Genomic DNA, 238,300 nt, shown 5'->3' on the forward strand with positions numbered 1-238,300 from the left:
TCTGGCTCTACATGCTGTTTTTCCCACTAAGAAGACAGACGAAACAAAATGATCAGATCACACTAAAAAAGTAGCTGATGTATTGGTCCAATCGACCAACCTAATATGCAACACAGTACTGTGATAATTACACTAAGTGAATATTTTCCAGTAAGCATTGCAAACTGTAGAACCGTGTCAGTGCCGGCAGTAGACATAGCAGTGCATCTACTGATAGTGGGAGTCAATTAAATCCACATTAACATAGGAAGCCACATTCACACACATCCGAATATCTGCTGCTGTGTTCCCATGGTTAATTTCACATTCATGAATGGCAATCACTTGAGCATTTTAACAAGGAAAGCATGTAAACACTGCTTTCAAGACGAAGCAAAGGACTCCCATCAATCTATTCTTCTGATGTGACGACACAAGCACAACACAGAATTGCCGACCACTCCAGCGCTGTGCAGTGAAGTGTGTGTGTGTCTGTGTGGAAAATGCTTTTAAAAAGGGTTACTGTTAGGCTTTTATTTTCTGAACATCTGTTTTTTAAGATCTTTAGTTTACATTAGCTTTAAAAATCTGTATCCGAGAGTAGAGGTGCTGCCGTTCTGTACGGAAGTTTCAGCGGTGAAGTGATGAAATTGTGAGCACAAATAATCACCGTGCTGATGAAAACAAGGAAAATAAGACCCAGATGAAGATAATTATCCTCTCAGAGTGCACTCAACTGCACCCAAATTTAGAGCTTCTGTGGGTTCTTGTTTGTCAAAGCCTGAAGTGATTTTGGTTGATTGTTTTTTCTTCTTTTTCTCTCCTTCTCCCAAGGGACTGATTAAAACTACTAAATTTGGACTTATTTAAGACAGGGGATGGCAGGTGCCACTTTTTGCTGCACCGTTCCAGAAAAATCTGTATCAATTACTAAACATAGATCCCATACTATTCGTGACCTTCTCCTCTATCCCATTCATCAACGCAAGATCCCATCGTGACTGGCACATCATTTGAAATTAAATTCAGATTATTAAATAAATAGGATGGCAGTGAATCATTTGCTCAGCGCGTGACTCAGTGACCAGCCAGCAGAACCAATAGGGAAATCAATACAGCAATTCATCTAAAATTAGCAATCATGAATACTAATGAAAAAGCGCACCATTATGGATCTTTGAGGCCTTCAGATCCTGGATTTAATTGTGGTGGATGACAATGAAGTGGGAACTTAGTGTTCATAACACAGGACATGAGATGTTACAGGCTGGGAGATTGATTTGATTAGAGAGAAAACGATGGAGTCTGTCTGAGAGTAAACTGGTTCATGTGTTCCTTCAAGCTCGGGGCTCAAATGTGTCTTTTTTTTTTTTTCTTGATGGCATCATCAGATTGACTGTTATTTACTGCACTTCATCTGAATAGCATCGACAGCGATGGGACTCAATCACTGGAAACGTGTAAATGCATCGCACTGTTCTTTAACCCTCTTCACCCTTCTTTATTCTCTTTTTGTTTGGGTGAGAGACCCTCAGCCTTTGACATGATTGCAATCAAACAGAGTACAAAGGCAACAACAGGCTCTCAGTATGTTTAGAACTATAGCCAGTGGCCCTCTATTTACTGTTCATCAAGGGTCATACCACACTCTTATTATAATTCTATTTCTTAAGTTGCCAAAAAATTTCTCAAGCAGATTAACCATAATGTTATGAAAGGCAGATGTGGAGCTGTAGTGTGTGTGTGTGTGTGTGTGTGTGTGTGTGTGTGTGTGTGTGTGTGTGTGTGTGTGTGTGTGTGTGGGGTGAATGTAAGATAGTGTGCCCATGTTGACGGAACATGTTGGGCTCATTGAGAAATATAGAATACGACCGATCCTTTACAAAAACAATGTGGATCATGAGACAATATTCTCCCCTCAGATGTCCTCATTGTCAAACAGTGTTGCAGGCAGGCTAGATAAACTAGGTTTACTCTGATTGTGGCTTATTGCACTTCTCTATTCACTTTTTTCTCAGGAAGCGACCTGCCCGTACTCTCCCTGCTCTTATTGCCTTCTTGCGGCTATTTCTTTTTTCTTTTCTTTTTTTTAAATTTGAAGGTTATAGAAGTTCATAATACATGTTCTTATAAAATGTCTGTGCAAGGCCTCGCTGCAGCCAGTTCCACTGCAGCCATGGAATTGCATTGATGTTTTGCATTCAGTCCTTGTCTATACAGACTGCAAAAGCTGATTTATAACAAGATTTAAGATTTGAATGAGAAAGGACTCCAATACCTTTACCATAAAAGTGTTCGACATTGAAATATCAAAGTGCATTATTTATTCATTTTTCCATTTCCTTTTGGTTTGGAAAGCTTTGATTTCCTACTGGTGTCAGCTATAACATGTGAGTCTAGACTCTGACATGAACAAATACACGGTAAAAATAGCACTCCGTATCTTAATGCAGTAGAAATACAATGTTTCTTTCTCAATATATCCAGACAGATTCATGAACAATGGCTCATCCAGGCATTCAGTAAAGAACATAAAGAACTCTCCATCTCCCCGTTTCTCTTTTGTCTCCCATTGTCATCTGTTCCTTGTACTTTATTCTCCATAACACATCTATCAGCTCTTTGTTATCACGTCTGTAAAAGGAGCTCTTTTAACCCGATATTGAGTGAGTAATACATTTTGAAAGTCAAAGAGTATTCCACATACAGCACCCTTTTCTTCGTAGTTCACTCTCCACCAGTTTCCACGTGGAGATGGAAAAAATAAACTGCCTCTTTGATGGTAAAGGAAAGATATACATGAAATCCAAACCTGCCCCAAATGTGCTGCATTGTCCTCCTGTCACCGGCCTTCACATGCATTTCCTTTGCTCCATGATGGAGCCAATAACAGCTCGGTCTTGAGTGTTAACTGGAAACCAAAAGGTGAGAAAAATAAATTGTGAAATACATATCAGTATAGAATGTGAAATGTGTATATATATAGACATTGTCAAGCAATGTTGAATTGAGTTATTTCATTGCAACGATTTTGCTTTCCCAGCATGAAAGAACGCCATGTTCCCGTGTCAACGCTGTGTGAAACTTGCCTCGTCTACCTCTTTGTCAGTTGTCAGTGATTTCATACTTTACCCAGGAGGACATTTGCCTCTTCACCAAAAAGATTTCTCCCTTGGGACTGTGAAATCAAGACAACTTGCGCCAAAAACAAATAATGTAGACCAAAGCGAAAACATGCAAATGAGCATCGTTGTCAGTGGACTCTTTGTGCGAGACGGCTCAAAGAAATAGCAGACTGTACCTATACTCACCCTGGACCACACGCATGGAGATACGACTCTGCTGCATTGATGCAGTTTGCTTCGACATTTGGCGTCAAATCGCACATTCGGCGTTTTCAGCAATTCTCTGAAGAGGCTGATTGAGACCATTGAGATCACCCCACAGTAGGGAAGGTATTGACATCAGTCCATCAAAGTGTATTCACCTGCTTCATTAGACAGGGTCATGTCAAAACAAGCTTTGATATCTCACTCTATTGGAACAGGCATGACAGCTTTTGTTCAGTTAAATCCAGCGATGATATGAAAAACGTACCTTGCGTGTGCTTTTGGTTGCACGCTTTAATCGTATTATAAGCAAGTTAACATGTATCCAGGCATCCATGTTTCCGCATGCGCACATACGCATTTTTATGTCTGTATCTGTGAGTGTTTCCAGAGCGGAGCTGAGGTGAGCAACAGCTTGCTGCAGTGCTGTCACCCCGCCAGCATTAGTGTGCATTATTTATCTGCCTGCAGACTGATTCAGAGAAAGGCATAACCATAGCAACCAGAGCCATGCACACACACAGAGACACACACGCTGTGAGGAGAAACATCGGTTATAGTGGCATGGCGGTGGTTGGCATTGACCTAATCTCAGAATTCATATGTTCCCGTATTTTGGTTCTGAAAAAGGGAGAAATAAAGAGCTTTTTGAAGCCCCGCAAGAGCTGGGTTTTCTCATTCAGAGGGCATCCTGGCCGCCCCCCCCCGCCCCCCCCCATTCGATCCAAACAAACAGCACAGACAGAATTTCTTTGTCAAAGGTTTGTGGTGTCACAAACATCAATGTTTGCCAGCAGATCCACAAACACAAGGTTGCCACTGCATTCCACAACCCAGAACCCTTTTTTTTTTTGGTATCGATTATAGGTTCTGACACTCGACTGTGTTTTCACTCAGCTCTCGGCTCATAATAGCGCTGGGCTACAAAAGTGTATGGCATCGGCAAGTGCTATAGTAAAGAGGCGATCCCTAGGAACAACCAAGATAGCCACATGTGCTGCTGGGGATTGGGGAGGACAACAGTAATGGCGTCGGTGTTTTGATTTGAGTCCAGGTGACGGCTTTCTCTGGTAAAGGAGCAGTGATGTTTACAAAGAGCAAGGCAGTTTTTGAGGATAAAGTACCCCCCCCCCCCCCCCTTTCAGCTGTGTGCTTTTATCCACACATGTGAGTTTACCTCTCTGCTTCCCAGTAAATCTCTGTAAACTGGAAGAGTCCAGCTGGTGTGCTGTGAACACACCTTGTAAGGCCTGCATGAACACCGACACCGGAACTTGCCAGTTCCCACTGTGGAATGCCATAAGGCTGTTTGCCGGACTCATCGAGCATACTTTGGGGGAAATTGCAAGGTTTGTGCCAGGATTCTCAGTGAAGAGTGAAGTGACTTCCTGGAAGACATGGAAGCAAGCCTGGTCTGGCACCAATCTAGGAGTCCCTTTCCTCCATGGTCAGCACCCCGACCAAGATACAGTTAAATCTCTGCAGTCTCTGTCCGTCAGTCCATCTTATAGTGCTCTATACACACATAGTGTTTGGCATTCTGTAGGATCTGGCAGTAATGAAAAGCGAGACACAAGGACTTTCTGTCCCATTGTCGGGCCTGCTGGTCATACCGGATTGTCTGTGTTTGCTTTGCACAGGCTCACATCTGCTCCCAGTCCAACGCATGAGTTAAGCTTCATCTATTGCAACCACAATGGACGGCAAGTGTCCGCAACGGCCAACGAGACATCAGACCGTCAAACGCGGCCCTTAGGTTTTCGCCTGTCTGTGCACATCCAACGTTTTCTAGCTATGCAGACGTAGATGGCCAAAGAAAAAATTGAGATCTTAATGCGTTGCGTGAATATATGTTTGCAATCTACTGAAATGTGCGCAGTAGGGCAGTGGTGGTGCGGGGATTAATTCTGGAGATTACCATATGGGGCCGTAGGCGGTCGCCTAGAGTGCAACCAACAGCAGCAGTTGAGGATGAGTACATTTTGTGTAATTGATGTAAGCCATGTAGTCTACTTTCTAATATCACTGTTAAACAAGCCCACTGCTCAATCTGCCTGCAGAACACGTCTCAGGATCAGGTGTTTAGTGCGGACATATGGGGACAATCTGATAAGGAATCTTGTGGATACCACTTATTCTTTGGCCCATGCAGTTTATTTGGTCACACTGCTGCCTACGAGTCATATGTACAGGGACATGAACAAGCAAGCAGATGGTCACTAATGTCCCAGAACGACTCACAAGACTCACAACTGCTATACTGAGTCACGCGCTAGCAGCTGGACACCTTACTGTTATAATAGTCATGGCGACGGGTCAGATAGTATCGATATTTCTTCTATTATGTGATTATAATATGTCAGAAAAGTTGTCTGTCTTCCATATCATATCTGAAATATGATTATTCCCAGGATAAGACTTGAAACTGAGAGACATGACACGGACCAGACGTTGAGTGACGATGAAGCGTGTGCCTCTACCTGCACCTGGTGACAGAGTTCCATGTCACCAGTGTATTGTTCAAAAAAATAAAGCATATTCATTCTACTAGAGTGCTCTGCTCTGAATTATTAGCTGTCTGTATCATAATGGCCTTTTTTGTCAGAGTAAGCTACAAAAATTGAAGTGTCACTTTCTGGAGCAGCTGTGCTAACATTTGCAAGAAGAGCTGTCAGAGTCTGTTAATCGGAACTACAACGTGAATATTATTCTTGTGCATTTTTAAAGGCGGTGGACCAAAGTTCAGATGGACAAGACAACTCCTCAGACACCTTGTGTCTGACTTCAGCCAAACTGCACAGACACAAAACAGTGAGAGCACCTCGGTGGTAGCCCCCATACAAACAGAGCCGCTTCCCACCAGGGACAAAGTCTTTACAGAGTCCTTGCCTCACACTGCTTTCACAATATGTATCTATATATCCTGTGGACCCATACAGGTACATTGTTAGTACATGTGGACAATGTAACGACAGGCCATGACTCAACACTTTAGTCAAGGTCAACGCTTTAGTCAAGATTTCTTGATAACATTGTCAGCAATCTGTGTGTTAAAATAGTTTAAAATGAGCACGAGTAGAAGCAGCAGATATGAAATGAATTAAATAAGAGTGAAGTAAACAAACAGTGCGCTGACAGCCACAGAGATCAGAGCTGCAGAAACATTCAGAATGAAAGACAGTGAGTGTCCTACATTGGCAGTGTGAAGTCTTTGTACTTTGGCTGGGAAAACATCTCTTTACTGTGAGCAGTGTAACATGTGAAAGCTTTCATTTTTGTTGTATAATGTGGATGGAAATTGAAGAGTGGATCTTTAAGTTGACCTGATAAGTAATTTTTCTTTCCCCTGCGTTAAGAGAGTCGGTCAAATTGAATTCTGAACGAGACAATCTGAGGCGTTCGGGGCATCTCTATTCTCACCGAGCTCTTATTCTGATTGGTGGTGGCTTGAACGGCTCTGTGGAAATGCGGCTGGAGTTCCAAACACTGCACTCTCCCGAATGCCCTCCATTCAAGAGGTGGGGGAAGGGATAAAGACGCTGGAGCTCCTGGCTCCCGCCTCTATCCTCTGCGCCTCCGTCGATAGCTAGTGGTTTTCGCTCTCCACTCATGACAAGGGCGGCGAGATCACTGTGATTTAGCCTTGGCAGAAGACAGAGACAGCATAACAAGGATGTGTGCAAACAGACGCATGCGGGCCCTCAAAACCCACTTGCCAAAGTCATACTTCACCCCTAGTATTGGCATAAATCTGTATTTGTACCACGCCGCCATCCAGATGCACACTGCTCAACCTTGCACTAACAGTGGAGGTGGGCAAATGCGTCGGAAACTTTAAGCTTTTTTTTTTTTTTATAGTAAGCTTCGAAATAATTCTCTCAACTCTTCTAAATATTCGATGCACTTTTTGCAGAGAACCACAGATATTTTGTTCCACAAAACTCCTCTTGTTTGGAGAAAAGTCTTTAATGGTTAACAGAGGACACTATTGTTAAATGTTTCCCTGATCCATTTGAAATGCTCTTTAAATGGATCTTACAAAGAGAATAGTCCACCAGAGGCAGTTTAGTGCTGTTGAACAATTCTAATGAAATCAAGCTCCCTGTTTTGCCTAAGCATTGGTCCATGCCAAATATTATTGCTTCATTCATCATGCTGCACCTTTTCCAGAGTACATTTCCTCAAAGGGTTTTCTCTCTGATGTCTCATTCAGATGGAGAAAATGACCAGCTGGGTTACTGCCAGTTTAATGTTGCACGAATTCAGTAATGGACGCTTGACTGAAATGGTCCTGGACTGAAAAACCCATTGTGACAAACGGACCCTTTCCAGTCCTCCGCTGGGACACAGAGGTCCGCTCTCTGCGGTGACTTTGTGGCCGGTCGCTGCCGTTTCCTAAAGTTCCATCTCCTTTCGGGCAATGGTGTCACCATCTCTGGGGCACGCACTTCATAAAAACCTGAAGCCAAGCAAGGCAACGTTCATCTACCTCCGACAAGTCCCATTGTTTCACTTCGACAGGTCTACTGGTCTCTTTCTGTTTCTGTCACATGTTGTTTACCCCCCCCCCCTTCCTTCTATCCCAGTGTCATCGTGAAATGACTCAGCCACTCGGAGGACACATCCATTTTCATTGTTTGCGAGTGTGGCATTTTACTGTAGTTGTCTGCTCTAAATAAGCACTGGCGGTGTCAGTAAAAGCTGACAAACATTCAGCGGTAGCGATGCAGCGTCTGGGACACAACTGTCTGCCGCACAGAATGTATGTCTGCAGATTATTTGCACGTAAAGTCACCGGTAGACACTGTTACATAATATCCTCGGCGGCCTTCGGAGGCAAAGGCCCGACTCCGTCACCTTAACTCCGTGGGACAGCGAGGAATGTTGAAAGGCGCGTTGCATTTTCCCTCAGATGTATTTTCATCTAGCATCATCATCAGGTCAAAATTCAAATCAGCCCAATACTGAATAAAGAAGACAAAACTATTAGATAGTTATATAATTGAATATTACAGAGTCACAGAGGGTTCTTCCCCTTGCTTTTTTACTTCCAGTATTCTTCAACCTAAAATGCTTTTTCCAAGCATTAGTAAGTGTTTGTAAAGGCTTCAAAATGATCAAAATCGACTTGTCTGTAAGTATCCAACGTGGCTCCAACATTTTAATCAGTCCATGTAGTTCCCAGACAATTAAACCTGCCCATGTAATTGTCTTTATAGCCTTTTCCCTGAATGTGAGAAAATGTCCCCTCCAGAGCTTGTAAGACTTCTATTAAATTAAACTAAACAATGTCCTGGAAATGAATCAATCTGCATATATGAATCGTTACTGTGTCATCGTCGACTCTTGACTATTGATCTCACCGTAATTGCATTCCCCTCCAACTCCCCTCAGGAGCGAAGATGCGCAATTAGAGAGGACAGGTGACAGTGTGAAGCCGTGTAGCTCAATAAAAGACTCCTTCCATTGGGTAATTAAAAATCATCACATGTCCTAAATGAGCAAAATCAAGGTCTTTTCTTCTCTTTTCACTTCTTTATCCATAGACTCTGGAGGAAGCGGAGAAATGGTTGACTTTATTTGGAGCTAATTGACCAATTTCAGTCAGATAAAAGTGTTGTTTTCCCACCAGCTGTGAGATTGGAGTTGTCCTCCCAAGTATTTTCCTCTGGGTGGGACATTAGCGACCATTTTTCCAATAGTGCTACAGAGGACTATGGGAGTCTGAGACAAAAGGGCCGGGGAACTAAGACAATTTTGCCGGTAGCACAGTTGCATTTCGGTTGGACACAAATCCGCAAACATCTGCTCAAAAATGTCCAAACTTATTTACACGGTCATGAACATTATATGACCAACCTGACCGCTACATGCCACTGCAAATGGAAAGTCTACTGCACTGCCTGTGGCATGTATGATTGCTAAATGGTCTGGCATTAGATTGATTGGTAATGCCAATAAAGGTTGAACAAATGACAGTTTGGCCGCTGTCTAAACTGTCATGACCACCACATTTTTTTTTATTTTTTTAAATTATGTTCATTGGATTTGCACACACCAATTTGTATGATGATGTTTTCAATATTGACTTTTGATAATTACTGTGTTACACCCGCGGCTGTGATTGCGGGAAAATTTTTTCGCCGCAATCACGGTAAACAGAGCAGAGCTTTTTGAATTAATGCAACGAGGAGCGGGATGCAGAAATCCATATCCATAGAGGTCCAAATCTCCACACTTTTATATAATCACTGCATAGAGTGCATCTTCTGCTCACCGTCGGGCCTGTATATCTCCCGCTCTCGCTCTCTTCTGTCTTCTCCGTCTCTGACAATGGAAGTGAAATAAATAAACCCCCCCTCTGATATCATGAAAGCAGGATCGGCAATTTGTGAGAAAAAGCATCTCTTTCTCTTGCCCCCTTTCTTTCTCTTCATTGTTATTCCATAATGACACCAATGACAGTGTGATAAGCTGTGTAGCAGCAGCAGCAGCAGCAGCAGCAGCAGCATGCCTTCTTACGGAGTAACTACCCTAAAAAAAGCAAGTTAAAGTGCACGTTTGCTCTGTTTTCTTATCAATTATAGCAATTTTTGTTGTGTGTCATGTTTGTTCAAGCCAGTAAATGAAAGATTTGACCTATGCTGTTCTGGGAATTTACCTTGCAAACAGAAGAATATAAAGAGGAACAGCTCGCGTTAGCTACAGCGAGGTGAAACCAAGAGAAGAGAACATGCAGAATGTCCAGAAAATCCCCCAAGAAACACACCGATGGTCCCGTAATTTCTCAGAGGGCCGGTGTAGATACAAGACAGGAAACATGAAGAAAAAGTCAGAGAAACGAGGATCCTGCACGCTGACGCATAATTGTGCAGTTAAAGTGCCCCGTTTAGAGTGTTAAGCTTTAGTTTGCATGCTGGGTGCAGCTTTGATGTTTGGTACAACCTGTGCCGGCACTGCGCAGGCTGTCTGTAGAACCTTCTTTGTGTGACCGGCTGAATGCAGTGGAAGGACATCACTTCTCTCAGATGTGCTCTAGTTGGAGGTCTGTGAAGCTATTGCCAGGAAATAAAGTGTGTGTGTGTGTGTGTGTGTGTGTGTGTGTGTGTGTGTGTGTGTGTGTGTGTGTGTGTGTGTGTGTGTGTGTGTGTGTGAGCGTCAGTGCTGAGGACCAGAAGGTTTGCCCTGCTTGCCTTTACTACTGCCTCCCTTTTCTGAATTACAACTTATGTATTTGATTTCAGTACAGTTTAAATGATCATATTGAATTATTGCCTAGCCCTGAAAAAAGCAAGAAATGCATGAACTTAGAAATGCTAAATTAATTCCATAAATAAACATAAAGTTAAAAAAAAAATACAGGTACAAATCCAGGGATAAATATAGTAGCTTGACTGTAACAGCAGCTGACAACCTAATGGCTCCAGAGATGTTACACTGCGGATGACCTCTGATGTGTGATGGCAGTCCTGTATGTATATATATGTGACTAAGAGAGACACACAGATATGACAGAAGATGATTAAACTGAAGAAATACGTCACTTCGGTCAGTAAAGATGCATTTCTGTGGTATTCAAGTGAAAATAGAAAGACTCTGGTGGGCAGACTGTGTCCTGTTCTTGAGATTAGCCTGTCAAAACACACATCCAATTAAGGGATTCAGAGGGCCTGTGCCCCGGGACTTCTGGCATCTCTCCAGTGTGTGTGTGTGTGTGTGTGTGTGTGTGTGTGTGTGTTCATGGAAAAGAGAGAGAGAGAGAGAGAGCAAATGTTTTATCTCTATTACCGCACATGTGGTTCTGTCCATGGATCTGAATCACTGTAAATGATAGCACTACCAACCGTGTAATTTCGTTCTCCCGTTCTGTGTCTCTCGAAACATGTTTGCATCTACATGTTTGCATCTACACGCCTGTATCTGTCTGCAGATGTGTAGAAACACACACACACACACACACACACACACACACACACACACACACGTGTACTTGTGTGTTTAAAATGCATAAATAGGGCATTTTGCCAACGGTGCACCACAGTGGAAGTGGCCATGGCTGTAGCTCCCTCCCTGTCGCTAGTAATTAGGCTGATGGTTTGCGTGTGTGTGTGTGTGTGTGTGTGTGTGTGTGTGTGTGTGTGTGTGTGTGTGTGTGTGTGTGTGTGTGTGTGTGTGCGCGCACACGCAAGGATGCGCCCATATCATGCGCTTCTCTTTTTCCTCCAAGTCTCCTTCACCCTCCCTATGTATCTTTTCTTTTTTTCAATCATGATGAAGCAAAAAAAAAAAAAGGCCAAAGTAAATAAACAAACAAACAATAGCTCTGGGAGCGTTTCGTGCCTCTTGAAGCAGACAGAGGAAATCGATGATGTGACATCACACCAGGGCCTGGAATTAAAACTCTCAAAACTAAATATAGATTTGGCTCATTCGTGACTCAAGGCATTTGGAAGAGATTAGCTTTGGTGTTTCCTTCACAGTCTGACTTTTCAAATTACAAGTTTGCCAGCCTTCGGATGATATTTTCCAGATCTCTAGTAGCTGTTTGTTATTGTTGCAGACAATCTGTCTGCACGAAATGCGATGATATTGTACAGTATGTTTCTGGTGTTGGGTACGAGGCTTGGATGTTTGAGGAGGTGCGAGTGGACTGGGATTGGGAATTGGACAAACACCATTGCTGATGTCTCTTTGTTTTGGGCCGGCAGCATCGCATTTCCAGAGGGCTCTAAAGTAATTTCTGGCCATTGTTAGTCAGAAAGTGTTAGGGTAGAGCAATATTTGGGTTTTGTTTTTGGCTCAACTCCAGTCTGGATGAAACTGACTACAAGGTTAAAGTTCTGATCCTGAAAGGACTAGGCTGGCCATGTTCTTTATTTGTCTTATTGTCAACAAATCCCATGCAAAGAGCAACACCAACACTGTACTGATCCTCCTAAGTGTTGTGTGTGAAGCCTGATGAACCTCTTCCTTTATCATGTTAAACACTGTCACCAAATGTGTATTAATCTCAACTATGTCCTTTTTTGAGTGGATGTGTTTTTTGAGGGTTGTGGGGAGGGTGGGGGTGTGAATTTGAGGTAGTGTTGAGTAGGTGAAAACTACAGTACCCAGCTCTTTTAGCCAATGATTTTATTGTTATCAAACGTTATATAAGTGACCCATTTTTAAAGATTTTCATCTTCAGTATGAACCAATGGGCTCGGGGCTGAGGTCCAGTATTGGCTAACATTTCAAGTTTCAATTCTACATATTATTATTACAATTCAGATGCAGTAAAACAGTTATTTCGAGGGTCTTTGCAGCCATGTTGGATGAACAGAAAAGGACTCGTAGCCTTAGTTACATGGTCGCCTTAGTTTTAGGACAATGAAGCAGAAGGCTGACTCAAGACAACATTGCAACCAGCTTGAATGTTCTCACCTGATCTCAGTCCAACAGCTTTACTGAGTTGTGTTGCTGAAGACCATACTGAGTGGGGGGAAATGCTTGCAAAACCTGCAGGAAGTAAAGATGGCTGCAGTGCAGAGCTGGCAGAGCCTCACCAGAGATGATACTAAGTGTGTGCCGATTCAAGGCTCGCTCGCTGACTGACTGTACGGACTGTGGCCTACCAGGTGGTTTGGTTTCACCGTGAACACATACTGTTCCTGTGAACCGTCCCAATGACTAGATCCTTCAGCTAATGTTGGTGTGAACGCCCTCAACTGGACTTTAACCTCAAAAACGTTAACCTCCATTTTGAAGCTAATGTGGCGGAGTACAGGGCTAACGCATATCTCACCAAATTGCAGCCTCACCCCTCAATGTGCTTAATGGCGCCATTGTAACTGACAAACCCTTCTTTTGTTTGACATTGTGACATCTTCAATACACCTTCTGCTCCCCAATCAAGATGCATTGAGCGTCTCTGAATCACCTCGTTTTATCTGGCAATGCTAATTGACGCGCGGCCTTCTCCTTCGCTAACGGGAGCTGATTTTGACATTTTGGATGGTAGATCGTCTGTCATCTGTGTTCAGCAGGTAGTCGCTCGGGAACAGACGGATCTTCGGTGCTTGAACTGTCAATCAGGTGCTTTTATTTTGTGGAGCTTTTACGACAGTTTTCTCTGCATTGTCACGAGTTTATAAGAAAGACAAACACTGTTGTTGGTTTTTTTTGGTACCTTTTGTGTTATAAAGCTGTAACAAACAGAACTGTTGTATTACCTACTACTGAATCTCCACTTGAGGTGGTTTACTTGTTATTACAAGTTACCATCGTTTCCTTCCTAAGATCACACTACCGCACTGTGGATGAGCAGGGATTTATTCTTTCAAGGTTGTTATTTTAAAGCCTTGAATGTCTCTTGAATGTTGGGAGCCTAACACTGTGTGCATGGCTGCCACACAGATGTTTTTTAGTGTCAGTGCCAGTGTTGCAAAAGAAATGAGCTGCACGCAAATGTGACAGTACCCTGCTGTGTTGTATAATACGCCCAGAGAATTTGAATCTTTTTTTTTTTTTTTTTTTCAACAATTTCTGCTGTGTTAGGGCCTCAGACCTTTTCATTTGGCAATTATTCCACTGCACAGTACACTAATAAAGAGCGCTCACAGCTTGTTTACATTGTTTTGAATTGAAAGAACAAGCAGTTTTTGTGGAAGGGATCCTGGGATGAGCTCGGAGTCCTAACGCGTCATTATAAATGAGGTCCCTTGCCAGGGTGCATGCATGAGGTTCTTTGGTGGGTCAGCGAAGCGCTCACAGGGAGAGGGGGATTTGCAAACACTCTTTAAAAACTCCAATAGGTTTCGAGGCCACATTGTTAAATCTATCTTGTGTGTCTGTGTCTCGCCCTTGAACCACTTGAACTGTCCAGTCGGCCCGAGTGTGTGGTGCTGCAAAAGACGTCAGGCTGGAGAAGTTAATTGGTCCGTAGAGAGAATGGAGGGAGGAAGAGGGACAGAGAGTGCATCTGACACATCGAAAGAAAGGCAGAGAAACAGACGAAATGTGCCAATAAAAGAGGAAAAAGTCTGGGAAGGGAGCAGTCGGAGTGAAAATAAAGAACGGGATGTTGAAAGAAAAGTGGAGAAAGCTGACAGACAGGTGGAGGAAGTGAGAAGAGAGCTTGTCAGAGAGCTGGTGAAAAGACGGAGACGAGGTGTAGAATTGGGCTTGTGGAAGATTGAGAGATGGGGTTGAAATGAAAGCGGCTGTAAAGGGAACTGAGGGGGAAATGAAAATGGATTGAATGGGGACACGGGGGGAGAAACAAAAGAGAAAAGATGAACGATGGTAATCGAGAGGATGCGTGCGAAGCTTCGACTGATGAGAACAGAGAAGAGGGAAGGAAAAGGCTTTCATGTCTCTTTTCGTGCCGCGATTGGAGAATGAATTATAGTTGCGGCAGAGAGCAGGAGAATATTAACCTGACACTCATCCTGAATTCAGATTTCGCTCCTCGCCATCATTCAGTCTCAAACTGCCATCCTCGCGCTGGCTTTCAAACAAACCCGAGCAGAGGGCATTGTTGAAACCCCCGTCTTGTCTAGTTCATCTTAATCTTTAAGTACGGGGCTTTTCAGTAACGTGTGGGTTTTTCAAAACGAGGCAGCTAAAAGGCCACCGTGGAAAATATCTCTCCAGCATTTCCTCGAATGGGGAGAGGTTTGTTGCTTTGAATCAAACATAAATCAAATGGTTAGAAAAAGAGAGATACCAGGCTGAAATTGGCTGAATGATTAAAAAAAAAAGAAGCACATTTTACAGTGAATTATCCATCAAGTAAGCTGCTAACCTCCCAACAGCTGTAATCAACACATACTCCTGTTTGTATTTTCACCACGGTTCTGTTCTGTCACATGTTATTTCTGTTGACCTCCTCTCACAGTGTTTGACAGATCACTCCATTTCTCTCAGGTCATGCATAATAAGTGCTCATTCATGAATGAGGCTCATATGGTTTACATAATACATCTGTCAGTGGGACGTGGGACTGACTGCATGAAATCATGACGGTTTGAGCAAACGTAGGCGGGAGTCCCCTTGATCAGTCCAGGCCCTGGGCTCGAGGCTTTGCTGAGACCTGCACTAGCTCCAATTCATTTTCATCAGGGTGTCCTTGCCCGTGTTGTTTTCATCAAGCGAGAGACAAAGAGAAGAAGGACACACCCACCCGTGGCTTCCGTCACTTGGCAGCTCCACTTTCACATGAGACTCCAGGGCTGGGTAGTTCAGCCAAGAAAAACCTCAAGATTATGAGCCATTATTGAACTTTGCGCTTAACAATGCGATTAATCGCGAAGCATACAGTGTATATGGTTTTGTAAAGGGGACTAATCCAGTAGCTTGACAATCAAGACTTAATTCACTTTGAGCTTCACCTGTTAGGTCACCAAACAGACATAGATCTAAGAAAGGCAGTAATTAGGTATAATCACATGGTGGGCATTAGATTACAGATGTGCTGCACCAGACCTTCAGATTCAAGTCAAGGTTAGGTTTCTCGCTCCAGATACACATCAGCTAAAGCCGTCCCATTGTTATTTCACCGTTTCTCATGCTACAATGTCCGTCGGTTGTCCTCTCCACATGCTCAGTGTTGGAGTATGAGTCTCTTTCCTACATCTTAGAATCAACTGGGCAGAGGTTATTTTTAAGCCAATCGGTAATACTCTAAATGCAAATGTGGGCGGTTCACATCCTAACCATTCACCCGGATAGCTGTTCCAGAACATTTCTCCACAAGGGAGCGACCATGGGTCACTGTGTGCATGTATGTACCATGTTCTGTTTTACATCTTTACATTACATTACAGTCATTTAGCAGACGCTTTTATCCAAAGCGACTTACAATAAGTGCATTCAACGTAGGTATTCAAGAGAACTACTCATCATCTCCAACATGAACTGCCTTTACTCTAATTAGACCCATGTTGTCGAGTACATTTTTCCGCTGGCTTCTCTGATATATACCCATACACCATATGGATGCGTATTTTGGATTATTACTTTTTTATCCACTTCCTGCCTATCTTTGCTCTGTCTATCTTTCGAATAACTACACGCCTTGAAGCATTATTTAAAGTGCTACCTTTCAGAATTCCCGCCTCAACCACTCCAGGAAATAAACAGCTTTGAGTACAGGTCTTAAATCTCAAACGCACAGTGTTCAATTTGCTAAAGTTATTATGGACATCTATTCTCCAGAGCACAAATATACCACAATGAGCACTATCTATCTTTGAAAGCATCTGTATGGACAGTATTAAGCAGCCAAACATAAAATGGGCCCACATTTAATACGGCCATAATAAGAGGCAGACAAACACCTGTACATGTCTGAAAGGGAAACATACAGAGGCTGGGAAAAGGGAGGGAAGAAAACCATTTTTGTTTAGAGCCAGAGCCACTCTGCACACCCAGCCAGTCAGTGAGCCAGCCAGCAAGCTATCAAGCTAACAAGCTAACAAAGCAGAGGAGAGCGTGGGTTGTCATCCCTATGCTTTTGTAGCTCCACAACCATAAATTAAACCCCTGGGAGAGGCCAAGAACTGGATAGGGGAGGCATAAAGAGTGGGTGAGAGAGGAAGAGAGAAAAGGTTGAGAGAGGAAAAGCAACAGAGCGAGTAAGAGAGTCACACATGAATACAGGAAGGGAAGGAGAAAAAGGCGAAGGCTAGAGACCCAGCGGAGGCCCCACAGACTGAACAAGAGAAGGAGTGGGAGGCAGCAGCCCCCCCCTCTCCTCCATCCTCCCTGCCAACTGTGCAGCGCTGAAGGCTTTCATCATCTCTGATTTTTGTGGGGTGATTTTCTGATTTGAAATGCATCACATCAGCGAGTGTGGATATAGTGGAGATCAGACAGACTGAGACGGATCATTTGTAAGGCTTGTGAGTTCCGCAGTAGTTTTGGGGTGTATAGAGCGGCTACAACACTCTGGGTGAAACGAGGGAAAACTGTCGAGAGAAAAAAGAACACAGTTCCTTTGGATTTCTGATGCATTTTTAAATAGAAGGGGCCGCATCATACATGTAAGGGCACAATGTCAGCTGTCAGTTAAAGTGTTATAGATTGAGACGGCTATTGCTCACACGGACACACACAGAGTTCTTACCTTGCCCCCGTGCAAAAGGCCTCCCACACAGGGAGTGTTTTTAGTATTGTTAGAGAAGATGCAGTCATCCATCATCCAGCCATCAAGGGAGAGACAGGGACAGGTTATAGATTGTGTCTCTCTCTCTCTCTCTCTCTCTCTCTCTCTCTCTCTCTCTCTCTCTCTCTCTCTCTCTCTCTCTCTCTCTCTCTCTCTCTCTCTCTCTCTCGCTCGCGCTCTTTTTTATTTTCTTTCTCTGGGGAGAGGACATGGAGCAGAAGATATGCTCCACGGTAATCAGCACCCAACCTGCTCTCCATCTCGGGGAATATTGTGGCGAGCGTCCTCAGTGAGTCAGCCCTGAAGTGCTGCCCCTCACTGATTTTTTTTTTTCTTTTTTTTTTTTCTCCATTTTCAAGACTTCTCTCCAAGGTTGTAGCATTTGCGACTTTAAAAACAATTGGCTTTTCCTATACTGTATGCTCCAATCACCAGATGTGTCCTTTTTGTTGTCTAAATTAATTCATTTTAGAGTTTAGAGTCTCAACAAGTGTTATTTATCTTAACTAAATTAAGTTGGCGATGGACATATATTGAGAAATGGTAATGCTTTCCTTGATTGATCCTGTTTCCCTGTTAGCTTCTCTATTTCACTTTGGTGTTCTGCCACTGCAAATCAATAGCTGTCACAATTTAAATAAAACAAGAACTCACTGTGATGACGACCACAAGATGCAGTTAAAAGCTTTTCAATGTGTATTAACCTGAGTTTCAAACTATGGAGATAACACACCCAGGTACAGTTCACGTTTTAATGTAAATGGGGTTGAAAGGTTTGGGAGCCAGAAACAAATACACTTTCTTTAGGCTATCGAATGTGCTTTGATTCTATACGTTTAGATGCACTTAATTCAGTCTTAGATGAATTCCGACTCCCGGAGCCTAGCAGACGCTCCCTCTGCCTCCTATATGATATTGCTTCCCACTTCCCGACACTGCAGTGTTGGAATAAAAATATAGGGGCAACGCCGGAATGATATACAGTACGAGTGCTTTGAAAATCACTTGTAGATTGGTTTGTTTTAACCTTGCTCTCTCTCTCTCGATCATTCTCCCCATTCCCCTGCCTCCATCAATGAATGCAATCAACTCACCGCCGCCACCCCTCCAGGCCTTCCTGTGCCTCACTCAGAGCTGGAGACAGCCATTCCCACAGGCCTTCTCCTATTGCGCTCGTGTTTGTTAAACACAATCACTGGCTGGCTCAGCTCGGCAGACCGCTAACCACAGCTCCTGTCAGACATGACAGAACTTTATCAACAGTGTAAATGGGGACCAGACTAACGTGGGCGTACGATACCGCAGTTTGTTTTCAGAATCATGATATTAAAGGGAAAATATAGTCTTTAAGAGTAATAAGCCGATCATTTTTTTTATAGGAGAAGAATCTTTTTTTAAAGTTGCTGTGTCTGATTTCTTCTCCATACCTTGCCCTTTTTAATTAATGCAGGTTCATTGAAAATATAGCCATGCCCTACATCAAAAGAGCCTCCCACTCTCCCTCCAAACGGAGCTTTTTCAGCACCACATTTGGCGCACCGCTACCCATGCCACCTTGCAAACACCTAAAAAAAAGAAGAAGAAGAAGCTGACCAGAGGGTGGGAAGCAACATCAAACATTAAAAATTGGCTCTCTCATAGTCACCAGCCTTTATATGCGGTTTCCTTCCCACTGCTGGCTTCTGATGATATGAGTCAGAAGTGGCGTCTCATCCCATAGTAGAGTTGTTTTACCACTTCTGCCTTGTAGCTATCTTTTTGGAGAGCTTCCAAAACTAAGAATGACTCAAAACAAGGGAGAGGTTGAGAGGGAGAACAGGGACAAAGTGTTTTTGTCTGATCGTCATACAGATGGAGAAACCAATCTCCATCCACAACAACAAATACAGAAAAAAAAATGTAAAGATAATGTTTTGATGTTTCAATTTTATAGTTTCACAAATCGTGCTAAAAATGGGTTATTATAATCTCTGATTCTGTTAAGTGTACCTTTTGATAGCTTAGTGACTTTTGCCTGTAAACAGTAATATCCCTCCACTGTTCCCATGTTAGATTTTGCAATTACAGCATTGGTTTCATATTCCTTTTTTTTTTTTTTTTTTGCTCCCTTTTAAATCAGGAGCTTTATCCACAGCAGAGCCACATTCCAAAATCCACTAATTTTGACCTGCCACCTCTTCGCTTGTTGCACGAAACACAAAGCAAGATTAAAAAAAACCAACAACCTCATAATCTGCTTGTAGCCTGCTGCACTATAGTGCTCACCAACGTGCCGGCATGTGGTCTCACGTGTGCTCGTGTGCATGTTTGTTGTGCTCGTAGATGAGGCGGCAGCTCCAGTGTTCTTTGTGCAAGAGCGGGCTGGAATGCCAAGGGCATCTGTTGACCCAGCTGGCATTTGCTGAGCGGTTGTAGTACGCCAGGTTATTAAGGACAACATTTATCCAGCATGCATTTGTATTTGGGTATTTGTGTGTGTGTGTGTGTGTGTGTGTGTGTGTGTGTGTGTGTGTGTGTGTGTGTGTGTGTGTGTGTGTGTGTGTGTGTGTGTGAGAGAGTGAGAGTGAGAGAGATGTTTTATACGTTTGTCTTTTATGTGTGGGTTTGTGCACCAGGGGGTTTGATGTCGAGAGTAACATTTGTACCATGACTATTAATTCTGGTGAGGAACATTTAAAAAAGTAAAAAGAAATCTGTTAAATGTTATTCAACAGCCAAAAGGGTCGAAAAAGCAGCTGGCAGCCAGAAATAGCCATGAAATAAACTCCACCGCACCAAACAATAGATTAACATTCTCTGAAAACTCTTGCTCAGTTTCTCGTCACATGGTGGGCTGCAACAAAGCTTTATTCCCTTATCTCCCATACATGAGCACAATACCGGCGCTTCATAGCCTGAGGTGCCAAGCAACAACTCAACAGTCTCTCTAAAACTAAATATAAAAAAGACGAGAGAGAAAGAGAAAGAAGATGCTCTTGTTTAAAAAAAGAAAAAGAAAAGTCCTTCAGGCAATAAGATGGGAATGCAGAACTTTTCTTGGAGAGCAGTGGCAGCAACCAGAGGAAGCAAAGTCTTGTCACACATTTTTGTCACAAACGCACGCAGAGAAACCAACAAATAGCTACCTGTAACAAAGAGGAAAGCTTTGCAATGTCAGTGGTTGTTTTTTTTCCCCTCTCTCTCTCTCTTTTCGTGGACTTTTGTCGTTGAAGGTGATGATGGGGCTGATGATATGTTTGTTGCGGGGCTGCCACAAACTGTCAGGCTAAATAGAGTAGGTGTGAAGGAAGTCCATCCCGTCTTCAAGAGCCTATCGATTTGTCGCCAAAGAGTGAAAAATCAAAACATACCCGTCTAAATGGCCCGCTGTGATTGTGAGGGAGGGCAAACAATGTAGTAAGAAGAAAAAAATAAATACAAGAAGGATGACTTCTTTTTCCATAGCAACTTTGCACATTCAGCTTTTCATGCAGAAAAAGTCCTGTTTATGTTCACTGAGCATAAACATGTACATGTAGCCGTCATGTCGTGGCTGAAAATGATTTGCGATGAATATCTAATTGAATCACCTGTTCGGTCGCACAGTTGGACTTGGGGGGGGGGGGGGAGCTCTGTGGAGCCACAGTCCTCTGTCCCGCCCACTTTTTAGCGGTCCAAATCAAATGCGAAGAATTTGATAAAAGTCCCTCTTGTAACTGTACACCGCTCAAATATTCCCGTTTCACTGGGGAATGCGTCACGGTACACAAGCTAAAGACGCTCACTTCTGTTTCACTGGGACTTTAACAACTTGTGTGTGAGGGTCTCCTGTAGACCAGGCATTAAGCCCATGATGCTGTGCACATATGGACACCAGTCAACATATGTCACACAGTGCTGACACTTAGCATAAACATATCAAAGCCTGCTCAACGCTTGTGAAGCTCTCCCGGCTCAGCATGTGGCGACGCAAATGTGCTTCTTATTTCATCTTTTCGCTCCGCTTCGGGTTGATATTTCTTTAAAGTGGAGTTCAAAGCTCCAAGGAGCTGAAGCCACCGAGCATGCAAATCTGAAGGAAAGGAAAAGTGAAGTGTGTGGTATCTTGTTGTCTGGTAAGATTAATCAGGCTCACTGTAATTACCATGTCTGAAAGGTTATTCCAAGGCACTTCATTATGCTCCTTTTGGAAAACAAATGACTCATTGAAACAAAGGCAAAGCAGTGTCCTTGAAATGACACTGCTTTGGTACCAAAGGATCCGCCATGTCTGTCAAGTGGAATTGCGCTACTTTGCAATTCATGACACTTTGAATTAGCTCTGACAGGAAACGGTTATGTGCACACGCCCATTGCAAAGAATGAGACTCATCCCTCCAATGAAACTGACCACATTGTTTTTGTATAAAATATGACAACGTTGCTCTGTAAATAAGGAAAAGCTGAGAAAACTCCAAATTCCCAGGCAACAAAACCTAAATAATATTGAATTTTTTTGGGGGGGGGGTTTATCTCTAGAACCTTAATGCATTGCATCCAGGGATGGCTTTGCCATGATCTAAATCAGCAGGTTGTGTGCACTAGGTTTTCTGTCAACATGTGTTCTCATGTGAGGATTAGAAGAGCAGCAAGCCAGACAGAACTTCCTTGAGTGTCTCGGTTACTAGAGTTTGCGTATCCCGCGACTTAGAAATGACGTCCAAGAGAAACGAGTGTCTGGAGGAAGCATCAGTGCTCAAGCTCTCCAATCCACAAATTGACAGTTAAGAGCATCATTGTATACCATCAAGCACCTTAATGACACTTATCCTTCACGAAGAGAGCCCTGGATGTAGAAATGTACTAATGTATAAAGAGCAGCTAGTTACGTGTCTGGAGGTCCTCTTACTGAGTGCCCCTTGGCCCAGTTACAAGCTGTTCTCAAAGCAGCCAGGTTTCCTTGGTTTCAGTATTGGTGTCAAGCTGTAGAGTATGTGCGCGACCATTCATCCACCCACTTATACGCGCAGTGTGTCGCTTATTAAAGTTCAGAGTCCGTTAGATAGTCCGGTGCAGCTTTCTTCACAAATCTCCACATCCTCACTTTATGACCCCAAACAAACTCCATTTGGTATCGCGGCGGCTGTAGCTCTCCTTTGAGCAGGTGTAATCAGATCAAGTGGAGCCACATAAAGCCCGAAATGCCAGTGAGGGATGGGGAACCCGCGTGGCCGCTAAATGAAATCAATGAGGTAATCGATAAGTGGGGGCTGGGAGAAGAGGATTACCGAGACCTGCAGGAAACGCTCGGTAGGCCATTCACTCATCTTGATTAAAGGCCTCGCTTGGTGCTTTGACGTGGGCCAGGGGGCTGTGGGTTGACACCCGATCCAGGTCAATTTTGAGTTGAGATCCTTTTAATTACTCTGGATGATTGCTCTGTAGTCTGTCTGGCAGACATGGGAATATGAGTAAGGTATGACATATTTGAACTCCTTGTGTTTTGATTGACTTACCTGCCAGCGTTTTAACTCCTAGAGCTGCTTCAAAAGTACGCTACTTTGACTCGACTTATTTCATGGATTGCGTCTTTGTTGCAAGCCAGGCTGTGCTCTAAACCTCCATCCTACTCCAGCCTTTGTTTAGTTGTCATGAAGCCAAATATACCATGATAAGACAGATTGGCCACTCTCAGTATGACTTACAGTGATTGTATTGAAAAGGCACAACAGGAAAAACTCCAACCAGCACAAACACATTCTGAACCCTTAAAGATTTCCCTTTGTGGATGTAATTACACTGCAGGCGTGTTTTAAGATATGCATATTAAAAGGTAGCCTCATGATTACAAGCTAATGCCTGCTGTGTTTCCTGTCATGTAAAACACTCCAGCGCATTCAAGCTTCTACCAAACTCAGTCAGTGGCGCTGATTCCAAGTCTTAAAGCATTAAAGAACGGAGGGTATTCCATACAGTAAGAACATAACATAACGGTTAAGAACATAACCACTTATAAAACCCAACCACTGAGACGTGTAGGCCAAGTGCTTTGCATAGGATGGGCTAATAATAACATCTAGGAGAAACACCAAGAGATCCTTGGAGATGGGGCCTGATAATCACTACTACACACACCCTTGGGGTAGAACCAGCTGCAAGGGTTGCAGTGGCTGTAGAGTTTGCAAGTGCAGGACTACTGGCAACTCTTCAGTGCAACACATGGGACTTTCATCAAAGCTAACATCAAAGGCTAATGCCCATGCTGAAAAGCTTTTAGGGATTTTTACAAAACCTAAACATGAGCAGACACTGAATCTGACCCGAGGGAGTCCGATAAAAGCTAGCCACTGACGCTTTAGCGCTAATTAAAGGGAAAGGCTGGTGTTTCGGATTGATTTTCCCATCACCATGCACCATCCATTTGAAGCTCTTAACTGTACTGAGTCTGTGGCATCAAAGGCAAGATATGAACACGCTGAATGACAGATTGTGTCATTTGCAATGTTATTTGTTTCCGATGCTAGCTCAACGTAGGATATTGGGGCCCAACCTTGCTCCTATAAAAGTGCGTTCCCATATGGCTAATTTTCCCTCTAAATTACATTCAGAGGGAAAAGTGTTTTCTCCCAGACTATGGTCGCTGTTTTAAACGGTTTGAAACGCACGGTCAACATTGTGAAGTGTAACAAAATGAAACAAAAACACTAATGATTGCAAAACTGAAACAAAACAAAAAAAAAGAATGTAGATGTGCCTGAGGTAGCACAACAACAAGACATAAGGTTAGTAGTGGGTGTTCGAGTTGTAATGGTAATCCCAACTGATGACTAACAAACCAGCCACAGCTTTTTGTTTTTGCAGAGAGGTAACCCTGAAGCAAGATAAGAACAAATACAGAACACCAACTATTTCCCAAACCCTCTGGATTAAACCAAAGCAGGAGCATCGAGACTTACTCCGAAGCTGAGTGTACGACGTGTGCAGATGATGTTATCCCTGCTGGAAGTGTTGCATCAACTGCCAGCTCCTCTGGGGCACTATCGCACAAACTACGGCAGGCCTGCTGGGCCACAGCAGTGTTGGAATGCTGTGTGCCCAGCGTGCAAAAGAGGCTACTCCTCTCCGCTGTGATTCCAACAGCTATTATCCGTCGCATTAATGAATGGGTCCTACTGTTAGACACAGAGTCACGCGGAACTACAGCACAGGAGCGCCTGACAGAAACCCATCTCTAATGGATTCTAACAGGAAATGTAATGCTTTGAAGATCTATTATCTGATATAATGGAAAGTTACCACTCTGCTGCACAACTTATGGCATTTGTTGTTTTTTCCATTAAATGTAAACAGCAGTAGTATTAAACCCAGAGCAGTGTGACAATGCATTAATGTTCTGCTCATTCAAATATTAACAAAGATGTTTACCTTTTTATAAACTGGTTGGAATTATTGTGAAATATTTTGGATCCTCAGACGCCCGCCATCTTGGATTTGGGGTTTACATCCCCCAAAAAGGAAATAATAAATCCACATTCATGTTGTAGTGTCGGGCCTTTTATGAAGCCAGCACTTCAGTCTAAATGTGTTGTTTTCTCTCCAGGGTCCCAAAAAAACTATCATCCAAGAATCCCGGTAGACAAGTCTACAAATAATAGGATATGAAGATGTGATGATGAAATACAATGTCAAAAAGAAACGCCGCTATAGCGCACAGTAACGAGAGAACATAAATGTGACCTTATTTTGAAATGTTTTCCACATTAAAAGAAAGACATATGGCAGTGTGCTTGAACTAATTATATGAACAGATGATAAATCAACCTTGTCACATGTCTCATTACGCCAACTCAGTCAAATCCAATGAAAATTTCTAAAGGCAAACATTGTTGTTTTACTCAACCTCAACCACACTTTATTTAACAAAATAGAAGCAGGTCAAATATTGCAAAGCATATAAATGTAACTTTGAAACACAGCGTTTGAAAATTATGACAAATCATCAGTGGGCTGTGGCACAGTAATACACCACAAAAGAGACACATAGTTTACCCCAAACCCCCGCCACCGCCACCACCACCCGTTGTGATTGGACAGGGAAGCAGGGGATCAGGGAGTTGAGGGGGGAAGCAAGGTGACTGGACCCAAATGCAGGGAGGCGATGATGATGATGATGATGATTTTTCTGCTGAGATGTTAGTCCCCAAAGTCAAGCTGCGCATGGTTACATGGTGGTAATGGGAAGAGGGGAGGGTGACAGCGGGGGGGGGGGGTTAAGGGCACATACACATACATGCAAATTGTCACGCAATTGCTCTCGCTCTCTCTTTTCATTTGTCCTCACACAAACACACACGTGCGGGGCAGGCAGACAAAGAAAGCAGGGGAAGTGATTCAGCACCATGGACAGCGCGAGTCTGTATACTGCAGGCCTACTAGCTGGGGGAGGAGAGGGGGAGGGTCAGGGGGAGTTAGGGGGTGTAAGCCCATCTCACATCAACTCTGTACACTCTCATCATGGTCATGGCATTTTAGGATTGTTGCCAAATTCTGCTGAAATCTTGTCTAAATTAGGCATCTTAGAGAAAATCAATTGGCAAAGTCAAAAGATGTCGCCAGCACTGGAATAGTACATTATAATTACAAATAAATGAGAGGAAAAAAAATGTGCACATTCCTTGCATCTGTTAGAAACTGCAGAGAAGTTAAAGAATTGAGAATTTGTTGAATATTGGAGCCCCAATGGTTTAATTAGTTTTAGTTTTTTGTTGTTGTTCTCTTCCAAATCCACGCTCAGTTTAAGCAGTATAGGCTAAGCAGCAGACCTGACAGCTGAGCTCTGCAAAACAGGTATTCAGTCATGGCATTGTTTTCATGAGCCCACAAAGACCATGCGACCCCGGAGAACACTATCTCAAGTTCAAAATGCTGAATTGAAAAAGGCATCTTACATTATTAAATTCCTTCTGTGTGTGTGTGTGTGTGTGTGTGTGTGTGTGTGTGTGTGTGTGTGTGTGTGTGTGTGTGTGTGTGTGTGCCTTTTTTCTTTCTTTTTCTGAATCCCCTCAGTGAAGAAGACCCCCCTCCTGTGTCTCTATGGACCGGGCCTCTGCTGAGTTCTCTTCATAGCATGACCCCAGTTTGTTAGAAAGCAAGGACCCCCGTCCCTGTCCCCGTCCCCGTCCCCCGTCCCCGTCCCAAAACAGCCAGTTTCAAGCACATGTTGTAGTAAATACAGTGAGTTTCAGTTCTCTTATTTGGACAAGATTAGATGGCTTTACAAAAGCTCACAATAGGATGAAGGTGAATCATAGCCGTAAGCTTCTCATGTGGAGGAATACTTCTTTTTCTGACATTAAAAAAAGCATTCTATTCTATATCAGTCTACCTGCGCTGTTTACATAGATCGAATTATACCTACATAGCTCAATTGAAAACACTTCTTTGCTCAGTTGTTGAAAAAATATGATGGTAGAAACCCCCCATTTAAATGACTGTTGTTGTTGTTGTTTTTTTTGTCTTCCTCTCACCCAAAGCAGGCTATATTCATTGACACACAAAACCACAGAACTGTTATTTTAGCTACATTAACTCTGCAGCATAAGCATCTGAGTGACGTTAATTGGTCATGCTCATCTGCATGTCTGAATATCTGAAAGTCAACAATTGGCACACCATAAAATAACACAGTTTACATTCATAAAGGAGATGATGACTGCGCAGACATGGATTTAATCTGCACCATCTAGTACGGTATAAATAACCCCAATATTTATCGACAATCAAATGATAACAAACAGAAAATAACATGCACTGACAGCTTCACTTCCATCACTCCTTTACGATAGTCATCATTATCCCTTATTGATTTTTTTTTTCTTCTTCTCTTTTCTCCAAACAAGTTTAAAACAACAAATACAAATCCTAACTGCAGGTTCACAAAAAATAGAGAAATGGCACTTTGTAATAGTCATATATAATTCTTAATATCTATATATTGTCGTCATATTGATATAACATGAAAGGGTCGAGTTTGCTTCTTTGTTGGTTATGGTGGTTATGGTTCCTCGCCGTCGTGTGTGTTGAAACCATGCGAAATATCATCATGCAGATTATGATACATCGGTCCGAGTATTTACATTTACATTCATGCGTTCGTGCACCATTCCCTGGGTCCTCGGTCTCTCTACCTCTCTTTCTTTCTCTCTCTCTCACACACACACACACACACTCACACGCACACGCCCTCTCCCTCGCTCCTTTTTTCTCCCTCTTTTTTGTCTCATACAGATCCGTAGTCCGATTGCGGCAAATAGCAGAACTGGGAGGGAGGGGTTTTAAGCCAGGGGGGCTTGGCATATACATATATTACAGAGTGGGGCCTGTGCAGCAGCAGACTGACTTACTTGGTTCAACTGGAGAAAACAAGACATAAACAAGTCTGTGTTCGCCTCTGACGGACAGAAGCGGTTTGATTTCTGGCCGTTTCAGTCACTTATGTGCGTCAGTCTGTCTGTGTGACTGTTTGTAATCCAGTCTGGTGCGGGCTTATTGTACTAGACCACAGGCCGAGTCCCATTACGCGTCGTTTGTTGTGGAGAGGTGCGTGCTGCAGTCGAAGCCCCGGTGCGCGCCCCCGTCTGCGTGATAAGGCCCGCTGTGCCAATAAGACGAGTCGCACACTGTCTGTAAGGAATTGATCTCCGAGGCGGACGAGTTCCCCTCCCTCCGCTTTGATCGCTTTCGATTCCGCAAGATAAACACAAGCATCCCCACGACGGTGAACGCGGACGTGACGAACACCAGCAGCAACCCGGGGACGAGCACTGAAATGGAGACCCTGTTCGGCTCCAAGTAAGAGTTCGAGCGCGTCCCCGAGTCCAGGGTGAAAGTGCTGTTTTTGGCCAGCGGGGTGGGCGATACTTTGTCGTAGAGTTTGGGGCACATGAGGTCGTTCCGGACGTTGCGGAAATCTCGCTTCCAAAACTCTTCGGGCGACTCGCACTTGAGATCGCTCACGATCACATCGGCCCCGAGCTTCTCCGTCCACTGCTTGAAGGGCACGATGTTGCACGAGCAATCCCACGGGTTCCCGTGCAAATCGATCTGTATGATTGAACTGAGCTGGTCTAACACTCCAACCACGGGGAGGTAGGGGAAATAATTATTATGCAGACTAATTTTGGATAGAGAAATCCCAAGGAAAGCATCCACGGGTAAAGATTTCAGCAAGTTGTTGTTGAGGAACAGAACCCTCAGGTTCGGCATGGGGCTGAATGCACCCGCCACTATCAGCTGGATGTCGTTGTATTCCAAACTGAGGTATTCCAGATTCACAAGGCCCACAAACATCTCTGCAACCAGCGTATCCAGATAGTTCTTATCCATATACAGCCACCTCAGCTCGCTCTGGTTTTGGAAAGTGCTGTTGTCAATCATCTTGATGTTGTTCCCGCCCAGATCCAGCAGGTTGAGGCTGGAGTAGCCGAGCAGCTGGTTCTTCTTCACTGCGTGTATGTTGTTATCTCTCATGTTCAATTCGTGCGCGGCCAAGGGTTTCGGTTTGAGGTTGGATAAGCTCTCGATCTTTTTGCCCTCGCAGTTGACCCCCAGCCCCTGTCTAGAGCCGACCAGCTTGCAGTTGCACGGCTGGGGGCACGTCACGTTGTGCAGCTGCTCTCTGTCCCCGTTCATACCGGTCAGCACCGGAGTGGGCCTGGTCTTCAGCTGCCAGTTCTCACGAGACTTGGAGCGGCTCTTGGGTCCGTGGCCGCCAGGCGTTGGGGGCCCGCTGGTGTCTCTGCTGGGCTTGTAAGGCGTGGGACGCGGGTCACGGGCCGCGGTCTCGGAGGCCTCCTCCTGGGTGGGAGGGGCGACCAGGCTGGTGTCCACGCCGCCGCTCTGTGAAGGACACATATCCGCCTCCGACGTCTCGTTCAAGTCGCTCCCTTGCAGCCTGGTGGGAGCCTCGCATATCACCCTCCCAATGAGCGCGTTATGCGGTATGTTCTCCAGCCATTCCTTCAGAGAAACCAGGTCGCAGTTACAGTCCCACGGGTTGTCCTCCAGCAAAACCTCCGCAATGCCCGGTATTTGTTCAAGGATCCCCTCATAAGGCAACGTTTTGATTCGGTTCCCCCGCAGGTCGAGATGCGTAATGGGCACATGTTGAAACACGTTTATATGTAGCGCACTGATGAGGTTGTCGTTAAGTATTAACACTTCAAGTTTATTCAAGTCCCTGAAAACGGCGGGGTCAATATCCCTCAATAGATTAAAATCAGCTTGGAGATATTCCAAGTCGTCTAACCCCAGAAATGTACTCTTCCTGAACGATCGTATCTTATTGTTATTGATGTGCAGCCTCTTCACCAGCTGCAGTCCCAGGAAGGCGCCGGGGACAATGTCGTGCAAGCCATTGTTTTCCAAATGCAGGCTCACGGCATTGTAAAAGTTGGCGAACTCGTTGGGGAATAGCCTGGAGAGAGAATTCCCGTGCAGCAGCAAGTGATAGAACTGCGAGCTCGGGCCAGTCAAATGCTGCAGAGTGGTGAAGCTCCTTTTTTCGCAGTCTATGTGCAGATCTCCCTCTACATCGTTGCACGAGCATATCTTCTCCTTACAAACGTCCCTTGTAACATTTCCACTAGCAACACAAAGAGCCGCATTCAGCAGAACAATCCAAAGCAGCATTTTTCAACGTGGACAATTCATTCCCGGTTCCAAGACATACGAGCTGCGAAATTCAGTCTACATCAATAAGAAGAAAGGAAAAAAATGGGGGAGATATAGACATTTAGGGGGGAGATAAGGCGGTCTTTTATAACGGATCCATGCTGCGTCTAACCTGCACTTGTCTCCAGACTTCCAGTTTGAAAATGACCACATCAACGTCTCTTTCACATCGACTGAATCCTCGGAGCCTCCGCGTGTTTATGATGAAAATCAAAAACGGCGAGCGACAGTAGAGTCCAGCACATCTTTTTTTTTTTTTTTTTTTTTTTTTTTTTTTTTTGTTGTTGCAGGTTTCAGTTCGTTTTAAGACTGACCTTGGCTGGAAAAAGATGAATAAATCCGTGCCTTTTCCTCCTCCGGTCGTGCTGCGTGTTGCGGCGTCGGGAGCTGTTCCCTTTCCCGTGGTGCTGAATTCACACCCTGCGCTGGAGCTGTAGAGGCGATCCCACCGCTGCAAAACACCCGCATCCCCCCTCACATCCTTCGGCGTCTTGCCTCGCTCGTTTCTCTCCCCCCCTCCTCTCTTTTTTTTTGTGGCGATCTGGGAATCACAAAAGAAGGAACGCGGAGACAGTGTTCATCCTAGTGCGGTGCTCTAAGAATAATCTGACACCCTCTACTGAGCTGTAATGGCACAAATCCGTCGACTGACTGAGGGAATGCTGAGAAGAGAGAGCAGCAAAAAAAAAAAAAAAAAATCAATCCGCATATAGGGGCGAGAATTTTCGGTTTGTTTGTTTGAATCACACTTTATAGCTTTCGATGTGTCGTTTATTTCCCTTCCAGAGGCGCAATAAGATTTCTCAGTCAACGAACCAGACTGCTACTGTGAAATCGTGTTTTTACTCTTAAAGCTCGCTGCTCCATAGTGAAAGTGTCCAAGTCGGCATCGTCGCAAACACTGGTGAGAATTCTCATTAGGGTCGTGATATCTCAGTTTAGTGCCTTGAATCTCTCTCTCTCTCTCTCTCTCTCTCTCTCTCTCTCTCTCTCTCCCCCCCTGTTCTTAAAAGATAAACGGCATTACTTTAGCGGATCCCCCTCCATATGTGAGCTTCCACTGTTCCAGACCCGACTTTCGCCCCTTGCTTCCCGAACACTGTTGAATGCGGTAAAAACAATAATCCTGCTACAGGCATGCCTCACTCCAGCAACAAAAAACAGTTGACTATACAACAAACGATGCGTCAGTGTGGCACCCTATATGCGCATGTGTGCGTGACGTTTTTTTTTTTTTTTTTTGCCAATATAAAGTCCTTTGCAAAAATAGATCTACAACTGCAAGAAAACAATTACAAGGGAAGTGATTTGAACACAATCTCATCTCCTATTGATTTATATTATACTATTGTTTAAGACTATTACAACAGCTGAAGCATAGGAGAGTTGAGGTAGTTATGCCCTCCTCCTCCTCCTCCTCCTCCTCCTCCTCCTCCTCCTGCAGTGCTCAGTTGGAATCAAGAGCGGGGCAGAAAATTGGATGCTAAGTTAAATATGCTCTCTCTCTGACATCGTTTTTTTTTTTGTTTTGTTTTTTGCAGAAAGGAAACGACACACAAGTGCAATAAGAGACCAATCTAGGGCAGTCATGAGATTTCAGCACAGCATCAGCGGTGCTTGCAATAAGCAAAACATCATTAGGACCACCTACATATGGCTGTAAAGCATTCCCATTATGGTCCACTGACTGGTTATGATTTCTCCCTGTCCGCCTGTCCACCTGTCCGTCTGTCCGTCTGCTTGTCTGCTGTTTTTGCTGTTGGCTACCTGTTGGCTCGTCTGTCTCGCTTGTCTGTACACTTTTTTTTTTACCTCTTTGTCTTTTTTTTTTTGAACCTGCATCTGTCTTTTTTGTCACATCACGTTGTCTATATATGGAGGAGTGTCATTCCATAGTGGTAAACTGGACATGTACATGGTCCCCATGTGACGTATCATACCGACTAACGGACACAAGAACAATACGTGGCCGAATGTAACAAAGTGCTTTTCCCCAGGCGCTGTACTGAGGTACAGTTTTGAGCTACGTATGCTTTGCTTGCGCATTTATATTTCATGCTGCTTTTGAAATATTGTGGAGTAGTAGTTCAGAGGGACATGTTGTACTTTTTACTGCACTTTATTTATTTTGCAGCTTAGTTAACTCTCAGATTCAGATTATTAATACACAATATAATCAACACAATCTGACCTAGAATTAAAATGCCCAGCAGTATATAAAATGATAAATAATAATAATTCATTATGTAAAATCAAAATTAGCTCCACTTTCACCAGCTGCAAAATCAAAGTGATGCTTACACATTAACGCATAAATAATTATTATCCAGTTATATAATATATTATTCTGCAATGGCTATTCTGAGTAATTGTACTGTTGTGTGTTTATATTGGGGTCTTTATGTTTTGTGCTGTTTTCTATGCAATTTATCGTTGACTTCATAAACAAGGATACACTTAAATTACCATAAAACAATTTCGACTTGAGTCTTAGATGATCCCAGCCATGATCCGTTCTGAGTTGCACACAAAGAGAAATATATCAGAATTTATTGGCCAAGAATGCTTGTGTGTGTATATAAGGAATGTCTCTCGATGTACTCACACAGAAATAGAAATAGCCAGGGACAAGGACAGCTAAGCTGAGCAAACAAAGGTATAATATAGATGGAACTATAGTCGGAAGAAAGTATAAGTTTCGGCTGTATTGATTTCCCTCTCTCTTTATTTGAACCGTCCATCGTGAATCTGGCGGTTTTAAAGGAGTGTAATGAACGCTAAATCAGTGGGAAACAATTGTAACGCATTTATTTTCTATTATGAGGGACGTCATTGTTGTAGAAGCTGTTTGTGGCCAAGACGTTAAACAATTACTTACAGCAAATGTGTGCAGGCAATGAACTCCAGGTAAGAAGAAAATGTGTATGTGTGTGTGTGTGTGTGTGTGTGTGTGTGTGTGTGTGTGTGTGTGTGTGAAAGCTATGGTTAAACGGTTCAGATTTGAGGTGTGCATTTAATGCTGTTCTTCTCTTCTTTCCAACATGCTGTTGGTGTCCTGATGGTTCTGTCCATCGCCGGGCTCAATAAGATTACTCTGATATTGTTATTGACAGGCGAGACTGGCTGCTGTGCTCCGTCTTTGAGATAACGATACAGCCTCGTGGAATGCAACAATTCAGATAGTTTAATACTGATTGCTTTTCGAACGCTTCTTGTTATTGTTTGCGTGGTGCAGACGCCACAGAGGCAAACCAACACTAGAGCCAATCAATGGCATCCAATCAGACGGCGATGTCGTGCTGCAAGATTACTTGTAATATCCCACTCCGATCTGGCGGATATTTGCAAACAACCATCACTGGCAATCACCATTTCCATGTGGCACCAAGTGACATGTTTGTCACATTTCTATGTCACGTTTGAGGACACTTTGCATACCTATTTAATCCATCACTGAGTGAGACGTATTCAAAGAATCCTGGGATTTATCAGGCTAAGCCAACGTGTTTTTGTTTAGTTTTTTGTCTGAAAATCTGCTCGACCTTCCCTCGGGTCTGTATGTATTTAAAGGCTTATTTTCCTTCTTTCTCAAAATGATTAAGACGTTCACTGAGCACATGACCTGGCTTTGCAACCAGGATAGAAACAACAAACCTTGCTGCTAAATCCAAACCTCTCCATTGAGCCGATTCCCAGCACATCGTCTCATCAAACAGCAAATAAGCTATTTTTTTTCTCCCCTTGGCATCTGCACTCCCCACTGAGGTTTTTATTGTTTTATTTTTTTGGAGTGGTGGAGAGCAAAACACATGCCACATCAGCTCCAGATGTGCATGCTCATTTTTTTTTTGAGAGAGAAGCGCTCTCTCCCAGGGCTTCAAAGGCAGGAGGTTTTGAGAGACTGAAATACTCTCCGGGTAATTACAGAAAGGTCAGGAGCAATCTGAAGCTTGTTTTCACATCAGCATGTTCGGCTCAGTGTGCGCGGACAGCATTCAAAACAAGGCATTGGCTGTTTGTGGCGATTCATGCATTGGGAGCAAATCATGTTTGTATCAGCAAGTAGATTAGGTGAACTGGAAGAGGGCAGGGTTATTCCAAAAATGTCCAGTGTTATCTGACATCCTGACAAACTTTTTTTAATTTGTAGATTCTGTTCATAGAGGAACAGGGTCCCAAATCACCATCGAAGCCAGCTGAGAATCGGGATCAATGATTAAAAGATAAGCTGTGATTTAAAATCACCGATGAGAGAGGTTGTTTTTCTGTGAGGCTTCATAAAAACCAAACCTTATTTCTAAAGACCTACACTCAAATGACCCTCTTTGTTGAATCCCTTTATCACCTTTTTGTTTTAATTATGCAGCGAAGGCCTTGCAGATGTGTCATGTGCAGAAAAAGATGGGTCAAGTGGAGACTGGAAGTCAATACGGCTATTGGCAGAGGCAGCAGCACCGGTCCCGATGTATCGACCCGGCGATGCTGTATGGGGAATCAGCAGAATGTGTGACTTTAAATCTATACGCATCCATCCGCAAACTCAATCCCCCCCCCCCCACCCTCCTCCCCGTCTTTACCGTCAACAAAACTCACAGCTGACCCGCTGAAAGCCAGCTGAGAATCCGGTGAAGCAGGGCTGAGAGACACAGACTTGTAAGTTGTGGTCTGAATCAGCGACGGAAAGCAGACCTTTATTTTCACTAAAAAAAAAAGAGTTGTTCTCACAACATACTAGTGTTAGTCGCTCGGGTTAAAGGAGAACAATTTAATTATAGATTTGAAACACTACAGCGATGCCTCGTGACATGTATCGCTGCTGTGTGCTAGAGACGGAAAGTGCTTCAAAAAGCAATTTAAAATGTTTTTTTTTCTTGCAGAAATATAGGACTTAATAATGCTTTTTTTTACTTTGTCTATTGGGATTTTTAACAAGTACTACAATGCTGTATATACAGTGACATATTAAATAGTGAGAATTAAGAAAATATTAAAAATAAAAAGCACATCCTCCAAAAAAGTAAATAAAACATGTTAGGCTATGCAATATGAAGAAGGAAATGTGCGGGGCAGAGCGAGCTGTGTTAAACGAGCATGGCTAATTCTGACTTCTTCCCTTTTAACGGATCAGCAGGCAATTGGATTTTTTTCTTTAATATGGTTAAGGAAAGGATTCCACACTTTATCTTAATAATGCATTTTTGTACGTTTTCTTTTTTACTTTGCAAGCTAAGACGGAAGACGATTTAACAGTTGAAGACGTATGCATCAATCAGCCAATATGCACTCTGAGCACCTAATCCTGACTTTGAAATACACTTGTACAGATGTGGGGTTTAGGGACTGGAAGGCTGCTGGCATTACAAAAGTTCATGATGCGTTCAAATCTTTTCAGTAATTACAGGAAGAGTTTTATACTCCTCACACGCTCCTTTATCACTGCCTAATATATCAGGACTCATTTGAACTCAAATCTGCAATATACAAGTGGCAGGAAGTTGAATATTGTTGCTAATCTTATTATGGAAGCAGCTTAATAAGAAAGGGATCACCTGCATATACGACCGATTGCTTATGAGTGACATATCGCTCGGGGCTGGGATTATGGTGTTCACTCAGACGACCAGACTTGATGTAAAGTTTGGTGTGTTATGCATTAATATCAATATTTCCTCATGGGAGATTATCCAATGTATCGCAAGCAACCGTAGATGAGTTTGTCGTCCCTCAGCATGTGTTGTGGTTGGACGAAAGTATGGGCATAAAAATATACTTTTCTTTGAGAGACTTTTTGCATGCACATCTTCTGTTCAAGGAATGTCAAGTATTCCAATAGGAGATATGTAAAATGCTTTGGTATGTACATCATGTCTTCATTAAAGCTCACATGGCTTGAGACCTTAATTGCATGTCGTTAATGAGATCCCCTCCAACATCTATCAGCTGTGGCCCTAAAGTCAAATCTGAGCTGTTAGAAGAACTTCTTCTCCCCTCGCTCACAGCTTGGGAGAGGCGACCTGTGTGACCCCTGACGAGATCCTGTCCAACATCCTATTTGTTTTCCTTCTGAGGGGTCGGATCGGCCTGACAGCCTCCGTGTCAGAGTCGGGTGTCCTCCGAAGAAATGCGTATGACATAAATGTCTAACTTTTGATGTATGAATTATGAAAGCATCAGCTCGGGGGGGGGGGGGGGGGGGCTTGTAGCACGACTGTATTTCTTTTCTTTTGAGAGTGATTGTTTGCAGATGTAGTTTAGAGGAATATATATGTCCTGTGACATTTCATGACAAATCTGTCCACACCATGCTTTTTCTTCCCTCAAAGATGAGAGCCCTTGTGTTGAGAGGGTTGGCAGATCTGTGCCCCTGGTTGGTGATCAGAGCTCTTCAATCAGGCTTTTGAGGCATAAATATACTTTGCTATACTCTCACAGTAGCTTTTTTCTTCTTTTTTTCCTGATGATGGCGATGTACAGTCGCATTCTTCCATATTTCACAGATGATTTTGATAGATGACGGTAGCTATCATTTTTCTGGCCACACTGGAAAGGAAGGATAATCCTGTCTTTGAAATTTGAGGTAGTGGTTTGTGGTTTTGTCGAGGTTTGGACTCTGGTAAGGGACGTTTCAAAGCTACAGTACTTTAAATTCACCTGCTTTATCAGCCTAAAGCTCTTTTTTTTTTTTTATCAAAATAATATGAAACTGTCAGGTATTGTATGTGCGCTGAATCACCCAAAGATTTTAAGAGGAATCAGGAAAAGTTTACTTCTAAGATAATAAAAAAGATTTATATCTTGATGGAAGAAGCCAACGTATAAATAAACCAAAGTTAAACTTTTAAATAGATGTCTAATGATATATAATGGCGATTATTTCTTCGTCCGCTCTCATGTATAACTATCAGCAATATATGCAGCAGGCCGAAGTGGATCTTTGGTGAATGAATATTTAATTAAACCTCTGTTTTCGTCAAACAACATCATCATTCTGCAAAATCAATAAGCTCTAAACAAGTCGCGTTGAACATAAATAGCAACTTGCAATAAAAGGCTCGAGTGCTGCTCGGGCCCCTGCACACGTCACCCAGGATTTTATTTCTTTTTTACGATATGTATAATACCAACCTATGTATGCACACGCTGTGGATCACCGGGACAGTTTAATGGTCTCTTCAGAACACGACGTTTCACGTGCAGCGACCCCTTCCTCCCGCTCTCGCGCTGGCGCTTATGTGACCAGTTTAGAGCCTAAAGCCTGTAATGGAGCGGCAATCATTGGGTCTGAGGAATGACAGCTACACATGTATCTGTCACAAGCAGTCTCACTTCTTGTTTTAGCTGCACGCCACTTTAGTGCAAGAGGGAGTTACTGCGGCACTGTTGCTGCGTTCCCAAGAGGAAATGATTTTTGGAAGATTGAATTGTTTCATCTTGTCACTATTCCATTAAGAGAAGATTAGACGACCTTTAAAAACGTTGTTTTTTTTTCCAGCAGATCTGTTTAGATGGAAGATTATCATACAAACACATAGCACATTTCTTTCATGTATGATATTCAAACGAGGACTGTGTGCTTTGTTCCTGCACACTGATTTGTATCTAATGTAACGTTTGATTTTTGCGCTGTGATGGCAAAAAGTACATTGCTGCAGCATGCAGGGATTTCCATTGTGACTTTTATATCCTGAACTACGCCACACATGAGACATTACTATACGTGGTGAATCTCAATCAGAGCTCACCGTGTTTACTTGGCCTCCAGGTATCTGACATCAAATGTTGAATCTCTTTAAGTTTTAACGATCTTGCGAAATGAGCTACTTTCCTCTGAAGGCGTTTCCTCTCGGTCATCTATTATGACAGGTTGGTTGTCCTCTGTTTGAATGCTTTCTGGGCTTATTTCCAAGGTTTTTAATCCTCATTTCATTGTGCACTCAGTCTACCAATACTAATGCAGGCATGCTGTGTTGTGGCCAGTCTTTCAGGTTTCATGTGAACTGTGTGGCACAGCTAGTTAGGCAGCTGAGGGGCTGTTCTATACACCTGCTATTTGATTTAAACTGTAGATTATTTATTTATCCGCTTACAATGTTAGAAAGCTCCAGAGCTAAATGTTCATGCTTGGCTGTTGTGTCTCGTATCATTTGATTCCGATTCAAATAGATTGATGTTTTACTGCCTTTATACGACTATTATGATTTTCATAGCTAGATGATTCTTTTTCTTCTCTTTATCGAAGCGGTGGCAGAGATGAGACAGAAGCACTCTGAGAAACAATGTTTTACTCTTGGTTAAATTTCACATGAATGAGCAATGAATGCAGTGGCGAATAATACATAAAAAAGAATGCCGGAATAGCATGCGTAAGAAAAGAAAAGATACAGATAACAAAGGGCTTCCACAGTGGGTTTCTCACAAAGAAAGTCAAAATGATCAAATAAAAAGAAACTACCAGCAAACTGAGGTTTCAAAAAGGGGAGGTCGATACAGCAGCAAATTACGCAATCTTAGAAACACAGGAGGAGAACTGCTGCGACAACCGAGTGAACAAAACAACCCCGAGAACAAAACATAGATTTCTTTCTTTAAAGAATGCCTGCATACGTCCGGTCTCCGTCACCGGTGGTACGCGCTTTGAGCAGTCGGCAACACCAAAACGTGTTCCGACATTCCGCGTAATCCTGTCCTTGGGAGGCTGCAGTCTCCTCGGTGATATAGATAATTAATGAATCAGGTTAAAGGGAAGCTATAAGGTAAGAGCGCAATATTGACATTCCAGACAGCACCTGTGGCGGCATCACAATAATTGGCAGAATAAATGAATATGTCTGAATAATCGAGTGGAAAGGTTATTCTCAAAATATACTCTGCCACATGCTGCGGAATACTAGATTACCGCCATACATACAGAGATACTGAATGCAACTCTGTGCTCCATAGTGATTGTAATTTGTAGTTGTGTGTTGTTGCGAGAATCAGAAAGACTGATAGCAGTGAGGACGTTCACATGGGATTTGATCCCTAGCCAGACAGGTTCAACTACTGAGACAAAACCTCCTTTGAATTATCGAAAGAATATAATTGAGAAATACCACTCTCTTTGTTGTTTCTACCCTCTATTTAAGCAGGCAAGTAAGACTAAAGCTAAGATTAAGAGAACTCTCTCATTAACGGCGATGCCTGGGGAGTCGCTGTAGTACTTCCTAATTGAGGCAGTCTTAAGAGTGGGGCAGAATATATTGAGTGGGGCCTGCTGGGGTTTGATTCCAGGCGAGCAAAGGCACATCGCTACAACATTCCAGTACAAGAGGATCCTGTACATGGTGCTAAAATCCTCTCCTGAAATGACAGCGCAGTCTGTAGAAATCCTTCACAAGTTTAACGATGTAAACATGCAATGCTTGCTGAGTCTAAAACAAGTTGACGCAGTCATGAATCCAAAGTGAGCTACAACAGTAAAGCAGTGGAAGTAAACATAGATTCCTTCTCTCGAGACCTTGTAGCACAATCTGGGATTTACAACTCATGGACGGTCTTCCGTCGTGTTGTGCATCCACTCGACCGGCCCTCCCCCAATGCTGTACATGGTCCCTCAGCTACAGATAGCAAAGCACGGCAGGAGAGCTCAGACACAGGCAGAAATCCAGACGATTATTGATTCATGAATTTATTACACGCCGCTGGTTGATATTGTAGTTCCCTTGCAAAAAGGGCAAAGCGGTCAGAGAATGAATCCTTAAATTCCTCTGTATTCCAATTCAGGTCACTTTGCCTCAGCACATTTAATCTTGGTTACAGTTGTCACAAGTCTGGCAGCATTTAATTACAACTACCCTCTGAATCCTCAGTGCCAGCTACTAAGCTTCAAACGACAGAACTCAAAGATTCACAGATAAAGTGGGTCTTAAAATCCCTTGGCCAAAAGCCACGGTGACCCTGGGATTTCAGTAATGGTAATTTCATTTAAAATCAGTGTCTAATTGAGGCATCTCTAGGCGGGTCTTCTTGCCTTACTTTATAGCCTCAGAGTGTCCCTGAGTGAGTGAATAATATAAGTTCATTAGTAAATCCTTTTGTTCCCTCTGAGTGATCCCCCGCCAAACCCGAAAGTTTGATATAGTGTAAAAAGCCCCAAAAATCTGATCTGAATCATCGTCTTCTTTTACTGCCGCAGAGTTCTTCATCTTCAACCACTTGGAGAAAATCTGAAACGCCTTAATACCCCACTGAACTTGTTTTTTTTTCAATAACTTTTCTTCATGTTCCTTATTATTTAAAGATGCTGAATTCTCTGTGGCGAAGGATTAGACATGCCTGCCTTGCACCATCCATGCAAATCCTAACAGGAGACCCTAGATCAGAGCGCAGGCAATACAAATAATTAATACCCGGGGGCATTGGAGGTCTGGTGCTGAAGGATTGCTGAAATAAAAAAAAAGTAAGAAAAGAGGATGAGGGCAAATGGAGAGAGGGGGAGGCAGACTAAAGCCGGGTTTGACACCTGTCAATGTATTGACTTTGTGTTTGATCATTGGTACAGGTGGGCTGTCAATCAGCGGGAAGCACAAGCCGACATTTTTAAAAGGTGATAAATAACGGCACACTTCACACGCTGCACTTGAATACCACGCCGGGACAATCCTCCTGTTTTTTGTTGTTGCTCTCGGCCTCTTTGTTGCCTCTTTCGCTCCGCCGTCTCCTCTGCTGTTGCGATTGCACAGCGTTGCCTTATGTTCGTTGTGGTGCGCGAGACAGTCGCACTGCAGGCGTCTTTGTTGGTGTGTCACCCTGCGATGACCTAATGTGGGCAGTGCAAGAGCGTCCCATCGCATCTATATAGTGCCGTCTGCAACTACAGAACTCTGCGCAGTGTCGCCGCTCTGATGTCACTTTAGGTGAACATCAGGAAGCGCTATTAAGTAGCATTCATCACACGCACGAACACTTTTACATCCATATTTGGCATGTTTGTAGATGCCCTTGTGTATTTTGACACACATTTCACCTTGAACAAATATTGCGCCTCCTGCTATTTGGACACTGCACTTGGTCATATTGCGATTTTTTTTTTTTGGGATAAAGTTTCAGTTTGCTTCAGCCGTAATGTTGCGTCATCCACAATTTGCTGAAACATCGTTCATTTGCACACGTAGATGCTCCACCCGTACTGCCGCGACCATACAAGATGGAATTACATTGTAACTTGTATTTAGAGACAAACAAACACACAACAGCGGACACCCAAACACATGTATTGAACATGTTAGCCAGTGCTCTGCAGTCATAGATCACTATACCACCCACTCGTCTGTCTTCACTGTCTCCCAATAAAGACCTGTAGACCGCCGAAGACATAAATCATCACAGCGGTCGGCGAAATGTCAACCGAAATGGCATTTCACCCTTGACCCCTTGTCGGTAGGCTGCACATACGGCCACCGGAATGAAGATGGATGGCGCACCTGGAATCAATGGTGTTGACGCTGTAATTGTCAGGTAGCAGCTAATTAATTTAAATGGAGAAAGACGCACCAAAGCAACAGTAGAAGCTGGTAACAGGAGTGCTTTTACTGTGGAATATTTTTTTTAAAAGTGTTATAATATTATGTATGCAAATGTGTCACCAAATGTATACGTTTGATAAGCACCCATGGAGCTATAATGTGTGATCACAGTTCAGATTCACAGAATCATGTTTCTAGAGAAAATTATTAAATAATTAGAGTGAATGTGAAACAGTGATTTTATAAGAAATCTTTAAATATAGATGATGTCGGAATTACAGAAAAAAAAAGAAGAAAAAAACTAGCATATATTGCAATAATTTGCCCATTTCACTCATGCTGTACAAATCTATAAAATGAAGTAATGACACTGGGGCTCAGTTGGAGTAATCCAATTACATTGATTCCAGTGCTCCATTCTTCTGTTAGCCGTTCAGTCCGACCGCGCTAATCAGTCATTTGTAAAAGATTTCATTTTGAAAAGTAAGCGCAGCGGACTTAAGCGTAATGGATGATGGATGGGGGAAGATCAATCGCGGCGCAGAGGAGCAGTGTGTGACGACAACATGAAGAGCTCGTAAACGGGCCTCTTTCATGGGGAGCCGTACGCCGCCCGAACGGTCCGAGCTCTGATGCTGGAACACGGCCAAGCGCCACATGCCATCGCGCACACAAACACACACACACACACACACACACACGGGTGTACGTTCATAATCGTGATTTATTCATGGACTTTTACAGTGGTAGAAATGCTCCATTTTCTAATACATCTATTATTTAAAGATAGGACCCTGTAGACATAGCTCAACAGATTGTGGTGTAAAAAATGAATGCAAAACCAAACTGGAAGCATATGACTGTGCGTGGGTCCCCGTGTGTGTGTGTGTGTGTGTGTGTGTGTGTGTGTGTGTGTGTGTGTGTCCTGCTTCCAGTTTCCTCTTTTCTGAAAGAGTGCTTGCAAACTTTGGGCTTTTTGGCTTCTCTATAATAGATGACAATCACAACAGTTGCCTCAAAACACACCTGCTCCTCTGAGATAGAGTTACTGTAGAGCTCCTCTAACGCTGAGCAAAATGTATTTCGGAAGAAACTTTGAAGCAGTACAATTTCTGTTTGCTTTGAGATCCTTTGGAGATTGGACACCCTATACAGATTGTAAATACAGGTTTGTACACATACCTAAATATATGAGGGTGGAGGGGGGGGGGGGGGGGGGGGGGGGGGGGGGGGTCTGTATCTCTGAAAGAGGTGAAGATGTGCCATGAAGAATTCCATTTTCATACTAGACATAGGGTGGGGGATATGGTCACATATCTTTGGCTGTGTGGAACATTTCCTCTTCTTCCTGCCGTTCTCGTTTCATTCTGAGCTGCACTCCTGCCTGTTGCCCGCTGGCAGCTTCTGTAAGAGGTAACGGCTCGAAAAATGAACTTGAAAATACAACAAAAATCAAATTGACACCAGGAACCTTGCACAAAGAGGCCGTCCTCACCTGTCCTCCCCGAAATAAGCTCAGTGTAGATGCATCCCAAAAAGCATTCTAGACGGTGCAAAATCCGATTGCTGAGACACATTTAAATGCGTACGTCTCCAAGACACACGCGTAATCTTTTTGTGTCTGTGGAAATAGTCCCTCACAGTGCGTTTCTATATACTTGTTCCGTCCATCCATCCGATCTCTTCCGCTTATCTGGGGTCGGGTCGCAGGGGCAGCAGGCTTAGAAAGGTACTCCAGACGTCCTTCTCCCCCACAAAGTTTTCCATCTCTTCTCAGGGGGACCCTGAGGCATTCCCAGGCCAGATGAGATATATAATCTATCCAGCTTGATCTGGGTCTGCCCCGGGGCGCCCAGGAGGCATCCTGATCAGAAGCCCGAACCTCCTCAGCTGGCCCCTTTCGACGCGAGGGAGCAGCGGCTGCACTCGGAGCTCCCTCTGGATGTCTGAGCTCCTCGCCCTATCTCTAAGGATGAGCCCAGCCACCCTGCGGAGGGAGCTCATTTCGGCCGCTTGTAGCCGCAATCTCATTCTCTCAGTCACTACCCAGAGAGACGTGAGGGTCGGAAAGGTGGACGCCTTTCGGCTCAGCTTCCTGAATGGAAACACAAGCACTTTTGAAAAAAAAAAAAAAAAAGTTTTTGCAAACCTGCCTGAGGTGGAAAAAGTGAAGCATTCATTTGATTCCTGATCAGTTGAGATGAAGAGGTCTTGCTGTTCATCTTAACTGTTATCAACCTGCTGAAATGCAGATGTAGACAGCTTATCCAATGAGATGGCATATCATAAAACTATCATATGGATCCTTTAAAGGTTGGGATTTAAAGGATTAGAGGATTTAGGATGTAAAGTATCTTTGATCTCCAGTGCCGTCTTAAATTCTGATCCTTTTCTCTTTGCAGTGGAAACTTCCCGACTGGGAACACAACTGACTCTTTTAATTTGGTCAAACAGGGTGAATCATAGCTGGGGTTACTTAAGATTTGAGCTGACTAGACAGGATTTATTTTTTGTCCCCAAAAAAATAAATCTATTCTTTTGCAGCTTTCAGTGTAATTGAAAATCTTTTTTAAAATTATTCCATCTTTTTTTTTTAGATTCCAGACTGTAGATTGTTCGCAAGTAGACGGAGCCAATTTCTGAATATAATAACCAGGGAGGATATTCAACCAGTATGTTCCGTGTCTCCTTCAAGGTCCGTAAGAAATGGCCTGTAGGAGATTCTTTGTTAGTGTGTGTGTGTGTGTGTGTGTGTGTGTGTGTGTGTGTGTGTGTGGGGGGGGGGGGGGGGGGGGGGGGGGGGGTTCACTCCAGTCCAGATCTGAAAGTGTGTCTCCGAGTTCTTTTTCTCTATCAGAGGTCTTCCAAGGAGCGGGTTGCCGAAGTAGGCACCTCATTAACCTTTGTGACACTCATTACAATGTGTGACTCCCCCGTGTCACCAGACAGAGAGGGGATTCCAGGGGAAGTCTCTTATACACACACACACATACACACACACACACACACACACACACACACACAGTTCTCTGTCTGCCTTCAATTGTCTGAGAGAGTTTGTCACGTCACTTCCATCGTGACCATGATGACGAGGGTTATCACACCGCTTCTTTCATCCCTTCCTGATCAAAAGATGTCTTTAATGCTGAAATCGCATCTCTACCGTCACAAGAATTCGTTTGCTTTCAGTCCACAAAGGTGGACTTGAAAGGGGACGGAGGCCCTCCTGTTTTCTGATTGTTGTGGACGGACTACGAGAATAAATATGATAAAGACAACATTTGTCTTTGCTCACAAACTAAACATGGCCTTTTCATCCAAGTGTAGCACTGCAACCAGGGCAGAGGCACGACGCTCCTTTTGTCCTTGGGTCCCCATAGGCAGAGTATTAAATCACCAAATAACTGAATAACAGATTGATGTCGGCTGTTCAAATAGCGCCGTCTTGTGAGTACACGCCTCGGCCTGTAAATCATCAGGGCACCTTGTAGCTCTGAAGAGAAGTTCATCGTTGGTGAAAAGGACGGCGGTAAACACTGTTTGTAAATCCTCACATAATCCCACGTTGTTTTTGGAAATTCTTGTAAACTAATTTGCGGGAAACGGACACGACACCGAGGCAATGAGGGCTGCACCACAGTCTTGTTAGAGATGTCAATCAAAATGGCCCTCGCTGAAGGTAGAATCATCAATATTTCACACTACATGCATGGGAAGACCGGAGACGGTAAATATTCAAGGCTCATTTATTCATACTTCATCAGCTCATATTTCTTGTTGATATATCTTCGCTGTTGTTTGTGTGTGTCATCTCTTCGGTGTGTCTGGTGGTGAGGCGGTGGAGCGGTGAGGAATAGACCTACATGTAATAGAAAAGTGGATTAGAGGAAATATTGAGGAATAATGGAATGGCTCCAAGCCAAACAGTCATATTATTCAAATGAAAATAGCAGGAGGCTACTTTAAAAAAAAATTGATAATAATCCCACATGTCGGGGCCTTAACAGTTGAACTCACATACAAAGATCTGTGCTGTCGTTCTGTGGAGGACAGTGAGATGCACGGAGAATGAGCAGGAACGGGTCGAAACCTCCAGCTTCACCCACTGCAGTGCCTGCAAACAATCCGAGCTCAAGCCGAGTTCAGGGAAGGGTGACGTGCTCGAGTGGGACGAGGCCGAGTAGAAGCCTTTCACACAGCGTTCATATGAGATGAGAAATAAAGGAGCTACAATAACATAACAAGGGCATCTGGTCTAAATGTCCGTAAACAAAGTCTGTCCTGCTTCAGAAATGTGTTATTCCACCGATAAAGTCCAGACTCTTACAAACGACAAGAGGTCTGTCTTTCTAAAGCTACAAGTACCTCTATAGCACCGCAGTAAGCACAAGTAAATATTTCTAAAGCACGTCTACCTTGAATCCTCTCCAGATCTGAACCGCGTTCATCCTTTTCGGTGTAAATGCACACCTGACGAGCCAGTGCATTTTCCTCCCCACTCATTTCCCTTTGAGGTGAACAGCCCTCTCATGCGTGCGCGCCATTCTTGCTATATCTTGAGAAAGCTTTCGTTTGAAGAGGCAGCGGCGCCTCCCTCGGAGAAGCAGCCCGCGAGTGAAGGGGGCTCTTACTTTGATAATTCACCACGAGCTGTTTGATCAAGCCACGGGGGCAAATACTCTGCAGCGGTGTCGACGTTAAGAGTGGCTTTTTCAAATCTCCACCAGTTCAAAAGGCAGTGTGGGAGGATTTTTAATCAGGGAACATGCACACAGGCCACATATTATTAACATAATGCATTACAAGTTGTAATTAAGCCTTAAAAAGCTATGAGAACCCTACGGGAACACTATCTTCCTTTTAATTCTTTTGAATATGATTTATAATGAATTTCCTTTTGGCTCTATGAAAAACAGTGATGTGTCATCAAACTGACATACCATCACATTACGAGGCCTTTCTATTTTATGAGTCTATGTCTAAGTGTGTGTGTGTGTGGGGGGGGGGGGGGTACAAGAAAGAAAGCTCTTGTTGGGTCAAAATGGGTTAATTTGTGGAGCACAGAAGTGCATCATCATGCAGAAGGTCACTACGTTGTTGCATTGGGGTGACGTCACAGGGGTTTCCAAAGGAAGCCGCTGAAGACGCGCAGCTACAGACGGAGAGGACATTTGATCTTGCCGTTGTCCCACAAAGTGCTGCAGGTCTCGAGCAATCATGATAACCGCATGTGAATCTGACCACACAAATGTACTGTATGGACGCGTGGGTGGACTTCTCACTGCATACACCCATGGCGTTTGCGCATATATATTTTGTGTGTGTGTGTGTGTGTGTGTGTGTGTGTGTGTGTGTGTGTGTGTGTTCAAGCTACTATATTTAGAGTGTTTGTTTTCGTTTGCCAGCATGTGCCAGAAGCTTTACAGGAGCATCGCGGCTGAAGCGTGCCTCGCTCTCTGCCTCGCTGGCCTCTCTGCTGACCACATGTGTGAACTCAAACACGCACAGAGAGAATTTCATCCGCCTCCGTTTCTCTTTTTTTCTCCCAATCACGCTCAGTTCTTCCCCTCTCGCCCTCTTCCCCCCTCCATGAACCGCAAACCCTTCACGTGTCTCGCTTCTTTCTCGCCATGCGGGCCTCCACGCGTCAAGCCCATGTGAGGCCAGCTCCAGTCGGGACTGCGGGACCGTGAGCCTCTCTTCCCATCGCATTTGTTCCATCACCTATCACGCCGGCGCCCCTGGCTCTACCCCGGCACCGGGGGCCACCTCACCTCACCTCAAACCAACCACTCCGCTGCTAGAGCCGCGCTACGCAGCACAGTGGCACAGTCCAACGCAGCTCGCTGCACTTCCATGCAATTTGCCCGTGTGGGTAGTTAAGTGTGCGGTGCATTATGCAATGCATTATCATATTGCTGTGCGAGGCAGTGTTTCAAGGAGGAGTGCGGTATCCTCCCTGCCTGCCCCTGCAGCATGGAATTGGTGTGTGCATTTGTTTGCGTCTGAGGTATAGGAAAGAAATGAGTGCCGCTGAAGCAAAAGTCAATAATCCACCCAAGGATTACCAAATCTCATAAACCATTTGAGTTTTCAGAGAGGTCTGTGGGGTATCGAGTTGTCCACCTCTCTGCAGCGCAGAGCACTTGTTTTCTCATTCAGCACATGAATGAGAAAACAAGTGCATTTATGTTTACCTTGTGTGCGCATGAAAGCACACGCGTGTGTGAGACAGAGATGCAGTGAGCTGTTGTTTTGTCTGACAGTGTTGTGTTCATTCTGCATGTCGCAGCCAGAGAACATAGATACATAATTAAAGATAATAGCGAACTTTCTCAACGGCTTGCGTTTATCTCGTCTCGCGGGAGAACCTGCGTAGGTCTTGGCGAGGTTGTCGTCTGTTTGCCGGGACTGGTTCCAAGCCGTATGTATGAGTCTCCAGCTGAGCGGGATAATTCTATGCTCCCTGTGAACTGGGCCCACACAGATCCGCCGTCATAATAACGCACAACTGAAGGATTTGAATTTTTTTTCATCCCCGTACATATGTGTGTCTGCCTGCCAGTGGAATCAGACCCCTCGCTTCACTACACAGGATGCAACCCATTGCGTGATGGATTCCCCCTCGCTGCGCTGATGGATGATGCATACTGCGTGGACAGCTCTCAAAGAGATAACTGTGAGGGAAGATAAAGGTAAAGTAGCGGTTAAATCTCACAACTCCTCAACACCACATGCATCCCTGCTGGCCCTCGCATCCAAACCAATCTTCCTTTATTCGTCTTTCATGTCCCCCTCGGCTTTCCCGTTACACTCAAGGAAACCACGCTCATCGAGAAGCAACCGGTGATAAAACCGTCCATCTCTGTGCATTATTAAAGTGTGCCGCGGTCTACTGTGCTGCTTTCAGCCGCTTTATTCGGGTGCTTGCACTGATTTTGGGTGTGCGGGTCAAAATCCAAAGTTGGATTGGATGATGGTCAATCATGCTGAATGCCGTGTTTAGCCTGTCTGGAGGGCGACAGAGGCAGAGCTGTTTTCGAGGGGGAGCCGGTTGATTCTGTTGCGACAGACAAGTTGATTTCTGAAACGTAGCAGCAGCCAGCTCAATCAGTAAACTGAAACACTGGCTGCCAGTGCACCCAATGGAACCACAACAAATCTTGTGTGGACTTTTCCATCACCCGTACACATTCGGGTTCAGCTGATGCGGGGTTTTGATGGAGGATATTGATATATTTAGACCGAAGATGCCGGTAGAAGCTATTCCATATCAGTAAATCTGAGGATTATTGCCAAAAAGGAACATTCCTGAATTCGATACAGAGGAAACGAATGGGAATCTACACACTGAAACAGAGCGGTTTTGCCAAATGTAGTAAATCTCAAAGCAGCAGAGGATGAGGCAGACCACTGTGAAATGTTTTACGTCTATGTTCTGCCGGAGCGCTACGTTTTTGCTGTACTTTCTTTCTCGTGTGAGATGTACAACACGATTTTTCATCATACTCAAGGACGCTTCACTTTGTTGATTAGCGGCCTGCTGAGCCTCCTTTTGTAGTCCACTTGTTTTGTTCCTATTAATACAACAATAACGACATGTATTCAGTATTTCCCCGGAGAGTCTATTCTTGGCAGAGTGAATGAGCCTTTTGAACATGATGTGACATCAGGACTCTCCACTCACCACAACAGCAGCTTTAAGGCAAGGTGACCAGCAATACCTATTCAATAATAAGTGGAAAGCTGGCCCACATTAGGCCTTCAAACATCTCCGAGCAAAATAAATATGGAAAATATGTTGCACTTTTAATCAATTGACAAATAATATGGACCCAATGAATAGGCAAAAGTAATCCTGTAATAATGCCGAATTGGATTTGTGTGCAGAGAACACGTAAGTGTAATTTTGGAGACTGGAAAGGGCAGATGAAGCTAACATCCTGCTCTTAAAGCTGCTTTAATCAATATTTTTGATATTCTCAATGGATCAGAGGACTATGTGTAATGTGAAAGGAGTCACATTTTTGCTGCATACTTTGCTACGACACCACCAAATGTCAATAGTTGCAATATTGTGAACTTGAGGGAAGAATGCGTATCACCTCAGAAACCAACCATGTCACAGTGAACCTGAAGCAGGATTACCATTTACTCGCTGTTCACCCCAAAGAAGATTTGAATGTGCCTCATCGCAAATAAGAGAAAAAGCAGAGCTGGGAGGCAGGTGGAAGCAGGTTTGCTGGTGAATGACGGGGAGCTGAGCCGAGTGTAATGGGTTGTACTTTCACACAACAAAATGTCACGGTCTATATCCAGCTCACCAAGGTTTTACCAGCTTGTACAATGGGCGAGCGGAAATAAAAAAGACGGAAAGATTCGTTCGCCTGCCTGCAGTTTTTCACACATGGTCGAGAATAGAACCTAATGAGCTGCCAGACCTTGAGTGGGCAGAGCGGTCTTACCTGCGGTGGTGACTGGCTTTCAGCTCAACCAGGAGGTTAGAAAGTGATCCACACGGTGCGGGTTTTTGGACTCACCTCGGCCACGACTCCATATTTTCAGACCCGGCGAGTTCAAAGTTGCAATGTTGTTTGGATGAAAGCAGGAAGAAATGAGAATGGCCGTTACCTGGAGGCGGTGTAAGACTACAGCAGAGCATTCTAGGGAGTTACTTTTCTTTAATCGAAATAAAGGAGAGTTTATCTAGGAGAATGTTCCATGCTGGTAAAATGAATGTACATAAAAACAAATATAAGCAGCAGCAAACTTATTGTGGCCAGAAGCATTTGTTGAATATTCTTTAGGTCAGTGATACAAAATAACCACGCAGTAGCATTGTATTCCACACAGATCATCTGCTCTTTTTCTTGCATTCCATGCTGCAATGTGTGGCGGCCTTTTTTTTTTTTTTTTTTTGGACTGTGATCCATGGACTCACATTTTTGAGCTGTGCCGCTGCCCACGGGAGCTCTATGCCAAAGCAGTGGGCCGATGACCGTTGTCTGGGCTCGCATCCAACAAGGCATCCCGGAGAAATAAGTAGTCTCTACGGCCACTGTGTTGGAGCGCAACGGACACAGCTACATTATTTTCCAGACATTCATTGGGAATGCAAATTTAATTTCCACTGATTTATTTTTTGTATCGAGACGGGAGTGAGTGATTTGATGAAGGCGAACACAAAACATAATATCCAATAAGGCCACTTCAAGCACTCCATTCGTAGTCCCCGCGAGAAATAAGGATGGTGAGATGGTTGGCACCCAGAAACATAACCAGCCTCTTTAAACTAGACCTGACCAGACTAAACTGATCAAATCAAGCACAGAACACAATTATGTGATTATGTGTAAAAGAACATTTCCAAAGGAAAACAAGCAAAGCAAGGAGACATTGTAGCTGTAGCTACAACTGCAGACACTAAGGTCTTGGCAAGGTTAAGTGGCATGATCTATATAACACAGGACTGTATGTGTATCCAAGCCAAGAATGAAAAGTATCCTCCCACCCATAACCCTGACCACAATATTTTCTTCTACGCCAACCCTTCAATGTCAAGCTACTGCTTGTTTGGGTTGTGTCTCCTTCACATAATCCTTTGGTGTCAGGGAAACATTTCCTCCCCGCTTTTTTTTTTGGAGCACATATTTGTATTTCAAGGCTTCCTTTTTTTAATGCTGTAAAACTTAAAGGGATGAGTTTGTTGTGTTTGAGTCTCTCTTTCTGCTTAAAATCAATCCGTGCACCTCCACAGCTGTAGTTGCTTTAGAAAGAAGAGTGGAAGTGGTTGAATAGGGCCTGTATTTGAGTTTGACAGCAATGGTGTTCTGAACCTTCTGACTTCCACAGCTGTAGTTAATGACTGCTATCAGGACGCTTGCATCAAAGAAACATAAACGGTGGTTTTGAAGCCGAATTTCCAAAAAGTCAAGGCATGTTTATTTGTACAGCACCTTTCATCAACAAGGCCATTCAACAAGGCCTTACCTAAATCATTAAAGAAAGACACAGCAGCATAACAACATATTCTAAAGAAGCAGATCCCCCAGAAGACATCTGCCTGCAGTGGAAAGAATCATTAAAGAAAATGGCAGCTCCACCTCCGCCTTCCTTATACACTCTATAGCTATGCTCATAAAGCTGAAGTTGGGAGACTCATTGAGAACTGCTGCAGTGCTATCTTGGTCCGTTTCAGTTAAACACATAAAGTCAAGATTGTGCCTGATAATTAAATCGTTAATTTGAATGATTTGCCTGCCGAAGACCTGCCGTTTCATAAAGCGGACTCAAAGCCAGCGGTGGAGTGGAGTAAATGAAACGTCACAGGTGGTAGTTGGCATGAGGGCTGGTTGAAACTCTCTCTGCTCTGATGCCCCTCATGTCTTAAACTCTCTTCAGACAGGAGCCGAGGTGGCTCTCCGTCAAGGTTTGCTGTCGTGGTTTGGATCCCTTCTGGATCTTGTCCTTGGCGGAGGGAGCAGATGGGTGATGCAGGAAGTAATGTTACTTACTTGTTCAAAAGAAGAGAGAAAGTTAACATTGTCAATGATTAACATTCTGTCGAATCTCGCTTTGGTCCCTTTGTGCACTGTGATATTTTTCCCAGTTGGGTGTTCAGCCAGAATATCGGGGTTTCTTTCTGTCATATCACGGAACGTATACTTAGTAAAGCAGTATTTTGGTTAAAGCTGCAGTTGGTAACTTTTAACTGACAGTAATGCGCGAGACAAATACTCTGTGAAAAACAAAAAAATCTGGTTCCTCTGCCTCCTTCACTGCTTCCGATGGAATTCCAATCAAACTGTCAAAAGACGCAAATATGAATCAAGATTCTGTTGCTGCATTCCCTATTTCTCGCCTCAAATGTTTTCAGAAACATATTTTAGAGGACTGTTAAGATGGAAAATGAGAATGTTTGTCACCTTGGCTACCGTGTTGAAAACAGTCGAGCCAAAACCAAGCACCGCCCCACCGGCCGGGGCGCAACTTCTCATTTCAGAGGGGAAACGGCGCTCTACTGTACAGTTTGATGGGAATTGCCCAGCAGTGATTAACACTGCGGAAGAGCGCTCCTCTGCTCTGATTGGTTGTTTTTCTCCGGGCGTTGAGGAATCTTGCAAATGTCATCAGTAGCACTAAAATGAGACAGATCATCACACACTGGCTGTCTCATGCACAGCTGTCAGGATGTAGTGACAGTTTGAGCAAATGTCACAAAAAAGTGTTTTTTTTTGGTATTTTTGTATAAAAGTTACAGCTTTAAATGCTTTTACATCCTTAACATCGAAACTGTCGCCCAATCAGAGTGTGAGGCTTAGTCGTCAGCTTTCCCCGCAGCCTTGTGCTTTCTGAATTACTTACCCTTGCTTCGTGAGGATGAGAGGATATCCAGGTCATCTGACGGAGACGGCGTCCTGCAGCAGACAGTAGCGTTGCAAATCTGTTTATCACTCGTCTTCCCATTTCCCAGGGAAATTGTTTATTCTTAGGCTTTGCACCGAGAGACTTCCAGACTACTTGCAGATTAATTGCCTGACAGGCGGCCCTCCAGGTTCTCAGTGGTCGCGTTGGTGCTTATTAGCCGCTTGTTAGCATCCTCTCGTTGTCCTTGGCAAAGCGGGTGTCACGTGTTGCAGCTAACTAGCATCAGCTACGTCCCCGGTGTCCGGTCACTGCGGTTCAGGCAGAAGGCTTGTGCTATTGGATGGCCACAGGCAGCGTAAAAAAGGAACACAATTCGTTATACAAATGGTTATAGCTACTGTGTCTTTCATAAATTAAAGTGCCAGTGATCTATAAGTATCCAGGAGCCGTTGTCGACAGTTCTTAGCACATTAAAAACCAGAATGTAAGCAGGCCAGAGAGCAAGCAGCGGAGCCTCTGCACTCGAACAAACCAGGACATTTGTTCATATTCTAATATTATAGGATTGAAAAAAGTAAAATCTTGAATTTAACCTTTAGCCATGCCCCCACACCGCTTGGGGGAACAACTTAGCGATTGAAACACAGCGCCAGACAGAATGAGTCACAGACTGTCAATTAGATAAATTGTCAAAGCATTTGCTCCGTGGGTTCCCCGTCCACACTTATTATCAAATCACCTCAGGTTGGCGTATAGTGTCAGTTTCCACACAAATCATCTTGGCAGAGCAGATAATTGAGATAACTAGGATTAGTATTCACGTTGCACTTTGCCACCCTGGTATACGACTAGCACATATCAACACCTACAGTATGTGGATAATCACTGACAGGCCCTTCATGGGAGATTCAGCGCACACTGGCACTTTTGACGCGCAGCTATCAGTCCATCTGTCTGTCCTCGTGCCCGTCTGGCTGTCGATCTAGTTACAAAACACAGCGGTGCTTAAAACTGTAGGGTCAACGGCATCCCGAGGAAGACAAGGACATAGATTATGACAGAGATTTGGCAACAGCTGCCCTCTTGGATTAGCAAAAATAGTGGGAGGGAAAAATAGATTCACGGGCCATTATCCAAAAAACACAAAGCTTTTTTTTTTTTTTTTTTCCTCCACGAAATGGATTCTTTTCACCTCCTTCTGGTTATTTTTAGCGTTTTTGAATCTGAGTCAGCAGCAACTTTCTCAAACAAAAACTCGCCCTGACTCTCTTGAACGCAGCCATCTATCAATAAGACGCTGATCTATTCAAATTAATGAATTCAATTTGGCAGGTGTTGCTTCTGTGGCAGGTGTTGAGGATAGATTGACCTGTAAATATTTAGTCTGTTGATGCTGTGCAGCGTCGTGTCACTCTTACAGCAGACACTCCTTCAGTATGCTGGTGACATACAGGCGATAGGATTACCTCTGGGTGGTCACGACACCTGAGCATCTCGACGATAGGCCTAGTATGCATTATCTGTTCAAAAATACTGCGTTACATATGAGCATGGATGGGTATGGAATGACAAAGACTGCATAAACATTTGCATCCAGACACGTATGTCCTTTGTGCATCATTGCCTTTAAAACCTGCTCTCTAAATCCATATTTTTCCTCCCTCTCTGCTGGGTAAAACCGCCAGCTCCGTCTCCTTTCTTTATTCGGCATCATATTAATTTCAGCAAGACCTGCAAATCCACTCTGCCATTGCATAATTCATGGAGCCCCTCTGACAAAATTCCCTTTCATGTGGGCAATGCGCCCTGAACGAAAATCCTTGGAAACCCGGATAAGCCCAAATGGCTTATACCTGATGGCGGCGCACAGCTGTGCTCAGGTAAACTGTCATTCTGTCTTTGCAAAATAAGGTCAGAAATGAAGTGTGCGCTATTTGATGTCATCGCCTACTAGAAAGCAGGCGACACTCAAAAAGGTTTTTGACAAAAAAAAAAAAAAGAGAAGGGATTGTTATCTGTTAAGGCCATCTGGCGAGGGAGTGCATGCACTCATGGAAGTTCTTTCAGGAACATCTTTTCTCTCAGGCTGTGTCCCTTCTGCACCTGTTTGGGATTAGAGACTTGTTGTTCCACCAAAGCTGCATAAGATACAGTACGTCTTTACACTCTTAATATGGCCACTTAAGTCTGTGGACCCCATGCAACTCTTGTGGTGAATTGTGTGACTAGAAAGCAGGTTGTTATTTGATGGATTGAATGGACTCCTGCCAAAGAAGTCATTAAACGTATCCGTTACCGCAGTATTATTATGATACTTAAAAGCTGGAAATAAAAGGGACTATTATTAAGATGAAGGCCAACTAATTCATTAGAATAAGCGCTGAAGCTACATTCATATTTTATATGAAATCGTTTTAACATTTCTATTACTATAAATGTGTTTTTAATCCAATCCAAGTTGCCTTATAAGCATGCAGCATACATCCACATCAGGGAGATCCCTAATTAGCAGCTGTGTCAGCCGCTACGAATCATCAGTCTGTTTTGTTCGGTACATATTGTGGTAGAATACAGATGTGCAGCGGTGTTTCCATTTAACCTCAACATGTCTCATGTTCTTCATTACGGATTTCAGAATTAACCTGCCGGCAACATGAGTACAGTGCCACCTGTTAGACAGTCTGGATCTTCTTAATTATAGCTGACTGGTGTCAAACCGCTCCCCGGTTTAAGCACAGAGAACGGCTCTGACAAACTCCAAAGATCTTTGTCGAACATCAATATAGAAGGCAAAGTTTTACCAGTCGCGAAAAAGTAAAAGTTTCACTATTTATAGTGGAAGGATCCTCCCTCAGTGAAGTGTGAGTTACAGTAGAATGGATTTATTCATAGTTAAGGGAAGGATTAAACCCGGGCTGCTGCCTGTGTCTGCTGTATGTACTGTATTACCAGGTGATGTCCTTCACAGTACAGTACATTCTTCAAGTAAACACATTTACATTTGCCTATTAACGTTGTGGTGTGGAGTAGCAGTGACAGCATGTTCATAAATGTTTACATTACGATTCGGCCACGACGTTAAATTAGCTTTATTAACACTCTTCCTGCGGCTCCAGAACTACATAGATAGAGTAGTGTGATGTGATGTGACAGCGCTATTGTTAATGTTTGGCTAGGTCTGGGTGCAAAAGACGATTTAGTGTGAGACAGCTCATGGTCATCGCTTTTAGTTGACAGCTCTGTGCAAACAAACTAATGAACCAGTGTTTCACTTCCAATAATTGAAATACTACATCTGCTTCAAGGCAATTTTATTATTTTGATCTTTTGTGTGTGTGTGTGTGTGTGTGTGTGTGTGTGTGTGTGTGTGTGTGTGCGTGTGTGTGTGCGTGTGTGTGTGTGTGTGTGTGTTTATATGGCTATTATGAGCACACAGATTTGACCAAACCGCTACCACCAACAGCTAAGTGTCTCATTAGCTGGAAATACCAGCAGTCAGCCCTTTACACACCCTCTGATCTGATGCCTGGGACAATTACATTCCTTCCTCTTTTGCGCTCTTGCTTTATGTCTCTCGCTCTTTACATCCAACTCCCCCAGCGTCAGCTATTTCAACTCCACCTCTGATTTGGGCCAAAATGATTCCTGCCAAATGGCCAATCCCAAAGTGCTGTCTGCTGGATTAATACCTGAGCCCGCTAATTTATAATTGCTCCATTGTGGTATTTTTATACTGAACGGATGCTGACAGGTCGGATCGGCGGCGGTGTGTCTATTCCTCTCTCAGTGTCTAAACACGATGCCCTTCGCTCCACACCCTCAGGTTTTCTTTTTCTGAGCTTTTCCCCGAAGAAACAATAAATAACCCGCTGTAGAGTCACAGACGTCTCTCAAATTCTAACATCTTCCAAGACAGAGATAAGAGAACTGAGGAGTTTGATCAGGCCCTCATTTTTCTCTCTGAGAAGTCAGGTCTAGCCACACGTCTTTGGTTTACTTATTTCTATAATAAGACTTGAGGGAGACGACTTTTTCTTTGAGAGGTGGTTAAATGAAATCTAATAAACCTGTTCAAGTCCCATCAGAATGCAGGGCATCTACAAAAGGCATTTATCTCATGGGGCAGGCACAGTCAAAGTTAAATTAGGGAATATGACATTTATTTGAAGAAGAAAACGGGAGGAATTTGCATTCTGCTTCATTGCCATTCCCGCCACTCTCACCAGTCTTAAGTGATTCAGTATTAATGAAAGGCATTTTAATGGATTTGGGATGAACCAATATGGCTTTTCTCCTATGAAAAGGAACATGACGAGCAGAATGGTGCTAAAGCCAAGACTCCTAACCTGTTAGTCTGGATTATGTATTCATGAGGTTAAAAAAAAGGCGATATTTTATTCATTTTATGTGGTGATTCCATTTTTAATTAATGTTGATGACTGACAAAGATAGGCAGATGGTGTTGTGAATTTCAATTTGCGAGGCCAATAAAAGTACTATGAGTATATAGTGTACTTAAGACTTTATGTCACTTACATATGGGCAAACCAAGTAGTTGTTGAACCCATCCGCCATGCAGTGTTTGTGTGGGTTAGTTGACGGCGCGGGGTGTTTATTTGCTTCAAAGACTTGCATGCACTCTACAGAGCTTTAGGTTGTTTATGCTCTGCAACTCAAAGACTGAGTAAATCTTACAGGAATGTTCCAGAGGACATAAAAATGGACAGTAAACACATCACAAGCGCTGCAGTTTACTCACCCACACATAGCAACATATGGACGTGACATATAGAGTGGTGTAATGTCAGCAAACAAAGAGGTCCTGGAACCCAGTTTTATCCTCAAAAACACTGTAGTCCATAAAAGTCCTTATTGGCTATATATAAAACTTCATACCACATTTATGACAGCTGTATCTTAAAGGAGGCCACTGCCATGTTGCCACCTGAGACTCAAAGCAGTGGCAATTATGCTCCAAAAAAAAAGCTTTCCCTGCTTATAAATTAAGGATGCAAACACAAAACACGGCCAGCTGGCTCAAAGTGATCATAGCACACTGGTCAACAAGACCTTGAGCAGCTGCCCTCTCCTCCTGCAGCCAACGCTGGGAGGAATCGGTGCCGAGTCAGCACAGCGAAGGGGAGGACGGACAGTAAGCGGGTCACATGTTGCAACGTCTCATGGTGTCAGGGCCTGTTGAGTGATGCTGGATGAGAAAAGATTGTTGAGTAAAAAATGCAATGCAGGGGCAGTCAGGAATTCAGAATAGGCAAGACAGAAACCGTTCTTCTAACAAGCTGTGAGAGCACTTGAGATTCATCAAGGATGACTCAAATTGCCATGAAGTCTTTCCTTTTTACTTCCTCCGCCCACACAAGCCACTTACGGGGGGAATTTAGGACCACACTGTGTGCAATTACACTTACCTCACTCGTCCATAACCTCAGATTTATAACAATATTTCTGACATTGGAGATGCCTATTTATTCAAGCATGCCTCTTTCAGACGTTTAATACACACCTTCATTTACTTTCTCCTTAGTTTTGAAAACTGAGAGCACACAAGTGAATAATATGCATCAGAGGTTTTCAAACGGGAAGTATTCGTAGTTCGTGCCGCTCACCATCACGTCTGTTGCAGCAGCAGCTGATCACGGTGGCGGTTAAGGTACTTTGAAACCCTTAACGCACAATTGCTGCATTTTGCGTCACAAGTCTCAGTCCCTCTTTGATTCATAACCCAGTCAAATCTGGAAATGATACACATATTTGCAGATTCAATGTGACTTACACAAATGGTGTACCTTCCAAACCGAGAGCCTGAAAATCATCATGTTTTTAAGTTTTCTTCAGTATCAGTCATCCAATTATAGTTGTTTGTACACGCATGGGTAACAGCTGATTTAGCATACTTTTAACGGTGCCAATTTGCCAGCATGTAAAATAATCATAGGCAAAAACAAAATAGGGCTTGTTGTATCGAAAATGTCTCGGGGGTGCCTGCAGTGTCAGACTTTGAAAAGCTCTGGCATTTGTAATCAATCAGACAAGACCCTGTTATGAATATTACATGACTTTTGAGTAATGAAGCCCTTTAAACTAAAGAAACGTATAAAACACATGTTTTCCTCCACCTCTTGTAAAGTGTGAAGTTGTGGACCCGACATGGAGATATACTGCGACTTAGCAGTGTCGTGGCACACACCTGCAGGGAGTAGCACTTGCTCTTTCTCTCACACCCGGACCTCATAAATACAACATTGCTGCCAGTGCAGAAAGCAGCTCCTTTTGTTCAAATTATAAAGAGACAAAGAGTGAAAAAAAACCTCCCACACACGACTCGATAAACAAAGCAAGAGGCTTGTGTGAGTAGTAGTATTCACTTTTGGTGTCCTTTTTATTTTGGTTTCCCTCAAAATGTGAGAAAGGAATATTTTTCGCTTTCATCTTTTATAATATCGACTTTATAAAAGCAAAGCAAAAGGCAGGTAGAATTAGACGTCGCATGCACCACACAGCTGTAAAACATAAAAGTTTGAGTCACCTCATTTCGCAATTAAGTCAACAAGTGGATCTGCTCGACGCACTATGTTGTGTTTTATCCTCCTGTTAGGATTAATGATTGCAGGCTCATGAAAATGTGCTTTCTTCTCCGATCTGAGAAGGTAGAGGAATGCAAAGTCTCAATCATCAACGCAGAAAAGGCTTCAAAAGAATATACTGTGTCCTTCACACTCTCAGAACAATGTGTAATGAATATTACGAAAACAAAAAGGACAACAGTGTTGTAGTTCAATCGGCAAAATTAATGATGAAGCCGTGAAGTTGTCGCCGACTTCAGTGCTGGGAAGCTTCAAGCATCCGTCACCTAACGGCATTAGATGGGGTAATGAATTGACGGCTACAAGACAAATGTGTATTGCACCCATTTTTCTCCACGGTTTTCTTATTTCAACAGACACAATTAGCAGAAACAAAATAAGCCTAAACTCAATAAGCTAAAGAAACGCCTGTTAGGTCTTATAGTCCATAGTTTGACCAATGTTAACCCCATATGCCCATACAAACACACCAGGATAGAAAAAACAAAAACACTACAACCGTAGGTGGATGCATATAACAGCATCAAGTAAACCTATGTATTACAAGACAAAGAACTTGTCCATCATAATGGCAGCCATTATTATTGTGGGCACAAAATCATAGGAAAACAAACGCCCCAGAGACCATGATTCACTGGTGACTTTTAGAGAAGAAAAAAAGCACTAAGTGAGAGAAAACAATAGAGGCACTTTTTTAAAGTGTGGCTTTTTCTATATTTCAGCTTCTTCTCACATATTTCTTTAACCAAGGCTGTTTTCAGACTGACATTAGCAGTGCAGAAAAAGAAAAAGAAAAAACCACCTCTTTATTTATTCCAATGAGACCACAATGTTAGACCTGCGCAGACAACACAATTTAATGTCATTTGACAGTGCACTGCCTTGGGCGATCACATTCACGCACGCATACAGTCCATACATTACTTCATGGGGACACTGAATTTATTCTGTTTACCTCACAATTGTTGATACGCATTATATAATTGTGTCTTTCTAGAGGTATAAGTTCCTGTTGCGTAGTATCGTGTGTTCTGGCTGCTGATTAGCCTTCAAACTCATAGATTTCTTACTCAAACTGGACCTTCCTGGATTGTATTTCATCACCTGTATTTTAAGCAACACACACACACACACACACACACCAGCTATGCTATTTTTAAACCAAACTCCCACTACCAGGTACCAGAGAGTATGGTGTGTTTCTTGCTGTAGATTCTATCATTCAGTCACTTCAGTTAACACAATAAAACAACTGGATGTAATGATCATGGTATTTGTTCTCTTGACAATGGCGGAAATTAGTTTTAACAAATTTGATTTTGGCAATATTATGCTTTTATTCCTCACAGTTCTGGCTGAGGGGAGTCTGATGAATATTAATCCAAGTGTGCGCACATTCAGATAATATTACAGGCCAACTGTCCTCCCTCATGTCGAAGTCTAACGGCTATTGACAGGAGCAGACCAGCTGAACTCTGGGGCCAGCCATCTGAATCACGCTGAGAAAGGTCAACGGTTTGATACATGAGCACCAATGGGAGGCTCTCAGCTGGAGCTGGAGAGCCTGGAGGTTTGGAGTGCAGGCTGCTGATGTGCACTTGAAGTGGAGAATTTAACCCGCGGGTGCCGTGCCAGAGTTGACCCTGCCCCTTAGACTTCCACGTGGACGTGAATATATTGAGTAGATTTACATTTCTGCATGCGAGTGTGAATTTTTTCTTTGCGATACCGTTGAATCCCCGGTAAAAAGGAACCCTCAGGAGATTGCTCGCGGTTCTTTTTGTTAAGCAAAGATTACCCTTTTCAGACCCCAACAGTCAATACAGCGTAGCACTGCGTGACCCACTGAATTCCCGCTGAATACAAATATGTACCATATGCGCCATAATCTAGGATGAGCTGTCTATTCAGACCATTACTGCATAATCCTTATTAGATAAATGGAATCTTTATTTAACCAGGACACGACTGGGAAAACATGAATTCACTGCGACAGCTTTGGCGTGCGGTTGCAGAGAGAAGGGAAGGACAAACACAGGCTCCCCTCTGGGAGCTGCCCAGTACAACCACAGCAGCCCCACTGGTGCAGCTCAGGGGTTGTGCATCGTTCTTAAGCAGTGCTTGTTTACTACTACCCCCCCCCCCCCCCCCCCCCCCCCCCCCCCCTCCCTATCTAACCATGATTCTCCCCACTGGTCTGAAGCAACTGCCCTCAGGATTGTGCAGTTATCAGCTGTACCTGGAAGGGACCTACTTAGTGATCTTTGTCCTGAAATGTGTGATGTAAAAAAATTGGATTAATTTGAAATCGGAGATAAAGAATTTCAATTTGTGCTGTGTTCCATCTTAATGTTCTCTTAACCAGTAACATATATACTGATATTTACAAATCAGAACAAATTTCACAAGGGTCAGCTTTCTACAATATAAAAACTATTAAAATACACCTTATATTTAGACAAAAATCACTCTCTTTATTATGGTTGCAAAAATCAAGGAGAGGCCTACAAATAGGCTTAGGGCTTAACGGGTTAAGCAGTGCTTGTTTACTACTACTCTCCCCCCCTATCTAACCATGATTCTCCCCACTGGTCTGAAGCAACTGCCCTCAGGATTGTGCAGTTATCAGCTGTACCTGGAAGGGACCTACTTAGTAATCTTTGTCCTGAAATGTGTGATGTAAAAATGTAGTTACTGCTTGAGGAAATAGAAATGAACCTGCAACTACAATCATACCGACACGCAGGTCACAAACTATATTTTTATTTATTATTTTTACATCTAAACGTTTCTCTAATACATGTGTCTAAATAAATAGGCGATGCTGTAATGTAATCCCTAGAAAGAGGCAGAGGAACCAGTTTTTTTGTCACAGGTTATCTATCTCATGCACTACTCCCAGGAAACAGTGAGGGTTTGAGGTAATAAGATGAAACGTGTGATATACCACTGTAGTTATTGCTTGCTAGGAAGGAAATGGAAATGAACCTGCAACTGCAATCACACAGACACAAAGATAAGGAGACATAATGTATGCATGCCTTCACACACACACACACACACACACACACACACACACACACACACACAGGTCTACACAACACAGGGCTGTTAAATGGGAGAAAAGCCCACGGGGAGCCTGTTGGAGCAAATTAGCTTTATATGTAAGTCTATCAGCACTCAACGCTAATATGCAGCAGTACAATTGGATCATTGGTGCAATTATCTGAGTGACTGTCAGCTGTGTTTTGTGTTCACAGTACTCCAAACTGTGAGGCTCTGCGTCTCAATTAGCGGACAAAACACGTGAGGCACCGCAACCGCCATCTGCATTCGTCGCGCAGCTTCCACTTGGGGAATATTACCTTCGTAATGAATTCCCACTTTACTTCCAGTGTCAAATATCCCTGTGAACAAAATATCTCCTTATAAGATGAGAGCGAAAGAAACCAATGATATTAGTTTTGAGGGATATTGGATAATGTAGCTCCTGGCTGACAATAATAACACATTCCCCCGTATTCCGGAGATATTGAAAAATGATTGTCAGTCCCAGAATTATTATAGTGCATAGCATTTTGGAAATAAGTTCCTACCTTTCTAGCTTCTTTTTCATGCTGGCAAAAATACAGTAAAACAAAAAGACAATGGCAAGAAACAAAAAATATTGTGTCATTTCGGGTATAATCGTCTCGCCGCATGTTTTGTCGCGTTCACCGTGAAGACGGATGAAGTGAAATTAATTAGTAATGGTTGCTCATTTGTGTTTGCTGTGTAATCCCCATTCAAGTCTTGGTTTCCATTGATGAGAAGGTCCTCACTGATCACTATCACAGCTTTTACTCTGAGGCTCGGATCTGCAGCCACCACTACCATTACCAACCTTTTTAATTGTCCACATATTCTTAGGCAGACTACTCATGGCAGTTTGAACTTCAATTCAGAATGGGTCAAAAGTGGGTCAAAATCTTTTTCTCAAATTTCTAAAATAAAAATAAAATGTGCCTCTTTATTTGTTGAGGCAAACGGCAACATCAGTGAGTCCTTCAATGAAAATCACAAAACTAAAAGTGTCATCTGCAAATCTCGGAATCTAAAAACGAGGCTGCAACAACCACACAGTTGAAGCAATGGCACTGAAAGACGCCACAAACGCAACATCGCCGAGATCACCAGAGTGTGGTCTGACTGCGGGAATGTTGTCCTCATGAAAGCTGCTGTCATGACTGAGAACGGGTAATGGCCTCTGCAGTGAACGAAGTGCACTGAAGCAAAACTTTGAGATGGAAAACATGTATTTATCCCCTGGATTTCTCCTTTTCTGTCTATTTTTGTTAATTTAAGAAGGCAGCTGTTGCCAAATCGCGCTGTATTTCAGGACACCCTCTGGATGTTGTTGACCCTACAGTTTTTAAGCACTGCTGTATTTTAATCCCCCCCCCTTTTTAATGCAGTCATTTTTAGTATGTATTACCCCAATATATATCCGTTTGTCCTACCACAACCTTCGATGTTTAACAAAAATATATTTCCCCCAATCGCTTGCTTTGCCTTATCTCACAGTGAAACCCTTTCCTTCTCATCCCGAGCTCAGTTGGATTTAATTCTCATCATCCATACAGGGACTGGTGTACATCAGAGAATCAAGGTGAATGCAATTAACTGTAATTAATTAGCTGGTAGGATAGAATAATCAACAGTAGTCTGGCTCCCGAGGATCAAATTGAAGGTCACTGCATCAAAAAATAGCCTCCCATCCACACATTACAAGTCCTCGGTTCAACTTTTACCTAACTTTAATGAAACAGTACTTCCTCCTGTTTCTCTCTGCGAGAGTAACAAACGCCACAATGATTCAAAAGTGTCCTTGATCCCAAGGTTCTTGTGTACAGCTCCTCTTCGTTTGCTCGCCTGCATTCACTCCCACGCCTCGTATCTTGACTCTCAAACCACCAACTGCCGTCAGGGGTTGCATTCGGTTCCACATTGTCCTCCTTTGAAGTCGTCCCTCCAGAGAGCCCCCTAGTGATAGAATTTGTTACGTTGAAGAATTGAGTCCTTCTGTTCCTCGGCGAGGGTTTCGCACTGAATGACCCTCACAAAAAAGGGGGAGGGCAACCTCTACTTAATCACAATAACAAATGCTTTACAGGCCGCTCTGTCTTTGACTGAAACCTGCTCACACTGTGGCGTTGTCAATGCAACTTCAGCTTCAGGTCTAAAGGTGCCCTGTGGAGCTACTCACCAAAACGGATTGTGTGTATCCTTGAGGCATAACAAACATGCTTTTTTTTTCCTTTCATAAATCATTTGCAATTTGCGCATTGTACTCGTTTGCGCTCATCTTCTTCATTGCCTCTGCCTCGTGTCCATTTTATCGAATTTATCTCCACGTTACCAGCGGCAACTGTCACTCAGTGGAATAACGTTAAAGCCCTGCAGGAATGTGTATCGGGGCGTCCGCATGCTCACAAACCCAATACAAACAAAGCTGGGGTCCACTTACAGAAACATTGCCCTTTAGCATAGCCGTCAAAAAACTCCACAGGTTAGCTTTACATCTAAATGTCATCTTACATTGGAAGACAGGTTTCCTGCACATCCTTGAATTGTTGAGTGCTCTTTATACTGGAAGCAAGCAATCTATGGCCTTATTTAAAAAAACGAAAAAGTCTTTTAGAGAGAAAACAAGCATTTTAAATGATCCCGCTATTAACCATGTGTGGGGCTCTGCATTGTTTATGTATTATTTCAGATTTAATGCTCATTTTCAGGTCATTTGATTAAACGCAGACTGATTCTGGAATATGCAGAAACCCAAGATGTCTTTGCAGGCGGCTAGCAGCTAACTGTGCTACTAGTGTAAACTGCAAAAGATGACTGATTTTCTCTGTCATTCTCAATTGAAGGGGGGAAAGAAACAACAGCCCTTCCTGTTTTGTGTCATGACTCAATCTCCACCTGCTCCACAAAGCAGCAGGTTTCTTGAAGAATAGTGTAGAGTTGAGGCTTTTAGAGACTCCTCTTGTCTTTGAAGATCTCATTTTGTCAATTTCATTGCTGCGGAAATTAATACAAAAATAGTTTCTCTGAAGAGTTATTAGATGCAACTCAAAACAACAGAATATTGGAAAACGCAAATGAAATTCAGAGTGTGAATTCTCTGTTGCATCATATCATTCTCTGGCTTTTGAAATTGTGTTAACATAACAACTCAGTCAAGAGAGAGGAGAAAGTAAGAGAGAGAAAGAGGAAGAGAAATGAAGAGAGTCACAGATAAAGTGGGAAAGGAAAAGAGATCCACAGAGAGTTCCACTCCGGGGACTGTTTGGAGTGTGAAGTAGCTCCAACTCTTTCAACACAAACCAACAGGAATCTGTGCCGCAAAAGCGATTCCATTTTAAAGCAAAGGGGAGATTCCTCCTCACCTTCCTGGTCTCACCCTCGTGAGCTCACGGTTCAAATGTTCTTTAAAAGCCCTTTTTAGAAGAAGGAGGAGAAGAAGAGTGATCTCTTGAAGCACCATTTAACTAGGACCATTTGATTGTAACAGTGTCTGAGCGGTGTCACAGGAGACTGCTCAGCCACTTTGGAACTTTTAAAACGACACACTGTACGCCATGTTGGTGTCTTTGCCAAGCTTCAATCTTTTAAATTGCCATGAAACGTGAACAGTTTAGACGGATAGCTTCTCTTTTTTTAAGACAAAACTTCCCTCCAAACAAATATAAGTTAGCTTCAACTGTGTTGTCGTCAAAACCAACTACAAACTAGTACATTTCAGCCCTTTACGCCAGAAATATCTCTGCAGGAATCCAAATACATTAGAAAACAGGACAGTGGCAGCGGACTATAAATAGAGCAGTATGGAGCTTTGTGTTACAGCGTCTTCCTTTGATTCAACACTAGCTGTGCTAGCCATTTGATGTGAGAAGAGACGCTGTCTGTATCCTCGCAAATTGGGACGCCTATATTCGCGGGGACGGATGTGTCGTGACGTCACCACGCCTCCGTTTGCTTTGATCGGGTTGAATTAGAAGTGTATTTGCCGTAGAATGTGTGTCTGTATGGATGGGCGTCAAAAGAGAATAAGTAATGTTTGATCCTCCTTTTAGTTGAGCAAAACAAACCTATTTTTAAGTTAAAATGGCTGTTTTTAAATTCTGTGAAGCGTTCAACCCACCAACGCCTCTACAGAGCTGCTCGGTGAGAAGTGGGCAGCGGTGGGCGGCTCCCAGGTGTCCCACAGCGTCATGCTGCACAAGTGAAGGCTGAGACAGAAGACGGTTTTATTGACACGACGCCACCGTAGCTCCTTTGGTCAGCGCGTTTGTCTCAACAGCAGATCTGTCGATTTGTTGACGTAGACAAATCCGTAGATTGTTCAGGCTTTCTTACATCTGGCCTTTATAATGGTCTTTGTCAGGTCTGGACGGTCACTATACTTTCACTTTCTTTCTTTCCCTTTGTTTCTGCTTTGATTCTGAAGTTAGCATGACTACAAGTAAGTCACTTTGCCCAAGGATTACCAATGTAAGCTGTCACGCTCGGCTGCACCGCAGATGTGCCTTTGCTTTGCTAAACCTTCTATAATTGCATTTTTTTATTTATGGAATTTCTGACTTTTGCTGAACAGTTAATGGATCATGGTTATAAGTCCGTGTGCGTCCTGTGTGTGTATGCATGCAGGTTTTTTTGTTCTCGAAACGCTCAATTGTGAGGCAGAATAATGAAAAGGTTGTGATTACAGAGAGAGGAAATGAGCCATGCCTTGCTTAAGTATGTTCTATATGCTTAGAATTGCTAAAAAATATATATCAAGTGTTATAGTACAAGATCAGCTTTCTTTTCGTCGCAGACCTGATTACTGAAGCAGAAAATTAGACCTAATGACTAAAATGCATTTGATTTCATAGCTCGTAAAAAGCACTCCACATAGTAAGCACAACTAGAGACCCTTCGCCATTTCCTTTTGCTTGCTAATATGTTGCAACATCCTCAACAGAACAGTGGAAAGGAATGGTTTGGCTGAGGTCGAAGACAAGAGCACTATATATGGATTTGAGGATAATTTGACTCTATGCAAGCGGCTCTGTGAGGTTGAACTTGGTGTGAGGTAAACATCAGAACGCTAACATGCTAACCATTTCAATGATGACATGCTGATATCAGACCAAAACAGCCCAGTACCAAGTAGTATCGAAACCTCTCACCTCAAACGAAACCTGCGTTTGAGCCCAGATCAAGAAGAAAATTACTATTTGTATTGTTTTGCTCGCAGCCAATTACTGCAAGAGTTCTTCGGTTTAATAAGGAGCAAAATGCGTAGGAATTGTCGCCCGGCATTATTGTCTGACGTTTACACCTACTTGATGAGTTCACCATGAAAGGAATTAAAAGTTTTCCAGGAAGTTAAAGGGACAATTACGGGGGCTAATGCAACTTTTATCCACTTTCAGCTGATTGTCCATACCTTAACGAGCCGCTATTATAAAGAACAGCTGTCCACAATACAACCTTACGCAAGCTAATTGCCCACTATCTGTTAGGCACAAAAGAACTGAACAACCAAAGCAATCTGCAATTGAGTTGTTTTGTCAGGAACTGGCGGCGGCTGAGATGTCTGAACATTGGAATACGTGGCCTCCAACAGTATACCCAATGTGTAAGTCCGCAATTATCTGATCTGATTATTAGCCTTAAAAGCTTCACAAGACAATACGGGAACATCGAGGTGCAATAGCTCCGACTTTGCTTGGGATTCTTGGGTCACAAATAGAAGCATATGCGCACTAACTATTAGTACCGTGCGCTTTCAAACACCACGCGTCCGTGCGCGTTCCGTGATGCGTACCGTATGTGCAGCCGCCACTGCAGCCTTTCAAAAGAGGACTCGACGGCACCAATGGAAACAGCAGTTTGTGCCACCGAGTCTCCCACTGTGGACGTCAGCGTGCCCTGCAGGTCAGCTTGATGAGCAAACGTCAGTGAGGTATTCGAGAGTGCACCGTGTCGCAGTCAGATATAATGAGCTACGCTGCCCGCAGAGCTTTGTCTCTCTCCGTCACGGCATGCGGATATATTGAGCATATTAATAAGTTCTACAGATAATGGACACATTCGGCATGTTAATAAGACGCTGATAGCATTTGTCTGTGGACTTAAGGAACTGGCGTCGCATAAACACGAGTTTGATTTTATCTAATAAACCAATGAGCTGATGGAACCAGCTTATAGGTCACTCTAACGAGTCATACACTGACGTTTAGTAGGCTGGAGCCTGCACCGTCTGCATCAAACATAAAATATATATGAAATGTAACGATAGCAGAAGTGAAACCATAACTAATGGATCATGTTCCAAGAGTGAGAAAACCTCTTTCAATCCCTTTGACATTTGTATTAATGTAAATAATTAAACATCCAGCCTTGAAACATAACGTACGCTCCATATGTCACAGCTGTTTGCTCAATACTTCTGTTGTTGGTGGCCTTTAACAAACACCGTTTCCCATTAGACGGTTACATGTCAAGGCTCAGCAGGAGAGGTGAGTCCATGTGCACGTCGTGAGAACTGAGAAGCTGGAGAAATGACTTGAGATGAGATGTTGGTGAATATTTAGTAGGATATGGATGAAACCAAGCATGCACTGCTGCACTGTGACATTTCTATGGGAGCTGTAGGTTTGTGCAATCTCACATTATTTTTGTCTTAGAATATGGAGAATAAACCTTAGTAATAAGCATTATTTTCTCATCCAGTACTTCTTTCATAGGCTTGAAAGATGAAGCAAATTAAACTTCGGCTCTCTATAACAGCAGCAATTTAGACTAAAAACAGGAGGGGGGGGGGGGGGGGGGGGGGATCAGATGTACCACTCATTGAGAAAAGAGTCTAAATTGCAGAAGTGACTGCTTTCCTTTTCTGTAGATGGAGCCCATCAGCATACAGTTACAACATGCTGCTGCTGTTTTCTACAGTAGAAGACTTAGACTCTATGGAATTGGCCATTCATTACTTGCAGTAGTGTCCCCGGGAGTGGTGCAAGAGAGGCGGACATGCACCCACCTGCTGCATACTGATGGAGCTCAAAGTGACGTTTCACTTTGGCGCGCGGTTATTCAGCAGGTGCATCGTGTTCTCAGCAGCTACAGTAACATGATCTAGTATTGGAATTCAATGTCACCACCCACGTTCATGATTATTTTGTTCTTGCTTGCTGCCAACACTGATAAGGAAAAGAAAAAAAAAGGGTATTATTTCCTTCTGAGGCTTTGCAGGTGGAATACAAAAGGACAGTAATGCCTAACCTCATCCCGGTTTACAGAGCCTGAAATTCAGCATTCCCCCTCTTTTTCTACCAGACTTAATATGTTTTTCTCATGTTTTTAATCATGTTAGGCTGGAATAATTCACACAGATCTTCCCTATTGGTAACTCACCAGCTAGTGTCATGCTCCACAGAGAGGGTTTTATATGTTCTCACTCGCATGTCGCCCTGACTTAAAGCCTTCCAGGGACTTCCATTTGCTTCAGCTAATGGCCTCAAAACGCCTCTGTTTCATCTGGGGTGACTAAGCTGGTCTGAACATGGCAGGTGAACATGGCTGCCTTCGTAATGGAGACCCATGCTGCTTGATATCATAGCTCATTCTCAGCCCACACAACATTTGTAGTCTTGATCTACAGTGACTCTCAAACTCTCCGCCTCCACTCTAAAAGTATGCTTTGCTTATTAACTCTTCAGTTGGATTATTCGACCTTCACTGTGTAGAGTGAGGTGTTTGATGCCAGCAGATTATTAATGTATAGATCTTCTTTTTATACCCATTAAGTGCCTCATCAAAGGAGGTTTTCAAAATAAAAGTTGGTCCACATTGGTCATTGTCCCTTCACGACATACGGATTTTAATGTACATTTCTCGCTCAATTAATGGGATGGAGCTTTTTTTTTAAGGGTCTCCTCCTCTCAGGGTTTTATAGGAAACCCTCTGGACACATAGTCAGCATTCAGAAATCAAATCCTCTTAAGTAACTGGCACCATTACAACAAACCTATAAAATATCCAGCCATGTAAGAGGGGGAGTTCTTCCTTTTATAAACAATATATTTTGTCTTGCTATTGTGTTACTACTTTGGCTAGTACAAAAAAAAGTGTGCTCCATTGCTAAAAAAAAGTTTGTGTCCTAAGTCACAATCAGTAGCCATGGCAGTGTTTAGGTAATGGTGGGAAGAGAGAGAGGTTTGGTTAGAGATAGGCGATGCTTTGTATGACCATACCAGCATTTCATCTGGAAAAAGTCACCTTGACATTTCTGGGACGGCACAAATTGAAACCCCAACGGTGCGCGGCCTCGCGCGAAGCAGAGGACGGGTTTCCGCGTCGCCGCAGCGATGCCGTGTGTTTATACAGAGACCCTCAGCCGGCTAAAGGTCATGCGTTTTTGAATCTACATTATCAAATGGATTTATGGGCTCGCCCGTAGTTATTCACAGCTCTTCACAGCTGCTGAACACACTGGTGTCTACTGACAAAAGCCTGTGCAAGTCAGTTATAGAGAAAGCACAACAAACACCTTCAATTTCTATTTATGCTTTTGGTTTGTTTGTTTTCTCTGCCACTATGACATCCACAGTATATTAACGCAGCACTATGTCTACGTCTTTTCTGACATCCTCCCAAGGAGCTGCGTATTGCGTTTGGCTTGCTGTGTTTGTACACTTATTGATATTCGTACAGTGCGTGTCGCGTTTTGAGGTTAAACGCAGCTTTGGCTTAATCTCGTTGAAGTGTCCTTTTGCCTGCGCTTAACCGAGCCGAAAAATTGTGTGGGAAGAACGGCGAGAACACGACTCGAACAACAGCGTGTAATTGTCATGATCCAGGCATCCATGTTTATTTACGCTTCTATTTGGTTGTGTTGGTTGCTCGCTGACACGGCAAACTCCGTCATAGCAACACCTGAGGCCTCATTAACAGAGGGATTTCAGTCCTCTGCTAGTTGTACATGTACGTGCCTCTTACATGGCAATGTGTGCTTTCAAAGAGAGGCTGTCTTCATTCATTATTCTTCATAGCACTTATTCAACACATTTATTTATATATTTATATGTCATGTAACAGCAAGCTGAGAGTAACATTTGTCACATATTATCCCATTTATGTCTGTAGACCGTAAACATGTTTTTAAAAGACATTTTAAATTCATATTTTCATGAACTTGCAATGGCAACAACTGTGGATAAAATTCCTATTTGCGCGTATAAAAAGGTGATTTTTTTTTTTTGTATCTGTCCTGCACATTTTGAGTCACCTCAAATAAAGTATTTTACACACTTGCCGTTTACTCCCCTAAAGGTTGGATAAGCAGGGTTTGTGCCCCACAAGGTCAGCGGTTGAAACCCCCTGAGCGGCTGTAAAAAAAAATCTGGGGAGAGAAAGTGAGCGAGCGAGTAATTCCCACCTCCCCAGTGGTCTCGCTAAGTGCTTTCTGTCAGGGCTTAAGCCTGAAATGTTTTGAGATTAGCCCCGAATAGCCTTTGATCAGGCAGTTTAAATAACTTTCACATAATTCTCACCATTTCACCTCTCGCTGTCCCTTCGTGAACGCTGCCTACAGAGGTTTACGCCGCACACAACTGCAGGCAGCAGCTCACACCAGAGACCCGGCTGCACAGGTGGGAGCTTTGCGATACGCTTCGAGTGCGTCGGAGAATATACCAGGGGTGATGCGTCGGTGTGTGTGCAGAAGGGCTTGGTCAGTTATCGTTTGCTGTGTCTGTGGGAAGGTGATCTATAGGATTTAAATTACACAGTGCAATGTCTGGGTAACAGGAAGCAAGACGAAGTCATCGTTCAGCCTGCAGTAACTTAGCACAAACATGGGAAACAAGTTATTAGAAGTAGATGTGTGTGTTTTATAACATGGATGAGCACATGTGGAGCTGCACTGGGGCCTTTGGCCTGATGGTTCTTTGATGCATGACTCAAGTCAGCTTGCCTAGCATATATTATTACACAGTTAGAGACAATATATTAGTATTTTGCTGTAATAGCCTAGAGAGTGCTGCAGGAATGAGTCCTAAAACCTGGAAATAAGTCAGTAATCTAACACTTTTGGTAAGGTTTTCCTCCGAGGTGAGTAGGGCCTGTAAAAAATATCTTACATGGTCCAGTTAATATGTATTCATATGGATTCATTAATTCACTCACGGGCATCCTCGGATATAACTTGAATCTGCGCATTAAGCACGTGTCAAGGCTGGGGGAAGTATAATTTCAGACTTGACATATCGATTCGTATCAGTTTCCGACATTTCCTGATTTAGTGCATGTCATTTCTGTCAGTGGAGGAGGAACGTCCATCAATATTTTGCGCGAGCATTTCTTCTTCTTTTTTTCCCACACAGGGCAGGACCAACATTATTCATCATGAAACATTCATATCTCATGCTCATTTTTTTCCCTAAAATTCATTACTGTGTAGAGTGCATTATACTTGTTCATGAGCTTCTTGACTTTTCATTTTGAATGAAAAAGCTTTGAGAGCGAATGTCATGTATAACTTGTGTTAACGGCTTGTAGCTCATGTAGGGGTGATGCCGTGCAATTAAAATGGTGTCGTGTTCTACATGTGTCATGGATACTGAGGCCTGACACTCCTTCCCAGCACTGGAAGGAAACTTCAAAGACAAGACAAATATTTTTTGGTTTATTTGGTTTTATTAAACCCACAGCTATTGTGACATCGCAGGCCTGCAGGCGTATCCGGTTTGTAACGAAGCCCGTCACTAAATTACGTAACATATCTTTGTTGTCGTCGTCGTCATCATGGCAGACCGCCGCTGCCCCAGAGAAAACTTAAAAACCTCTGAAATTTAATCAGACATATTCTGGGTTACAGCTCCACAAATAGAGCTCTCTTTTTTTTTTTTTTGCATAGACTGGAGGAGAGGGCTGTGGGCAAATTGCTTAGGTTAATGACTTTGTGAATTATTCATGTTCAGGTCTAAGCGAAGTGGGGGAATCTGAGTAATCTGGCCGACAGTGGTAGTCATGGTAAATGTGTTGCACTCGCAACAAAAAGATATCCGCCACCTGAAGTGGAACCGGGAACCCGTCTCCTTTCAACTCAACGTAATATTCCAGTTTTATTGTTTTACAACATTGATTCAAAGAGGATTTGATGTGGCTTTTCAAATATGTTTTCATAATGTAAGTACATATTTCTCTTTTCATTTTGAGACTCCTATAGCACCCTTGGTGCGGCATTATTGTACCCTGTCACTCATATGAAAACAGTTTAAAACAAAGTCCACTTTAACGTAATTGATAGTGTTGGATTACATCCAGTTTATAATCCATTCATAAGATGAAGATGAACTGGTACTTGAGCTCATCTGACAGGCCTGTCCGGGTACATGAGACGAAAAAGGTTGGGAGCCACTAGACTAGAGCCAGAGGAACATTGTTCCTCTGTGGTATTTATAGCTTCATCCAACCGAAGTGGCTTTTAATGTCTCATCTTCAGTGGAGTCCCTCTTTTAACGCCTGATTTGATGAGTCATCTAACTAAAAAGCAAGGAATCTCTGTCCATCTGTGCATGCGTCGCATCTCTTCGAGGACCAGTCATCCCATCTTCTTCACACTTGGCCGGTGTATTGCTGGAGACCCATGGGCGAAGTTGGTGCACGACACGTACGATATGAATAAAGAGTGAGTCGCCGGTTCCATTCCCGGGTGGCCCACTCTCCAACTATTTCTTGTCTCTCTCCACTACCACTATGAACAAAAAAAGGTATAAAATGCCCAAAACATAATCTTAAAGAAAGAAAAAAAAGTTTCAGTTAGTTCTAAGTTCTAGTTTTCGCACTCGTTGCATCACCTAGTGAATTTCTTTCCCTTTTTAACCTTCCACAGATCAAACATATACCCCCTTTTATTTATGGATTTACCTCAACAGGAGGCGTTTGCATCATTTTTGAGTGCACCCCCCTCCCTAAACCGACCAACCACCCACTCCACACACACACACACACACACACACACACACACACACACACACACACACACACACACACACACACACACACTTTATTATCCGCTCTGGCACAAATCACCTTTTCCGAAGAGATTGCCTCCTCCCTTGTGCGGTTTTAACTTCAATGGGGTTAGAAACACAATTACCTCATCTTCCCTTGATATATAATCTGTGACTGTAAAGAAAAATGAAGATGAGAGAGAGAGAGTGAGAGATGGTGGCAGCGATGGCGGAGGTGAAGGAGGGTAGCAGGCAGAAATGAGGGCAGGTGTAAGGGAGATAAGGAGCGTTAGCTGTGCTCATAAGATGATGATTCAGAAAAGGAACGGTGGGGAACAGAGTTCAAATGGGCCGGGCTTTCAAACAGCGCCTTAATCATTCCCACCATGTATAGCCTCTTATGGGTTGCCAAAACCTCTGTAGGAGGACAGGATGATTCCTGCATATGAAACTGGGGAATAGAGATCAGAATAGAGTTATATCACCGCAGGACGACGTCACGCACACACGGCTGTACAACGTGGGGACATTTAACTGCTGACACAAATGTCTCGTACAGCATCTGCATATGCAGTCTGAGCATATTGTCAATAAAATGATTTGACATTGAAGAAGCAAAGCCATGCCTGAATAAACCCACAATGTCAGCCACGAGGAAGAATTAATAAAAACCTGTCTAAAACCACCGAGGCTGTCCTCCCCAGGCTTTTATATTAAATTAGATGGCATTCAAAACAGCAGAGCTTTTAAAGCTTTAATTGCAGGAGATAACGCGATGAAAGGTTTGGCAAATATGTTAATATTCATTTAAAAAAAAGAAAAGAAACTTTAACAAGACCACACTGCATTCACTGTGACGGGTGACTCACGCCACCGATCGAGCCCGCCTACACTGAAGTGACAGGTATCCGGAATTGCATATTAAAGCCGGTTATTTAAATGTGTTGCATGTTCATTTTTACATCAGTGCATCGCTCCTATTACTGACTGCTTACCTGCAACTGAGTCATTCTTTTCCATTTGATACAGCGCTTCAGCTCACATTAGCTCACCTGTTTGAGTCCAATTTGGCTTCTCATCAAGGCTGTTACCAGCTGTCGCTCCTCTCCTTTCTCTAAATAGAAAAACAGTAGAACCGGGGATGGGGAGGGGATGAGTAGCAGCATTTGCAATAGTCTAATGTTTACGGGGAAAACTAAAAACAAATGACATTGCCGCACTCTAAACACGTTAGAGGAGGGGGGAGTTCTGCACTGACGTTAGAGCTAGTCTTCAGCCATGCTAGCAACTAGTGGGGGAAACAGTTGGTTAGTTAGCGGCGGACAGTCTGAAGTAAAGCTACTAACTATTGTTAAACATATTAATACCCCACATTAAAAGTCCTGCATTCAAATGTTATACTTTAGGATAAGAGTGAAAGAGAGGCACCAATGCATTTAAATATACTTAACGTGTGTTCGAGGTGGACCTTTTGATTTATTATCCTGGATTAAATGACGAATCATATTTTAACTGTTCATTTTTATATGTTTTGTGAGTAAAATCTGAATCTGCAATGTAACCAGTAACGTTTTTTTCTGTCAGGTTAATGAAAGTACTTTAATGTTTTCCTCTGAAGGAGAAGTACACACTAAGTAGTATGTCATGTATATGAAATACAGATTTTCAGGTAAAACCATAGACATTCATGAGAGAACATGTAACACTAACTGACATCTTGCTTCACTTTGTGAGGTGGCGCCCTCTGGCGTTTCGGGGAATATTGCGACGAACGGCGCGGTTCAGCTGAAAACGTCATGCCTCGTGCGTGCTCATAGCTCGCGCGCGCTCATAGCTCGCGCGCCACCTGTGGAGGACTGCGCCAGGTGTCTTGCGCGAGCGTAATCAGAGCTTCAGCCTAGTCTGGCATGTCGTTATTAGCGGGGAGGCCACGGAATGCCGTTCGTTTTGGCGGCTGGATGCCGGATACAGCTAGCTAACACCGGACAATGTCACAAACGAACTTTCCTTCACTTCCCTGGAGTCAACGAGCACCAGCAGGATAGCTAACAACGCCACCCTGCCTTCTGCTACTCATATTGTGTAAGTTTTTAATCATACTAACGTATAACACCACCGCCTGTGCTCCTTTGCTGGTTGAGTGGGTTGTGTTACCCGTTTATTGCGTAGTTAATAGCATTGCTATTAATATTACAACAAGTAATGCAACATTGTAGCAAAAGAATTCACGTTTTTACTCCAAGTGTAGAGTAAAAAAAGAGGCTTTATCAGCTCAATGCACTTTTCTGTTCAAGGTGGAGCTTCAAATTCTGATATAATGCTGGATAATGAATGATATTACCTCATGTTTAAATTATTATGTTATTATTGTATATTGGGAGAAATATCTGAATCTGCATTGTAACTGGTAACGTCTCTCTGTCAGGGAAATGTATTGGTGTCATATTTTTCTCTGAAGTAGAAGTACACAGGAAGTATGCGATTGAGGTGCATATTTGTGCTTTTGGGGGCCCTTTTGTACGTTATTTTGGGCTACAATGACTTATGAATAGTAATATAACTCAATCATTTTAAGAAATAGATAGCTCCAGGCAGTTGCCGACCTTGCCTCACATGTATTTTTTAAATGCATTGCTCATGTACCAGGTTTTCTCCTGCCCACCCTGAAATGTGTCCGGCAACTTTTAACATGGAGTGTGCTTTCTCTACAGCGACAAGTCAGGCATTTGAAGCATATGCTTTAGTTATTAATCAATCAGAACTCTACGCCTGTGTTCTTTTTGAGAAATGGTGTTTACAGAGACGAGAGTTGAAGAGAAAGAAAGCGATTTTAACAGTATCTCAGCCTGGAGTGTTGGAAAGTTGGAACCGATTCTGACCTGCAAGCTAAAAAAAAAAAAAAAAAAAAAGATGCCGAAAGTTAAGCGGTGAAAGAAGTCTCTGCTGCTGTTAAGCCTCTCTCGGCAGCATCTTCAATTCCCCTGAGCTGCAAAAACTTTGCTCCTCTGAGTTTTCTTTCCAGGTTATTTTCTGCCAAGAGACCTTCACCTACATGTGCAGAGAGGATTCCAGGCTTCACGGTGCACGTGCAAAACTTTATACATGTTCTGCTGGCGCTCCTGAATTCACATAACCTGAAGTATACGAGTTGCACTCGGCGCCTAAGGGCGTCACACTTGAAAACGACACCAATGTTTACATCTTAAAGAGCGCTAAGTGGCTTGAAAGCAACATATGGATTTTCTTTCCGGCCCTCACGTGTATGAGTTAGTTGAGTTGGCTGTGAGCATAATAAATGAGCAGCGGATGGGGATGCTGCAACCCGTGTCCCACTCGAGAACACGAGATCAAGGCTCGCTCAATTAGGAATCATTTTCCATGGAGCTTTATGTTAATCCGGTGCCATTGCTCCATTACAAGCTAGACTGCTGTACATATTTAATACATGTTCGTCTATAGCAGGGACGATCTTCAAAGCGACGTGTTGCAGTCTCCCTCTCCACTAACTTCTACCAGTGGGTCTTCTCAACACTATCGGAATGACTCACACAGCTGGAGGCTAAAAATAGCCCATAATTTTCCCTCCTTGGCTCACAATCTCTCCCTCTTATCTCCTCTTTACCCCCTCTCCTGTCTCTGTCTCTCTCTCTCCCCCTCTCTTCGTTTGTCTTTCGCTCGCTCTGCGTTTTCCACACAAATACCCCAAACTGGTGAATTAGAGTATGAATCATCAGTGTCCTCTGGAAATGGGGGGGAAAAACAAAACAAAAACACGGGGAGGAGACAAGAAAAAAGGAAAAAAAAAAATGATGTAGCACAGCTGTGATGTGATGAACTCGGAATATAGGTCAGAGCGAGATGATGCTATCAAAGCTTAAATCAGACAAAGGGAAATGATATGGCTTCGTTCCATGTTTACTGTCATGCAAACACTACCCTGTGCCATGATAAAATGCAGTGATTTCTACTCTCTATTTAAAAAAAAAAAAAGCTAAGTTCAGTTAATCCAAGTGAAAATTGTTTTGCAAAATTGCAATCCATACTGCAAAATCGCCTGTTTTCACTCAACCGCCCACGCTTTCCTCACTTTCACAGATTCTCACCTGGGAGCCGCAGAGAACAACCGCAGGCTTGTACCGACGGTCACTGAGCTGTTCCACCGGAGCCATTAGAGTGGTGAGTGCCCTATTCAAAAGCACCTCGACTGTGCTGCTGATGGAGGACAGACTGTTCCTTGCTTAAGACTTACTGTCAATACACCAGGCTGATATTAACCTTGTGGTAAGAATTATCAGGTATCGTCGCTGTGTGAAACTCATAGACTGTGAATCCGGCAATTATATTTTCTTATGGCGGTTTATTTTCACGTCCCCTGGGTTGGCGTGTGCGTGTGGAAGATGGCAGCGGAAAACCATGATGGGTTTAGGTGCCGGTTCGGCTCCAGAACAAATTAGACAAGGGGATAGGGGGTTATCATGAGAGGTCCAATGTATGATTATAGTCCATAATGTTCTCAGTTAACAGCAGCCCAACCAATTTAATTCATTTATGCTGCTGGTACTGATTTTGGAACTTTAGAGTCATTAAAATCAGATAGCAATATGTATATAGATGCATTTTAAAAGTACCAAGAAATAACATTTGTACATTTTGCCTTTACACACCGGGGGCGTGGCGGATATACAATACTAAAATACAAAATACTCATCTGTGAATATTACACATCTTGGGCTTTTATTCTGAAAGGTATGAGCGGGTCTGGTATGCTGAGCCTTTGTCAAGATTTTCAGGTTCTGTGTGAAGATATTCAGACAAAAACAAACGGTTGGAAAATATAACAAAAAGTATGCATTGTGTGAAGACTTTAACAGAACATCTGCAGAACTGGTCATTAGGTCATTTCAGCCAGCCAACTAAACTATAGTGATTAATATGTGACTGTAGAATATGTTTGTTTTCCTCAGAAATGTCCAGTTGTTACTCCATGTCCTTGTCGTCGCATAATCGCCCACTGTACCTGCTCAGCACTATACTGTACATGTTGTTCTGTACATGTTGTACCTGCAATGCCTGCTGCGTATTGCTCAGAGTCTGACCAGCAGTCCTCCTCCACTTTCTCGCCAGCAAACATTTCCTCCTGTCAACTCCTGGAGAGGAACATTTGTTCCTTAGTAAAACTAACAGCTCAGTCTTAATAGACTTTCATGCGTGTATCCAAGTACTCTGCATTCTCAAAAAGCACTGTCAAGTGTCGCTTGGCAAGAAACAGCGAGTGGGAATTTCATGCAGGGAACCTTGTTTACTTTAATGGGTTTGATACTAGTGGTGTTAATTCTGACAGCTATAGCTGCTAATAACGGGCACGTCTCCGTATGACTCCATGCTGGCACCTGCGCTGCTCGTGTGGTAACTTAGAAACTGCACCCTCATAGCAAACCCACCAGCTCTGCTGCGTAAAAGAACATGCCATCTGAGGCAGATTGTAGTCACCAGTCACGATTCAGCCAGCTTTCAGACGCTTTAATGACCAGATATAACATCTGACAGTCGTCGAGAATTCATAAAACCCTAGGTACAACTAGGTACAACTCTTGTTTTAACGTCTGGTTGTGACTCATGTTTCACAAAAAATGTGAGACGCTGTCTTCGGTCCTCTTCAATCCAGAAGTATTCCAGGGTACATTAAATGTTGCAATAACCACTAGAAACTGAGGCTAGGATCAATAGATAGTGTAATAAAGTGACAATACGTGCAATTTATTCACTCAAAGAAGATGTATTTAATTCTCTTTTTTGCATAAGGATTTAAATTATAGGAAATCCAGTAAATGAGGCAGATTCTGCATTGGATTCATTGATATTCAAACATATGCCAGGGTCAGTGCTGCGAAAAATAATTCTCAGAGCAGGAAGAAGTGTATTTTGGAGGACCTCGTCGAAAATGTAATTAACAATACAAGTGTCGGTAACTGAAAGCGAAGTGTGCTGGGGAAACCGAATAAGTGCGAAGACCAAAAATAACTGCTTCTTGGGACCAGAGAGAGTGAAGCATCCAGCGAAAAACACAATATGATACTAGTAGAGATCATAAACATCAGCCATGTAGTGACATAGTTTCCTTTGTATGACTCATCTCTCTTCTCCTGCAGTCTGTAACTTTCAGTACATCCTGATATCCTTTTTTTTCCCTTCAGCCCAACAGATTTCTTTTTTGGCGTCTCTCCTCAGGCCGAGTTGATTTGCTGCCATGTATAACATTTTGCTATCTACTTACTTACTACTTTTCGTCATCGCTGAATTTTCCTTTCTTTCCTGAGCTTGTTAATACCTCCACCCTTGAGAAATTTCGACCACGGTGTGCAATAGGCTCTCCTTCACTCCTAAAATACGATTAGTAGGCAGTCTCAGTCGCTGACTGCGTAATTACAGTAGCTGCTGCCTTAGTAAATCACACATTCATTTCACACAGATTGCAAGTGCACATTGCATGAAAGGCACTGTTAAATATCCGCTGCACCGTTCATGTATGAAGGCCTGGTCTTGAGTGACGTTATCATTACAGTTTTATGGTTATTTTTACAAGCGTGTGTGTTTGCCCACACTGGAAGGAAGCATTGGTGGTGATATATACAGATCCTGCGACTGCGAGGCTTCTTAGCTCACAATTGTTAACGGCGAGTATCCTGTGCATCATATTTACGAGCAAAAAGGTTGATGTAGTATTTGGCTGATGAGACCAATAAGTTTCTGCTTTGTTTATCGCTTTACGCTGCCTGGAAAGGGTGTCCTTCAAAGTAATAGACAGGAATAGGAGGGAGCGGAAGCGCTCGCTAACTAGCTCCCTTGTTGCTGCAACAGTTGGTGTAGCAATCAATAAAGCATGGACGGCTCTGCTCTGGGAGTTATCTGCAGTGCTGGAATGCATTTTTGACCAATCAGATAGCTTGGATGTCAGTACCTGTTGCGTAAATTATCGAAAGGCCCAGAGACGGCTGAGCGCAGCACCATATGCTAGATGGATGTGTGTGCTAGATATGCGAGGGAATTCTCACCGCCCGCACATCATATCTAAACCCCGACTACCTCGCAGGATGCGGCGTCTGTTCTTCGTCGAGGTACAGACTCTGAGCCTCTTTCCTATCCATTTTTGATAGCCGCTGTGCCTGTCAGTCATCTGATTTAGAGGGAACCCGTCACAGCCATGTTATCCCGTCCTGCAGACAGTTTGACTTGACAGACTCGCTCTGAAAGCCTGCGGGAGCAGCTCAGCTCACCGAAGCAGCGGAATCATCGGGGTATGTCGGGTAAAGACTACGAGAGTTACACCGTCTGATGGGTCTTGAGGGAAATTTCATCATATACACCCTTTTGTGAAATTAACTTGGGGCGTTAGCCACGTTAGCATGCCACGTACTCAGCGAGTTCTGGATAGATTGCTCAAAGTTCATGATCCAAAAGAGTTTGGAGATCCTCTGTCTTTACATCTCTCTGTTTTGGACCAATGAGAAGCAAACCAGACACTATATTTATTTTCCTTTTAATTTACCCACAATTCCATTCATATTTTAAACATCCAGCCGGTGGTCGTGTCCACTGACACTAAGGGCACATATTTCACAAAAGAGTGAATTCATGCTTTGGCAACATTTAAAGTACCAGCCAATAAGTTGTGCAACTGTCGCAGCGAGAGCATCTTTTCTGATTTTTAAATGTCACAGACGTGTATCAGTGTCTTATGGTTAAGAGACGCTTGTGAGAGGACGGGGGGAAACACACAGATGCATTCACATGCCAGACAGCATGAGAAGTACACTTAAAGTCTGTCTATCACCGCCCACCTACACATACACACAGTGTTGCTGCGTTACCATTTCTCATTCCCTTTATATCTCTCTGTTCTCTCTTTTCAGCTTCCAAGAGCAGGGTGCGGGGAGTCATTTGCTAATTGGTTTTGCAGAGGAAACGTATTCGCTCGCCTCTTTCTCCTCAATACCCTAGGGCTCTCTTCCTCTTAGATGATTCCCCTGTCTCTTGCTCCTGCCAACTCAGCCGAGCATTCACAGAGGCTTGTTATTCTCCTGCGCAGCGTAAATCTGCGGAGCTGCAGGGCCTTCAAAAACACTTCCCCCAGACCTGGAATCCATAAAGTGTTTAAAAGGACTCTGTTGCCTTACCCTTGTCGTACATAGAAAATAAATGATATGACTTTTACCAACTTTTGCCACTAAATGGCTCAATAAATAAATGTTAGGACAATCAAGTAGAAAAATTGGGGTGGAAAATCTCCACATCACAGAGATTTCTTGAGCTTCCCTACATGGGGAGGATTTCAAGTTTGCTTTTCTAATTAATTAGTGGCGGTCTATTAGAGGACTTGTAGCAGGTATGAACATCAGATCCAATGAATCAGCCCCAGCGAGAGCTAACAGTTTATATTTGTACTTTGATCCAGTTTTCAGCTTTTTCTAGAAGAAAAGTTCCATTCCTGCTAGGTACCTCTTGTGGTACTTTGTTCCCCCTCTCTGATATGATGCAGTGCCTTATATTATATATTTATCCAGTGTTTCCCCTACCATTGTATTAGGGGGGCGCCCCCCTTGAACGTCGAGTTAATTTAGTTTAATTTTGTTTTCTATATTGCCCCAGATCACAACAGAAGTCGTTTAAGGTTCCCTTTCCTATAGAACAGGTCTACACCTTGTTCTTTTATTAAACAAACTAAATAGTCTTACGTTATTTATCGTATTTACAGACGGCATGTCATTTCTGTCTCTACATGGTCGCGCGTTATCCTCCGCTCTCTGTACTGCGTTAAGCTGCGCTACACAAATAGCATCCTCTTCCTTAAGCTCTGACAGAATATCAAAAAAGAAATTCAGAAAATCACATCATATAAAAGTTTTTAATTGATTTGCATTTGATTGTGTGAAATGAGTAGTTGGTCCCCCTGGCAACTCCACCTTTCAGCTCCCTCCACAGATGTTCTCTGGGATTAAGGTCTGGAGTCTGGAGGCTTCTTTGTTAGTGGGCACTTACAAAAACAGCAAGGAGTCAAAAAATGATTTCCTTTACTGTATGTAACATCACTGCAAAGAATAGAGCACACGTCACTAAAAGCATTTGGAAGACACTTATAGAATAATAATATATTATTATAACGCAATCGTTTCTATAACTTTAACGACGGCCAGAGCTGCACCTCTCACCGGGAGGCTGCCTTTCAGAAACAGTTTACCATGAATGCCCAGAAACACTCTCAATACGTCCTGACTGTGCAAATTATCCAGCTGCAAATTACTGCTTACTGCTTTCTGCTTACTGATTACTCAGTCTATTGTCATACCTATAAGCACCTGAACCATTACCCTGTCGGGGGGGCATGCTCCCCCGGGAGAATTTTCCTTTAAATATGAGCTTTAAAATGTAGCATTCTGTTGAACTCTGAGAAGAAAATGAAGTGATACATGATTCACCTCATTCTACTTTGAGTTAAAAAAGAAAACCTGCAACCAGATCCGACGGTGTTGGTGTCTAACATATTGGCACATTCATAGTCTGCACATACGGTGCATGAAGGACAATGAATCCAAACTGGTGAATGCTGAAACTGTAGATACATTGGTTGAAGCCTCTCATCTCGGGATGCCACGTCTTAAGCTTCTTCTTCAAGAAACTTAACAGTGTACCATTTTCATGGCTTACACAACCTTTCAGTTTGACAGTGTTAGCATGCTGTGTGTACTGTGAAACATGTCTTGAGCCTCAGCAAGCTGTTCCCCCCTCTATGAAATGAAACAAACCACAGATGGGCACATCTGCTCAGGGGTATTTAGGAATTTGTTAAAAGCAAGTAAGAAAAATAGTGCAAACGTCCAAAAATCCATCCCTGGTTTGCATGAGAGGACCGAGATGCATTAGGATGAGAAAACTCCTGAACAATGATTGTTCTCTTTTCAGATACTCAATAGTCAACCCTCAAGCATTTCTTAGGGTCAGAACTTGTAAGTCTAGATACAGGCTCAGGGCCCAACAGTAAGCATTGCCCGGGGCAAGTAAAATGCCATGTCAGGCTAGTAAATTAGGCAACTCGGTTGCACTAACGAGAAAATGGCGGTCGGGTAAAGGCAAAGTTTATGAGCTGCAGCTAAAGCAAGCGTTTCAATTATTCTGGAAACAGTTTAGTCAGGTGACGTTAGATGATGCGGAGGAAACTTTACTTCACTTGAGTGCCTCAGCAAGAGCCAACAGTATCTCGCTCGCATGGGCGCTGTTATTATTTGAGAACTGCTATTAAACACAAACTGTATTGGGGAAAGTAAAAGTAGATTTCAGGCAATTAGATTTCTTGCCAACTTGCCCAACCTGGCATCCTGCGCCTCTCAGGTTTTAATGATTGTTGGTCAATTAGCGTATGACGAGTCATTTATTAAAATAATAAAAAAGTCAGTCAATTAATCATTTAGCTGATTATATCTTAATCTTGCCTCGGACAGTTTGTGATTTCGTTACACCAGAACGAAGACAAAATTAAAGATTGTGATGTTTCCATCTTTCTGTGGAGGAGCAATTACTTGCTATTTATAAGAATTAGCTCTCAAGTTTCCATTTCTCACTTCCTTTCAGCCAAGATGTGTCCATACCAGGTTTTATTTCAGTAAACACAGAGTTTCCATGGCAATGAGACACTCAAAACATGTTATTTTTTTCTAAGATAATTGTAGGGGGAGAAAAGTAAAGCTCTAAACCTACCAAAATGTTGTTGCTACCATCAGGAGACAAGAGCCGACACACTCACTGTCAACCTCTTGACAAGTTCACAGATAAACTCTCAAGTTTCACCCGTGTGGCTGCCACTGTCTCGTTGGTCCCTGGGTGACAGAGAAGAAGTTGTGTCCTCGGGGTTATGTGTGCATCTTAGAGCAGAGATGAAACTCCATAGGCAATGTTTTGTCTGCTGTCATGCTGAGCTTTATTTACACCCTAAGCTCCTTTGACTGTTGGGACTTTGCTGCTGTCTCACTACTCATCCCGTCTCTCATATATACTGAGCAAGTGGATTTCTGACTTTATTGTAGAAAAGAAAAAGTGGAGTCGCCCCATTTCTACTTTGTAGAATATACGCTGCATGAGCTGAGCATGTAATGTATTGTATGATGAACTGACTACAAAAGAGTAAAATGTTGATTACAAAACAACACTTTGGCATTAAGTTGATCCAGTAAAATAGAAACCAAGCCTAAAACACACCAGATGTATTGCTTATGAAACTATGTTAAAATAATACAAAGTTGAATGGCTACAAGAATAACTTACGAGCTGTTTGTTGCCTTTAGAAAAGTGCAATCATAGTGATTTTTAAGCTACAAAAATGTTGCAAATAACTTCCATGAACTGAAAACACTGAACTGTTCTACAATGAAAACACAGACAACTCCCAGAATGGACAATGTCTTGGTAGCGACCTGTCAATCACAAGGTAGCCCCGCCTGAAAGCTCACCCTTCCTTTATGGTCTATTTGACTCTAAATGGGACCATAGTTTACTAAAAGCACATCATGCTGTGTTAAATAAGACTTGAAACTAGAGATTGAGACCATACATGTGGTTTACAATGTTTACTGAGAATCTGAGGAGTCGCCCCCTGTTGGCTATTAGAAAGAATGCAGGTTTGAGGCACTTCATTGCATTGGTTTCACTTTCAGACCTGGAGGTTGCCGCCTGATTCCTGCCAACCCTTAGGGGTGCAGGGTAGAGGCTGGGGCGGAGTCACTTCACCCCATAGGTGAAGACCAGAAAGCATCCAAGTTGACTGTTCTGGCCATGAAACAATAACCCTCAATTCTCTTAGATATTAAACCCACGTTTGGCCTCTATGTAGCACCACTGCAGTTACCAATAGCAGCATCTTGAGAGGGATTTGGTTGATGTGTTTGATAGGTCATCAAGCTACTTTTGATTCCTTTCACACTTGCTAGAAGATATATATCCTCTTCAGATGTCCTAGCATCTCCTCGGCTAGTGACAGTTAGTTTTCTGTGTCCTGCTCAGGACATTCAGGGACCAAGAAATCCGGACATGGAGGGATCAGACTATGCTACATCAACAAACTCCCAGACTCCGATGGGATAAACGGACACTGATTTTGCCGTCATCCCCAGCTTGTAAACCCCTTGAAGCAGCCGGCACGATAAAGCTGAACGCCTCCGCAGCAACGCCGACAACGATCGAGAAGTCTGCTCACAGCGGCCGGGGAAGCTTCTCTCCTGCAGCTGAGATATTACCCCTGTCAGCTGTAGACAAGATCCCATTACCTTCCTCATCCGTCTCCTCATCCCCTTCTTCCCTCGTCTCAGGGAAGTGGGGGAGTGGAGATAGACGGAAACAGATGGTCCGGCCTCACCAGAGCTGTGGCCACTTCCCGGCTAGCTGTCCTCGAGGCGGACCCCACGCGGAGGGTCGGCGTGAGCAAAGCAATCCCAGCGTTGTTTACGCTGTGATCGCAAAGGACACGGGCCCCGGTGCGGATCTGTTGGTGGCAACGTGATTGTCTCCTTGTCCCACTCTGAAAAAAGCTGTTTGAGCTTGTTTTTAATATTTAATGGTCTTCCATGAATGTTGCGTAGCAGCTAGTCTCTGTGCACATTTATGTAAATGTAGTGTGTTAGAAGTTTAGGAAGTATCTGTGTAGTTGAGTTTAGTCTAGTCCTCACATTCTGACTGACTCATTGGAATGGATACATGTGAGTCATCTGCTCGCTACTTCTCTGCATCCGCACCCGAAGTTGGTAACACTTCATGCTAACAGCATCTAAAGATGCACACACCGTCTGTCGTGGTGATTTGTTCTGAAGGCGGAAATGATTGGCTGATCATACGAACACGACACGTTTACGCAAACTTAAATTGCTCTGCAGTCTGTCAATCAAGGAGTGCATGTAAACATCTTTGATTAGTTTCAGTTTTGTGCCACTTAAGAGACACCAGACAGGTGTCGTGTGTATATATACAGTGAAAGCAACGCGGCACGCTGCCGTGCTGACGATGGGAGCAGCTGTGCATATAATTCATTGCATTATCTCAGGATCAAGATTCAATTTTCTTGACATCTCAAGATAATGAATGATTTTTTCCCCTGAATGAGACTGCATGTATGTATAGAAAGTTTGAGGTAGAACTGACTCAGAAGTGGAGGTCATAATTGAGCTGGATGCATCTATAGTGTACCTAGAAATGATATCCAATCTAATATATATATATATATATATATATATATATATATATATATATAAGTTTGATTACATGACAAACATGGAAACCGTCTTATTTCAATTTAATATGTCTTCATATTTATCATTACTTCCGACTAAAATAGTGCCACAGAACACAGATTGAAAGAAGTACAATTTGTATATCGCTATGAATGTTAGCAGGCTAGGTGATATGATTGGTTAGAATTTGAGTTTGAAGGGTAAATACTGTATATAGCCTTGTTTAGATAACTTCCATTTAAAAGTGAAAACCTTAATCTGAATATAGGTGATGTGATTAAAGACCTTGGGTGTCAAATTCTATTTAACTATTACTATTTAACAAAATAATAAGTATTCTGCCAGATGATAATGTAGATTTTTTAGCATGACAGACAGCTAGACGGAGTATAGCTGTCTGTCATGACAGTTATTAGTACTGTGCTGACGGCCTTTCCTATTTATTTTGTGTTGTGAAATAACCACGGACACAGACAGACTCGGCTCAAGTGTTTTCCCCACACTCCCACTATTGCGCTTTAAATGATCCTGCCTGGCACATTGACTTACTCTCTGCTTTGCTTTTACTATTACTCGTATGAAGGTGAAGTGGTGCGACAGGAAATGTGTCTACAAGCTAAAGCTAGCTCTGCTGGTGCAGCTGGAGATTAGTTATACGAGGACTTTATCCGCTAGTATTCCTGTCATTTTGTTCAATTCTCTTGTGAATATCAGTGTGCGACTAGGGGAAAGAATAACTCGGTGTTACTGGGTTAGCACAGATTGATTTGAGTAACCCAAGCTGTCTCTCCCTCCTAATGCTTGTCCCCAGGATCCTACCAACTGCTGCCTGACTCATTATTTTATAAAGAGGACTGTGTTTTCGCCACACTTGCCGTCTCACTCTGTCTCTGCCACAAAGCAAGAAGAGAGCATTGCAGGCAGCGAGCCAAAGCCATTTTTCTTGGTGGATTAAATCAGAAGCTCCTTTTTAAAGTAACTAATGTAAAGATGCTGCATAGTTCTCATAAACAAAAAGGAAAGCTGGAAATAGTATGCCGTGTGTGTTTGCTTTAGGAATAACTTCCCACAACGTCATGATGGCTTCATTATGGACATTTTCAGTATTTAGAAATGAAGCAACTTGTTAGTTTCACTTGTCCCCTGCATTCTTAAAAATGAAATACCACACACCATAGCTAGCCCGGCTCAGGCTAGCTAACATGACAAGTCATAAAAACTTCTTTTCATGTTGACTCTGTCATTGTGGTTTCTGACCCCTGACCCCTTTCTTTCTCACTGATGACGCTGCTTGAAAAACCCATCTATAGCCATCCGAGTTGCCTCTTGTTTTTACATTCGGAGGCTTTCGTACGATTGCTACAAACCATGTAAAAGTAATCAAAAAGGATCCCTGAGCAATTGTTGTTGAAGTTCTGTCCAAAGCCGTAGTCATCAACCCAAGTGCTGGTTATCCTCAAAGTCCCCCAGTCCAGTTTTAACGGTTCAGGCGGGACCCCGATCAGACATCTAGTGGTGGAGAAGCCCCAGCTCTTAGGAAGAATAAATAAGGCTTCCACTGTGAAGCAGCACTAAGCAGCACGGAAATGAACATGTCAGAACTCTTGACCTCGGCTTGACTTCAAGCTGACCACAGTGACACTTTTTCTGCACATGTATGCACACACACGCCAAATCTGTCTGCACTATATGCACGCACAATGACACACACACACACACACACACACACACACACACACACACTCGCAGCCACTCTCTTCCAGCCAATTTAACTCGCACAAAGCTGAATTAACTAGTAATCCCCTGTTTTCTCCCTGGGGCTATCTTCACTTTACACTTGTCTCAGTGAATTATTGGAGGTGCTGCCTCCTCTTTCCATGCCTCCATTGATATTGGAGGCCGTGAAATAAATGTCGCACGTTCAACCGCTGCTGACACGTTTGTATTTGTGCCTTATTTGAAGCTTCAAAAGTGGTAAAGGGACTTCCTGCCTCGTCCAAAACTAAAATGATTTCATAACACTGTTAGGCGCAACATGTAAAGTATCCCCCAGACTGTCTTATAGACGGTTTCCAAGAAATTGCATGGCTAGGCAACAGCTCGGGTCCATATTTACTTCCTAACATTTACATCATAAACATACATATTACAAACATACAGTGTATATTTTCAACTATGGCAATAAACATAAGTGGGTATGCTTGAAGGTAAGCTTGAGGGGAATATGGGTAATTTCTGCTTGAAAATAGGTCCCCAAGTATTAATGCTCAATTAGAAGTAATTTCCCTGCATCCAGTGAAATACCCTGACAAACCACAGAGTAGGTTGTGCACAATAAACATAACAGCATGAATGTAGGACGGTTACTTTCAATTCAAGTGTCCATACCAGATGCAAGATCAAACGGGCTTATTATCGATCCCTTTGACGCTCTCAGACATGATGTCAAGTTTTCTTTCACTTCAATGACTCTCCAGTCAATCAGGGGAGTGGGAGCAGGAGCCGTGCCCGGAGGCAGCACTGCGTCCGTGCATCCAAACGGTTCAAAGGGAACAGGCTGAGGAGCTCTTACAGCCCTAATGCACATCTCATGTTGCCCGCTGTCCTGCAATTACACCTTGGCCTCCTCTTTCTAAAGCAATGTAAGCAATTTGTAGATTAAGTTGGAAATGAATGCAGCCATATACATCTGCTTTGCATGTAAAAGCCTTGTAATGCATTGTGCTTAGGTTTTTGTGCAGTGAGTATGCAGAATGATAACCTCCAGGGATCTCTGAGCTTTCAGGGCAGTGCTAATTTTCGCAGGGATGTTCATTTCAGTTTTGTCTGCTTGGCTATTTGCAGATTCATTAGGTTTTAGGTTGTGTTTTAGCTGTCTACATCTGTGGAAACTTTTCTTTCCATATCAGAGAGATCTGTCGTTGTGTTGAGTAAAACCTTCTGGTCTCTGTGTGCAGACAAACATTTACTTATGTTGCCTGAAAGGTACAGTGAATTATTCTGTCCATGACGATGTCTCCTTGGCCAAAATGTCGTCTAAAACTGCAAATGAACCAATTTTTATAATGTAAATATGAACGACAATTGTAATCTTCGGTTTCATACTTCCTACCATACCATAACAATAGCAATTCATATGATAAGAGTATTTTATGAAGTGTGAGAGGATCCCCGACATGAAAACAAGCCCTGCGCTATACCGCGATTGATCTAACGACATCAGACTGTTAACAGTTGTCCCCCTGTCTCTGCGGGGACGGACACGGCCGCAGTCCCGCCTTTTTGAAGACTGCTTGTAGAAACTAATTAGAGCGAACACAGATCTCATTCGCCGTGGCACGGGGTCGACCACTTTGCACGACTGATCGGATTTTCCGGCCTGTTGGAAGTTCTCGCCGCACACAGACGAATCTTGCTGCGCGCGGTTTGTTTTTCGGTTCGCGGCGTCAGTGCTGTCACATTAGGGCAAAACCTTTGGGGATTCAAACGGGAAACATTCCCTGAAACCACTTATTCTTTTGTTTGTGGAGCATTTGCACTCAAAGTTAAAATATTTTGACACGTACAAATAAATATAGATTCAAATCAGCAGCGGTAAAAGTGGCTTTTCATGTTCGCTCATTGCCTGTGAGCATGCTGGACACTACATGTTTTGTTCTTTCTCCGGCTGAGTTCAATGAAAAATATTCATGACTGCTGACAAGTCCCCGTGTGTGGGCTCTGCTTCTCACAGTTTTCACCATGGAAACCGCAGATGGTTAGAATTAGAATGACAATGGTTGATATTAAAAATCCAAGTGGTCCTTTTTGTTGTTGCAGTTAGAGAGGCATGACGGTGGCGCTTGCTCCTGCGGAAAACCCAAATGCACCATTTGACTCAGTGCCCTGCTTGTTTTTTTTTTGTGTTTTTTTTTGCTGTCCCTTGGTAGCAGTCCATTACTGCTTCAGGAGCAGCAGCAGCGGAGGCTGTTAACATTTCAAACAGTTCGTTTGTGATTAAAATGTCACCCGGTCAAACCTGGTTTGGAAAATCCAGCTGAGGGTTAGCAAAGGAGACAAACTGTGCTCTCGCTCTACGGTTACTGTCAAGGTCTGGCCAACAGTACAAGACTGTGGCAGTACTACGGGAGGTAGATTCAAGTCTGTCTAGTTGTAACACTCTCTTCCCACGCAACTGCTCCCACCAGGGTTTTTTTTTCTCTCACTCTACATTCTGGCGAACGCTACGAGAATCACGGACGTGTGTGATTCGGTTAGGGTCAGGCACAATCGAAGCTTTTTGTCTCCATTGAAAGTGTTCCTACAAAGGATGATTAGGGAGAGACGGACTCAATCACACATCATCATCATGCTGAAATAACTCGCCAACACTTCCACCGCCTCCAAATGACTGTCATTATCTAGTGTATGCAGGGTGTTAATAAAATTTGTATGTCTGAGGGAAGACCACACAAGCTTAGGGATCAACTAGTATTTTTTATAAAGGTTCTGTATGAGACTTATTATATAGCTATTATTATAGCAGAAAACACCTATTTGCTTTGCAAAGGTTGAGTGGAGTAAGTCTACCTGAGCAGAGGATGAAGTCACTCTCCCTCTGTGTGTGTTTTAATCAAGAGCTTCTCAGTGCTTTGTTGACATAGATGGGCAGGCTCACATGTTAGTGCATGTGAGCGTAACCCACTGGCTAGCTAATGGCCGCCGCTTTGCACTGCACTCATACGGCGTTTACAGCCAACGATGCGTCGGCGGCACTGCGGTCACTGTTATATGCGTTATATGAAGCCCACTCCTTTCCTTGGCAAGACCCGCCCTGCGTTGCTGGTTGAGGAAGAGGCGATTGGCTGAGGTTAGGCATAGACCTTGACTAGTTGGGGTCAGGATAGCCCATTGGTCAGGGCACAGGATGTGATCAGGTGACCTGTAAGCCTGCGAGCATGGACGCCTGGCCAATCCTAGCGCTTAAATGCTGCACAGGGCGCAATCTGTCACCATATGATACGCTTGAGTTCTTCTCCTTACTACGGTGACCGTGGAGAGCAGGGCGGTTCGATCCCCGGCTCTGGCTCCGCTAGTCTCATGTCAATGTGTCCTTGAGCAAGACACTTAACCCCAAAAAAGCTGTGCCTACGGTGTGTAGATAGATACTGAATTGTAAGTCGCTTTGGATGTAATGTGATGATAGCCTGTTATTAATTATTATTACATAGTTTGTGTTGGTCGAAGTGTGACTGTGTTGCCATAGCTATGAAATAATTCACTTTATGTAGCGCTGTAGTGGGAGAAAACATGAGCATGAAACTCAAGCTGTTCTTTACTTTTCAGAACCGGTTGGATCCGGATATTAACATTAAATGGAAATGTATTCATGTTTGAAAGCTGTTAACATCCTTTTATTTATTATATAAGAGGGTTTTTTTGTAGTCGTAGTGTCTCCTGTGGCTGTGAAGTGTTTCAGTGGTATGGCAGGTAAATGTGCAAAAGGGCACGCCTCACCGCTGAGCACCCACTTTAAAAGGATTTAAGCACCCGGTGCTATCTTGAAACCTCCTCAAGGTTGTGGCAGATACCCTGTCAGGGCCACATACTGGTTCTTTACACAACATGACCCACTGTGCTGCCTCTGCATAATACATCTCCTCGTTGACACCAAACGGGAGAGACACCATTGCTGCTTACGTCCTCTGACCGGAGACAGACAGGTCTTTGAAGCTCCGCTGCGTGTTAACTCCACAGAGTGTCGGGAGCATTGTGACCTGACGCTGCCTCTGGGAGAAAAAAAATAAAAAAAGTATAGGACTTTAAATGCACAGCAGCACTCGGAGGGCCAGACTGTTTGTCTGAAGATAAATTTGCGGCTGGGATGGCGGGAGAGGGGAAAAAAATGGTTTATCCCAAACACAGTGTTGTACGCTTTGACGGGTAAATAATGACGCTTTGTTATCCGGACGAGGCCAAAAAAAGGCTCCTGTTCTCTACCAATCTGACAATTTAGTGTCCTTGTCATGTAGCACAAAGAGTGTTACAAAATCAGGCCCGCTCTCATTTCCTCGGCTGCTGTCGCTGGGGAGCAAACAGCTGCATGCTAAAATGTGCTATGGTTTTGTCTAAAAGTCTAGTGCGTCAGACTGATTTGTCTAAAATACTATTGAAAGGTATAACAAGTGACGACTGAAGTATTTCATGGATTAGATTCATCATTCTCCAATCTGCCACTGACCGCTAAGTTAACTGCGTCTGTGGTCTCTGTCTCAGTGAAATGGTTGACCAAACTTGACGGCAATTATGTGCTCATTTGACAAAAAAAAAAAAGTTCAATCAAATGTGCTATTGATTCGAGGTTGGCTTTAAATTAAGAGCAAGACAACGTTTTCTTCCAGCGCTTCAAACTGCAATCAGGCCACTTTGTCAGTGCTCTTATAGACCGAAAAAGCAGCAATCAATGATGAAAATGTTATTTTTGTGTCTAGCAATCAAGGTTGAAATGCGAGAGAACATGTAATTAAACTGGAATTGAATCCTGTCTGATATTCGGCAATAAAAGCTCTCTCTAAATGACAGAACAAAAAGAAAAACAAGAGACCGCGTTGCACAAAACGTTGTCATCAAGGCCTCCATGTGTCTGCTCCCTTTGTGGCAGAGCAATACCATCGTCAACACAACAAAACGATGGCTGCAACTTAATCATTGACAGTTTCTATAAACGGATGCTCACAGAGGAGTGTGTCTTAAGGTGTATTTACAGTGTCAAGGAATGATTCAACTGCAGTGAATAGTTTGTTGGGGGATTTGATTTAGAGTGTTTTTTGTCAATCAAGGACAAAAATACGTATTTTATTTTGTCAATCAGTTTTGTTTGTTGTTGTTAATTAGTTTTGAGAACTTAATTCATAAAAAACATCTGACAGAACGTTTAATTGGCCAATACAGTGCGTTAAGTCAGGTTTTTGCTAGTGCGTTAGCTGTTAGCTCACAAGCTACAGCTGCCCACCAACTGGCCCCGCCAGAAGTCATCACCGGAAACCTCCACACTTTTCTATATCTTGATATTGCAAGTAAGTGTTGTTTGATGTGGTATAGTTGACTGGCAAATAAAGTTTGTATGCTCATTCAGCAGGACATCTTTTTTATTTGAACTGACTTTATTTAGGCAGTATCGTCTCTTGAGGATGAAACTCCTGAGAAAAAGAAAGCCCGTTAAATTGCCGTATGTCTCATTTTGAAGCAACATGTCCAGTTGCCTGTAATACACAGATAGGTCGGAACAGACTGTGGATGCTTTTCTCATTGGATGTGACTTCAAGTCAGGGTTTAGAGCGATAATAGACTTGATGCTCGCCTCGTGCCCTTCTCCACTGCCACAGCACAGTGGGAAACTCTCCTCCTGACTCGCCAGAACTTTAAATTCGACAAGTGAGAACAACGCTGCTAATTTGAACAGATTTCCTGTCCGCTGTGCTGGAACTGAGTGGTGCTTGGCATGTGTGCTTCAAATGCAGGGGATTCAATAGCAGTCAGGCAACAAAGCGAGTGGCCGACAGACCCACTATTAGCTTTTAGCACACACACACACACACACACACACACACACACACACACACACACACACACACACACACAGAAATCAATTACCTGCTGTTGCCTAAAACAAAGCTTGAGTAAGCAGAAGTGTAAAAATGTAAAGGTAATTAGCAAAAAGGCGTTAAGTCGATCTGGGACCTGGTGAGAGTGTTTGCGTGTGCATTGGTGCGTATTTGTGTGAGTACATTAGCTCTGTCAAACCGCAGCCAAGGGTGCCATTGTCTCTTACATTTGCTGCCCCCACCAAATGTTATTGCCTGCCCCCGGCATCTATAGGCTACAGCAGGATAACCAACAACGGAGCAGAAACTTTCTACCTACATCGTAAGGTTGTGGACACCTTAACGTCACACCCTCAGGGGCGGATTGCACAGGCTCGGCCGCTTCAGAAATGCTCGATCCTACGTGATAAATGCAAAATGGATGATGCACTCGCTCCTTCGCTCACTGTAGCCTACGTAAAACACACATACATGAAACTATCACGACGTGAGATATGAATCCTCCCTTCCCTCTCACTCCGCCCAGCAGCTAACTAGCCAGCTAGCCCCCAAATAATGAATAATATTGTTTTTGACTAGCCTTTGTCAACCTATTATGGCAAATTCTGTCTAGATTAGACTTGGAAGCAGTAAACCAGTTAATTCATGAAAGTTAAGCAAAGATTATGTGAGGAAATTAGAATTACATACCATAATATGTTGGATTTATAAAAGAGTTACAGTTGCTTGTTTGATTACGTCACATCACACTTTCTTTCATTTTAGGATTTTTTCCGTGTTCGTTGAAATATACATTATGTGGGTTGAGGGAAGAATTAGAGGAAGTCTGTGTAAGATGGAGATCTATCTATCTGAATCTCTATACTACAAATATTACTATATATATATATCCAGATATATCCATATATATATATATATATATATATATATATATATATATATATGCACCTTGTTGTCTGTTTGTCTACCAGTCTATCTCTCAGTCTCTTCCTCTCGCTCACAAAGCTCAAGGTGAGTTCAGCCCTTCACAGCCCAGTGGGCTGGTAACATTTCCTACCCATTAGGATGGCTGCTATGCACACACACACACACACACACACACACACACACACACACACACACACACACACACACACGCTCACAAAGGCACAGAAGAAAAGGGAAGGCGAGGCAACCGCCAGGCGAAATGCAGACAGGCCAGCCAAGGTTTTCCGGTACACGGGTCTCATCCCGCCACACGTCACCCTCAATTGTAGTTAAGGCCGCCGTGATCAGAGGCTCCCCGACACTCCTCTGTATCTTCGGCACCCGAAGGCGAAGGAGGGGTGGAAAGCAAGAGGTTGGGCGGAGGAGGAGAGGAGTGACGGAGGCGACAAGAAGGCAGCGTGTGAATTGGGAAGGAGGCGGGAAAGTGTGTGCGTGGTGCGTGTGGGGGCTGAGTTTAATATACGGAAGAAAGAGGGAAGGTGAAAAGAGTGGCGGAGGAGTGTGTGTGTGTGTGTGTGTGTGTGTGTGTGTGTGTGTGTGTGTGTGTGTGTGTGTGTGAGAGAGGGAGGAGGGGTGTGTTTGACAGAGCCGAGATATGTTGAAAGGAACATCAGCGCTGGTGCCCCATCCGCTGTTATTTCTGCTCCACTCTCCTGTCATTAGCCAGCATCACTGCTGCGGCAATTATCCTCGCTACGTGTGTGTGTGTGTGTGTGTGTGTGTGTGTGTGTGTGTGTGTGTGTGTGTGCGTGCGTGCGTGCGTGCGTGCGTGTGTGTGTGAGTAAATTAATTAAGAGTGAGAAAATGAGGGATGAAGAGAGGGGAAGAGTGATCATTCTCCTCATCAAGCACTGACAAAATACAGAACACACACAATCGCAGCCCCTCTGGAGCTGGTGTTTGTGTTCAATTCAATCAAGCTGCTAATTATTTGATGTGTCCGTTTACTGCATGTTTCCAAAAGTATGTAAGTATGTAAGTGTGTGTGTGCGTTCGCTACAGACCCGTTTAAGTAGCCTCCCTCAGTCCGCACTCATTCCTATTACTCTCTCTGCATGTTACTCCTGTCCTTTCCTCATTTTTTTTTTTCTTCTTCTCACACTCTGCGATAACAGTGTGTGTGTGTGTGTGTGTGTGTGTGTGTGTGTGTGTGTGTGTGTGTGTGTGTGTGTGTGTGTGTGTGTGTGTGTGTGTGTGTGTGTGTGTGTGTGTAGGTGATGCTAGACTAAGCCGAGCAGTTTTGTTGCCCCAGTGTGGCCCGGTGATTCACCTTTTCTCCTCCAGGTTTCCACCTGGTCACTGGAGCGATGCGCTGATATGACCTGACACCTGTCTGCTTGGATGGCCAGCATCAGGCCTCACACACACACACACACACACCTACACATGCATCCATGCATAAACATTCACGCTAGAGCCCTCATTTGCACACACACACATGAAGGTGCATTCATGCTCTTGCACACTCTTGGTAGATAAATATATACACATAAAGACATATGCATGCACACATATTCACAAAGGGATGACACACACACACACACACACACACACACACACACACACACACATTCCTTTGCTTCCATTCTCATGCATAAATCTCACAACACACAGTGCCTCGAAAGCTGACAAAACCCTCCTGTGTTCTGTAAAAGAGTCTCACCGTGATGTGTGTAAATGTGTCACAGTTTATCTAGTGCTCTTTTCATAAGGCAACAAGGCACAGGGATTCACAGCCAGCCAACTGCATTCACGCAACGCAGCTCTGTGCCTTAAAGACGTACGTGGATCGTGTTTATGTTGATGCATATCTGCAGAGGCAGAGTGAGGAGTCGTCTTGCTGGTTTTATTGGCTTCTAAATACTTTGGGGTTTTGATTCATAAATATTCAAAATGCCCAAGTTTTCATGAAAATATATTGCTACCGCCTCCTGCTATGAAATACACCGACAAGCAGGTGAATGTGTGATTCCATGATTTAAATTCAGCATTGTTGATGCTGTTGTTAATCAATGTCCAACGTGGTTATCATATCACTTTAGCCTGCTAGCATGCTAATATTTGCTAATTAGCATTATACACAAAGTACAGCTGAGGCTGATTGGCTGTCATTAGTTTTTGCATCTTTGGTCATAAACAAAAGTTAATAAAAAATGTAATATTTACCTAATGATGGTGCTAGATGAAAAGTCAACAGAAGGAGAAAAACAATGTGTCGTGTGGGGATCATAAATGTCTGTCCTAAATTTCACAGCAATCCATCCAATAAATGTTGATTAGCAAAGTCTGGTCCAAATGAGTGGGCGAACCAGACCCTCATTGCCATCCCTAGAGCCGTGCCACTAGCATGGCTCAAACAGAAATAATCATTAAAATGCCTCCTGCAACCTTATTAGCTTGTGCCTTTTGACTAAGAGGTAATACAGTGGGGAGAATGGGTAAGATGCAAGCATGTGAGCAATAAAAGCAAATGCAGCGTGCGTAACTGTACTCATCTTTTTTTATTTTTACGGCATTCTCCTCTCGAGCTGGCATTATCGTCATCACTGGGGACAATAGCAGCAACAATCACAAGCGTGAGAGGAGCCGTTGTTGTGGTACTTTAAATAGCACCGTCAAAAGGGAATCGGTTGGCATTAGACAATTCCGACATGTAGGCCAATGTCAATACGACTGTGTGTTCTCGGCTTTCATCATTTCCACCGTCTGTCAGATAAATTGCGGTATTTTTTTTAAAAAAAATTTAAAAAGCAGGCTGAAATGTAGAAAAAAACCCAACGTATTTTATAAAAAAGGGAGACAGAAATGATTTTGTGTGATCTCCCTCGCATCCACTGGCTGTCTGAAGTCATTCACAGAAGCGCCTCTTCAAAGCATGTGGGTGTATGGGAACGTATCGAATGCCAGGCTGCACTACGCATTTGAAAACTGCATTATTACAGCGCGCGCGTGTGTGTGTGTGTGTGTGTGTGTGTGTGTGTGTGTGTGTGTGTGTGTGTGTGTGTGAGAGAGAGACATACTGTCAACAATCCATATGTAAAATCTACATAATGTTGTGAACCACTCCATGACGGAGTTTAAGTAAATCATCAAGGATTCCAGTGAATTCATGATCTAACAAGTGAAAGAGTTACTGTTTACAGCACGTGCCGTTTCTTTGGCACAGCTGAGACGACATCCTTTTTGACGAATTCCTCTTGTCTTCTGTCTCGATCTGTAGGTGATGATTTAGTCTTTTACACTGTGATCTGTAGCTTGAGCTTCCGTCTTCATCTTTTTAACCTGTTTTCGCTGCTGAGTCAGTTTGACATCCTGCATTTATCCTTCAGATGCATTTTGTAGACCCTTCTGTCTGCTTCTCTCGTCTTTCCAAAATATATTTCTTCAGGCAGCGCAGTTAGTGGCCTCTATGGTAGCTCTGACAGCTTGACGGAGTAGCAGCGGGGGGCGGGGCTTAGCGAAGGGTCAAGTATTTGATTAGCATGAATCGTTGTGTAACGTTGGCACAGGTAGAGAAAAGTTCAGTTGTTTACTGTGTTCTGTATCAGTGGCCCCGTCTTTCCGCCTGTGTCCATCCTCCATGTATTAACATATTATTTCCTTTATTTGGGTTGGAGTTGAACAGTTTGTCTGCATCCATCCCCATGAAGTCTTCTCTCCTCTCACATTCCCTCAATTGCCACGTGACGACTCCAGCTTCATGAGTCAGAGATCTGGCAGTGGTTTCAGTGGTTTGTGTCATCCAATGTTGTAAAAACACTTGCTCATTTGTGGTCTGGACACTGGTTGCCTGCAGTTAGCCATTAGCAAAGCGGCCCTGGAAGGGTAAACAGCTCGCAAACCATCCTGCCACCAGCGCTGGTGACAATGAATTTGGGGAGGCAGCCCCAAAGACAAATTCTAGCGATAATGTGGTTAATGTGCAAAAACAACATGAGTCAACACAGGGCGGGATCCAGGCTATTGACTGAATAGCTCTTTTCTTCCTGAACTAGGTTTTTACCTTCCATTCTTGCTCTGCTTGCTTCAATATGCCCGGATTGCCACACCGGGGGCCAAAAAAAGTTACTCTTTATTTCACCAGCTCCTACGTATGTAACAACTGTAGATACTACTTTTAACAACATGGGCTCCATGGCAACAGTGTACTAATGATGCACTGTTGCTCCGTCCCCTGATTCACGTTGTTTGGGTTGTCACTGCAGGCTCCCTTTCAGCCTGAGGGAGTGTGAGGAATGATGAGGCACTCACCGGTCACTCAGGAAACACAATCACCGGGCTACAAAGTTTATATCTGGGTCTTTTTATTCACGAAAGAAGCTGTAACAATGCGCAGGGCACATGAGAAAGTATTGTGATTTCAACATGCGGCTGAGGAACACGAGTGTATTGAGGCCATCAAACGTTTTTCTGTCTGTGGAGGAAGAGGCCGCCTAATGACTGGAACCCCTCAGCTTTCATCCTGAAGACAGTCCAGCTCCCTCTCTGTGATAACAGGCCTTTAAGCCTCTCTCTGAGGCTGCGGCCACTCCGGTGTCAAGAGGTGGACCGGCCATCTGGATTTGCAGTTGACCTGTCCACACGGGCGAGTCCAGCAACATCCCCTCAAAACATCCCAAGGTGTTTGGAAGTGCTGATATAGTCTTGATAGGGGCCTCGATGCAGGTGTGTGTCAGCGAGGGGGGTCACAAGTTCTTCACATCTAATGAGTCCACCTTTCTACCCCCCCTGCCATCTTTACTTTGATTCATTCTAACTTCCGCGCTGAGCTGACAGCTACGGGCTGATTTTGGAGCGCTAACGGCGGATAAGTTGACCTAACGGAGGACCTAAAACATGGAGGACCTGCAGACCAGCAAAGGAAGAGTGAGATTGGAAAATGAATTGTCCCCCGTGGGCAAATGTCCCAAATGAATTTGTGTGCGTCGCACTGGAACTGACAGAGCAATGTACATGCTGCACGTCAACATGTAGCGCCAGAATGTTTTTACATTCTCTATTATCCTGCCTTCAGGTGTTGATGATATCCTGGAAACGTGAAACATTACAATAGCAAATCTAATCCAAATTGAATGATAACATCTTCTAATATATGCATATACCGTATCAATACGGGCACCATTTAAGGCAGTTTCCTGTAATTTCATAAGATGTGCATGCAATGCATATTTTATGAGCTCTACATTTTTATAAACATCCTTGTTTTGTATCTCCGCCTACAGTCATGAAGCCGTAAGATGATTAATATGTTAAATTCATAGATTATCTTTCTCATTAGCAATGAATAAAATTGTATTTTTTAGTAGTTAAAGGAAATCCCCATAGACGTCCATGTTATTTATATCTCTTCTACTCTATACAGTACAAACTCCTTTGATATTTCATAATGGTCATTGTAGTTAATTATGATAAAATGTAAGTTTATGAGCTGAGCTCTATAATGCATGTCTAGGGATGACCATTCACCTCATTGTATATATCAGCATTTAGAACTGCTTCATTGCCTCCATTACCCTCCATTAAATATGTCAATATTCTAATATGAAGTCCCACAAAAATAAATCAATGTGCACATTAATCGCACATGTTTTCTCCCAGAGATGCTTCTCTAGTTTGTAGCATCGACGCTTACCAACAACTGCCATTGTACCCAACTGGTGCCTGGCTGCCAGTCGCTGTTGACTGATCCCACTCATTAAGCATTTCTCTGGGACACGCAGCGATGGATTGCCGCGGCTGCTGCCAGGGCTGATCAGAGGCATGAAGGAGGAGGTCCGGGAATTTGAATGCCAACAGCCAACAATATTTTTTCTCTTATGTTCCAAATGGCTGAATAACATTCTCTCGCTTACATTCTCAACCTAACAGCAAATGTACCACCAACCTGTTTTGATTCTTTTGGCAGCTATTAAGAATATAAAAAGACAAATTATTTCATGGTCACTAGCTTCAGATTGAAATAGTTCTGCTTCTTTGAAAGCTAAAGTTAAACCAGTGGTTTTCACTGCCTCGTGTTAAACATGCACCAGCCCCGAGACCGCTATCAGGCGCTCATAATTGTTACATCCCCCAAATCCTAACCCGTCCGTCAATCGGTCGCTCTAACTCAATCCATCCCTGATAGCAATCTGACCCCAATCTGGTGCCAGATCTGCAGACGATTGCAGTTCCCCTTCTCCATTCCACTGGCCTCCGCGGTGCCAAGCGGGATCAATCAAGCCCCGCTGAGGCATTTGAGAGGAAGCGAAGTTGTGTTTGACCCTGTAGGTTTGCTGCCAGACGATGATAGTAAGCAGAGCGGACAGCTTCAGCCTGCCTCCACTCTCCAGAGGACCAACCTGGACTAGACCGGACAGCCAGAGGAATAGAGATGAGCAGTGGAATGACGACCGTATGCGAGTGTGTGCGTGTGTGTGTGTGTGTGTGTGTGTGTGTGTGTGCAGATATGTACATGAGTGCACTCTCAGGTGCGAGGATGAGCTTGTATTTGCATGTGTGCATTTGTTTTCTTGGGGAAGTGGCTGCTGTGTGTGAGTGGGGTGATGAACTTGAGTGATGCAGGGGAGGATGTGCCTCTGAGACATGGGGAGGGTGTAGTTGTGTGGCAGGTGGAGTGGTTGTAAATGTATTTTGAAGTCTTGCCACCATAGGTTACTGCCAGTGAAGTGATCGCGTATGAATTTAATATTCAACACTTCATATACCTCAGTTGTGTTTTGTGTTTGACAGCATCTCATGAGTGTGATTGATTCGCTCAATAAATAGATTTCACAGATTACAGGTTCTGCAGCCAGGCTCCACTTCTGTGATCGTCAGATTGCCATTACCTCTTTTGTTTACTTATTTCTTTCTCTTTTTTTTTTTTTTTTTTGGTATTTCAGGCAAATAGACTTATCTGTGGCCCAAAAGCTACCAAACAAACAAAGTCAATAACTGCAAACTTTTTTAAATGAAGTGTGCATGTGCTCTGCCCAAGGACCACATATCTGTCACAGGGCTCCTCCACATGTCTCCTGTCACAGCTACGATGAGGTCAAATGTATTTATTCCCAAAAATCAGTGAGGGAAAATACATAACCAATGTACCGTACTTGAGCGTAGATTTGTATTTCCATGTTTACAACTATTGTTACAATTTACTGGTTACTCTCAGATTAAGATTTTTACAAGTAACATAAACTTAGAAATTGTCTTGTCGAACATTAATTACTGTTTTCATTATTAACTAGAATGGGATTTGGGGAACACAGACCTCCGTCGAGGCCAAAACAAATGTAACGTTCTTCTGCACCCCTCTACCAAGTTTCAGGAAAGAATTTTTCAATAATCCTTTTGACAAACGAACCAAAACATCATCTCCTAGTTTATTACATTACTTTGTTAATCGTCCAATATTTCTCAAAGCAACAAAGATTAGAGAAACATGCAAATACATACATTATACATTTGTGCTGCAGATCTGCTTTTTCTTCTTCCATCTCCAATCAATACTCTCAGGTTTATCTTTTGAACTTTCAAAGCAGCTCCACCTGGTGCAGCGACATCAGCAAAGTACTACTTACACATTGTTGCATCAGTATTTACAATCTAATAATGTAATATATAGTAGTGTATTAGTCACAGGGGCCACATTTCTGCGAAAGAAGTGCTTTTACGTTCGATGCTGTCGGTACATTTCACTAATAATACCACTGCTGTACTTTAATTAACTTTATATATCCAGGCAAATCCCTCTCAATGCGACACCCCTGCATTAATAAATAAGCGTTTAACCAGTTTTTCCCTCCGTCTCGCTGGAGCGTTCCGTACATCTCCACACACATAATCAATATGCTTCTCTCTCACAGCGTAAGTGCAAATGACACAACATGCTGCCTCTTTTCTAATAGGCAAATAAACGACACCACACGGGCAGGTGGAGACTGCCATCCAGAACAAACAGAGCATTGATTTACAGTCATTGTTCCTGTACGCAGCCCCCGTCTGTGTGTGTGTGTGTGTGTGTGTGGGGGGGGGGGGGCAGAGTCTCCATGGGTTTACATTATTGAACAGCAGTAATTGGCAGTGGTATTGTGCAATTTGTCGCATTCATCTCCAGTGAGCTGCTCTTATAATCTCAGCAGTCACCGCTGTGATACAATCAGTGAGATATGGGTTAAATCTCACGCGCAGGTGACACAATATTGTGGCGGGATTGATGAAATGAATTAAGGAAGATATGGCTCGGTGTCAAGTCTGGTGTTTTTTGCACTCCAATCCCCGGTTCTTTTGATTCCTAAAATCAAAAGAAATGTCCCCTTCCTCTCAAACCAGCTGCACCAGGGGCCCCTATGTAGTGAACTTTAAAGGAGAGAGGCTGCCATCCAAAATGAGATACCGCCACTTTAAAAAAAAATACTGCCACCTACTCCTTACATAATGATCGCTGACATGAAAGCTGAGCTGGTTGTAGTGCCATTGACTGTTTTCTGTGTGTGTGTGTGTGTGAGTGAGAGAGCGGTTACAAGCTCTGACTGTGGCCAACATCACAGTGCAAATTAGCATTAATAACACAATTTGATTCCAAATAAAAGGAGCAAACAAATGCGTACATGTACACCTGGCTCCACAACATTCAGTCAACAGATGGGTGCACTGCAGGCCAGTTATGGGGAAGGGGAAAATGCTAATGAGCATTCAGTGTAGGGCACAATCACAGAAAAACAGGGGGAGTGGACTCGTATGTTTGGACAGAGTGCGGTCCAAGGTGACGGCGATGCCCAGAAGCGGGGCGGCAGCAAGCGAGACTCAGCAATGGTTGAGTCTGGCTCGTCGCGGCCAGCTGCTGGCTGAACCGCCGTCCTCCTCCGCCATCACCCAAACTCCTGGCTTACATGTGCTAGTGTTGAAAATGTCTACTCTGTAGCCTTTTTCCCTTTGAGGGCCACTTACACAACCAAATGCCATTACATGATCTTCATACCAGACTTGCAACCTGGTGATAATTTCCACGGCCAGTTTACTGCCACCCCTCTTCCAGCAAGGGTAAAGCTAGGACGCGGTGAACCGTACCGGGGGGGGGGGGGCAAAAAGGAGGGAGAAGTTGAGACCCGTGCAATTTCATGCAAATAAGGTAATACCAATTTGCAAAACGTCATTCCGCATTTAGAATTTGGGGGGGCGTAATGGTGAGGTCGCACTGTTCTGATCCAACAGAAGAGTGAAATAACATTTTGAATAGGCAGGACAGGAAGCAGAAGTATGAAGGCACACGTGTCCCTGAGAGCCAAAAGAGAAATATGCACTCAGCATGTCGGAAGAAAAATGGCCAACCAAATGGCATATTTAACAGCCTCCATTTGCTGTGACATTTTTTAGTCACAGTCTCTTTTCTTTTTTTCCTCAGCCCTCTCTTCCTCCCCGTGGTCACCTCTGTATTTGGAGCCCTTTTCTCTCTCGCGTTAATGGAATGGGATTGACGTCGAGGATACATATTTAGCTTCTCTAAAAGTGTTGTTTGTTTTGTTTTTTTTTGGGGGGGAGAGATATTATAATTAAAAAGCAGCACCTGAGAAACAAGTTAAAGCACAGCATTAACACAAATGAATGCACTTCTTAAGATTATACTGAACCGCTACTGCATGGTTGAGATTTTGATGATGATGATGATGATGATGATGATGATGTTGATGTTGATGTTGCATCTGCGGATATAGTGCAGAAATAACTCTGGTGATGATGATGTGCCATGTGGGGCCTCTTGCTATGCAGGAAATGTTGCTTGTACATTCAGGAGGGAGCAGTAAGTCATGACCTCCGATGATTTTTTTTTTTTTTGGGGGGGGGGGGGTGCTTATCAGCTCGCCGGTGCGGTTTCAGGTTGGACTGGCAGTGTTATGGCAGAGTGATAATGCTGCTGGATCAGAATCTCTCGCTCTGTTTGAGGATGCTGGTGCTCTCTGTGTTAATTAGGCCTCCCTCTGCTGCTCTCTCCCTCCCTCCCTCCCTCCCTCCCTCTCTCCCTCTCTCTGACAGCAGCATACAGCAGCTAGCTCTGTAAATCTGAAAACAACTCTGACTCCCCCTGCCATTCCCACACATCACTCTCTTCCTCGCTGTTTTCTTCTCTACAATAGGTCATGTTGCTTTATTACAGATACTCCCAAACCCAGGTGTTTTCTGAACCAATCATTAACCGATAACCGACAAGATCAGTGCCTTGGGTGCCGCGGTTGAAGTGCCTAACAAGCCGCCGAGCTGCAGCGATACCCGATGCATAAACTTGTTAAATGCCCATGCGCCCTCTCCCCTGTATCAGTTAGCTTGTGCCTGCCTGGCGAACTCTGTCAGCGTTTCCCGCCAAGCCCGGCGATGACAGTGAGTAGGAAGTTAGCAGTAGCGTTACAGCTGTGAACGTGGCAGTGCGGTGTGTGTGTGTGTGTGTGTGTGTGTGTGTGTGTGTGTGTGTATTTATCCTGACAGTAGTACATACAATTCTGCCTCCTCCATAGTTTCCATAGCTCTTTTATATTATGAAGCCATCCAGTCCTCGCTGCAGGCTGCTGACCATCTCTGTCTATTCCCATGCTCTCTCACACAGGCCAACTGTTATTGATAACTTGGGAGCACTTTCACCTTTTCTTTACATCTCCCCTCCTGATCGTGACTGAAGCCAGATTAAATTGAGGAGATCCATAAGAGATCATAGGTTTCACTTGGATTTACGCCTGTCAGTCTCTTTCACCCGGAGCGCAAAGGCTCCCTGAGAGGATTTAGCACCTTGCTTTTTCATTTGCTGCCTTCTTGGCTGCTTCTTACCTTGAAAAAGAGATAGTCTTCCCCGCCACAGGTTGAATAAGTGGCTAAACTGACTTCTAACTCTGTCACTTTCACACCCTTTCATTTTTCAGTCTATCGTTCTCTGCCCGCGCTTTCTCTCCGTCAGCAGAAAGTGATGCGGGTCTCAAATTGCAGAGCAATAACATTCTGAACAGCACTTTGGTCAGACAGATATTAGAAAATCAGGAGAGGAGGACCCTCCAAAGACCTTTAGCAGTGTAAAGAAAATGTACAGCACTCTTAAATACATAGTCACAGAGGCTCATACTCTACATGCACAGACTGCACATGTGCTCGTTAATGCGCATACAATAGAGACAAAACAAATTAGATGAATAAACGGATCAATATTAATAAAAATTCCGCTCTCTTTGCAAGTAGACCCCGCCAAGACCCCTGACCGGCTGCCTTTTGAATTATAGATGCATGAGTGACGCACGGATCACAGGAGATTGATGTCTGTCATGTCTGACACTAGGACATGATCCCACAGTTCCTCTCTGTGATTACTAAAAGTGCGGGTTCAACATACGGCACAGAGGAACGGATGCCGCCGACTACATGTACGCACGCGCTGAGGCGCCCACGCGTACTTGTGTCAACGGCAGGTCTCCGTGACTCCTTGAACCGCGCGAGGTAGTCACCGTTGTGGTGGAGAATAATGATTGACTGGATGGAGCCTGATCTGCGTCAGACAGAGTAGGAGACTCTGAACTGTGCTGCAGGCAATTACTTTGTTTTAGAGGGAAAGAAGGAGGGAGGGAGAGGATGGAGAGACGGGAGAAAGAGGGGGAGGGATTTGCCCGGTTTGGGGGGGGAGGAGGGCTGCTGTGAGTTCACAGTGACACCTGGTGGTAAACGTCAGAGCCAGAATCCTATTCACTAAAGGAAATAGAAGATTATGTTTTTATGGTTTCACTCCTGTCAGTCTCACTTACTGTACTCACTTGTTCCACATATTTTTCTGCATCCCAGTACTGGTTAATAGGGTTCAATAGTTGAAGTTAATACCCCACATGTTCTGCACATGTGTTTATGTCTGTACCCTTGAGGACTTTCCATTGATTATATTGATTTCTAGCCTCTAACCCCATAACCTCAAAGGTGCTGCGCGTGGCGTCTCTCGAGCACTCTCTCACTGTCAAATTAATTACATCCTACCAATTAACTTGTGAGGACTGTATACACTGCTATATGTGATAAAAGCAAAGGAAATGTTTCTTACAGGCTAATGAGTGCTTTGAAACCGTTTGTAGGAGAACGACCTTCTTCGTGTCATAAAGCTGTGGAGCAGAGATTCTGCTGGGTCAGTTCTGTTGGCTTACACACTGTGTGTCCTTGACTAGCTTTTTGACGTTAGCGACCGCTAACTCTAACTAAAAGACAGATGTGAAGAGAAATTGCTCTCACATGCTATTTTCAGCTATACCTCAAAGGGCAACTGTAACAAAAGAAAGGAAGTGAATTAAAGGCTGCTTCGTGATTGAAGGATGGTGCAATGTGTTGAAACGCTGTCACCTCACTATTGGCTCATATAGGTTATGTTTCATACTTCCCTTTGTTAAATTTGGTTTCTATGCTCTGATATAATTGCAAACTGCATTACTTACTTCATATTTGCCTTGGCTGGTGAAATGGAAGTGAAGGTTGGCTTTAGCTCCCAAACATTTGTTAAATAAATGATCCCTCCAGACCAGCAGACCATAAGACAGACGACAGCTTTAAGACTGTGAGGCAGAATACAAGATGGATCGTCTGCTGTGCATCAGTGATGCTGCCGTCTCCTTCTGTAGGTTCTATCTGTGCTGCTCTCAGACCTTAAACATATGTTTTCAATCTTTAATGAACTGCCTTAGAGTTGATGCAGACATGTAGCATATTTAAACCAAAGTCCTGCCCGATACGAGCGCAGGTTCGTGCTGCTGGCCGTCCTGCGGTTCCCCTGGAGGTGTCGGGGGTTCATGTTAAAGGAAACCCACACATAGGCTGTAAGAGAGGTGCATTACTCATTAACTTCCCCTGCCTGGATTTGCCCAAATAGTCCTCCTGAGGATTTAAAGTTACAGTCCACCACCCACAAACCTGCATCTCCAAGCTTGCACCTAAAATAATTCAGAAAAACAGACTCGCCTGATGCATGTTCTCAGACATTTACTAGGTTTAACGCCGGACACGCCACTTTCAAAACAAATATTCGCAGAATGCATTCAATTACTAAATCACCTTGGTCTGGTTGCCAAGCAACATTAGTGCAAGAACGGCTGCTTCCACTTTCTTTCAGCCTCTCTGGTGATTTGTCTTGTGTTGTTTATGTACATTAGTCTGAGAGAAAAGAACGGGGGGGGGATGAGAGAATGGATTTACAATGGGACCGGCACAATGGTAAAGACACAAACACAGATCTGCCGCAATGCATGCAGCCGCCCACGTAGAAGCACGCAAACACACTTTTTTCGATTTCCAATTTGTGTGTCGTTGTTGTTGTTGTTGTTGTTGTTGTTTTGCCGCTTCCTCTGCTTATTAATTACGTCCACGGTGTCTTTGGCTTCCCTGTCGAGCGCCCTGTGATGTTCTGCAGAATGTTCCTCATGAATATATTCTACATTGTCTCTCTTGCACACAGAATCTGTGACGGGAGTGTAACGCACAAGTAGTTTTATGGTGAATGTTTCCTACCTTTTTGATCTGTTGTCCAGCTGTGTGTGTGTGTGTGTGTGTGTGTGTGTGTGTGTGTGTGTGTGTGTGTGTGTGTGTGTGTGTGTGTGTGTGTGTGTGTGTGTGTGTGTGTGCAGGATAGCAGGTATTGCACATGAGGCTTCTGTAACGCATAGGCGGCTGGAGACAGGCACTCTCTGTCATCCTCAGCTTCATCCGTCACGGCAGGACAGCCGACAAACACGCGCGTACAGACGCCCGTCCAAAGGTTAACGAGCACACGCCGCTATGTGTGTTTTGCTCTAAGTGGCGCCGCGGTGTGATGTATGTGTCGCTCGCCGTGCCGGCCTCCATCACGTTTTCTTCTCGCTCGGTGTGGTAAACGAGTCAATCGCTGTTATCTGGGAGACATGGGAATTTGTCTTTCCTTTCAGATGTGGAATAACTTTATTCGCCAAGAAGGAAATAAATGGACCGGGGGTTTGTCTCGGGGACACTGATGCAGCAACATCTCGACAGATAAGATTACAGTGACAGTTTGTGTAGTTACACATGGTAGCTGTCCCAAACATGGTCATGAGACCACTTTTTTTTGACAGCTTGGAAGTGTTTTGTGTTTATTTAAACTCTGGGTTGTCTTGATCTCAGGTCCTTTTGGAACTTTTTCCTGTCTATCTTCAATTTCTAAGATTTGTAAGTATGCAATAGAACTCAAATATCTCTGTTACAGTGTGTCTTTGTTGAATGTGATGCCTTTTTTCTATACACACAGTATGTATGTCTTTAGGTGCTTTGAACCACATTTGACTCAAAAACAATTATTTAAATGTACGTTAAAGCTTAGCATTGTACTGTTTCAGGAGATTACTGGAAAAAAATACTAAACAATTAATTTCTAGTGATAGTTCTGTATGCACTGGGTATTCCACTACTGCGTACTTCTTCTAGGAAGTAGCCACAGCCTCGCACTCTCAGTGAGACACTGACTAAATTACTATTAAGGAATTGCTCAATGTTATGTAGTCACCTTCTTGGCGACCATTAGATGAAAAAGTTGGGTATCACTCATGTCTGTACGGCAAATATGAATATGCAGCGCGTTAGCTTAGGTCGGAAACGGGAGGAAACGGCTTGCCAATAGATTTAGTGTGTCAATAAGTGAGCTTTGTGCTAAGATAATCTAGCAATGTACGTAGTGTAGAATAAAAAGTGGAGGTTGTATCGTGGGCTCACCACTCCTTATTCAATTTCTTCTCATTGCTGAAATTTGTGCATGAAAAGAAAAATCTGTGCTGCATATACCAAAGGGCACGACACCCTTGAACTTCTGCGTCCCCTTTTGTCCTTGTCTGTAGAAAATGGTCGCCCACGAGGTCGGACACATTATACAGTACAAACCCCATTGACAGATGAACAGTTCCATTAGAAGAAGGTTATAGCCAAGCCCAAGATTCTCTAACAGCACAATTATTAGAGAGGGGAGCAAATGTCAAAGCCCTCATTAAGTCCCTTTGGTGCCAGTATGTCCAGTGAATAAATCCAAATGGCCTCCATTCTAAGTAGGAGGGCACTGATGTCATCCCCTCTATGGCAGCACTTAACCTATGCATTGCCATAAAATCAGCTTGAGGTCATCAAGCGTGAAGCGCATTTCCACAGACGAGGGAACTCGACAGTACATACAGGGGAAGAAAGCTGCGGTCGTGTGCCTTCCACCATTGATAAGTGAGCTCGGCAGTTTGCCTCCGACCTGAAGGAATTGTTTGAATATGTGGCTCGGAAAACAAACCAAGATAACCTAGCTTAAACTATCAGTGGTTGTGTTGCATTGTGGAAAAAGGATTTATGTATGCCGTCTGTGCAATGTCACTGTGTGTGTGTGTGTGTGTGTGTGTGTGTGTGTGTGTGTGTGTGTGTGTGTGTGCGCGCGTGTGCGTGTGCGTCCTCTACCGCCTACACAGAGGTGTTCTTAGGCCAGGTAGTGAACAAAAGGAACCTTTCCATGCGTGCTTGCAAAAAGTATAAGCTCAAAAATATACTACTGCTTTTTTTTTTTTCTTTTCACCAGCCTCTCACCAACAAAGATGACTGAACAGCTGAACTCTGCTCAGACCTTGATGCTGTTTTCCAAGCTGAATTTTGACAATGCCACCACTAAGTCCCTCTCTGCCTCGAACAGCTGGAACCCTTCCAGTTTAGTTTTGTAGGGGGGGGTATGTTTTGTTTCACACCAATGAGTTATGTATGAGGCATGTGGATTGAGATTTGAAATTCATGTTTTTTTTAACAGTGTTCCTCACACAATAGTGGCTCTTATTCTCTGTTCCTATGGTTTTTAGTGTTACATAACCTTCCATTTGGATTTGATGTTTGACACACATTTTGCCTGGATTTCTCTATCCTATCTAAAATTCACAGCTGACATTCAAAAATACCAAACTGTGATCCTGCCCCCATAAGATTAGCCGAATTCTTCAGTTTTTAATAACTGTTGGATGGTTTTTCAAGGAATTCTGTGCAGACATTCATTGTCCCCAGATGCTGAATCCTACTGACTTTGGTGATTCCCTGACTTGTCATCTGGCGCCACCATGAGTTTGACATTATCTGTATTTTAGTCAATGTGTCTCAGCATCTGTTGAATGGATTGCCAAGAAATATGGTACAGCCATTCATGGTACCCAGATGATGGCTCTTAAAGACTTTGGGGATCCCCTGACTTCTAATTGCGCACCACCAGCAGGCTAAAACTTGAACTGGCCCCGTGAAATATCTCTACATCTATAGCATGGATACAGAATTTTGTACGGAAAGTCGTGGTTCCCAGATGGTGAATCCTGCTGACTTTGGTGATGCCCCTCTGTCAACCCATGGGTTTGACATTTGTGGATTTGAATGAAATGTCTCGACGACTACTGGACGGACTGCAATGAATTTAGCTGCGGACTTTCATGTCTCCCACGGGGGGAATTGTAATTACCTTTAGCTTTAATCCAGCTCCATCAGGTTACAGCCTCAGCTGTACTCTGTTTTTAGTGCTAATTAGCAAATGTTAGCATGCCGACAAGATTACAAGGTTCGTATATTTGTCATTTTACAACACTGGAATGCACGATGAAATATAAGCGCCTTCGTGCTACACTCACATAGAACATATATACAAGTATTTAAATTAGATTAAGACACAATAAAATGTGCAGATGATGAATGTGAACATGGTTAACATTATATCGGTTCAACCTCAGAATTCATCACAACCTTAAACAACACGCAGCCCCCTGCATTGAATCCCCACTTAGTCTTGTTCCTGTGTCAAACACAACACAGCAGTCTCATCGTCATGAGGAAGATGAATCATCTTCATCTTTAACACAATAAAACCTGTTTAGCTATTATCCATAGATGCACACGTTGAAAACATCAAACAGGGGAGTCACTACGCAATGCCGTGCAATGTGCCTGAGCAAGACTTCAGTTTACAGAAGAAGACAGTTTTCCCACAATATCTTCATGTTTTCGTGGTTTCCCCAGACACCAGCAACAATACCACCCCCGCAGTGATGCGTCTGTCCTTACGTAACTTTCCCACGGGATGCGGTGGGTGACGCTTCCCGCTCGTCAGGTCCCGCCTCTGCCACGTCTCCCAGGAGCCGCCCGGTTAAGGCGGAGTGGAGGGAAGTCTAATATTAGTTTGAGTGCGACTTCTTCTCATGTCACTTCAAACTTGCAAAGAGCGGAATGAAATCCTGCTTCATCTCGACTCGTTGTTGCAAAAAGAAACGCACTCCGCCGGCAGGTTCTGATCTCGTGGACAGATTCTAGATCCTCAAAGGTTTGGAATTGCAGAGGCTAAAGTAAACCGCTTGGGAATATCTGCTTTTGCGAGGCGATCAATATAGGTAGGCCTTGCTTTTTCCAGACAGACAGTGGCCTCTAATTTCACTATGTTTTGCTTGGTGGATTAAATATTCTATTATAGAGGGTTTTTGTAAGCCATCCTGAGAGAGCTGCTCAAGGAGAAAGAGAGAGTATGAAGATAGCAAGGAAGCCAGAAGAAGGGAGGGTGAGAGGGGAGAGATGTTTCAAAAATTAATTCCTGGGGTTTATTCAACTCTTATCACTCCGTCCTATCTGGGCTTATACCTGGGCTTCAGAAAGAGAGTGAGTGAGGGGAGGCAGACAAAGGACGAGGATAAGGAGGGGATCAGATGGAGGTGAGGCGGGAGGGAGGGAGGGCAGCGGGCGGCTGAATTGGGGGAAGCTTATCGGCGTGACGCACACCTGGGCCGCCGTCCTCCACCGTCTCATGTTTTCGAGATGAAAGCGCTTATAGGCCGACGACCGTGCGGAGGTCAGCGGTCCGGTCTCGCACGTCCGTGGAATCATCCGAACCCACGCTCCTCAGGTTCACGAGCTGTTTTCTTCCTCTCGTATCCAGCCAAGCAGAAAATCAAATGCCTGTACAGCAGATGTTATAATTTCATCGCTGTCTGGTTTTGGTAATGAAGGAGCCCTAGTTTAAAGAAATCACACCACAAAAACACAACATTCAATTTCCGTCTCATTTAGTGGGCCGTGAAGTGATCTATGCCGAGTGTTTCACGTCGCAGATGTTGACAGTTACCTCTGTGGCTGTTTTTAGGACATGGAGGAGATGAAGTTTGACATATATTATTGCATGAACTGTTGACATGTGTAGACTCATTAATTAAAGTGAAGTGTTGTCACAAGTCGTGAAATATTTTCAGGATGGAAAAGAATGCCGGCTGTAAAGTACCGTAAAAATTGGCAGAATTTGAAAAGACGTGTAGAATATGTCTATTTGATTGATGATAACTTACCCCCTTGCTTATCTTCCAGCTGTTGCTTTACTCACCAAATCCCTCCGAAATCCATAGTTGCTCCAAATTTGCTCTATAAAATTAAAAAAAATTCCTTCCGACACATTATTTAGGGTGGTTTTAGGTGCAGGGTGTTCACAACGGTGAAATGTGGAGCGTTAACAGGCGCAGCATTGCATCTGAAGACTGAACACATGCTTCCCGTGCCCCCTGGCTCCTAGTAGTTACTGCAGCTTCCCACGATCAAAGACCACGATGTGGATGGGGGGATGGAGGGACTGGACAGATGGAGAGATGGAGAGATGGGCGTGAGCTTGAATTAAGAACACAATTAGAGCATTTCTTTTTTGGGTTGCTGGATGCATGAGGGAATATTTTTAGCTGCTACTGGAGCAGGAATATGAAGTGAAATGATTAATATTCATACCACTGCTCTGGCAAAGTATAGTCACTGCAGGGAGAGGGGGGAGGGGGGGGCTGCACATGTATAGATGTGCAGCTAAAAGGTGCTAGTCTTGCTAAAGGGTTTCATGACAGTGGCTAGATTTGTTGATAAATGGATAATCCTCAGTTGTATTTTGCGTTTTAAGGCAATTTAGCAAATGACAGCGTGCTAACACGCTAAACAAACATGGTAAACATACCTGCCTGTTAGCATTTAACTCAAAATGCTCAGGCAGCCTCACAGAGCTGCAAGCGTTGCCGATCCTGTCCCTGCTGTAATCGCGCAAAATATCCACGTCAGATCAGAAATAAAAGAGAGGATGTCTTTCAGCATAACAGCAAAATGTGCCTTATCACCACTGCACTGGAACCCCGGCGGGATGCTGGGCGACAGAGACGCATTGTGCGACCGCTCGTTTTCTGCAACATGAATAGAAACCGTCCCACATAGGAAGGGTTACGGAGGTGGGCTCTATTGTATCCTGCTAAGAGAGAAAGCGGCCGGTCTCAGTGGACGGGCTGCTGTTTGATTCCACCACACAACATCGACTTAGCAGATGGGACAATAGAAAAATAAAAGTGGCAAGAAAGCTTGTACGGTGGCAGCCAGAGACTTGCCCTTAAAAAAGCAATTATGGGAGTTTGATGTACCTTTGTGACTAATTTCTCCACCTATAGGCACTGAATGGGGTGGTGGGGGTGTCGGCAGAATTGTGCTGTTGTACAATGAGATGGAAAAAGAGAGAGAACTCATCGGGGACGAGGGGAGGAGCAACCAGGGGCCTGGACATACTGAGCATTAATATTTCATATCAGCCTCCATTTGTCTCCCTCATTTTCTCAAACGTAATAGACGTCAGGGACACGAGAGCCAGGCAGCAGACAGCGGAGGGTGGCGGCTGCACATCCACGTACGTCCATGGTGCACCATCATTTCTCCATTTAAGTGAAATAAGAAGTGAGGCTCTCTAATGGCCCCTCTTACCAAGCTGAACTATTGAAATTGCTATTCTGACTAACATGCATCTTATTTTCAAGGTTGTTCTCTATTCTATGGGGGGAGATGTTACCTCTGCACTCCCACAGGCACAGGTTATTAAGCAAGGCAGGAGCAGCAGCCTGTCGATAGCATCACTGAGACGCAATTTCTACAAGCTAATCTACTCCACATTATCACAGTGTGAGGTGAAGAGACAGTCAGCGATGGAAAGTGGTGTGGTTGTTATCATTTCAAAATGTGTTTTTAAAAGACTGATAATGGGAAACAAGTTGACCGGGGGACCTGAGTGCTGGTGAGTGGGAGCATTACGCATCGGTACAAAAGCATTTGGTATCTCAACCAGACCTGAATCCTATACTATACAGTCGCAAATCCAACCTACTTCCCAGAACTGTGCACTCATATTCGACCGAAAGCATCTGCTGGAAAGACAACTGTTAACAACAACAACTTAAGAGACCGTAATACGTCTGTATTTGTGTTCTTCCTCCAAGCGACTGAAAAAGACGAGTTACTTAAAACGAGTAACTTTTCGTAAACGGCGTCTACTGTGCATAGAACAGAACATTTTCTAAATGCTAAACTACTGCATTTAGCTACAGTGCTAAGCTATTAGAAGTAAACCAATTCTGTAATGTCAGTTATGCCGCAATATTCCTCTAAAGTTTGCTGTAATAGCAAAACCTCTGAGTGTATTGAATTGAGCAATAGTTCATTATACTCCATAAGAATACAACTTTTTAATGCTTCTAAAGAGCTTTTTACTTCCGAGAACATTCAAACTTGAGGTAAAGAAATCTTCATCTTAAAATGTTAATAACGGACATGAATCCATGATATTTGTTCTGAAAGAAAATGTTCTGTGGGAACATTAGAATTAAATCGGAGCTGCATTAGACACCGACCAACCGTGTGGTTTCCCCTCCTCCTTAATCCCAATCCAACCCCCGGTCAATACCCGAAATAACACAGCTACGGTCGGCTGCTATTGTAATGAGCCGGATTCCCACAGAAACGTTGGTTCACTTTGGGTCCACGCTGAAGGGGGAACAACAAATGAAAGAATCTCTCATTTACATGAGGCCCGGACCAGGTGTATAAAGGAATGGATCTCATTAGATGCTGAAGATGTTAAGCTTTTGGCCTAATGGAAATCTTGATGATCACAAAGCCCCAAAGGATGCTGTGACGAGCAGAATTAACAAGCAACCTCAGAAATGTGGATACGGACAAAACGGGGGCTTCTTGTTGTGACAGGGTCACAGGGGTCCACCGGTCCCCCAGTTCAGGGTCCACAGAACCCGGCAACGATTTACAATCCTTCTGCAATATTTCTCTTCCCCTGGCGTTTATCCAGGGCCATTCAAGTTGTCCTTGACTTGCCTCATAATTGTGCGACTGAATGAATTCTATTCAGGAAATGCGTTAAATAATTGGACATGGCATAAAGCAAACAATATCAGAAAGAGAGAAGGGAAAAAAAAAGGGAGAGGAAGTGCTGGACCAAAAACAGAGAGACGAAGAGGCTGGCTTCAGTTCTTAACAGCACGAGTAAAAGGTTTAGAAGCCGACGCATCTTCCTGATTAAAAGAGTTCCCCTCGAACAACTTTAGTCCACGCTTTCTTTTACATAAATATGTAGGTAGATGTACAAAATGTCGCAATCGCCATAGAAACAAAACCTTAATTATAACAACATAGCTCTGACAATCGTGTACACTTGTTTTGGGGGAAAACGGTGCCACAGATTCTGTTTTCCTCTGGGAATTAAATGGCTAAATAAATAGAGCCTGGCACCTGTCAATCATCTGAGGTAATCTTGAAGCAGCTTTATAAGGGTCGCGACTTCCTCTGCTTGAGTCTAATACGCGATTTAAAAACGCCAGCGGTGTGAAACCTGGGGGGGGGGTGTATGATGAACTAAGAGAGAAATGACACCGTTCAGTCAAAGGTTTTTCAGCTTTTAGAATCTGTCAGTAAGCCAGGATTTGGATAAAAAAATACAGCAGAAAAATACGGTGAAGTCATGCAGAGAATGTTCTCCTCGTTAAACTTCGACGAGGTCATATCAGACTTAACAAACCAGACGGAGAGACGGGGGTAGTATTGTGTTCAATGCAAAAGGGAGGCCGTGGGTTTATAGAAAGAAACTACATTCAATAGATTCTTTTCTCTTTGTGTTCAGGAGACGGATGTCTTCACAGCAGCTTCAGTCTGCTCCTCTTATCTCGGTGAGTTATGAGTCTCGTAACAACTTTCTGCACCGACGCTGTGTCTGCTAATGCAGTGGCAGCACAATACTGAGAATTTCTCTATTTATATGAAATATTTGTGACAAAAAAACAAATATTAACTCACAAATAACACGTAACTGAGCCAGAGTTCAGTTACGCAACAGTGTCATCCACCGCTTTTTGCATGCAAAAAGGTCGAGCATCCTTCCTTCCTTCCTCTGTCCTCCTCAACCGAAGACGATCGCCTCTGTGTCTTCGGGACGAGACTGTTGTTGGGCTGATAGAATGTCTGTTGCTTCTGGGAAGGTGGAATTTAACCGAGGAATCGTGTTCATTAGCACAAACAGGGAAACGGGCTGTTTGTGGGAATAAATGCAGCTGATTAGACCGCAGAGAAAAATGAGAGGACGGGGACAAGAGGAGGGGGGGGGGATTGATGGAGGGGAGTGAAGTAGCGAGAGATAACCATATCATAACGGAGCGAGGGGGAAGAAACAGAAACGGGGGAGACACAAATAAATGGCAAGAGAACTAATGCAGCATAAAAAGCCAATTTCCTAAACCTCTGAAGACCCCCTCCTGGGTGGAAACAATTACTGCGGACGGGGAGACAGTTATGATTAAACAAGCGAGCGCCTTGACAGTGGAGATAAAGTTTGGAGAGGACAAGCTGACGCAGAGTCGTGTTTGCTGCAGAATACGATAGCTAATTCACCGCCTGCAGTGAGAGCAGCAACATGGCAAACGACGGTTCAGAGTCAGATGCATCAAAACGCGTCCACGCACACACACACACACACACACACGCACATGCACATGCACACGCGTCAAAAGTCGAGGCTGAACTTTACATGACTTTCTCTCCCATCATGGATCACGCCGATTGCCAGTTTCTCAAAGAAATAAAAATGACGTTAATTGTATTTATTTGAAGAGCGGCACGGAATATCTTACACAAAACTGATTTCAAGAGTAGGATGAGTCTTCAAATGAAATTGCAGCGGATGGTTTTTCAGAGTGCCCGAGCTGAATAGCTGCATCTTCATCATCAGATTAGAAAACAAGGGACAGACATAACAGAGTGGCTTGAATTAATGAATTAAAAGTGAGCCGCCGCCGCGAGACGGAGAGGGAAACGGTCGACAACGACGACAGCAGGGGGCCACTTTGGCATCTGCTGAAAGCCGAGGATTGTCATTAAATAAATAATGTTTGGCCGCGTCGCTTCGCCCTTTGAAAAACACGGCTGTGAAATCGGTGCGCTTCTCCGAGGGAATCATAAGCAGATAATGATTGCCACAAAACTGTGCCGGGTTTTCAGATGTGGACGGGTTCTATTTCCACAAGAATTAGTCATGCGCTGGTTTAGTTCAGCCAGTTCTGAGAGGACAGTGACCCCCCCCCTCCCGAAGTCCACCTTTTCCATCACCGCGATGAATAATAATTAGGGCCTGGGCGACGCTTCAGTGAAAATACAGATTCTTCAGTTCAGGTAGAGGGTCGCTGTGACAAACGGGGCCTTCCTCATTTCCTGATTTTCTGCCTCCTCGTCTCCTTGCCTCTCGACTCTGAAATTGATCTCGGCTCTCCATCTTGAAGGAGCGAGGAGGCTTGCCGGAGGAGATAGGAGCGATTAAACACCGGCCTTTTCAGCACCCGCGACAAATGAAAGAGGCGTGGCACACAGATGGAATAATCTCAAAATGTAACCGATCCTTTCTGTTTTCACAAGTCTAAGTTATTTGAGATGATCAAACTTTCTACTCTTCACTTCTATTACTTATGTTTCTACATTGAGTGGAGGACACACCTACTTCAACTACTATAATAGAAACATGATATTTATACAGCTGCTGTCATCAACTTATCCATAACGACATTCTCTTGCATTCAGCACTGAATTACTATATTTCATGTTGTCATAGAGATAAACAGTTATGTGTTTGTGTATACATAATATATATATATGTGTGTGTGTGTGTGTGTGTGTGTATATGTGTGTGTGTGTGTGTGTGTGTGTGTGTGTGTGTGTGTGTGTGTGTGTGTGTATGACATTTGTACATTGTTGTCACAGTCTTGCCACGTTGTAAATTGATTTTAAATGAAGTATATTAGTTGTCATGACCACTGATTTGTTCATCTGAAAGCGATCATAAAATGAGGGCTCAAAGAAATACGGCTACCCAAAATATTCAGAGACCAAATGCACCATTGTGTTTCTGTAATTATCTAAGGTTGCTTCTGCTTTTATGGACTGCAAAACAAATTCTAATTGGAAAGGTGTTTGGGGGGGGGGGGTGTCACAGCAGTAATCCCCCGGTGTATCTGGTATATAACACTGCAGGGACATCGACTAAAATCAATTATCATTTAATCCTTCTTTTGACGCCAAAACTATTTAAAATAGAAACAATACTACTGTAATTGTAATACTGTTACAATGGAACAACATTGTTTAACAGGTGAAGGCAAACCTTTTGAGCACCTGTGTATTCATATAAAATATCAGTTTTTGATGTTTATTTTGGATAATTGAATTTAACAAAACGCTCTTTAGAATAGCCAATACAATTAATAATTTCATTAATCAACTTATCGAAAAAAGTAATTGTTAATTGACTCAATTAAGAAATAGGGGCAAACCTAATAATAATACATTATGGATGTCTGAACAACTGTTCATGAGTGGAAATGAATACGGAAAATAAATTATTCAGCATCTTAGAAATGTACTCTAAAGATTTAATATCATTTTTTTAATTTCTTAGTTAGTATTTATTCAAGAGGTTACTCATATTGTGCGTGTTTCATGATGAGTGTCGCTATCAGGATCCAGCAGGCTGCCTGTCCTTCAGTTGTACATTAAGCATGAAGGGCCATATGCCAAGTGATGCATCGGCTTTGCACATTTTGTGCAATACAAGTCTTCTTCCTTCTAAGGTTGTGTTTCTAACGACTTCTTCAGCCGTATTTGTTGCACTCTGCCTGGCTCTAGAACAGAGACCAGAACCCGGCCTGTTCCCAGGCCTTTAAGACCCGAACCGGCAGACAAGACCGGTAATAATGGACAACTCTGCTTTCTACATTCACACTGATGGTAACATTGGACATAAATCATGAAGTGCAGAATCCTCCAATATAGGTCATTTCGAGAATACTGGGTCTGCAAACCCAGACACAACTCAACATGATCGGCTACACTTGATCTTTGGATGCCATCCAGTTCTGGACGAATGTTAATCCAGTATTTAGTATTTTTCCCTCGGTTTTGGTCTCCACCAACTACCTGATGGACCCACCTGGCTCTTTAGCTGCTAAATGCTCACCAGCTAACCGCTAACTTTGTCCGTCAAAGAGCTTTTTTGGGAAAATGATTTTACCCGCTGTTGAGTCTTTTTAAGCTAAAATGAAGAATATTGTCAAACAGAACTTGTCTTTCAAAAGTATTAATTCTCTGGCCAGAGAAGAGGCACAGTTCTACAGAGTCACTCAGACCGTAGAAGTGTGCACTACAGAGTTCTGATCAAGGTGAGGGCCTGTGTACTGGAACATCCTCTTTCATGGTAGTAAAGTATAAGACGTGCTTTGTCTGCGTAACAACAGACATATGGGTTTTATCCTTGAGGCGTAGGACATGTGAACATACAAGACGTACTGTGTGCAGGCACTCAGCTGCTGCATGGATCACAAGTGTCATGATGAAAGCATAGACTGTTTCACAACAGGTATATCAACCAGTTCTACTGATAAGAATATAAAAAACTCACAAGAATATCAAGTTCATGATAACTAACGGCACGTATGTTAACTCAAAGGATGAAGCTCTACTGAGTTCAGAGCAAAAGTACAGTATACACAATATACTGAGAAATGGTCCATTACATGAGCAGTAGCCTGCAGTGGAGCTTCTTTTGATGGAAGCAGCACTGGGAGGTGGGACTAGACCAGTAAAGCCCACGTTGTAGCTGCAGGTTAAAAGATGCTCAAACCCTCCATAGAGCCGTGTGCACTGCAGCATTTAGGGTTTGTTACTTCTTGCGACCCTTTTCACAATAAGTGAAAATAAGTATTTATCCTTTGTTGATAAAAGAAAAGTTAAGATCAGCTTTAATTAAACGTGTTGTTGCTTTTACTGAACCTTGTGCATTCCAAAGAATCCTTTAATTTACCTCTAAAACAAAAAGCGAGTGAGAAACATTGCCTTGTACCATACTTGTCAGTAACATTATAATGAGGTCTGTGATCCTGTATTTTAAGGACATTAATCAACAACATCACATTCAGCCTTGAGCACGGTGTAGACACCAGTTGCTATGATACACATCCCTTTTCCTTCCTTCTATCACGGCGGGTCTCCCTCCTTCTCCCCGGTCTCCCGCTCTCTGTAGAGAGGTTACAGCCTGTGTTCCAAATATCCCCCCCACCCCCCCACCCCTACCCCCTTGTTTACAGACAGAAAATGACAAGATAAGTGTGGAGGAGGGTTCCGAAGTGAGCAGATGCTGCCATTTCAGCTCTGTAAATGGCAGTTTATGAGGAACAACAGAGGGCATGGAGAGAGAGATGTGGGTGTTGGGGGGGGGGGAGGTTGGAAGCCATTTCTGGAGCAGGATCGCAGCTTTTGGCTCTGAACTCATTACCGCTCAAAAAATCAAAAGATTCTGTGGAAGGAGCACACCGCTGTCACTGGAATCTCCGCCCCGCGCTCCTTATAGAACACAACTTTTCTCCCCGCCACGTCATTTGCCCCCCAACCAGCACCACCTTCCCTCCCCTCCCCTCCCCTCCCTCATCCGGCGATGACAGGCAGCCAAACTTCACACGGCCGCTGCAAAGTGGGTCAATAACAAACCGAGGCGAGAGAGACGGAGAGAGGGGAGCGAGCTCGTCGCTGCTCTAGTTTTTGAAGACGCGGATAATAAGATGTAACAAAAGGGTCATCCATCACATGTGGTTTGTTTTAATGTGCCGCTCATGCCGTGTGTGTGTGGGTGTGTGTGTGGGTGTGTGTGTGTGTGTGGGTGTGTGTGTGGGTGTGTGGGTGGGTGGACAGACACGCGTTAGGGCTCGACTGCTCTGCAGCTCCGGCAGCACGCCGTGGCTCCCTCTGCTGTCGGTCGAGGCCGATGTCATGCCGATCGGCGACAGGGATTCGACAGGAATTTGCATTTCTGGACATTGTTGTCAGATGACGTGGTAACATTCAGCGGCAGTGGCGTTAACGGGCACCAAGAAGGTGCAGGTTTAGTTTCAGATGGGGACACAGTGAAGTCTCGGGGGTTCTTCAGCCAGAAGGAAAAATAAACTGAAAGCTCTGTAAACGAGCCTCGTTTTCCACTCCCACAGGTAGCTTATAACACCGTCTGTATATCTATCTATATCTCATTAGACCTTTAGATGAGAAGGAGTGCAACGTTCTCCAACGTTTATGGCATATACATTTATAACACCCGCACTGATAATTCCTCACGTGTATCTGTAAACCACCATTGTCATCGTTACTAAAGGTCAGAGGGATGATTTATGGTTCATCTGTAGACTCGTATTGAAACAGCCTGTACAGATGGCTTTGTGAAGCCAATTTAGGATCAAAATGAAAAGATCATTAACTAATGTAAACAAAAAGGGCGATAAAATGTTCCACAAAGGTTGCATCTCTCCCCATATATTTAATCGCTTCCTTATCATATCATGGCATTTCTTAATACCTCCTACAAAATGTGCAGACAAGGTTTTTTTTTGTCATTTCTGCTTTGTTGATGGAGATAGTTTTGATGGCATGCAGCAAAGGGCCCGGGCCGCATGCTCTAACAGGTGAGCTACCGGTGGTGCCCCAGTGAAAGGGTTTTTTCAGCCCTGAGTAGTGCCTGCAGCTTTTCTTTCAGGCTGCACGCACGCCCAACAAACCTCCACCGAGAAGTTCCAGCAGCCCATATGTTGCCAGGCAGAACCTGGGGCGAAAAGCACACAAAGCTCTCGCTGCTGCTTGTTAAGAGTCGCACTTTTTTGAGTTAATGAATCCTGCGTTCCGTCACTTTAGCACAACATCTATTGATCCTGGTTCCATTGTATAGTTTGTTGCAGCAGACGTTGTTCTCTGGCCTCTGTCTGCTGCTGTAGGTCCTGTGACGCACTTCCTCCCAGTCTTAAATTATTCAATGTCAGCAATCTTTTCATTTCTACTCGGCTACATTTCAAAGACTGGCTTCTTCTCTTCCCTGTTCAAACCCAGAATCCAGTGCTGCGTTTATGCGACACCTGCTGCTGCAGTGGCGAGTGCTTTATACCAGCGGAATCGTTTTTGGTGCACCTGCACATCCCTGTGATGCACATTTTAAAAATGAAAACAAAAAGGTCAAACCTGAACGAGAACAAGGGACAATGTTGTCCTAATAAATGCAAAAATTAAAAACCGCCCACGCGGTTTAATGAACTTGCTGAGCCGAATAGTTTTAATTGTGCAAGTGAAGAGGTCTGTGGGAGTCTGTTTATGTTCGCTGTTGTCTGCCTGGACTCTCAATGCTCAACTATCGCAGAACAAATGTCGTAGTGCAGAAGCCTTTGACCTTAAGTCCTGCTTCAGTGACTCACTGAGTATTGTTGCAGCTTTCAAAGCACAGATTTGCATTACAGGGAGAATCGGACAAACTATTCTTTTTATTATTATTCTTTCATGAAGCGCTTGCCTCGAGGTGGAGCGTTGACGAAGGCGTCTCTCTCACTCGTGCCGCGTGGATGGCAGGTGTTCATGTGGCGAGGCGTCGCCGCGTTGACGTCATTTCTTTTCTTGAGTAAAGGCCACACAATCTTGTTTTTGAAATTTCGGGTCACTTCCTCCACCTCTTGCTGTCTGCAGAAATCATAACTCACAAAGCAACACGGGATGTCAGCTCGAGTGTGACGAGCTGTCACAACAAGGAGGATGTTCTCTCGCTCTGAGGTGTTACTTTTAATCATGCCAAGTGATTTTTTTGGCTCCCTCATTTCACTGATTAGAAATGTTTCACGCCGTTTGTTTTTTTTTGGATTTCCTAGAAGAGGATTTTAGTTTTTCGCCAACTTTATAAATGTTAATCTCCGGCTGCAAGTAACTCTGAATGTTCCCTCCTCCTGAGTGGTCAGAAAACTCTCCCTAAATCTGCTAGAAAACCACACAAACGCCTTAAACTCTGCGTCATCCTCATCAAAGTTAGACTTTTAAAGAAGTTCAAGTAACCCGGGTGATTGCTGTACATCCGTGGTTATAACTGAGCTCTAACTGTATTTCTATATTTGTATATTATCTGTATCTGTTCTATTTTCATTGTTATAGTTTTAAATTGTTGTTTTAGTGTCTTTATTTGCCTCAAAGCGCTTTGAACAGCCTCTGAACAGGCTCAGGCCAACCTACTCCATGGCAACATCATATTTTGTGTTAACATCACCCGGAGCGTGTTTGGAACGCTGCTGGCCAAATCTCAAAATACATCCATCGCATGAGAAATAAAATACAAAGAAAGGGAGTGACATAAACAAAATAAAAAGTTTGTTTTCTACCATCAGTACGTTCTCGGACAGAACTAAGGCTCAACGTGTCCCAGTCGACACATCCTCTATCTGTGCACCGAAAATACAGATTCCAGTTTGTGGCAAATGTTTTTATTTTCCATAAAACCTCTACAGAGCTGCTGAAGTCCTGGAAGTTGATATATATCCATCTATCATCCTCCGGGCTGTTTCTGCTCTGTATCCAAAGGGTTAAAGCCGGCATACAGATATAATCAAAAACAACGCGTACATTACACAACAACAGCTCAGTGTGCTTCTGTTACATTGTTAATCCTCAGCGGGGGGGGGGACTCGTCTCGGGCCCGGCTGACTCTGGACTCCGCAGCAGAGCTCGGCCATCAAGCGCTGCTCTCGAGTCCGCTCACGTTGGGGCCCAACAGCAGATCGCTGGAAACGCAGCGCCGCTATTGGCCCCGCGGCGCATCGGGTATGGCCGAGGCGTCACCGGCTTCCTGAAAACATTAAGGTCCTTTCTGCCGCTCAGACGGCCCGCTATAGACCCTTTTGTGCCGCTAAGAAAGAGAATGGGGACGGATTGAAAAGCGGCGAGGAAGAGGAGGGAAAGAGTGACACATTGACGGAGGAAGAAGCCAACTGGTGCTCGCATAATTCTCAGTGATGGACATATAGTCTGAGCCAAAGAGCTTTTCTTTCAGGAAGGCGGGGGGGGGGGCTTTGGGATTCATATGTGCCGGGTGTCTCGGGCTTTATTCACACCAGGAACAGAAAATCACATCTTTACCCTTGTATGACCCAGAACTAATAGATTTTTGAGACAGAGAATAGATGCGATCTGGGGGTGAATTAGGCTAAAAATCAACTTGTCTTTTCCTGTACACATCCTCAGAATAAGCTCTTGCTCCCGGCGTGACCTAAAAATCCTATTTCAGCTTTGGCAACAACTTAATCTCTTTCTAAACGCAGACGTATTTGGACTCAATGAAGACGCAGCAGTCCAGAGGCGACGGCTCGTGATTTAACTCTGGAATCGTGACCGCTCTCTGCCGCCCGTCGTTTGAAAGTGAACGTTCATATTTATGGTCGGAAAAGTCCTGCATTTCAATCGATGAGGCCGTTTAATCAGGACGGAGGAGCGACGCAGAGCGCTCGCCGTCGTCCCGCCAAAGTCTGGACGTGTTGGCTCTGAGCTGCTGGACGTTCCCCTCCGCCTCACCCACCACCAGTGTGGTTCACTCCACACTGAGAACAAACAACACATTTCCCTGTTTCTCTTTACGCTATCGCCCCGTTAACTTCATGCCGAGCTCAATACAGAACCCTCTGTGTTTCTAATTGAAGAATCAAAATGCGTATTACCTCAGGTACTGAGGCCATTTCTCAGCCTCAACAGAGTACATCTTCATCCTAATTTACTACGCTTATGCAATAATGCTTATTTAAAAGTGTTTTTTTTTAAATTCCTATTTCATAATTAGCTGCTAAATCCAATGTTGATATTAAATCACAGCTCATAGAGACGTTATTGGTAATTTGAGTGAATTGGCAGCATAAGCTGGTTGGGGACTTAGTCTACCGGAGGTCATGAGCGGTAACTAGAAAACAACATCTTCCATTTCTTTCTTTTAAAGGCAAGCGTGAGCATAGATGTGTCCGGTCCACGTGTGATGGAATCCGCCCCATAGCTCACTCCAAAGTGAACTCATTACAGTGACTTTGATTGAACAATGGAGAATAATTCCCACCTCTTCTCGAGCAGACGTAAGGAATGCTCCATTTGATACGCGCTCAGCAAAGTCAAACAAATAAGTATAGCTTTAAAGGTATGGAAAACTTCAGAACTTCTAACCAGCGTCACAGCAGTACACTTGGAGTGTGCTCATGGGTAATCGGAGCACCTGCATGTGATGGTGGTGTAACCGCTGTGGTGTTAATGACACAAAAGTCCCGGACCATCTTAAAAAAGGGTGTTAACGAGAAGGTGGTGTGAGAACGGCGCCTCGTCCGCAGCAGGTGATAACTAGGTGACTCACTCGGCCGCCCAGGCTGTTACCCGGATTACAATACTGCTTACAATAGAGGCGCTCTGCATGTGGTTTTATGAGCAGTTTTAGTGTTCCTTTATGGATTTCAAACCAGCAATTGTTGGCTTTGTCAAGATGCTTTTGGCTACTTATGCATTTATTCTCCATAGATTGCAGCATTGGGGGTAGAGTCTGCCTCGGTTATACATTGAACCCACGGTAACTGAATTAGAGTCATAGCATAGTCAATTACGGTTACCTATTGTCAGTGCTGGAAGAATTCTGAGAATTTACTGAGGTGAATGTCATTCCAACAATCTAAAGAGGCATGATTACGGATAAAATCCTGCTTCATGTGGTTTCTTTCATTCTGGAGACTGTGTGACTGATATGTGATTGTTATCTTCACCAGGAGGATCATGATCGTCTGCACCTCGCTGCTACGCAGGCAGACAGCGTGGTGAGTTTGATTTTTGTTTGTTTTCGCCAACATTGTATGACGTGTGAGAGTTTGAATGAAGTGTGTTTTATGACACCTTATTGGTGTCCAGACGGAGGGAGTTAGACAATTGTGGGTTGGATTCATTTAATCACACAACACAGCAGTTTTGCAACAATACCAGTTAACTTTTTTGTTTTCTGTCCAAAGGCAGTCCTATAAGCTGCATATTCTGCTTTGTGTTCAGCGCTAATGTTAGCATTCTAAAATACGATGCTAAGTTGGTGAACATGGTCAACATCATACCTGTTAAACATCAGCATCAGACGCTAGCATAGCTGCTATTCCCATTGTTTACGGTCTTTGCGCCAAGTTAGCTTCACATTTAGCGTACAGACATGACAGAACCGATCTTCTCATCGTCAGTATCATCAGTATTAATTCTTACATTTTATTTTATTAAAAGATTAAAAACACAACAACATATAGAAGCCCTTGAATAATGCCTCAGATGGAGGAAAGCAAAGAGAAAGCTTCTATCTTTGGTTTGGGCATATTCAGAGATGTACCCAGACCGGCACAGTGAGCCACTAGAGGCCCGGCTCTTTGAAACTTTGTCTAAGGTTGAGTAAACAAACATGTATTTGAAGAGCATAATTCTCAGCCCGTGCATTATATACACACACACACACATACACTCAGACTTGACGAATGACGGCGAAAGGATGCAGTTCTGCGAGCAGCACCTGGTGGAGGGATTATTCTGATTCCTCGTCCGTGCGTCTCCACTTCCTCCAGACATTTCTTTTCCCTCCGAGCGTTGATCCAAACGGCTCAGCGCCGCCGTCGAGGTGTCCGTGGCTCTGCCCGAGGGAAAATATCTATTATCCACCCCACCCCCCCCACACTTGTTTTTCTTGCCTGGCAGAGGAATAACCACTCAACGATTCTGGGCTTTCACCTCTACTCTGATAAAGGTTATCTTGGCAATTTAGTGCCGGCGATATCGCATTATGGAGAGAGTTATGAGGCGGAAATCAAATTTTGCTCCCACTGACTCCGAGGAGAGGGAGGATGAAAGGTGTGCGGCACTGCACAGAGATGATGTGGTAGAAATTGCTGTGCGTTTGAGAGTGCACATGGGTTTGGCGGCATGTGCGTCCGTTTGCACGTCTACTCTGCAATACAGTCTCCTAAGAACATTAAAGCGGCAATTTCACTACAGCAGAAAGTACTTTTTTTACAAAATTGCTTCATCCCACTGCAGGCTCATGCCCACTGGGTAGCTTCAGCCAAGCCTCTTGACGGCCATTTTGAATCCTGCTAATTGCTTTATGCCAAGTGTTGCGGCAGCCAGACAGCTAGTTAATTAGTTCTTTATTTAAGAAGCATAAACCCACATGTGATGGTTTTTAAATTCTGAGGGGGAGGAAGAGGGCGTCAGCTGCAGTTTGCATCAAAAATCGCACTCATTCTCAGACTCGTAGCGAACACACAGGCACGATGCGCACATTCTTAGATGCCAAGTAAAATGCCAAGTGTAGAATATAAGATGACAGGGCTCAAGTAGAAGCCCACAGCTTCATCTGACTCCATGGAAACACAGCACACCCTGATTACATCCCCCAAAGCCCCAAAATGATGGAATATGTGGATCCAATACTAAGAGCATAATTATCCAACAAATCAAACTAAATAATGATAATTACAATCCCATTAACATTCCCTTTTTTATATTTTTTGGCAGTACTGAGGCCCATCAACATGTTTTTGATATTCCATAAACGGACTCTCTCCTCTATTTATTCATATAGAGATATTGTCCGTGTTTGGGGGTGAGCACAGTGTCGCACTTTGAAAAAACGCTGCCCTAATGGATCCAGAGAGTAACATCCATTTACTCCATTTACTCTTCGCCGTTTTAGTGAAGTATCTGCTTCCTCTCTGGAGTTTGGGTGCAACAAATAGAGAGTGTGTCTGAAAGTCCACACGGCGCAGATAGTGAATGTAAAGCTGATCTCAGTGTGCAGAGTGACGGCGCCTTCCTCCCCGTGTAAAAAGATCAGGAAATTAGAGAAACACATCACTATCAGGGCAGCCGTGGGGAAACCTACAAAGCACACCATCGCATCACACCTCCCGTATTTGTCAGATGCATTATCACATTATTACACTCACAGTTTACCCAACTCCCCGGAGAGCGAAGAAAATGTGCCGTAGCGAGGCTCATCCTGCCAAAAAGGTTGCCATGACGATGAGATTTCACCTTTTTTTTCCCCCTGTAGTTTCAGTTTATTCAACTGTACTTCTTCATCATGTGCAATTATTAAAACATCACGGTTGTAACAGTTTGCCTGAGGATAGGGTTTCAGCTGCTGCTGTTTCTAAAACAGAATTATACCGTAAGAGGGCAACCTTTTGCCCCTGGGAGGTGGTCGCCGGGAGCCCGGTGTCCCACGGCAAATTGGTTCTGAAAATATGTTTTTAGCAAAGCTGGGGAACATTTTTTTATATCATAGTGAGCTGGCACAGAAAGCACTGCGAGGAAATCATGTAACAGAGAAGTAGGACAACACTGGCTGTCTCAAACACATTCAGGTCAAAGCAGCAGAGGCGGAGACAGCCTCTGCTGCTTGTGATCCTACACATCCCATAATGATATGATGACATCATCAAGCTTGTTTTATCGAGGCGTGTTCAGACAGGAAGTAAAGCGTTTTTTTCCTCTCGCGTCATTGCTGCAGATTTGACCTCCGGACCGGTCATCCGGTCCAGTTTTTTCTCTCCCCAAACGTTAGCCGTGAGTTAGCCAGCAACAGACACACGTCTGTGTTAATGACACAACAGCTCTGTGTTAATAACACAATAGCTCTGTGTCATTAACACAATAGCTCTGTGTTAATAACACAATAGCTCTGTGTCATTAACAATGAAATCACACTGAAGGTCCAAAAACACACGGCTACTGCTAATTGGTGCTTCCCACTGGTCGGTTTTAGCCACGCGAGCGGCTTTGTGTGTAGTGCTAATTAGCTCATGCTAGCATGCTAAAATGCTAATCTAAGATGGTGACCAACGGTAAACATTATACCCGCCAAACATCGACATTTTCCGTAGCAATAATGTGGCGTGTTGAAGGCAATATGCCTTTTGTGCAATTTTAAGAGCAAAGCTTCTTTTCCTGCCGTTGAACACAATAGTGTTGGCAACATAAACCCCTGACAGTCAAGCACCAATATACATATTTCATATTCGTGAAAAGCCGATAACCCCACGCGAGCGGTGAATAAGCGTCTCTATTCTCGCTGACAGCACGCTGGCACACACAGGCACACCCTCCCAGCTAATGCTAATCTGTGACGTGTCTTAGAGCGCGGAAGCCTCTTTTCAATTTGGAATACGTATTTATGTACTCGAGCTTTTCCTAAAGGATGATATTGTAAAATAGAGAACAGATTTCAGTAAAAGAACTTGAGCTAACTTCTCGTCCACATCTGCTAATGAGCTCAAGAGGAGCCTCAATCCACTCGAGTGTCCAGAGTCCAAGAAGTGAGTGGTGAGCAGTGCAGAGCTCAGGGTGAGCAGACAATCGATGGGTTTTATCGGGCTGTGTTTTGTTTTTTTGCTGACTTTTGGGAGAGCTGGAGAACGTCTTTCAGCTCCGTCTCCAGATTGATATTCTGCTACATTGCTCGTATTGTAGTTTTCACTGTAGAGGGTAATGCATTCTGCTGTGTTATGTAACACTGCGGTGTTTGATGAAATACATGGAAATCAATGGTATTGCTAATCATTGACATACTGGTGATTCCTCCGAGCATTTAGGATTCAGAAAGTAACTCAATATTTGTGTTTTTCCATAAAACACCAGTGGCATTATGTAAACAAATGGATAGATGGATATTTGCTAATTGTGATTGGGACTGATATTGGTTCAAATATTTAACTCGGTGAAAGTAGAAAATCATGTTTGTATATCATTTCTTGTTTCTGTCCTCTAAGCACATCAGAGCAACTTTTTAAAGGTATCCAAAAAAAGTTCCATCAAAGCTCTCTCTGGAGCCTGGATTGAAAGTGTCCCACATCCCCAATCACTTCCATACTCTCACTAACCATGAGGACGGGGTTTTATGGGGTAGAAGTCATTTAATATAGTTAATAGACTTGACTTTTGATTTTCCAGCAGACGAATAAAGTCGGTTTGTTAGAAATCAATACTGAGACAATATTGGAATGTACTGAAGCCAAATGAAATCCTTTGCACACATCGAAGGACCTTTTTTTTATTTCTAATTCCCAGCATAAAATGCGCCGTACTAAATCACTTGTCACGGCGGACATTTGTGTGCTGCCCAGCCAAGTCGATAGCCAGGTTCTCACCCAACCCGGACAAAAGCGTGGCTAGCCGAGCCCCACTCAGCACCCACATCACGACTCGTAGCGCCAACAGCAGCTATTCTGTGATTCCCTTTCCCTCCTCTCCAGTCCTGCCCCGACCGAGCACGCTACCAGCATCCACTGAGACGCCTCGGCATTGCCTTTTGTGTGCCTGCATGTATTCTCTGCATTGTAATGGAAAGGAGAGGGAGCAGAGAAGTCAACAACAGAGTTGTTATTCAAAGCTGTGAACTCCGTAGGGTCACGCCATTGGCACACAGAGTGAAATACAGACGGGTGTAATATTGGATATGAGGAGTGATGCCTGTGTGCAGCAGTGGGAGCTTTATTGATTATGTGCTCAAAGTTACAAGAGGCGTTTGTTCGATAAATTTAATAGCACATGTCTGAAGATCCATTTCTGCTGATTTTAGTTCTGTCATGTGAAGTGATGACAAAAACCAAGAGGTGTTATTGAGGTCATTGCCCCAGAGTCAGCTACAATATGATCTGAGCCCGTCAGATATTGTTCTGTGTCCGTGGGCAATGGTCTTCCTAAGATCCTCCAGTCAGCTCTTATTTTGAACTATAGCTCTACCAGCCAATCAGTAGACAAACACATCTTCTACTAAGGCCCCAGTCGAACCAGAAACCTCGTGTTTAAAGCAAAAGAAGTAAAGTCATTTGTAGCAAACATCTCCTTTTTCTCTGTTTTCCTATCCTGTTAATAATCTCACGACCGCTCGGATTGTTCAAGTATCACAAGTTACATTAAAAAAGGCTCTTTCCTTTTGGGGATGTTTGCGCTCTCCATGTCAATTGTGAGGATCATCAGCTGGTGAGGAGGCTGAGTTTTTACATGGGGCATGTTGGCTTTGGCCTCAGTCTTTTAGCATGAGTAACATGTATGCAAATATTAAAGGGGATATGTCGTGAAAAACACTTTTTCAGTAAGTAAGAGCCTGATTGGTCCCCTTTAAGTGCATATATAAACGCCATTTTACAACATTATTGTTTAAAAAACAGAAATATTAAAATGTCTGCCAGAAACAGACTCGTCCATCCACGAAGGTACGCATAGCAGATAACTGAAGTACTTTTTTGTTGCGCCTGTACTGTATTGGACACAGTTCTGAATGGCAGTAGTAGAACAGTGTGACACCTGGCAGCTGTAACGGTCCACTCATCAGGCTGCAGGATCATACCCCAGCAATACAGCAGCTTGAGCTCCGTCTCAGCGTGTGTGTGTGTGTGTGTGTGTGTGTGTGTGTGTGTGTGTGTGTGTGTGTGTGTGTGTGTGTGTGTGTGTGTGTGTGTGTGTGTGGGACGATGGACTTTGAGACTCTGTCCTTTTACAAAGCTATTTCAAACAGTTTGCAGTGTCTGCTTGACACAGTTCATCTCCCGCAGCAGTAGGGGTTTTAGGTTTCATTTCAATTTTCTCTTCTTTTTTTTTTGTCCCATGAGCCCGACGTTCTGCCCGGCTCAGCGGGAGTGAGGTTCACTGTTCAGGTGTTCTGGGAGAAGAGAAGAAAAGGGCATGGCTTGTGGCGAGGGACCAAAAAATAAAAAAAAGTTTTTGGAATCGTTGTAATCGCAGCCGTCATTAAACGCTCAATTTTCAGACCCTCGCTGGCGCCACAGAAAATGAACATTTATCATGGTTGAGTCAGCGGGCGAGTCTACGTGACGGATGAACACAGGCATCCGAGCTAAATTCAATTAAGTGGGTTTTTATTGTCAAGGTGGAACAACAAATCTTCTGGGGACGAGATAGGTGACATAATGTAATTCTCTGTCAGCAAGCTATTAATTTAATGGGCGCTACAAATACGTTAATCTTCACTTTTTCTTTGCTGGAGTACAGTAAGCACCCTTTCCTGCATTTATCTAGTGAAAACAAATGCTAAAGGTGTGTTAATTTAATGGTCATGGAGTATTTATAACTTTGGTGGGGCTGGAGTACAGCAAATATAGAGTCTTAGTCTGGGACATCCACCTTAAGGGAACACAGCGCTTAGTAGAAATGCATGCTGGGCCCTGAGACGACAGATTGTGACGTAAGTTACTCTGTGAAACACAAGCCCACTTTCACATTAATCAGCAGGGTGTTGGTGTGAAATAAAAGCGGAACGCCGCGTCCTCTTGCAGATAATGCGCTTTATTCTCGTCTTCTGTTCAGGGAGTTCTCACGCCACAACTTCTCATGTGCTACCGCTGAATGCTTTAGATGAAGGTGCAACAAATGTCATCATTTAGCCATCTGATCATACGCTGATATTTTTGCTAAAAATGTCAATTACATTTTAAGAAGATGTGTCGAAAGTAAGAGGGGAGGGCATCAGAATTGTTTCAGCCTCAAACGCGGGTAACATTTCTGCCTAAATATAATTATTTCAGTCCGTTTCTTCACTGTTCCGTGACTTTAACGCGGCTTTCCCGTTGCATGTTCAATCTGCAACCATGCAACATTTTCATTATATTTTATTTGCATACTGTGATCAAAAAACAAAAAAGCTTTAAAGGTAAACCAACAGCAGCCAGCGACACGGGGGAAACAAAGGAAGATACATTGTTCAAAGGAGGGAAGTCTTGAAAGCTTCCTGACCAGGATCCAAGTTAATTAGCCAAGAGTTTATTAAAGTGACTCACAACTTCATAATTACTCCGTCTGGATTTCATCAGACACTCTATTACTAAAGCAGAGGGACGGGTGAAGAGAGATGTCTCAGCTCCATTGTTTCCACTGACGTCCTGCTCTTTTTGTCCCTGCGTCGGACTGACTGAACACAGGCTAATTGGTCTTTTTGTTATTTCCTTAGAAAAGGTCTATTTCACAGCTGTGCTTCATAGCTGGCTAATTTGAAGCCTGACTTTTAAGGTGTGTGCTCTGTTGAAAAGTCAAGTCTCACACACACACACACACACACACACAGACACACACAGAGTACACTGTAGTTTGTTCTTCACCTTTCGGATTCTCAACATGTTAAGGTTTCACATTCTCAATGTTTATGCATGCACATCCATGTGCGTCACTGCTTGTTAGCAGAAGAACAGACGCTCAGACCATCAGTCTCCATTAAGGAGTGTTTGAAAACTCTCCATGTGATTGTCGAGGACATTTTAAACAGATTTGATGTGTTACTTTGACTCGATTCTGAAGCGGTAAATCCAGCCTCTATTCATTGCACTCTGCAGTACCAGAGGGAATCCACAAGGGGGTGCTGCTACACTATTATTCCCAACAGCTGAGCATAAACTCTAATATAATGGCTTGCTAATTAGCTGCATCAGTTGCCATAGATTGTTTTTAACATTGCAGCAGCCTGGCAAAGAGCCTCAAATGGTTGAAAATGAGCAAAGTGTCCAGAGATGTCCAGTAAGATTAACATCCTGCCCTGTGAGTCAATATGCGTATGGAAAGTACTACTGTGGAGTACTACTCTGAGAGGACCGCTCTTAAAGTACTCGTTTTTATCTGGTTCAAAGTACTTTTGAAACAGTTTACTTTTGTCATATACGGGCAAAATAAAAATGTGATTCTCTAATTCCAACTAAACGCTGTGATTATAGTGTTGGAAAATGTAATATATAATACATTTATTGTTACAATGTACTTGAGTACAATTTAACAGTACTTTGTACTCCATCACATTGCTGAGTGACGTTTTGGGAAAGGATGCACTGCATCTTAAAAGTACAGTAGTATAATTATGCAATATGATCCCTTTCAAAGTTATCTACAATATATTATATTATTGGATTATTATTGTTACAGATTAACTTTAATTAAGCATTTTAATGGAGAAGCACTTGTAAGTACTTCATAGTGTTAAATAGTTTGCTATCTATATATATATATATATATATATATATATATATATATATAAACTACATATTTTATATTAGTATATTTTGCATATGAAGTATTATGTAAGTACAATACTTTTCTCTGAAATGTAGTGGAATATAAGTCTAACATAGCATAACATGGAAGTACTAAAGTAAAGTTAAAGTACCTCAACTTTGTACTTATTACTCCCTACTATAGTAGATTTCTTTCTTAGAAAACTCACAGTATTCTTGTATCAGTACTTTTATTGTTGTATAGTACTTAATACTCTATATAGGCCTAAATGTCATTTCAAAAGTCGCTTCATCAATGGGTCACCATCGATAAGAACCGGTGGACTGGAGGAGGGCAGCCCTCGTATTGCCACAGCCGTTGAGCAGCACTGTTCGGCCCCTGCGGCATAATTGATAAGACTGGGTGTGAATGGCCGCTCTCGCGCAGCCAATGGCTGAGCACCGGATGCAAGATATCCGCTGCAACAACAAGCGCTCTGTTCCCCCTTCAGCTTGACGCCATTTACAGCCCAAATCCCGACCTCCTCTCCGGAAAGAGCAAAAAAAAAAAAAAAAAAAAAACATTCACACACGAGAAAAAAAAAAGTACTCGCAAACCCTCAGAGCCTTGCGGATAAAGTACACCGAATTTTGTCGCTTCTTTCTCTCTTTTTTTCCCTCCTCCTTCTTCTTCTTCTGCAGGAAAAAGTGGAGTGAAGCGAAGTTTACACTCCGGCGGTGATTGTTTGAAGTTGTTCGCCTGTTTTAACGCCTCGTGCTCCTGCGTCAAACATGGGATTTACGTCTTAGCGCTGCCTTTCATGAAAATGCGCCCCGGCTGGAAACTGTCTGAATGGATTTAACCGACGGCTCTCTGGACTTGAGTTGTTCATGTGTGGAATAAACTCTCCCGCAAATTGGATTTATATCACCTAAACGGGGGCTAAAGTGTCGAAAGCACGGTAAGTTCTTCCTTTTCTTTTTACACAAGCTGAAACAATACGCATGTCTCCACTGAAGTTGTCATTAACAGGCTAAAAAAAAGTTTTTGACATAGTTTTTATTACTATGTGCGTTAACGTTACATGTGGCCTAATGTTTTGCCTTTAACGGAAAGCGCTGGTGGGGTTTTTAATTAAAACTCCGGTTTTCATGCATCTTAAATTAGCTCGTGGCTCTCCCGAGGCTGAGTTTAATGTCTTATCTCATCTGGCTGCTGGTGTTAGCTTTACTAGGAAATAGTCGTGTGCACATGTGTTTGCTCATATGTGCACATGTGTTTGCTCATATGTGCATTCATGCAGCCCTGTTCTTCCCTCCCATGCAAACAGCATGTGCTGTTCTTGCGATATGAATCCGCTGCACACAGTGTCTGCCTTATCAGACGTGCATCAGAATCAGTGTGACTCACTGGGTTTCTAAATTTAACCCAACGCACTGATGATCATCGGTCTGTTTTTGTCTTTTAAAAAAGCGTAACGTTTCATATTTCTAACCTGTCATTTTCAAGAGCAGATGCCACCAGTTTGCGCCACTTTACTTCCGCCCCCCCCCCCCCCCCCACACCCCCCGCATCACCCACCCACTGTGGCCAACAAGGCTCGCACACAGGGCCCCTGTAAGTGGATGAGGGGGCCCCACGTCCCACCCACTAACAGGTTCAAATTTGAGTGTGCCTGCCGGCCCTTCATTTGGAGCAAAAGGGCTCATAAATCCTAAAGAACCCTCATGTGTGCTCACAGAGAGCAGCGCTTCACTCCCACCACCGCCACCCTTGAAGGCATCACTCCCACTTTACATGGACTCTCTCCCCCCCACCCACCCACCCACCAACGTTTTTTTTTTGTTTTTATCTTGTCACTCATCTTCTTTTGAAGAGTGTCCCAATGTAAAACGCGTTAGAATGGGGAAGGTTGCTGCAGGCCGTTTGTCATGCAACAAACAAAAGCCCTGTATTGTCATTGAAAGGGGGGGGGGGGGGTAGAAGATGCCATTTGAAAGCTAATTACCACAAGGAAGGAGAATTAAGGCCACCACTGTCAGTTTCTTTACATCGGTGTGATGTGTTGGTGAAAACAAGACTGTGCATTTGAATATGTTAGCATATTGACCTGTCACTCTGCATTTGTCTAATACTTACTCTCCCCATACAACGAAGGGGTGACATTATAACGGATGCTTACTGCTTGGCCCATAGCAGTCTTCAGTAAAGTACCCTTTGATCATCCACATACACAACCTCTGAGCAGAAATGTAGGAAATTGTAAACGCACATTTGACACTTTGCAATTACACCGTTGGACCGTTGATCAATTCACCGTCATGTGTGACAAAGAAAAGCATCAAAATCTCTCAATTGAAAATCCAGCGAATGTGTCACACTGTTGCTTTAAAAGCTACCAAAACGATTATTCGATTATCAAAACTTTCAGATCAACTTTCTGTCTGTTTGATCAATGAATCGACTAATCATTGTCGCTCTTTTCCAAAATGACACATTCCGTTGACCTACAGCCAAACCTAAAGATATCAAGTTTTAAATTCATTCTAGTTTAACAAGTGAATTTTTTTTCGTAGTTATTCAATGATCTAAATAGTTAACAGGTCAATTTTCTGTCTACTTATTTAGGAAGTATTTTGTGGCATTTTAAGCCTTTTGTTGCAGACGGTGGAGCGATCACAGAGATGCGACAAAGGAACCCAGCCGGACACGAACCGCGGACGTCGTAGTTCATGTTTGACGTCTTAAGCTGCAGCAGTTCCCTGATGAACTGCGTACTGATGATGTACGGTCATCATCAGTTCCTTTTCTCGGTTAGGTCGGTCACTGTTGTGTCGTGGGTGTGGGGAAACAGGAAGTTTGCTCAAAGCACTGGCAGGGAAGCATCTACATTCAGCAATCCGTTAGTAATCATGACGCCTGCATCTGCAACTTGAATCCGCTTTTTTGATAGAATCCACAGACGTAGCTGTGGTTCCATAAACCCGCTCTGACATCAACCATATAATCAAACTCTTCCGTCTCTCTCCTCGACACGGTCATGTGTGCGTTAGGCCTTATTTTCATAGTTGTGCTCGTACGGATATCGGTTATGATTTGCATGCCATCATTTGCATGGTTTGCCACGGACGGATATAAACTGTCTGTTTCTGTTGCAGGACTTCAGATGTGTCCCATGCCAGCCAGAGTGACCCTTCAGTCCCGAGATGGATTCCACAAGTCAGAACGACAGCGACGGGGGAGGAGGACGCCACGGGCGGTCGCCGCCATCGGCCGGCTCGCCGGTCACGCCGCATGACGAAGGGCGACCGCAACCACGGCTTACGCTAAACTTAGACGGTCCGCCGGATCCCGGTTTGACCAACAGGCAGCTGGCCCATACTCCAGTGGTGCTATCTCTGGATCAGATCAGGATAAGCGGGAGTAGTAATGAGTACACAGAAGGACCCACAGTCGCCCAACGGTCTCCGGCCGCTCCGCATCGGCAACAGAAGAGTGACTTGGTTTCGTCACCGGTTTCAAGGACCAGCGGGCAGCACGAGACTCCGGAAGAGGGGCCTAATAATCTCCGTAACCTGAATTCTTTGACTCAATATGGAAACACAAACACTTCCATCTCCTCCAGGGCAGAGGACTCCCAGAGCAGCGTCAGGACCAGCGTGGGGAGCACTTCTTCAGGCGAGAGGCTCCTCAGCAGCCCGGCCGGTAGCAACCAGATAATCAGAACCCAGCCGAAACGCACAGAGCTAAATTCAGAAGAGCTGAAGCCCCTGAACCACGAGACCAGGGCCGTGTCGGCCACCCACGGCAGCGCAGGCTGTAAAAATCCAGGCATACACACCCGCAAGTGCGAGGACTGCGGTCGATGCTGCTGCCCAGAGTGCAGTCGCCCTCGGGTGCTCCCCTCCTGCTGGACGTGCGGCCGCCGGTGCGTGTGCTCGGTGCAGAGAGCGGTGGAGTACGGCACCTGCGTCTGCTGCGTCAAGGGGCTCTTCTACCACTGCTCCAGCGACGACGAGGACACGTGCGCCGACAAGCCCTTCTCGTGCACGCAGTCGCACTGCTGCGTCCGCTGGACCACCGTGTCGCTCCTCGCCCTGCTCTTCCCCTGTCTCCTGTGCTACCTCCCGGCTAAAGGATGCGTCGCCGTGTGCCAGAGCTGCTATGACCGAGTCACACGACCCGGCTGCCGGTGCTAGAGCACGGACCTGATCCACTGTGAGGATGTTGGCGAGCCGACGTAGACGAGGCGGCGCCGTGTGTTGAAACGCAGAAGGACGGGAAGACTTCATGTTGACTGAACTGCTAGACGGCCCTGTAGTTGTGTAGTTGAAGGGTTTGATTAGAGAGCTAATGATGCTTGAGTTTTTGTGTTTTCCACGTAGATCCTCACACCTGACAGATCTGGGCAGAGTCACGGTCACAGTTTGCCTTCAGTTGTCAACTTTTCAAGGCTTGGTTGACAGAAACATGACTGCAAGAGGAGGTGCAGTCACTCGCCCTAGCGTTATGAGTCTCAGTTGAAAGGTAAACCAAAATAAGCGCTTCACGTGATAAAAGGTATGAAGACACATTCAATACTGGTTTGTCCTGAAAAGTAATTTCTTCACTCAAGTGCCCAGATGTTGTGTTGTTGCTATGAGAGTCCAAATGGATAGCCTTTTTTTTTAACATTTAATACAACTTATATGCTAAGAACAGACTCCTATTACTAACTGTATGTAAAGTAGTCAATGCAAAGGGTATGTACATTAGAAAATGAGTTTGACAGATGTTTTATTTTTGTACATATAATAATACTTCAACTGTGAAAAGTTTTCTGCCATACCAGAGGCACCTTGATAAATTCACATTTATATGAATCAGTCGACTTCATTCACACGATGTCTGTACATTCACTGGAATGTATATCAATCATTTAATGTCATTTACAAAGGAAAAATCGTATCCCTTCTACTTGTAAATTGTACAGTGACCATATATGAGAAATTTATTTTCTAATTCCAACATTGCTTAGTGTAAAGTTAAAAAAAATATATATTTATTTGAAGGTTTATTATTTTATAATGAAAAATATTTATTTTGAGAAAGCATTGTTCATGTGTCGCCTCTTAAATCTGTCGTCGCTGCAGGTTTGTGAGGTGACCTGTAGGAGTGTCAAAGCTGGATGAATAGTTCACTATGAATTAGAAAACAAATATATTAACGTTTGAAATTAAACAACCTTGAAGTCTGACGGAGTTTTTCTTTCCTCATTGTCTTGTGTTCTCTTAGAAACGTGTTCTTCAAGTCTTACCCACGCGGTGGTGTGTTCTTACACCATCTGAACGTGTGTGTCGGTGCCGGTTGTGTCTCCACACTTCTTCTTTTTTTCAGATGGTTTAAGCCAGACGTAAGCACAGTTTTTCGACTTTGTTTTTAATTGAACCTCTGCACGAACATCTCGCGTAGAGCTATCATCAAGCCCGCGGTGTTCACGGAGATCAAGCGAGGACACGGCGCTGCTCACCTTGGGCCCTCTTTAAGAGAAACCATCTGGCTCCGGTAAAGCCATGTGTACAGGAATGTGCTCATCCGCTGGCATGCGCTCCAAAACAACAAAACTCTTTTGTTAATGATTCAAATTAGCTTTATCTCTTCTTTTTGCAAATATGCATTCACGTAAGCCTGCTATCACACTCTGGCTTCTAGTTGATTTCATACACGTTCCTCGGTTCCCTGCAGATATGAGGCCCTTTTTTTTTTTTCTCTCTCTCTCTCTCTCTTTTTTTTTTTTTTTATCAAAGGTTTGTTCAGAAATTCCTTGGTGTTGAATGTCCCTGCAGGCGAAACATAACCCTGAAACATAAGCCCCTGACACTTGTTGACAGCATACGGACGTGTTTGCGGCACGGTATGCATTCAGAGCCGTGATTGACGCGCCGAGGCCCGACCTGCACTCACTTGTTTGTTATTCATCCCCAGCCTTTGACTGACTGATGGGGGGGGGTTCTTTACATAATTATCAACTTTCACTATTTTTGCAGCGTCGTTGGAGGAGGACGTGGAAACATAACGGGTGGAATGAGTTGTTCTCATGTTTTATTTTTGTATCGCTCCAGTCGCAGGCCTCCTCTCTCCCTCCATTGTCTCAGCCTGTGAATGAAGAGGGAAGGGGCGGGTGTGGGGGGGGTTGTTAGGAAAAGGGACTGCAAAGGGTTAAAAGCATCACTTTGAATGACAAAGACCTAACAGTTTACCCCCGTATTCAGCCCGGCATGCATTCATCCTGTTTTCAATAGTCAGGGGGTCATTTTGGCTCCCCAACGCTCCTCTCAGCTACCTGCTCCTACTTGGTATTCCCATAGGGAGATGGTTGTCTTGTTGGGGTTGGTTGGGGGGGGGGGCAAATCAGATGGTTGTGTTTAAGAAAAATTAGCTTTTAGAACATGCGGTATATTTTCAAAAAGACGTTTTCTTCGGAGCAGCGTTTTTTTTTTTTAAAGTCTGCCTCACAGCAGCGGGCCAGATGCTCAGTGGCAAAAAACGGTTTTGGGAAGTCCGTAAGAGCTTTCGTAGGACTTCCTCGGGTCATTTCAGTTCCTCTGCGCTTGTTTTGGACCTCAGACAGTTTATTGGCAACATCCTGTGCATGTCTTTCAGGAGAAGTGTAACTTTACATCCAAATGAAAGAAAGGGCTCCTTGGACTGATCTTAAATCAGGAATAGCTTTTATAATCTACTTGAAATAGAATGCGTGCTCAGATTTATTCGACTAATAAACTGACAAAATAAAAAGGTGAGAATTAGTGCAGGAAAGGACACAAACAAGATACATGGAGAGATCGTTCACCCGCCCCGGCAGTCCCACTGATTTGGCAGGAGAGAGTAGCAGGAGGAGGGGGGGGGGGGGGGGAGGCCCCAGAACGGCCCCCTTTGTTGGTTTTAGCCGGCGTGGCCCCCGCGGCTCACGGCGGCTGTGGGGCAGAGCGGCCCATTCACCCTGCTCACCAAGGCAGAACGCAGCACAGGAAGACAGGAAGGAAGCGGGGCTATTCTTCATGGACGCATTGTCTGTCTGTCTGACGGCCAGGCTTAAGCAATCAAACAGCACTGAAGGGGGGGGGGGGCAGAGAGGAAATGCTGAGGGAGATGTGTGCCACCCTGTGACAACTGTTCTAGATTATAAAGGACTGAAATATACAGCATGTCATCGTAACGCTTGTACCCAGTTGCCTCTTGCCTGTTTTAAGCCTCATGTACCGCTTGGTAGTTAAAGTTAATGCATCATAATATACGAGTTCATAAATGCAAAACTTCTTAATGTAATACTAAAATACAATAAAAGTATTGTCAATTTTGAAATTCTCGACTATGCTAGTGCTTGAAAACCACTATAAATGTAGTGACTTTAAAGTCGAGCAAAATAAATCTGTATTTATACCCTTTTTGTTTTTGTATATTATTTGGTTAAACTTGTAATTATTAAGAAGAAATAAAAAATGTTTTCCTTTTTCCTCACAGTAAACTTTACACTTTTTTTTAATAGAACAATCATCAAAGCGAATGTTCTTTCTTCTTTGGTGGTAAATCATCTTCCGGGAAAAGTGCATGGACTTTGCCACTGTGGTTCATCATGTCTGTCAGTGACGACTTTGACTAAAACGTTTTCATATCAAGCGTTTCTAATCGCTCATGTTGGTTGCAGTAGAGTCAGTGGATCAACACGGTGGTGAAGAGAGGCTACAGAACGTAGGTGTACAAGAGGAACAAACAAACACCATACTCTTCTCTACTGGTGAAAAACGTTTTCTCAGAAGCTGAACTTTTCTTTCTGGTTTTCCGACGTGGGCGGCGAGAGATGCTCACATCTAGACCTCGAAGCTGAAGCGCACCCCCCCCCATCCCCCCAACACACACCACCTGACTGTGGTTTTACTTTCCATTCACTTTGTCTTCTGATACTATGAATTAAGTCCAAAAAAAATAAAAATGTAAACACCAGTTTTATTCCAGATTATGGTAAAAGTGTCAAATCCGTTCTTTTGTATTCAAATTTCAGTTTCATATTCACTTTTTTATAGAAACAAGTTCACCTCTGCAGCTTTAGGAGAGCGCACAGCTTCGCGGGATGAATTACGGGGCACGCCTGCAGTTAAAAAAAACAAAAACGTATGCAACCCAGTTCAGTCTCAGCGACAGCCCAACTACTGTTATGCCTTAAAGGAGGAAGATTACGGCCGCCAGGAAGGCGAAGAGAGCAAACAGAGGGAGCAGGAGAGACACCACCGAGTGTATCCGTCATATAAGTTTAGTGAGGGGGAGAGATGGAAGGTGTGTGTGTGTGTGTGTGTGTGTGTGTGTGTGTGTGTGTGTGTGCAACATAAAAGGCTGCAGATAAGCCTTTGCACATGTTGAAAACTTTTAAAAAGTGGCCCTAATGTGCACTAATGTTCATATATATGCATGTGTGTTCCTGCACACGTGTGTGTGTGTGTGTGTGTGTGTGTGTGTGTGTGTGTGTGTGTTTCTGTTGGCATAATCGGGTCCCTCGCCCAGACAATGAAGCCCGACTGGAGGCCTAAGTCTAATAGCAGCACTTAACTCCAATCCACCATAGGAAGTTGGCTCATCTGCACGCGTACACACACACACACACACACACACACACACACACACACACACAGTCGGTCCGCCGCTGACAGCCAGTGGATATTTGTTGGCGACACCGTGGCTGCAAGGCTCTTTGCAGCTTAGCGGCCAATTGTTGTTCCCCCAGATACACACACACACACACACACACACACACACACACTAAGAGCTTAGAGCTTCAGTTGTTATCCTGAAAGGCAATCCTGATCCCTCCGCTACACAGTAGGACAGACGCACATAAAAAGAGGAATTAGTGCGGTCTGACAGCTCACTATACCACATTGCATTTAGTGTGTGTGTGTGTGTGTGTGTGTGTGTGTGTGTGTGTGTGTGTGAGAGAGTGAGTGATGGTGGCAATTATGTGCGTGTTTTGGGAGGGTGCGTGCACATGTGGATTCACGTGTGTAATCACCGTCAGACTATGAATTATACAGTCAGAGTTAACGTTCTATGAGGAGAATAGCAGCCGTTTAGCGCTCGCATAGCTTCAGCCAGTTCAGTCTAACAGTTTAGCAGACAAATGCCTATTTACACATCAAGCAGACATGGAGCACCATTAGCATTCTGTAGCATTAGCATTAGCCACCTGCTGAACTTAAGTCCAACACACTCCATTGAGCCCTAAGAGAATTGTCTGGCTCCCTTAAAATACTGATAAGTGGATTGAATGCGGAAGCTCCAAAAGACACGTGAAGGGGTTGAATCCCTCCAGGACCCTCAAAACAAATCAATTGGCTGTGAAAAGGTTGAGAGCTAGTGGTTGAATAATATATATATTATAGCTTTAGCAAGCTTTTCCCATGCATGCTACACCGTTCTGTTGATGCATTTTTTTTACACAGGCATGGCTCTCACTAACATGCAACAGGCAAATATATTTCCATATTTCAGTTTGTCTTGTCTTTTTCCAGCCACATTTGCAAGCCAGCTTCTCCTTTTTCCAGGTGCCCCGTTCACCTCGGTGACATCATGTAAACCTCCACCTGAATAGTGGCATTGAATTATTCAAATTATAGCACGAGGAAGGAGGGGGAGGACATTTGGGAGTCAAATCTACGCTGACATAACTGGAGCTGTGATAAAGAACAGGTCTAGCAGACTACACGCTCTCTTGAAATCCACTCAGCTCTGAAGAAAAGGAAGACGTGAAACCTCGTTTAAGTGGCCGTGGTGTCAGCGAGCGCACTGAGAGAAGGAATCACAGGGCTGATATCACTGTATACGTCTCCATTGTCATCCTTCTGTAGCGAGCTGGAGGTAGTGCGAGGGGAGGGAGTGCGATGGTGTGGAACAAAGCTGCGGAAGACGAAGATATGATCAACTCGTGTGCCATTCGGCTCCATTAAAAACCGATTTCGCCCTTTCTATCGCTCAAACGTAATGATGCGCCGGGTGTGTCGCGGAGGTTCAAAGACTGTAACTAAGACGGGCTGCACTCGTCTGCGATGTGACATTAAGTGTGAAATACTGAAACACCTCCAGGCTTGTGTTTGTATTTAATCCTGTTTTGCCTTTTAGTGAATTCTGAGAAAGGCGCAGGCGTTCTATTAATGGTTTTGTTTTGACAGGAAAGTCTGTGGGAAAGCTGCTTTTAGATTTAGCTCACAATGATATACTGGGATATTACATGCTAGTCATGTTAAACACTCATCGGGGGCAGTGATCCCGATATTTTCAAAGTGTTATAAAAGTGGTCATTTGCTCCTGTGCAACTGGTCACTGGGGCAAAAACTGCATTGTTCTTTTTTCAAACTCAAAGATAGTTGATACTTGACCATTAAAATGTTTTTTTTAATTTGGCCAGGACACTGTGAAAGACACTTTTCTGCTTAAATAAAGTTATACGTTCAACGAACATGAAAGAATAACTTTAGAATTAAATGAATCAACTGATTAACTCTCCGCTGTTCATTTGTGCAGAGTTACGTCTTTTTTTTCCCCCACAAAAAGATAGGTTGATAGAGTGGACAAGATGTTGCAGATGTTGGTTAAATCTGAGCTTATCCAGTGTTGGATCAGCTTTACAATCAATGAAGGTGAACTGTGGCTTCATGCTGTTGCTTTTGACAACTCCAAATGACTCTTTATTTACACAAGTTAACCACAAAATGCGTGCATGCACACATTGCACAGGAAATGGTTTACTGAGAGACAACCCTAACACCTCTGCCCTGTTTGGAACCCACTGGTTGTTGTTTTATGAGTATTTGCACTGATGTTCTTTTTTATGTATTGTTATTATATCAAAGCCGATTATGTCTTTTAAAAAAAGGGAAAGTGTGCTCTAGTGTGCTTCTAGCTTAAAATCCGAGGCAAACCTTTAGCATTCCCGATGCTCTCTCTGTTGCAGGAAATTGATCTCTTGAGTCTGTCAGGCAGCTATGAGAGGACCGCGAGCCTTGAGGGTCTTGTTACCATTCACAGGTGCGGCACGCTGACAAGCCCATGATGACAGCCCGGCCGAGCCAAGGTGTGTGTGTGTGTCTGTGTGTCTATAACGTGAACATGAGAGCGCTTGTATGTGCGTTTCCCCGGCCCGAAGACAGAAATTTGTCAATGGCTGCAGAGATTGTGGCATACCTGGGATTCCTCTAGATTCCAAACATTCAGTGACATGACAGAGGGGCATATATATACGAGAGGGAGAGGCTCCCGGCCAAAGCTGTCCACTCTGCAACGGGCACAGGTGCAATATTTCACAAGATAAAGGCTCCTCTGTTTGGCTTTGCTGCCATGATACATGGAGAATATTTAGAGGCAGCAGGGGAAGGGAGCTTTGGGATGCTGATGTGCAAAAAGAACAAAATTAGAATGGATAACACCGAAGGCTGCAAGGACAACAAAAAAAGAATTGATACAGAAATGTCACTGAGTCTCCTTACATTACTCAGTGTCTCATTACGTTACTCAGTGACTCCTTACGTTACTCAGTGTCTCCTTACGTTACTCAGTGACTCCTTACGTTACTCAGTGACTCCTTACGTTACTCAGTGACTCCTTACGTTACTCAGTGTCTCCTTACGTTACTCAGTGACTCCTTACGTTACTCAGTGACTCCTTACGTTACTCAGTGTCTCCTTACGTTACTCAGTGACTCCTTACGTTACTCAGTGTCTCCTTACGTTACTCAGTGTCTCCTTACGTTACTCAGTGACTCCTTACGTTACTCAGTGACTCCTTACGTTACTCAGTGTCTCCTTACGTTACTCAGTGACTCCTTACGTTACTCAGTGTCTCCTTACGTTACTCAGTGACTCCTTACGTTACTCAGTGACTCCTTACGTTACTCAGTGTCTCCTTACGTTACTCAGTGACTCCTTACGTTAACTTGTGTCTCCTTACGTTAACTTGTGTCTCCTTACGTTACTCTGTGACTCCTTACATTACTCAGTGTCTCCTTACGTTACTCAGTGTCTCCTTACGTTAACTTGTGTCTCCTTACGTTACTCAGTGTCTCCTTACGTTAACTTGTGTCTCCTTACGTTACTCAGTGACTTCTTCCGTTAACTTGTGTCTCCTTACGTTACTCTGTGACTCCTTACGTTAACTTGTGTCTCCTTACGTTACTCAGTGTCTTCTTACGTTAACTTGTGTCTCCTTACGTTACTCAGTGACTCCTTACGTTAACTTGTGTCTCCTTACGTTACTCTGTGACTCCTTACGTTAACTTGTGTCTCCTTACGTTACTCAGTGTCTTCTTACGTTAACTTGTGTCTCCTTACGTTACTCTGTGACTCCTTACGTTAACTTGTGTCTCCTTACGTTACTCAGTGTCTCCTTACGTTAACTTGTGTCTCCTTACGTTAACTTGTGTCTCCTTACGTTACTCTGTGACTCCTTACGTTAACTTGTGTCTCCTTACGTTACTCAGTGTCTCCTTATGTTAACTTGTGTCTCCTTACGTTAACTTGTGTCTCCTTACGTTACTCTGTGACTCCTTACATTAACTTGTGTCTCCTTACGTTACTCTGTGACTCCTTACATTACTCAGTGTCTCCTTACGTTACTCAGTGTCTCCTTACGTTAACTTGTGTCTCCTTACGTTACTCAGTGTCTCCTTACGTTAACTTGTGTCTCCTTACGTTACTCAGTGACTTCTTCCGTTAACTTGTGTCTCCTTACGTTACTCAGTGACTCCTTACGTTAACTTGTGTCTCCTTACGTTACTCAGTGTCTCCTTACGTTAACTTGTGTCTCCTTACGTTACTCAGTGACTCCTTACGTTAACTTGTGTCTCCTTACGTTACTCAGTGTCTCCTTACGTTAACTTGTGTCTCCTTACGTTACTCAGTGACTCCTTACGTTAACTTGTGTCTCCTTACGTTACTCAGTGACTCCTTACGTTAACTTGTGTCTCCTTACGTTACTCTGTGACTCCTTACGTTAACTTGTGTCTCCTTACGTTACTCAGTGTCTTCTTACGTTAACTTGTGTCTCCTTACGTTACTCTGTGACTCCTTACGTTAACTTGTGTCTCCTTACGTTACTCAGTGTCTCCTTACGTTAACTTGTGTCTCCTTACGTAACTCTGTGACTCAGTACATTACTCGTGTTTACAATGTTTACTGAGGTAATAAATCAGAAGTAGGGTTATTTTCTCATAGACTTTGATACAACCTTGTCAGTAGCGGACTTTGACAGGGCGTCTCATAGCAACGCCGGTCCTCAGATGTCACTCAACCTCATGGGAAACATCCACCCAGTGGCTCGAAGCTCAGATGCTATTGACACTAATATGTCCACATAAAGAGTTTTATCCTCTTTTGAGAAATGGAAAAATAGCTGCAGTACAGTTCTTATTTCCTGATTAAAAAGAGTGAGGAGAATATACATTTTAGTTTGACTTTAATGTGTAATAGCCATTGGAAATGTGGACCAAATGTTCCATAATGAGTCTCTTGTACTGCTGAAGTGCATTTTGTCCAGATAAAGTCAGCGTAAGTACGTGTTTACAGAACTTACCCAGCGTTCCATCTCTGATTCGCCGGAGGCCACTAGACAGAGATTGCCTCATTGCAGGGACCCCAACGTTAGAGAAAACATGCCGCACACTTAACATGTCATTTCACTGTGAGGCGTCTTAAGAAGTAGCGCTGCAGCTGGCCCCGAGCCAAAAACAGCAGAATTCCTTCAGCTCGGAATGCCTGCTTGATTAATATAGAAAACAGAGTCTCGCTTGAGCTCATTTGGTTTAGAAGTGTGGCACTTTCCTGCTAGTTAAGTTGCCTATCAAAATAATGAGGCACCTCTGCCAGGACTTGACCATTAAAGGCCAAACTCATGACTTACTGTGATCAACTTCGAGATAGATTTGTCAATATTGGGAGTGCCTTGATTAGGCGAAAGAGAAATGTATCAGGAGTTGCTTCGGATAAGTTCAGGAGCTGGTCTCCCTGTGATGTCTCGACCGCTAAATCGACGTTGTGTCAAAGCAAAAGTCAAAATCAATGCTGAAGTCTCCAAGGTCTCCTGAACACACCGCCATTAACATTGATTTTTCTTTCCTCCGCGCGCTCTGACACCAACGCTGGATGAATAACATACATGGGAGGGCTTGCCCCTTAGGGATTTTTGTGTGCGCAGGTGACTGTGCATGCATGCGTGTATGTGTTGTGTGTGTGTGTGTGTGTGTGCCCAAAGAGGAAGTTCCTGTGGTGAGACAGCCCTAAGCTGAACACACACACACACACACACACACACACACACACACACCGCTGGAAAAGCTCTGGAAAACAACTTCCTGTGGTCACCTGCGCTCAATGACCCAGAAGAAAGAGACCCTTACAAACCCAAAGTCACTCTCTCTCTCTCTCTTTCTCTCTCTCTCTCGCTCTCTCTCTCTCTCTCTCATATATATATACACACACACACTGTACGACCCAGCCATGGCTGTAGCCGGGGCTTGGCTGTGACACACAGGGAGAGGAGGATGAATGGGGCCCTCAGAGAAGCCTTCAGTGTGTCAGGGCCAGAGAGGGAGGGAGACGCTGCGAAAAAATGATTTAACCCAGCAATCCTTTAAATCTCGTTGACATCTTCAAACAAGCATTTATTTTTCACTTACTTCTTCTGGAAAAGAAATATATATATATATATATATATATATATATATCTTGAGTTTAGCGATAGCTTCACGCCCTCTACAAGTGACAATGGAGGTAATACATGAAACACAACAGTAACTGCATTCCATTGACTAAAATCTGCATGAAATTACTACATGCGGCCGATCGCCGAGTCAGATTACATACATTTCCCTTTTCGGCACCGGGCGCAGCCAATGAAATCATCACGCCTACTTGAGTTTTGCTTATTTAAGGCTGTTGGGTGGACTGTTGGGTGGACTATTAGGTGTCCGCGCCTGTGGGCAGGTTCAGTGGCTGCATTCAAGACAGAGAGCCGAAGCGGTCGTGTGATGAATTCTGCATTTTATAAGAGCAGGAGTCGTTTTTACATTCCTAGAGAAAATAATGCGCCCTTGTAGGCTTAAGACTTTTTTTTGTTTGTTTGCTTTAATCAGCTCAAACTGGTAGAATGAACTGTAGTTGCCCAGCTTGCACATTTATTATGTTTTATATCAGTTTTTATCATCACTTTTAACAACAATTTAAGTTTTTTATCCATTTCTTCTTGCTAATTAATTTAAATGCTTATAAACAACCTTTAGCTAACAATTCCTACTGTTTATGCAGTACTTTTGACGATCCACTTAGTAAACGTCAGCATTACACACATTGTCTGGATGTATAATTATCTTAGAAAAGTATTTAGTACGGTTGTGTATCCCTGCGAGCCGTAGAGAGTCACTCTGCGGTCGTAACGTGTGACGAGCTGACAGCAAAGCTGCAGTCGGCAAGGTGTCGTGTTCAAAATGGACACGTGTAGATAAACACCCGTGCAGCCTAGATTTTAGCCCCCCCCCCCTTTCCCCTTGCTCTCCACACAATCAACCACTATTCATTCCACTTTTATGTGCCTGTTACGAGACAAGATGCAGAAAAAAGGCTCCAACAGATTCACGAGTGGTTTGGCTGTCAACAATGACGAGGATTGTTGGTGTGCTGAAGAGGAGATTAGTCGGGAGGGTGGGGGGGTTCTATACAGTACCAAGCAATCCATATGTTGAGTTGCATTGTGGGAATTGTAGGATCCAGCGATTTTGACCGTTCTCTTTTCAGTCGGTCTCTGTGAGAAACCACAGTCTAAAAAGATCTCCGCTATGCAATCAGTCCCGTCTCTGTCGTTTCATGCTTCGGAGTGAACGCCAAGCCAACATTTGAGTGACATTTTGACTTTGCAAGTTAAGATTTGTAATTGTTGGCATGACGAGCGACAAACACATTTTGGCATGACCCTCGAAACATTATGTGTATAATGGCCTTCAGCCAATCGCCTATTCTTTATAGCCAGAGAAATTCTGTTTGATATTTCTGTTGGCCTCCCCAGAATCCCCTCTGTGCAAAAGAGGAAGTTACTTATCAAGAATCTGGTCTACCTGTGCCAAGCTGAGCTTCATGTTACTGCCTCTTTAACCACCCCAATATCCTGTCTGTGTGTGTGTGTGTGTGTGTGTGTGTGTGTGTGTGTGTGTGTCTTTTCCATGTGTTTCTTGAAGACAGCTCCTTCATGTTTAGCCTCAAACAGACACACACACGCCATCGCAGACACACTCTGGCACATATTCTCACAACTGTGGACCCTCTCTCTCTCACACACACACACACACACACACACACACACACACACACACACACTCCCATCACAAACAGACTGCAGCTCTTTGAGGCCGCGGAGCGAGAGCAGCAAATGATCGCCGTAAAGTTTGCTGTTGCTATCGACAAAGCAGCCTCTGTTCTTCATTTTGTGCCCCACCACAGACGCCTTCCCCCTCCTCCTCCTCCTCCCACTCATTTCATGCCTTCTCCCTCCTATATCCCCTCTCTCGCCTCTCTTTTCTGTCTCTCTGTTAACCCCCCCATGCTCCATCCTCTCTCTCTCTCTCTCTCTCTCTCTCTCTCTCTCTCTCTCGCTCTCTCTTCATTCAGCTCGCTTCTCCTCTCCTCCTGCTCCTCGCATTTCGGATGTAGGGCAGGAAAAAGGAAACAGCGCCAATCTCTGTTCGTCAGGGGGAGAGCAGGGGAATGAGACTGCAGCAAAGGGACCATTTTAATGTGTGTGTGTGTGTGTGTGTGTGTGTGTGTGTGTGTGTGTGTGTGTGTGTGTGTGTGTGTGTGTGTGTGTGTGTGATGCCCACTACCAAACATTATGCAGACAAAGTTAGCGAATTTATCTTGGATTTAGCACCAAAAGATCCAGGTACTGGTAGGTGGGGACCAAGCCAGAGCTAAAAGCAGAGCGGTTATTGGACTTACAACATTTAGATGATCAGGAATATGCAGAAGAAATCTTTCTAAACAAATAATTGGATACTGGCTTTGTAATCCCTGTGATGACGTTTGGCTCGGCGCAGAAGTAAAACTAGCATTTTTTTTTTTTGGCCCAAATAGACGTGGCAGTGAAGGAGATGAAGACAGAGGGTGAAGTCATGTGGCTGGATGCATTAATTGATGGATCGGGGGGGAAACAGGGGATGAGCAGGGGGGAGATTGTAGGTCAGAATGTAAAGTTGGAATTAATTAGGGCCCATCGCGGGGCAAATGAATGGCTCATTGTTGCCACGGACAGACAAGCGAGGAGGAACAATCCGGGCTTTGTGCTCCGAGTTCACCTCTCCGCCCCCCTCCTTCTCACCGAGTGCATGCATAGATGATAAAGGTTTAGCATGCACATAGAGGAGAACGTCGTGACAACAAGAGCTGATACTAATCTTAGAAAGTAGCAGTAAGTAGACTTTGTTTATTCTAACCCTGCATGATAAAAACAAGTATTTTCTAAACTTAAGATGAGCAAGCAGAGCCTCATCTACAAAAAGCACTTGTACAGAACACTTGATTGACCTCTACACCCTGAAGGACGTGCATTGATAACATGCGTTATTTGTCAAGTTCTATGAGTTGCAGTGAGACTGAGGGCTCTGTTTGAACTCAGCAGAGGGGGGAATGGGACAGGCAGGTGGCTCTTATCTCTGGCAGACCACAGCATGGGGACACTCGCTGCATTGTATTCTCTCTCTCTCACACACACACACACACACACACACACACACACACACACTCGAGCGCAGGCCGGCTGGCTCGGTACCAACCATCTGCTGCGGAGGACAGGAGCCTTCCACTCTTCAGTGGTGATGTACGGTGTCTGGCTGCTACTTGCCACCTCACCCGGCAGTCACAAGTTCAACACTTCATCATATCGGGCCACAAGTGGGTCAAACTCCAGCACCGGCTGCTTTGAGGGGTTTGAGGGCGTCGCTAACAACTACTAGAGTTTGCCTTTCTAGCTTTTTACATTTATTATCCCCAGAGGATGAATCCTAATGAATTCGATGATCCCTGAACTTTTTCTCTGATGTCATCATCAGGTCAAATGTTTACGACCAACCGCCGCTACACTAATGATATTCCCGCTATCCGCAGCTGTACTTTGGCTTTTGTTGCTTAGCAAATGTTGACATGCTCAACTATGGTGATGAACAGGGTAAACATTAAACGTAGACGCTTGTTGCACTTCCTGCGCAGCTGTCACGTCGAGAGGAAACGCTAATCTTGGCATTATCATCCGAACAAACTTGAAAGATTTACCACTTTGCTAACTCTAATGCAACCAGGTGCAGATTTATTTTGTCCTGGCCTTAAAAGATTGGCCCTATTGACTCTGGTCCCGCATTCAATCTCGGCCGCCTGCAAGCGGATCGGAGAGCGTTTGCCAGTAAGTGCTGTTTATTAACGGGGATCCATGCATCAGAGAGGCTGTCGGCCAACCTCTCCTCCCCATTGACATCTTGATAAGTGGAAAATTGGGCCTGGAAATGGAGCTGGAGAAGGTTTACGCAGTCTCTCCGCCCTGCATAATTGCGGCCTCGAAACTGGCCGTAATTAATCTTTGAGAAAACTTGTCAAATTATTAATAGGGCCCTTAAGTGATGGCCCTGAAAGGAGGCCGCTGTTCGGGGACGGAGGAGAGGGAGCGGGAGCTTTTTTTTTCGGAGGGGGCTGTTTACTGTGAAAACACGAGGAGGTCGCTCTCCAGGAGTTCCGCGACTCCACGTGTCAAGGCTCTCCACACATGACGGAGTTAAAGGGAGCGCGGGTCCCTCCGGAAACCGGAGAGCTCGCACTCGAAACTCCAAAATGTCATCGGGTATAAAGTGAGCGGCTCTGTGGAGACTAAATGGAAGGTTTTTGTCAGCGCACTGAGCGGCTCATAGTCCACCGGAGACGCTCATGTTCGGATATACGGGAGCTTTCTCTGTTTCCCAGCACATAGGCCTCACTCTTTACCCCCCCCCCCACACTCCTGGTGAACACAACAACTCACCAACTATTTCTCACGCCATCCACACATGAATATCTCTATTCACACCTACCTATCAGTCCAGTATCATGTAAATTATCTCCAGGGATTTTAGTTCTAACGAGAAAATGAACCTGAGAGGAAGTGCCGCAGTTCGTATATACTGCTCGCCTTTTATGAGTAGAGTTGATTACGTGAGTGTAAATACAACCCGCTCTACCCTCTGCTGCAGTTTGGCTCTGAATATACTCCATAGTCAATTTCATATCACTCTCTATTGTCAGCATGGAAACTAATTACATGCTTGAGCACAGTTCTGCTTTCATGGAGGAACAAAACGAGAGCAAAGCACTCAATGAGGGGAATGACTGCACGCTGGAAATAAGGAAGCAAGATTAAGTTCTACGCGATGCCGACTGTCATTATCCTTATTGTCAATTCCTCAGGCGTAAAACTTCAGAAGGTTCAGTGAATACTGAGGGCAGAAAATTGTTTTTGTTTTTGTTTTTTAATTAGCGAAAGGTGAAAAAGAGGGCTTTGTTTTTCGGATGTGACAATTGGTGGAGCTCTTTTTATTTGCCTATGAAGTCATTTTGACCCTCGCTAAATAGCCGGTGTCAGTTTGTGTCTTCGACATAAGTTCCTCGCTGACACAAACCTGGACGTTCACTGGCGTTGACGTTTCAGGTGGATTTGTTGCACAGGTACTTTCACAATTCCTCCCTACAAAACTGTACACACACCTCAACAGGTGAACGCGTGAACAAAGGTGCTGTATCTGAGATTGCTTCTCAACACGGTGGCAGGTGAGCCGGCGGCTTGCTGCTAACAGTGCTTTCAGTGCTAACGGTGCATATTTCATTCTCCGCTCAGTTAGACGTTACTCCAGTACATCTTTGCATAGCAAATCTTTTTGGACATATATTTAACATATAACAAGAGCTAAATGAACGTAACAGTGACGCACAAACTACAACTTGTAGCTTGTTTCACTGTGTCTTTAGAGAAATGGATCTACTTCTTCTTTTAGTCACTTCTTGAGTCTTATTTCAGAGCTGAAGGGTGGGGTTTGCCTCACAGGGTTATGCAAAAAAAGTTTAGACAATTCTCAGAAAGAAGTGAAGTAAACTTGCCGATGCAGGAGAACCCACCCACAAGGAATTACCCCACACATTCATGATACAATGTTTGGTTTACGACTTTGGAGAGGTTCACATCCCATTGAGAAATCCCTCGTTCTTTTAAAGAGATAACCTTCAGGCCACTCAGCCCCCCCCCCCCAAATAAAACCTCTGTATGGGCGTATGTGTGCCTGCGGCCTTTTGAAATGTCACAGTCCCACGTTTTGACATCCGACAACAGACAGGTATGTGTCCTGGAAGCCACTCCGAACCCATTCTTCCTGCATATGTATGAAAGGAGGCCCTAGGCTCTGCTGTTTGCAGTGGCTCCTGAATGAAGGAGGCGTGTGTGCACATGCCAATGCCAAAAAAAAAGAAAAAAAAAAAAGAAGAAGAAGAGAGGAACACACAGCCATTCTGTTCTTCCGCAACGCCGCGCTTCGTGCCCACTTGAAAAGCAGCGCTGCCTTGTGCCAAACAGATTACATATTTCCTCACCTAGTGCCACGGGGTGAAGAGGCCTCGCTCTCATGTGGGCGACTGCTGCTGCGAGTGAATGGAGGAAATGATTTCAACTCATTTTTAAATACGTGAAATCGAGGAAACAATCGGCAGAAAGGTTAAAGGAACAGTTCAACATGCTGGGCTTTCTTGCCCGAGGTCAAACCGTTTGCATCAAATATGAAGCCGGAGGCATAATAACTTTTATTACATCTGCAGCTCAAACACACGAGCGTCTGCACATGGAAAGAGTCATTACATTCGATTGGATCACCGCAGCCATCGTCTCTATTTAAATGTGGTTAGTTTCCATCCATATCTTATCTGAAGTGTGATTGGTTGGTTATCACACCACAAACATATTATTTTCCAGGAAGTCGTTGTCGCTGGTTGCCGGGCAACAGTTGCAGCACGTAACTCCCCGCGAAACCCCAACTTGTCCTCTTGTACATTTTGATATGTGTACGAAACATAAAAGATATGACGTGTTGGTGGGTCAAATTTTAGAGAGTGTGCTCGTAACTGTTTTTTTTTTATATACTTTGGAGAGCCTGCTAGCTGTTTCCTCCTGTTTCCAAGCAATGCTAAGCTAAGCGGCACACAGGCGTGAGAGTCGTGGTATCGGTCGTCTTATCCAACTCTACTGCAAGAAAGCGAATATCTACGTTTCAATGTTTTGAACCCCATACACCAACAAATTGTCCGACCGAATGTGTCAATTTAAAGTCACTGTGTGTCGACTTTTGTTCTGAAACTATTCGATTTACCACGCTCTATATCAATAGAAACACCCACACATACACACACACACACACACACCGGAAAGAAGCAGACACACACTTCACCAGTTGGTTTTCTGCACACACACACACACACACACACACACACACACACACACACACACTGGGCAGTAGCTAGGCAGCCGGGGCCCTCAGACATGCTGTTGACAGAGATTATCGGCACAGTTCCCCCGGCTGCCTTTCTCTCTCTCTCTCCCCCCCCCCCCCCTGCATGTGACAGAGTTTGCTCTGGGCCCGGACTAGACCCCGACCAGGCTCCACCTGGTCCGCCGCAGAGACGGGGGAGCGGGAGAGGACGAGGAGAATGAGTTCGGAGACGGGAGAGGGCCTCATAAAGGGAAAACCGTTTGCAAACCGGAAGGGAGTTATGTAAATGGTTCAGTCATTAAGGCCTTCTAAAAGAGAGAGGAGGCCAGATCGGGGCCAGGGGCAGGCGGGTAGGGAACATAAACCCATTATGTGAATGGTCTTCTCTTTCTTTTTCCTCTATTTTTATTTTTATAGTTTTACAGTCTTTAATTAAAAGTTGATATCAGCAATAGGTGTTCACTTCCCAAAATCTCTTAAAGCTGTCGGTACAGTAGTTCACGCAGCAGTGAGGCTTTACCTTAACTCATCTATTGTTATTCAGTGTGCTTCTGTGTTACTATGGTTTTCAGCTGCATTATTCAGGAAAAACCCGCGCAGAAGAACGATGAAGCACGTATTTGCCATCATTTGGGCTGACAGCATCGGAAATCGTTTGTGTCTAGATCCGTGAATTCAGCAGCACTCCACAACATACAGTATGTGTTTGGCTTTGAAGCGCTGGAAGGGAGAGACAGAGGGGGGGGGGCGGACAACATACTGCGTCTAATGTGACACCTTTCAAAATCCTGGTGTGTAATTTACACAGGAAGGGAAGCGCAACACCTGAGCCCTGTCTGTCAAGGAGGCAGGAGACAGCTTGTGGCCTCAAGGGTTTTTCACGGCGAGCACAGAGGCTCTTCTCACAGCCGGGGAGTGCTCAGGTCTGGTCTATAGAGCGAGGTCATCGGTCCAGACTTCTGTGCTGGATTCATGGTGTTGTTTTTCTGTTCGCTCTCCCCTTTAGTGAAACTGCCAGGAGACGTCGCTGTCGTCCATTACTCTGAGGTGCAGAGGGGCAAGGAGGTGAATTGGATCTAGATCCCTGATTTTTGAGGGGTTTTTTCAATGAAGATTGGTGCCCCGCAGGAGCATGAAGATCACAGGAACCTCACGTCACTCCTAATGCAAGGCCCTTAACCTGTAACAGTCCCACTGGAGGCAAACCTCAACATAAAGTCTGTGGGTTCCACTAAGCAGCTCTTATAGGTGACTGGTGCCTCCTTGTGGCAAAACACGCAATTGCAATAATCCCCCCAACCACTGTTTAGTGCTAACTAGCAAATATTAGCATGCAAAACTGAGATGGTGAGCATGAAACCTGCTCAACATGTTAGCATTGTCACTGTAAGCATGTTAGCAGTTAGCTCAAAGGCCGAGCACAGACTCACAAAGCTGCTAGCACGACTCTAGACTTGTTTACATTTAACTATTTCAAAGAAATTCATGAGAAGACATGTTTCCATCTTGCAACCGTCCTCAGATACATGCTCCAGATACTAATCCTGATAAAAGATGCAAGCTTCAAAGGAAGATTCCACTCTGCCTTTTTTCTTTCCTCTCATATCAGATCATGTGCAACCTCAAATATTTGGCGCAGTCTCGAGCTGACGGAGAGCAACTTGATGACTCTGCCCAGCGCCGTCTCCTCGCATAAACCCGAGCTTCAAGACGTGAACATGTGCAGCCGTGGAAGCAGAGAGGGGGTCTAGTTGATAGCCCGAGGCACGGAGATGTGTGGACACATAGATCTAGCAGGGAGCAAAAAGCACTCCCAGAGCAGCGCTAAAGAGCCTCCGGCTTATATTTGTCAAGCCCCCCCGAGCGGGGCCGCTGATTTCGGATCAGTGGTTAGGCCACACCGCCATTTAAACTTCAATAAAGCCTCGCGAGTAAAATGGGTCACAAATCACCGCTGTGGCATAGCTTCTAGAGGGACTAGTCATAAAAAGTAAAATATCCTCATCCTCAGTGAAACAGGAGCTATCTAATGAAATGAGATATCAGCCGTTAAATCAATATTTTACAACACTTTGACTTTTAGATTTGACACATATAATAATAATAAAGATGTCGTCAAAGACAGTAAGAGCCGTTCGACTTGAGTGATTCCACTCTGGCCCTTCTCTTCCACACTCCAACAATATTAATAATGCCTCATGCATACAGTTGAAGGCTCCCTTTGCCTCAAAACTCATGAAACTTAAATTGAATATAAAGGACTTTATTTTTCAGACGACAAAAGTTAATTTACAAAAAAAAAAAAAGGGATCTTTTTGGTGGAAGATGAGCTGTGACTGTCCCGAAGTGTCATCATGAGTTGAATGACGCAACGGAGCTAACAGGAACCCGGAGACGCGCGTAGAGAAGGACATGCTGGAGTTGGACTGAGGTTTTCTCCAGGGCTTTGACCCAAACAAAGAAAGTGTGCTGCCGAGCCGCTAAGAATGAAACCGCTCCAGTACAAACTTATGTAACACAGGAGAGTGCAACAAGCAGCGTTTGGCTCCATCTAGTGGACTGAATGAATGCAACACCGCAGCACCGTGTTAGTGGCACAGGTCGAGTAAACTCAGGCCCAGATGCTCACGTGAATGGGTGGATTCTTTTAGGGCATTTATTTACTTCGAGTAGTCGTCATTTGAACATTATATTCTCATCTTTATTGAACTGTGAAGGGAAGGCCGGGGGAGATGACGCGACAGAGAACGGACAGCGAGGGCGAGGCGACGAGTGACTGGATGACAGCCAGGAAGTGTTCGTGCGTGAGACGTAAATGTGTGAACACTGGAGGATCCATCAGAAGCACCGGCTCGCTCGAGAGTTACGCCGATCTTAGTTCAGGCTTTAAAGGCACAGCATGTCGCATTCAGGGGCACTCGTTAGAAGATAGTGGAACATAATATTCAGGACTAGAGTGTGTTTTCATGAGCGTTTAATCACCGGAAACAAAAACTCGCTAGCTTAGAATGAGCCCTTCATATCCACCAAATCCTACACACTGTACCTTTAAGTGCCCCCCCCCCCCTAAAGACACAAGAATCCAACACACAACTTTACCGACAGGCTTTTGAACTTTATTGGCATTTTTGCAAGAAATCAAGTAATTTAAATTCCAGTTACAATAAATGCAGAACAGACGTTACGAGGATCATCTTGGACACAAAACAAACAAACAGAAAAAGCAGTTTGGATGCCGTCTCATTTTTTCTTCATTTATTTATAAACAAAGAAATGTTGTACTAGATTAATCCTAATACTACCCCACTCATTCAGGTGGATGAATCATGCAGCTGAGCTTTAATTCATTGACAGACCTTGATATTGCTGAAAGAGGCGTTTTAGTTGGATATGAGCAGAGGCAAGAGAAAATAAAGTTGAGCAATACTGAAGCTGTCATTTATGCTAAAAAGCAATGAAACACAATAATATTGAAAAAAAAAAAAAAAAAAAACGTGCAAAAGGCAAATTGTCCATTTGGGATGATTAAGAATTCCAGTTGTAAAACTTGGATGGCTGAGATAACTTTCTTCTCCTTCTCTTTTTCTTTATCCACCACATCAAGTTAAGCAGATTCACAAATCGTACTGTACAGAAGTTCTTCAAAGTGCAAATGTTATGAGTTGGCATGAGCTGGTATGTACATTTCATGTGACGGATGACAAGAATAGAATCAAACAAAGCGTGTTGTTCTCTGTCCAGTCAGGCTCCATTTACCGCCGCGCTCACTCCGGACCGCCTCCCTCGACTCCCATCGCAGCGTTTCAACAGCTTTTATTGCATTTCCCTCTGATTTACTGCTGATTAAAATAACTTTGTTGGCAAGTGTGCACGGTACACACACACACACACACACACACACACACACACACACACACACACACACACACACACACACACACACACACACACACACACACTGTGAACCTGATCTCCATCTCTTATTACTGATAAACTATTCAGCTACACCTAACGACTAGTGTAAGTCGTTACAAACAACTTCATTGCATCCGAATCTATTTTATTCCAAAGAGTTTTATTTTAAAATGCTTGTTGTGAAGCAGGAGCTCACCTCCCACATGTATTAGACGTGTTTTGGCATATAGAGAAAAACAACAGGTGTATATCAGAAAGGTGGAAGTGGAACTTATGGTGAGGAACAGATGATCACGTTTTGGTAGTTTGGCAGATGCTTTTTCATTCTTTTTTTATTCTAACTGAAACATTTGACTGACTTTCTGTTTTGTCATCTTTCTCCGTTCAGTGGCTCAGAGCGCACAGATGAAAATGTGTTGTTTCAGTTCAAAAGTCCCAAAGGTCAAAGCTCCATTTAACTGGATTGGTTAAGAAAGAGTCAGCGCTAACAGTTCCTGTCCGTAGTCATGTTTTGTCTGGATACAGTAGAGGAAATGAGCTCGGGGGAGTCTGAAGGTGTGTTTGGTTTAAAAACACAGAGCATCGGGGTCTGTGATATGTAAACCGATCTGTTGTTCCTCACACTTTGAGATGAAAACCGTCCATCTTTGCTCTCTGCTTCCAGATCATTTAGAGGAGTCGATAGAGAGGCTGAGGCGTTAGGCGGACGCACGCTGTCAGCGGAAGTCGAAGTAAAGGGTGCAGAAATGCTACATCACGGTTAAAAGTAAGACTCGTTCAACACGTGGAATGGCAAAGCTAGCGCTAAAGAAAGAAACCGTTCGGAGACGCGTTGTGATGTGCACAGGTCAAACAGGATGCAAAGCCGGAGGGGAGATTTGAATACCAGAGGCTCAGAGTCGGTTTCCACCTCCTGCCAATTTTTTCTATTTTGAAAAATTCTAATTTATAGACAGAGGCTTTTATTCATTGATACATTTAGCTGATATCACTGATGTCTTGTTGAGTATTGTTTGTGTTTCCTTCATTGTGCTTTCATTTAACGTTTCCGCGACTCCTAAACTCCTTTCGGTCGGCTGAATTTGCCTCAGTTAACTCGGGTTATGTACCTCTTCAGAGACACGAGACGTACTGCTTCTTCAAACTGTGTTAAGAGCTTTGAATCAAAGGAAAATTAAAAGAAATGGAAAAACCAAAGCCAGGGGAGAGATCTGATCATCATCAGAAGTTCAGAGTGAGCCGCGTTATGCTTTTAATGAGACCGGTAACACTTTTCTCCCTACGTCTCCTTCGTTCCTTCCTCGTCTCCTCTCTTTTTTCGCTGCAAGGACTCGTCGCTCAGGTCATTCGAGGGGGGGGAGGAGGGAACTTCACGTCAGTAAGGAATGGCGATGCGGTAGAAACCTGTGGGAAATAATCGTTTAGGGCGAGCGGCGATGTGGTGCTTGTTTGATTTTCAAAGGAGAGCTCACTTTACGTTTAGTAGAGGAAGAAGAGGCGCGTTCTGTGAGACGTGGCCATGTTCTCTGACATGTTCCGGACTTTGAGATAGTTCACGAAACCCCTGAAGAACAGCAGGAGACCTGTGGAGGGAAAGCACAGTCCACTTCACAACAGATCTCCACCCGAGAGTCGGAAAAAAAACGAATGCAAGATGAAGGACTGCAGACTCACCGAGCAACAGGAAGATCCACCACAGCCAGTATTGTCCATTGAAGTAACCAGTGAAGTAGTCGGAGAACTAAGAGACAAAGAGCGGCTCTTTAAGTATCTTTTTCTCTCCATGAACTCAATCCGGCACTAATATTACGAGACAAAACAGCCGTGAACGTACCCTGACGATAAGGATCCACTTGATGAGGGAGAGGCCGAAGCCGCAGATGGCGCCGTAGCGTCCCGCGATGGTGTTGGTCAGACAGAAGGACAGGATGAACCCGATCCAGTTGAACAGGAAGGCCACTAGGGGACAAGCACGGAGACATTCCGTCAGTTTACAACATTTGATTAGGACTATCTAAAAGAAGGTAAACACAAGACGATAATCATCCTATTGTTGGCGTCATTTAACTGTTATGACGTCCCTTTGTTCACAACAGAGACAATCCTGTCGGGGACATTTGAATCACGCTAGACTAAAGAAAGCGAACAGTAATCCGGGCTCCAGTCCTCTCTCGTTTTATCAGACGCATTGAAGACGTTATCGTGGGACAGACTTACTGAAAAAGGCCAACATGAAGATTCCGTCGTTGCCAACTCGAAGCTGATCGGCGTCACTGAAATCATCTCTGGGAGGGAATTCATCATCCTGGAATCGCACACACAAACCATGTGTAAGTTCAAATCAAACAGTGACGGACACACCCGCTACACAAAGTACCGACATCTGGATAAGGGAAGGACGTTGATAAAATGGGCCGATAATGAGGTCCTCACCCGCGGCATCACATCCACGGCGGAGGTCGCCATGGAGGCCGCTTTGGCCTTCTCCGCTTCGTCATACGTGGGCAGCGAGGTGGCGACGCTGTAGGGCGGCGGCACCGGGAAGTCGCCGCGGTAACTCGTCTCTGTGGAGGAGAAGAAGACTCGGGTCACAAAAGCTGAGCTAGCTGGGTAGCTGCCAATAGCGTGGTAAGGCTGTCATGGAAATCGCCGCTGACTCATGAGTTTAGACGGGACCACAAGTCGCCACGAAACTGCAGCTGTAGCTATTTTAGGAGGCTTGCAACCACACTTTGGAAAAATCAAGCTGGAACTAAGAAAATGTGCATTCAGGGAACGATTAAGTAGACGAATGGGAAAGTAATCTCGTGCATACCTGGTGCTGCAGCGGTCGCTCCCAGGTCGATGGAGGCGTAAGGAGGCGGAGGTGCGTCTGCCTCCCCCTGAGTGCTTGACCCCGACGCCTCCCCCGCTGCCGCCTGGCCGCATTCGGCCTGGCTCTGGTCCTGGCTGGACGTACCGGCCTGGGCTGTGGCAGAAGTGCACGGCTGCTGCTCGCTGGTGGAGGCCTCCGAGGAGTCATCCTCATTGTGCAGCTGGAGGAGGGGGTGGGGGGGGGGAGGCACACGGACAGGAATCGACACAAGCAGATCAGCTGATCAGTCAGCCAAAAAAGTGTGGCTGCTCGAGGGGATGTTCACGCTGTGCAGAGTTTCTAAAAGTGGCATCAATCAGAATGGAGGACCTTTTAAAGCTGAGAAAAGTACAACTGTGTAAAGAAGAGCATACAATATGGCCACTGTAGTATTTTATAGTCTGATATCAGTACTGTTTTATGGTAGCAGCACCAACATCGAGTAGTTACTATGTAACTAGATGAGATTTGCGCAATCTGTTTTTGTTTGTCAGCACAAAATGTGGGTCAGGACTGTTTTTTTTAATTTGTTTTCAAGCTGAATGCGTGGGTCGACATGGGCAACACACACGTAATGGGTTACATGTTAGTTCATGGTCCACTTCACAGTCTTAGGACGAAGGTCAATTTCTTCATTACGTTCATCCATCGATCATTTATCATGTGCGAAACAATTCCTAAAATCAAACACCATTTTTGGTACGTTTTGTGGTCAGCAAATTTTTCTGCATTAGCCATTCGATGTATTTATATTCTGTAATCACCTCTCTATGTAGTACTTTGTACTGGCAGTGGCGGGGTCTGCCATCGGAAGCTTTTATTGTGAAGCTGCCACAGAATTTACAATGCAGGATTACAACTTCAACTGCTCTTCAGGAGTGTGAGCTGGAATGAAGTGACCGGGGGTGCGTACGTGTTTGACACTGTGTGCACAGAAACATGAGACTCTATCGGTATGTCAACAGAGGAAGGTCTCCGGGGAATTGATACACATGTTATCACTTCATGAGCGTCCCAGCGACAGCTGAGAGTCAGCAACGGCCTTAAGTACATTCATTTTTGCCAGACGATGGAGTCAAGCGCCGTCTGAAATTGCAGAGGGCCGATGGGAACAGGATGGGTGGTGGGAAATCTGGGTGAGAGAGTTAACTTGATCCCGGGCAGCATCGTTCTTTTTTAATCCTTCCAATATCAGGTCAAAACTCGACAGCACATACATTGTCGTGGCTTTAAGGTTCGTTCACAGGTAGCTCATCTCAAGGACCCAGAATTAACAGATAACATCCACGGACTCCTCAAGTGCTATGATATGTATACTGTACCAACTATTTAGCAAATGCTGTCTGAATGTGGTTGAGCCAGTTTGACTCGCTCAGAGGCGTGAAACTAATTTGCTAACAACAAAGTGAAGAGGATGAGCGACGGCTGTTAGAGTCGACTTCTAGAACACAATGTCCAAGTTGGGATGAAACCGTGTACTGTTATTCTGCTGACTTGTGTTGATACACCAAACATCGTCACCCAGTTTGAGCCAAACACCTTTGCGGAGTTTGCACTTTCGGTTCAAGACCGTAAGTAGGTCGAAACCTATTTATTGGCATTCTAATTTACAAGTTTATAAATGATGTGTTAAAGAGGGAAGATCAGCGAATCATAACATTTTCCATGAACTAATGGTAAGACTCTTGTGGTAAAAACACCGCCGCAATCCGGGAAACACCCTTTGTAATAACAGCTTACAACATACCGATGACTTAAAGAGTCTCAAGTGACTAATAACGGCAGAGCTCAAGTAAAAATAGACGTCATTAAAAGGAAATCTCTTCATCACCGTGCAGATTAACTTCTCTGAAAAATCCTTGAGTTCAACCCCATGTGCACAAGGCAGCGAGTGAACGAGGAATGGCTGACGGCTGGCTCGGAATCAAGGACGAAGCACAACGCACAGAGGATTACATAACATGTTAACAACAGAGCCTCCTCGTGTGTCCAAATATACCCAAAACTCAGAGCCGCAGTGGCCCACACTTAGAAATCTAAGTATTATTTAGAGGAGAGTGAGACCGCTATAGGGCAAAAAACGTGAGGTGGAAGGGAAATTGTGTAAGTGTCGGCAGAGTGATGTGAAAACCTGGCTGTCTACAAACCACAACAACTCTGTGTTGTGCTAATGTTGTTTTACAAGAGCGGATTGTTGTTTCGATCTGCACTTTGTTCAGGATTGAACGGTTACAGCACACCGCTGGTTTTCTTGTGGCTCACACTGAAGCCCAGAGGGATTATCACTCACATACCCAGAACCACAGGCAGCAAGAGCACAAGAGTGGACTTCCTGTCAAAGTGCTTGCAAAAATGTCTCAGCCACTGCTTTTAATCTACATGAACAGCATGTTTAAAGCCACCTAACCCAAGTATTCACCTCACTTCTTTTTAACTCAACACCCACAATGCTTTTGACTAGTATTGGGAACTCATTTGATTTCTATGTATTGCCATTAATAACTAATTTGTAATAACTGTCTGCTTGGAGAGATATAACATAGTCATACATTGGTTATTAGTAACTTAGTTAATTGATATCATTCCCTTCACAGGACTCCCACTAGTCTTTTAGACTTCAATACTTAAAATGCTATTATAATGCTTATAATGCTAATATGCTAAGTGACTCATAAAGTCCCCTTTAAGCTGACGTTTAATTAAACATGAACCAGCTAATAAATCCCCCTGCTAACTTCCAGCTAAGCTCGTTAGCTTGTTAGCAGCCACGTAGCTTAACACATATATAAAATATGTTTATATTCAGCAGGTAAATGCACCCAAGAGACGGTCTGTTGCGTGTGTAACGCAATTTATTAGGAGGTTAACTTTACAGGCCTGCGAGATAACTCTTGGGCTGTATTGCTAACGTTAGCCTAGCCGATGCGGAAGTGCTCGAGAGGCCAACTGTCACAACAAAACCACTCGAGGAATTTAATAAAAACAAAAAAAACACAACCGGTGAAAAATAAAAGTAGCATATTTTGCTGTCGTGTCGACGTGATACATATGTCTCTCTCTAGTTGAATAGTAATAAAATTACTTAGCAATGCCTTAATTCTGTGAAGGCCCTGGGACAGGCGGGCCGAGCTATGAAACGGTGTTTTGGTCTCGTCCACACTCACCACTTGGTATCGGCTTGCTGGGTCCATCCCGACGACGTTCAGCCGAGGAAACGAGAGGGAGATCCGAGTTGTTGCTCCTCCTGAGCTCGCGGTACAGGCAGGAGACACTCAACACCGTAGAATAACAGGACACAGACCGATGACAGAAATGGCCTGCAGTCCACAATGCACTCGCTTAGAAAAACACCGTTGTTGGTGAAAAACGTTGACCAACAATCAAACTACTCATCGCGTACTTCCTTTCAAATATTTCAAAATAAAACATCTAAAAATGTTTTTTTAATTTTGAGTACCGAAATACCAAATACCAAAGTAATAATCAATTAATTAGTAATAACATTTGAACTCCAGGAGCTCTACCTTCAAAAGTATTTAATTTTTCACAACTTTCACAACTATAACACTGTTACACTGTTGTTAGTTTGGTTTTTCTTTGCGCTATTGTTTAGTCAATTAAATATTATTCTATTTTATTGTATATATTGTGAATTTTTTATATTTTATATCTATATAATTCTATATTTATAAAATATATATAAATATATATTTTGTATCTATAAATGCTGCTGTAGCGAAACAAAATCCACTTGAGGGATTAATAAAGTAACTATCTATATATCTATCTATTTAAGCAAAATATACTTTAACTATCAAAGGTAATAGCACTTGTTATGCTGAATGGCTGCTTTACAGTGTTGTGGTATTATACTGTATATATCATAGTATTACTGATTTGTTAACACATCACTTGGTCAACATGCTCAACAGTACAGTACTTGAGTAAATGTACTTAGTTACTTTCTACCACTGCTTTTAGATGTATTGTGTTAGAATCCTATAACCTGGTACATTCATATTATATAGTATGATTGTGATCTGTTTTTTCTGCAGAATCGATTTTTTTAGTTTGGTGTTTTAGTTTGGTGTTACCATCTATGTTAGCTGACAAACGGTTCCTTATTAATATTTCTGAAGTACTTCGCTAAAAAACTATTTGGACGGATTCAGCTGTTTTATTTTGAAGTCCGATTCCCCTTATTTCCGTATTTCAGTGTGACTCTGGCTAACTTGTTATGGTGAGGGCCGTCCACGGAATTCCACGGATTGAGAAAGCGTGATGACGCAATCGCATTGAAAGGTTGTGCCTAAACGGGCCACTGGGTGGAGCCAAAGCCCACTTAGGGCACTGAACCGCCACGAGCTTGCTGCCATGGCGATTCAAATCATGAAGATAATTTGACGTTTTTAGTTTGAGGGCAGGTTTAGTTTTGAGCTCTACAATGGTGATTGGTGATTTCATTAGTATTCCTCTGTGTGTGTGTGTGTGTGTGTGTGTGTGTGTGTGTGTGTGTGTGTGTGTGTGTGTGTATATATATATATTAGGGGGGGTTGGGTGTCTTTATCTCATTTAGAAGTTTACTCCGTCATGTGTTCTTGCCTCTGGGATAATCCTGGATCAGCATTGCAGTGGATCGGTGCACAATAGGCTCTTGGTACGTTTATGAATGCGAGCGCTGAAGGTTTCGAGGATAAAGCACAAAGAGCTTCTGGAACCACAGGAGGTTGACTTTAAAGGGACAGTCCGGGTCAGGAGGAAGACGCAACCTGTAGAAAGTCTGCACAGCTTCGTCTGCCGTGCATGTCGGCCAATTCAAAGGCAAACATTGCAAATAATATTATTTTATTTTATTATTTACCTTTACTGTTTGACTATTTATTGCACTACTGATGTCTCTTGTTGCACCGTCCACTTTGCTGCTGTAATCCTGCAAAATGTCCCCGCCGTGGGACTAATAAAGAACCATCTTTATTTCTAGCAAGATGCTGATGAAGGCCTCTGAAACCAAAGCAGTGCAGATGCTTTATTTGAAGTGACGGGACGACGCTCTCACACTCTCCTATCCGCCCAATCCATCGCATTAATACACTTAAAGCAGTCCTTCGATCTGGCAAAAGCCGGGCAAAGCCACCCTAAACGGGGGAAACACGGCGAGGCATTGATAAAAGGCTCTCCTTGAATTAAATATTAATCCCGTTCGCTAAGAAGGGGATTACAGTTGTACATGTATCAGTTAAGCAGCTCATCGCGGAGACAGAGAGCGAAGGAGAGGTTAGAACAAACGTCACACAGATGTGAGGTGGGATGCGAAATGAAGACGCAGGTGCAGAGCGCTGCAACACAAAGCGCATTCCCCTCTGCGGGGCAGCGGGCATTAACAGCATTAAGGTTTAATATGAAGCTGTTATGATCGATGACTTCCTGCCTGCAACCTTTTTAAAGCAGCAGCTCTGCGTGAGAGGAAAGAAGTCATTTGCCCAGCTGCTGTTAGAGCCCCACTTTTAGAGCCCGTAATGGCACTTAAACACATCCACCGCTGACACACACACACACACACACACACACACACACACACACACACACACACACACCTGCAGGAAGACACACACACCACACAATCAGGATGTTGTTACTTGGCAACATCATTTCAAGGTAAATAGGTGCTGCAAAGAAGGTGTTATATAAAGACACATTGGTGTCTCTGCTCTCCAGCGAGGCCGTTCTGCCGTCTGACGGGAGGTGAGCGTTGTGTTGGAGGCCGGCGGGGTCGTGTTTTACAGGAGACAGCTGTCGCTTTTGCAAAGGACACCGGCAGCAATTTAGTTGCCGTACTTTGAGTCGATTTACATTTTATTGCATCAGACGAAGGCTATGTAGAGGACTTCAGTGTGTTTCAGAATCGCTACGTGTACATCGTTGCAAAAAGGATCATAAATCAGTCTCCACAGCATACACACTGAAGTTCGGTTGGTATGGGACTGTGTGGTGATTAGTAAGGGTGAGGATGGGGGTTTAAAAAGGAAGAGGGTTATGTATTTCTGCAGAGGACTACGCCAGATCTTTATGGATATTAGTGATTAAATACAAAAAGGAAAAAGTCCAGTATGGAAAGGCCCCGGTCATTTTAAGGTATGCAGAGTGGGAACTGAAAACTGTTTGCGTACATTGAGATGCAAACATTTGTTGAGTGAGTTTCGCAACCGATGACTCTGAACGTGAGCAGAGCTGCTGCAACGAACCCTGCACTGCACAATGAGGGTTTTCTGACTTTAAAATGTATTCAATTCAATCATTTAAAATGCATAAAACAAGACTTTATGACTCCAAATGCATTATTCATAAATGCTTGCACTTTTTTTCATCATGATAACATCATTAAATATGCACAAGCAAGCAATCGTTGCGAGGTATATAGACCTTTTCTTAAAGAATAAACTGTAAATATTTGAGCCTCTCTAGCACTGGCTATGCGAGGATAGGGTCGTAACTGAAAGGTGTAAATAAACAGGAACTCTGTCCATGAAATTGGCCCCTGCACAGTGCAAACTACAAACATGGAGTAATTAAACGTGTAATTACGCCGTCTATGGCTCTATCGACACAGGCTAAATAAAATGTCTGTTAAATAACCGTCGGTATGAGAAACAAGCAGCTGCTAATTAGCAAGAAATGTGAAACGGAGAGCATTAATCACACGTACACGCCTCTCTGTGTCTGCAGACGAGTGTGTGGGCGTGTGAATCTGTGATGGGGGGGGGTGCAGCACACAGTGCATGCATGCTGTATGCACTCAAAGCGCCCAACAGGGGGCAGAAAACACAAGGTTATTCTTTGAGCTGCTGTATTTTATTCTGTATTATCTCACCATGCTTACAAAACACACTGGACATCAGGAATGAAGGTACTTTGTATTTATTTTTTTACTCACTCTTATTAAAATCAAAATCGGGGCAAATGGCTGACAATGTCTGAACAAGTGACGCCATCTTGTATTCTGTAGTCTGTTAATGTCCTCCATGCAAAGTAATTCATGACACGTGAAACATTATCTGAGATGCTGGTGAGTGAAGAGGACGTGGAGAGATTTCAATTGTTCCACCACATCTGGCATCTTTTTTTAAGATCAGGTCATTTTTAGTTGAGTACATTTAATGTTGGGGAACTTCAGCCCAAACACCTACAGCTCAACCTCTTGAACCCTGCCCACTAGGTGCTCTCAGTGTGTTCCCCGCCCCCAAACCATCACCTGACCGGTCACATGTCTACACACCTTCTCCTCATCACTCATCAGTCAAGTATAGACTGATCTCCAAACCAAAAAAAAATCACGCTTCTACCAGATCACATGTGATTTCGGGCCATTTTCACACGTCGTCCTGCGGTTCTTTAAACACAATACTAACGCTGAACAGAAAGAGCAAACACATAATGCCTCAGGGCATTATAAGGTGAATATAGTTCATGAACAAGAACAAGATCTTCCTCTGATATAGTCTCACAAAATAGGGAATTTTACCAAGTACCACTATGTTATCAGCTGTGTTTTTAAATACAATACTGGGCATTTTGTCCTATATTTGTAGTGAGGTATTAAAAGTTGATTATGCAAAACGCAAACGCCGATGATCTGATTGGGCCCGCTGACATTTAAAGACGCTTCCTGTGGGATAAGTGGATAAGCGTCGAGCCTCCTGTCAATAACAGCCAATTAACGCTTTTCATTTTCCTCGGATGGTGTCGTCTAGTAAATCAAATAGCCTGACACTACTGTATTCTCCGCAGAGACGAAGTACAGATGCAGAGACGAATATCGCGTTCAATTAAACATTGGCATTCATTTGGGGTTTTATGTTACTGCCGCAAACGTGAGGCTCCACTGTACAAAGTGTTCCTCTCAAGTTTTACCAAGCAAGACAGTGGTCAGTATTCTCTTTAATCCGTCACCAAAGAGCCCGTGTTTTGTTTTTCTTCTTAATGATTATTGCAGCGAGCAGATGTGACTCAAGATATGAGTGAGTTGTTTCTGGGTCATACATAATAGGACATGTTATTCTCTGTAGTATCCAACACTTGGGGGAATGGTCCTTTTAAATGTTTAATGATTCGGGGATACGCAGTTCCCTCTTCAAGAAAACTTTATCGTCAGGGGACTCGAAAGGTTTTCGCCGTAGGAAGGATGAGCCATCAAAATATTGTCTTGTACAGTAGCGCTTGCTTACCAGCTGACGCCGGGAAGTGTGTCTTCCAAAGTAAAAGACAGGTTATAATGAGAGACTGAGTGATGAGCGTTGATGACGGAAAGGGAGCAGTGTGAGAAGAGTAAAGGGAGAAGTAGGCTAATACACTGCTGCTGCTGCTGCTGCTGCTGTTGTGTATCACTGAGTTCATAAAGCAGAGAGGCATCATCAAAAAGCACATGGAAGAGTCAATGTATTCCCCCTAGTCTCCGAGACGGTCTTTTGATGCCGAAACGCACTTTCTTTCTCTCTCCATCCTCCCATTCTCCCTCCCACTCTCTCCCACGCTCCCACCATCGCTCGCCGTGCTGCTGGTGAATTAAAAGAAAGTATGTCAGCTGGCAGGCGGGGAGCGAGAGAAGGGAAAGAAAGAAGACATCAGAAAGAATTCATTCAGTGAGTTTTCTCAACAAGAAACACGGGCTGAACCCTTCGCCGCCTCGTGAGTTTGTTGGGGTTTATTTGGGTCATCCATCGGGGTTGAGAAGCCACCTCCACCCGTCCACGCTGCACAAAAACGGGGCCGACGCATCGATTCCCATCACAAAACAACTCGGCCCCGGTGTCCACGGGGCGCCTCGCTATTAACAAGCAGCACTAAACACCTCCACTGTATGCGAGGAGCCCCGGCCGGTTGGCTGCTGCTGTTGCTATGCGACCGCTGAGGCCTTGTTTGGAGTGCTGCGTAGCATCACTTATGCTTAAAGTTTTAAAATCTCACAGCAGTTGGTGTTCTGAATGCTACAAGCTCTCAAAAACAAAATGACAGGAGTGAAACCTCCCCCAGACCACGTTCTGTTCATAACAGCCCAGCCTCGGTCCAACGTTCAATTAACCAACATCTACTTGGTCGATTTCAGTCAGTTTATCTCGTGCCACTAGCAGGTTAGCATTCTTTTGTTGCATTCAATACTTTGGTTTATACCTGCAAAAGTACTGAAACTCCCATCAGCCTCAGCTATACATCGAGATCTATGCTATTAATGAACGTTAGCATGCAAACGCAACACACTAACCTTAAATACCGACTAAACACCAGCATGTTAGCGCTTTCACTGTTAGGGCTTTCACTGTTAGCGCGCTGCTAGCATCTAGCTCAAAGCACCACAGGTGCGTTAGCCCGCTGTGGTCTTGAGTTAGACTATCTGCTGCCGTTTGCGACCTCATGTCCCCCATCGGAGCGATACAAGTTGTATCTAATCTCTAAATCTGGACAAGAAACAAAAATAATAACACCAATTAAATATTCATATTCTTTTTCCCTGCTCTTTTATGAAAGCTATAAGTGATTAACCACGGCGCCTCGGCTCAGCTCGCGGATCTCCAGGTCACTCCGAACAATGCATCTCATCACCAACACCTCCATTAAGCCTTTTTGAGGCTCATTGCCTGTAAGTGAAGAACTATGATTCGTGTACAGTTTTGACAATATTCATCACCCTCGATATGTGCGCTTCATCATAACTCTTTGAGCAGTTATACAGATCCAGATCCTTTGCTCTGCCAGATAATGATGTCACACCCCGGGGCTGTGCCCTTCATTCATCTAGTCATCACTTGCCATGATTTTACTTTTCCACGTGTGAACGGCTCGCTCCTTTTTAAAGCTCCAGCATCAGGGTGCAGACCGAGTCGACGAGATCACAATGCTGCACGAGTGCTAGCGAGGCAGAGGGAGCGGAAAAAACACTGTTGTCTTTTTTGTTGTGATAACCTTTGGTTGACTTGTGCTTTACGGCCCTCCCGAGTGCTTTTTATTGGTGACTTGGCATCGTGTTTGCCCGAGGTCATCCATCAATATCTCTGCCATGCCTCCGGACGACCTCCTGAGAAACAGGCGGGGCCGTACGGTTTCATATCAACCGAAAACCAACATTCAGTTATTCATTATTTACCTGTTTGGATGTTCTAAAATAAGGCCTGGCAGAGGTTGTTTCCAACACAGCCAAAGAACCTGACAAAGTTGAAGAGTAGGAGTTTGTATTTTATTTTTCCTCTAAAAAACTGAGTGCAGAGATGATCTGGGGACCTGATGTGCTAGAAACAGTTTGACAGCAAATCTGTTCTTTGGTGCCTTTGAATGTGGTACAGAGGAAAGTGAGTAGGAAGTGCTGCAGGTAGCTACAGCTGGATCAACACACACACACATTGACTGGCTGTGCTGTTTCAAACCCTAGCTTCCAACATGCCTTTACCCTGTGTTCTACAACATCTGAGCCATCGCCTTGATCTGACCCTCCCGCTAGCCTGATCATCCAATAATTGGCCGTGTGTTCCCCTTTAGCACTCGTGATTGGCCGGGCCTCATTTCAGCATATTCAAACTGCCAAAACAGTATGAGCCGCTCCTCTATGTGGGCTTGAGTGTGTCCAAGAGACTAAGTAAGTTACTCACATGCCCCCCTTTAAACTGCTGAACTATGATATTCTTTAATGATTAGTTTAATGATAAACTGCGCAATATATCTTGGGGTTAGAACCCCCATATACATTATAAAGGGAAGAGATTAAAAATCTATCACGGGTACCCCAAGGGGCTCATACTGCCTACTGTGGAGAGGCAGGGCTGGGACTGGAAAGCGAGGCTCAGCATTTTCTAAAGTCATTATGCATAAATAGTGTGTGATACGGCTGGTTTATGAATTTCCTCTACCTGAGATGGAGGGGAGGAGATCACGCTCCTAAACAGAGTCCATGTCTTAGAGTGCCGAACGTGAATCAAATGGGGTTTGAAAGGTAACGCATACTTGCAAATACTTCTTTTTAATTTTTGTCACCTGTTTTGTATGGCTGGCTGACGGACTCAACGTCTTGCACTTTTCAAAGGTCCCTCCAGCATTTTAGTACTTCTTTTACATAATGGTCGGAGACTTGTAAGAGACGATCAAAACAAAAAAATAATGGCAAAGAATTGTCTCACCGGAGGCCGAGATATCCCAACTTTTCGTTCCTCGAGCTCCAACAACCCTTGATCCTACACTTCCCACAATGCAACCCGATGCCCTAAAGAACCACAGCAGGTTTGACTCGTTCAAGGAACTGCTCCAAACACGTGACACCACAAGGAGCTAATTTAAAACGACATTTGTTTTCGCTAGCACAGCTTCATGCTAGTTGTCAGCTAACCAGTACAAGTGCAGACCTCTTGTCAGCTCACGCTTCTTCTTCTTCAGCCGGACTTTGCTGACAGAAGCACCATCGCAATTTGCTGTTTGATTCATTGCCTCTGCTTCGAAGGCGCTGAGTTTGTTAAGACGTCTCAAACATGTTGCACTGCTGTCACCCACAGTCTGAGTGAACCCCACCACAGTTGCTCCCATTGTCTGTTTTCGCGTGGTCCCGTGGAGACATCCTTAACGTATTGCTTTGCTCGGATCAGCTACGTCTACCCAGCTGGTCCTTTAAGGTACAGTTACTCGTCAACCCAGGGATGAGTAGTCCAGCATTGTGGGCAGAGATAATCTGTGCTTTGCAGAGCGTCCTGTAAGAATCATGGGAACCTGAAAAAACACATCAGAACACCTTGTTGTTTTGCCACATTCTGTGTAAATCTGCTGTTGTGTGTTGATGAAATCAAAAATAGTTCCGTGCGGGTCCCTTTGGGTAACTCTGGCCTCTTTCTAATGGCCTAATTATAATCATTAGCTTCAAAGCAGGAAGCCCTCTTTGTAAATACACATTACGCTCTCTAGTTGTGGGGTTCTGGTGGAGCTTCCTCTCATTGATGCTGCTTGAATGAAGCGGCTTCTCCGCTGATCTGTCGTGGGTTCTTCCAGGAGGAAAGTCCAAAAACATCCGATACGTAGGATCGGGACTATACGGCGTTTCCTTCTTCCTTTGAGACTGTGTCCTTACCTGTATATATGTTCATAGACAGCATTGCTATTCTTCCAATATGATCACTCTACAATACGATTCATGTGCAAGCTAACGATTGCAGTTTTTCAAAACAGGCTATGGCTAACTCAAACTTTCTTTCTATAGACAAGTCTCTAAATGAACCCTGAACTCTGTGGCTCTTGAGTAGGGTGATGAAGTTGGCAACAATTGCCGAATAACAACCTCCGACCCCACACAGGTGTTTGTTTCTTTATCTTTATTTATCCAGGGAACTACTGTACTCTTATTCACCAACACTCTGGCACACATTCATAAAAGTTCACTTCATACACAAACGATGTCCAACGGGGAGTTGCAATGAAAAGTGTTCAACTGTCACCGTGTAGTTGCACTGGAACAGGTGGGGGTTGGGTGCCTTGCTCAAGGGCACCTGGAATAGTTGAAGAGGAGACACTCCCAACATACGTACAGGCGACATTTGATCAAAGTTCTATTGTATGTGCGAAATGGCCGTTGGTTGCGTGAGCTTGCTCTACATGTACAGCGTATGCAGATTCTCCAGAGTGTCATGCATGCTCGCAATACCAAATACACAGGTACAATGTATATAATTTATTCGATGGTTTAACATGATAATCTACTGTAAAAGGAAGAGAAACATACAGAGATATACAGTATAAATCTAAGCCTAAATACATTTTGTGGCAGCACAGAACATTTCACATTCCATTATGGGACCAAGGCCATACAACACCTGAAGTCTTTGATGACTTTTTTTTTTCATTTATTTTTTTTTTTACTTTTTTTTCTTTTTCTTTTAGGCTCACATGGCATATTGTCATCTCTAAAATGAGCAGTTGGCAGCTCCCGCGAGTGAGTTTTTGCAAAATATCTCTCTTTTTTTTTTGTTCTTTTTTTATTAATTTTTTTAAATCTACCCAAGTTACGAATTGTAGTCGCATGCATGATAAACAAGTATTGAGTTTCTGTCTCGTTCGCTTTTCGACTGCACTACATAGTCTGGTACTTAAAATAATGACTCAAAACTGCAAAAAGGTTCCCGAAAGTAATCGTTTAAATCAAAGCGACCACTCAGCCAGGAAGTAAAAAAGTTATTTTCTTCTAGCTTCAGTGTTCCAGAAATCTGCCTCATTATATCTTATTTACACAACACTGAAGCTTCACAAACTTTTTTTTTTTAGATTTATTTCGTACGAATTTCCTCCTTTCAAACTACGCGAAGCAGCTTGAAACGTCTTTGGACAAACCGGTTTCAATGCCTTAACAACCTTGAACGCATGAGATCACGAAACAACGCTTTGTGCTTTAAGTCCGGACATCTTCTTTCACCGCGTGTTCAGACTCTTAGTTGGCGGCGCGATTGCATACGAAAAATGTACGGGACGACGCGGTTTAGACTAGTTGAAAATGTCTCGACTTCCCGGGGGAAAAAAAATTGCGCTCATCCCATGGCTTTATGAATCCGCTTCGTAAAAACGTACTAGAGAGGGAAGTGACAGAAAGAACCGGTGCGTCAGCTAATGTGCCGCTAACGTACAGTCGGTACATCGGCTGTTCGGGGCGGGAAAAAAAACCCCAACCCAACACAAATTAAAACGACGCAAGGTGAAAAGGAAATTTCTTCTGAACACACCTTTCGCAAGATGTTTTGGCTTATCGTATGCGATATTGTTTCATCTACAACTGGAGCTTTGGACCCGGGTCATAATGTGCACTGCGCCCCGTCTACACAGTAGAAAACAGGACAAGAAGCTTGTGTGTGGAATCAACTAGAGCCCTAATTAAACGGGGTTGAGGTCAATCCTGGTTCCAGACAGAAAATTGTGCGGCGACCATCCAAGTACAATACATTCAGTTCTTAGTCACACATCAATCAGTCTGTACACATCAAACTGTTTTCTTTGTTAAATTGATCCCAACTTTGAACTCAATGTTACCAAGTATCCTTGTACATGCACAGTGTATGTGTGTCATGTATCCGTGACAAACGAGCGTCATCGTCCATGAGTAGTAACTGCTTGATTGCTCTGCGACCTTAAGGTGGAATGGCACACAGTTTGTCAAGAGTGGGACAAGGAGAGCTATTTTTATCCACAAAACTATTACACGTTGACATTTGTCCACAGTCCAGCAAGCAGCACAGAAAATAAATGGTCTGCCCACGCCCGTCCCATCTCCAGCTCTCCTTATCCACTTCCCATCTCTCTCTCACACACACACACACACACACACTCTTAAAACACCGTCGCCTCCCTCTCCCTCTCTCTCTCCCTTTTCCTCAGAAGAATGGGCGTGTTACATTCCGATGGAGAAATGATGACCATGGCTCATTATCCTCTCCCTGAAGAATGGATCTGGTACATTCAGCGCTAGTGTGTGCTTATTAGTCAGACAGAGCGGGTTACCGTGGGCCCGTCTGCGGAAATCGATGAAAACCCATTTTGCGTCCGCTGCTGCATGGCGAGTCGTACGGTAATGCTAAAAAAAACAAAAATGCAGGGTGAACATGCGCACAGTGTCTGGAGTGGATTCCAACATGGCCGGATGTTTGAGAAGATATTCGGAGTGCCCCACAAACGCTCAAAAACTAAACCGATGCTTGTAACTGACCTTGTTTGTTTTTTTTAAACTTTGTTTGCACTAAATATTCTGACAATAGCCAGTATGACAATCACAAAATGCTCAGTTCATTTTCATTTTGGGTTGTACACACAGTATATATATATATATATGTGTGTGTGTATATATACATTTATGTATGTACACACCTATGTACTTATGTACAAAAAATGGTTTTCATTCCTCCACTCTATCACCACAACAGAGATAGTGTTGAGCAAAAAAAAAAAAAAAAAAACATGGGTTAGGAAAATCAAATGAATACCTGAAGACACACGAAGTACAAAAATATCATAATATTTCATGGGTTGAGTAACCATGTCGCCCAAAAAGGCCCTTGGCAGTTGTTTTAAATTAACAGTTTTTTTTGTTTTTTTTTAGAGGAAGTTTGATCAATTTGAGTGCAATTCTGTCATGCTATCACTTGAAGCGCTGTTGCTGAAAAAATGGCAGTTTTATTCGTATTTGTGCTTTTTTTTCCCTTATCAAATTAACAAAAAAAAAAAAAAGGAATATTTCAGCGGCACTTTTCCTTGTCGAGAACAAGTTGTCGAATAGCAAAAGATTCAGAACCTGAGTGGCAGTCATCCTGAACAGAGGAGAACGTCCTCGACTTTAAAATTATTGTGTTTGGGTAAACGTTTACCAGATCAACGCATGACATGGTTAATAGCAAGTATTCTGTGTATCATCAATGCCATAAACAAATACACATGGACAGAGTCTTCTGTAAGGTTGTGACATAATCCAAGGCAAAAAAGAAGTCATTGCTTTTTCCATTATGGTTGATCATTACATGCATTAATAGTGCATAGGATACCAGTCAAACATACATTAGTTTGTTAAATGGACTTTTAGGAATTGCCTGCATTTATCTGACCACCTGTGTTGTAGAAAGGTTTGATTAGAAAAATCATTGCGTTAACTGTTATTTTGTGTCGTGTTTTTTTTTTTTTTTTGCAAATACTTATTTACTTATTCAATTGCTGGCTTTCGTGTCTCTCACTATTTACACATTACTGAGAGGGCAAATGTTGGGAAATGACTGTCACAAGTCCCAATTACAGTACATACTTTAGAAAATAAAAAGACCTTGGTACTAAGGATTCAAAGACTGCAAATATAAAAACTATTTTGACAACAACTTGGTCCAAAACTCAGGAGTCTTTTTTTTTTTTTTCCCCGTCTCAAAGTGTTGCAGTCTTTAACAGATTCTAAATATAAAAGCAACAAAAAAAACGGAAGAAAAAAAGAAGAAAAAAAAAATCAAACAAACAACATGGAACATCTCAACAGAACAGTCCGATCAGACATAGTAGAGCCAGTAGATGAGGTTGAACAGTGAGAACACGGAGGGGAAGATGATCCGTGACCAGCGGTCGATGGCGTTCACATCCGTCAGGTCGGGGATTTTGATTTTCAGCTGCGAGGACCGCCTCCGCAGGCGGCTGCGCTTCATCTGGGCGGACCGGTCCAGGGAGTGCCGGCTGGCGGAGCGCGGGCCGATCCCGCCACTCTGCTTGCGGTACTGGATGTGCGACGAGGCCGTGCTGTCCAACTGTACCATGGACTGAGAGTTCCTAATGTCCGCCAAGCTGGTGGTGATCTCGCCTCCCCCCACCTCGTTGTGGATCTCCAGGGTGGTAAGCAGGATGTTCCCGTGGCCGTGCGGTTCCGCCTGGGTGGACAACCAAACGAGAACGCTAATTAGCAACACTGTGTGCGAACGAATGGAGCAGCTAGAGAGGATTCTACCTAGAAAGCGCTCTCCCTCAGTGCACAGCGCATTCAAGACCATGAAATGTGGATGTCATCGTGGAAAGGATTACTCAACGGGCCAACCGGGCACAGGCCCAGGGGCCCGGAGACTCCAAACCACCACAAAGACTGGCAACCGGTTACGAAGAGACACACGACATCGACAAAGAGACGCAAAATGACTACAAAGAGACGCAAAACATCTACAAAGGGATGCAAAATGACTACAAAGAGACGCAAAACATCTACAAAGGGATGCAAAATGGCAAAAAAAAAAAAGAAAAAAAAGATGCAAAATGACTAATAAGGGTTGCAAAACGAGCAGTCATTTTGCATGTGGGTGTTTTGCTCCTATGTAGGAGGGGTGGGGGCCCCAATTTCTCATAATCTCGTTGCTCTTTGGAACATTGGGGCGTTTTTCATCGCCGTGCTTTGCCTTTGCTCCCGACTAGACAGCTGTTTGTAGCGACAGTTTTATATTAACGCTTTGCCGGTCTGCATTGAGACATTAAGTACACTTATCATCATTTTGTGCATCACAAGAAACCTTTTGCAGCTTCTCTGCATGACTGAAGAACAAGAGGAACGTTTCCATTGATAAATGATCAAAAGAAATATTTTTCGTCTTCTTGGGTGTCATGCCTCCAGCTACAACCTTTGCGCCCCCCCCCCCCCCTCCCAAGCACATGAATATTTCATTTTCCCCCTGGACTGAGGCGATGTAAGCCCACGTTCAACAATGTAATCAAGCATACAGGACACGTCACACTCCATGCCTCGGATGTGTTCACCACAAACACAAATCAACAACAATGGGAAATGGCGATCGTTCATGCAAATGTAGCAACTGTGGAAGTCCCACCTTTCCCTTTTTTTATATTTCAGTGTTTGTATGTTTCAAAAGGGTTTTTAGACCCATTAACTTCCACTGACTTTACATGAACCTGCGCCGCGTCTTGTATTTGCTTCCCATTCGACTGTTTTAAAAGCAGTGGGCTTACAATGCATACTTTACTAATTAGTTCTAACAAATGTTTCCAGAATTTAATACAATTCTTCAAAAAAAATGTCCATTTCCAAAAGAATCCTGGTGCTACGGCAGCAAAGATGCATGATGGGGGGACCTCTGCAGTAACTACCCACTGATGTCACTCCGTGGGAGCCGTGTGAGAAACGTGGCGTTTAATGATGATTTCAGTAAAAAACAAAACGACAACAACAGATACACAGACGGCATGCATTCAAGGGCGACCTCTGAAAGGAGAAAACCGGCTTCATAATCTGAAAACACCACTTTCACAATGCGATCGAGCACGAGCATCACTTCAACGTGGAAAGAACTGCAATGAAGAAGTCTCCTGAGAGAATGGTAATGTCATGAGGATGTCTGCTGCTGCTTGACTCATTCCATGGATGGGGAGATATTTTTTGCATTACAGCAAAAAAAATAAATAAATAAATAAAAACATCCATGTCAGCTGATGGCAATGGCATAGTTGACTCGGGGATATTGACGAGTCTCGCTGAACGAACAACTCACCGAGCGTGAGTGGCGAAGACCTCTAACCTGATTGGACCGCTTTAGGGACGCGGTCCTACTACCTGCCTCCTGAGGAGATGAACATATTCAGCCACATGTGGGGAACAAATACCTGAAAATTGATTTATTTTTATTTTTTTTAAAGCCAACATATTTTGCCTACTGAAGCCTCTGTGTGGGATACAGATGATAATAAACAGTTCAGTTATGCAGAACATTTTCCCTTTTGCTGCTTCTGCTATCGAGAGCTGACAAAACAGTTGATTTCAGAATCATCGGAAAGTCAAAGCTGTTTTATCATTCGAGTCCTGTTAGGAGGAGGAAAAGTGGAGGGATTTGAGAGTCCACTCAAGACGTTGTACAGTGTTTTCCTGCGGCATTTTCTGTGGAAATAACCAAATATTCATAGCCATGCAGTCATTTATGGATGTAGTTATACTTTAATTCAACCCATTCATCCACCGATAGTTTGGGTCTAGAAATCACGTCACACACGTCCAGTCGTCAAATCTGAGCTCACCCTCGCGGCGTCGTATTTGGCCGCCCTCTCGTTGTTGGCCTTCTCCGCCTTCTCCGCCAGCTTCTTTTGCATCTGAGGACCCCTCCCGAAGAAGATGTAGTTGACGAAGGCGTACTCCAGCAGGGCCAGGAAGACCATGACGAAGCAGCCCATCAGGTACATGTCGATGGCCTTGACGTACGGGATCTTGGGCAGCGTCTCCCTCAAGTGGGTGTTGATCGTGGTCATGGTCAGCACCGTGGTGATCCCTTAGATGACGAAAAAAGGGAAAATGTATTACCAAAAACAGCATGGAACAACAACAGTACATTCGACCTGCTAAGATCATCCAGCAAAATGTAACGGACGTTTCTTTTTCTTTTTAAGGCTTTCTCATTACCAATCCTGGCAATAAATCTGGGCCGGTACATTTGATGCCTAATTAGTCCAAACCTGTCACAGCATCAGCGCCCAGAAGCAGATGCTTCAATCTCGTCGGTAACCTTAAGGTCACGCTGGAGGAAAACTCCAACAGATATCTCAGGTGTTACTATAGAAACAAGTGTGTGTTCTGTGGCTATTTCCTCTGCTAGTTAGGACCCAGTGGGGAAAAAAGAAAGCAGCTGAAGCTGTCTTGCTGAAGCGTTGAAGAAACCGCGAAGGGGGGGGGGGGGGGGGGGAGACAAATATCACATGGACAGTATTTTGCTTGAACACTCTACTGAAACAATTTCCTGATCACTTTCATGTTTGATGTTATTTTACTTGCATAAACACACACACACACACACACACACACACACACACACACTGGTAAGTGAGGGCATAACATCTGCCTCATTGAAATTCAAAAAAGGTCTGCCTTGAAACCTCCAACTGGCCCTTGGTCACCGAGCAGAAATAACTCATGAGAATAGCGCTGCATGTATCTAGCCTGAAGCTCTTATTAACCTCAACCACAAGGGATACACAGCAGCGGTTGTTTGATGTCCCCGAGTAAAGGCACCTTCGCACCTTGTATGTTTCAGCATGAAAGAAAGAGATAGACACTAAGTGAGATTCATATGAGATTGCAGACAAATAGATGAGGGGAAATCAAATTGTGCTGAGGTATGATACATTCTAAGTAAGTTAAGAAAACCCATGCTTGTAGACGGAGAGCACGACCGAACACAGAAACACGCTGCAAAAACAGAAAACCCAACCGACTACAGAAAACGATTTAAACATGTTTTGTAATTCTACTGTTTTTCGCCTCTCCTATCACGCACACGTGTCTCCCAGCTCCCGCCACGGCAAATCAACACACGCCTTACTCATGATCACGCAAACCCTGACCCCCTGCAATGCAATAATGCTATATCTTATCTCATAATAGATATGTGGCAGATATATCTCTTCTACTTCATCCACCGCGTGCTGGAAATAAATGGAGCCTATCAGTGGCCCGGGCCGCTCGTTCAACACGCGCGTACGAGGCTTTTCAGAGTGTTTGTGTGTCATAAAGTACAGTGAAGAGACAAGGAACAGTCAGGGGGTTGGGAGGAGCGAGATGGCTAAGGTCAATCTAGCCCGTAGTGTGATTTATTGGCACATTACAAGGCTAACACCACTCGTGTGTGTGTGTGTGTGTGTGTGTGTGTGTGTGTGTGTGTGTGTGTGTGTGTGTGTGTGTGTGTGTTTCGTCATAGGGGGTGTGAGAGGCGCGTACGTGCACATGCTTCGTGTCTCTGCCCCTATTGGATGGTGCGATCTCTAGATGTTGGTTTTTTTTCGCTTAACGACAGCCTTGTTCTTTATAGGTGTTCTCTCAGCTGTGCCATTACTCTCCGTCCTTCGCTCCCTCCCTCCCTCCCTCCCTCCGTCCCTCCCTCTGCTCCTTCGCTCCCCGTTCGGACAATTTAATCAAGGGGCCGTGTGCCCATGGGCCTCCCTCCTTTTTCATCACGCCGCCACGCTCTCCGGGGAGAGATTGTGTTTTTATGGGGTCTCTCTCACCCTCCATCTCCCTCCGTTTCTCTCACCCCCTCTCTCGGTCTCGTCCCATTGTTGTCGGCTATCCCTCTGCCTCTGTTTCCACCGCTCCCTTTTTTTCCCCACGATCTCAGCATCATTTAGTGGTGCTTTCCCTCTTTCTGTCCTCCCCCTCCCCTCCCTTTTTGCTCTTGTTATATGTGCCATAGTCTCTTTCTCACCTTCACAGCTGGAACAAAGGCACGCCGCAATCAAATCTCAAATTGGCAGCTATCTAGTTAGCATGCGCGGCGCTTGAGTCTGCAGCCTGGGAGAAAATAAATATGAGGTTTTAACGCACTGGAACAACAACTGAAACTTGTGTTACACTTGAAGTGCTCCTGCACCAATTAGAGCTATTGACCACACCTTGACTGTTCACATAATATGATTTGCGAGTGAGCGGGGAGGACTGCGGGAAATGGTTTGCAACCAGATTAGCGAGCGAGGCAGGTCATCTGTAACTCTGAGATCCTTCGGAATTGCTCAGGAAAATGAGATTTGTCCTTCGAACAATTCAATTGTTTGCCTGCTGCCTCCTTGAATTGATTCCTCCCTGATCATTACACTGCTCTTACTGGCAGGTTTGCGCACAGAATTTCAGGAGCAGACGCACACACGCACACACACACACACACACACACACACACACACACACACACACACACATGCATGCCCACACACCCACTTGCACAGTGCACCTGCTGAAAGCTTGTAATGATCCATCAGGAGAAGTGAATGGACCTCCGGTTGCCTCTGAGCTGCGGAGGCACACACCGGATATTGCAGCTAGCAGGACTTCGCACATTTACTGCCGCCCCCCCCACACACACACACACGTACACATAACACACACATAAAGCACACATACACTCCGATGTAATGACCAGATATTGCATGCGTGCCATCACAAGAGAACCAGTTCAAGCTGGCAAATAACGATAGATGTAAAGCAGATAAATGTATGTGCAGACACATGCACGCACACACGCACACACACACACACACACACACACACACACACACACACTGATGCTCTCCAGATTCCAGCCTCTAATGAGCTGTATGTGCCCATGGATAACAAATAATGGATCAAAGCATGTTTTCCAAAAGGCATTATGATGTGTTAAGGTCATTACTGTTCCATTATCCGTCCGCATAAAGATGATTTAAGGGCCAAAGCAGCAGTCAATTGGTATAGCATAGATTTAATGCGGGGCCCCTATTGGCCCCCTCAGTCTTAAGCATGTCCTCACAGCAGACGTGGAAGCTTCGTTGTACGACCACATTCAAATGAACCACAAACTGACTGACGCACAGTGAATCTGGGGCTTTTAAATCCTCCTGGGAGGTTACCTAATTTGCCTGGTCTGTATTCCAGTCAATTCCAGTGAGCCACTTTTGCTTTGACAGGAAATTACTTCTTAAACTGCATAAATGCATTTGAGTGGAGAAACATCTACATGGTGGCAGATTTAACACTGAATAATTTTGTATTCTTTAGATCTTTTTCTTTGGCATTTGTTGGATAGTTGATAGTGAACAGGCAGACAGGAGAAAAAAGGGAGAGAGAGAGAGGTATGACAAAGGTTCTTCGTCTTCTGTAACCATTCAGCTACCAGGCTAGCTTCCTAGCTTATTAAGCTAATGCTAGCTCCATGAGTAGGTTGAAAACACTGCGTCCAGCTGTGGATGGATGAGGGCATAACAGTGCGCAAACTGGATGCGCTAATCATTCATTACTTACTAATGTTACTACCAGGCAGCAGCCTTCACTGTAACATTTCGGTCGTCTGAAAATGTTCAGCGTTCGCATGTTCAATGTTCAGCATGATGTCATGGTGACTACATCCACTGATTATTCCACTTTTATTATATACGTTAGTATTATTATGTCTATGGTTACTACTGTGGGTAGTAAGGTCACATTAGATCAGATAAACACACTGTTTTTAGTCCATTATTCAGACCTTTGTTGTTGTGTTTTTAGTTTTGGAAAGACTTAGAAAAGATGCAACTCTCCAAACAGTAGGTGTTGGAAGTCCTCGTTGCTGTTGCCGATCAGGGGAGGCATTTAACGAATGGTCAACTACCGATCTACCGCGGTACTAATTATGCAGCTGTGGGGAGTCTGTTGTTAAAATTGCATTTTTATCTATTGTCTTGACGACCTGCTTGTTACATTTCTTGGTTCCCCATATGAAGAATCACAATGATTACAAACCAGCGACCCGCTGCTTCCTTCTCTGCCTTGTTTACTGCTCACAGGAGCCCCACAGGGTCTGAGCCTTTGCACCCACACAAGCACTCCTCAATAAGAAGTGAGATTATGCTCATTAGGGACGTGATGTAGTTAGAGCTCCTGGAGGCCTCTCAGTGACCACAGCAACAGCAGACCAAAGGTATGACCCAGTTTGGTGCCCGAGTCAAGGTTGTGTGTTTCTGCTTTTGCCATAGGCACAGTGGACATTTTTTTACCAGCTTGTTCCAGCATTTCAGCTGCAAAATACTTTCAAGTAAAACTAATTAGCCTATGTCCATAGAAGAGAGGGACATAATTTCTCTTTTTTCCCCACTTAATTGACTTGTTCTTCAAATCTATTTCCATTTACTCGACCAATATCCAAGCCATTCCCTAAAGCTCGCACTCATACCACCACAGTGTGAGGAGTCAAGCCATGGAGGTTCTGGCTCATTGCGGTCTCTGATCTCGTCTTAGAAATCCAAATATCGGCTCCCTAGCTGCCGCTGCCTCTTACCTAGAGCCACTCTGGCCGCCGACGCGTCATAGTTTATCCAGAAGGAGACCCAGGAGAGGATGGTAATCAGGATCGATGGCATGTACGTCTGCAGGATGAAGTAGCCGATGTTCCTCTTTAGCTTGAAGCTCAGAGACAGTCGAGGGTAGGCACCTGAGGACGGGGCGAGACAAAGACCGAAGCAGTGTGTTTTAAATCTTTGGTTTCAGAGGTCAAAATGAGTCACAGTACAGACATTTTAACTTCAGAAAAACATTCGGTTCCGTAGATTTAAAAACCCGTCATTGTTGACAGTAAAAGCATCAAACTTATGTTATTCACAGGAGCACACAGGGATACCTTGTGTTTTTGTTTCAGTTTCCATGACAACCCCGACAGCATGGGTTGGATTTATCGCCATGGTAACAAGCATCCCCGTCACTGGCGCAGACACACACCAACTCTCTCGCACACACACGCCGCACTAGACCGCACGTAACCCTGTGTTTTTCGCGATGATGCGACACATTATTTAAGATGGCGATAAAGATTTCGGCGCATTTTACCTCATCAATTCTCAGCCGTTTACATAATTCATGTGGTGATTCTGAGAGATTCAGCATCACCGCAGGAATAATAGCTTCCCAAAAGCACGAAGTAGTGCCTCTGATGCTTCATAAGTCAGAGAAATAATATTCCCCTCCACGACCTGCTATGTCGGAGCATTTCTGTCATTACTTTTTCATGACCTGGAAGATAAACTGTACACGTGTGCTTGAATATAGTGTGACACTTGATTTCTCTCCCAGCATATCTCTTCATGGATTGAATCTATGGCCCGTTACTCCCACTATTCCAAGCTATTGTCCCCTTTTCACTGTATATTGGAGGAGAACTGGGGGGCCGTTACAGTGTAATTTCCAGTCTGTGGGTTTCAGCCAAAGCTACTTGTGGCGAGCGTGGGTCCAATCAACTGCCCCCTGGTGTGCAGAGTTGGATAGAGAGTCACTCTGAAGAGGCACACGGTCCCATTAACATTCTGCACCGACTGTAAATTCGATTGCAATAAAATCCCGACGCGTTATTTTATTAAAGGGCCGGGCCGTTCGTCAAATGTTGTTATCTAAAGCTGCCGACCGATATAATTAACATTCGAGCGCAGTCGGCAAACACAAGAGGCTCGTGCGATCGGTCGCTTGTGTCGGTGGGTTTCTGCGTGAGAACCGTCGCATTCTGCCAACTGTGGGCTGAAGTTATTCAATCACAGAGATCTGCACTCTACTGAGGTAGTTATGTTGTTCATTGTGTCATACAAGTGGCCCTCCCGCCCACATGACGGTGAAAATGTACTTACATTCAACATAATATTGCAGACTTTGGCGATCAATTGACTTTTCATTTCGTGCCAATTTTTGTTGTTTTAAATGAAATGTCTCAACTATTGGTTGGATTGCTATGGAATTTGGTACACACATCCATGAAGGTAAAATAATGATAACATATGTTTATATGTGTTATATGAAGCAGCATGAGTTTGTCAGGAGGAATCAAAGGAAGGGTTAGGGTAGTTTTGTATGAGCAGCATGGTCGACATGGTTGATGAAAGTCAATGAGAGACGGCCCCCGTCTTTTAGGAGTATCATCTGCAAGATCAAAGGACTATGAAAGCGGCCTTAACAAGAACCGCCATAGTGCTTCTATCCTTTTACCCCCAATCTGTGAAAATTAAGATCCTTTCAAAGCTATAAATTGAGTGTTACCTGTGATGTTATCTTGTACATTGTTGCAAGCTTTTGCCTCTGAAATCCTCTTTAATTCATGCAAAAAAAAAAAAAAAAACAGTAAAAACAAACTTTTCCTTATTCACCACATCAGATGATCTTCCTGTGTTTGGCTCATGGTTAACAGTTTGGCAGCCGGGAACAAACTCAACACACGCTAAACATACACTTCATTATATTGCAAATGTGGGAACAGACTGTCACAGGTCTTAAAATATCCCATTCACTTCTTTGGATGCGTACTTAATGGCAGCTCCTGCAGCCCGAAGTGGGAGCCGAGAATCGTTGCAGTGCAGCGCAGCGCACGCAGAAGTGGCTTCAGAAAACGAGTAGGCTCGAGGTTCACTCGCGCGTGGGTGTGGAGAGCTGCACTGGCTGTAACTGCTACACCAAACAACATCCGCGAGTGGGAGGGACACCATGTGTGAGGCCGAGACGGAGAGCGAGAAAAAAAAAGGAGAGGAGATGGGAATGGGGGGGGGGGGGGGGGGGCTGAATATGAAAGTTGAGTGGATGATGACAGGGCGGCTGGGTAGACGGTGGTGCTGGGGTGTAGGAGGCCTGCTGTCTGTCTCTTTTTGTCTCTTTTGTCGCCCTGCCGTCTTTGTTTGCTCCGACGTAAGCTGTTAGCAAGTCCGGCTAACTAGCTTACTATACCTAAATAGCAACCCAGCCGAGCTCCGAGGCCAAAGAGCTAATTACACTTTGTGGGGTTCAAAAGTTACGTTTGCATCCACCAGTATATTCCCCCACTGAGCCCGTGAATACTACTTTATCGGAGCTTGTAAGCTAACGTCAGAGGCCAGGTCCTACTTTGTATTGTATTTAGTGAAGTCTACACTCCAGCAACTGCAAACTCCATAAACACTGCTTAGTCCTCTTCCTAAAAGCCTTTTTTCTTGTAGTGGATGCAGATTTTCTGCCTGGAACTGAAGTATTTTAGATGTAGCCATTGAGATTTAAAATGTTTTAAAATGAGTCAGAAACACTAGAAAGTCAGCAGTAAACACTGTTGGTTTTTTTAACTCATGGTGACGTTAGCTTCGCTAGCTACGTCAATGTTTCCTTGTTTTTTAAAGCGAAAAACAAATGACAAATGAATTTTGATTAATCAGCCACTTATTGAGAACTGCATATATGCCATTTGAGAATGGAAAGCCTGACAGACAACAGTAAGTGAGGGCTAGAGCTGTACTCGTCCATGTTTGCAGAGAGGAGAGTGCTCAGATATGGACCCACTAATGAACGTCAATGCTACATTAATTAAAGAGCTGTTTTTCAAAAGCTGTTTTGGAAGCATTTCATGTTTTCTAAAACCTTCATATGTGAAGGAATATTCAAGCCCTTTACTGTCAAATTACTGCAAAAAAAAAAAACATGAAATATAGATGCTTTTGAATATTTAAAGCTGTTATTATTGCAGCTATCTTAACGAAGATGTCGGAGAAGGACACCGATGAATGCACACAACGCACAAAACAACAGACTTACATGTCACCCAACACGGCAACGTTATCCAGTCACGAGTGTGTTTTGCATATGGACTTGCTTACTGTACGTACACACACACGCACACACACGGGCAGTATTGTGTGTGTGTGTGTGTGTGTGTGTGTGCGCGCTTCGAGGAGAATAATTGATGTTGTGGGTCACAGACCGCATGAATGTGCGATGCCCTGAATCCCGGGCTGCTTTTCAGTCAGAGAGCCGAGTAATTGGCATCCAACCACACCTCTTACAAGAGAGAGGAAAAATATATACCAAAGAAGCGACAGAGGGTGAGAGAGATGCCAAAACGGGGCAGAAACCCGGGGATAGAAGAGGGGGAGAATTAAAGGCTGCCCAGTGGCACATGTAATGGAGGGAACCTGGTCATTAGCCAGTCTTGCGGGGGAGCCTTTGATGTGCTTCACACAACCTGCCAAGAGCACGGCAGCAGGACCGCTGGACACTAAACTTTAATTGTCGCCACCCGCGGGGGACGTGCCACTTCTGTGAAACAAGTGGGCATGCGGCTCAGACACCGAGGCGGAGGCACAGGCGCCGCGTACACGGCTAACGCAATGCAGCACATGCACAGGACAAAAGATGCAGTGAGGACGAGGGCGACTCGAAGTGAGGCACTTGTTGGAAGACTGAGAGGGGGAAAAAAAAGATAGTGTGTAGCCTCAAAAGAAATGTTAAAAATACCCCAAAAAGCAAAGAAAAGAATGATCTGCTCTTTGAGTCTCTTTTTTTCTTCAGACTTCAGTGTGGCTCCTCCTCACGAGCATAACTTCTGTGAGAAATTCTGTTATTAATAAACGTCAAACAGCTTTTATTTTCCCCGCTGCGGAGAAGCTGCCGCTCTGAATAAGTCTCCACTGACCAGATTATATGGCAGTTGGTTAGGGAGCGTCAATAAAGTTTCTGCCTCTGGGACTTAATGTACACATAAAAAACGGATTAATTTAGTACCTCGGTGTGCGACAAATGAAAATCCAAAGTTCACGGCATATATCAGAACCACCCCTGTGAGCAATGAGGACTGTTGAATTACTCTTCTGTACTTCTCCGAGTGAGCAACTCAAATGAATCACATGAAATCCGACATCGCGAATGATTTCTAACTTGACATATTGCTCCGTGTCGCCATGTCTTCCAATTAATTGCTCTGGGAGATGACAAAAAATGGCCATCGCGAACCTATAAATAACACGCGATTAATGCGTTTCACAACACCAGTTGACGATGACAAAGAGATATTTACGCGGCGTGTAAACCATCTCTTCTTTCTCCTGAGCGTCCATGTTTTGTTTTTTGTTCCGTCAATATTCCTTCGGGGTTTCCGAGGATCACTTGGGTTCGCTGCGGGCCGTTGATATGCTACTTTGTTCCACCTCTTTATTTTATCTCACCATGAAATGTGAGGGCTAAACACAACACATACCGTCACTTTGAGGGCGTAGAAGCTTCCATATTATCTGCTACTGTCACACTGATTGATCGTATTGACTGATTTAATTGATCGGAGCAACATTTTGTTAGCATCAGCACGATAACCAAACCGTTAATTCCAGCGTCGCCTCTCAGGGTCAAGGGCCACCCCACATGGACACAATTTGCTCTGTAAATCACGGCGCTTACATCATGTTTTGGATAAGTACCATTCCAACATCCTTGCATCAGCCGCTGTTACTTAAGGGATACTTCAAAGGCGGCTTCAACCTCACTTCAACCCAATTAGAAGCACTGACAAACACAACTTTGGCTCTGAGGATTTTGGATCAACAGATCAAGCTTTGGCACGGATTTCTTTGCAACAGGAATTGATTAAATAATCAGCTTGAAAATAGGCCAACGCTGGATATGAACAATATCACCGAAGACGTAACATCCACTTGTCGTGTATTATTCCCCAGTGTGTACACATTACAGTAGAGCATTTACCTGTGGAAAAGACTACGTTCCTGGACACCAGCTTGTAATCAACTATGGAGAACTGAGGCAACTCGATCCGCGTCACCCCCGTTACAGCCGACTCGCCTCCTTTCCAGTAGAACTCGATGTCGTCTGTGGTGTAGCCATCTGCACAAGTAGAAACGCACACACACACACATGCACATGCACCAAGGTGTAACCATCTGTCTAACCATCACAGGAGACCAAGATATGCAGTGTTGCTGATCCTCCAACTGGGCTGTCAATTGGGAGGAAGCATGTTTGAAGTTGTTTTCCAAGAACCAGACGTTGCTTTGAAAGCAAAGCGAGTCAATAGGTTTACTCGAGTTCACAAAAATGTCAAACATTTACAAAAATAGACATTTCCTGTCTTTTCATGTTTTATTATTCTAATACAGACACTATTAGCAACAAATGTGAAAAAAAAACCTCTTGAAAGTGCTCCAATCTTAAAACTGTATTTAAGAAACTGGCTTTAGTTCAGTTTAACCTACAAGGACAACAGGATCCTCTGAATATCCCAGTCCTTGTTTTTTATAACTAATGCAGAACCCAGGAAAAAAAATAATGTTGAAGAGGCTTACGGTTCAAAAGCCAAAGCGTGAGGTTTGTTATTATAGTCACCATTCGGACAAAATAACATCGTATTCGACGGAACACTTCCTTGATTCTCTGGCAATACGTCCACCTAGTGTGAAGTAGATCGGACGAATAGCTTCCAGCGTTATTGGAGCTTGACTGGTTAAAGTAAATCCGTTGAAAAACCCATTTAAGGTGAGCTCATGAATTCCGCCATCAGTCGGGTAAACCCCGTCCTTCCACTTTAGTACCTGAGACGGATTTACAACTAATACGAGGCCGTGTTGGCGTTCTCCTCGGCTTGCATACTCTGCTGACAGTCAGCCCTGATGGCGTTTGGTCTTTGTACTCACAGCTCTCTATCTCCAGAGTGCAGTTCTGTTCGTCCAGGGGATACCTCCTGAGATCCATCATGCATGCTGCTGTTGTAGTGATCCTGAACAAAGAGACACATAGGAGGAATGAGAGGGCGCAGGAGAGAATGTGTTACACTGTATGCGATTTACACAAGTTGCAGCGGAAGGAAGATGGATGGGAAGGAATAAAGAAGGAAGGGGTGACTATCGCACTTTATTTCCCATTTGAATTGTTGTTATAAAAATAGCAACGCAGGCAAGTTACTTAACAAGGAAGTATACGGGACTGCAGGAGTGTAATGACATTAAAGCATTAAGGCGATAGCACTTGACTTTGTCCTATCATCTTTAAAGGAAACCAAATGTCCATTTGTCTTGACACTAACTTCCTCAGTTGGCGTCATATTACCGGCGAGTATTGGCATTGGCGTCTTAAAATAAGATTAAGGCACCGCCTCCGAGGTAAAACGCTGACTGCGTAACTGTTCACATAATTACGCTATAGATCACAGACGGAAAAGCAGTCCCGACTCTTGTGTTTCAAATCCGCCCATATCCCCCAAAACAAGCTGGCTGCCCTCCATCCAGTGATTAAGTGAAAATGTGTGCAAATAAAGATGATATTAATGCAGCACATGTTGGCAGAGTTTAGTGCCTGCTCATCTGAACTGGGTCATGAGGAGGTATCCCTTTGTTTATTAGACGTATGAGCTCACACAGTTAAAATAAGCAGCAAAGTGAAAAATGCAAATTGAGAATGATTTTAGGCTAAGTCTAAATAAATAAATAATAATAATAATAAATAGTCTGCCCTGATTAACTGCTTGGCAGTTAGCCACTCGATGTCTTCATTCAGTTAAGACTCATGAGGCTGCGAAAAAAAACCACATCAGGTGTTATCATTATACAGCTAAACTTAGCAACATATACATGGTGTCTGCAAGATAGAGATGCATAGTTATACATTGTATAAAAACATAAATGAACAAATGAATCAACACAGTACCAACTTATCCTTTTATGTAGCTTAACAAGGTTGAACATGCTACCTGCCCAGCCTGCTAACTAGCTATGCGGGGTTGTGAGCTCGGACTAGCATCAACGCAAAGAGCCAGTGTTACCGGTTGCAGCTAACGTTAGCTGGTTAATTCAGAGTTATCTCAGCTTTGTGTTCATCATGAACACAAAGCTGAGATAACTCTGAATTAACCAGCTAACGTTAGCTGGTTAATTCAGAGTTATCTCAGCTTTGTGTTCATGAAAGGTTTCATGAATACACCTCCACTCGGTTGATCTAGCCAACCAGAGCTGGCTGGCAATTAGCGAGCTACCTAGCCGCTCACATGTAGCAGCAAGGCGACAACATCACGCTGTGGTGAAGCGTGACGCATAATCAAAATGGCCATTAGAGTGTAAAGTAATACATACGCTGTGATGTTGATAAAGTTTATAAAGTGAATGAGTGGACTGATAATAGTCAGTAGTCGCAGCCCCAACAATCCTTTATTAATAGCGTGGTGTGACTCTGTATTCAGCATGTTACTCAGCCTTACCTTTATTGAACAGCTCACATCACAAGCACCACGTCACACCTCTCCCTCTGCCTTTGATGTCTTGAAAAGCATTGCGAGGCCTATAAGTAGCCCACGAGGCTAAGTGCTATGAACTCCACTTGCATAATCAAGCGCGGCCGTATGACTGTAAAGTATGAACACTGACGGATGCAAACGCAAGCATGCAAGTATGCGTGCAAACACACACACACACACACACACACACACACACACACACACTCTTTGTCTCTGCACTCTAATAATTCAAAGCATGCATCCATATTCATAGGTCACACTAACTCGTCTGAACCTGCCTGTCGAAAAGATCAATGGAAATTCAAAACAAGGGCTTTATGAAACAAATATCAAACAACAGCTGCAAGCTTCACGTTGCATTAGGGCACCGTCCAACCTGTTCAGACTTCATTTCATGGGTGATCTCCGGCTGCACCCTCCCTCCCTCCCCCCCTTCCCTTAAACATCTAATGCCGGGGTGCCCTTGAGCACGACACATAATCCTCTGGCTGCTCAGCGGCCAGCAGCAGACAACTGCCAAGTTTTCAACAGGGGCAACTGTGGTGCCGTAACAGGGCTTTAGACACATAGCATGAACTTGACACTGGGAAACATCGGAGAGCGTTCTTGGCCCCCGAGCTTCACTTTGTTGCCTGTTGTGGGGAGTGTTGCTCGATTGCATGGCCCAGAAATTGCACATAATATATTATAGATTATACAAACTCACTCCCGGCACTATACTGAAAAACACAACAAATAGTTACATGTGGAGTCACTTAGGTTCTTTCTGTTTTTCCCCCAATACCTTCTTACTTCCCGACTCTGACTGTGACCCACAGCCCCAAAGCCAAATCTAAATTTGGGCAAACAGGGGGAGGCCCGTGCGAAGGGCGAAGCGGAACCCACCTGAGGCCGTAGAGAACGGTTCCGTCCGGATGCAGGCGGATCATGCGGTTTTTGACGGTGACTCCGTGGACGAACGACTTCTTGTCGTTGAGGAAGTAGGTGTCGGGGACCCAGAGCTGGTCGGCAACCCTGTTGTCCAGGGTCAAGTTGAGGGGGATTCCTATGTAGGCCAGACGCTTGTCCCTCCAGTACTGCTGGAAATACATGGTCAACGTGTAGTCCTGTGGAGACAAACACGGGGAGAAGAGACGCTAAGAGCAGGTCACAGCTGATACATACGCTTACTTAAGTTATACAGACGCCGCAGACCTCCAAAGCAAATATTAACCGCTCTGAAATATTAACTCTGCCCATTCCCCGCTGTTAGTGCTGCTAATATTCATATGATATCCCACAGCCTCCTACAAGCTGGACGGAGTGTGGGCCAAGTGGTCCACACGCTGCAGCCAAACCCCCCCTCCCATACAGTAATGTGCCATTGTACAACAAGCGTGGACATGCTGACTGACTCATGTAGCTGCAGCCTTAGTGGAACATTTCACCTATTCTATCAACAGTAGCGTATTCCCAGTATAAGCAGTGATTCACAGAGCCTGAGAGTTGAACTGTAATGGAGCCCAACAGATTTTTAAACATATGTTGCCTTTCATTTAATCAAATAGGCCAACTCCAGAGATTTCCTCACAAATACATTCAAATATTGTCAACTATTAATACCCATTGCCTTCTTTTACTTAGATTTTTTTTTTCCACATTAAATGCTAAGCTACTGTTATTTCCACTCAAATGGAAATGCGTACCTTCAGTGACACTTTACTGTTCTATCCTCTGAGAAATCTTAAAGGCTAGACTGCGGCGTATAAGAGCTTTGGAGTTCTTTCACCACATCCTGTAAATGCATTTGTAGCTTCATTGGCTGGTCAAAATGGTAATCAGTCAATGACTATTCTCATATATGTCACCTCAAACCACATTCTACAAACAGGCTTCACAGCGGAGTTCGTTATTGGTTCGGTCTGAAAATCACTTGAGTGTTTGCAAACATGTACGATTTGGAGAGTCTTTGCGTCGGTCTCTGTGACAAACCCTCGCCATCTGGCTCCTAAGCCAAGTAAGCATTGGCAAGACGCACTTAAATCCAGCCATGAGGATACCATCAGTTCTCGGATATCAAGCTTGTTTTTAGGACGGTTGTGTAAGTAAAAAAAAGAAATAGGGCGGTAAGGAAATAAATGTTTGTGCTTTTGCCTTGATTCAAGTAGTATTTGAGCAGAACGGAAGCAGCAGCGGCGGCGATAGAGGACAGAGCCCCTCCCTTCTTCCCTCCACATCACATAATCCACTTACCCAAGCTAACAGTCTCTCTTCTCTATTTCTGTATTTCTCTCAGTCTGTCTGCACCTCCCTCTCTCTCTCCCTCTCTCTCTCTCTCTCTCTCTCTCTCTCTCTCTCTCTCTCATTCTCTCCCTCCCTCCCTCCCTCTCCCTCTCGGGGCCGTGCCATGATCTCCCCTCTTGCCCGCTGTGGCGTTGAAATGAAACCAGCCCGCACCGAGCTGGCACCGGCAAAGGCACACATGTCCGTCGGTGCTGCAGATTTCAGGTTCGCCCCAAACGAGGAACAAAAAAAAAACAAAAAAAAAACGAGGATTAAAACGGCCACTGCGACGAGCACGGCTTCCCAAAAAAAAAAAAAGCAGGTTACGTAACCGTGGTAGTTATTTGTCTCAACGCTGTGTTAATACCGGAGCCCAGAAAACACTTGAGGTTTCCGCATTTGCATGAGAGAAGAGAATGAAATACGATTATGGCTGCGTGTTCCTTTATTATTCTTATTTCTCTCATACTTCGTACTCGATGAGCATGTTTTCCAGGATTGGTGAGCGCACGGAGTGAACAGGGAAGCTCTTAGTCAGCACAGGATCCAGATTGGTCCCCCAGCATGAGGAGGAAAGCTCATTGGCACCGAGCCATAAATGTATCGCGGTGGAACCGGGGCCTGTTTGGTGTCTGCAGCCTCCATAGTGATGGAGCCGTTCTGCTTGTGGCCCGTTATTACCAATCATGTGGGAAGAAATATACTAATATTACAAAAAATGTGGTATTACGATAGCAATTACCTTTTGTTATTTGAGCACTTGCTGCTTCTCTCTCTTTTATCTCATTATGAATATAATATCTTTGGATTTTGGACTGTCGGTTGGACAAAACAAGCGATCTTAAGAAGTCACCATGGGCACTGGGAACCATTTTTCACCATCCTCTGTTGTTTTTTAAAATCAAAATGTTTTATCAATAGATCAATAAAGTAATCAATGGATCCATCAAGGATGAAAATGATCAGAAGTTGCGGCCCCAGAGGTATGTGTGGCAGAATCCCACTGGTCATTTTACCAATTAATGAGTAAAGGCACCTCAAATATTACAGTACAGTACGGTAACTGCATCAGGAGCACCAGTCCGCCTCCTAAAACCCGGAAATTCTTCAACATGTTTGCTCCTCCTGTTCCTTCGTCTTAGTCTCAATGGTTTTTTTGAATGGGTTTTTTTTTGGTTTTGATGCCTGCACTAAGGTCTGTGGTTAAGCTTAAGACATTTTTTACGTTGTTTTTTTCTGAGACATAAAATACGTCAGAAAATATGCCTTTTAAGTGTCTTAAAAACCTCTCGTTTTAGGTTTGACGCCAAAACATATCTTACAAGAAGCGTGGGTGTGGGGTTTAAGGGGCAGGGGGCCTAATGAAGGATGCTATTGAGTTGCATTATGGGAAATGTCAGAGGACCAATTCTAGGGACTAGAAGTCAGGACGTCTCCACTTCAATTATGACAATTCTTTCTCAAATCTGTCCCTCTTGAACTGTAAGGTCCTTCACAGTCCTGGTTGGGGCTGAAGCTGCTGAGGTGGTGTGTTGTGTAAACTGCACTTAATAGCTTCTTCAAAGTGACACAATGCACACGGAGTGGGAGGAACAGCTCTAATCCAGCCATTATACAACAGGGACTACTTTCTCTTGATGCCATAGCACCCGGAGTTAGTTCAGTTCTACCGGAACTTCAGAGTTCGGTACTGAAGGCTTTTCGCGATGGAAAGTTTCGGCAAGAGTTTGATCGACAGATGGTTCATCCAGTCAAGCACCAGTCCAAGCGCAACAACACAGGCAGTCACTGCAGTAAAGCAATACAAGATATACACTGTACGGCTCTGGTGGATGAAGACATGGAGTCAACCGTCCCTCTGTTCCTTTAAGTGAATAAATCCTCATGAAGGGGGTCAATGTGGATTGATCACAGCACACGGCGAAAAAATAAATCAGCTTTTAGGTAACTTTACCCCCCCATCAATCCTTCCAAATGACTAATGTGACTTTCACACCGCCTCGTTTTGACCCCTTATCACATCACCCCCCCCCCCCCCCCCCCCCCCAGCCCCTAGAGCGGTATCACACTCTCTGTGTGTATTTCAGCGCCAGCAGGTGGGCAGCGCAGCGAGAACAGCGCGCACATGAGGCATAAATGATTCAGATTAGCCGTGTAGCCTGTACAAACACGCGGCGAAGGAGCCCTCATCAATGTTGCATGGAGACAATCAAATCGAATTTCAGATGAGGACGGGTGCAGCTTTGCAGTACCTGCCCTGCGACTCGGGGGACTCTGGTTTTCTATGAACTAGGTCTGTGAATTATGAATTATTGACAACCCCTCCCAACAGCACATGAATTCCCACAGCTGCTCCACTGCCGGTGGGGTTATTAGCATATGTTTTCAGCAGAGATAACGAGAGTGACCAGTGGAGATGATTTCCAGCCAGCCCCAATTATTCAATTAACTCGACTGGGTAATCGCTTTTCATTCAGGCTGTGTGAGAATTCAGATAAGCAGGGTTTTGGCTGCGAACTGACCCATATTCAATTTAATCTCTCTCCCCCCCCCTCTCTCTCTCTCTCTCTGCGGCGCCGGAGCACCGACTGCCGCGCCGTGATACCGCCGGTATCGAGGAAACATCCCGCTAACATTGTTTGTCACACGGCCCGTGCTCTACCGTCCCCGGCAACGGCTCGTCGCCAAGAGGCCGCGGCGCAATGGCGACAAACTGGAAAAGGAACCATCATCAAGCGACGCGTGAGAAATAACGCACGGCTGAACTTCACATCTCGGTGTGGGAGAGGGAAAAAACAAAAGAGTGATATATGTAATCACCGTGTACTCCGCATGAACCCCACGTTCATGTAAAGCAATTTGAGTCACTTCAGTGTAATTTCGGAGCCCTCCCTCGGGATGGCCCCCGAGGCGGTATATCACCGCAGTGCGGGGGAATCCCTCAGCGGCTTCCTTTACCCCTCCTGCTGCTGCTGCTGCTGCTATAGAATGGTAAAAATAGCTCTGTCCCTCATTGAGCTGGGCTTTTGTCTTTTTTTGGTCTCCAAATGACAGCGTTGGTCTTCAATATACAGGATCATTTCCTCCCTGTTATGATGTATTGCTTCATAACAGGGTAAGAGGGAGGGAAGGACAGAGGGCAAACATTAGTAAAATCATGTTCTCTTACATGAACAGAGACACTGAAGTACACATATTAATGCAAAGTGTGAGTGCAGGATGCTTTCTTCTTTTTGAATGGTCCCAAAAGTGTGTAATGTGCCTAAACAGCAGATGCGGTCAGTGAAGGTGCAGCACGAGGGGCAGAACAGGTTCCAGAGGTCTCAGGTTTAGGAAGTTGCCAAAGACTCAATTGTTGCGTTTGCCCCTGAGTTGGTCTGTAGGGGCTGAACCACTCTGGGTTTCCAAACTACTGCTCCAAGAGGTGGACATCCGGGGCGTTAAGATATACCATTATCTATGATAACTCTGTTTTTTAAATAAGAAATATTGATATCATGTTAATACACATGAGGATATTGTGTAAATAATCCAGCACCTTTTAAATCAATATACATAAAGTTTGGTTACGGACTCTCTCTCCACCTGTTTGACTGTAGTAAAAGAGACAAAACTCTTTTGTCCGTGATAATCGTGTAGACATCTGATGTTGTGACATCCCTTCTGTGTGAAAACACCCTTCGTGTAGCTGCCCTATCCATTACAGTTAGCCGCTTCAGACTGTTGACTGATGACCTTTTCTACAACCCCTCCTCCATCATAAATCCAGTTCATAGTTCACCTGCCCCTTTTTATTTGCAACAACATAACAGCTGCTTGAGTGGCTCTGAGAGAGGAAGTGAGGCGGGCATCGCGATGCGTACGTAAAGCCAGAGCCGGCAGAATGGCGGCGAATCGCGCGTCCTCACGGCCGGCCGGGCAGCGCAAACCAGGAAGTGCCCGCTCCGCTTACTCTGAAACCTCCGTGCTCATCACTTCACCCTGCAGCAGCGCTCTCTCCTGAGGCCAATTACATTCCATCAGGCAGGAAGCCGGATGCCGGATAAAAGACACGGGGGTATATTATGCCACACTCAGAGCCCACAGGAAAAAAAAAAAAGATCTGCCCTTATTTTGCATGGCTGGAAGACCAAATAAAAATAATTAGGGTGTCATAGTTTGTGCATCTGATTCCAAGATGTATGTAATGCAGCGGACAGTCTGTGGATACCTCGGTGACTGTACTTTATGGGCTTGTTTTCTAACTCTGAAAATGATGAAAAAAACACACAAAAAACAGGCAGCGGGAACATTTGGAGAAAGAGAGATGAAAAGAGAGAGAGAGATCTTTTCACCTCTCCATAATGACAGATTTTTTCTTCTTCTTTTTGACACCCACACACAGCCGTGGGTGTACGGATGACTAGCTTGTTCAGCCTGTTACTGCAAACTACATTCACAGCGACCGACTCTGACCACTTCCCCGTGCGAGGAGCGCCGACCGTGGTCGTGATGTAATTCTGATCACGAGGTGCGGATCACGGGCTGGGGGTGAAGGCCTCGGTAGCTCCCGCTGCATCTCAGAGAGCCCTTGTTTTGCAGCAGTATTTCAAAGCATTTTCAACGCAGGCGAACACTGTGCGGCTGTTAATGCAGCTGACACTCTCATCTCCACCTCTGAACCTTACATTAAACCAATTGTCCAACACCAAAACAGCCTTTTCTTTAAAAAAAAAAAAATAGCTCCCCTCACATTTTTCAAAGGGATCCATTTGCGAAGTACAGCACACAGGGATCTATTTCGCCTCGCTCTGATCTCGTCCTAGCACGCGTCGGAGGGCCCTCGGCGCGCAGCCGCACACAAACCTCAGAGGTAATTAGTGCGCCTTTCTCCGACGCTTCAGCATCTGCCAGAGCAGGAGGCCCCCAGCGCCCCCGCGAAAAAGGCGCCGGAGTGAGCGGACTCTGGGTCGACCTGCCCCGCCAGGTGGATTCCTCGGGGCCGGAGCCAGATGCCGCATTCGCGAGCTCTCGCGGGGTGTTTCGATCGGCTCCCCTCTCTGCCTCTCTCTCTCCCCTCCTCCCCCCTCACTCTCTCTGCTCTTTTCTGTTTCGCTCAGGCGTTCAATAAATCTTTAGATCTTACAGTCCTCCGCTTCCCTTTACGTCTCCGGTCTGGTGTGTTAAGTCCAGTTGAATTCCCAGGGCTGCAGAGATCGTCTTCGACTCGTTCTGCATGGGTTCATGAAATGAACTCGCAGGTTTGAACAGTATCGGGGTCAGGTGAACGCTCAGTGTGAGGCAGCAAACACAGGGAGCACAACTATTATTCGTAACTAAAGGAGGCAAAGCATAAAGAATTGAGGATGTAATCTATGTTAATATATTAAAAGGTTCCATGGATGTTACACATGAACGTCTGTTTACAGGGGCTGGGGAGGGTCACAAGAAAACAGCTGAATGTAAGCTCCGATCGAACCATCGGCGGTGGAGTTGCATTGTGGGAAATGGAGGTGCCAGGTTGTGACCGGGGAGAAGAAATTAATGAAATGCAAAAAAATACCATCTCTCTGTCTCTGTCGCTTCACTAATTCCCACATTCGAAGAAATTAGCAATTTCCAAATTAGCAAATTTATGATTATTCCAGCCACTCCCTATTTTTGAAATACTGAATAAAACGCTATATTATAACACAGATCAACATATGACATTTTTTAAACTTTTCTTCATTTACCTTCTGTTACAATGCAGGTTAACGTGAAGAAGCGATGACTATCGGTAGAGATCTCATTTAATCGCTTGTATCATAAAGATCGGGGGGGATTCTGTACAGTCCCTAATGTCGTACTTTTTTGACCCGCATTGACCAAGCATCTGTTTCTATGTTTGATTCCAACTCATAACGAGGGTCAATCACTCTTCTCTCTGTTACACATTCACATGCACGAATGCACGCATATATTACCATGTAATATTAATAGTTCTGTTATTGACTCGCACTCATTTTCTACCCGTTCACCTCTACCCGTTCACCTCCGCCTTAGCCACCGCATCCGATGCCTGAACTTGGCCTTTTGCGCCGCAACTTTTATCTGCAACTTTTGTACCAGTCCACACGCTGGTGATTCACCATACAGTGCTGTACTGTTCTGTTCTTCCTTTGTGTGAGAGAGAGAAAGCATCACATCAGGTCTAAAATGTTGGCAGCGTTGTTCTGCAAATCTGCGCTCCTTGTAGAACAGGCTGCATTGGATCCGGGCCTCCTTTCAGCAAAGCAAGCAGTACTTGTCAACTTTTCAAAAACACGTTTTCCCGGTTATGCTTGTGGGCGAAGTGGATTCGGCAGCTGAAGTTTTATAGAGATTAATGCAAGATGGAGCTGGACAAAATAAATAAGTAGAGAGGAGGGGGGGGGGGGGGGCTGTGCTGTTTAGTGTCGCTCGGTGGATAAACCACGGCGCTGTCACAGTCGGGACAAAAGCGCTCATTATCCGTTTCCCGTTGGAGAAATCCCTCATGCTAAAGCTGCAGACGGGGCCCGGCGTCGGATGAAAAAGTGTCCGCCAAATGTCAAAAATGCTGGTGCGAAAAGAAAAAAACAACAAACAGCATGACCGGTCTTGTTTTGGCTGCAACACTGGATCACAGCGGGGTGGGGGTGGGGGGGGGGGGGATTGTTCATCTAACGGGCGCTCCCCCGGCGCACTGCTTGGCGATGAGAAACAGACCTAATTAATTATCTATTTACGTGTGATCTCCTGTCTGATTGCCTGGCCTTCGTGTGCTCTGCGGAGAATAGCAATCCTGGCTTGCAAGCTAACGTTAGCAAGCGAACTGGTGGCAAACCAAGCTTATATTCATGAAAGCTCGGTAGTTTATTGTAAAATATAATAAGATATTACTATTAGATATTAGATACTACTAGTTTGCAACTGACATATAGGTGATAAAACATCGCTTTGGTGGGAGTTGAAATACAAAAAGAACAGCGAGATCTTGTTTCAAAGCCCTGAGCGCTGGAGAGAGGCTGGGAAGTCAAAGCCAGGAGTCGCCGGGTGAAGAAACCATTGAGTCATTACTATTGATCAACACCCGCCCCCCCCCACACACACACACACACACACACCTCCCACCAGATGAATAGTGATCCTTTTCTAGTATGGTGCAGTAACAATCTAGCCGTTTGTTTTCCCCTCTTCAGTAGATCCGGTCAATAAGGAACTGGCGCTGTGTGGAACGATGCCCCCCCGCACTGTGATGCGCGTACAGAGGTCGGGGTGCAAAACGACTCTCACCCCTGACTGACCTGAATTTAACTCGACTGTATTGTTATGAAAGCACGCAGACAAATGGCCCGTGAAACCATGTGGGAGCAGAGAGCTGTTCATCTGGAATCGGCCATTGTGGCTCGTGGATCTTCAGAGCCTGGATTCCAAAAAGTGGCCGCGACTCCTTTCCACTCGGACGCGGCCTATGAAATCATTTCTTTCAGGAGAAAGAGAGCCAATGGGACAATGTAACACGAGTCATCGGCGGCTGACATTCTAAGAGTCGCAATAGCCTGAAGTAACTTTTCCTGCATGTGGGGCGGGGGGGGATGCGTGGTCACGTCCAGCTCGCAAATTAGCAAATCCAATCAGAGTGAGCCCTGCTAGCTCTCTGCTCAGTGGGGCCTCATGGGAGGACACGTCTGAAACACTGTGGCTCCAGAGGTTAACAAGCAGAGCTTTCTTCTTGCTGCAATAAAAAAAACATTTAAACTGAGAGTGAGGAGTCCATGTTGTCCACACTCCATGTCCTGCATATGCATGTGGACTGTATTGATTGCGAAAAGAAAAAAAACCCACCGTTGCAGCTCTAATCTACCCTCTATAAGCATCTGAGGATCGGCATTGTTGGAAGCTGCATTGTGCTTTTTTCCCTTTCTCTCTTTTTTTACGCCCGGGCCGAGCGGTTCTGCTCGTGTAAGGCAACACTGAGCCGGCAGTGTGTGTGTGAGATAAAGACGTTTTTATTGCTTACAGGAAACCCAGCCCATCCATCTGGGCATCACATAATGGCCTGCGAGGGGAAAACGACGGGATTTACATCAGCACTTCCCTACTACAGAGAGGCAGCCTGTAGGAAATCACACTCTGTGAGCGCCAATGTACAGAAGCAGCGGGACCGTGTGTGTGTGTGTGTGTGTGTGTGTGTGTTAGTTATGCGGCTGAGTAAACACCTGAGAAACAGTGTTCAATGTGCAGATTCACTCACCATGTTGACTTCTGACACCATGTCTATGCTGGCCACGTCTATGCTCATCCCGACTGCAACAGGGGCCCCTGGAGCAGATTAAACATGTGCATATTATATTTATTTATTTATATAGGCCTACACCTCTGCACCTGACCACAACACTGCGAATGGCGCCAAAAATAAAGCCGCCTTTGAGGCGTGGAGGGACATTTGATGGAGGCAAACGGCTGCAACACATACCTCCAAAGTCCGGCCTCAGTCGGATGTCGTATCCCTTCAGTAGTTTGTCCACCGTCTCCTTCACGAAAGACATGTTGCCCGGTTCGTTGACGCTGGAATGACAGCAGGAACAAGGGGGGAGAGGGGGGGAGAGGACATCACCTTGACTCCCGTGTCAATCAGCCCGGGCAAATAACCTTGACTTCACAGAAAAGACGAACGCACTCACCTCTTCGCGCAGCACACAATCGAACCGACGACCAGCGCGGACAAGACGCGGAATTGACGGACCCTGTGCAGAGCAAACATCACCCCTTCCTGTTTTTGTTTTTTATTCCCTCCCTCTCTCTCTCCCTCTCTCTCTCTCTCTTTCTTTTTCCCCGTTGTTAACAACAGCAGCAACAGTCGAGACGGTTCCCGGCGCTCTTGAAAATCAGAGTAAATCCATTGATTGCCCGAGAGGAGAAAGTCGACTGAGAAAAGGGGGGGTGGGGGGGGTGGAGGTGAGGGGGGGTAAAAGTCAGCAGCCCGCCGCGGATGGAGTCAGATATGAAATGTGGGCAGACATCGCCTCCACCGGTACTGAAAACCCCCGGCTCCCTCGTTTCTCTCTGCCGTCTCCGGCTGCGCGAGATGAAGAGGCTCTTACGTTGGGGAGCTGAAGCGCATATTGATGAGGTGCGCGGCGCTGCTGCTGCTGCTGCTGGTGGCGGTGAAGGCACTCGGCTTGTTCAAATGAGAGACGAAGCTCAACGCTTACACTGTAAAAAAAAAAAAGTACCCACCAGTAGCTGTGTGGTCTGTTTACTCAGGGTGGTGAGGGTTTTTGTTTTAGGTAAAGCTCATTATTTCTAATACAAATGAACTTCTTCCCAATCTGACCGGTTCCTATTATCTTTTTTTTTTCAATTAAACTGCCAATAAGCTCTATTTATGCGTGTGCACTGGGAGGATGTGGGTGTTTAAAGGGTCACTCCAGCTATTTAGTGACTCACTTTCATTAAGTTGTGCAACTCACAATAGACAGATTAAAAAAAGAAGGGTTCAAATCAAAGCAGCAGAAGCAGAGACATCCAAACTTTTAGTCCCTGTAGTATGTGATTCAAATGCACTGGATCCTACGATTCCCACAATGCAACTCGGCAACATCTTTTCAGTCAACACTCCAAATGCTTGCGTCTTTCTAACTCCGAATTGTAACGCAGACTTTTTTCGGTAAAAAAAATGTGACGCCTCGAGCCCAATTCAAGATGGCGACACGAGTCAGGGTTATTTCTGATGACATCATCGGGGTTGTTCTCTGGGACTTTAAACGCCAAAGAGATCATCACAGTATACAATCATTTTTTATGGAGTAATTGGTAGGCCCACTCCCCATGACAAAAAACGCTACAGTGCCCCTTTAAATATTATTTTTTTTCTTTCAATATGTGAGATGCTTTCACTTTCATTTAGGACACATTTTATTTCAGGATTGTATTCCATTTTTGCATTATTATTTTAATAATTGACCTGTTCCAGCTTTATTACTTTATAGGCTATCAAATGACTAATAAGAAAAATAGATTTTCCCCACACTAAATTGCCTTGTTAAGATGGACATTTTTTACAGTGCTCCTCACACCATCTGCGCCAATTCCCTTCCCATGAGTTCCCTGTAAAAATGGCGGGACCCGAACAATATCGATGAGGGACCGGTGGCATTTATCAACCAATTAATCGATGCTTGCGATTGATTAGCCTGTTAGTCGCCTGTAATGGCCTCTATTCCTTCTCTAAAATGTGGGGCTCTGCCATCGATTATTTAGGCTGAGGAATATTGAAGTCATTCTGGACATTCTGCGGATAATTAGGACCGTGTGCGCGCATCGCTCACAGTTGCAGAACCTCATTAATAAATAGTGTGTGTGTGTGTGTGTGTGTGTGTGTGTGTGTGTGTGTGTGTGTGTGTTGTAGTTGTTGTGGTGACATGTCCTACCTCGTGTCATAGATGGCGAACAACTTCTTGTTTCCGTCAACAGCGTTCCTGGAAGAAAAGGATGATGACATCATTAATGATAGAAGAGCGTTTAGCCAATGGAGACGCGTTAAAGGCGGGTGATTAGTCACTTCAGTGGCAACTAATAACACAAACAAACATCTATTACAAAGGAATATTACATTTTGCTATAAAATGCCCGTTTTTAGTCAAGCTTTCATTGCTTTGAATTTGCATTAATGTATTCAGTGAACCCTGAGTGCCTGCCCCCCCCCACACACACACACACACACACACACACACACACACACACACACACACACACACACACACACACAAACACACACTCCTCCAACCGGTCGGCACGTGAGAGAAGTTTGCCCTCGGGGCTTTCTGCCAGAGAGGGTTTATTTGAACCCAAACCACGCTATTTTCCTAAAAACCTAACCAGGGGGTCTGTTGGGGGGGGGGGGGGGGAAGCCCCTGAGGCCATCACTTCTCCCACGTGCGACCGGTCACGAGCTGTCCGTGGTGCTGAAAGTCAACCTCCTCGTGCCGCTGGTGTTTCTCACGCGCCCCGTCCACAGAGCGCACCTCCAGACGGATTAAGAAACGTGGAGGAGATTATGCATCAGAAGCTAATGATCCGTCTATGGAACTCGGCTACCCTCTTATGGCAACCGTAAGGATGATAACGACTTTGGGTTGAGACTTCATTGAGGAGGGCTTAACTGCTGTGTTAACGGGACCTACAGTATGATAATTCATGATACATAAATATAAATAAAGACGAAGAATAGTGAGTTGAATTAAACCAAATAAATGACGTTTGTTTCCTCGTTTTTCTTCCTCCGTGACAGCAGCGCTGCTTCTTGCGTGCGTCAGATCTCAGTGTCTTTGTTTCAGTGGGAGACTTATTTTAGTCTGACGTGCTCTCGTTGTATGTCCCAGTGATTCTCAACCAGGGGTGCTTGTACCGCAGGGGCTACTTCTGTGGTATATGTGGACATGCGTAGCGTGACTGTTAGCTCGGCTTATTAGCGGAGATAGAAATAATAGAGCTATAACTCGTGCGTGACAAGGAGCCAGCGGAGAGGTCTAAACCGTTTGCTAAAACTAAGTGTTTGGAATAGTTAACATTAGGCAAAAGTAATGAGTAAATGGCTGAAATATTAAGCTAAAAGTAAAGAATAAACAGTTAAAATAGTTAGCTAAAAACGGGCTCATGGATAAACATTTGAAATAGTTAGCTGAAAGTAAACGGTTGAATTACAGCGACGAGCTCTCACTAACTGGGTTGAGCGCGTGCTTTTTGCTTTCTCATTGTTTGCCACCACTGTAATATTTAATTAAGATTTGTAACACTTTTATTATATGTCCTTTCCTTACATAGAATAGGTACTGTATTTCACGTCTGTGTAGAACATATTTAGTGTTGCTGATCTGACAGAAACCGCAGTGAAAAAGCAGAGAGAGGCAAGCAGTACCTCTGCCTCGACGAAGGGGGCGTGCGAGAGCCCATGGGTCGGTTTCATGCTGGTTCTGTCGTTGCTCTTCTTCTACGCTTCTCTTCTTCTTCTTCTTCTTATATTTTGCTTTGACCGCGAAAATGTAAGATTCAATATCTAAGCTTAAAACTGTCTCAAAAAACAAACGAAAATATGACCAAATCAACAGCAATTCATCGTCGGACAGGTAAGGTAACCTTTTATGTGTTTGTTGTTCTCTTTATACATCCGGGGTTGTTACGCAGATTATCGCAGAATCTTACGATTTTCGCGGGTGGCGCCCGCGAGCGCTCCGCTTCTGAAACGCTCCCGGTGGAATCAAATATGTACCTTACATATAAATGTGTGTGTGTGTGTGTGTGTGTGTGTGTGTGTGTGTGTGTGTGTGTGTGTGTGTGTGTGTGTGTGTGTGAAGAATGCTGGTATGAAATATGAAAAACAACCAGTAGTCAATGTGCAAGCTGCCAATTGAATGGTGATTTAAGCTCTATTGGGTTCATATATTTGTAAATCTGACTTATAGTTTGAAAGCATTATATCTTTATATACTTGATGGTGTTAGATAACAGCCAATCTAAATGTTTCTTCAAATGAACACATTTGGAACATGGCAGGTGGTGTCCATGAAACTTATAGAAAGTAATTTCTCTCCGTTGAATTCAACGATATGCTTTAAAAACCCGCACCTGATTTTGTTAACATCTGACTCCCCCCTCCTCCTTCTCCCCAGTCGCGCCGCGAGTGCGCCTCCTCCTCCCAGCCCGCCAATGGGCAGCACCTATTATCAAATTATTAGCCTCTGTTGCAGCACTTCCATTCTCTCGCACCGGCAGTAGGCGGCACATAGCGAGAGAGAGACGGGGAGAAGATGTGGAGTGAACCCAGTCTCCTCCGGGGCTCGCGGATACGACCGAGGAGGCAGCGCGTGTGATGCCGCCGCTGCTGCAACACCTCTGGGGGCGATGCGGTGCAGCAGGCACTAGAGAAAGAGAGGCGGTGTAGCTTATAGGAGAAGACCAGACCGACTACTACAACAAACGCCAGATGGGGAACCGCTGATTGAAAGAGAGAGAGAGCGAGAGAGAGAGAACGAGAGAGAGAGCGAGAGAGAGAGAGAGAGAGAGAGAGAGAGAGAGAGCAGAAACAGCCCATGGTGGAGAAGAAGAAAGCGGGGAGACAGCCGACAAGCAGGGGATTAGGTGATTGAACCCGTGATCGCTCAGTTTCAACACCTCCGACAGAGACCCCCAGCCTCCAGTCGCTGTTTGGGGGGGAGAGAGAAAGCCACAAAAAAGAATATGGTGGTGATGGATCTGCATTCAGGTACCCCCCCCCCCTTTTTTTTTTTTTCCTCTCTTTCTTCTAATTAGACACAGCATGGCGAATAGGGATGAGATTCATGTTTTTGGTGATGGTGAGAGTGGAAAAGGGTGATGGTGGAGGAGAGGATTGGGGAAAGGTGGTGGTGGGGGTGTGTGGAGTGTGTGTGTGTGTGTGTGTGTGTGTGTGTGTGTGTGTGTGTGTGTAGGGGGGGGCAGTATGAATTGTAATGCGCTGGATTCAAACGCAGTTGGAGCTCACACAATGGGGATCACACTGCAGGAAATATCACCCCATATTTGAATGTCCTTCTCTCTACGATGACCCGTTCCGTCCAGAGTCTGCTGAGGTTGTGAGGTTCGGTGTTTCGGATGTTAAAGAGTTACAGCCTCGTTTGAGCAGAGATTGTCCCGCCGCTTGATTTAGTGCTTTCTGTAATGGTCTGCCTCTCGCTCTCTCTCTCTGTGTGTGTGTGTGTGTGTGTGTGTGTGTGTGTGTGTGTGCAGTGGAGTTTCTTTGTGTGAGTTGTGCCTTATCAAGATTGCTAGACCTTTTGAGTTTATCACATTAAGAGGATAACGAAACTGTTATTTTTGTTGCGGCTATGGAATGTGGTGCTTTTTTGATGCTATCTTGTTCTTTTTGTGTGTGTGTGTGTGTGTGTGTGTGTGTGTGTGTGTGTGTGTGTGTGTGTGTGTGTGTGTGTGTGTGTGTCTCTCTCTCTTTATGTGGTTGTGTTACAGCTCTGAACAACAAAGTGAGCAGAATTTCAGTCATGGCGAGGCTCGTCCTTTCCCTCCTGCTCCTGTTTGGATGCCAAAATAGGTAAACTAGGAGCTCTAAAGTGGAATGCTATTTATCCCCTAAATAAAGCTGCTTAAAGAATATAGCTTTGGTGCTTTTATTATAAAAGCAAAATGTGTTAAAGTTGCTATTTGCTCAAGAATGTTCAGTCAGCAGTTTCATTTTCTGTTGCAAACCACAAATCCTGATGGCTCCATTTGTGGTTCAGTAAATGACTCTCTTATATGTTTTTATATATATTTCCTGCCAGCTCTGCCCTCCTCTCTTGATCGCATATCAGCTCTGCGCTCTCTGCTACATTGCTGCTTAAGTGGCCGTCCTGCACTCAAGAGAAGCGAAGCAGATCTTTGGGGCGACGCTGTCAGTAAATCACTGGAATAGTCCACTCTCGCAGATCAATGGCTTTTAGATCACATGTTCAAAATCCAGCTTGTAGTCTTCCTCTGTGTCACTCCCGGCCCGTCCCCGTGCATGGACACAATGTTCTTTGTAAGAAAAAGAAGATTGTGATTTCCCTTCTTTTTCTAGGGACACATGAAGCCTCGCTTCTTGCCATATTTAGCGGGGGGGAACTCATTTGTTTATATTTGGATCGCATGTCAAAGCCTTAATTATCTCTACTGGTAGTTGTAAGGAGTGCTTATGTTCAATAATTAATCACAACAAGCCCGTCCTTAATGCGACGAGCTAATTAATCACAATAACCGTGTCATGTTTTGACGTCCTGCAGTGTAACCAACGCCAGGATGCTTCTCATCCCCGGGGGTCTCTTTCACTCTTGCTCCCTTGTTTCCTCTCCTCTCCTAGTCGCTGCCTGGCCTCCACGGAGGGCCAGAAGGAGGCGGCGGCCAACGACAACAGCACCGTTTTCACCCGGATCCTGGACGGGCTCCTCGACGGCTATGACAACAGGCTCCGGCCGGGGCTTGGAGGTTTGCTGGCGATCTTATGTGTCATGGTGGCACCACTCAGACACTGATCTTACATTCTAAAATCACAATGTCACAGCATGCTAACTTAACCCGCTAACCTCAACGCTACTAATAGGCCTCTATATCCCGCTGCGGTTTCATGCACCGATTCATGGCAACTTGCCGCGATACTGGCAGATACAAGGGTAGAAACTGTGAGGGCAGATGTGGAATTTTCGCACCCCTGTCGGCTCAGGTGAGCTTCGCACACGTGTCCTCAGGTGCGGCCCGTTTCCTCCCCGGCCGTGGCCCGGGATCATGAGTTCACGCGGCCTTTTTTTTCTCGTACGGCGCCGTGGTCGGGAGAATAAATCCATCAGGCCGTCCTCAGCGCGGCCTGAATCCGGTGCGCTGTGGTGTTTTATTCACGGCTCTTCACCCTGGCAACAGGAGGTAACCTTGAGAGCTGACAAATTGCCATTCAAAGATGGAGAGCTCTTTTCTTCTAAGCGGCCACGGAAATAAAAGCTTTTCTTTGTATTCATTTTTTTGCTTTTTCCCCACCTCCACCTTCTGTATTAACTGTATCCCAGCTCTTTATTTTGTCCTCGCATCATCGATCCTCATTTCAATTTGTTTCCCATGTACATACCTGTCCCATAATTCATTACTCCCCCCCCCCCCCGTAGGAAGAAACAAGGCTTTTTCATGTCGAATGCCTGATGTGTCATGGCAAAAGCCTGCTCTCACGTCCTGGTAACGGTTGCTACCCTTCACAAGAGGGCCTATAAATACATTCCAGAAAAGGAAAGAAGAATTCAGGCCTTCCTTCAGTGTTCAACAAGCTGCTCTCCACCGGCGCGGCCAATCCCGGCTCGCCAGGACCAAATTCATATGCATAGCGGAGATTCAGTTGGCAGATATGATGCGTTACCTTTTTCACATCATCTCCAGAAGGAACGCACGGCGCAAGAACATCACGGAGATGTGTGGATTCACACGAATACTGGGACTGGCTTCATTCTGCAGCTGCCATTCAACTGATGCAGGATTTTAAATGACAAGCTTTTATTGCTCAATATCAAATTAATATCTTTAGATTTGACCAGTTATAAGCAGCCAGTTTTCCTTCAGAACGTCATATTTGTAGATGTTAAAGCCTCTGAAGCTAAAGTGGATTGATAGAAAATGAACTGTTAAATATTTTTTTAATCGTTTAATAATAATAATAATAATTCTCTGATTCCAGCTTCTTTCGTATAAAATGTGGCTGTTTGTATCCTACTGAATATCTTTAGGTCTTTAGACTGTTGGTGAGACAAAAGACATTAGACTTTAGATTAAACATTAGATTAATAAAAGTGATCGGTGGATGAATTGACGATGAAACTCGTTGTTAGTTGCGGCCAGTGAGCCGTCAAAATACAGACATCTTCTGTGGAAGATATCGTCTCGCAGATATCGAATAAACCAGATCATCGATCCTATATTGCTCCAATTAAAATTCAGTAAAATGATCCTTTTTAATGATGTAAACCTTTTGTCACCTGTGCTCTCTCAACAGAGAACGTCACAGAGATCAAGACGAATATTTTCGTCACCAGCTTCGGCCCAGTGTCGGACACGGAGATGGTGAGTTCATCTTCAGCAAACACCGCAGAGACACACACACACACACACACACACACACACACACACACACACACTCGAAGCCCACCCAGGCTACTGTCGGTATTTTTAGATCGAAACTTATATTTACATTTCATGAGACTGTTACTGATCCTCATGCTGTTCCCTGGAATTACACTTTCGTTGTGTCTTTGAAGATTGGTTCTTTTTCGGTTCCTTGTAAATGAGACCAAATGAATGCGTGATAAATTAAACATTTGAGATTTAATGCAACGTGGCTGGCCCATTCCAACTCGTTCCAAATCACTCTTCCCTTTATTAATCCATTCTCTTATGAACTATAAGGTTCCCCTTGGATAGCGAAATGCATTAAATCTCCTCTTTCATTAAATCCTCTATTACACCCAGCAATATCCCTGGCACACTCTTGACACAGCAGTTGCCACTTTCCTATAATTGACTGGAAGACGGTATTGACAAGGGCGCACGATTGATTAATGAAATGTGGCAAGAGACCCCGAATAGTTCTGCGGTCCATAAAAGCCTCCACGTCAGCCTGCTAACGGCAGTTTTCTCGTCTCATCCGTTTGTTTGTTTCCCGGCTCCGAGCGGGGTCGATATTTCGCACACAAGCAGATTTATGACGGATTTCTGCGCTGCAGATGTTTGATCACCCGCAAATTGTCGGTGGATTTATGAAGGACGCAGGACGCACCGTGTCGGATCAGTTAATGCCGATTGACAAAGAAGCCCCATCGCCCCAAAGAAATCTCTCTTTTTCAGGAATACACCATAGACGTCTTCTTCCGTCAGAGCTGGAAGGACGAGCGTCTGTGCTTCAAAGGGCCGATGCAGATGTTGCCGCTGAACAACCTGCTGGCCAGCAACATCTGGACCCCGGACACCTTCTTCCTCAACGGCAAGAAGTCCATCGCTCACAACATGACCACGCCCAACAAGCTGCTGAGGCTGAAGGACGACGGCACTTTGCTCTACACCATGAGGTAGGCTCTCCCACTCTGCCGGGATTTATTCACACGTGTAACCCTTTGACATTTTAAAAAAACCACATAATAATGAGCTATGGATAGTTCTAAACCCACTTGGTGACCAAGGTTGATGGCACTTCAAACGCGTCGCTACCCACACAGAAGCACACCGCTTCTTTGCCGGTTTTTAAACTAATGGAGGACACCTCCCATTTATGTGCCCTACAGCTTTTATTAGGGTTTAGTGAAGGTTTTTAAGAGAACATAAAAATGAAAAAAAAAATAAAACAGCTAGCAAGGCCAACATAATACACAATACAGCCCTGCACTCAGGGAGAAAACGCAGTGATAAAAGCCTCAGTATGTGACCCACACTGTAGGGAAATAGTGTCACCCAGTGGCCGACCACTGGCATTTCATTTAGAGCACAGTGAGAGCAAAGTTAATGGCAAATAATGCAAGCATTTCTTTAAATTATTCTTTCTCCTTTAAGTTGAGTTTTTTTTTTGTTTTAATTCATATTAAGATATTCATGAGACGTAAGAACACCAGAAGGAAGTGTCTCTTTAAATGAAGGGGTTTGAGAAGAAACTCCAGAGGGAGATCATCCATTATGAAAAGCAGCCTCATTGTGAACTATAGTTTTTGGCAGCGCTGCATTGAACTATAGTTGGCAGTTAATGTCGTGGTGAGAAAAGAAGAAGAGGAAGAAAGAAACAGGCCATCAACCAGATGGTCACTCTGAATTAAACTATAGATATTTACAGCTCAAAAAGCTAAATTGTGTTAAATGTTAAATTGAGATACAAAGAGCTGTTTTTGTTTAGTGGAACGGCAGCGTAACCACCGGGGCTCCCTGTGACCTTTTGCACCATAGAATTAGAATAATTCTGTGCTTATCCTCAGGAGTTACTGCAACTGCAGGACTTAAGAGAGACTGTGTCACGGATGAGAGCACTCTATCTGATACCGGTGCCACCCACAGGGAGAATGATGCTGGATGGATGACAGATTATCCATATGCAACCGCGCTGACATATATACATGGCTAAAGAAGTACAGCACTTACAGTCACCTCTTTGTCACACGCGTCCAACGCGCACACACACACACACACACGCACACACACACACGCCGTCTGCACAAATCAGCTTTGACCTCGAGGCTTGACCTCGAGGCTTAACCTCGAGGGGTCGCGTAAATGTGCGCGCGTTCATTTCCATATGCGTAGTTTTATGGAAATCTATGCGCGCACGTATTTGTGTCTGAATGCAAAGGAAAATGGAGGGGGACGGGGACGGGGACGGGGACGGGGGGGGGGTCGCCTTCCGTAGTCTAAAAATGGCATCAGATTCGCTGCCACAGTTGAAACGAAGCAGCAGTAGGTTGCTTTTAATCGTCTAATTGTTACGGCGCTGTGCTCGTCATTACCAGCTCAACCACAGGCAACGCTTGATTTTGTTTCCTACATAAAACACACACACATACACACACACACACACACACACACACACACACACACACACACATAGACACAGACACACACACACACACTCATGCATGGGCCATCTGGGTACTTGCAGGTAACAGCTAACCAAACAACAGCTTGTTTGGAGCCTGTTTACATTATACGAAAAACCTGATATGACTGTAGTTGTATCTGGGTCATGTAAGCACATGCATTTCTTTGCATACAGCGTCCTTTATGTAGAGTAAGGGCACCGCATGTGTTCATCCCCACAGGAGCCGCTCAGACATCGGTACACACACACACACACACACACAATACGTCCAACACGGATGCTCCACTGAGGCGCTGACACGCTGTCATGTCACATTACAAACATCGCGTCGTCCCTCACACCGTTTCCGCAACACGCACGGGCGTCAGTGAAAGCGCCTCTCCCCTCATTTGAAAAGCATCACTCTGAGGAGGCGTCTTCACGGGGCAAAAGTTTGTCTCCGCGGATCCTTCATAAAACGCCGCTTTTCACGCGGAGCTCGACGGCGGCCCATTACAGCAGATGGGCTGCAGCGTATACGGCTGAATCCTCTGTATCACCACGGAAGTGAGTGCATTACACGTCATTATCATTAGGGACAGTTGAGTCGCCAATCTCATTGATGCTCCCAGTGTTGCCTTTAGGCCGGTTGGCTTTTATGCAGCCATTTGACAATTTGTATGAGTTATAAAGACATTCATGTTCCAGCTCTTCTAGCAGTTCATTTCATTTTTTTCTTCACACCTTGGAGTATATTGTATAACCCCGGCTCCCGTGAGACCGCCTGCATGCGAGACAAGTTTGGAGATTGTTAAAAAAAAAAGAAAAGTAGAGAAAGTGCTTGTTAATGTGAAAAGACAGATGGCGCAGCACGGCGGCTCAGTGGTTAATACGGCAGACAGCCCCTGAACTCAAAACTCGGTCCTTTCCCGCTCCGTCCCGACGTCCAAGTTCTTCGACTTTTCTGCAAGGTGAGGCGTATCGGAAACTTTTAGATTTCCCACAGGGGCCAAAGGTCCATACGGGGGTCTGTTTCTGCCCGTGTTGCCGCTGTGATGTACTGCTTTCCAGTCAGTCCACACTGGCCTGAACAGAATCACCGGGGCTTATTCTAAGCTGCTATTTTACCCCTGATACTTGAATTCTAACTGCAATCGGGATGCGTCGTCTTCTTTTTAAAGGGACGGATTTTCTGGCACTGATCACACCCCGAATTAAAAGCGAGTATCTTTACAGGCATCCCTGCTAATGGGGCAAGGCCACATGAATAATTAGAACATGGCATAATAGCCCACAGCCATGTTCTCATTTATTTCTCCCAGAGACAGCCTTCCCTCTCCTCCAATCACAGTCCCTCAGCTGTGTTAGATGCAACAATGCAGTTGGATAATCCGGCGCCGATGCGGAAAGCGAGCTGCGCCCCCGAAACAGTCGGCTCTGCAGGGACCAGAGGTGGCCTCTTATCCCACTTCGCTATGCTTCGTTCGCTTTCATGATACAGTTGGGAAACGTCCTGCGGTGGATACGTACATGCTGGAGGTTTTTGGAGCATAAAAAAAAAAAACATGACCCAGGAGGATTCTGCCACATCTCGGTGACACAGTTGTCATTAAGATTATGATACAGATCAGTGAAGGAAAAGTGATTAACATGATACTGAAGCTAACGTGGAGGTTGCTGGAATGCCTGAATGGTTAAAGTGGAAAACAAAACGCTGGAGGAACCTTCCAGGCCGGAGTCTCCGACCTTTTTTTATCCTCTGAGAGCTCATTTGAGGGAACAAAAGTGTCCAGGAGCTACTCGAGCTGTACATCGGCAAATAGCAGACGTAATTCCTGTCTTACTTTTATGGTCTTTTAATAACGATCCAGCCGCAGCAGTCATCGCCTCTATTACAACGGCGCCATGGGCGAGGGGCTTTTTGTGTTTCATCAGGACGTGGGCTACTAAAGGCTCGGCCTTCTTCCCCGCTCTCGTCTTTTAGCCGTCGTTTTTCGGCCCATTACCGTCTCCAGGCTGCCACCAGCCGGAAAAGCCCCATTAAAAAGTTGCCGTGGACTTCGGCGAAGTGGCGCCCGGCGTTACATCTTTTACCGTCTGCCACCGCAAATGAGACACACACACACACACACACACACACACACACACACACACACACACACACACACACACGCGAGTGTTTGTCATTCACAAAAGTTTGAATGGATAGCAATTTAAACAGTTGACATGTTGTTATATCAGATTTGTATGTGAATGATTGACCAAATCTAAATGAAGCAGCAGATAAAGACTTCACCTCAAGTTCTCAGCAACTCAAATGGCGTCCGTTAGGAGACAGAGCTGCGTATTTATATCCATATTTGAAGAAAATGAAAAATGACCCGTGTGAGAGGTTGCCCCGCAGTATATTACACGGAGAGACATATGACACAGGAGCTGTGTGACCACCAGGTGGTAGCATTGCCACTGTAATACTGCTGTTGCCGGTGAGAGAGGGGAACGCTGCACTAGCGAGTGTCTTGCATGAAGCTGTGAAGTTCATTCCACCTCTGTCCTTCGCTCAGCTTGTTTAATGCTTATTATTTCAAAGACGGCAGAGCTGCGACCTTCCTCCTGATTGCTTTTGGTTCCCTTTAATTACAGCAGCTGTACTTCTTCCTGTAATCACACAGTGCTCAGTATGAGAGATCTACATGCCCAGTTAGATAGTCAAAGTCACGTGGTTAATGGGTGTATTGTGTGTGTTTTGCCTCAGACTGACCATATCGGCGGAGTGCCCCATGCAGCTGGAGGACTTCCCCATGGACGCGCACGCCTGCCCTCTCAAGTTTGGCAGCTGTGAGTATAATCCCGTCTCCCGAATGTCTACTCTTTTTTCTTTTTTTTTGTACGCTTATCTCGCTCTTCCCTGTACGCTAATCCCAGTTTCGGCGAGTCCGACGCAATGAGTTCCACAAAGGTTTAATCTAAATGTGGAGCGATTCATTTAGAACAATTAGGAATCATTTTGGGCTAATTGATAGGATGCTGCCGCAGGGATTCCATCGACGAGTCGTTATCTGCTGGAGATTGCAGAGTTTGCTTTCCTCACATTAAATTGTCGAGTTGAAGCGCTTAGCGAAAGTGCTAAAGCTATTGTAGCCGTAGCACAAGAGAAGTGAAGTCTGCGGCGTGCATATGAATTGTGCTAACTCATGTATGTTGAATATGTATGTATATCTTTTAAGCTTGATAAAGGTTTAAGGAGGTGCACATGCACTGACTAAGGTGAACATGCAGTAGTAAGCAAAAGAAGGCCGCTCCAGGATCCTCCTCAGGTCAGACCAGAGAGGATTAAGGGCAGTCCTGGTTCAAATCACTGTGTTTTACAGTATCAGTCACAGTCAATTTGAGTCAACCCGCATGCTTCGTAAAGGGATTTCACCCGAGCTGCATGCTCCTGGGTCACAGTTTGCGGCGTGGGCCTCTGATTCCAGCCACTTTCTTTGATCGCTATTCTTCGCCTATTGCAAAATAAAGGTAGAAGTCGCTGACACAAGAGAAGATTAGCGCTCGTTCTCTAAACGCTCAATTAGGTTGGATCGGAAAGGGTTCTCCCCGACGCCCTCTTCTCAGGAGCGGCTTGTCTTGTGTGTCCTAGCAGCAAGGACATGTATGTACACTTGAGTGGCCCAGATGGTATTTAAAGACAGGTCTGGCCACATGCCACACCTCGGGAGCCTCTTGGGCTAAAAGGATGAGGCTCTTATCCCCAGATTCCTGCGTAACGCCGTCCACCCACACCCACTATGTAAAGGAAGCGCATTCGGCCGCAATCCGATTACAGCGCCGGGAGGCTGCGGGGCCTTCCCATGGCAAACTCTGAACGTAATCACCCGGGCTGTGAAGCCCCGCAGGTGAAAGGTGTAAGTGTATAATGGGAATAATGTGTCGGTGGTGACACCGCTGTTTTCACGAGGTGAAGTTTCCCGGTGGAGAGGAGATCTTTTCTTTCGCCGTTCTTTAGCGCCGAGACCTCTGACCACCACCCGGTTTAGCCTCTGTCCTCAGGTGGCTTTACGTCGTCGTCTATATGCTAAACCTCCGCCGCACAGCGCGGCAAATGTGCCGGAGCTGCACAATCATCACTACGACGTGATGACGCAAAAGACGACGATGTCTTTTCCTAAAAAAAAACAAAACAAAACGGATACAAACATTGCTTTAGTCCAGTGACAACACTGTGTCCTCTGTTTACTGTTGCACATCCGTGGGGGGATGAGAATCCATCAAGCCACCAAATCTCTCCGTCCCCTCGTCCTTTTATTGCCTACGCAGACGAGGTTGTGGTTCCACTTCTGTTTGTTTGTATGTTTGTCAGCAAAGACGCACAGGAGCGTGAGCCGAGTAAGAACCCATTCATCTGGAGCGGACTCCCCGAGAGTCGTTCTGCTTCAGAATGTCGTGATTTGATAATTCGGTAACCACAAAATCTATAAAGGTTCAAGGAGTAAAAAGGCTTTTTCAGGCTGGACAGCAAACCGCTTAACACTTAAAGTTATAATGTCTTCATTTGAATTTAACATTCATATTTAAAATCAGTATTACGTACTACATTTTCTAATTTCATATATTTAAACATGTGATTTAGAGGGATAGCTTAACCACACCGAATTGCATGATTTCCACAAAGCTGAGATTGCGGCCACTGTCGCTCTGCTAAGCTAACGTCGGTTACCTTCAAGAGGGGTTCAGCTGGCCTTTTTACCAGGCACCGGGGATAAAGCCCGGTTCTGCGCCACATTTATGAAGGTCATAACAGCCTTGAAGTGCACATTCATACAGCCGTGTTGCATAGCTCCTTGTATCCAATCATCGGTGACAGAGTGGTGACTCGCTGTGCGATAAAAGCACGAGGGCCTGCTCCAAAGTTGGTTCAAGTAAAGGGCAACTAATCCCCTTTTCCTTTCTGGCGTACAGTACATGTGTCCTCATTTAGCTGCAGCCACACAGCCCTCACATGCATGCACACTGAGCAGTTTGAGTGATACTGTGTGGTATTTGTTTCCCCCCCGAGTAAGTGCATAAAGATGCAGATGCGAGGCGCACCGAACCTGCGAGCGCGAGCCGAGGGGGAAAACAATAATGAGTCATCTTGTCTCGCCCTCAAACCCACAGTGGTCCCCGCTGAACACATGTAGCAGTGAATCACTTTGTGATTGCTCTCCTCCTCGGAGCCGCTCACAGCCTCAGATCAGTGAAGCTGAGCTTTCGTGAACGGCAGAGAGAAGCATTTTCAGGATAAGGATTTCCGCTTTAACGAAAGGCCGACATCGGTTCAGGACTGGTCCAAAGCGTGGCCCAAATTCTTGTCTCCCACCTGCAGAGAAAGTTGTCTTTCTCTGCAGTTTCTCTGAACGAGAAAGTTGTCTTTCCACAAAGAAAACGAACAAAAATGTTTTATACTCTCCTGACAAGTTGAGACATTAGTTATTAGTTAAGTTGGCTCATATACTTGTTTGTATGTTCAGACAGCATGGTTCATTTTTATGTTACTTAAGGTTTACCCCACTATTGTTTGAACTGTCTCAACATTAGGAGGAGTTTTAGTTGCCTGGATTTGGAAGATTTAGAAGTGCTTTTGTTGTTTTAAATATGAGGATTTCAGCACATCAGTCTCCTCCACGTTTGATCGTCCGGCTCTGAAGCGACCCCCGTGGCAGTGCTCTGCCGAATATTCATTCGTCTGTAACTTTATGGGGGAAAAAAACAACACATTTTGGGTTTGTGAAATCCTCAGTACTTCCGGCGGCCGCGCTCGGAGCGCGTGGAGCTGCTGCAGAGTCGCTGATGAGTTTGGCTGAGTTGTCGCTCCCCTTGCCGAGCACACAAGACGGGAGCAGCGGAGCATTAAAGCGTGACCTGTTGAGAAGTTGGCACAGGTGCACCGGCTCGCCTGCCAAGGTCTTTAGCTCCTACCCTGCGTACTAAAATTCCCCAATAATCCCTTATTGCAATCTAACTACCCTACAATCAAGGTCCTGGCGTTTGGCCTGACAGTGGCCAAATTTAAACACTATATTGTACAGCAGCATGCAGCCGCCAAGGAGGCGCCCAGAATGGAAATACTCAAGTTAAGATGCTATCCGCTGACGGATGAACAGCCGCGGTACACGAGGCCGGGCCGAGGGTTTAGTGGGTGTTACATCTGCAGCCATCAGTTTTGGCTTCTCGTGTTTTCCATTCACAGATATTCCATGTGCAATAATTGTCTCCTACTACTGTAGGAAGGAATTGTCGCAGCTTCCCGTCCCCGGTATTTATTGCAGCCTTTAGAGAGCATCGAAATACAAAAAAGAATATTGAATGGAATTGAGCGTCTACTGTAATTTGGCTGACGCAGCGCTGCTCTCTCATTATTTTCCCTCTCAGCAGATCTTTTCTTTCCCAATTCCCCCGTTAGCCTGTCTGTTTTCGGAACATGTTTTTTAAGAGCAATATTTTTCCAAATCCAAAATATCTTTTTAGGGCTTCAGCTCTACTCTCATCCTTAAAGTTTGTTTTGTTTTTTTTTGTCAAAATTGCTCTACGTCAACACCTTGACACAAGGCCAATTTGGAAACAGGTGACAATAATCATAATAAACAGGAAATACATTACATAGATCATTTCCTTTTCTAATAAATAGAACACTGTGACAGATATAAAAAAAAAATGGCAAACATGCCATTTCAGATGTAAACAAATCCGAAATAAGTCCCTCTCTCCATGCGAGTTACAGTTTTCATCTTTCCATGTTCCAGCCCTCGGGGGGGGGGGGGGGGGGGGGGGGGCTGATAGATCGATGTCCAGTGTTTGTGCCGGATTCATCGTGAATAAATGAAATAGCGGGGGAGGCTTCGGAGTTTGAGCTCTGCCTTTCATCACGAGGGTGATGCAACACATTATGGTTAATCTGACTCGGTCTGGTTCCTGCCGACGGGGAGCTCACCTCTGACCCAGAAGTGTGGTTTAAACAAAAATACACTCAAATATCCGCCCACACACACACACACACACACACACACACACACACACACACACACACGGGCATGCATGCAAGCGGAATTCAGTTTTTTGTTTTTTTTAAGCCTGCAGTCTAATCAAAAAGTGCTAGAAAGATTCTGCTGCACATAATATGAGCGATTGCAGGGTTGGAAACAGTAGATTAACACACATTTTGGATGTTTGTATATTAAAAATGAACAAGTCGAGTTCTATATTCACAAGCTAATTTGTAGACATCCTTCTCTCTGTGTCTCTCAGATGCCTATCCGGTGTCAGAGGTGGTCTACACGTGGACTCAGGAAGCCGCTAAGTCCGTGGTGGTGGCAGAGGACGGCTCCAGACTCAACCAGTACCACCTCATTGGGCAAAACGCCGGCACAGAGGACATACACACGAGCAGAGGTGTGTGTGTGTGTGTGTGTGTGTGTGTGTGTGTGTGTGTGTGTGTGCGTGTGTGCGTGTCTATAGATAAAGAAACAAACTTGAATGTACAAAAACAACAGAAATGTAATGCTGGAATAGCAGTAGGAGGGTCAGTATAATGAAGCCACTCTGTGAAGGAAATTATAACTGCATGGATTCTGAAAAATATGAATATTCATGCGTTTCAATTGATGGAGGGAGCAGTTGCTAGGAGACGTCTGTAGCGCCGTCCACTCAAAAGCAATCGATTATGGTCTGTACTGTAGCTGTAGCACAATATCACAGCTGTAGATGCGTTTAGCAGCCAATCCTTGGTTTGTCTTGTTCATGTCTGCATACGGGGAGAAATGGGTGAGGGAAAACACATTCTCTTTTTACTGTAACTCAAAATGTCACTCTATCGTCAGCTGGGCTGGCTGGTTTGGTTAGCTACGTGCTCTCAGGAAGTACTGCGTTCTAGCGTGGCAAAGACTGAAGTCACGAAGAACCGGTGAAAGACTTCCAACGTTGCCCCGGGCGACATGTTTCTCTATTCCGATGACATCGTAGCTTATTTAAATAACGATATCAATCCATGACCGTCCCCGACAAGTACACTACCTCCTCCTCTTTGAGTGGCCAGCAGTATTAGGAAAGTAATGTGACGCTAATGGCATTGTTGGTCCTGGCCTTTTATAATAATACAAATAATAACACATGTTATTCACAGAGCGGTTTTCAGGGCATTCACTTAAGTATGGGGTTTAAACCAACATCAATTAAAACACATTATGTCATGTAAAATGTTAAAAACAATTCTAAAGCATTCTTCGGCGACCTCCGTAGTGCAATCCTCACTTCATCTACTCGTACAATTGCCCCCCCCACCCCGTTCTTGTGCACCTTTTTCCCCCCTCGTACTCGTACTGTATGTGGCGCACGATAAGTGTAATGCCGAATATAACGTGATGTAACTAATTCGAGATTAGAAGAAGATAAACGCCCGCGAGGGGAGATGGCCGTGCGGGGCCGAGAGTAAATGTGGGAAACATTATCAGGAGATCAGAGTCAATGAGTGGAGGCTAGCGGAGGAGAGTAGCCTATCCCTCACACAACCAGCTGTCTACAGGCCCGGACAGCCCTGTCAAACAACACTTATCCCCGCATGAGCCCATGCGCGTGCACACACACACACACACACATGCACACAGAGTTAGAGAGAGACCTGAGACCTCGGGTTAATCCCTCCATCCAACCACCCATCAGCTTTTGCATAAGAAGATGACATCACAAATCAGTGAGGGATTGGTTGGTTGGCTGTCGCTGAGTGTATCTGTGTGTGTTCGTGGGCATGCGAGTACCAAATGTCCTCACAATGGTGGGAAAAAGACCAGGACGTTTTTTGACGGCGGCTCGGTTCATTCCGCTGTGGGTTTGATTTCATGAGGCGTGGTTGGAGGCTTTCACTGTAGAAGTTCAGCATAATGGATACAGTTTGACTTCGAACGTGAGCTAGGTCCTCGCAAAGATAGACAAATAAATCTGTGTGTGTCTGTTTGTGTGTTGGGATTGGACAGCCTCGCTCTGACGCGTGGTGGGGGTGGGGGGGGGGGGGGGGGGGGGGGGGGGGTTTGCATGGGGGTGGGGTGTGTTGAAAGGCATCTGCTTAATACTCTTATGTAAAACAGAACTGTAATACACTTCCCCCCAGTTTCTAGTAGAATCATTATTAAAAGTGTGGATTTCCCCCTGTGTGGGTTTTTATTTTAGCGCCACAACTGAAACCGTGCTTCTGCTTTGAAGCAGAGGGTTAAAGGGGTTCGGCGGTAGTGCCGGTTCACTTGCTGGATGGTTGGTCGGTTAACACGTCGACCGCTTTGCGAGTTAGTTGACCGGTTGATTAAAAAGTTGTCTGAATGTCTTCTGGTGACTGTGAATAAAATCACACAGCACTAGGGGATTCCTGTATGGAGGCTAAAGACGACCCCCCCCCCCCCCTTTAAATCGGCGTCTGCCATCTGGTGTTCTGAACATCACAAGAAAAAATGCTAAACATTATCTGTGAAGTCCGTTTCGGCCGACGGACTAAAGGCAGTAAATCATCACTCATGCAGCTCAAAGCTTCTGTCGTGGGAAACCGTCCAAATCAGCGCTGATGAGTGTTGGACTCCGGGGGGGGGGGGGGGGTCACATTCGGTCCAGTAGGTTAATTTACTCTCTGTATGCGTTTGACCCTTTCGCTAATAACTTCCGCCGACCAAATATGAGACTGTCGCCTTTGCTGAACGTGCTCTAAAGGGGATATCGCCGCCTCGGGATGCAGCCGGTTACTAGAGGTGTTCTTGCAGTAGTTGTCCTCAGAGTCGGTGCGATTCTTTGCCCTGATAAAAGTCACTTGGAGTTAACTGTTCCTTCCGTCGCTTGATTAAAGCGAGTCTGACAGCCACCTGCTGCCTTATCGGGTCTAGACAAATTCACAAACAGCAGTTGGTTCACGTTTGCCCGGCCTTTCTCGTGTTGAGCGGCGGCGGTTCATCAGGCCCCCCAATGGAAACGTTTGGTTTGTTGATAACGAGCATGGATCTGTTTGAAACCTCACGTATAGGAGTCCGATAGCTCCGAATATCGCTTGGATGGGATGTTGTGAGCCTGTAATTAGCACGTCTAATCTTAGACAACACTCCTATTTGAGGACGCGAGGGAGGAGATTAGCCCCACAGGTTTCTTTTTAAAGACATCTTTGAGGATGTGACTTCCACCGTCTCAGAAAGCGATATCTTTCCCGAATTAACTCCCGACTCTAAAAGTAGAAGAGACGCCCCTGTGGCAACAGATTTGCAGCTCGTGGGGCTTTTTAAAGAACAGCACGCTTCGGGATGTCGTAGCTCATTTTCAGAGGATCAAAAGACATTAATTTCCCACTCACCAGTTGACCAGCATGGCGGCGTTGTTCCCCGAGATAAAAGGAAGTTCCCCTTGGACGTTGTGAAATACAAATCCTTGGGAGAAAAGCAGTAAGATCCACCAGAGGAACATGTTCCTCCTCATTCCTCTGCCCCCGGTCCTGTCGGGATCCATGCATCAAGGGCAAAGGTGGGCCCGGGGCGTCCCAGGTCGGCAGCGCCGGGTTGTGTCCGGATGTTTCCGACAGATGCAGAGGTTCACGGGGTTGCTGTGAGCCAGACGGCCTGGAGTCATGAGGGCGTCAGAGGGCCCAGGTGATGGGGTCGCGGTGAGAATCTAGCGGTGTCGGGGATCTCCTGATCGAGGCATGGCCGCGGCCCACCAGAGTCGTATTTAGCTGCTTGCCCCCTTCGGCACGGAAGCGGCCCGTGAAACAAAACAAAACTCTGCCTCACTTCTCCTGTCAGTGGACGCCGGGATGTCCGCACTGCATTTCTCCGCTAGTCCCGTCAAGAATGTTTGATCATTATTCCACAGACGGCTGTCAGACGACCAGAAGACAACGCCGACGTAAAAGGTAGAAAATGTCCACACGGTTGGCCCCCCTCCATCCCACCAGTGATTAGCAGACAAGCAGAGTGTCCCTCTCCGTGGCTTAAGGGTGTGTGTCAGCAGTTAGAGAATCATGCTTCATGCGTGTTTCAGGGTGTGTATGTGCGCTCGTCGGTGCCTGGATTGGCAGGGCGGAGCTTAGGGCTCTGCGAGGATCCCAGGACAGGAAGCCTCACCCCACCCCACCCCCTCCTTTCTCTTCTCCTCCACACTCCCTCTCTTTCCCTGACTGATGGCAGGATGCAGATTGTAACCGGGGATTAGGGAGGTTCAAAAATCCGATTTTGCCCGGAGAAAGCCTCATGTATTACTCTGCTCGCGTGTGTGTGTGTGTGTGTGTGTGTGTGTGTGTGTGTGTGTGTGTGTGTGTGTGTGTGTGTGTGTGTGTGTGTGTGTGTGTGTGTGTGTGTGTGTGTGTGTGTGTGTGTGTGTGTTGGAGAGAGAGCCTGTGTACATGCGCCCTAGTGTGTGGAATATAGTCATTGGGTTTTTTCATAGTTTACCAGCGCCTGCGGTCACAAACCGCTGCTGGCGAGAGGATTTTTTAAAGCCTCAAATGCAATCTTCAGTTGTTTAACTGAATATCGTGTGTGTGTGTGTCCCCTCTCTCTCTGTCTCTCTCTCTCTCTCTCTGTGTCTCTCTCTCTCTGTCTCTCTCTCTGTGTCTCTCTCTGTCTCTCTCTCTCTCTCTCTCTCTGTGTGTCTCTCTCTTTCTCTCTTTCTCTCTCTCTCTATCTCTCATTGACCACACTATCTCTGAATTCACCTCTGACTGTCTCATCCCAGAGGTTAACCACATGATAATCTATTGTCATGTCCTCGCAACAATTAACGCAGCTTTTTGCTAATGGATTTGAAGTCGGGTTCAGCCGAATATTAAAACCTTCTCTTCGTCCCTGCTCCGTTCTCTAAACACACATATCTTCCCTCACCGCTTTCCATTCCTTCAGTCTGCAGCCACCACATAATGAGCCAGCAGGTCGGAGCAGAGATGCATTAGCTGTGGGAGAAGAAGAGAAGAGTTTATGACCGCTTTTCAGGCTGTCAGGTTCATGGTCGTAAAAAGTAATTTTGCCGGTAACGATTATGTCGTCCCGTGTGCTAAGGAGGTCAAATCACAGAGTCATAATTCCGCTGTGCGCGGTTGGGCTTAAAGCAGACGTGGCGTTTGTTGTTTGTTTCTAACTTGATATCCTTTTTAAATCTCTGCCTCCCCTCAGGGCAGTACACCGTGATGATGGCCCACTTCTACCTGAAGAGGAAGATTGGATATTTTGTCATCCAGACGTATATGCCCTGCTTCATGACTGTAATCCTGTCCCAGGTGTCATTTTGGCTCAACAGAGAATCGGTTCCCGCAAGGACCGTCTTTGGTGAGTGAAGCCGCTCGTTTACTCCTCAACGTTTTATGTATCTGGGCCGTACTATTTTCCGGTCGTGCACGTGTCACATGAGGGAGAATAGCAACCACCGCTGTGGCTGGCAGTTAAGAGTTATTAAAGCGCCCACCTTTGTCGTGCGAGGGGAGACCGTAACTCGTTTCCAGGCGGCACTGTGAAAACTCAATTTAAAACTTGTCCCGGCCTTTGTTTGCACCCAGGGGTGACCACTGTGCTGACCATGACCACCCTCAGCATCAGCGCCCGGAACTCGCTCCCTAAAGTGGCCTACGCCACGGCCATGGACTGGTTCATCGCCGTCTGCTACGCCTTCGTCTTCTCCGCCCTCATCGAGTTCGCCACGGTGAACTACTTCACCAAGAGGAGCTGGGCCTGGGATGGCAAGAAGGCTCTGGAGGCGCAGCACCCGAAGGTACGGCTTGTGGCTTCGCTACGTGACTATATCTGTTCAAGTGTACTTTACAGGATCTCATCACTGGTTTCACACCTTGTAGCTCCTAAACTATAAATCACAAATACTTGACATCACTGTCAACCATTTTCCAAAGCATACAGTAACATTTTCAGATTTCAGACAGCCTAAAACACATAAGGAAGGCATACTTTGTTACCTTTGAACAGAGCTAGGCTAGCTATTGACCCCTGTTTGCAGTCTTTATGCTAAGCTAAGCTAACTGTCTCTGTAGCTGTCCCGGCCGTTAGCGCAGACACGCTTTAATCGATGTGTGATCTGTCCCACTGCAGAAGCGAGACCCGATGGTGCTGTCCAAGAAGCCCAACAACGTCTGCTCGGCGGGCGTCAACTACACCCCCAACCTCACCAAGGACGTGTCCATCTCCACCATCTCCAACACGACGTCGGTGCAGCTCCGGGCCTCCGAGACCAAGATGGTGGACCCGAAGAAGACCTACAACAGCGTCAGCAAGATCGACAAGATGTCGCGGATAGTGTTCCCCGTCCTGTTCGGAACCTTCAACCTCGTCTACTGGGCCACGTACCTGAACAGAGAACCGGTGGTGAAAGGTGTGACCTCAACGTAATCTCTCTCCTTTTTGTTTTGTTTTGTTTTTCTGAGACAAGACAGTTTGTGTAAGGGATCAAGTTTGAGCCTCTTGTGCGACTGTGCAGACTAAAAGGACAAGGAGTTGTTGAAAAAATAAAACACAAATATCTGCGCTTGAAGAACAAAAACAAACTATACTCAACTATCTAATTCAAGCACTTTGAATGGATGCAAGGCTGCAACCGATCCCTTTTCCTGTTTTTCATGGCCTAAAAAAAGCTGCTCGATCACAAACCAAGCTGCTCCCGAGACTTGTCGACGAGAGGGCGGCTGTTTTCGCTTCTTTCTCATCTGTCCTGCCGCAGTTTGCATGACGCTGTCCTCAAAAGGGAAACGCCGGACTCTTCTATGTCTTGAATACCGACCATGTACATGTCAACCACCGCTTAAAGGGTGGGAGCGCGCTTCATCGCTACTACTCGAGGTTTTAAATGAAACAAGCGTAGGCATTTTTGAGCGATTTTTGCCTAAATTTATTTATTGCCTAATAAATATTCTTATCTCGGAGGCTTACGCTGTTGAGAAAGCTTGCAATATAAAATGCATTTTGAGAAGTTGATTTAGAAAAATGTACTTAATTCCACACTGTGTGGAAGAAACATCTCTTGAGATTTATGCTCCAAGTGCATTAATTATTAAGTTTTATGTCTCTTTAAAAAAAAAAACAAAAAAAAAAAAAAAAGTTGCCATTTTTTCCTCCTATTGCAGCGGCTGTTTGTGCGTCTTTACTTGAAGATTTCAAAGCCTTCTGCTGCAGGCCCGGTTACCCAGAAGCATTGGCCGCCGGATAACGAAAAAAGATCGAGCGCTACCTGAAGGTGAAGAAGAGGAGAAACGTATTCGGAAAATGATTATCGCAGGTTTTGTTTTTTGAGGAAGAGACAATTCTTCATTCATAAAAAAATAAATTCTAAAAGTCTTCATTTACGGGCAGCTTGCCAACAATCAAAGAAAAATAACTTCTTTGGCCCACTTCCACTGGGCGACTGGTCAGCTGTGGGCGGTGTGTTCAGGACAAATTTAGGATTGGATATATGTGCTTCAACTGAATTTTGAGCCCCGGGTCACTCAGCTAGGAAACTAATATTCACAGTTGAGAGACCAGCGCTCGAAACGCAGAGTGTGTCACATACAAATCAGCGGAGGGAGAGTTTGGGGACCGTCATTCAGGCTGCAAGCATCCGTCCTGCTCGTACTCGGCTCCTTACGACTTAAGTGGGGCTGATTCCCTTTGAATTCTGGCTAAATTAAACGTTTTTTTCAACTAATGACCAATCAATCTCCGTCCACTGCAGCGGAAGATGTTTGCCTTCTGGGAGAATTCAACATTTTAAAATATGGACATTTCAAAAAGATGTCAGCAAAAACTATGTAAAGCTAGTTTAAACGATTTGTGTGAACTTTAAGCTGCAAAGATTCGGGTGTCATAAGGGAATCATGTAAATAAACTTTTAATTTCCCGACTTTTGCTTTGACACAACAAAAAAAGACAACGTCGAGACTCCCGTGTTTGAGTTTCACGCCCTTTGGACGACAAGAAATGCCAAAGTCTAATGTTGACTTTGGATTTCTGGAGATGTTTTGCACCTGATGTCTTTTTCTCAACGTTCGCGTTCACACACTGCTTGTAGAGGAGCTTACATCCGGCTTTTGATCTTTTGAATCTAGTTTTTATTTTTTTCGCCTCATCTCTTTCTACACTGACTTCATTAAAGTGGAAGCAATGAGCACATGTCGTGGCGTTTTGGCTGGAGCCCACCGTGGTGTGGCTCGTTGGACTGCGGTGAGACATACTCAGGAACAAAAAGGACCCAGCAGAGGAGTGGCCTCAGAGTCACTGTTTCTTTGATCTCATGTGTGTTGAACAGCGCCGTTCAGAGCATTGCTTTGTGAAACCGGGACCTCTACGATATCGGCTTCAAATCAATCATTTCTAATGTCTGCGCCATGACTTCCTGTAGTGTTTTTTTTTGTAGTGCTGGTTTGGGTTGATGTTGAATCTGCATTTTTATGTGACTCTACTGTGTCTGTCAAATGCTCGGTGGGTGTCCACCAGCAGAGCTGCTGTACATTTCAGTGCTTGTCGATACGCAGCAGCAGAAAGGAAGTCCGATGAAACGCAGCTGGAAAGGCGATCCATACATCTGTCTGCAAGGGGGGGTCCCAGAAGAACCGACCAGACAAGATCCTCCTCCCCCCGGTAAAGACCTCCACCCTCTGCATCTCTGCTGCGTTGTACACATTATCCAGAAACACACGCTGACTTTCTTCTGTTTCTGATCCCTGCAGTAGTTTTGGGGGTCGTTCGTTTGTTCCGTTGGAGCTGTGATGCGCCAGTGCGGCTTGATTTCAGCTGACTAAAGCCTTATTTTGAGTTATATTACCAAAGGAAATGAAACTGTAATGAGCATTTTGGTCCCTAATCATGTAAGTGTTTTCCGCCTCCATTATTTTCTCTGTGGATGGCGATCCGTCGGTCCGTCTGTCCTCCACTGAAAGATTCTCCATCAGCCTTAGCTTGGGGGGGGGGGGGGGGGTCGCCGCTGTTCCCAGGGTTCAATGTTCCCCAGCTCAGTGTCCTCTTAGGGAGATCTTTCAAAGGTCTCAGCAATAAGGGTTTCTCCCCTATAGGTCAGATGTTCAACTGTATGTTTCCTGTTAAATATGATGAAATCACCCACCTGCAGCTGAAAACCTACTGTTGTACCCCTCCAGACCTACATCTCCAAATGTGTAGTTTACACGTACCACAGCATAGGACCCCCTCCCCCCTCCCCCTTAGCTGTACTTTATGTGCTAGTTGAGCTATTGTTAGCATGCTAACACGCTGTGGCCAACGCTGCGCTTGCTTAGCATCAGTATGTTAAGACTGTGCCTGAGATTCAGCCTCACTCTAGCTGTAGACCAGGGGTTGGGCAAATAAGCGGCCCCCGGGCCCCGATCTGTCCCCTGGGCCCCGATCTGTCCCCCGGGCCCCGATCTGTCCCTTCGGACGAAATGTTTCGGCCCCCCTGATGAAAGCTGAAGCTTCCCCCTTTTTTATAGTTAACGAAACTTTGACATTATTTTCATGAATGGACTACTATTCTGTCCGTTGGTCTTTCTTGCTATTCGAGGAATGAGTGTCCCCCATCCATCCACCCATCCACCGACCCCTCTCTTCTCTATTGCCGGCCAAGAAACGCGGGGCCCACCCCTCCCTCCTTCCTTCATTCACTGTGACGGACTCATCTGCCATACATCTGTTAGAAAAAGGGATTTAGCTCTGCTTAAGTTACTTTCACCCATTCGGTGGGGGGGGGGGGGGGGGGGGGGGGGGGGGGGCTCGCAGCAAAGCGCTTCACTCCCATGTTAAGCCGGCCCAGCCCGATGACAAATGCTTGTTTATTCCTCTCGGTGGTGTTCTGGACAGCTGTGGCCGCTGCGTGTTAGGGGCATATTTAGGATTGATTAGATGTGCTTCACCCAGAGCTTGCTCACGGGCAGCGAGGCGGACCGAGGTTTTGAACTCCTGGTCTCTCGACTGGGGAATGGAACGCGCAGCCGGTCGTCGTGAAGAGCCTTTTTAACCGCCGGGGGCCTGCGAGCGCTACGGTCGTCCAGGAGGCTCCTCCAGACGGCCGTCACACATGCATGACGTTACCCTCTGCTTTCCAGAGTCAATGAACACATTCTTTTCTTTTTCAGGAGGAAACATGAAACTGAGATATTTGCTTCACTTTTGCAAAAAAAGAAAAGAAAAAAAATGCTGCAAAAGCCATTGTAGCTATAGCTGGGCTTAAAATATTTGTGTTACTCACTCTTTAGGTTTTATGTACTGTATTTGTTTTATGTATTATACTTAACATTACCGAATAAAAAAGGACAAACAAAGATGGCATTCATCATTAAGCGTCGGGGCGAAAGCTGCTGTGTATTATAGAATCCATTTTACAGCTTATACAAATCTGTTTGTCAATCCGTCTCCACTTTAATGAAAAAACCACCGCTGTCTTTACTTTATGCACAAATGTTTAAGACAAATCAGCTTCAGTTGTAGTGCCGCCTGTCCGCCGTCTCCCACGTCATTATCCACGAGCTATTTTCATCGCCGTGTGTCTGATGTACGAAGTGACCAGATTATTTTAGATGAAAGTACTTTCACTCCTCAGATTACATCGGGCAGACAGACACAAGAACATTAGACATCTTGTCAGCCATAATAGAGGGAAATCATGATTAATATACTCACTTTTGAAGGTTTTTTTTTATGGGATAATAGTGAGTGGATGTAGGCAGTGATGGATTGTAACTAAAATTTAAGTACTGCACTAATTTAAAATATGTAGATGCTTGAACTGTCAAATTTGTTTTTGATTTCCTCCTTAAAATAATAATAATAAAAAATATTATATATATATATATATATATATATATATATATATAATATATAATGTATGAAAAAAAGTTTTTTTTTTTTACTTTTTGATACTATTTTTTTTAATGATAATACTTCTGTACTTTTCCTTAAGTACCATTTTGAATGCAGGACTTGTACTTGTACTTACACTGCGATACTGCTATTTACACTTGACTCGGTACTCTGATCAAGTTGTGTCGTGCCAGCATTACTAATCAGAACTCGTCTGTTATTGTTGGAGGTCGCTGCTGGTTCAGGAGGTCCTCCCGTTCGAGCTGCGGTGCCGCAGTGAAGGATCCTCCCGCCCGGACGTCCGTCTCAATTTCCAGCCACCAGGGGGCAGCGAAGCCTCGGTGTGTCGCATGTGCCCGCGTCACGAGCCTCACAAGTGTGTCTGTGGGGCTGAACGCTGGGCTGCCCCCCCCCCACCCCACCCCACCCCCCACCTATTCAGAAAAGACTTGTTTGTGAGAGTGGAGGAAGAGCTCGCTGTGACTCTGCGTCAACGTGCGTGTAAAGAGTATGAAATGCATCATTCGGGCAAAAACAAAAGAGAGCCAACAACCTGCCTCGTGTTTCAGCTCTGTGACCCGTAATAACTGACTGCGTAATTAATTGGAATATTTCCAAAAACTTATTCTCCCCCCCCCCCATTGATGCAGATGTTTAAATATGCTGAAAGCTCATAATTCTATTTTCATCATGACGCAGCCTGGGAAAAAAACAAAAAAACATCTGGATAATGCAATTGTGATCCAGGTACAGCATTCTAGACTGTGTGCTCGCTGTATGAGTCACGCAAGATGCTCGTCTACTAAGGTTCACCACCACCACCAGCACCAGCACCACCACCAGCAGCACACAGCGTCACCCCATCACCGCTGCCCACACAGGCGTTTGAAGAAGGGAAGAAAGGGAGGAGGGCGCCCCCCCCCCCCCCCCACACACACACACACACACACACACACACCCTCCTGATCACTTTGATCGATCGCTCGGGGCGCGTCCCGGAGGGAACCCCCTGCGCGGAGCTCGGAGGATGTAGGGGGGGGGGGGGGGGGGGTAGAGAGAGGAGAGAGAGAGAGAGAGAGAGAGAGAGAGAGACCGCCGTGTGGGTCGCAGATGACACGCAGAAGAAAGTGTGTGTGGGCGGATGAGGAAGTTCGGAGCACGGATTGATGGTCACACACCTATACTGTACTGGCACTTTCTCGCAGGGCCGGCAGCAGCAGCAGCAGCAGCACATCGCCGGTGGATCTTCATCCACCGATTTCTGTGATCCGGAGGGGGGGAGAGATCCGCGCATGGGAAAATGACAATCAAGTTTGTGGTCATCCTCTTCATACTTCTCGCTCAAGGTGCTCGGTGAGTCGGACTGGAGCCTTGTTTTTGTTTTTTTGCAATTCGATTTTGTAATTTGCATAATCAACAGCTGAGAGAGGTGCTTCTATGAAGCTGTAAAAGTTCACATGTTTACACTGTTATCGGGGGGGCAATTACGCATTGCATGTGAATGAGTCTGGCTGATAATGCATGTGGCGCGTTTTTTTTTCTAAGGGCTTTCCCTGCACACGCACACACACACATGCACACACACACACATGCACACACGCATACACACACACACACACACACACACACACACACACACACACACACAAAATGACTGCTGTGCCCAAATACAGACTCTACGGTCTGATAATAATCAATTTAAACTCAATGCATTCAAATACAAGCAGCATACGTAATAGCTGCTGCTGCGACAAAGTTGTTGTTTTTATGACAATGGTGTTTATTAAAGCAGGGGAGCATCGCATCAACAGGATTAACCCCCCCCCCCCCCCTCTTCTTTTTCACCCCCGGCAGTTCTGATCTACTGGATTATGGCGCCGACGACGAGGATCCCAACGACACCAGTGTGAATCAAATGCTGGGCCCCAGGTCGCACCAGGAGGATGCCACGCGCATCCTGAACAATTTGCTCAAGGAATACGACAAGACGCTGCGGCCGGACATCGGAGGTGAGGTCGGGTCGCGTTGACGGGGGGGGGGGACAAAGGGGGGGGCAAAAAACTTCTGGGTCGGTGGCGCTGTCCACGGTGTGCTGATTGTTATTGGTTGGGAGCAGAGCTGACGCTTGGGGGGGGGGGTGATCTAATAGGTGAAAGATGCGTGTGCCTCCATGGAGATGTTCCTGCATGTGTCGTCCAGCATTTTAGACGCACGTCTTTATGAAAGTGCAGGCGGCCATATTTGGTGTTTCTGGACACTTTGGGAAATCCACTATTCAGAGTACAGTTGTGTGTGTGTGTGTGTGTGTGTGTGTGTGTGTGTGTGTGTGTGTGTGTGTGTGTGTGTGTGTGTGTGTGTGTGTGTGTGGGACGATGTCTGGATGGACAGCATGGGTCTAGGCCTGCAGCTTGTTAATATGCATTGTCTGTTTACTGAGAATGTGGTTTCAGTATCTGCAGTATGGTCATGCATGAACTAGGGCTGCAACAGACATCGATTCATCCGCTGCTTATTGTCTCAATTTCGCCGATGAGATGTCAGGAAATGCTTCGGATAATAAGCGGGTTTTGAGGTGAGATGTAAAACACTCTGATCTGACTAATCCGCAGTCGGGTCACCTCCAGTCTTCAACTTTAAGCGCCCTACTGTGCTGGACCTGTAAGGGATCAGCGGCTCACTCAGACGCTGGACATTGTGAGGGGCCTTAAAAAGCAATAACAACGGGTTTCAAAGTCAAAGCCAGCAGCAGAATATTTGAAATCATCGTAGAAGTGCTGCGGCCTCTTGGCTTCGACATGAATGAAGTGAATTACAGTAGTCAAGATGCTCGGAGACAAAATGGTGGAAAGATAACGATGCAGTTTGGCAGTTATCTGAAATGAAAGTAACAGGACTGAATGACTTGAGAACGTTCAACTGGGAATCAAAAATGGCGCCTTGTTTTTGCTTTAACTTCAGGATGCTGGGAGACATCCAGACCCTGATCTTCTTCACACAATTGTGTTAAATTTGTTAGATTTGAAAGTTGACTTGGTTTCATACATGCTGGCGTAATTGTAAAGTTAGATATCGCCTCGGAGGGGAACTTAATTTTAAGGGAAAGTTAATTAAAATAGGCT

At 44.4% G+C, this 238,300-nt stretch overlaps 6 protein-coding genes across 11 annotated transcripts in view; 3 read left to right on the plus strand and 3 right to left on the minus strand.

Annotated features, from left to right (window-relative positions):
* Positions 1-26,600: 26,600 nt before the first annotated feature.
* Positions 26,601-31,379, minus strand: LOC137879078 (SLIT and NTRK-like protein 1). The gene has a single exon (XM_068719652.1). It carries the CDS (start codon positions 30,100-30,102, stop codon positions 27,988-27,990), a length of 2,115 nt encoding a protein of 704 aa, XP_068575753.1. The 5' UTR covers positions 30,103-31,379; the 3' UTR covers positions 26,601-27,987.
* Positions 31,380-78,786: 47,407 nt separating this feature from the next.
* LOC137878928 (gamma-aminobutyric acid receptor subunit alpha-5-like) lies at positions 78,787-231,465 on the plus strand. Of its 2 annotated transcripts, XM_068719445.1 has the most exons (12): positions 78,787-78,837; positions 128,434-128,481; positions 210,938-211,530; positions 212,271-212,352; positions 213,139-213,263; positions 214,807-214,874; positions 215,655-215,875; positions 220,118-220,200; positions 224,647-224,790; positions 229,527-229,679; positions 229,907-230,118; positions 230,451-231,465. In XM_068719445.1, exons 3-12 carry the CDS (start codon positions 211,506-211,508, stop codon positions 230,745-230,747), a joined length of 1,410 nt encoding a protein of 469 aa, XP_068575546.1. In that variant the 5' UTR covers positions 78,787-78,837; positions 128,434-128,481; positions 210,938-211,505; the 3' UTR covers positions 230,748-231,465. The 2 variants fall into 2 exon arrangements, with proteins under 2 accessions (XP_068575546.1, XP_068575547.1); XM_068719446.1 differs by lacking the exons at positions 78,787-78,837; positions 128,434-128,481; positions 210,938-211,530 and adding an exon at positions 147,702-147,788.
* On the plus strand, positions 137,008-141,923 carry spry2 (sprouty RTK signaling antagonist 2). The gene is made up of 2 exons (XM_068719743.1): positions 137,008-137,648; positions 139,846-141,923. Exon 2 carries the CDS (start codon positions 139,894-139,896, stop codon positions 140,884-140,886), a length of 993 nt encoding a protein of 330 aa, XP_068575844.1. The 5' UTR covers positions 137,008-137,648; positions 139,846-139,893; the 3' UTR covers positions 140,887-141,923.
* On the minus strand, positions 161,335-168,389 carry ndfip2 (Nedd4 family interacting protein 2). Of its 2 annotated transcripts, none has more exons than XM_068719356.1 (8): positions 168,174-168,389; positions 164,971-165,190; positions 164,589-164,719; positions 164,373-164,460; positions 163,990-164,114; positions 163,830-163,896; positions 163,633-163,738; positions 161,335-163,559 (listed from the first exon to the last, which is right to left on the minus strand). In XM_068719356.1, the coding sequence occupies exons 1-7, from the start codon at positions 168,198-168,200 to the stop codon at positions 163,635-163,637; spliced, it is 762 nt and encodes a 253-aa protein (XP_068575457.1). In that variant the 5' UTR covers positions 168,201-168,389; the 3' UTR covers positions 161,335-163,559; positions 163,633-163,634. The 2 variants fall into 2 exon arrangements, with proteins under 2 accessions (XP_068575457.1, XP_068575458.1); XM_068719357.1 differs by having other exon boundaries at positions 163,628-163,738.
* Positions 180,672-207,435, minus strand: LOC137878926 (gamma-aminobutyric acid receptor subunit beta-3-like). Of its 2 annotated transcripts, XM_068719443.1 has the most exons (10): positions 206,951-207,435; positions 206,743-206,834; positions 206,521-206,588; positions 196,908-197,128; positions 194,431-194,513; positions 193,487-193,624; positions 188,298-188,450; positions 183,547-183,794; positions 183,027-183,095; positions 180,672-181,406 (listed from the first exon to the last, which is right to left on the minus strand). In XM_068719443.1, exons 1-10 carry the CDS (start codon positions 207,028-207,030, stop codon positions 181,035-181,037), a joined length of 1,524 nt encoding a protein of 507 aa, XP_068575544.1. In that variant the 5' UTR covers positions 207,031-207,435; the 3' UTR covers positions 180,672-181,034. The 2 variants fall into 2 exon arrangements, with proteins under 2 accessions (XP_068575544.1, XP_068575545.1); XM_068719444.1 differs by lacking the exon at positions 183,027-183,095.
* Positions 231,466-236,404: 4,939 nt separating the features above from the next.
* The window catches only part of LOC137878951 (gamma-aminobutyric acid receptor subunit gamma-3-like), a 51,608-nt gene continuing 49,712 nt past the window's right edge, over positions 236,405-238,300 (plus strand). For 2 of the 3 annotated variants that reach the window (XM_068719485.1, XM_068719488.1), the window contains exons 1-2: positions 236,405-236,534; positions 237,036-237,190. In XM_068719485.1, the coding sequence (XP_068575586.1) occupies positions 236,482-236,534; positions 237,036-237,190 (208 nt within the window). In that variant the 5' untranslated portion in view covers positions 236,405-236,481. The remainder of the gene's footprint in view (positions 236,535-237,035; positions 237,191-238,300) is intronic. The other variant, XM_068719486.1, reaches the window with a different exon arrangement.

This window comes from Cebidichthys violaceus, unplaced genomic scaffold, assembly GCF_023349555.1.
Source record: "Cebidichthys violaceus isolate CVI_PGR_0920_01 unplaced genomic scaffold, fCebVio1.0.p SCAF_24, whole genome shotgun sequence".
NCBI lineage: Eukaryota > Metazoa > Chordata > Actinopteri > Perciformes > Stichaeidae > Cebidichthys > Cebidichthys violaceus.

What these genes read in the sequence shown, in the direction of transcription:
- LOC137878926 (XM_068719443.1), bottom strand. Translation starts at nt 207,030, where the DNA reads ATGTTTGCTCTGCACAGGGTCCGTCAATTCCGCGTCTTGTCCGCGCTG. An exon ending in CACTCTGGAGATAGAGAGCT is followed by an intron (nt 193,625 to 194,430) that starts GTGAGTACAAAG and finishes CTACTTGTGCAG; the next exon opens with ATGGCTACACCACAGACGAC. An exon ending in GAACGTAGTCTTTTCCACAG is followed by an intron (nt 188,451 to 193,486) that starts GTAAATGCTCTA and finishes CCCCGTCCTCAG; the next exon opens with GTGCCTACCCTCGACTGTCT.
- LOC137878928 (XM_068719445.1), top strand. Translation starts at nt 211,506, where the DNA reads ATGGTGGTGATGGATCTGCATTCAG. An exon ending in CCCTCTCAAGTTTGGCAGCT is followed by an intron (nt 220,201 to 224,646) that starts GTGAGTATAATC and finishes TGTGTCTCTCAG; the next exon opens with ATGCCTATCCGGTGTCAGAG. An exon ending in TGGAGGCGCAGCACCCGAAG is followed by an intron (nt 230,119 to 230,450) that starts GTACGGCTTGTG and finishes GTCCCACTGCAG; the next exon opens with AAGCGAGACCCGATGGTGCT.
- spry2 (XM_068719743.1), top strand. Translation starts at nt 139,894, where the DNA reads ATGGATTCCACAAGTCAGAACGACAGCGACGGGGGAGGAGGACGCCAC.
- LOC137879078 (XM_068719652.1), bottom strand. Translation starts at nt 30,102, where the DNA reads ATGCTGCTTTGGATTGTTCTGCTGAATGCGGCTCTTTGTGTTGCTAGT.
- ndfip2 (XM_068719356.1), bottom strand. Translation starts at nt 168,200, where the DNA reads ATGGACCCAGCAAGCCGATACCAAGTG. An exon ending in CCGTGGATGTGATGCCGCGG is followed by an intron (nt 164,461 to 164,588) that starts GTGAGGACCTCA and finishes GTGCGATTCCAG; the next exon opens with GATGATGAATTCCCTCCCAG. An exon ending in GTGGATCTTCCTGTTGCTCG is followed by an intron (nt 163,739 to 163,829) that starts GTGAGTCTGCAG and finishes TTCCCTCCACAG; the next exon opens with GTCTCCTGCTGTTCTTCAGG.